General features: G+C 39.0%; 2 protein-coding genes across 4 annotated transcripts; both read left to right on the forward strand.

Annotated features, from left to right (window-relative positions):
- The first annotated feature begins 30,340 nt into the window (after positions 1–30,340).
- Positions 30,341–47,423, forward strand: HTATIP2 (HIV-1 Tat interactive protein 2). 2 transcript variants are annotated; one of them, XM_060018606.1, is made up of 7 exons: positions 30,341–30,517; positions 30,848–31,043; positions 32,821–32,902; positions 33,186–33,262; positions 44,171–44,308; positions 46,417–46,478; positions 47,162–47,423. In XM_060018606.1, exons 1-7 carry the CDS (start codon positions 30,408–30,410, stop codon positions 47,385–47,387), a joined length of 891 nt encoding a protein of 296 aa, XP_059874589.1. In that variant the 5' UTR covers positions 30,341–30,407; the 3' UTR covers positions 47,388–47,423. The 2 variants fall into 2 exon arrangements, with proteins under 2 accessions (XP_059874589.1, XP_059874590.1); XM_060018607.1 differs by lacking the exon at positions 33,186–33,262 and having other exon boundaries at positions 30,345–30,517; positions 32,821–32,928.
- A 3,328-nt stretch (positions 47,424–50,751) lies between these two features.
- Positions 50,752–186,822, forward strand: PRMT3 (protein arginine methyltransferase 3). Of its 2 annotated transcripts, XM_060018608.1 has the most exons (16): positions 50,752–50,811; positions 51,041–51,176; positions 52,819–52,901; positions 54,399–54,448; positions 55,066–55,168; positions 62,291–62,450; positions 63,781–63,925; positions 68,660–68,725; positions 78,252–78,373; positions 101,408–101,507; positions 125,054–125,132; positions 135,720–135,907; positions 137,911–137,997; positions 167,298–167,348; positions 167,545–167,632; positions 185,313–186,822. In XM_060018608.1, exons 1-16 carry the CDS (start codon positions 50,784–50,786, stop codon positions 185,420–185,422), a joined length of 1,596 nt encoding a protein of 531 aa, XP_059874591.1. In that variant the 5' UTR covers positions 50,752–50,783; the 3' UTR covers positions 185,423–186,822. The 2 variants fall into 2 exon arrangements, with proteins under 2 accessions (XP_059874591.1, XP_059874592.1); XM_060018609.1 differs by lacking the exon at positions 50,752–50,811 and having other exon boundaries at positions 51,085–51,176; positions 52,819–52,853.
- Positions 186,823–247,056: the final 60,234 nt, after the last annotated feature.

Raw genomic sequence — 247,056 nt, forward strand, 5'->3', positions numbered from 1 at the left:
TAAAGAAATACTCTTGTCTTCATTCAAAATACCATTTGCCGGATTCATGATCTCATTGCTATAGAATTGCTATTGAATAACAACGTAGCCAAAGTCAATGCTTAAGTGCTTCCCAGGATGAATGAAGACAATTTTTCTGGCCTTGGAATGTGTGGGTTTGGGGGGTGGGGGTGGGCAGGTGTCCAATGAGTTTCTTTCCTCGTACTCTGAAATTATCTCCTTCTTACTGCCCTTGCCTCAAGCCTAGTTTTTACTGAAAAATTCACTGCCCTTAAAAGTTAAAGAGTTATTTAAAGTATCTGGATGTCAGTGTAACAGGCAACCACTTGTACTTCTTGGTGGTTCTGTTTCTCTCAGTGGAAAAGTAATTCCAAATGAAAGTTACTGAACAAGGAGTTGTGCCAATACGATGTTGGTTCTCAGAACACAAAACGAGCTTCAGTGTTTTTTATCTATAATTGTCTCCTTGAAATAGGGGAAAAATTTTAAACTTTTTGGTTCCCTTGGAGAAGAGAGGACCTAACTAAATTTCCTGAATTCTTCCACACAAAAGTCTTTTTTTGTTCCCTAAATACTTTTGCTGTTGGAAATAAAGAATTCGGCAGACTAAGTCCTTCAGCAAATGTTTCAGACACCTAATTTGGGCCAACACCTTGTCCTGGGATTGGCCTGTTAACCTTTCACCCTTTACCCAGCCTGCTATGGGGCAATGATCCTCTTAGAATCCTCCCCAGACAAGGCTACAACGTGGGATGCTTAAGTCTGTTTAACCTGGGGATTTGGGGAGGCAGCTTTTCCACACTGCATTGTTCATCATCTCCATTTGTTTTCTATAGTTCCTCCCAATTAGTTGGCCAGGACTTTGAAAACACATGTGATTTCTAAGGCCTTGTAAGCCATTCCTCTATTTTGAGTGGGAGAAACAAGAGTAGCTTCATGATTTATAAGATGTCATTATGCTTACATGCTTAAACATAGTCCATAAAGAAATAGGTGTCCCACATATTACAACATATGTGAATAATAACTGATGTCTCCAACATGCTTTAGAATTTACAAACTATTTTCTATGTCTAATTTCTTTAGTTCCTTACAATAAACGTGTGGAGTAGGTGGCAATTATAAATGCCCATTTTACAGATGAGCAAACTGAAGTTGAGGGAAGTAAAGGACATTTCCAAAGTTGCTTGGTTAGATGAAACTGATTTTATGTCATGTTTCCATTTGTTTTTTTCTCCCAACTGAATAATAAGCTTTAAAATTTTATTTATTTATTTTTATTTTATTTATTTTTTGGCTGCGTCGGGTCTTAGTTGCATAATGTGGATCTTCGTTGCGGCATGCAGGATCTTTCGTTGTGCAAGGGCTCTTCGTTTCGTTACGCAGGCTTCTCTCTAGTTGTGGCATGCAGGCTCCAGAGTGCGTGGGCTCTGTAGTTTGCAGCGTGCAGGCTCAGTAGTCGTGGCATGCGGGCTTAGTTGCATGTGAGATCTTAGTTCCGCGACCAGGAATTGAACCCACGTCCCCTGCATTGGAACGTGGATTCTTTACCACTGGACCACCAGGGAAGTCTCCCTAAGCTTTTTAAATATAAATAATTTGCTTTTTCATTTGATTGACTCATTTTTATTAGTAAAGAACAACTAACCAGGGAAAGAAAAAACTTCCCATAAGTCTCCTGTTCTCACAATATAGAGTTGGCAAGAGCAAAGAAAAAGAAAAGAAAACGAAAGCATCGGAGCCAAATAGAAAATCTAAAACGACGATTTAGTGCATTTGAGAACTTCTGTGTTCAAGGGTGCTTATTATAGCAAAGCTTATCATCATAAAAACAAAAATAAAATAAAACTGGAAGTATTCATTAATAGTGGTATCTGGCAAATAAATGAGTACATCAACTCTATAGAATATTTTTCAGCCCCTAAAGAAAGTTGTATCTTTATCTCTTAACTCAGATGGCCATGATGTATTTAGTAAATGAAAAAAAAAAGAGAAATGAATCTGGTGTGATATATTTTTACTATTTAAAACTTTACGTGTGTGTGTGTGTGTGTGTATCTGTATGTACTGTGAAGACATGCACCACTCTTAGGGTCATATTGGTAAATAATATGAACTTCTTAATAGTTTTAGGTAGGAAAAGTTAGCTACTCCCCTACAATCTCACTACTAGGCTGTAATAAAAGCAAGTGTCTGACTTATTTATTTATTATTAGCAAACAAACACAAACAGGTCACATCACCACTTCTGGAAGCTTAATTAGGTCCAGCTCTGACCTCTAGTTGCTTTATTCACTGCCTTGCACAGCAGGTTCCCTTGAGCCAGATGTGACAATACTGCAGGGGCAGGATTCTATTTCCCTTATGGTCTTTCAGGCCATCAGAAATCCCCCAAAACAAACTAGACAGTACCCTTTAGGATCAGGCCTCAGACACCATCCCTAAGGGAGCAGGCGATAGCCCTTACTGGAGTCTTAAACCCTATCCATGCAAGGAAGTGGAGTGTCTGTAAAAGAGTTTAAATAAGCCATATATAATTGAATACTACCAGTTTCACCAATGAGAGCCCATTTTAACATGTATCATGCTAAAAAGCTACTCATTTCACCTGTGAAAATCCCATTTCTGACCTTCACTATATGATCAACCAAATGTCCTTGTATCCTTCAAAGATGAAGATTGCTGAAGCAGTTATAGTAGCCACATCTGGATCAGGGCAACTGACTGTTCTTGGCTTGTGACTTAAACCAACACACACACACATAATACCACACTGTCTGGATCCAAGCATTTCAAAACAATTTAGCTACATCATAACTGTTTCATAGAGAGGAAGAGGAAGATTCCACACAAAAGCAATGTATATTTGTTGGGTAGAAATGGAATGAGAATGGAGATAGAGAATATTAACTTATTCTTTATAGACCTTTATATTATTTCATATAACACAAAAAGCTCATATTATTTTTGTACTTTAAAAATCTTAGAAACATATTTAAAAGGAGGCAGTGGGCTTCCCTGGTGGCGCAGAGGTTGAGAGTCCGCCTGCCGATGCAGGGGACACAGGTTCGTGCCCCGATCCGAGAAGATCCCACATGCCGCGGAGCGGCTGCGCCCGTGAGCCGTGGCCGCTGAGCCTGCGCGTCCGGAGCCTGTGCTCCGCAACGGGAGAGTCCACAACCGTGAGAGGCCCGCGTACCGCAAAAAAAAAAAAAAAAAAAAAAAGGAGGCAGTAACTTTACAAAAGAAAAAGCGAGATTGCCTTTGCTCATGCTCTTCTTTCCACGTGAAACACCTCCCTTGCCTTTTACATTACCAGGGGTCTCTTTCTGCTCCAGTTCTCAGTTTAGACCCTACATCCTTTGGGAAGCTTTTTTAAAAAATAAATTTATTTATTTATTTATTTATTTATGGCTGCGTTGAGTCTTTGTTGCTGCGCACGGGCTTTCTCTAGTCGAGGGGAGCAGGGAGCTACTCTTTGTTGCAGTGCGCAGGCTTTTCATTGCAGTGGCTTCTCTCGTTGCGGAGCACAGGCTCTAGGCGCTCGGGCTTCAGTAGTTGTGGCTCACAGGCTCTAGAGCACAGGCTCAGTAGTTGTGGCGCACGGGCTTAGTTGCTCCGTGACATGTGGTATCTTCCCGGACCAGGGCTTGAACCCGTGTCCCTTGCATTGGCAGGCAGATTCTTAACCACTGCACCACCAGGGAAGCCCCAATGGGAAGCTTTTTCTAACTGCTCCAGACAGTCACAAACTTGTTCTCTATGCTCCTGTCGCACCCTAGCCATTTCCTAGCAGAACACTCATAACAATTCCTATTTGTCTGTTTCTTTTGCTAGATTATACATTTTATGAGAGCAGGAAGTTGGCCTTATTTGGTGCTGTGTCTCCTAACACCATACCTAGCAATAGTAGGCTCTTGACGAGTATGTGCTGAATTTATGAAAGAAAGAATGGATGAATGAATGAGTGAATGTCAAGGCATAGAATTTAGTATTTTTGTTGGACTTCTACCTTCACAATGTTTATGAAACAGGCCCAATAGGATTTCAAGCTTTCTTGCTCAACTAGTTTCTTACCATCATTTCATGAGAGAAGATATAGGTCACCAGCGTAATTTTCAATACCAACATTTGCATTCTATAAGGAGGGAGTAAAAATCTCCTCCTATAATAAATGGTCAGGCAGATCAGTGGTGGAAATTACACTACTCCAGACCTATAGTTCGAGTCTTGGACTCACCATTCATTAAATGTGAAATTTTGGAAGAGACATTGAACCACTCACTCTGAGTTTCAATTCCATCATCACTTGTAAAATGGAATAAAAATTGCTACTGCAAAGGTTTATGGTAGGGATCATATGAAATAATATATGCGAAAACACTCTGTTAACTATAAAGTGAGTGGTACAAATGTATTTTTGATTATAATGAAGGTAGAATGAAGTTTCGCTTTTCCTTCTGGAACATTAAGGTTTATCCACTGTTAGGGCCTAGGCGCACCACATTAATCTTTTGGGCACATCAGAAGGGAAGAATAATAGAATCATAAAATAGTAGAGTCTGAAGGGATCACAGAATCCTAGTTTACCCTCCCCATTTTGTAGCCAGGAAAACCAAGGTCCAGATAAATTGTATGGCTTTACTCAGGCCACAGGGCAAGGTGGTTCAACTGAGGTCATCATATCCAAAGAATCATCTTAGCATCTTTTTCCAGTTTACTTTTTTTGTGCTGCAAAAAGAAACTCATTTCAGGCAGAACTTGCCTTGCTTTGACAGAAAGAAATACTCTTAATCCCAAGCACGACACAAAGACTTCTTTGAGGAATTTACTCATGTGTTGAGCAGTGAATTCAATTATTGCAATGACAAATGCAAATTTCCCTGAAAAAACTGTGTCATCTGTGGGCCAATTCATAAATGAATCTTACTGCGCAGTCTTCATGAGCTTGTGCAAGTCTTATGCAATGCCAGTGAAACAAATATTAACAACTAAAAGACCCACAGAAACTCTAAAGTCTGACACAATAAAAAGAAAGACTATGAACCACAAACCTTGCCTTCCCATTGATTTTGTGTTTGCAGGAATTGTTTTGGGAAGAGAGCTTAGGGTTTTGTTTTTAGTATGGAGATAATAATGATCCCTTCCATTTCTGAAGGCCTTCAGAATTTTCAAAGAGAGATCACACACATTCTCACTTTGATCCTCACAACAGCCCTGTGATGGAAGCATGCAATTTTCTAAGAAGGTCCACTTAGGTTTTTCAACTGATCTCCTCTTTTGTTTCAGGCATATTGCAACTCAAGGGGCTACAAGTCTCAAGTGCAAAGAGTCAGAATAATTCAGAAAGACAAACATAATGGTTGAGTATTTCTGAAGGAGCTGTGTGTGTGTGAGTGTGTGTATTTATGTGAATGATAAAGAACTAATAACAAGAAAATGTGAGAGTGGTGTGGCAAATAAGAATTCCAGTAGCCTATGGGACTAGAATACCTACAGTAACTGGATTTACTGTTTTAAATTTTCTGTTTATATGCTTCTCTTAAGATAAGGCTAAAGACTTCGTAGCTTCAACTTTTGGGAATTTTTAAGTTTGTCGTGGCAGTGGTAGTTGTGGTGGGATCACTTGTTTAGTAACTGACATCACCAGCTGTGTGATAGCAACTTTTGGGACAATATACTATGGCCTCTGGTGTCAGACTCCCTGAGTTCAAATCCTACATCCAAAACTTATTAGTTGTATGGTTATTGGGAAAATTGAATGAGTTAGTATATATAAAGTGCTGAGAACAATGTCTGATACAAAGTAAGTACTGTACACTCAGCCCTCTGTATCCGCGGGTTCCGCATCTTCAGATTTAACCAACCACAGATCAAGAATATTAAAAAAAATTTTTTTCATGAAGTTCCAAAATGCAAAACTTAAACTTGCCATGCACCGGCAACTATTTACATAGCATTTACATTGTACTGAGTATTATAAGTAGTCTAGAGATGATTTAAAGTACACAGGAGGATGTGCATAGGTTATATACAATACTATGTCATTTATATAAGGGACTTGAGCATCCAGGGGAGGACTGTATGTGTGTGCTAACATCTGCATTGTTTCTGAATTTGTGTCCTCAGCCTCTCCTTTCACTAGGTATTAGAATGCTAGGTGTATGTGTTATGATGTACAAGGCTTCATAGCTTGGGATCAGTATTTTCTGAACCTTTTCACACAAAATTGGTGTGAAAGTATTTTGCAACTTGGTTTGGAATTTCTTCACAGGGATTAGGAGTCCTGGCTTGAGAGCCAGACTCCATGCACAGAGTTTCTCCTCTACTACCTTCAAAGCTATGTGATCTTGGGCAGGTTATTGAATCTTCCTGGAGCTGAGTATAATAACGGTACCTATTTCCTTGGGTTGTTTTGAGGACTAAGTGAGGTAATATATTCAAAGTGCTTACCGAAGTGGCTGCCAAATTGTTACAGAATTACTCTTAGACAGCCTAGGAGAAGGAGGAAGAGAAGTATACTTGTACTCAGAAACTAAACTTCCATTTTTTAAAAAAGGGAATCCAAAGAATAGCTAAAGTGTAACAGGGGCTTACTGTTTGTGCTGAGTCTTATACTAAACTCTAGATGTGCATTAGCTCATTTAATTATATAATTATAATAGTATATATATCTATATATAATAATATATATTATTGATATATATTGTACATATACCTCTGTGACACAATTTTGAGATCATTTTTTCCTCTGGCCAATCATTGTCAGCAGGCCTGGACTTATTGACACTTTAGTAAGAATGCTAAAATAGTGAGAACTGTGTTAGCTTCTACTGCAGTTCTCATCAAGACAGCGGAGGCTGCGTCCTATGGTCCTCTAGTGAGGAAGGGCATTATGCTTCCATAGTCAACAGTGTGTTCACTTAGTATCCCTCCCTTCCTCACTGGTTCAGTGGAAAAAATACAGATGGAGAATGAAAATAAGAATTTCTCATTTTAGTTGGTAATATAGCTTGGACTGAATCCTCGAGAAGTTTGTGAGTTAGAATCTCTGGTGTCCTTTGAGAGCTAAAACTGGCTTTAAGTGGGTAAACTGCTAGCCTGGAGAACGGTTTGATTTTTTGAAGGCATTACTCATTCTTTTGCTATGAAGCGCATCCTGGGTTGTTTGTATGCCTGTTATAGGTGATATTGTATATTTAATATTTTTAATTAAATATAGTAGATTTACAATATTGTGTTAGTTTCAGGTGTACAGCAAAGTGATTCAGTTATATGTATATATATTCAGTTATATGTATATATGTATATATATTTTTCAGATTATTTCCCATTCTAGGTTATTACACGATATTGTTATACAGTGTTATACAGTAAATTCTTGTTGCTTAGATATAGCAGTAGTATAGTAGTTTGTATTTGTTAATTCCATACTCCTAATTTATCCCCCCCTTCCCTTTTGGTAACCATAAGTTTTTGTGTATTTAATTTAATAGATAGATATTATGAAAAATTTGACATAAGCTTTATGCTTCATTTTCACAACCAAAGTGAAATACATAATGCAGATGATTTGGGGCAGAAATTATCTAGATCAGCACTACAATAATAGAAACGTTCCATACCTGCAATGTCTTATATGGTTGTCACCAGCCACATGTGGCTGTTGAGTACTTGAAATGTGACTAGTGCAGCTGAGGTATTAAATTTTTAATTTTATTTATTTTAAACTTAATTTTAAATAGCCAGGTAGCACTATTATTTGTGATACTATGGCTGATTCTTTTAAGGTCTGACCACTGAGAACATCCGAGAGCAGTGAAAGGGCTGGAAGAAGCAAAGCCCCAAAGCAATAGCAATAGCAAATAGCAATCCGGTGCCCAGATCTTGGCTCCTAAATACCATTCTCTATGAAAAGGAACCAGAGCTCCTTTGAGAAATGACTGATTTAAGGGCTGGACGAGGAAAATGTAAGATGAGCCTGGAACACCTTATTGAATCAGAAAGCAAAGATGTGTTCAAAGAATAATGGAGACATGATGAAAAGACACAGGAGTTCTGGTTTTGGTCGGGATGGAATAAGCATACTATACTCTATTGCATTCTCTGACTACAACTAAAAATCCTGGATAGAATGTGTAAAGCAACTACCAGAGGACTCCGGGAGGGGGATCAGAGCAGGAGGCCGGGTAGGAAACCCAGTCCTTGAGGGACAACCCAGCAGTGAGCTTGCTGCTCTTTTTCCCTCCTAGAGAGCCTGTCTCTGGCTCTAGGGCAGCCTGAAACTTACAACTACCAGCCGGTACAGACAGAAAAGGCTTTGAGGAAAGCTCATGCTTTCTAGCCTGAGGACTTGGAGGAGGAAATCCTGCGGGACAGAGGTCTTTTAACTGTCCCTGGCTTACTCCAGGAGACAGCCAGCAAGGAAACAGCAGACCTCCCCTCCCCATCAGTAACAACAGCAGCAGTGGAAGTGGCCCACGTAGGGTGAAGCTCTGGGGATTCTCCCCACCCTCTACGGGGTGAGCTCCAGCAATGAAGGGGTATCCCTTTCCCAACATTAGCGTGGTGGAGGTGGCCTCTACAGGGCTGAGCCCTTGTGAGTTTCTGATATATACCAGGTGCAACAAAGGGACATTATTGGGATACTCTTTTTGCTGTGGTCATTCAAGATGGTTGTATCTGCTTGAGTTGTAAAATATGAATCCCTTATCAACCCTATTGATAGGACAAACAAAGGAGAGAGACAATACAGAATAGAAAATAATATTCTTCCCTCCTGCTGTGGACTCCCTATCTGGCTCTGTTGTAGGCAGCCATTGGCTGAGATGCAGCCTGGAGGCAAGAAAGCATCAGCCGTTTCCCACCTCAGGCTTTTGCTTTGCTTAGCAGAGGCCAAAGTGGTACCTAATGATCAGAATGGGAATTAGTTAAAGTGGCAAGACTGTTGCTAAGCGACAGAAACTGCAAGGGTGGTGTCTACATTTGAGGATCATGAACAAGATTTCTGGCGTTGGACCTTAGTCCACTGATACTAACAGATTAACAGTTAACTGTGGTTTTAAGGATTGCTTTTGCCAGAGAGGTCCCAAGCTTACAAAATAATGTCTTGAAATTGATCAGCTTTTTTTTTTTTTTTGCAATCCCTAGATGCCAGAGCTCAAACTAATAAGAGAGAACTGCTAAAGCAATATAGCCTTCAGAATAGGAATTCCACTAGAAAATACTTCCCTGGAGTGGCCGTGAAGGCAAAGGACAATTGGGTTTCTGTCACTTGCAGCTTAAAAAGCCTTTACTAGTACAGACAGAACTTTGGTTTTCTTTTTTCCTGGCAAGTTGTCTCAAGATGTCTTGTGTATATACTTTTCTCATATATTCCCAGTCCCAGTATCCCCTCCTTGGGTCATCCTTCCAAGTTTACCCCAGCCCTGAGAGTAGAACTGAAAGCAGAGTAGAAGGTGAAACTCTGTTCTCTTTGTACCCAGCTGACATCTTGATGTCCCAAGCCTGGCCTGGCACCTTTTTCCCACTCCAAGAAATACCCCAGCTTTGAGAAACATCATCACTGCCAATGGTAACTTACGTATTATGTGTAAAATGAGAGTTTGAACTCGATGAGTTTTCAAATTTTTTCCAGATTCCTCTGGGGCGTGGGACTCGGGCATCTCATTAACTAAAGTGCACCCTATTTAAGGAGCCATGGCATATGAATGGGTCCCTCTAATTCCCTGGCACAAAGCCATGCTTGTAGTAGGTTTCTTAGTGACTATTCCATTGATTACTAATCTGGGGCAAAGCCAACACAGCTAAAGCTTTCTCCATATAGGTTCATTTTGTCTTATAGTTCTTGCCTTGGGCTGTTGTAGTCTTTTGATGAAGGTCTTAAATTAACAAGCTCATTTCACATCTAGAACTAAGACAACCCTTCCTGTTCTCCCCATTCCAAATGAGGGCAATTTCATCCCTATCACTCCCAGATCCCTCGCCCCCAAAAGCTCAGATACCAATTAGCCTCCATTGGAGATTAATAAACAATACAATAATGACAGATAAAAAGACTAATTCTGTGGCCGAGAGAATCACTTTAATTAATTTAATCCTGGCTGAAAGATCAGCTGTGCTCAGGCCTGCTCACCAGCAGGGCCCATTTATCCCAGTCTGTCCCTTCCTTGAAAACCAGGGTATGCTCGGGAGCCGGCACTTAAGCAACAATGAGAAACAGATTGTACTGTCAGGCTTCATTAAAGGTCATCATTAGTATTCCAATTTGAAGACAGTTGCTCCAGCTCAACCTTTTACCAATTCTTCCCTGGCGCATTGTGAAGTTTGGTTCAGCTGTGAAACGGAAAAATTCTCCCTGGGCTCCCGGCGTTGGGATGGGTATCATTTGATGCCTGTCGGCTCTGCAGCTTAAAGGGCAAATCCCCTGGGGAAGTGACGGTCCAGGACTCTATTTAAAAATCAGGTCATGTGCAGCTGCCTAGAATCCAGACATTTCAAGGAATAGAACTTTCTAGGAATCAGCCATAGCAATCAGAAATAGGATAGATTTGTCATCTTCCGCAGGAGTCTATTTCCACTGTTCTTCTGCACAAAAAACTGGAGAAGATTTTTTAATGGAACTGGCGTGAGTGACAGATAGGAATCACCATCAAAGTGGGAAATTGTTTGGGGCCTAAGGCTGCACAGACGGTCAGGAGACAGCCCTGGTAGGCCTTTAAAGGCCACCAACCTCAGCGCACAGTCTCAGCTGGCTTTGGGGAGACAGTTTTCAGACTGCTCACTTCACACGGGATGTGAAATTTTAATTTCCTTTCTCTGCAAATTGCCAATTTTTAACTGCTTTCCCTCTGCTGAAGCAGTTTTTATTTGTGGGTGGTTGTGTGCACAGGGGTAACATTTTACATATTTTTTTTACTCTTTTTCCTAGTAAGTAGAGCCATCCTAACTAGGGTGTAAGGTGATATATCTCGTCGTGGTTTTGATTTGTATTTCCCTGTTGATAGTGGTGCTGCACAGTTTTTCATGTACCTGGTGGCCATTCATATATCTTCTTTGGAGAAATGTCTATTTTCTTTGCCCATGTTTTAATCAGGTAATTTTTGTTGTTGTTGTTTAACTGTAGGCAGGTCCCACTCCTTATTTCCTCTTTGGATACTTCCATTTTGTACGTAGTCTTGGTAGAAGATAGTAGCTCTTATCCCAGCATCGCCAATGCCAGATTTCACCCTCCATCCCATGTGCAAAAAAAGAACAGATGTGATTTCCATTTGATCAATCAGACACCTTCTCATCTTCTGCGAGCACCTAATATCTATCTAATGAACCCCCTCTTTTTCTAATATAGCCAGAATCTGTGTTTGTTGCTGCAATAAAAAATCCTAATGATACTCTCTGCAAGTTCAATTTCCAACTGCCTCTCCCCCTGTAGATTTTCCTGTGAAGACAGTGGTGTATGTGTCAAATGTCTGAAGGGAAGGACACAGGGAAATGAGACTTGAGCTAAACATCACGTTCATAGAATCTCAGACCTCAGTTTCTCTCTGAGTGCCTGGAATAAGAATAAATGGACTTGTACTTTCCCAAATATGGATAGTTAGCTAAAGCTAAATCACTATAGGCTGTAATTGGGAGATCTGGAATAGACTATGTCCTTTCTACCTTCCTCTTTTAGGGCTATCCAGTGATCTTTACCATGCCTGAGTTATCTGGGACATTGTTCAAGCAATAGATTCCTGGACACTCTCTCCCTACCCTATACCCCAAGATTCTGGTTCAATAGGAGAGTCTGATGAGGGTGATCTCAGGACTATACCCTGAAAAACACTGGAAGCCAGCCTGAGGATAAAGCCATTACACAAAGAAGGAAAAATTAGAGAAATTCAGAGAGAAACAAAGTTAGAGCCCCAGTCAAACTGTGCTTGAAGCTTGATCCACTATGGTTTTAAGGAAGAGAATACATTCCTTGGAGTATTTATGCCAAAATTAAAATTGGTTTTCTGTTACTTACAACTGAAAGCATCCTAACTGATATAAAAATACTTTCACCTCACACATCATATGATTGGATAATCAACACCACCCCATGAAGAAGGTTTTAGTTTTATTCCTATTTTCTGCATGATGACACCAGCTTAAAAAGCTGGAATCTTTGCTTAAATTCAAGCATTATATAGAGCCCGATGCATGAAGGTAGGTCTTATTGAGGCAGAGGGACCCTCTGTTAAGGAAAATAAAAAACTTCCCCCTATTATTACTGGATTCATGTTTCACTACCTTCCTGAAGTCTTTTCTGGAAACTGGGCCCACACCATGTTCGTTATGTGGCTACCAATTGTAAACAGATTCAGTGCTACAGACATACATTTTAATTATTCTTAAATAGTTTTTAGTGTTTCAGTATTTCTCTTCTTTCCTCCAACTCCTCATTCCCCTAAAAGATGCTCAAACAGTAATTTCTCATTGTTGTCTGGCTGAATTAAAACGAAAGGACAGGTAACCTAAAGGTAGAATAAACTGTGGTTTATTCATATGTGTGACTGAGTTCTAGTAGTTTATGACACATAGTTTGTCCTCAATAAATTTTTGCCAAATGAATGAATATCAGTCACGCCTTTCTATTACAATGCGACTCCACACCCATGACATTGGAGAATGGGCTTTTCAGTGAAACACTGAAAAACAAACAACAGGTTAATACAGGGTCTCATCTTGCTTTCAAAGAATAATGCTTTGAAATCGACAGCAATTTGTAGAGTTCCACTGGACGCCCTTAACATCAGTGCTAGTAGCGATAACCATGAGATGTTTACAACCCAACTTTCACATAACTTAACATCAATATCTCTGCCTTGTTATACTGGACAGGACAAGAGTTTCAACACATTCAGTGCGAGTTACAGCATACTGAGACCACAGGCTAGGGCCCATATGCAGAAGGTTTAAAAATTAAGGAATCCGGGCTTCCCTGGTGGCGCAGTGGTTGAGAGTCCTCCTGCCGATGCAGGGGACACGGGTTTGTGCCCGGTCTGGGAAGATCCCACATGCCGCGGAGCGGCTGGGCCCGTGAGCCATGGCCGCTGAGCCTGCACTTCCGGAGCCTGTGCTCCGCAACGGGAGAGGCCACAACAGTGAGAGGCCCACGTACAGCAAAAAAAAAAAAATAAAAAAATTAAGGAATCCAACCATTGCTGAAAACCAAAATTAAGATTCTTCATTTTATAATATGTGTCTACCATGTTTTAATAACATTAATAATTGAAAAATCTTATATGTTGCCTAGGTCATAAAAGTTTAAAAATCTGCCCTTAATTTGGCATTTCAACATGACAGGGTAGAGTGAAAAGCAATTGTTTTAGACCAGAACACATAGTTCCATTTCTGGCTCTAACATTTACCTGGTATGGACCTTAGGCAAGTCATGAACCTATCGGAGACTTCTTTCCTCTTTTATAAAATGGAGATGAGTCACTGAGTCATTTTGAGTGTCCAATTATGCAATATATGATGGCAAAGTCCCTTATATATTAAATAATATCATGTCAAATGATTTGTGTGGCAAGAACAGAAAATCAATTTCAAAGCTTAAATCTAGAGAGAAGGTATTGGCTTTCATAACCCAAAAGCCCTGAGATGGATAAGGTGCCATTCTTTTCTCTACAGTCTCAGGATAGCTGCCAGCAGCACACTGGGCTACAAGACTTTCTCTTTCACATTCTGTGTGGGGGTGGGGGGGCGGAGGGAGGAAGATGCTTCCCATATCCTCCAAACAAAAGTTCTAGGTTTTACTGTGATTGGATGACTCCTGAGTAATGACAGAGATTAAGATTATCCAAACTGGTTTAGATCAATCAGGGCCAACCCTAAGACCAAAGGATGAGGTCAATACCGCCTAAAGTACATAGAGCTGGACATGAATGATGTTTTCCCAGAGCAAAGAATGGGAAAAAGGGAAATAAATGCTGAGTAGGCACACATCTCTACTTCTTTGTATGAATGGCACAGATTTACATTCTGATGGATATTAGTATCATAGCTCAGTTTGGTGTACATCTGTGTATTTAATCTATTTTACAGTTATAAGTTATTTAAGTGGTTTAGCTCCTATTTCCTTCCTTTTTGTTGTCACCTCTCAGATTACTGAGATTACTCCCATGATGCAGTCATATTACACATTTGGTTTGTAACACATGGAAGAGCTTAGAAAACTGCAAAGCGCTATGCAGATGACAGATACTTTCCTTGCCACTTTGTTTGTCACAATGGTCCTTTGACTTTGGGGTTGCTGGCTAGCATGTTAGGATCATCTGATTCTTTGGCTAGTCAAGTTCCTTGGTAACTAGATTTATTCATAAAGGATAAGCCTTATAGGTTCCAAGAAAAAACTCCTTACCCCAGCTGTTATTAGACAGTCTGGCCTGAGGCTTTTCTGAAACAGGTGGCTCACTGGCTCTCAGTATAATAGTACTAGTCATTTTTGTAACAGCTTAATTCGTATGATGATTTACAGTTCACAAACTGCTTGGAAAGGGTCTGAGAGCGATGGATGGATGTTGAAATTTTGTAGATTTGGGGCCTAGGGCTCAGACCCCTAAGTGAGTGGTTTGTCTAGTGTAGACTGAGAACTGTCATAACCGAGATTCCTAATAGCATAATTATTTAAGATCTAAGCCCTAAATCTTTATTTCTTTCTAAACTTCCTAATATCACAAGGCTTAGGATGAAAGTCTGCAGCTTTATAATCATTGCACATTTTTACATACCTTAGCTCATTTGATTCTCACAACCTCCTTTGAGATAGGTAAGGATTATTAGCTTTGCTTTACAGATGAGGAAACTGAACCCCAGAAAGGATAAAGGACTTGCTGAAGGTCAAATAGGAAATGTCAAGTCCAGGTCTTTTTTTTTTTTTTTTTTTTTTTTGCTGTACACGGGCCTCTCACTGTTGTGGCCTCTCCCGTTGCGGAGCACAGGCTCCGGACGCGCAGGCCCAGCAGCCATGGCTCACGGGCCCAGCCGCTCCGCGGCATGTGGGATCTTCCCGGACCGTGGCACGAACCCGCGTCCCCTGCATTGGCAGGCGGACTCTCAACCACTGCGCCACCAGGGAAGCCCAAGTCCAGGTCTTGTGATTCCAAGTTCAGTACTCCTTCTACAACAGCATGGCGTATACATTTGGAAATTTACAGGGACCACAACAAAAATATCAGATTCACTTTGGGCTCTAGGAAAGGACTTAGACATCTGTGTTAGTAAGTTCTTAGAATCAATTAGTAAGCTAGGAATAGAATCTTCATCCTTGGGGAGTTTTACAAGTCAGAAGAATCTCCAGCCTAATCCGAACAGTGGCTACAAGAAGAGCTAAATGACTTAAAGTCTCCTTCAACTCTTAAATTCTAGAATTCTGGAATCTTTATTTCAGGGGCAGATCATCATGCCAAGGGCAGATCATCATGCCATGATTACACTGTCAAGAATAACTTACCCATATTAAAGCATCTGTTTCTGACAATTAGCATGGTTTACTAACAATTAGGTCCACTTTTGAACTATGACTACAGAAGGAGCTAATGTTCTCAGGCAGTCCATCTTATCCTGGAAAAAGAGAGTAATACCAACCAAATGAATTAATGTTGGCTCTGTAGAAAGTGTGTGATCCCCTCCAAGCAATTTCAAGGGAAAAGGCCATCCAATTTTAAATTGAGGAATTTGGTTTGCAGATGAAGTCATTCATCTTGTGGCCACTAACCATAGTTATCCAATTGATAACCTTCCCTCTCTTTGAATTCCAGTAGGTTTGATTTAAATCACTAGTTTTCCTACAAAGAGCACATTTTTGTTTTTTATTGTATAATCCTATATGATAGTCCTTGCAATTCAGGTAGTTCATTCAAAAGCACAATACCTTGAAGATAGTAATTTTGATATCCATTTTTATAGCATGTTAGAAAACAGAAGGATGATTTTGTAATAAGCAGAGCTAATTAAAGCAGATGGTTTTGAAGTTACTGGAGAAAATGGTGAATCATCTCCAGTGTAACATGGATTATATATGGGGGTTATTTTTGTTGTGTTAGCATAACGAAGCTATTGCCAAAATTACATTATCTTGGAATAAATACTTGTGTTTTGGATGTTTTCTCTTAATAAGCATATGTAATTATTTTAACACAACAAGCACGTGTTTATTTTAAAATGTAATTACTGTGTTTTCATTTAATTTCATTCCTTTACATATAGCTAGATTTGTACCAAAAAGAATATGAAGCAGAGCGCTATCTTTTAATTTAAAAGATTTTAAAAATGCATATAACATAGAGTATTCAATTCAACAAAAGAAACTTAAAATATTATCAGCCGACTTTACTCTCTTCTTTTTGTTCATATACAACTTGGGGGTAAACCTAAGTCTTTCCACTTTTCAATTCCCAAATGAATTCTTTTTTTTTTTTTCAGAGTGAACATTCATTTATACAAAAAACTTTTCCAGGAGCTATTCAGGCTAGTTCAGCCTCCATGCTCAAAAGGGTGCATATTTTTCACTGAAAAGGAAATAGTAACCAAGTGTAAAGGTAAAAACTTAAGGAAAACCCAGTTTGAATGGACGTGAATAATTTCCAGCTAAGGTGTTTTCTACAGTGGATACTACCTCACTGATTACTGTTTGCAATAGTTATTCAGTCTTTGGGTCAAACTGTACTTGCCGAAGTCTCTTTTATTTTTTCATTTTTATTGGAGTGTAGTTGATTTACAATGTTGTGTTAGCAACACAGCAAAGTGAATCAGTTATATGTATACATATATCCACTCTTTTTTTATATTCTTTTCCCATAATAGGCCATTACAGAGAATTGAGTAGAGTTCCCAGTGCTATATGATAGGTTCTTATCAGTTGTCTATTTTATATATAGTAGTGTGTATATGTGAATCCCAGTCTCCCAGTTTATCCCTCTCCCCCTTAACCCCTGGTAACCATAAGTTTGTTTTGTACATCTGTGACTCCTGTTTTGTAAATAAGTTCATTTGTACCCTTTTTTTAGATTCCACATATAAGCGATATCATATGATATTTGTGTTTCTGTGTCTGACTTACTTCACTCAGTATGACAATCTCTGGGTCCATCTGTGTTGCTGCAAATGCCATTATTTTGTTCTTTTTTATGGCTGAGTCATGTTCCAAATGAGTTCTTGATTCAGACTGTATTTGTCCAGGCCAGTAGTGGTTGGTAGCAATATTTCTGAACTGCTATTAAGTGTTAGATTCTCACACAATAATCTCTAGTGGACCAGGCAGCTTCTGTGACTCCTTCTGTTCCTTGGTGCTTTTTTCTTCATACTCTCACCAGCCAATATTTATTTGCTGAGTGATTTATCCATAGGATAGTGATTTATCGTGATTGACCTTATGGCAGGATGACTTGGATGCCCAGGTGAATTCTTCTCGTCAGTTAAGGCTTAGCAGTCTTGTTGACTGGAACAATAAGGACTACTGTCATTATCATGACTATCGTTATTGAATCAGGTATTGGGATTTGACAGGAAAAACTGGATTATAAATTCTTGGCTTGCTGGGCTGTGCTCAGAAAATTTTTCTTAGCATCATCTTAACACATAATAGTACATTTTCATCTGCTGTGGCTCTGCAAGAACTCTGATTTCTATATTTGAATGAGTTATACTGATCCCCACAGTCATTAGATCGTTTTTCAGCGTGAGAATGAATGTGACAGGGCTAAACTAATTACACTTTTCTTCCATGATGAGGATGAAAGTAAACTGCTGTTATAATCAGATTGTATATCACTTATCTTGTTCAGAAATGGTAAATACTATGAAAATAACATTCAACAGTAATAATAGTTATCAATTATGCTGCAGCTATTATGTCCCAGGCTCTTCCCATACATTGTCTTATTTAATCCTTCCAAGAATCCTGTGTCCCAATACATCCATTTTACAGAACGCTTGTATCCTTTTACTAACCTTCCCCATTTCCCCCACGTCTCAGATCCTGACAGACATCATTCTACTTTCTGTTTCTGTGAGTTCGACTTTTTTCCTTTCCTTAATGTCATGTTTAGATGCAAGTCTGTGTATATTTCAGGCAGTCGGTGCTGAGATAGTTAGCACTGCACTGCCCTCTCGTGCTTTCAACCAAGTTTACAGCATCAAGATTATTAAAATCTCACTGCCTTCCTTCCACCTAATCTTCTCTTTTCCACTACTACAGTTGAGTTTGCCTGCTAGTTTTAAATTTAAATTGAGGTTTTGGAAGGCTCTTAGCAGATAATGGTGGCTTTGTACACGCTGGAATCCTCAATGCTTCCTCCCTGCAAGATTTTCTTCCCTTCATTACTCTCTGTTAACAGTAAATTGCATAAAAGTGGTGAAAAGACCCCAAAGCAGCCAGTTTCCAAGAGCTCAAATGTTTGAAAGAGAAACTGCAGTATTTGTCGCTGAGAAGTTGACTGTGTTCTGGTAATTCATTTTTATAATTAGTCAATTATGAATTCCCAGTTATAAATAATTAATCGATGTTAATCGTATCTCCAAGCTGATGAAAAACCCAGTTCCAGGCATCCTTAAAATGACTTTAAACAGAAAGAAGAAAAGAAATTCTGAGAAATTTTTTTTAAATGACAAAAATGCCAACAGATGTAAAATGACTCTCCCCAAAGTAAACCAAACTAACCAATTTTTGTAAAACCAGTAACTGAGAAAATTGTTTTCATCAAACTTTTCTTTTGACCAAATTGTCCTCTGAGCCAATTTAATTTCAACTAAACTGCTTTCTTCCAAATCGTATTTGGATAAATTGTTTCCAGTTTGCCTTTAGCCAAATCCTATGTTACCCACCCGGACCAATCAATATAAGGAATTCAGTAATCACAATGAGATTTTTTAACCTATTTTACCTAGAAATGTATGAATTCAATTTATGTTTTCCCTTATATATCTTGCTTGGTTTTTTCATGTTTTCATAAACATGTAATTTTATTTATTTATTTATTTTTTTTTGCGGTACACAGGCCTCTCACTGTTGTGGCCTCTCCCGTTGCGGAGCACAGGCTCCGGACGCGCAGGCTCAGCGGCCATGGCTCACGGGCCCAGCCACTCCGCGGCATGCGGGATCCTCCCAGACCGGGGCACGAACCCGTGTCCCCTGCATCGGCAGGTGGACTCTCAACCACTGCGCCACCAGGGAAGCCCCAGAGGTCATACTTTTTAAACATGTGTTATACCAGAGGGTATTTGTGTCATTTGGGGGGAATGACAGTTTCTGAAAAAAAAGTCAGTTTTACAATAAGAGTAAGACTAGAAACGGATTCAGACCTTGATTCTTTCCTTTATTAATTGTGTGATTGGAGATGTGTTACTTAGTGGTTTTTACTCTGTTTCCTCATCTGTAAAATGGAAATAATATTAGTACCTGTCTCATCTCTACCTCTTGCTTCGAAGCCCTTGTGCTTAACCATTACACAGAATCCCTCTGAAGACATTAATGGGTGAACAGATGAAGAGGATAAAGAGAGTTTTAAATAAGAAAAAATAAAGTGTTATGATAATTTTGACTTCTGATGTTACTAATAAGTTCAATGGAAAATTGCGGGTTCATTTATCTTTGCACTCACAGCATCTAACCAGCAGACACACAGAAAGCAACTAATAAATGTTTGACAAGTGAATTGATTCATCATTAGCAATCTTCCTTACCCTCTGCATTCTCCAATACTGCTTACATATTTTAGCGTTTTCACTTGTGAACTACCCACCTCACCCGAAAGTATTAGCCAGTAAACTTATGCACATAGTCATTTCATTTTTTAAAACTCAAGAGAACTAATAATAAGCATCCTTATATAAAGATCAGAGAAGACTTTCTAACACTGAGTGGTTCCTGGGAAAACAAAAATTTCTACCGTCTCTGGCGCCCTCTTGTGCTTTGTGGTGGAAACTAAGCAAGAGGGCTGATGCTTCCAGGAGTTGAGAGATCTGAAAAAATTCTACAAAACACACACTCTTACAGGTTAAATTTTTTTTTCCCTCTCTGTCTGTTACTCTAATCAGTGCTTGTGTCGGGAATTGTAAAATATTATGTAACCTGAGTTTCCCTAGCCCCAGTAGGCTGTAATTTACCTTATCAGTTTGAATTTCCTCCAGCTCTTATTCCTAGAGACTTACACAACCTATGAAATGCATTTATGTGTTTTTTGGAAGTATGTGTCATATGTGTTATCTGGCAAGAATGCTCTCATTGCTCTCTCTCTCCTTCACTCTCTCCCTGTCTCTCTCTTATCCTCATGTCAGGGCTCTGATTTCCTTAATAAGTTAAAGGGTAGGAAATTCTCTTTGGAAGACGGAAGCATATCCACTCTGCTTTCACTTTGCCTTTACTTACAGGGCCCCTTGAAGCAGTGTTGCTTGTTCTTCAATGTCTTGCTGAGTTTTTGTTTGTTCACTAGTACCACAGGCCTTTTAGCTTTTCAAGTCCCCCTGCACCATTGGACTGTGGCATGTGAGCACTGGAAATGAACAGAGGCTCAGGAGGTAAATGTAAGTGATAGATTCTGCATTGCCTTAAACCAGGTGTCCTGCCCGAGCAGCTCGATAAACAGGCTCAGATATTTCAGAGTATTAGTTAGACTTGAGCTGGAACCTGCATTGTATTTCTATGAAACTGAATAATTAGTGATAATATTAAAATGATTAATAATGGCTGACTTTCATTTAGTGCTTAGTAGGTACTAAATACATTGCTGAGTGCTTTACAGGCAGCATTTCACTTCATTTTCACAAGTCTCCTAGGAAGTAAGTAATGTTATAATCTTCATTTTGCAGATAAGAAAACTGAGATGTAGAGGTTACATGCTTTGAGCGACACTATAGCTTTGAGAGAATCTGTTTGCTATAGTTGTTTGAGCCAGAAGACTGCAGTTCCAATACTGGCTCTACCACTTTCTAACTGTGTGACTTTTGATGATCTGCTTAACCTCTCTGTGGCTCATTTTCCTTATCTGTAATAATCACTCCTGCTTCATAAGGATATTGTGGGTATTAAGTGAGTTAATGGTCCTTGGCATATCATAAGTGCTATGTAAGTATTGATACTTTTACAAAAAGGAAAAGCGGGGCTTCCCTGGTGGCGCAGTAGTTGAGAGTCCGCCTGCCGATGCAGGGGACACGGGTTCGTGCCCCGGTCTGGGAGGATCCCGCATGCTGCGGAGCGGCTGGGCCCGTGAGCCATGGCCGCTGAGCCTGCGCGTCCGGAGCCTGTGCTCCGCAACGGGAGAGGCCACAACAGTGAGAGGCCTGTGTACCGCAAAAAAAAAAAGGAAAAGAGAAGCCCAGGTTGGTTCAGGCTACTATATGGTCTCCCTAAGATAAAGACTATGCTTTTTCTCCTGATGGATGTTGTTAGGAAATGGATCCTAATAACATGTCCTGCTGTGGTGAATTTCTCCTTTGTGCAGCAGAATCATCTGAGGAGCTTTAAAAACTACTGGTCCTGATTCAGTAGGTTTAGGGCAAAGCCCAAGCATCTTTATTTTTATAAAGTTTCAAGAGATTCCCATCTGTAGCCAGAACTGCAAGTCACTGCTCTAAGTACTTAGATGTTGACAAAGATCTTTCCCATAATAAGATAATATTTATTCAGCGCTTACTGTATTTTAGATACTGAGTGCTTTATTTGGATCATCTCTTTTAACCCTCCAACAAAAACTTCATGAGTTAGGTAATTATTATCATCTATCCTTTACAGATGGGAAAACCAAGGAATAGAAAGTAAGCAATTTGCCCAAGGTCACTTACATAGCTGGTGGCAGAGCTGGGATTTTAAACGAGGTGGACCGATGCTGTGGCCTGTACACTTAGCTGCCAGCCTACACTGCCTTCCCATGTAGTGTCTAATTTGAATTTTGCCATAAATCTGTATAGTGAACTGGTTTTGCCATTATCCCCAATTTATAGCTGCAGAGACAAAGGACTGGACTGAATGTACACAGCTATTCAGTGTACAAGCTGGGGCTTACACCTGGGTCTGATAACTTGAAATCCTATGCTCTTTCTATATTGTTGCAGAGAACTTCAAATAACCAAGGTCAATAGTTATTTTATAAGATCTTTCATATGCTTACCTCCTTCTCTTTCCTGCAGTGTCTGCTTTGGTCCATGCTTTCATCCCATCCGGCAAGAGCTTCAACCAAAAACCCTCTTCTATTTTTATCCCTTCTCTGCACCCTACTTCCAGCTTCCTTTTTATCCACTAAATGTAGAGCTCATCAAGCAACTCTTTTGCTTAAAATTTGGCTAACATTTGTTCTGTTTGCCATCTGTAGTAGGTTGAATGGTGCCCCCGCCCCCCAAAAAAGTATGTTCATATCCTAACCCCTGGATCCTGTGAATGTGGCCTTATTTGGAAAAAGGATCTTTTCATGTGTAGCTAAGTTAGGGATCTCCAGATGAGACCATGCTGTATTTCTCTCGGTTGGCTCTAAATCCAGCAACAAGTATCTTTCTAAGAGATAGAAGAGAAGTCATGGACGCACAGAGGAGAAGCCCATGTGAAGACAGAGGCAGAGATTGGAGTCTGCAGCCACAATCCAAGGGATGCCCGAAGCCACCAGAAGCTGGAAGAAGCAAGGAAAGAGCCTCCAGAGGGAACATGGCCCTACCGACACACTGATTTCAGACTTCTAGCCTCCAGGACTGTGAGAGAATAAACTTCTGTTATCGTAAGCCGCCCAATTCATGGTAATTTGTTACAGCAGCCCTAGGACACTAACACCATCCCTTCACTTCTTGACTTTCACGGTTCGTGACATCTGTGGCTTCTCTGCTCATCAGGCTCTGTGTCTCAAATAAACCCTCTGCCCCATCTGGCGCTCCTTCACTGTCTTCTGCATGGGACCCTTGGGTCCTTTATGTGCCTTCCCTCAGTTTGCTTCCTCTTTGTTGGAAAGAATACATGCTATCTCAACAGAATTTACCCTCAGAAGGAAACTGTCTTTTGAAGTGGGTAATATGGGGAAGGAGATGAACTCTTGTAAGGACAGATGGTGGAGTGGGCAGGGCACCCTTTGCCCATGAGTTACTTGCCATGTTTTTTCCTTTTTTTTTTTTTAAACCTTTTCCTATGTTGCTTCCATTAAAGAGCCCATCTGAGGCTTACTACTTGCACAAGTTATACCTCAGCCTTGTGAAACAGGAGGGAAGGGGGCAGGACACAACCTTTAAAAGCATAACCTAGCCCGAGGACACAACATAAACTGATTAGAACCAAATGGGTCCAAGATGGCAGGCGAGTCAGCTTCCACTAGACCTTGAGCCTCAGTATATGCTCACTGTAACACGTCAGCAAGCTAAATGACACACCCACAGGCACCATGACAGTTCCGAGGCCATCCATAAGTGTCAAAAAGTGGATGGTGCCCCAATTCCTGGAAGTCCCCACCCCTTCCCCGAAATAGCTGGAATATTCCTCCCACTCATTAGCCAATGGAATTACCCACCCCTATAAAAACTGACAATCCCATACCCTGGTGCCGCTCCTACCTTCTGAGATGGCCCACACTCTGTGGAGTGTGTTTCTCTCTAAATAAATCCACTTCTTACCTATCACTGTGTCTCTCACTGAATTCTTTCTGTGATGAGACAGCAAGGACCTGAGCTTCATTAAGTCCTGAGACCAGGTGTGTGATTTCAGTTAAAAGACTGTGGATTCAAGTCCCAATCTGGGTTTTGGCTGTGTTTGAGTCCTGACACGTGGTTTCAAGTCCCAGTCTGAGTTACCTGGTTTCACTTGTGTATCACCTGAAAAGTAAGAATGTTTGACAAGTTGCTCTCTTACTCTCCTTCTAGGCCACATAAAAGATGAAATCCATCCATACAAAAGTTTTTTCTTGGGTACCAACTAAGTATTAAACACAACCCCCAAGAGCTGGGGCTGTATTGGTGAGATAGATGTGATGCCTGAACTTACAGGGTAGAGTCTTCCTGGGGTGATGAATACTGGGCTTCTCTACTTGGACTTGCCCAAGGTCACACAGCTATTAAATGGCCAAGATTCAAATCTACTTATGTCTGATTTCAAAGTTCATACTTTCCACCACATCAGGCATACCAGTCAGGGTTCTGGCAGGAAAATGCAGAGTGTTGAAATGGGATAAGTGAGGAGAATTTAATAAGAGAAGATTTACAAGGGTTAAGAAAAGCCCAACAAGGAGTGGCGCTGCGTCCCAATGGTAAAAACAGCCGGAAGCATTACCACACCGGGGTGTGAGAGGTGTGGTGGCAAGGTGGTTACAGGAACCTTGGAGAGCACCTGTATCTGTGAGGGAGGTCTGGTGGGAGCAGTGCCCTTTGGCAGAGGACCGACCCACAGTGACCCTGTTGCAAGGGATGTGGGGGAGTAGAGACCCTTATCTCACATTCTTCCCCTTTTCAGATCCAACCAGTGCCTCCCATTGGCCAAATCCAGCTAGAAGCCACAGGACAAGGGAAACTGGGGTGATACGGGCCTTAGAGGTCAGCTCTGGGGTCACAGAGAAGGGTGCAGAGGGTAGAAAGTGGATCTGAAGGGGTAGATGAAAATGCCCAGTACGTCAGTATTTCACAGACTCTTCTCATTCAAATATTTCCTTCATGAATTCGTTATATCCCATGTGTACTCTACACTCACCTATTCTTAATATCTTTAAAACGTCCTCACTTTTACACACTTATTAAATGTATTAATAGTAATAAGTACTAATAAATGTATTACTAGTAATTAATGTAATATGCGGCTACTTTAAATAGAGGAAAACCATTAAAATACAATAAAATGAAGTTTACTGAACTTAAAAAATTAAAATTGAATAATAATTATAAATGATGATTTATCTTATGAGAGCAGGTACAGTCTGGCCCCTGCCTGCCTCTCCAGTGTCCTCTCCCTCGCCCCTACCCCGTGCGTTTATGCCTCCATTTCAGTCATATTGGGTTTTTGGCCCCTCAAAACCAGCCATACTCTCACCCACCACAGTGCCTTTGCATAGGTTGTTCTTCAGCATTGATCAATGAGAGAACACTCTCAAAAATGCTAGGGAACCTGAATAATACAACAAAATAGGACAATCAGCTAAAAAGAAGAGGAATTATGCTTTCCTGAAGACTATTCTAGAATTGCACTGGTATCGCTAAACATTTTATCATTGATCTGGATATCCGGGTTCTTGTCCTGGCATCAAACTTTAATTCTATAATCTTAGAACAAATATTTAACAGATACGTGACTCAGCTTCTCCATCTATAAAATGAAAAAAATTGGCATGGAAGCAGGAAACATGTGAGCACATATGCCAGCAGTTCTCCACTCGTACAACTTTCAAAAGGGAAAAAAATTACTGTCAAGAACGTGATAAATATACCAAATCAGCTACCTAAATTGTTGAATGCCGTTCATGGTTGCATTTGTTCTGTAACAGGGGAATACAGAAACATTTTCTTCCAAACACCTACCTTTTCCAAGTCCAAACTCTTTTTGCCCCACCAGATACCTTAGTCATGCTACATTTATTTATAACTCTCCTTTGCAAAAAAATCATTCAGCATACATATTTATATGAATAAATGGGATAATAAATGGGGAAGAAGTATGGCCACTGTAGATACTGTTTAAATCCATTCTTTCTTTTTTTAAATAGTGACCTCTACTTCTCAGCCACAGCAATCAGAGAAGAAAAAGAAATAAAAGGAATCCAAATTGCTACTTTCCTTGGGGGTACGACCTCCTTCCCTACTCACAGACATGTGGGAGGCATTGGCCCCATCTAGGCTTCATTCCTCTGGCCACAGTGATGGTCAGGAGGGTCTCCTTAGTGCTCCTCAGGCAGAACTAAGGAGACACAGCTGGGGACTTTTGCTTACAATTGTGCCCTTTTCTGTTGGACTTAAGTCTGGTAGGATGCACTGATATCTTGAATAATCCACTCTCTTCATTTCTGCCCCCTGCTCTATGCCCTGAAGAAAACTGGTCCGCACAATATAAGCTCCTTCTAACTTCTAGTGGACTGCAGCCAATTAGGAGTAACAGCAGGAGATAAGGGAAGGAGAAGAGTGAGGCTGGGCTATTATTCCGCTGACTCTTCCTCTGTGGGGTTGCTGCATACTGGCTGTGTTCCTCTACTGAAGATCACAGGTCCTGTGAGACAGCTCTCTCTGTCACAGTTTTGGTAACTGATCCTCTCTCCTCCTTTGCTCTTTGAAACATCATTCATTTAGTACCCTTGCCTTAGACTACCCACTTTGAGTGCCATGTCTTTCCTATCTTGGACCTTGACTAAAACAGAGGATGACAGGCTGGAGCTGCCCACCGCCTTCGAGTCATGTTGTGGGGTCTTAAAGTAAGACGGACATGAAGGAGAGCAGAGCCAAGGGAGGAGGAGGGATCGAGTCCTGGCCTCACTGGCTGACCGCCTGACTCCAGTGATGTCTGAGGCTGTCACACACACTGACATTTTCAACGATATGAGTCAGTGTATTTCTTTTTTTGCTCAAACATTTTGAGTTGGTGTTCCAATTGCTTGAAACAGAAAGTCTTTATTAAGATATCACTAAAAATATGGCTCTAAAGTGAAGATGCATGGATCCCTGATGCTAAAGACCCTACATTTGACCTAAATACAGAACTACTTTCCAGTTTCAGTCTCCCTGAGTCCCGATCCTACAGCAGATCCTATTTTCAGATCTCTTTGAGATTCTGCCTCCTTTACACACTGTGTGTATCCTTACAATATTCACCGTCTTTACTCAAGTTAACATGAGTGTGTCTCTGTTTCTTGGAGCAAAGTAAACGTAATAAAACAGTTTCCATTTTATAGATAAGAAAAGGGAGGCCAAATAAATGAAGAAACTTCATCTAAGTCAAAGGTAATGTCAATCCTGGACTTGGCAGGCAGGTCTTCTGGCCCAGGACCTTTCCATGTTACCCCAGCTTCCTTGTGTTCCTTTTGCCTTTTTCCGTTATGTGTTTGCCTTCCCATTTGCCCTGAACTTTTGTGGCCCTGTCCCCCTAGTAGCCTAGGGTGTGTCACATTATCTCAGGGCCTTGATGCTAGCCAGCTGTCAGAGAAGAAAAGCCATGGGCTTATCTTTTTCTGAGTTTCCATCCCTTGTCTGTCCACTCATTTGGCATTTAGCATGTGTTACCCTATGAAAGTTTGGGAGATGTTGGATAATGTTAACTTGTACTTTTATTTAGCTCCCCAAGTATTCATAACTTGCCGTCTCAGGTGAGAGTACGTTTATCTGGTATCTGATTCATCCTGGAAAAATCTATAGTCCTTACCACAGTATTTAGCTCACATTAGAGAATCAGTAAGTATCCATTGACAAGATTGACTAAAAGCATCTTATATTAGGCAAAATGCTGGCTAAGCTGCGGTGACACAATTACAGTGGCTCCAACATGACAGAAGTTGACTTCTCTCTCACAGCCCAGAGGGGGGTGGACAGTGCAGGGTAGGTAGGCAGCTCTGTTCTATGAAGTCATCCAGGGACTCGGGTTCCAGCTTCTTACTCTGACATCCTCTAGGGTGTCTTTCTCCACATGGTCAGAGCTGGCTCACTTGTACCGCATTCACATCCTGGCCTAAGGAATGGAGGAAAGGGAAGGGAAAGCAGGTAGCTTTCTTATTAAAATGTGATTCAAATATGCACATATTATCTCTGCTTGCAGCTCATTGGCTAAAACATCGTCACATGGTCACATCAGCTTGCAAGTGATGCTGGGAAATATAGAATGTAAATAGTCAGCCACGTGGTCTGATAAAACTCAGGACTCTGTTGCTAAAAGAAAGATGAGCCATTTGACCACTTACCATCCACTGGAATGACTAAAATTACCAAGATTGATTTTCACCATTGATTGATACCAAGTGGGTTGGAGAATAAAATAGTGCACCCACCTTAGCGAGCTCTTTGGTCATTCCTCTCCTAGGTATTAACCTAAGAGTAATGAAAACATATGTCCACTGGTACAAGAAAGTTCATGGGAACCTTAGTCATAGGAGCAAAAAACAAGAAACAGACTAAATATCCATCCATACGAGAATGATTAATCATGTTGGGATAGTCATACACTGGACGGCTGCTCAGCAATAAAACTGAACAAACTGCTTATACATCAACCAGCGTTCACTTACCCATTCAGCATAGTAGGCACAGAGCCCAGGCCCGTGAAAATGTTTTAATTTCTTTTAAAATTAGAAGGAAAAAATGAACTTTTAGGTTGAAGAAAATATTTTATTATTTAAGACGGATATATTTGTCATAGTAACACAGTTATAAGAGATACATTTTAAATTTTATTTTTTATGAAGGAAGGGGCCCATGAAGTCCCTAGGACCCATGAAGGTCATAACGCAGCCCTATAAACAGTAGGGATGAATCTTAAAAACATTATTTTGAGCAAAACATACTGGAGACACAAAAGTACATGCTGTATGATTCTATTTAGTGAAGTTCTATAACAGGCAAAACTAATCTGTATTGATAGATCAGAAGGTGGTTGCCTCTGGGACGTGGAGGGATTGAAGGCACTTTCTGGGGTGAAAGAAATGTTCTGTATCTTGTTTTAGGTGGTGATTACCTAGGTGTATGCGCAATTGTTTAAAATCATGGAACTGAACCTTTTGCATCCGTGCTTTTTTTTTTTTTTTTTTTTTTTTTGCGGTACTCAGGAATCTCACTGTTGTGGCCTCTTCCGTTGCAGAGCACAGGCTCCGGACGCGCAGGCTCAGCGGCCATGGCTCACGGGCCTAGCCGCTCCACGGCATGTGGGATCTTCCCGGACCGGGGCACGAACCCATGTCCCCTGCATTGGCAGGTGGACTCTCAACCACTGTGCCACCAGGGAAGCCCCCATGCATTTTATCGTATATTAATTATGCTACAACTTTTTAAAAAAGAAAATCAGTGCAACAGATTTGATGAATGAATTCTTGAGACAGTGTTAGCTGACAAGATTTTCAGCTGCATTTTAGTAGAAAATCGTTAGGAGCTCAAAGGGAAGAGTTCAGGCACTGTGGCAGGCCAATGTGGAACAAACCACTCTGCTCTGTATCAGTCAAGGTTTTAGACTGCAAGCAACAGAAAGTAGCTTAAGCAGAAAATGAAATTATTGCAGGAATAACAGGAAGTATAACAAACAGGCTTTGAAAACAGGCAGGAATTAAAGGAAGCAAAACAGAAACAGATAATCAGATCACTGGCAGATCCCACGATGCCATTATCCTGTATCTTTGCTCCACCCAACCAAACTCTATCTCGGTTTTCCACTGCGTCTTTTTATTACGCCCCCCAAAGTAAAAAAACCTGGATGAGAGTGTCTGATTGGCTGAGTCTAGATCTCACCTACATATAATAATTTTCTGGGAGTTGGGAGGCGGAACATATTTCACTTCGCTTCTAGAGTGGCAGGTAGGGCCCTGTCTCCCACTTATTTTGGAATTCCCTATAATGATATGTTTGAATGCTGGGCAGTCAAAAATGACCACTGTCCACAACACTATCTGTGTTGTTCAGATTCTGGCGTGTGATCCTAACTCCTCTCCAGGACTTTCAGGATCCAGGATAGGCCCAGTGTAGATAGTTATGTTCTAAACCACAATCCTGGTCCTGGAGAGTGAACAGGAGATCAGGTGTGGAAGGTTGCCCTGGCTCAACCATCTAGAACCTGAGCGGGGAAACCAGTTGTACTGGTGAGATACAGAGAGAACTTGAATTACATGAGAGAATATTTGAAAGGCAGAGAAGATAGTAGGCCTTGGTGATTAATCTAGAATGTGGTAAGGCGGAGAAAGGAGTCAAAGGTGACAGCCCGAATTTCTGACTTGAGAGAGAAGGGGTGAATGAAGATTGTGCGGACGAATAGGGACAGTGACACTGAAGAGAGGCAAGGAGTAGACTGTTTATTGCTGTTTGGGGTGGTTAGAAGGGAAGGGTTACGTTTTGATGTGGTGAATTCAAGATGAAGATGTCCAACACACAGTTGACATTACAGGTTTTAGAAAGAGATCAACGAAGATCAAGTCTATTGGCTGAGGCCTTGGATGAGGGCGAGAACAGCCCAGGTGGTGAGGAAGAACGCCAGGGAGAAGGTTCCGGTGATTTCCGATATTTAGGAGGTGGTCTCCCATTTTCCTACCTAGCCTGGTGCTGCGCACGTGCTCTGGGCCCCCCACGCCGGCGCCCAGGCACCCTCTGGTCCACGGGCGGGCCACCCCTCCACATCCCGCCCCTGTGGGCGGGGTGAGCAGCGATAGAGCAAAGTCACCCGGAAGATGAAGTCGGATAGGCGCGGACCGGGGAGGGGCCCCGCAGAGTCGGGCGAGGGGAGGAAAGCGCCTGAGCGGAGGGATGGCCGGATGTCCCGGCCCGCAGCCCTGAGCGCTGCGTTGGCGGCGGCGGCGGCGGCGCTGGTGGTCGCGCTGCTCCTGCTGCAGCCTGAGGACGCGGGGCCGGGGGCCGGCTCCAGGTAAACCCTCCGCGTGAGGGACCAAGCTGGGCTCCGCGCCCCTGCGGGCCAAGGCAGAAGGGGCCGGAGTCGGGGACACCGTGGGGGAACGAGGCCTCCTGGTACCCGGGCGCATTCCCTGTTCCAGCCCCTTCCAAGGTGTGGGTTGGCTCAGAAGCGGGTAACCAATACGGCGCCCCGCCCTGAGGGTGACTCTGCACTTTCCCCCGCGCCCAGACTGCAGAGAATAACCGTATCTTCCTCCAGAACAAATAACCTTTGTTCCCAGGGTAAGCACGGCTGTCCCTTTAAATATCCCGAGACCAGCACCTGTTAATGTTATTTCTGTAGCATGGCCGAGACAGAAGCGCTACCGAGGCTTCGGGAAGACTTCAGGATGCAGAATAAATCCGTCTTTATTTTGGGTGCCAGCGGGGAAACCGGCAGAGTGCTCTTGAAAGAAATCCTGGAGCAGGGCCTGTTTTCCAAAGTCACGCTGATTGGCCGGAGGAAGCTCACCTTCGACGAGGAAGCGTATAAAAACGTGGTGGGTATTTGAGCTGGGACTCAAAAATGTACCCGCAGTGGTTCTTCAGAGTGAGCATATTTTATGCTGCGAGGCTGAACATTGCCCTGCAGTGGCGGCAGGAGGTGTTCAGCGCGTGACCACGATTGGTCTGTGAGAGGCCTTACTGGAAGCTGGATTGTAGGTCCAGGTGGGCCTCCCCCTCACTGCCAGGCCTTGGACAAAGCCCTTCTCTCAGGCTTTGCCCCCATAAAATGGGGCCTAAGTGTAAGGGGGTCTAGGGAGACAGAGAAGAGCCATGCTTCCAGGGTCCTTTAAGCTGGCTTCTAGAAAAAAAGCCCTGTGACCTTGGGTAATTTTCTCAACCCCATTGCTTGTTTTGTCTACCTGTCCACTACACACTAAAGTTAGCGAATCAGAAATAGCTTTGCAGAGGGGGAAAGGTCTATGGCACTGGGAGGTGGGGTTATTCACCTACAAGAATTTGCCCTGTCTCAGGGCTGCAGGCTTGTGTCTGTAAGTGGAATAGTCCCTTTCCTGTCACTTACACTTTTCGTGTTTAAACCACTGACAGACCAGACTTCAGTCTGGTGTTAATCCCCTAAATATTTGAAACCTGAGCTTGGTGGAGATTTCTTTCCCCTTGCAAATGGAGTTATTTGTGAACTGCAGTAAATTAAACTATAGTGAAGTTCTGAGACTGCCCCCCGCCCCCCCGCAACCTGGACCCACAGGTAGAACATTCCAAATAACAAACGGTCTCACAAATAAATGTTCATGACCCCTGCAGGTCCATGATCAGGTCATTTTGCATATGTCTTTGGTCCCTCAGGACTTTTCTGTTAAAATGGACATCTTTGTTCAGACTTAGGCAGGTAATACGTGATCTTCATCGTCTGGCTTCATGGGGGCATGTCAGACACCTCTGGTCGTTAGAAACTGAAATCGAGTTCTGTGCTTTGACAGTTGAGTTTTGGTGGTGCCTCTTTTGGTCAGGCACTTTTTGTAAACATACGTTTCTTCAGCATTGTGTATGGTGCCAGGAAAATGCTTTTGAAAGAGTCAGTGGTAGAGAGGGAAAGCAACGTTTTATTTAAAGTCCTGAATGATGGGAACTTCCCAAACTTTTCTTTTTTAAGCTTCACAACAAACTAAGAGGTTAGATGGAGGTTCTTAAATTTCCATGGGCATGAGAATTACCGAGGGTGCTTATTAAAAGTGCAGTTTCTGATTCAGGAGTATTGGTGTGAGACCTAGGAATATGCCTTTTTGTCAAGCACCTGCTGACTGATTCTAATGCAGGTGGGTCGTGGTGTAGACTGAGGGAAAGATTATCATTCACATTTTACTGCTGAAGAAACTGAGACATATAAGTAACTTGGCCAAGATTATTAACATGCCTAGTAAGTAGCAGACCCAAGACTCAAGCCTAGGTTTTGAGACTCCAAACACCATTTCCTTCCCCAACATTATACCTCATTGGTATTTCTCCTGGTAGTATACAGACAGGTCTTTTATTTTTCCAGAGAGAAAATTATAATTGAACCTGACTTTAGAGATCTAGATCACACCTAGTCCAATTGTGTGTACTGTGGACATATAAGTACATTGTTGATTTTTGAATTCAGATTAATTGCTTTTTGGTGGGAGAAAATGAGCTTGCAAAATTTGATGTTAAGTGGGTGGACTCTTTAGTAATGTTCTGTCATTCTTTAAATCTAGAGGGGGTATTTTTGTCTGTTTTTTTGTTTTGTTTTAATAACATCAAGTCATATACAACTATGTCTTTGTTGTCTAGAATCAAGAAGTAGTGGACTTTGAGAAACTGGATGACTACGCTTCTGCCTTTCAAGGTCATGATGTTGGATTCTGTTGCCTAGGTACCACCAGAAAGAAAGCTGGGGCGGTAAGGAAGGAATCTACCCTTTTCCCCTTTCTCTGGTCAGTAATGTCGCAGATTCCATTCTTGCTCCCTCTTTTGCTTTATATTTGCTGTGCTTAAGTGTAAATTAGCTCTTATCATTTAAGATTCCATATACTGCCCTAGCCTTTGCTATACTTTGAATAGTACTTATAAGTTCATCTTTCCTTCAGCATAATCCTTGAGTTCAGGCCTGTGTGCTGGAGATGTCATAAATATTTACATGGTCTTGCCTTTTGCAGATATCGTGGTCACTACTTGCCCTGACTTACGCAAACCATTATGTCTGAGTAAAAGTAACTGGCTCATGCTCTTAGCAGTAAGTTATTTTGGTTTCTTTATAAATGTCTTAAACTTAAAGCATTCTCTCTCACTTGAGTGATTTGCTTCAACCTGTTTTCATGCCAAGCTTTAAACTTCTGGGCTAGAACATCAGAACAGAGGCACGATTCAGCTAGCCTCCGGTGATGACTCAGCCTCCAGCGATGATTCAACCCCAATGGTGATTCAGCCTTAACTGACGCAGAACTGTCCTAACACACATTGTATTCTTTTTTTAATGATGTTCTAAATTGCTTCGGCCTCTGTATAGAAGTCAAATTTTACTACATAGTTAGAAATCATAGCTTACTATGTAGGTCCTGGGCAAGTTTTAATACGTACATCTTATTTAATTTATACCTTGACTATAGTTTATCCCTTTGACAAAATTTACTTGCTGGAGTTAAACATGTCTTTTAAACATGCAGAACCATGATGCTGCCATGGGGGCTTACCATAGGTTTATAAACAGGCCCATGCATCAGAATCATTTGGAGAGCACAGAACTATTGGTTTATACCAACCAAGGAGTTAGGCTCAGATGTATTTCTCTGGGCTTTCTGGTGATCCAAAGAGTAATTCTATTTATGCTTTCAGTAGGGACAAATTTCCAAATCTTCTGTAGTTCTACCATGCGCCCGTGGGAACACATCTGAGTTTTGAGCTCTGTTCTGGGAAGTGTGGATTATCGAGAAGTTGACTCTCCCGGGAATTGGCACATTATCTCGCCTAGGAAGGGTCATTTTCCTGCTGATCAGCTCCTGCAGTCTTTTCTGTCCCAGGGACAGTCACAAGGCATGTGCCCTCTGACAGCATTGAAAAACTTTTGTTCTAGTACACTGCAGGTTACATTGTCTCAAGTGCCAACCTGACTTTGGTGGTGACTCAGCAAAATAAGAACACTACTGCATTAGGCATAGAGCAGTTGATTTTCATGACATAAGGCAAATCTCATTATAGGGCGCTCCAGGGGAAAGTCTAAATTGCTTTGTTGCATCCAAATCACGTAATGCAATTTTAATCAGAGGAGTTGGATGTCTTCCCTATCCAGAATATTTTTTGAGATGGAGTTGGTTCTCCACCTGGAAACTAAATACCTTTTGTGCTCCAAAATCAGTTTGGAAAGATAAAAGTAATTAACGAGTAAGCAAGAGAAAAGACTGGTAAACCAAGTATAATCTCAGAAATAAGTTAGAGCTTAAATGGTTTAAGAGGATAGTGACAGAAAATAAGCTGACATTTCCTCCAGAAAGTCTTTTTTTTTTTTTTTTTTTAATTTGAAGGTGATTTAGATTGGATGCAGTATGAAGTTTGGAGGTTGTGATAACTTCAGGCAGTTTAAAAGAGGTGACAGTTCACAAGTGGCTAGGTAATAATAGTTGTTTGAGCGGGGGGAGGGTGTGTGGATTTCCAAGCTCACTCCACCTGGTATTCTGGTGAGCAGCGTTCTCTGTAAAAAAAAGGGAGCATCAGATGGGTATTGCAAAGCTGGTGGCAAGCCTAGTGTCATTCTGTAGCTGTTTTGTAACTGGAGCAGCCCGCATTTTACTTTAGCAACTTCAAGAAATTCAGGGTTTCTGTCTCATTGTTGAAATCCTATGAGTAGCCTGCTTATTTCCCTATGACCTTCAGTTTAATTTGCTGGGGATGGATGTTATAACAAAAAAGCATAATCAAGGTGGCTTAAACAACAGACGGTTTCTGTCTCACAGTTCCCAAGGCTAGAAGTCTGAGGTGGAGGTGTTGTCAGGATTGGTTCTTTCTGAGGGCTGAGAGGGAAGGATCTTTTCCAGGCTTCTCTCCTTGACCTGTAGATGGCTGCCTTCTCTCTGTGTCTCTTCACATGGTGTTTTTCCTACGTGCCTGTGGCTATGTCCAAATTTCTCCTTATTATAACAACACTAGTCAAACTGGATTAAGAACCACCCTACTTGGAATGACCTCATCTTAACTAATTACATCTGCAAATAAGGTCACATTCTGAGGTACTGGAGGTTAGGACTTCAGCACAGGAATTTTGAGGGGGTAACATTGCAACCCATAAAATTCAGTCTACCCAGATTTCTTTTGACACTGGTGCTAGGGATAGGTCTGTTAGCTTTCTTCAGCTGTTTGGAAAACCATTTTCTTTAGCAGTAGCTGGTTAGATGCTAATCTTTCTTTTCACATTCACAAGCCATAGTTGTCTAATGAATGCAGTGACTGTGACTTGGCCCTAATCCAGATCTACTGGAGCAGAATCTCTAAGGTTGGAAGCCTATTTTTAACATGCTTCCTGGGGGATTCTGATGCAGCCAACCTTTTCTTCTTGTTGGACCTGCTTTCTGGATGCGTTAGACAGTATTAGTCCTCTTCGCCTGCTGGGTTTCCAGGTACTGTTGTCCCAGATAGCCTTCACCTTGCTTTGGTAAGTAACTTACGTACTACTGAAAGTTGAAATACCCTTTGAAAACCAGATCTACATGGGCCATAAGTGAGGAGCAAAACCTCACACAGGGGCCAGAGAATGGTGCTTTCCCCTTATTAAGAGAAGGATTTGGTTAGTGAGTTTGAGGGGGTGTGATTTAGTTTCACCTTTTCATTTGTCTCCTCACCTGGTAGGCACAGGCTCCAGAAGTCCAGGCTCTTGTAGTCTGTTGAGTGGACGATGCCATTAATGTGATGAATGCAGCCATTGTCACACTTATTAGGCATCATTAAAGTCTCGTGGCCTCTGATTCAAATGATACACTCTTATAATCCAGGGGCTTGTAAACTACAGACTGTGGGCCAAATACAGCCTGCCTGTTTTTGAACAGCCCGTGAGCTAAGAATGTTTTTGTATTTTAATTTTTTATTTATTTATTTTTTTAAAGTTCTTTTTCTTTTGAATTTTATTTTATTTATTTTTTTATGCAGCAGGATCTTATTAGTTATCTATTTTAGACATATTAGTGTATATATATCAATCCCAGTTTCCCAATCCATCCCACCACCACCACCCCACACACTTTCCCCCCTTGGTGTCCATACGTTTGTTCTCTACATCTGTGTCTCTATTTCTGCCCTGCAAAAAGGTTCATCTGTACCATTTTTCTAGGTTCCACATATATGCGTTAATATACAATATTTGTTTTTCTCTTTCTGACTTACTTCACTCTGTATGACAGTCTCTAGATCCATCCATGTCTCTACAAATAACCCAATTTCTTTCCTTTTTATGGCTGAGTAATATTCTATTGTATTTATATACCACATCTTCTTTATCCATTTGTCTGTCGATGGGCATTTAGGTTGCTTCCATGTCCTGGCTATTGTAAATAGTACTGCAGTGAACATTGGGGTGCATGTGTCTTTTTTTTTTTTCCACTTTAAAGTTCTTATTTTTAACATCTTTATTGGAGTATAATTGCTCTACAATGGTGTGTTAGTTTCTGCTTTATAACAAAGTGAATCAGCTATACATATATCCCCATATCTCCTCCCTCCCACCCTCCCTATCCCACCCCTCTAGGTGGTCACAAAGCACCGAGCTGATCTCCCTGTGCTATGTGGCTGCTTCCCACTAGCTATCTGTTTTACATTTCGTAGTGTATATATATCCATGCCACTCTCTCACTTCGTCCCATCTTACCCTTCCCCCTCCCCGTGTCCTCAAGTCCATTCTCTACGTCTGTGCCTTTATTCCTGTCCTGCCCCTAGGTTCTTCAGAACTTATTTATTTATTTATTTTTTTAAGATTCCATATATATATGTTAGCATACAGTATTTGTTTTTCTCTTTCTGACTTACTTCACTCTGTAGGACAGACTTTAGGTCCATCCACCTCACTACAAATAACTCAATTTCGTTTCTCTTTATGGCTGAGTAATATTCCATTGTATGTATGTGCCACATCTTCTTTATCCATTCATCTGTTGATGGACACTTAGGTTGCTTCCATGTCCTGGCTATTGTAAATAGAGGTGCAGTGAACATGGTGGTACATGACTCTTTTTGAATTATGGTTTTCTCAGGGTATATGCCCAGTAGTGGGATTGCTGGGTCATATGGGAGTTCTATTTTTAGTTTTTTAAGGAACCTCCACACTGTTCTCCATAGTGGCTGTATCAATTTACATTCCCACCAACAGTGCAAGAGTGTTCCCTTTTCTCCACACCCTCTCCAGCATTTGTTGTTTGTAGATTTTCTGATGATGCCCATTCTAACTGGTGTGAGCTGATACCTCATTGTAGTTTTGATTTGCATTTCTCTAATAATTAGTGATGTTGAGCAGCTTTTCATGTGCTTCTTGGCCATCTGTATGTCTTCTTTGGAGAAATGTCTATTTAGCTCTTCTGCCCATTTTTTGATTGGGTTGTTTGTTTTTTTGATATTGAGCTGCATGAGCTGTTTATATATTTTGGAGATGAATCCTTTGTCCGTTGATTCGTTTGCAAATATTTTCTCCCATTCTGAGGGTTGTCTTTTCAACTTGTTCGTAGTTTCCTTTGCTTTGCAAAATCTTTTAAGTTTCATTAGGTCCCATTTGTTTATTTTTGTTTTTATTTCCATTACTCTAGGAGGTGAATCAAAAAAGATCTTGCTGTGATTTATGTCAAAGACTGTTCTTCCTATGTTTTTCTCTAAGAGTTTTATAGTGTCCAGTCTTACATTTAGGTCTCTAATCCATTTTGAGTTTATTTTTGTGTATGGTGTTAGGGAGTGTTCTAATTTCATTCTTTTACATGTAGCTGTCCAGTTTTCCCAGCACCACTTATTGAAGAGACTGTCTTTTCTCCGTTGTGTATCCTTGCCTCCTTTGTCATAGATTAGTTGACCATGGGTGCATGGGTTTATCTCTGGGCTTTCTATCCTGTTCCATTGATCCATATTTCTGTTTTGTGCCAATACCATACTCTCTTGATTACTGTAGCTTTGTAGTATAGTCTGAAGTCAGGGAGTCTGATTCCTACAGCTCCATTTTTCTTTCTCAAGACTGCTTTGGCTATTCGGGGTTTTTTGTGTCTTGATACAAATTTTAAGATTTTTTGTTCTAGTTCTGTAAAAAATGCCACTGGTAATTTGATGGGGATTGCATTGAATCTGTCGATTGTTTTGGGTAGTATAGTCATTTTCACAGTATTGATTCTTCCAATCCAAGAACATGGTATATTTCTCCATCTGTTTGTGTCATCTTTGATTTCTTTCATCAGTGTCTTATAGTTTTTTGTATACAGGTCTTTTACCTCCTTAGGTAGGTTTATTCCTAGGTATTTTATTCTTTTTGTTGCAATGGTTAACGGGATTGTTTCCTTAATTTCTCTTTCTGATCTTTCGTTGTTAGTGTATAGGAATGCAAGAGATTTCTGTGCATTAATTTTGTATCCTGCTACTCTACCAAATTCATTGATTAGCCCTAGTAGTTTTCTGGTGGCATCTTTTGGATTCTCTGTATATATCATGTCATCTGCAAACAGTGACAGTTTTACTTCTTCTTTTCCAGTTTGTATTCCTTTTATTTCTTTTTCTTCTCTGATTGCTGTGGCTAGGACTTCCAAAACTATGTTGAATAATAGTGGCGAGAGTGGACATCCTTATCTTGTTCCTGATTTTAGAGAAAGTGCTTTCAGTTTTTCACCATTGAGAATGATGTTTGCTGTGGATTTGTCGTATATGGCTTTTATTATGTTGAGGTAGGTTCCCTCTATGCCCACTTTCTGGAGAGTTTTTATCATAAATGGGTATTGAATTTTGTCAAAAGCTTTTTTTGCATCTATTGAGATGATCATATGGTTTTTATTCTTCAGTTTGTTAATATGGTGTATCACACTGATTGATTTGCATATATTGTAGAATCCTTGCATCTCTGGGATAAATCCCACTTGATCATGGTATATGATCCTTTCAGTGTGTTGTTGGATTCTGTTGGCTAGTATTTTGTTGAGGATTTTGCATCTATATTCATCAGTGGTAGTAAGAATGTTTTTATATTTTTAAATGGTTAAAAATTTCCAAAGAGGACTAATGTGTCATGACACATGAGCATATAAGAAATTCACATTTCAGTATCCATAAATAAAGTTTTATTGGAACATTCTCATTACTTTATATATTATTAGTGGCTACATTTGCACAATGATGGCAGAGCTGTGTAATTGCAATAGAGGCCTGCAAATTTGAAAATATTTACTATCTCACCGTTTATAGGGAAAGTTTGCCAACCCCTGTTGTCACCTATACTATTTTATTTGATGTCTAGGAGGGGGCTTATGAAGTGGTGAGGTCCCAGACGTTTCGTGAGACCCAGATCATAGCCTCTGTTTGGGTACCAAATGGCTGTGGGACCTTGGGTATGCTGGTTAGCTTCTGTGGGCCCCTGTCTCCTTGTCTGTGCTGAGAGGGTGGTGACCACCGAAGCCCCTTTGGCCTGCAGAACTCTCTGACTTTCAAAACAGAAAGAAAGGAATGCCCCAAATGGGAAAAAATGTGTGATAACATAGAGATTGACTCAGGAATCCTCTGCATCTATAAGGTTTTATTTTTCTATCCAGAGCTCTTTCTCTAACCAAGATCTTGGTTCCCCCTCTGTACATCAAATATAGACGTGCCCTCCAGGACACAAATAAATGGGGTCTCAGGTCATACCATTTGTTGTTTGTCAGTGTCTCTGTTTTCTAGTCTAATTTATAGGGTTGAATTGAAAAGGGAGTGAAGGAGAAAGAATCTGAAGCAGAAATATGGCCAAGTGGGACCCTTTGCGGAATGAAATCCTCCCTTCTTGGAAAAGGGTCTTGTTGACCTTGACTCATTCCTGCCTGCTTGCTTGTCAATGCTGAAATACCTTATCAGGATGAGGTGTTCTTAAGCCACAGTGTTCCCAGTTTGCAGGCATTGGTAAAGAATATTAGAAGGAATACTTAGTAGCTTTGGATTTTCATAAGACTTAAAATAAAGAGTAATTAGAGAATTTGTCTACCTAGATGTTTGTAGAGCCCATGAAGACATCTCTGCTGTGTCATATCAGTATATTGTGTTTATTTTTTCGAGCAGGTGCTGGGAAAGGAAATTTATAGTGGGAATTTATTTAATCATTTCCTTTTTCTAGAAGGACTCTGATTCCTGTCTTAGAGTAAAACACACCAACTGTGGAATCATAAAGACACAAAGACATAATGGACTTAATTCTCTCAGAAGAGACATCTTTTTTTCTGCCATATGGTTGGGGAAACTAAATATGGTTTTTCTGAAAATTATGTTTCTGGGATATGGAGTAGCTTGTTTTAGTTTGTTTTTCTATTCTTTTATTTGAGCTGCTAGAGAACAAGAAAGGGTTTAATAATATCTTAAAGATAGCTCCTTTCTATCTACAAAGGGAGTCTTCCTCACTCCAGAGAAAATCAGTGTGTGTCGGTATCTCTGAGTAAGTGTCCGGGATCCACGTTTAAGTTTGGCTTCTGAGTCCTTGAAAGCCATTGACCCCTTTGCTTTTGAGTTTCATTCACCAGTTAAAAGGCCACGCATCAGGGCGGGGGAAGTGAAATTCAAAGTTTGTGGGCTTGGAATGATGCGTATTTATAATCAGCTTGAGGGCTCAGAGGATTTGTGAAATCGTTTTGGATTAACAGCCATTGATTGCTAATAAAACAGTATTGAGCTTTGTCCAGAGAACAGCAGTGAAGAAAGGTATGGGCACCTTGTCGACAGGACCCATTGAGCAGGGATGATGGGCTAAGTGTGAGGGTCTCTGTAGCAGCGTGGGTGCTCGTCCTGCCCGGAGCCGTTGTCAGTCCTTTGCCAGGCGGGTGAAAGGAGGGACGCCAGAGGCTGATGGCTGGGGTGGTATTGATGTGCCTTAGCTGACTAATCAGATTGTAAAAGTCCCATGGTATTTATGTCACTTTAATTTTCATCAAACAATTGGAGACTGCAGGACTCTATTAAGGAGTGGTTGATCCAGAACTAAAGCCAGATAAATTGGGGTCTCAGTTTAATCAAATTATCCCTTTACTGGCCCAGGATTAAGTGAGAGGGACAGCGTCGGTCTAGAGCCTTGTGATTGGCTGAAGCTTTCCCGTATTTTTAAAGACACCGATGAAAGAAGAAACATTTTAACAGAGACAACTCTAGTAATCCTTCCAAGAAATAGTGCTAAACCAGCAGCAGCAACAGAAAGGAATTTATTTCACTAGTCAACGATGTAATTTTATTGGGAATAATGAACCTGTTATCAAAATCAGAGTTCTGGTGAATTGGAGTGAGGGGAAGAAAATAGATGTGGAAGACAAATAGAGTGTTTTAGAATTTTTTAAAGTCGTTTTGGGTTGTTTTTCTTGGCACATCTTGAGCACATGTAAAAATCTCAATCCAGAGAATGACTCTGAGGAGATCAATCACAGCCCACTCCCAGGATGTGCTGAGTATTAAAACTGGTTTGCTGCACACTGATTTAAGAAAGCAACAACATGAGTTTCAATCAGTGTGTAGGACAGGTTGCTGAGTCCGTTATTAGGATGGAATGTCAAAGTCTACAACACAGAAGCAGATGGGGATGATTCCCGGCTAAGAGTTAAGTTTATATTATCTAAAAAAAAAGAAAGAGGAACAACAGTACCCTGCAGGTCGTGGACATCGTTAAAAATGCTCCATAAGTGATAAGAAGAGAGGACGAGACAGGCTTTTGGGGTAACGGTGGTGCTCTATTTCTGGATCTGGGAGCTGGTTGCAGAAGATATTTATTAGTTTATGAACAGCTTATATAGCCAGCTCGATGCTTAGAATATATTTACTTTTATGATCTACTTCAATACAAAGTTTGAGAAGTTTGCTTGGGCCCCTTGTTTTAGAATTGAATTCTGTATTAGTTTCCTATTGCTGCTGTAACAAATTGCCTCAAATTTAGTGGCTTAAAACAACATAAGTTTATCATCTTACAGTTTTATAGGTTAGCAGTCCAATGTGGACTTTGCTGAGATAAAATCAAGGTGTTGACAGGGCTGATTTCCCTCTGTAGGCTCTAGGGGAGAATCCATTTTCTTTACCTTTTCTGGCTTCTAAAGACCACCTGCATATCTTGGTTCATGGTCCCTTCCTCCATCTTTAAGGCCAGCAATGGGGGATCAAGTGCTACTCACGTTGCCTAACTCCAGCCTCCTTTTCTGCTTCCCTTTTCCACTCTAGGGACTCTTGTGATTACATTGGGCCCAGTTGGATACTACAGAATAACCTTTTTCAAAGTCAGCTGATTAGCAGCCTTAATTCCACCTGCAACCTTAATTCCCCTTGGCCACGTAGCCTCTAACACGTTCACAGGTATGGGGATTAGGGCATGGACATCTTTGAGGGGCCATTATTCTGCCTACCACAGTTATGAATTAGTTCTGTTATTAGCTGGTGATGGTGTGAGGTAAGAAGGAACGTGAGTACCGTGGGGAGCACGGCTCAGAGAGTCAGGAATTTGCGCTCTGCTCTCAGCTATCTCACTCATTAGCCGGTAGTTCCTGGATCGCTGGACCTTGTTGTCACATCTCCACAGTGAGGGGGTTAGGCGTGATGTTTCCTAAGGTGCCTTCTATCTATCTTATGAAAGATACATATCTCCATACAAAATATAACATTTAGGGTCAGTAACTACCAGAGGGCAGATTTTTAATTTAAAAAAAATCACTGGGGCAGTAATCCAGTCTTCAGATTTGGAATCCTCATTATATGAAACCTCATTATATAATTGTGGGTACCCATGAAGTTCAGCTTCAGTAGACTTTAGACTGCTCTTCAGCTGTACCAAGTTTGAGGATGCCAGACTTCGTGGTGGTCCCAAGAAGCTGTTACTACATGGAATTCCCTAGTCTGGGTACAGGCCGGTATCCTTCACTTAGGCCCTGGAACCAGTCTGTATTCTCTTGTTTGCACCATCCTCTCCCCTCTTCCTTTGATTGCCACTTAGTTCTTTTTTTTCCTAATTGGATTTACCTTTTCTCTGCTTTCGCTGGACTTTTATTCATTCATTCAAATATTTTTGGAGCACCTGCCATGTGCTGGGTGGGCATGTACTGATGCTGAGATGTGAATTAGGGAAGACCCAACCGCTACCCTCACTGCACTGAGTCTAGACCAGGGGTCTCCAAACACTCTTGATTATATACCTGTCAGTAAAAAAAAATTTGCAGATGCACTCCTTACTAACGTGTGAAGTATGTTGTAAAGCATACACAAAAATTGGAAATTAGATAGACTTTGTTCTCATAGTGCGTGGGTAGTGTTCTCTGCCACCCTTTGAGACCCTGCTATGTTAGAGTTGACACACAAAAAAATAGAGAAAACAGAGAGAGGGTGGTAAGGTTGTGAAGGATTAAGGACAAAGAAATGTGAGACTAAAAACAGTTTCTCAGGGACTTCCCTGGTGGTCCAGTGGTTAAGATTCTGTGCTCCCAGTGCTGGGGGCCAGTGTTTGATCCCTGGTCAGGGAACTACATCCCGCATGCCACAACTAAAGATCCCACATGCCTCAACTAAAGATTCTGCATGCCACAAAAAAGATCCCGCATGTCACAACTAAAGACCTGGTGCAGCCAAGTTAATAAATAAATAAATATTAAAAAAACAACAATGAAAAACCCCAGTTTCTCAGCCTGATATTATTGTTCCTTTTGCTCCTTGCAGATTTTCTTGGTGTCTGTGTTTCAGTGTCATTGTCCTTGTCTTTTCATTGCAGTCTGGCCTTGCTACTAAAGCTGGTACATCTATCCTGAGCATCATATTGGAGTCATTCCCAGGGTCTAAGCCTGACATTCGTGTTGTTTTGGATGCATTTTATTTGGATCCCCATCCTCGTCCACCCCCCCCCACCCCCCCGCAAGGACTCTTAACCTGCCACCCAAGCTGATAAGTAATCTTTAAGATGAACTCGCAGCTTTTGGGAAATAACTCACATCCTTTTCACCCTTAGGAGGGATTTGTTCGTGTTGATCGAGATTACGTCCTGAAGTCTGCAGAGCTGGCAAAAGCTGGAGGGTGCAAACATTTCAACTTGCTGTCCTCTAAGGGAGCTGATAAGTCAAGCAGTTTTTTATATCTGCAAGTCAAGGTTTGTGCATGTTTCTATCTTTTGTATACTTTGGAGAACCCTGGCTAATTGGCAATACTAAATAATACAAAATGCTAAGTAATGCCAAAATGCATTAAATGCATTATATTATGCATTTTTTTATAACTACACGGACTGCTTTTTTGCAGAGATGTACTTAGTAAACAGGAGTGATTTGAAAGATAATTTCCAGTGTCTTCCCCTCTGTTGATTATCTAGTCATCATAAAATGAGATGTTGCAGCCCTGGTCTTGAGGATCAGCCCAGAATCTTAGCATTAGAAGAGACTTTGAGACAGTGATACTTTTTCCAGAGTAGATTAAATGTTATTATTGGGTATGGTTCTTGTCCTCAAGAATTACAGTCTTGTTTGGGGGGATCCCCAAAGCCAGCCCCAAGTTTGGGAATGCGCTAGAAGGCCTCCCAGGACTGCCATATAGTTATCTTCACAGCCATGTTGTATTACAATGAAAGAATATAAAGCAGAGTCAGTGCAGGGAAAAAGAAGTACATGGAGTGAGCTCTGGAGGAATCTAGGTTCAGGCTTCCAAGGGTCTTCTGCCAGTGGAGTTACACGTGTTTCATTTCTCCAGCAATGAGTATTGCCTACCAGAGAAATTCACTTGAGCTCAGGAGTCCAGGATTTTGATGGGGGTCAGTCACGTAGGCACCCTCAGCGTAAAAAAATTACAGACTTCCAGAAGGAAAGCAAGTGTTCAGCATAAACCACATTGTTTGTACAAATAGTTTAGGCATAGTAAAGTACCCTTATCAGTTAGCTAATGACGGGAACACTCCTAAAATCTGAGTTCCCCGACACAGGCCAGAGGACAACCTGGCAAGCAGACCTTTCTAAGAATAGCAGTTTCAGCCTGGTACTCTTGTACACATGTTGCTAATAGAGACAAAACACATCTTTGTAAAAAACCAACTAAGAAACGCACCCTCATAAAAATTTACATATGAATGTTTATAGAAGCATTATTCATCATAGACAAAGAGTAGAAACAACTCAAATGTCCATCAGCTGAAGCATGGATGAAAAAAATGTGGCATATACCTACAAAATAACATTGATTTAACTATGAAAAGAAATGACATATTATAGCATGGGTGAACGTTGAAAACATTATGCTGAATGAGGGAGGCCAGTCACAAAGGGCCACAACTTACATGACTTAATTTATAGGAAATGTCCAGGATAGGCATATCTTTAGAGACAGAAAGATTAATGGTTGGCTAGGGTTTGCGGGAGGGGATGGGAGTGAGTGCTAATTGGTACGGGGTTTCTTTTGGGGTGATGAAATATTCTAAATTTAGATTGTGGTGAAGCTGGGACAACTCTCTGTGAATGTATTAAAAATCATTCATTGAAAAAAGCTTTTTAATACATTGATTAAAATGTATTTTTTAAATATATTGATTAAAATGTATTACTGCAGATTATACAGTGCTGTAGGTTAAGTGCCAAATGAATGGTATGAACAGGCCAAGAAGGCGGCGGTGAGCAGGCTGCTTAGTTCATAGGCCTTTTAAACATCCCTGTGGCCAAGCTTCTCTGGCATTTCTGTTTATAGAGATGCCTGGCGTGAAAATTCATGGATTGTTCAACAAATTTAATTTAAAGCCTCATCTAGATGCTCTGTCTCTTGAAATGTTGTGGGTTTTGTTAGGAAGTGAGTAATACAAGGGAGTCTGTGGTTCTTCTGACCTCCTGAAACTACCTGGAAGCCAAAAAAGGTTAAGGTCCCCTGGCCTGCAGCACTGATTCTGGAGTGACGGACAGTTCTTTTATGGCTGAACTCCTAACATGTCACTCTCTGGATCTGTTTCAGTAGGTCACATGACAGGCTGGACTGACCATGCAGCCATTTACTCATTCGGTGCATCTTTTTTCACTCTCTACTACGTATCAGGATTAACTGATCTCTTCCTTAACTTCCCAGACTCTCTGGAATCTAAAAATCTAGGGGAGGATATTAACTAGTCTTGAGACCTGCAGAAGTAGATTGTCTTCAAAACCCCAAGTTATTCTTGTTATTCTCTCTTAAGCATTACAGCAAGTTGGTCTTGATTAAATACTAGAAATGTTTTTTTTTGGTTAACAGGGAGAAGTGGAAGCTAGGGTTGAAGAGTTAAAATTTGATCGTTACTCCATATTTAGGCCCGGGTAAGTATTCCTACTGCCTAAGAGTACACCACTGTTGGTTATTCCCTAGAAGCTGGTTTTTCATTTGAAGAGGCTGACAAATTTCTAAGATATGAAAGAGTTGGCTGGAGGGAGATTGCTTCTCTGAAGAACCCACTTTTAGCTTTGAAGGAAAGGCTAGACGGTTGGTGGTGCCAGGTTCAGAATAGTCTGAAATTTTCTGGGTAGCCTTGGCTGCCTTCTTCTTTAAAATCCTCTTCGTGCCCAAATAAAACCATTTATGCACTGTATTAGTGTGTTTGGGCTGCCACAACACTAACACTGCAGAAGGGGAGGCCAAGGTCAAGTCCAAGGTCAAAGTGCCATCAGGGTTAGTGTCGGGTGAGGCCTCTCTTCTGGCTTGTTGATTCATTGCTGCTTCTCTCTGTGTCCTCCTATGGTCTTTCTTCTGTGTGAGTGGAGAGAAAGAGAGAAATATCTGATATCTCTTCCTTTTCTGTAAGGACACCAGTCCTATCAGATTAGGGTCCCATCCTTATGCCCTAACTTAACCTTAATTACCTCCCTAGAGGTGTGTCTTCAAATACGATCCCACTGGGGATTAGTGCTTCATGAATTTGGGGGGACACAGTTCAATCCATAACATCCTGTATGGTCTGAATGCAATTTACCATCTCCTCCTCTGCTCTTCTTTTTCTCTTTAGAGTTCTATTATGTGATAGGCAAGAATCTCGCCCAGGTGAATGGTTGATTAGGAAGTTCTTTGGCTCCTTACCAGAATCTTGGGCCAGCGGTCACTCTGTGCCAGTGATGACTGTGGTTAGAGCAATGCTGAACAACGCAGTGAGACCAAGTGACAAGAAGAAGGAACTGCTAGATAACGAGGCCATCCACGACCTGGGGAAAGCTGATGGCTCTCTCAAGCCGTGACCACACTGGAGAAATGCTTTCTATTGTCAAACTCAACACCCATCACCTAATCGGTAATTTCGGGGTCTAAAAAACACATGTGCTTTAACTGTGGTTTCACTATTCTCAGTCGCCCAGATCCAATCAAAAAATGATCGTGCTCTGCATCAGCATTTTAGAGCCTGATTGTACATATGTAGACATTACCCTGGGAAGCCTTTCAAAAATAGAGATCCAGCAGCTCCCTGGTGCTCTAGTGTCTCGTATTCGGCACAGAAATGAGAGGTTCATAGGCCCTACCTCAAACTTTCTCAGTCAGAATTTTGGGGGTATGGGGACAGAAATCTGTTGTTTTATTTAAGCTTCTCTTATGGTTCTGATGCCACTGGTGGGGAGGCCAGCTTTGAAAGCTTGTCTGCAGAGTCACAGCAGCAGTGAAAACTTTATGTATCATGCAGATGAGTCCTGAACAAAAATTGTTGACATTTGTGTCTCTGAGTTACCCAGTGCTGACTGCATGTTAATTGTGTAAGTGAACATTGTGCCTTACTATTTCTTTAGAATATATAATAAAAGTTATTATATAACTGAGCTTATATAATTCATGGGAGAATTAAATAGAAGAATTAAAATAAATGGACAAGTCGTGGGTTCCCTTAGATTGTTAGAAAATGCCCAAGTATCTGTGGTAATATGCAGCATTTTGGCCAATGGGATTATAGAATAGCAGCTAATATATATCAAGTGCTTGCTAATTGCCAGCTTTTACACATGATGTCTGTCCTTTAACCCTCCAAACAATCTTTATACTTCTTACAGGCAGTACTATCATCCCCCTATCTTAGGTGGGGAAACCGAGGCTCACTGTGGTTAAATGCCTTGCCCAGGGGCTTAAAGCTGAAGCCTGAAGCTAGGAAATGGCAGAGCCAGGATTCTAACCCAAGTGAGCCTGAGTCCATAGCTTCTGTTTTTAACTACTCTGCAAGAGCATCCAGTATCTGTATATTTCCAGGAAGTTCCAGTTAATTGTTACTGGATCAGTACATGCCATGGATGAATAAAATAGAAATGTTTGGGTTTCTTCATTGGTCTAGGATCCCTCTAATGATTAACTACACAATGTTCACATAGCCAGTAAATGTATATCTCAAAGTGCTTCACTTTAAAAACTACGGAAAAGGAAAGGAAGAGGCAGAAGGAAGGGTCAAAGTCAAGAGGAACACTCTGTTAATTTCCATCATGGAACAAAGGCTAGTAGTGAAGTTTGTCTTAACGTCTGTGCTGGGGGAAGCAAAGTAATAAATTTCAAGCTTCAGTGGACTCCTTTAGTGTGTGTGTGTGTGTGTGTGTGTGTGTGTCTGTGTGTGTCTGTGTGTGTCTGTGTCTGTGTGTCTTCTGTCTGTCTTTAGAAGGGGTTGGACGTTCCCAATGTCAGTCATCTAGGAAAGAGGCATATTTTAGGATGGGGTGAGGACTTGAAATGTGGGCTTTAGGAAGGAGATGGAAGGAACATCTTCCTCCTGCCAGGGGTTCCTTTGGGGCTGGACTCTGAAGAGCCTGTTTGTTTAGGTGATAACAAGCATGGGCTCCAAGAAGTGAGGCACGAATTACGGGGACTCCGTGAGGATATACTGAGGCTGGTGGGCTCTAAAAGCAGCTAAACCCAGTGGCCAGTTTTAAGTTATTCTCCGTGTGTTGAAATTCCTTACCCACAAACCTACTGTCAGGTGTTGTTCAACATTCTTTTCTGACCTCAGTAGTGAAGTGGCATGATGGGAGAGGGTCTGTGTTTATCTTTGGAGTAAAGAAAAGAGCTGTTCCCTCCTAAGCCCAGCATTGTGGAGACACATAAACTACAAGGAACAAGATTCTGGCCCAGTCACTCCTCTGGATTGGGTGTTACTTCGCTACTGTTAACATGGAATGATTGGGTGTTAATGGGATTTAGCAGGTTTCCCTCCAAATGGGGAGAAGATGGGCCTTGCTGGAGAGTATGTTGGAAGGATGAAGGAAAAAAAATGACCTTGAAGTTCTTTCAGCTTATTGAAATGCCTCCTGTGTGCCACTGGGCACGTAGGCAGTGGGTCTACATCAGTGAATAGTAAGTCTAACCCAGCAAAGCCTGCAGCTATTCTGGCAGTGGCCTGCAATATAAGGGGGCTTCCAAACTAATATTTGATGGATTCTGTCCTCTAGGGGTTTACAGTCAAGGGAAAGGAGTGCATTCAGAAGAGTTTGGCAACAATACAAGGCATCGTTCTCATTCAGCAAATTAATATTGAGTACCTACCTATGAGTTAGGCCATATATTATGTGCCAGAGAAATGAAGGTAGAGACATGGCCCTACCCTCATGCTCAAACACTGTTGTGACTAAAGACGGGAAGAAGAAAGGAAAAAGTAAATGGTAGGTGATAAGAAAGAAACTAACAGGAGGCTGCTGGAATGACAGTGGAAACTACTTTAGAAAAGATGACCTGAGGAAGGACTTTCTGGCTGAGACAAAAAGTACCCTTTTGTAGAACATTCTTAGCAAAGACCTTGAGGTGGGAAAATGATTAGCACCGAAAAAAAGGCTGGAGGATGGGGCCCAAGGTGGAGGGTTGAGGTGAGATGTTAGGCGGATTATGCAGAGCCTGGTAGGCCGTGGTAGTCAATTTAACTGGATAAACTTGTGCCAAGCCCAGTGCTAGCACCTGGCACTAGAACTTGGGACATACACTTTAAAGACTGAACTCCTTAAAAAAGCCCTCGAGGCTCTGGCTCCTGTGTGGCCCCTGGTACACCCACTGGCCCCTGCAGTTCCCTCCCCAGCCGCACCCCACGGGGACCAGGGAGCCCCGGAACCAGTGTGGAGTACCAGCCTCTCTCCTGCGTTCGACCTCCTCCGTCACCAGAGGGCGCAGCGAGCAGGTCGCCCCCCCACTAACCGCTCATCCCTCGAATAAGGGACGCACAGGGGGCGCGATGCCGACTGCAGAACCGCTTCCACCTCTGGGCTCTGAGCCGCGGTTTAGGACCTCCCGCTAAGGCCTGCCGCATCCCGAGGAGAAAACAAAAGCCAGGTCCAAGCCTGCAACGCCCAGCCCCGGTTTCAGCGCTTACTCGGCGCGCGCTGCATCAACCCTGCGGCAGGAGGCGGAGCCCGGGCTCTCGCCCCGCCCACCCCAGCTCACGTGAACAACGCCGCGGCCCCGAGGCCGGAAGCGCTCGCGAGCCGGCGTGCACGCGCTCCTGTTTCCAGGCGCCGCAGGGTTCCCGGAGCTTCGGCCCCACCGCGTGCCCGCGCGCGCCCTCACGCTCACACTCACGCTCGTTCCCGGGTTCTCGGGCGGGGAGGGCTCGGAGGCAGTTGCGCCTGCGCTGCCCAGCCTGGTCCCCGCCCCCAAGCGCGCCGGGCTCTAGCGGCACCGCCGCCATGTGTTCGTTAGCGTTGGGCGCAGATGGTGGGTACCCCGGCCCCTCAGCACCTAGGCCGCGACCCCGTGGGGCCGGTGAAAGCCCCTCCCCTCCCCCTGCGCCCGGGACGCGGAGCCGGGGTGGTGGGGCCCGCAAAGAGGGAGGTGGAGGTGCGGGGGAGGGCCCACCGGGCCCAGAGCGTTCTCGCTTTGCTGCCCCTCGTCCGCCCTCCTGGCACTGGGGTCCGAGGCAGAGCTGACCGTTTGCGTGTGCTAGGCGGCCGGGGCGCTGTGGAGGAGGAGGAGGACCTGCCAGGACTGTCAGACAGCGGTGACGAGGCCTCCTGGGAGGATGCGGAAGATGCCGATCTCCCCCACGACAAGCAGCAGACCCCCTGCCTGTTCTGTGACAGGTTCGTCCACCTCAGCGCGAGGCGCCAGCCCTAGGGTGGCCGGGCCCCGTGGGTCTGTGTGGTCTGCTCCTCTGGAGTCCAGCCCAAGTGGCTGCCCTGGAAGTCTGGAGCCCGTGCTTTGGAGTGAGGGTTTGTTGAGCCGGAAGACCCACAGTGGTTTCCAGGGAGGAACCATGAACTGGAAGCCAGGTTACACTGCTTCACTTTGACGGGCCTCAGTTTCCTCTTGTGTAAAATGAAAGGGTTCTGGGCCGGATCTGTGGTTCCCACATCTGGTTGTGCACCTCTGTCACCTGAGACACTTAAGAAAAAAATACACAGATGCTAAACTGCACCTCAGTCCTTCTAAATCAGGGATAGGGTCTAGGAATCCGTTTCTACAAAGACGCTAGCTGAAGTGATTCTAAAGAGTAACAAGTTTGGGAGTCACTAAACTTGATTAATCCCTCAACCTTCTAGAACCGTTCAGGCTCTCCCATTCTATAATTCTTTGACAGTTAGAAAGCTTATCAGGTGTAATAGTTCCATTTGAGCCGTTTAAAGAATCACCTTTGTTAGGGGCTCCCCCCCCAATTGAAGGGGAAGGAATTGATACTATTTTCACTTAGGGAAAAAGACGCTGCAATACCAGTAACTTGTTCAAAGTCACAAAGCTGTGGTTTGTCTTATAACCAAATCCATGTTTTTTCCACTTAAAATTCTGCCTCTTCATCTTTGACTTTGGCTGCTGTCCTGGGCAAGTGGGCGTGAAAGAGGCCTGGTTGGCACTGGCCAGTGTTACTTTAATAAACATTTTACCAGTATCCCCTGAGTCTCAGCATGGTGCTGATTGGTGGTATATTAGCTTCTGATGATTCGTCATTGTTCCCACGTGTAGCCTCATGTGGGTAGGTACGGGATGTCTGCATATACTGTAGTCGTCAAAAAATAATATTTATTGAGCATCAGGGAGGTACTTCTTTGTGATAGGCTGTGTAAATACTGTATAAATAAGCTCTCTCGGTAAACGTTTGTTGAAAACTGCTGCATATGTGCTAAGCATATAGAAGAGGTAATGCAGGCTCTCTGCCGTGTGTTCTTATTACACGTCCTTCAGTTTTGCAGGTCACAGAATAAAGGAGCTTGACCCTCACAGTGTCTATAATACAAATCCTTGGGGAGCACTGTAAGACCACTTTTTGAAATATGGCACTTTGGGAATTTACCAGCTATAAAATTACATTTTATGCTTTATTTCTAAAAGCAGTTTGAGCTGTGTCAGTTCAGAGCCTCTGAAAGCAGAGTTGATACTTAGAGGAGAAAAGAATCTTATGCAGTGAATTTTTCAGGTCTTAAGAGACACAGTCTATCAAAGGGAGTTCTCTTTCTTAGAAGCCTTATGATAAATTCAGTGCTATTATTTGGCAAATTCAGCTCAACATTTTAAAGGGTGGTTTGTTTTAGGTGTAAAATGGGACTCAGAAGTACTAATTCTCTTTAGGAGTGCTGGGTTCCTCTCTACAGGTGTGTTTGGTTTTTTTTAATTAATTGGAAGTAAAACTGGAAACCTGCAGAGTGAGGGGGAAAAGTTTATATCTAACATGAAGTCAATATTTAGACTTCTTAGGGGACTATTTCATGAAGCTGTTGCTTGGTTTTTCAGGTTATTTACATCTGCTGAAGAAACATTTTCACACTGTAAGTCTGAGCATCAATTTAATATTGATAACATGGTTCATAAACATGGTGAGTAATTTTTAGAATAAAGAAAATTTTAGTTGAGAAATTTAAATTCAAACATTATGTTTTTCCAGACCATTCCTTTCCTGTACAAATCCAATATAGTGAAACACATGACAACAACTTATGAAAATGGCGTGTTTTTGACAAATGGCTTTTGAGGAAAGATTGATAAATAAGTCATTCTTCTAGATACGATTGACTGTATTTAAGCTTAAATTGCCTTCACAACGAAAAAGGAAAAAAAAACCCAAAAAATCCTTGGCATGTGATTACATTTTAATCATTTTAGAATTAGGAAGACAAGGGGCATGGATATTAGAATTAGGGAGAGCAAAGGATAGAGGTGGTCTTTGGAAAAGGAGGTGGATCATTATGAAAAAAGACAACTTATCAGGTCAAAGCATAACATGGACTTCAAGGCATACAAGATTGAGTTTTATAAGGAGTTTGGTAAGAGAGTGTGGAAAAAGCGAGTGCTAAAGTTAAGGTGGTAATCCAGAGATTCAGCTGATGATTCTATTGAAACTTGCATCTAAACATACTTAAAATTAAAGCCTTCTAATTTAAACGAATATAGAAGAGCTACAGTATCCCACTAATATTAACTAAATACAGAATTGGCTTTTTGGTCCCTGTATTTACTAACAACTAGAAAGGACCTTACTGAAGAATACCAAATATTAGGCAGATTTGGGGTCTCAGATAAACATATGATACAGTATGTTTATGAATCATAAATTCAACTGCAACTACTTTTGTAAGATACAAGTGACTTAGTTTCATTTTTTTTCATGTTTTTAATGTGCATTTTAAAACTGAATTGAAACCGTACTTTATATTATTTTATATCTTTTTCAATACCAAATAGGGGCTTTTGTGTGCTATTACGCATATGAAACATTTTTATATGCTGGTATGTTCTCATAACAGTATTTCTCATGACAAATAATAATTGGTTGGGTATGCTATTGCTTTCCCTTATTTTAAATGCTGCTTCATTTCTGAAAAGATGAGAACCAGATAACAAGCCTCACTATTTTTTTCATTTGCATCATTTAACTTAATGTAAAATCTAGTATACTTTGTATACTCTGTGTCCTGGCAAAATTATAGTTTGGTAGGTACCATAAAAATTGGGGATTTAGAAACTTTAGTATCAACTCTCGTATTAGCTGCCAAATACTTGGTAAAATCAAGGGCCTAATTTTCCTCATCTGTATTGTTCTGATAAGTGAGTAGAATTCTAAAAATTAATTTCTGATTTTTCAGAAATGCAAGAAAAGCACTTAAAAATTTGTCCTTTCTGGCTGTTTCTCAATTAAAATATTCTGAAGTGTCAGAGTTACTGTTTCTAGTTCTTAATAAAAAATTCAAAACTTTTAAGTAGTAGTTGAGAGGACAGAAATATTTTATTGTCTAACCAGAGAAGCATCTTCGGAGCAGGTTAATGAAACAAAACTCATGTTAAAATAAGTGCATTATTTTTTTTTTCCCTTTTAGGACTTGAATTTTATGGATACATTAAACTAATAAATTTTATTAGACTTAAGGTAAGGTGGTAGCTTAATCTACAGTTTTGTTTAAAACCTAAAGAAGTACTACAGCGATTATCAATGCACCGATTTTTAAAAGAATATGAGGAACTGCTGTATAAGGAACTGTTATAAATTTGACACTCATCATATTGGGGGAATCATGGACATTAGGAACTAGCACAACATACAGCACCAAGTAAATGGATACATACCGTACTTAAGTGTGGTTTTTAATTTTGTGTAAGAGATGAATCAATGTTATGTGGCAAAGTAATTCACTGTCAGATAAAGGGGAATACTGATAGTCTTTCTGTAAAATCAGAAATAATTTCTAGTGCGATTTTTAAGTGCTTTGGTTACTCTTTTTGTTCTGTTTTTTAAATACTTTGTTCTAGTCAGTTGATGTTTATATTGCCATTTCCTCAAATCCAAACAATATAAAACTGTGCATTGAAACAATTAAGCAGTCATCCAGTCAAGTTAATGAAATAGCCAGTGAACATAGACTGTTTAAATAGAGATTTTGTGTGATGTAGACATGATTTCCTTTTTGTTTAATTTTCCCAGTTTTTTGGTAGGGGGATTTTGTGATTATGTGCAGTGAAAAAATATGCAATTAATTTTACTTCCAGAATCCTCCAGTTGAATATATGAATTCCATATACAACCCAGTGCCTTGGGAGAAAGAAGAGTATTTAAAGCCGGTATTAGAAGATGACCTTTTACTTCAATTTGGTAAGATGAACATATGGTATCTACTTTAAAGCAGGGTCATTTGTTATGGCAAAATAGTGGTTAGGTGTTACGGGAAAATGTATCATCCCCTTGATTCTCTAAAGACCTCGTCAGGTAGTTGGTTTCAGAAGGAACGTTAAGTCACTTAGAAAGTGAGAGTCACGCTAACGGTTACCAGGGAGGAATATGAGCTTGGGTTAAACATTGTGTAAAAGATGTTTTGAAACATAGGGAGACTTGAGAGAATAATTTTTAGTTGTCAGACTGATTTTTAATGTAATTAAAATCGATGAAATTTTAAATTTAAATAAAAAAAATTAAATCAGTATATTTAATAGATTTAAGTAAATTTAATAATATTGCTGTTTTTACCTCATAATACAATCAGATACATGACTTTTCTTAAGACATCTAATTTATGGAGCTTTTGTTTTGGTGCAGGACAGATTCCACGAAAATTCCCCACGTATACTAACTCTTAAGCCTCCCTTGTGGCAGGGTCACTCGTCTTTTGACTGTAGCTTTCTTAGTTTCTTGCTCTGTGCTTTGGTTCATTCCTTATTGAACAGGAATCTTAGGAAAATTCTGTTGGCTCTCTATAGGTCTAATTTGTTGGAGTTCATGATTTATTATTATTTTTTAAATTTATGCTTTCTTTCATGTTTTTTGTGCCAGTTAGGTGAGATAGAGGGGTTTGCTGTCTTCGGATCAGCAAGACCATTCTAAACAGACACATACCTTCTCAGATAGTAGTTTGACAGTGTGTATTTGGGCAGTCCTTTGGTAAGTGGGAACTGTGGAAAACCACTCATTTCCTTGAGAAGTACCATCAAGAGAAGTTGTGTGCAGTGTGATGCAGTAGTAAGAACCTTAATGTAGGATTCAGGAACTAAGTGACCCTGGACAAAGCACTTAAGCTTTCTGTTTTTTAGGTCTTCATCTATAAAATGAGAACTAGGGCCAGATTTCCAACTTTCTACCTCTAAAATTTGGTGAGGCCTAGGTTGATTCTTTCCCATTTTTACAACTTCTATTAAATTTTATTTCTCCTCAAAGTAACCAAAGTGATCTCTTTGATACATGACAAAGTGCCCACTAGGTGTTCTTTGTGACTCCCTAAACTCGAAATTGAACACTCACAGGTTGAAAGTAGTATGTTAAATACTTTAGAAATATGAAGAAATGAATCTTTCACATTGGGAGCCCACAATCTAATAGTAGGAGTGTTTTGTTTTTGAATGACTGTTCTGTATTATAAGATAAGGTGGAATATAGTAAGTTTCATGAGAAGTAGGAAGAATAGTGCAGTTCAGAAGAGAAAGAGATTACTCAGATCAACAGATACCGAGTGCTATTTGCTGGTCACTATGGATACAGATCGGTATTGATCTCTTCACTCTCCAAAGGTATATTAACTTAACTTCTTTCAGACTTAATTTTAATTTATAAAAAGGTGATAATGACACCTACCTTATAAAATTGTTACAAAGATAATGCATATTAGCACAGTGCCTGTCAGAGAATAAGTGCTTAATGAAGGAGAATTTATTGTTATTAGTAAATAAGTTCTAAGGAGTTTAGATGAAGAAGTCACGACCGAGCTCTGAAACAGTTAAGGGGCCTAGTAAAGGAGGTGGAACTTGAATTGGGCATGCTAGTTAGTGCACCGCCCGTGCCTCTCAAAGGATCTGTGGGACCTCCCTGGCGGCCTGGTGGTTAGGACTCCGTGCTTCCACTGCAGGGGGCACGGGTTTGAACCCTGGTCAGGGAACTAAGATCCCACAAGCCGCACGGAACAGCCAAAAAAAAAAGCAAAAGATCTGTTCTCCTGGCCATTGGTGTAGAGAGATGGAAGAGAAGGTTCTTCATTCTCATGGCTCCTGGCTTGATTACTGACTATTTCACCTGCACTGTCTTTCAGTAAATAGTTATTGAGCATCTGCTTTGTATTAGGCTTTGAGAATATAAAGATGACTAAATTTAAAAAGGAGATAACTAAGAAAATAGGCAATGAAAGTACAGTGTAAGTGGGGAGAAGTAACTATACTGATGGAGAAACCTGGCAAACACTGCCTTAGCCAGGTAATGAAGGTTAACATCATTGGTGATGTAATGTCAGTGGTATGGACCCTTTATATCATGTGATGAGAATGGCACTTTACCTCAGTGGTCTTCCTCCCAGGCCAGTAATCTCAGTCTAACCATGAAAAACCGTGAGACAGACACAAAGTGAGGGACATTCTACAGACTGCCTGACCAGTACTCCTCGAAACTGTCCATGTCAAGGGAAGCCTGAGAAGCTGTTGTAGCCAAGAGGGGCTTAAGGAGACATGACAACTAAACATATGTGGTATCCTGGATGGGATCTTGGGACAGAAAGGGGACATTAGAGGAAGACTAATGAAATCTGAGTGAATAAAATGGAGTTTAGTTAATTTTTTTTAAAGTATGGTATAATATTTGAAACATATTCCACAAAGGGTTAATATCCTTTTTACATAAAAGACTCTTGAAAATTAAGGGACAAAGGATCAAAACAGTTGATAGAAAAATGGGGAAAAATTCTACCAAAAAGAGGTAGGAAAATAGCCCAATAGCAAGATACCATTTCTCACCTCTCAGACTGGTAAAAATTTTTACAATGTGACAACACATTCTGTTGACAAAGCTGTGGAGAGACAGGCACTGTCCTAAGATTGCTAGTAGAATGCAGATTTAGCAATACCTAAAAAACTGAACATGCGATTTTTTTTTTTTTTTTTTGCTGTACGCGGGCCTCTCACTGATGTGGCCTCTCCCATTGCGGAGCACAGGCTCCGGACGTGCAGGTTCAGCGGCCATGGTTCACAGGCCCAGCCGCTCCGCGGCATGTGGGATCTTCCCGGACCGGGGCACGAACCCATGTCCCCTGCATCGGCAGGCGGACTCTCAACCACTGCGCCACCAGGGAAGCCCAGTAATGTTTTTTATAGCCTTCATATAATCAAAAAAATCAACAATTGAAACAACGAGGATATATGTATACAAGGGTGGTGCTGGTGCAAAATGGAATGCAGGCACTAACAGATGAACTGAACTGTAATACAAAGGAATAATGTAACCATACTGCAGGGAGTGGGGAGGAAAAGAACTAGGTGAGTAACTGAAACCTTTAATGGATGTTGTGCTGAGGCTACAGATAAAAAGAACTGCATCAACGTTGTAATCCAGTAAGAAAAGGCATTTCTTGCAGGGTAAGAATTAGCAATTCTGACGCTATTTTTGTGTATGCTAGAATGGAACATGTAAGTTAATAATTTATGGATGGGGCTTCCCTGGGTGGCACGGTGGTTAAGAATCTGCCCGCCAGTGCAGGGGACACGGGTTTGAGCCCTGGTCCGGGAAGATCCCACATGCCGTGGAGCAACTAAGCCCATGCGCCACAACTACTGAGCCTGCGCTCTAGAGCCCGCAAGCCCAACTACTGAAGCCCGCACGCCTAGAGCCCGTGCTCTGCAACAAGAGGAGCCACCACAATGAGAAGCCTGCTCACCGCAACGAAGAGCAGCCCCTGCTCACCACAACTAGAAAAAGCCCACACACAGCAACAGAGACCCAACACAGCCAAAAATAAAAAAATAAAATTAATAAATTTATTTTAAAAAATTATGGATAAAAGCCAGGTTTCTCACAGTTGGAGAATGAGGTTTCAGATAGGGAAATGAAGGATGAAATGAGTCCTGTGTTGACAAATTGGAATCAGAAGTGTCAGTGTAAATTCATAGTTTTTCTTATACAGACAGACAGATACAGAAATGTAGATGTGTGTGTGTGGGGGGGGGGGGTTAGTATAATACATATACTTCCGAGCTGTGCTGAAAGGGCCTAGAAAAACCCCAGTAGCAATGATCATACCTAGTGCCCAGATCTTGATTTATAATCCTTTATTAATAAAAGGAACCAAGGGTCCTTAGAGAGGTGATTGATTTCCAGGTGGGGCAGAGAAAATACAAGATAAGTCTAGGACACCTTGTTCCAGAAAATTAGGAAGTACTTAAGAAAAAGTGGGGGAAGAGGGGACTTAACTTAAAGAACACAGGAACCAACCTGAAGGACCTCCTAGTGGCCAAAGCTAGAAAAATTTAATCAATACAGAAAATGACAGTATTGGGTTTTAACCCATAGGATAAAGTAAATGTCCATGAATTCTTCTTGACATGAATAAGCAACCAAATAAATGGGAAGGAGTAGCTCCACTTCAGCGTAGAATTCCTGTTAATAAATGTCAAAGGAAAAAGAGAAACAGAAAATCAGCATTAGGCAAACACCATGGTAGTAACTTGCAGAAAAGAGCAACCCATGCATGCTAAGATTAGTGGTTGAAAATTTAGGCGGGTGAGATAGGATTTGCATAGTTCAAAGTATGTCCTCCAAGAAATTTAACTACAAAGGAGCTGTTAAACTTTTGAGTGGAAAAACTGAGCAGACACTACCATAACCAAGTGATCAAGGTTTACATCAACAGTAATAAGTGTACTGACGCCATGAACCCCTTGGTGTAATGCTCTGAGGAGGCAATGTCATTTCTCTGCTGTTCTTGCCAAAAATGTTAACCTCATTCTAATAATGAAAAATCATCAGATGATCCCAGGTTGAGGGACAGTCTACTAAATTACTGATCAGTGTTCTTCAAAAATGTCAAGATACAGTAATTGGGTGCAGTATTCTATAAATAATTCATGGTGCTGAATATTTTTGTTCAGATCTTTTATGTCTTTTTGGATTTTTAAAAATCTACCTCTATCGGTTGTTGATAGGGGTGTATTTAAATCTCTGACTGTGATTAGAGGATTGTCTTTTTTTGCCATTCTATCAGCTTTTGCTTTGTGTATGTTGAACCTCTTTTGTGAGGTTTATTCTCATTTATAATTGTTATGTCTTCCTGATAAATTGACTATTTGTGTGTGTGTGTGTGTGGTACGCGGGCCTCTCACTGTTGTGGCCTCTCCCGTTGCGGAGCACAGGCTCCGGACGCGCAGGCTCAGCAGCCATGGCTCACGGGCCCAGCCGCTCCGCGGCATGTGGGATCCTCCCAGACCGGGGCACGAACCTGCGTCCCCTGCATCGGCGGGCAGACTCTCAACCACTGCGCCACCAGGGAAGCCCTAAATTGACTATTTTTATGGTAGTTTTCAGCTGCCAAAATGAAGTATCCAGGTGATTTGAACCTCCTGAGACAGAATGTAGATGTGGAAGTTCATCTTCCTGAATATGGTTTAGGACTTTAAATTAGACTGTTTTGATATATTATAGTTATGCATCGTAATGTTTACTGAATTTTTTCTCCTTTTCAAAGCTATACATTTAATATATAATTATCTGTGTACAGTTGGCCGTCATATCTGGGAGTTCTGCATTTTTGGATTCAACCAACCTTGGATCAGAAATATTCAGGAAGGGCTTCCCTGGTGGCGCAGTGGTTGAGAGTCCGCCTGCCGATGCAGGGGACATGGATTCGGGCCCAGGTCTGGGAAGATCCCACATGCCGCAGAGCGGCTGGGCCCGTGAGCCATGGCCGCTGAGCCTGCGCATCCGGAGCCTGTGCTCCGCAATGGGAGAGGCTACAACAGTGAGAGGCCCACGTACAGCAAAAAAAAAAAAAAAAAAAAAAAATTCAGGAAAAAAAAATTCCAGAAATTCAGAAAGTAAAACTTGAATTTGCTGCCCAGTGACAATTATTTACATTGTATTTATAACTATTTGTATAGCATTTACATTGTGTTAGGTATTATAAAGAATCTAGAGATGATTTAAAGTGTTATATGTAAATACGCCATTTTATCCAAGGGCGTGAGCATCTGCGGGTTTTGGTATCCGAGGGAGGGGGGTCCTGGAACAAATCCCCCACAGATACCAAGGGACAACTGTGTTATTAATGCTAACAGCTTTTATTCTGTTTTGTGTCCCCTGCATCGGCGGGCGGACTCTCAACCACTGCGCCACCAGGGAAGCCCGAATCTGTAGTTTTTTAAAGCAACGGGTCAGTATTCTGCTAGACTGTTTAGAGTTTCGTGGCACACCATACTGCTTTTATAACAAGTTCAATTTAGGCTCTAGTCTCTAAGTTATAATATTATCATGTATTTGTGAAGCTTAGTTATTTTGTCCCAGCTCTAAAGAAGTGTTGCAGGTAAAAACTGAATAGGAAAAAAAAAAGTCGTGTTTCCCTCAGAGCTGTACTGAGGAGACAGTATAATATCTGCATTGTTTTCATTGCTTTAAGTTGATTCAACAGTTAATTAGACGGGTCAGTGGACATTGGGATTTTGTAAAACTCACTAGTTCCATATATTAACTTCTGTTTGTAGAGTTAATGATTTACATATATTAACTTCTGTAGCAGAAGTTAATGATTTACATATAGTGAAATTAAATTTAAATCAAGAATTTTTAATAATATTAGGAATTAGGATATTTAATAATGTCAGCAATAAGACAGTGTATAGATTGCACACCACCTTACCCATGATGAAAAAGTTATTGAATGTACAGAATTCCTTACCTACACACTGTCCTTAAGGAATATCTAAATGTCATACCTGTTACTCTACAGATAAAGACCCAGAGGCTGGAGGTGGCCCTGTGTGGTGGCAAGAACACGGGCTGGGAAGGCAGGCATGGGTTTGAATTGTAGTTCCTTCATTAAACAGCTGCATGACTTTGGGCTAGTCAGTTTCTCTGAAATTTATTTTTCCCATGTCTTAAAATAGGGATAAATGTTTATATTTTAGGTTTGTTTTGAAGATGGAATGAGATGTAATGCATGAACTTGAAAGATACCTGATGATCAATAAATATGAGTTTTTTCCTTCTACTTTTTAATTTCTTCCTGGGTTTGGTTCAGTACAATTAATGCTTATTTATGTGTTCAGTTTAGCCAACTAGTGAAAAGTTTAGACTAACAGCATGCTCTTTAAACTCAAATTGGAATAGTTTGGATATTAAATATTTATTTAATTAAAAGTACTAATTTTTCTCAGTTGGCCGCATAATAGGCACTTAGTATATACTTATTCGTAACACATTTATATGTGCTTCATTGTTATAAGATGGCCTGATAGAAATGTCCATTTGTTTATTTAGATGTAGAAGATCTTTATGAACCCGTGTCAGTTCCATTCTCATACCCCAGTGGACTCAGTGAAAATACATCAGTTGTTGAAAAATTGAAACACATGGAAGCCAGGGCACTGTCTGCTGAAGCTGCGTTAGCTGGAGCGCGTGAGGATCTGCAAAGAATGAAGTAATTTATCAATCTTACAGAAAATTAATTGTTTAGATCCCCAAAATAATATAATTCATAAAAAGAATATGGTAAAATATTTCATATACTGGAAAGCACAGTGTAGATATTTAATTTCAATAATATTAAAGGTATGCAGTATTTTTTATACATTGTGGATGTCGTTGATTAACATAAAATTCTGTAGTTTTTATCTGTCCTCTTATATTTCTTTATAATTACTTTTGTACTAATGATAATTGTTCTGGGGAGTGTGTTCCTCCTGAGTGCTTTTTGTTCCTTGATATTGCCTTCCTTTGAATTACCTTATTTCTGATAGATTTCTCCATTTTACTTTTTCTCTCCTGGACTTTTTAAAGTGTAGGGATTAATATTTTTTAGGCTTGTGGAAAATACAGGGTTGAAATTTTTGTTTTTAAAGAATCACAATATAATTATGATGAAGTATATAATCAGAAAACCAGCTACATAGGATGGTTTTCTCTAGTGAGTAGATTAACATTCTGCTGGCTTAGTACTTGTCAGAATTTAATGTGCATACGAATCATCTGGGTATCTCGTTAAACTAGATTCTGATTCAGGAGGCCTGAAATAGGTAGTGTCTGAGATTCTGCATTACTACCAAGTGTATATACCTCTAGCTTAACCTATTAGATTTGTAAGTTGGTTGCTATTGCCCAATTACCCATTTTTGATGGTTTGCCAGAATGTCCAGCAGGAAAAATAGTATAGCTGATTGTAGTTTCCCTTTTTCTGAGATTTTATGCTGGGTAATCTATTATGTGCCTCTTTACACTTCTCTCCCATATATACCTCATAGATTCTTGATGTGTTGTTATCAGAGAAGGAGCTGAGTTTTAGAGCCTGAGCAGATGGTGTTGATGTGTGTAAATAATTCCCAGTTTGGGTCTGCTTTCTGCCTATATAACCCTTCCATGAGATACTATGGTTTTAAAGAATATTCATAGCATTGGAATATGCTATATTGATTCAGCTGCTAAAATAAGATTTTGGAACAATAGAAATAATAAAGTTGAATAAAGTCATAGTGTGCTTATTTTGTTCACTTGAAAGATAAAACAGCCATAGCCTGCAGTTGGCAGTGCTTTTGTGATTTGTAGAAGGAATGCTTCCAACTGGGTTTGAATATGCCATTGCTTAAGATCCAGCAGGGGGAGCTTTCCGTGCTTAAGATAGAATGTGATTTAGAAGGCTCATCACACCCTGCACTCCCTCCCCCCCTCCCCCTTCCTCTTCCTCAGCCTCTAGCCTTTCCTTTTTTCATGGTCCAGTAAACTTGTCTCAAGGGTGTATTTCAAATTGATTACAGACAATTTGCTCAGGATTTTGTGATGAACGCAGATGTCAGAACCTGCTCGTCATCTACAACTGCCATTGCAGACCTCCAGGAGGATGAGGATGGTGTTTATTTCAGCTCATACGGGCATTATGGGATACATGAAGAAATGCTAAAGGTTAGAAAAGAGCACAAACGTACCAAATCCATACTAAAGGAAAAATAGAGTAAAGAAGGTTCTTAATACATATGGGAGAACTGCTTTTTCGGTTTTTGTTTTTTTTGAGAACTGCTTTTTAAATCTTTTTGGTGCTTGATAGCTCATCTTGCATTGAAAAGATTATAGAAGCATCAGAGACACTGTAAATTCTGTTTAAGATCATTATTAATCTTTATTATGAGATTACCTTTTGCTGGGAATAGAACATTCAAAAAAATTGCTGACGATTTTAGTCTTCTCAAGAGCAACTTTTAAATAGGAAGAAAAATACGTTTGCCTTTTAATGTGTGAAGGAAATGATTAATTTTAGTGTTTTAATTAGCAGTACTGACTTTAGTTTGGGCGAATAATAATTCTTTGGTACAAAGTTAATTATAAATAATTCTCACAGTTGTTACGGCATTACTTTTTTACATTTGAAATCATTGCTATATAGAAGAATTTCCTAAATCAGATACTTGAATTTGGTTGGTTTTAAGTTTTATAATGGTAATGTCCATATAAACTATAAGTAGATTTCTAGGTATACCTGGTATATTATGTACATTTTATCATGTATTATAGATTATAAAATAGCAAAATGGTTTTTTAATTCAGTAAAACTGAAAATATCTAACTAGAGTAAAATAAATGTTGGAGTGTAAAAATTACTGAAAACTTTAATGTTTATCTCTGTGAATTTTAGATGCCACTACTTTTTTTTCTTAAAAACCAACAAACGAAAAATTCCTTTCTGAATCCTTCCTCAAAAGATTGGTTTATTTTACGGACACCCCAAGACTGTGTTCCTTGAAACATGCCCATTTAAGATAACCAGGGGTAGTTAATGAGTATATATTTTGTTGAGTCAGTTTTGCAGGATCACAGAGTGGAGGTTTGCTGATTAATAGTAATTGTAATTACTTGGGGTCTTTTAAAGCAATGTCATGTCATTTCTTTGCTAATGACTTGTCACAGTTGGTTGTGCTTTTTGTTGTCACTTGGGTAGTTGCATAGCATTACAAATAACAGTTATAACTGTTGCTAAGTAATAAATTAAGTCCAGAGTGAATTTGTTTAAAAGAAATTGACATACTCCATTTTCTCTGTTAAAATTAATTTTATTGTGTCTAGAATATTTCCTTTAAAGGAGTTAATCTAAGCCCATGTTTGCCGTTATAAATCACCCCATCAATTTCAATGCCATGAACCTTTAATGCTTTTGATATGGTAATTTTAGTTGGGTTTTTCAGACAGATAAGGCTACTGAGACTCCTAGAAGATAGTACATCTGAGTGCTCTCAGTACAGTCATCAGGGAAATCCAGTTTGGACTTACTTCCAAATCTCTGTCCTGGACCCTTGTAGCTCTGTATCAACAACTAGAGGATCTTTACACCTGATGGAATATTTTAAGTCCTTTTGATGTACATATATATTTAAGAAGTTCCAGCTGGAAGTTTCCAGTGCTGTGTTTTCACTTTTAGAGAATCACTTAAGACTCCTTATTAATATAAGTTTCCATGCCTTAATTCCCCTTTGCTGTTATACAATGTAACCACCTTCTCCTTGGAGATAACTTAAGTCTTTATAGGAAATATGGATATATTTCATTCAAAAAGAACTATTTGTCCATTTTATGTTTTGTTAAGTTACATACTGTGGATGAATATGAAATGTGCCTTATATCAAGCAATATTTCTCCTATTTCTTATCAAAACAGTTCTTAGCACACATAATTTGTTCAAGGTTGTGCTACTACTGGAGTCTCACCTGATCTTTATAAATAAATTAAAATTGAGAAGCCATGCATACAGGACTTATTTTTATGCTTAGAATTGGCCTTTTATAACAATATTATTTGGATTTTTTGTTACTTACTAGTCACAGGTATTTTAATGACACTTTTTTGGCATATGTTGTGATTATAATTATAAATAAAGACAGTTTGTAATCTTATTTTCCAGAGTCAAGGTGAAGATAACTTTTTTGAATTCTAGAGATAACGGGATAGTAGTGGACATTAACTTTCAGAATCCTTTGCCACTTTATCTTTCTGAAGAAGAGTCATTGTTGCTAATGTTATAATTCGGAGATGCATCACTCTCCTTTTTTTTCTCCTCAAGTAAAATATTGTTCATCGTGGTGAACATTTATCACAGATTATAGTACCATTAATTTTTCATTACTGCATTTTCCTCATTGTATCTGCAGCTGACTCTTGCATTCTGTCCACCTTCATGAGCCTATACATTTAAAACATACTGTTACTTATATAGGTAAAATTTATAATACATAACTTTTCTGTTGTCTTTAGTCTTATACTTAATTTTTTTTAATATTGGTAGGAATTATTCCATGACACTGTACTAGCCTTAAAAGATTGTCTTTCTTCTTAATATTGGACCTCTAATTTTATTCTTTTGTGCTTCTTAGTTTTACTAGGTTAGTGCAAAAGATAACTTTATTTCTGTTTATTACCTTATTTTATATTGAAGAGTTAGTCTTTTGTTAGAATAAATTTTTAGAAATGGTTTGAGGGCTAGTCTTTGATTTGCTTGAATTTTCATGTTTAGTGAATTTTCCTCTCAAAAATTCATTTATTAAATTGAAGCTCTGCTATGTCCACAGCACTGTGTTTAGTAGACTTTGAATTTCATTGCACCAGTATGAGCATATGAGCAAAAGCAGATGGATATGTAGGAAGAGACTGGATGAAGGATTGTAGTTGAGCTGAGCAGCAGTGCATGGATTTAGGACAGGAGTTGGGATGCTAGTGATTAAGTTAGAGCAGCGGCGAGGCAGTGTGATTGGTGAGAGCTTTCCGAGTGACTGCCTTCTTGACTGATGTTCACCCTTTGTAGGTTTTGTTGTGTCAGCAAAAATCACTGGTTACAGTGTAAGAAGGCTATAAAAATGGTAGAAATGTATGAAATCGTATGTTTTTTTAAAAAAAGACAGTTTTTAAATTAATTAATACTATGTTTAAATTCATTTAAAACATGAAGTTCTCATAGTAATTCTTTTCTTTAAAATTTATTAATTTTTGGCTGCATTGGATCTTCGTTGCTGCACAGGGGTTTTCTCTAGTTGCGGCGAGCGGGGGTTACTTTTCCTTGCGATGTGTGGGCTTCTCATTGCAGTGGCTTCTCTTGTGGCAGAGCACGGGCTCTAGGCTCAGCTTCAGTAGTTGTGGCACGTGGGCTCCAGTAGTTGTGGCTCGTGGGCTCTAGAGCACAGGCTCAGTAGTTGTGGTGCACGGGCTTAGTTGCTCTGTGGCATGTGGGATCTTCCCAGACCGGGGCTCGAACCCGTGTCCCCTGCATTGGCAGGCAGATTCTTAACCACTGCGCCACCAGGGAAGCCCCATAGTAATTCTTAAAATACACTGAGGGAAAGATTTCAGTTTTTAAAATATGATTTAAAATTTTGTTTGTAAAGCAATTAGAAGTAATTCCATCAGAAAACATGGAATTAATTATGGAATTTCCCTTTTTTAGATCCAGCAATTAAGCAAAACAGCTTGCCTTTTAATTTAAGCCCCTCTTTGTACTTTTTTTTAAATCCCAGTATTGGCATAAAAGTTTTTTTGGAGGGTATGGACTGTGTAAAGTTTTATGTTGTAGTATTTAGTGTAACTACTTTTTCTTTTTTCTTTTTTTTTTTTAACCTAGTGTGAAATCGAAAACTAGAATTCCCGGTATGAGTTATTTTTTATCATACTCATTTTACTCACTTGGCAGCAGAGCCCCTTACTGCTGAACTTGCTGTCAGCGTGTGTCTCAGCCGAGGTGATTTAAAAGGAAATCAGCTCTAATGTTCATGCACCAACATAAATGTTAGCATTCAGTGCCTGCCTTGGTCACAGGTCTTGTGAGACTCCATAGTGGAGAAGTCTTGCAATATGGTCTGCGGGGCTCAAGCGATTGACTTTTAGGCTTATAGGCTTTTTTTTTTTTTTTTTTTTTGCGGAACACGGGCCTCTCACTGTTGTGGCCTCTCCCGCTGCGGAGCACAGGCTCCGGACACGCAGACTCAGCGGCCACGGTTCACAGGCCCAGCCGCTCCGCGGCATGTGGGATCTTCCCGGGCCGGGGCACGAACCCGTGTCCCTTGCATCAGCAGGCAGACTCTCAACCACTGCGCCACCAGGGAAGCCCTAGGCTTATAGGCTTTTAAGCATCATTTCCTACTACAGACATTTCTAGAAACAAAACAGGATTATAAATCAGATAGGTGCTGATCAGTGACTTTCTTAGGAAACTATACTCAGTTGAGCTTCATTTTTCATACGTAACTGTAACTTTTACATCTATCTAGTTTGGTTCTTTCCTCCCATATTTTAACTTAGTTCTACCACAGGGAATCAGACTCTAGATTCCAGGCCCTATTTAAAGGAGTAAAACATGTTCATCTTCTACTAGCATTATCACTTGAAGTCTTACAGTGCATGTCAAGATGAAAATATGTACATTTTTAAGAACTTAGGTCTTATTTGACTTTCAGTGTTGTTCTTAAACGTTTTCTTTGTGTGTTGTTGCTATTTCCATTCTTTATTATTTTCTTTTAGGAAAAAAAGATTAGGCTTGGTTTTCCAGGCAAATTGTAGCTATGGAAACTAGAAGTGTGTGATAAATTAGCAGATATCTTCCTTAAATATTTTTATTTGTTCAGACTATCCTGTAAACACAATGTCTTCCTCTTTCTACCCTAGGACAAAGTACGAACAGAAAGTTACCGAGATTTTATATACCAAAATCCACATATCTTCAAAGATAAGGTGAGTAGCACAGACTACAGAATTGTACATTTCATGTGGATCTTGGGCAGCAGAAATCCTCTCTTAGGTCATCATTGTGATAGCAGTTGATTTCATGTACACTGGCTTTATTTCATGGCAAACTTTTATGATGCTGCCCTGTGGTGCAGTATACTGATAACAGAAATGCTGATTGGTGCTGTCATTCAATATACTCTTTTTTTTAAAATTGAAATTAATTAAAATTAATTTTTAAATTAATTAATTACAGTGACATAGCTTAGTTAAACTTTGCTTATCCAGATAATTTTGCTTAAACCATATTTTTGGTTTATTGTGATTCCTGTTCATTTCAAATGTATAAGCTCTGTATCAAAGCACTTTTAATTATTATTTTAGTTTGTGTTAATTAGTTACAAATTAATAATTTTAAGAAGTCATTATTGGTAGGTAGGGTCAAATATTATAAGGTACAATTTATTTTATGTGCTTTCTTTTAAGACCTCATTTATTTACCCTTTTATGAGTTACTTTATTTTTTAAATTTTTTAAATTTTTATTCTTGGCTACATTGGGTCTTCGTTGCTGCACGTGGGCTCTCTCTAGTTGCGGCAAGCGGGGGCTACTCTTTGTTCCGGTGTGCGGGCTTCTCATTGCAGTGGCTTCTCTTGTTGCGGAGCACAGGCTCTAGGCGCTCGGGCTTCAGTAATTGTGGCACGTGGGCTCAGTAGTTGTGGCTTGCAGGCTCTAGAGCACAGGCTCAGTAGTTGTGGTGCACGGGCTTAGTTGCTCCACAGCATGTAGGATCTTCCCGGACCAAGGCTCGAACCCATGTCCCCTGCATAGGCAGGCGGATTCTTAACCACTGCACCACCAGGGAAGCCCTGAGTTACTTTAAATTTTACAGTTAGTGTTAATACTGCCTCAGGTTATTTCGAAGGTGATCTTTCACTTTGTATATGGGTGGGTGTGTTAAAAATGTGTCATTTGTTTTTCCTCCCTTGTGAATTTTTCCATTTTTCTTCTTCACTTTCTCCTTCCCTCCCTCTCTACATTGGCATGGTTATCTAAAAGTTCAGGTTTTCTGTTTCTGTTCCTCCTCATTGGAAATTAGTCCACTAATTTAGTCAAATATATTATCGTCTCTGCCACTTATATACTTTTGCTTGGGAATTTTTCCCCAGTCTTTCTACTTCAAGAACATGTATATTGGTAACATCAGGTTTTTATAATTCCCCTTTCACCTCCATTTCAAAGATACTTCTGTCAGGTGATTTCATGAGCTTTACGTGATGTTGCAGCAGTGATTAACAACCTTTATATGTTGAAAAGCTCTTTCCCTGATTTTTATGTTGTTTGGAATATCGTAGATTGGCTTTTCATTTTCCATACCTGTTTCCTAAGAGCGGTGTTTCACTTGTGACCTAGCCAAGTTGGACCTGCGAAATTTATATGGTGCTCTGATACCTTTTGGCCAAAGCATTACCTATGAGGTAATGGTGGTGTGTGTTTCTTTGTTTTTGCTAATTCCCCTATAGACAAATGATTATTTTATTTTTAAAGTATTAGTTTTTATCAGTTCTTTATACTTGACCTTTTTGTATGCTTTTTATATGTTTTTGCAGCAGAGACTAAGAATTTTTTTTATAGTTTTTATGTTTGCACCCAAGTGCTGAAACAATTTATTTAATATTTGTCTTAAAAACCACATTGTTGGGCTTCCCTGGAGGCGCAGTGGTTGAGAGTCCGCCTGCCGATGCAGGGGACACAGGTTCGTGCCCTGGTCCAGGAAGATCCCACATGCCGCGGAGCGGCTGGGCCCGTGAGCCATGGCTGCTGAGCCTGCGCGTCCGGAGCCTGTGCTCCGCAGCGGGAGAGGCCACAACAGTGGGAGGCCCGCGTACTGAAAAAAAAAAAAAAAAAGTTGCCTTATATTTACAGTTCGATTTTGCCTAGATTTTTATTTTATTTTTTCCTTAATATGTTGTATAGAAATTAACCATGCTCTAGTCTGGGAACAACTAGTCCTGCCTGGCTTCTTAGGAACCATCTACATAGTAATTTTAGACCATGGTGAATCTCTGTGGGCTTCACTTGTAAAATGATTTTTTATGTATAGCTGATTCGCTTTGTTATAAAGCAGAAACTAACACACCATGGTAAAGCAGTTATACTCCAATAAAGATGTTAAAAAATAAAAAATAAATAAAAATACAATGATTTTTTAAACCTTTCTGGTTCTAAAATTTTATGATTTTTGTTTTTGTAAAAGCAGTATCATTTTCTTTCTTTGAGCCATCTTTTTAAAAATACTTTTTGATATGAATGCCATAAGAATTCCTTAAGTAAAAGTAGTTAGAAGTTTCTTTTTCAATATGCTCTGAATAGACTTTTGTGTTATATTATATAAGAAAATACTGAAAAGGCACAAGTATTAGTAAACATAAGGTTAATCATTGGGAAATTAAGTAATTATGAATATTTCTATGTATATGAAGCACATCTTACTGGGTTCATAGACCTCTACACAGTCCCTTTCTGCTTTTAATTTTTCATTTGTAACAGTCTTATAGAAATATTGTATATATTATACATTTTTGGACAAAATACGTGACCATGGAACACATAGAGTGTTTAATTATTTTGTGTTCCACTTACTGCTTTTACTGAAGAGATTAAATCTGCCCAAGTCAGAAAGGGGCTTACTAATAAACAGGGAGTATTTTTCCTTAGTACTTTGCCTAAGATGCTTTCATTTAATTCATCAATGTGTAATTAATTTTGCTTGGCATTTGTGTTTTCTCAAAAGTATACTGTGATGTAAAATATATGTGTGTCAATTTCTAACTCTTTGAAGTATATTCAGGATATAATTTTCTATAATTAATAATATTAAGTAATCTAGAACTTTCATATTTTTAAATGATTTGGGATACTTTTCTTTATATTATACTATGACTACAGATTTTAAAAATATACGACACATATTTAAATAGCATTTGATAATTTATAAAATACTTTCAAGCATGTTGTCTCATTGTTGCTATACAATATACCAATATGGTGTATTCATAGCAGGTATGTATTCATCTCTATTTTTCACATGAGGAAATTTGAAACCAGTAGGTTAATTGACTTTCCCTAAAACAGACAGCTAAAAAAAAAGCAAACAAACGCGGGTTTTAGTCCTAGTCTAGTGCCCTTAACCCTGTGCCACTACACTTTGAAACTGTTATGTTAAAATAGAATGAGTAATTAGGGTGGGATTCATTAGTCATATTTTAATTAACACTATTTTACATATATAAGTCATATAATTTCTGTGTGCCATGACAGAACATGTTCATGAAATTATTTAAATATAGTTCTTTTAAAAAATGTATGAAATAACATGTTTTCTTAAGTTTTATTACCATTGTTTTTGTTTGCTTTTTTCTCCATTAGGTAGACAAATTTCATATCACAGCACTAGCTTCTGTATCATATTATTTAGTGAATGGTAGAGATTTATTTTTCAGAAAGGTGCTTAAATTTAAAATGTCTTCCTTCCTTCATTCCCTTCTCCCTCCATCCCTCCCTTCCTACTTCCTTTCCTTCATTTCTTTCTTAATATTGTTTTAATTCACAAAGCTCCTGTGGAGGACATATGGTTTCTCAGATTTAATTTAACTTTGGGTGGCGTAATTGTGTTATCACTCACTCATAATTAATTTCTATTTGTAGTTCATTGAAGAAATTCACAGTTAGGTGCCTTTTTTATGCTTTTGATTATTATCTAAGTTAAAGTTGACGCACTTTTTCTCTCTTTTTTTTTTTTTAGAAACAGTGAATCACATTCCTTCATCATTTTATAAAATAACGTTAGTGTATTCTGTTAGCATTTCTACCTCTTTCTTTGATTCTACCAGATTTTAGTTTATTTGCCCAACTACCTAAATCTGAGCTAGATGTAATAAATAATTAGTATATAATTTAAAATATAATTTAAATATAGGCTTTAAAAAGCAGATTGACCTATGTATGTTTGAGTGCTACCTTTACAAATTACTAGCTCTATGATTCTGGATCTGTTACTTTCCTTGTCTGAGGCTCTCCTTCCTTCAGAAAAGGTTAAAGAAGAATTTTATATATATATGTATATAAATTATATATGTGTGTGTATGTATAGTCTTAAAAAAGAACACACACTCTAATTGGAGTAAATGATACATACCCTTCTGTACTTAGCTTTTGTAGCTCAGCAATTTCTCTAAGATAATTCGGTATTAACATTATTTTAATGGCTCAAAAACCCAATGTAAAATTGTCCATAAATTGTTTTAAGTTATATTAGAAATAATGCTGCATGTAAAAATATAAAATATTAAAAATCTTTTTATAAATATGAGAGTAGAATAATAAGATAAATTCCTAGCAGTGGCCTCCCTAGGTCATTCTACCCAGGATGGTTTTAGTGCTGCCAACTTGTCTTTCCAGAAACTGTGTGGGTGTTGATATTCCCAAATACCATTGCCAAAGCCCTGTGCTATCAAACTTCTAAATTCCACACTGATCTGTTATTTTTAATTTTTTAATTTTGCAAATATCTTATTTCAATGAAAGTTCTTGGGAAGTTATCACTTACTATTGTGTTATACATATATATTTTTTGTGTTTTTTTGTGTTTTTTTTTTTTTTGCGGTACGCGGGCCTCTCACTGTTGTGGCCTCCCCCGTTGCGGAGCACAGGCTCCGGACACGCAGGCTCAGCGGCCATGGTTCATGGGCCCAGATGCTCTGCGGCATGTGGGATCTTCCCAGACCGGGGCACGAACCCGTGTCCCCTGCATCGGCAGGTGGACTCAACCACTGCGCCACCAGGGAAGCCCGTGTTACATATATTTTTATATTTTATGCCACATAATATTTCAAACTGATATACTATAACCATACTATAAATATATATGCTCTGTGTTATAGTATTTTCTTGATGTTGTGGTTAATATATTTTATTTGTAACATTAAAAAAATAGTTTTGCTTGCAGTGATGTTGTATAGATTGCACCTTACAATTTTAAACTTTCTTGTGTGTGAAGTGCTTATGTTAAAATGTGCTGACTCACCCAGATAGGCCACATGTGCAGGAACAGTCACATTCTCCCTGTGGAGCCATCTGGGCCACGTCCTTCTGAGAGCAGTAGCCTTTTGGCAACCTTATTTCTTCAATAGAAATTAGACTGTTTAGATTCTGTCTCTTCTGGAGTCAGTTTTGGTGTATTATATTTTCAAGATATAATGGAACAGGGCTTCCCTGGTGGCGCAGTGGTTAAGAATTCGCCCGCCAGTGCAGGGGACACGGGTTTGAGCCCTGGTCTGCGAAGATCCCACATGCCGTGGAACAACTAAGCCCGTGCGCCACAATTACTGAGCCTGCACTCTAGAGCCTGCAAGCCACAACTACTGAGCCAGCATGTCATAACTACTGAAGCCCGTGTGTCTAGAGCTTGTGCTCTGCAACAAAAGAAGCCACTGCGATGGGAAGCCTGTGCACCACAACAAAGAGGAGCCCCCGCTCGCCGCAACTAGAGAAAGCCCGCGTGCAGCAACTAAGACACAACACAGCCAAAAATAAATCAATTAATTAATTTTAAAAAAAGATGTAATGGAACAGACTTCACTTACACTAGTAAACAATGCAGAAGATAAAATGTGTAGGAACAGACTTAACTAATGTGCAGGACGTAGATGAAAAAGATTTTTTAAAACCCCAAACTCCTGAAGAACATAACAGATGATTTAAACAAATTGAAAGTCATACCATGTTCCTGAATGGAAAACACAAAATAAAATTGTCTGTGTTCCATAAATTTATATTTTAGTGCAATCCCTATAAAAATGCTAAGACTTAAAAACAAAACAAAGAAACCATAGACAAGCTGATTTTCTTGTTCTTGTGGGAAAATAAACATATAAAATTGTCCAGAAACACTGTGAAAACAATTGGCAGTGAGGGTGCACCAGCTTTACTAGACAGAAATTCTGCCAAGCTTCTATAATTAGAATAATTATTGGTACGTGATTGTACAGATTAATGGAGCAGAATAAAAATCTAGAAATAAACCAAAATATACACAGATCTCCAGAGGGATCCCTTCCTCTCCTCTGTCATGTGAGGACACAGCAAGAAGTCATGTCTGTGAACCACAAAGCAGGCCCTCACCAGAGTCAACCTGTGCCTTGATCTTAGACTTTCCAGCCTCCAGAACTGTGAGAAATAAATTTCTGTTGTTTACAAACCACTTAGTTTATGGTATTTTTGTTATAGCATACTGAATGAATTGAGACAGGGACCTTCAGCATTCACTAAAATTTCTGTGTGTTTTGGTCTGTCCCCATGACATAATCACCTCCGAAAGGCCCCAGCTTCTAATACCATCACCTTGGGGGTTAGTATTTCAACGTGTGAATTTCGGGGGGATGCAAACACAGACTGTTTAATAACATGTTGGGACAATTGGTTAGCTTTCTGAACAGAAGTAAAGTTGGAACCATACCTCTTAGTGTATACTATGATTTAAAAAAAAAAACAAAACTGTAGTAATGAAACTATAAATGTACCAGAAGGAAAATAGGAGAGAATATGGGCTAAGTTGGCCTAATTATGATCAAAATCCAGAAGCCATTAAAAGAAAAAATTAATGAGTTTGACTGTTAGTAAAGAATTTCTACATAGCAAAGATCAGTTTAAGCAGAATCAAAAGGCGAAAGATCATATGCTGAGAGAAAACATTTCAAGTCATATTACAAAGGTCTGCTCTTAACTAACAAAGAACTCTTATTTGATAAAATTTGATAAGAGAAATTTGGTAAGAGAAGGACTAACAACTTGGTGGAGAAATGGAGAAAGGCTAAAATAGATGGTTCACATAGAACTACAGATGGCTCTACAACATGTGAAATATGTTGCAAAGCCTCATGATAATGGAAATGCACATTAAATCTAGACCAGTATATCATTATTTTGTACTTGCCATATTGGCAGAAATCTGAAAGTTTGATTATATGGGCTAGTGTCACCTGTGAGGAAATTGGCCCTTACACATTGCTGATTTGAGTCTTCATGAGTAGAATTGCCATATGGTGGGTAATTTATGTTTAGCAGAATTACAAATATGTATATTCTCTCTGACCCAGTGTTTTTATTTCTAGGAATAGATTTACTCCTTTGTACATCTGTAGAGTTACTCATGTATGAATGGGATTAGGTATAATGTTATTTACAGCATTGATTGTCATGGTAAAATTTCAGGAACTACGTAAATGTCCATCAGTAGAGAACTGGATCAGTAGATTATGGTACAACCATGATACGGAATCCTATACAGCTATATAAGAGAAAGAAGTTCTATAAACTGATATGGAAAGATCTCTAAATTATATTGTTAAGGAAAAAAGCAATGTGTAGCACAGTGGGTATAATATGCTTCCATTTGTGTAAAGGAGGGAAGGAAATACATATATAGTATTGCATTGTATATGCATAAAAATTATTTTGAAGGATAAATAAGAAATACACTTTTTGATGTTTAAACTGTATGAATGTTTTACCTAGTGAAAAAGTAATTGTTGAAAAATATAATAGATTCTTAATTCTAGTTCTATTTTTCTTACAGTAGCTTCCCATTACTCAGAGTAAAATCCAAGGGCTTTATGTGATCTGACCCCTGCTTAACCCTGATCTCACCGCCAAGGAACCTTTCTCACCCAGCTCAGCTACAGTGGCCTTCTTGCTTTGCCTGGAATCTTGTGCTTTGCATTTAATATCTTCTATGGCTAGAAGAGACTTCCTCCAGATCTTTGCCTGGCACACTCCTTTACTTCATTTCCTTCTCTGCTCACATGTATCAGAGAAGTATTCGCAGACCTATCTAAAATTCTAAAAGAGTGTGTCCCCCGCCCCTTGCTCTAACGTCTACTCTGTGCTTGAGTTTTCTTTATAACACTACTATTCTCTGTTAACATTCTCTGTTCTTTATTCTCTATTCTTGGTCTGTTCATTGTCTCCCCCACAAGATTGTAAGCTCTATTAGGACAGGGACTTGGTCTTGTTTGTTGCTGTACCCCATCACCATGATCAATGCCTGCACTTAGTAATGCTCAGTGAATACTTATAGTAGAAGACTACTGAAATAATTTCATATTTTGAGACAAGTATATAGGGTTTCAGGTCATTGGTAATGAAAGACTTAAGGCACTACAGTTTTCAGTAATTTCTAGTGTACCTCTGAGTATTTTGCTGAATGTGTTTCCTTGGTAATTAGTTTTTGTTTTTTACTATGAATCAAGCACGTTTCACTATACTGTTCTGGGAAGAACCATGTGAAATTCTTGATTAGAAATAATTGCTCCCTGCCTATCCCCAATAACATCTTAAATTTGGTTCTTCTTATTTCTTTCACCAATGATAATGAATATCATTTTTAAAAATTAAACTCTCAAGTTACTGAGTTCTAGAAGCCAGTTTGTTTTTATTGTACCTGTATTATTAAAATGAGTTGAACATTTAATTTTGGAAGTGGAGGGGTTATGGCAATATTCTATATCCATGATTCCTTTATTTTTTTTTTACATATTTATTGGAGTATAATTGCTTTACAATGTTGTGTTAGTTTCTGCTGTATAACAAAGTGAATCAGCTATATTTATACATATATCCCCCTATCCCCTCCCTCTTGTGCCTCCCTCCCACCCTCCCTATCCCACCCCTCTAGGTGGTCCCAAAGCACCGAGCTGATCTCCCTGTGCTATGTGGCTGCTTCCCACTACCTAGCTATTTTACATTTGGTAGTGTATATATGTCCATGCCACTCTCACTTTGTCCCAGCTTCTCCTTCTATCCCCCTGCCCCATGTCCTCAAGTCCCTTCTCTACGTCTGCATCTTTATTCCTGTCCCGCCCTTGGGTTCATCAGAACCAATTTTTTTTTAGATTCCGTATATATGTGTTAGCATACAGTATTTGTTTTTCTCTTTCTGACTTACTTCACTCTGTATGACAGACTCTAAGTCCATCCACCTCACTACAAATAACTCAATTTTGTTTCTTTTTATGGCTGAGTAATATTCCATTCATGATTCCTTTATAACCATTTTTAAATTGTACTGGATCAGGCTATCTTGCTTAATTCCTGCCACTCAAACTTGAGAAAGTTTATTTCTGTTAAAATTTAGAATTACTAAGCCTAAATTAGAGCATACATACAATAAGGAAATAAAAAAGAGACTAATTCCCCCTTAATAAGTCTGTGGGAATTGTTTATTTCATATAAAACATTTCTTAAATTTACATTGTTGCATCTGATTGCAGCAGACTGTGGCCAAAACACTGTTACAAATTTAAAACAACTTAATGTAATTATATTTTCTATTTCCCCAAAGAGAAATTATTACCATATTTGATCGGTAAAGTTTAAATTTTGTTATCTATTCCTAGCCAGAAACATCATCATATATGAATAGGATTTAAAGTATTAGACCTTCTCGATAACATCTGTTTTTTTATTACACCAGGTAGTTTTGGATGTTGGTTGTGGAACTGGAATTCTCTCTATGTTTGCTGCTAAAGCTGGGGCAAAGAAGGTTCTTGGAGTTGATCAGTCTGAAATACTTTACCAGGCAATGCATATCATAAGGTAGTTGCATTTTATGGCTTGACTTAAGATTATTTTTAAATTTAATGATTAATATCAATTGATTTTCTTGTCTTTAATAGCTATCCAATGCAGACTCAAGACACTTGTCTTTTAGTAAAAATTCATTCCAGAATAATAAGATTTTAAGTTGGATTGACCTAGACATGTTTGAGCTATGAATAATCTTTTCATTGTTCTTCTCATTGATGAGAATTATTTTTATATAGTTTTCTGTCCTTCCAACTATGGCTATAGATATGCTGATTACAATAATGTGAAATTAGAAATCATGGACATATAGGGCAGTGTTAGAAGACTTGCTACAAAACTCAATATATCAGTAGTATTTCCTTTAGCAAATAGCAGTTCAACTAAAAAGACTAAGGATTATCTTTTTCTTTTTGACAACACTAGCCCTTGTGCCTCCTCAAATTAAAATAAGTAAATTCCAGAATGGCTACAAACTTAATTATGTTCTCTAAAAATATCTCCTCTCTTTGAGGAATTAAGTTAGTTAGGTTAATTGATCCGTGATTGATTTTACAGTTGGCTTATATCCTAGTAAGAAGACCTTCATTTGAATTACAGCTTTTAGAACTAGATTTTGTTAGCTGTGTACTTAACCAAAGCATGTTACATTTGGAACTTTGGAATAATTTCCAGAATAATTTTAATAGCAGGCTTATTAGTGATTCTTTTTTCCCCCAGCTTTATTGAGATATAATTGACACATAATATTGTGTGAGTTTAAGGTGTAAAATGTATTGCTTTGATACATGAATATAGTACAGAATGATTACCACCATAGCATTAGCTAACACCTCCATTGTGTCACATGAAATAATTACCATTGCTTTTTTGTGTTGGAAGCATTTAAGGTCTACTCTTTTAACAGCTTTTGCCATGCTTATGTTAGATTCTCGGCAGTGATTCTTAAATGGTCCTCCCCACTGATACATATGTTTTATTCTTAAAATTGGTTAATATTGATCATTTCTGATTCATATAAAATTTAATTATGTAAAATGTTTAAATTTTTAGATTTTATTGCATTGAAGTCTAGTGTTGTGGTTAAGAGTGCAAAGTTTGAGTCAGACAGGTTTGAGTCCTTGCTCTTTCCCTTCCCTGTTGTTTGAACTTCAGTTAAATTATATCTAACCTCTTTGAAACCTCAGTTGTTCTACTGTCAAAATGAAAATAATGATGACTACCTCATATGGTTATGAGTAAGGTAAATAAGTTACAAGTAAGATATGCACCTCAGTCTCTTTGGCATATTGCGTGCCTGGCATGTAGTAGGTATTCAGAAGTTAGCAACTGTTATTACTAACAAGTACCAAATTAATGTTAATGAAAAAATGACATTGCTCTTGCTTAGATTTTTTCATAGATAGAGGTTTGTGGTTATTATTTTCATATTAGAGAATATGCATCTATGTTGCATATGCATATTCAGTCCATAATCTAGTAAAGTTTTTTTTATTTCTTATGTTGCATTAACTACAACATCATCATTTTGGGGGTTCTGTAAAGAGCACCCTCTCTTGCTTGTGCATTACCATCCAAACAGATGTGAGAACCACTGTCCCAAAGAATAGATTGTTTTAGATGAATTATCAAAATTTTATTGTTGTGATAGTAAGATTACAGTAAGATATTTCTATTAGAAATTCTCATCTTATGAAAGACCATGTTCATTTATGTATTCATTTGTCATTTTTGATTTCTGTAAGGTGAGACTAGATGTGCTGTCATTTTAATTCCCTTATGGAAGAAAAAGATAGTGATAGCACTCATTTTATTTTGTTTTGTTTTCATTTTATTTCACAGAAGCCCTGATTCCTAGTGACTTTTTAGAAATATGTTTGTACAATGATTATAATCAAATTCATTGTGTATGAAATTTAGTGCTGGAGTGTATGGAAATTTTGCATGAGAGCATTTATTGAAAATGACTTAGCATTCAATTCTAGGTACTTAAATTTAACAATAAAAGTTGCTAACATTAACTTAGTACTTTCTATTTAATTATTTTTTGAGGTAGGTACAGAAACAGTACATATATATATATTTGTTTTTATAGAGATTAGGAAATTGAGACACAGAGACTATGTAACTCTCCTTATTTGTAGTGCAGCCAGGATTAGATCCCAGGCAGCCTGACTCCATGGTCCATACTCAAAGCCAATTTACTATGCTGTCTCTTCATTTCACTACTCACAGTGCATGTATTGGTTGCATTCAGTAGTTTGCTTTACTTAGAACCTATAGAGTTTGAAAATCAGACTTTTTTGTTTTGGATGAGCCAACATTGTACTTTTCTTCAAAGATGTTCTCCTTTGCCTTTTTTTTTCCACATCTTTATTGGAGTATAAATGCTTTACAATGTTGTGTTAGTTTCTGCTGTACAACAAAGTGAATCAGCTATATGTATACATATATCCCCACATCCCCTCCCGCTTGAGCCTCCCTCCCACCCTCCCTATCCCACCTCTCTAGGTGGTCACAAAGCACCGAGCTGATCTCCTTGTGCTATGCAGCAGCTTCCCACTAGCCATCCATTTTACATTTGGTAGGGTGTACACGTCACTGCTACTCTCTCACTTCATCCCAGCTTCCCAGCCTCCCCTTCCCCCCATGCCCTCAAGTCTGTTCTCTACATCTGCGTCTTTATTCCTGCCCTGCCACTAGATTCATCAGTACCGCTTTTTAAAATTCCATATATATGTGTTAGCATATGGTACTTTTCTCTTTCTGACTTACTTCACTCTGTAGGACAGACTGTAGGTCCATCCATCTCACTACAAATAACTCAACTTTGTTCATTTTATGGATGAGTAATATTCCCTTGTATATATGTGCCACATCTTCTTTATCCAGTCATCTGTTGATGGACATTTAGGTTGCTTCCATATCCTGGCTATTGTAAATAGTGCTGCAGTGAACATTGTGGTACATGACTCTTTTTGAATTATGGTTTTCTCAGGGTATATGCCCAGTAGTGGGATTGCTGGGTCATATGGTAGTTCTATTTTTAGTTTTTTAAGGAACCTCCATACTGTTTGCCATAGTGGCTGTATCAATTTGCATTCCCACCAACAGTGCAAGAGGGTTCCCTTTTCTCCACACCCTCTCCAGCATTTACTGTTTATAGATTTTTTTGATGATGGCCATTCTGACCAGTGTGTGGTGATACCTCATTGTAGTTTTGATTTGCATTTCTCTAATGATTAGTGATGTTGAGCATCTTTTCATGCATTTGTTGGCCATCTGTATGTCTTCTTTGGAGAAATGTCTGTTTAGGTCTTTCGCCCATTTTTGGATTGGGTTGCTTGTTTTTTTGATACTGAGCTTCATGAGCTGCTTGTATATTTTGGAGATTACTCCTTTGTCAGTTGCTTCATTTGCAGATATTTTCTCTCCATTCTGAGAAATGGAAATTCTGTCTTTTCGTTTTGTTATGGTTTCCTTTGCTGTGCAAAAGCTTTTAAGTTTCATTAGGTCCCATTTGTTTATTTTTGTTTTTATTTCCATTTTTCTAAGAGGTGGGTCAAAAAGGATCTTGCGGTGATTTATGTCATAGAGTGTTCTGCCTATGTTTTCCTCTCAGAGTTTTATAGTGTCTGGCCCAAAAATAAATAGAGTTTATTTTTGTGTATGGCTTTTAGGGAGTGTTCTAATTTCATTCTTTTACATGTAGCTGTCCATTTTCCCCAGCACCATTTATTGAAGAGGCTGTTTTTTCTCCATTGTATATTCTTACCTCCTTTATCAAAGGTAAGGTGACCATATGTGCATGGGTTTATCTCTGGGCTTTCTGTCCTGTTCCATTGATCTGTATTTCTGTTTTTGTGCCAGTACCATAGTATCTTGATTACTGTAGCTTTGTAGTATAGTCTGAAGTCAGGGAGCCTGATTCCACCAGCTCCGTTTTTCTTTCTTAAGATTGCTTTGGCTATTCAGGGTCTTTTGTGTTTCCATACAGATTGTAAAATTTCTTGTTCTAGTTCTGTGAAAAATGCCATTGGTAATTTGATAGGGATTGCATTGAACCTGTAGATTGCTTTGGGTAGTAAAGTCATTTTTACAATATTGATTCTTCCAATCCAGGAGCATGGTATATCTCTCCATCTGTTTATATTATCTTTGATTTCTTTCATCAGTGTTTTATAGTTTTCTGAATACAGGTCTTCTGCCTCCTTAGGTAGGTTTATTCCTAGGTATTTTATTCTCTTTGTTGAGATGGTAAATGGAATTGTTTCATTAATTTCTCTTTCTGATCTTTTGTTAGTGTATAGGAATGCAAGAGATTTCTGTACATTAATTTTGTATCTTGCAACCCTACCAAATTCATTGATTAGTTCTAGTAGTTTTAATTATGGTTTCAATTTCATTACCTGTGATTTGTCTTTTTATATTTTCTAATTCTTCCTGGTTCAGTCTTGGAAGGTTGTACTTTTCCAGCAATTTGTCCATTTCTTTCAGGTTGTCCATTTTATTGGCATATAGTTGCTTGTAGTAGTCTCTTACGATCTTTTGTATTTCTGCGGTGTCAGTTGTAATCTCTCCTTTTTCATTTCTAATTTTATTGATTTGCATCCTCTCGCCTTTTTTCTTGATGAGTCTGGCTAAAGGTTTATCAATTTTGTTTATCTTCGCAAAGAACCAGCATTTAATTTTATTGATCTTTGCTATTGTTTTCTTTGTTTCTATTTCATTTATTTCTGCTCTGATCTTTATGATTTCTTTCCTTCTATAATTTTGAGTTTTCTTTGTTCTTTTTCTAGTTACTTTAGGTATAAGGTAGATTGCTTATTTGAGATTTTTCTTGTTTCTTGAGGTGAGCCTGAATTGCTATGCACTTCCCTCTTAGAACTGCTTTTGCTGTGTCCCATAGGTTTTGGATCGTCGTGTTTTCGTTATCATTTGTTTCTAGGTATTTTTTGATTTCCTCTTTGATTTCTTCAGTAATCTCTTGGTTATTTAGCAGCACACTCTTTAGCCTCCATGTATTTGTGTTTGTTACTGTTATTTCCTTTAATTGATTTCTAATCTCATAATGTTGTGGTTGGAAAAGATGCTTCATATGATTTCAGTTTTCTTAAATTTTCCAAGGTTTGATTTGTGACCCAAAATGTGATCTGTTCTGGAGAACGTTCTGTGTGCACTTGAGAAGAAAGTGTATTCTTCTGCTTTTGGGTGGAATGTCTTTAAGATATCAATTAAGTCTATCTGGTCTGTTGTGTCATTTAAAGCTTGTGTTTTCTTATTTATTTTCTGCCTGGATGATCCGTCTATTGGTGTAAGTGGGGTGTTAAAGTCCCCTACTATGATGGTGTTACTGTTGATTTCTCCTTTTATGGCTGTTAACATTTGCCTTATGTATTGAGGTGCTCCCATGTTGGGTGCATAAATATTTATAATTGTTATGTTTTCTTCTTGGATCGATCCCTTGATCATTATGTAGTGTCCTTCCTTATCACTTGTAACTTTCTTTATTTTAAAGTCTATTTTATCTGATATGAGTATTGCTACTCCAGCTTTCTTATGATTTCCATTTGCATGGAATATCTTTTTCCATCGCCTCACTTTCAGTCTGTATGTGTCCCTAGGTCTGAAGTGGGTCTCTTGTAGACAACATATATATGGGTCTTGTTTTTGTATCCATTCAGCCAGTCTGTGTCTTTTGGTTGGAGCATTTAATCCATTTACATTCAAGGTCATTATTGATATGTATGTTCCTATTACCATTTTCTTAATTGATTTGGGTTTGTTTTTTTGGGTCTTTTTTATCTCTTGTGTTTCCTGCTTCCAGCAGTTCCTTTAGCACTTGTTGTAAAGCTGGTTTGGTGGTGCTGAATTCTCTTAGCTTTTGCTTGTCTGTAAAGCTTTTGATTTCTCCATCAAATCTGAATGAGATCCTTTTTGGGTAAAGTAATCTTCATTTTAGGTAGGCTCCCTGGTGCCTAAGTGGACTGGGAGAGCGCTGGCCGTGTTCTCTTCCATGCCCCCCCACGCCCACTGTCTCCCCCACGATCTCCCTGGTACCCGCTGGACCCCTAACTGTGTGTGTGTCCCACTGGGTGTAGGAACTCTCCTCCCCCAGCCACCCCTCAGGGATGCCCATCTGGGAGGTCCGGCCTTTACTTTTGCTCCCCCTTCCCTCCCTCCCACTCCCTCAGGACCCTCGTGGCTGGAGGGGGCCTAGGTGGGCAGAAGATCAGGCCCGGGATCTCAGCAAGCTCCTGGGGCCCCAAGTGGGCAGGGGAAAGCTGGCCACACTCCCTTTTGATCCTCTGCCCTCCCAGTGGTCCCCAATTTCTGCCTTCGGACATGGGATCCCTTCCCCTCCCCCAGCCACCCCTCTCACCACCAGTCCCGTCCTGCCTTCACTTTTCCTCCCCCCTCACTCCCCCCCATAGCTCCCGTCCTACCCAGTCGCTGGGGGTTCCTTCCATCCCCTTAAGTGTCCATGGTGCCCCACTGGTGCCTGGTAGGTGCCCTGATTGTTCAGAGACGTGAATTCCGTGTCCTCCTAGTACGCCATCTTGACTCCACCCCCTGCATTTTTTATATTGTGAAAAGATAGCTATTTCCATAGTGTTCTCAGCATCTCTCCTTTGTTTTCCATTCGAATATTTGAAATTTATACTGTGGGGTGATATAACCTCTGTTCTGTTTGTGAATGTCCCTGTAGAAGAATATTCAGGAAACAGTTTATGTTAATATTCCCAGCATTTACTGGCCCATTATTCTACCAGTTGAGGAGGCAGAATAGCATACTTCTCTCAGCATCCGGAACCAAATGACTTGATTTCTAATTTTGGCTTTTTGACTATTTAGCTTTATGAAAATGGGAAAATTGCTTAACTTCTTTAACCCTGGTCTTTTTTTTTTTTTTTTTTTTTTTTTGCGGTACGCGGCCCTCTCACTGTTGTGGCCTCTCTCGCTGCGGAGCACAGGCTCCGGACGCACAGGCTCAGCGGCCATGGCTCACGGGCCCAGCCGCTCTGCGGCATGTGGGATCTTCCCAGACCGGGGCACGAACCCGCGTCCCCTGCATCAGCAGGCGGACTCTCAACCACGGCGCCACCAGGGAAGCCCTGGTCTCTTCATTTATAAGATGGGGTTGATGGTAGTACCTGTCTCACAAGATTATTATAAGGATTGAATCCATTTATGGTGCTTTACCAAGTGGCTGACATGTAACTGCTTACTAAATGTTAGTAATTATAATAATATTAGGTGATAATTGTAGTGGTATGTTTGGCTTGGCACCAGTGCCTCCAATAATACTTTACATTTGGTTGGTTATGTTTCTAAAATGATCATTTCTTGCAGCTATCCCACCAACATATGATGACTCTCTTTTTTGTATTCTTTCTGTTTCACAGTCTGTTCTCTTACACCATAAAGCTTCAAGCATTAGCCAGCTGTATTCCGTATTCACTCTCCTCCCTTGAAATCTACCCTAAGCTTCTCTTATACTTGTCTATTATTGCACTGGAGTTTTCTAGAACTATCATCAGTCAGTGAAAGCAACTCTTCTGATTAGCAGGCTGTGATTGTCTTTAGCAATTCTGAAGCTTCTTTCTCTGTCAGAAATCTATACACAGCAGGATTTCTCTAAAACTCCATAAGCTTACATCTGAAAAAAGTACTTTAAATTCTAAAAGATGGATACTTTTAAAATACATGTTTCTTTATTCTTTTAGATATACTCGACTTACAATCCTTGAATTGTGTTCAAAGTAATGATAAAATAATTATTTTTCTTTGTTTAAAAAACAGATCTAACATTTTTAAAGAAATGAGTGTAGAATGGAGTAAGTTTTGGCTTTAATGTAAACTAATATATATATATTAGGGCTTATATACATATATAAATTATTTGTATATAAATTGGGACTTAATAAGAAAGTCAGGCTTGCAGTTCTGAGGTTGTAGACATGAATAAAGTAGAATATGGATTTTTAAAGGTGTTATATTAACGGGCAAATAGAACTCAAAGTGAATATGGAAGGAATGAAAAATTGTTTCTTTTTCTAGCTGTCACAGTCCAGTGAATGATCATTTCAGAAACATAAACTTACCTAAGGACAGCAAAGCTATTCAGTTGCCAGACAGTTGTATCCAGTGTTCACCCTCAGGAAGCAGAGGTAGCTTCTGGCAATATTTTTACCATTACTCTGGCTGACTTTGGTTTCTCATTGACTCTGCTGTGGAATAGCTCATTATTCAGACTTTTGGATGTTATTGCAGAGGAGTTTTCATGAGAAGATTGATCTATCATATGGCTACAATGCAGTGCTTTCAATCTCAATATGACATTAAAGATGCAGTCTTTTATATTGCCTGTGTCTAGAATACTGTTAAAAATGAAACATTAAGAAAAGCCTAGATCTGTTGTCATATTTATGTAAATATCCTTCTCTGGATTCTAGGATAGGAGCTTTATCTTCTTAATATTTTTATCCCTATTACACCTGGCAAAGTGTCTTATATGTGGTAGATACTTAGTGAAAGGTTTTTGAGAAGAATAAAGTAAGTTAATGAATTTAAAGATAGTGGTGGTATATATAATATTTGGAACAAGATCACAAAATGCACCGGATAAATCCTTGAAGTAAGGGATGTTTCTCCATATTTGTTTATAAATATAATAGAAATAATAGAAGAGCAAGTTAAAGCTGAAGGGAACTTTGAACCACTGATGAAGTTAAAATGGTAAAAAAAAAAAATTGCTGCTCAGGAGTCTTCTAATGAAGGTAATGAAGGTGATCAAGACGCCTTACGTAGAAACTAAATTCAGTTTTTCTTGTGTCCCACCATCCCCTTAATTTTGTGTCAACTCAGTGGTCCTGTCTTGGGGGTCCTGTGACTACCCACTAGTTCAGTGGTTCACTGGAAGAACTCACATGACTCAATATAAAGTTGTGTTCACAGCTAAGATTTATTACAGCAAAGGATATAGTCCAGGGACAGTAAGAAAAAGATATCCATAGGTAAGGAGGCCATGTACAGGCTTCCACAAAATCCTTTCTTCTCTGCAAGAGTCACGCAAGATGTACTTTTCCTTCTAGCTGTGAACCTCAGAGACTCTTATGAGATGTCTCTACCCAAGGAAGTTTGCTTGAGTCTTAGAGTCTATAGTTCTCAAAGAGAACTGTTCACGTAGGCACATACCTGTTGTGTGACCAGCCATTGTACAAACCCATGTCAGATACCAGGTACATATCATTAATCTTCATGTTTACTTTAAACATTGCTGTCCTCCTGATTTGTCTTGGTCCACAGCTTCACGTGTATAGAATAGCATCATTAACCAGAAACTACATGAATGTTCAGGCATTTTGTTCTTAGGGTTTGATGCAGAATTATTGACATGGTTACAGAGATAAGTAAGAACTGAGAGAACAGACCTGCATTAACTCTTCTCACAGGTCAAAATGGGAACCTGGGACTCAAACTTGGCGTCTCCATCAGCAGACTTGCTGGAGATAGAGTCCTCTTGAAAAGCCTTACTGTTTCTCAAATCCATCCCTTGTCTACAGTTGATGTGTCTTTTATATTTATTTATTTATTTATATTTATTTTTGGCTGCATTGGGTCTTTGTTGCTGCACTCGGGCTTTCTCTAGTTGCAGCGAGTAGGAGCTACTCTTTGTTGCGGTGGGTGTGCTTCTCATTGCGGTGGCTTCTCTTGTTTTGGAGCACGGGCTCTAGTCGCACAGGCTTCAGTAGTTGTGGCACGAGGGCTTGGTAGTTGTGGCTCACAGGCTCTAGAGCACAGGCTCAGTAGTTTTGGTGCACAGGCTTAGTTGCTCTGTGGCATGTGGGATCTTCCCAGACCAGGGCTCGAACCTGTGTCCCCTGCATTGGCAGGCGGATTATTAACCGCTTAGCCACCAGCGAAGTCCCTCATTGATGTTTCTTAAATCCATGCCTTAATTCACATTCTTGCATTGCGTATATACTCACATGAATTAACACATCTGCACATAAGTAGCTCGGTTATTTGTATTCAGTTATTTGGTCTTCTGTCATGTACTCTCTCAGTGCAGCCAGATTGACTTTCCTACCAATTCTCTTCCCCTTTAAATAAATAAAGGAAGAAAGGGGAAAAAGTTGTTTTTGTGTTGGGAAGACATGAGAGAATAAAGGAGAAACTAAAAATTACCTCTAATCCTGGTATGAGATCTCACTTTAAAGACTTAGGTTACAGGAGATGAAGTACATGAAAATGTAAGCTTTACTAAAAATATAAGCTCCCTAAGGTTAGACAGGGATTTTTCTCCATTTCATTCACGGATGTGCCCCAACCTCCTGGGAGGGTACCAGGCACACAGGTAGGTATTCAGTGTACATACTTACTCAATGAATGAATGAATGAATGTATTTTCAAGATCCAGGACATCAAACATTCAAAGCCAGATAAATTGTCAACACGAAAGACTGAAAACCTATTGTCTCTGCTTGAATCCAGGTTATTCTTTCTTCATTTTTTTCATTGTGTTAGAAGCTAAGCTATTGCTAATTTTAAATAATAAATGTCCCCAGTGTTAGTAATTGCACAGCTACACTCCTGTAAACACAAATGGTACATTTGGGAGGGAGGCAGCTCATGGAATAGCTTTGTTCTGATTGCAAGTCTGGCCCCTGCATTGAAATTATCTGCCTGGTAGTACTTGTTGTTTATGAGATGTCCTTACATCTTTCCCCTATCTCAAATAGTTAAGGATTCCTTTTGTTTTACATTTATGAATGGAGGACTAGATTATTTCATAAAGGTAATTGGTATGGGTTTTCTCTCATCTCTCTGAGAACAAGGGAGGGAGATCTGTTCTGGGCACCACTTTTCCTATGATTTTTCAGTTCCTTTGTCACTTCCACTTTGTATACCTCTTGACATCAGGGATTTGTGTTGTGAAAAATGGCTCCCACCTCCACTACAGTCTTCTCTGATGTGTGCTCTGAGCACTGGGTCCTTCTTCACAAGTTTACCAAAATCATTTGAGTCTCCTTTTTTTCCCCACTGAATTTATCAGAATCTTTGGTTGTTTGATATTACCTTCTAAAATCTCCATGAGTTTATAAGTGTATTACATTTTGTATTACTTTATTGTCATTTCAGCATGCTTGGGGAACAAGAGAGAAATATGTATGCTTGGGTGCCATAGCTAACTGAAAGCAAAGTAATACTATATGCCTTGTATATTTTTATATCAGGGTATTCCCTCCCTGTCCCCCTGCCCCATATGCATTTTGAAAAAATAGTTATCACCCATGTATTCTTCTAGGTAAACTTTATAATAATTTTGTCACCAGCTTTAAATGCCATTTAGTTGATAAGGTGTTCATTGTATGAACCCCTGTGGTACTTTATGCTGTTTGCACGTCTCTCTGTCTGCTAGACCATGTTCTTTCTTAGAACCTAGACTATGTCTTTTATCAAAATCACATTGGGCAGAGGTACATTACAAATTTGATCCTATATTTCTCATTCTAAAAATCCTGAAATGTCTCCTCATTATCTCTAAATAAAATCTAGACTCCTTTGCATCCCCTGTAACTACCTCCCAGCTTTGTCACTACATACTACCTCTTGTTGTTCTAATCATACTAAACTATTTATAGCTCTTCAAACTTGGAATTTCTCTTCCATACACACACACGCACACACACACATAACCACAAGCAGTTTGTGCACACAGAGATGAGGCACCCTCCTTTACCCCCATCCTTGCATACGTCTTTGTGGATGCTCTGTTTTTTCCTGACTAAGCTCAAATGTCACTTAGTTAAGGGCTTATTATATTAGCTCCTGTGGACCCTGTGTTCTTTACTGCTCTGAATCCCTTAGACCATGTTCTTAAGCGCACAGACCATGTCTTTTATCTCTGTATGCCCAGTATCAGATAATCATGATGATGTCCCTGTATCATGAGATAAAACTTAAATTGCTACTTTTAAGATAGGAAATAATATAGGATAGTGATTGTTGTTCTAACAAAATGTTCACTTAGAAAAATAGATAATTTGTGTTTATTGGATTAGTTAAGAGACTTACTTAGCGTACTCTTTTTATTATGGTGTTGTATTTCTATAGATTAAATCTATGCTAGTTTTTGAGCAGGTGTTTCCAGAGATAGAATTCATTTCGAATGCTTTTTTTTTTTTTGCGTTACGCGGGCCTCTCACTGTTGTAGCCTCTCCCGTTGTGGAGCACAGGCTCCGGACGCGCAGGCTTAGAGGCCATGGCTCATGGGCCCAGCCGCTCCGCGGCATGTGGGTTCTTCCCAGACCGGGGCACGAACCCGTGTCCCCTGCATCGGCAGGCAGACTCTCAACCACTGCGCCACCAGGGAAGCCCTCGAATGCTTTTATGCTAATGTAAGGTTTAGTGATTGGACACTTGAGAAAAGAAAAATAAGTAAAATCTATAGTTTCTTTCATGAATGGTAAATCAGGTGGTGATTAAGATGAGCAGTCTCATAAAAGGGGTTATCTACATGAATGATATCTGTTGTGATGTTTTAATACAGAATTACTGGGAATTATGGCCTTTGTCTTTTTTTCTGTATTCCCTGAAATCTTAATCTTTCTGGTTATATTTATATTTGAACAAGTAATTACTGAGGCAAATAGGATTATGACTTGTAGCAGACAATAAACAGCCTGAGCAGATGGCCTTTTACAGGATACACCTTGTTTCGCATGAGCATTCTGAAGATATTTTTACGGCAGTGGGAACATTTTGCTCTTTTTAGAAGATTGCTTTCTGTTTCCTTTGAAGTGTTTGTAGTTGTGAAAGCCCAATTAAATATTGCAGTAAATAGTAAGCAACTGCAGCAGTTTTTTCATAGAGAATTTTATTAAGTACCTCTTTGAAAAAACTCAGACGGGATATAAACATCCTTTCTTTTTTACCTTTGTGTGAGATATACATATTAAAAAGTGCATAACACATAAATTATATGTTCTAATATGCATATGTATGGATAAATAATAGGAAAGAGAACATTTCCAGCACTTTAGCATTCCTCCCACCTCCTTTTGCCCTTTTTCAGTCAGATGCTCTCCCTGCTTGATTGAGGTAAGTACCATACTGACTTTGGTGGTAATCACTTCCTTTATATTGCTTTATATATTAACCACTTAAATGGGCATAGTTTAGTTTACTCAATTTTGACCTTTAGATAAATGAAATCATATGCATTCTTTTTGTCTAGCTTGTTTTGCTCAACATTATTTTTAGTGTTCATTCATGTTTATTATTATATAGAATGCCATTGATTAATATATCCCAATTTATCTTTTCTGTTCTTGATGGGAATTTTTGTGTTTTCCAGTTTAGGTCTGTTAAGAACGATTTTGTTATGAACTTTCTGTACATGTGCCTGGTACACACATCTGTGGGGTATATATTTACATATAAAATTGCAGGCTTTAGGGTATACATATCTTCACATTTTCTCAGCATCGCCAGGCTATTTTCCAGAGTGGTTTTACCAATTTATACTTCTACCAATAGTATGTAACATTTCTGGTTGGTATTGCCTACCTTTAAGAATTTTTTCCAGTTGGTTGTATAGCAGTATCTCATTGCAATTTAAATTTGCACTTCTGTGATTGTCAGTGAGGCTGAGCATCTTTTCATGTGATTATTGGACATTTGGATTTCCTTTTCTGTGAAATATCTGTTTATGTCTTTTGTTCAGGTTTCCATTGAGTTGGGCCTTTTTATTATTTGTAGGCAATCTTTAAATTTCTTTTTATTTGATTTGTTCATAGATTTTATGTAATGAAAAAGTTCTCATTCTTGCTTGCTATTTCACTGTCTTCATAGTGACTTTGATGTACTGAAATTCTCAGTTTTCATGAGCATCATTCATGTTTATGGTTGCCACTATATGTGAGTTGGGTAAGAAGTCTTATGGAGGTGTTTTCCTATATTCTCTTATAAATTTTATAGTTGTGTTTTTTACATGTAAGTTTGTAATCTACCAGGCATTGTTTTTTGTATATGGTATGAGGTAGTGATCCAGCTTTTTATTATTACTATTATTATTATTATTATTATTATTATTATTATTATTATTTGTAATCTGTTTAAATGACCTAGTTGTCCCAGTCTCACTTAGTACAGAGACCATTCTTTCCTCTCTACTTTGCACTGTCATATTTGTTGGGAATCAAGCATCCATATATGAGGCCAGTATAACCTTTATACCAAAACTCTACTAAGGCAGTAGAACAGAAAATTACAGGTCACTCATTTGTGAACATATGTGCAGACATCCTATACAAAATATTAGAAAATTAATTGAGCAATATATTGGAAGGTAATAAAGTTTATCCCAGGAGTACAAGTTTGGTTAAATTTGAGAAAATCAACCAGAAAAATATTTTGAGATATCTCAGGAAAAAAAGTTTGATAAAATTCCATATCCCTTCAATGTATCTATATATTAAAACTCTTAGCAAACTAGAACTAGAATGTTATATTGTAACATGGCACAGTGTATCTACAAAAACCAGAATTACAGCCTAGAACTTGATGAAGCTTTGAAAGCATTCACTTTAAGTTCAGGAACAGGACAGGGATACTTGCCATCACCTTTTCTATTCAACACTGTAAAGGAGATCCTAGACAGTGGAGCAAGGCAATAAAAAGAAGGGTATAAGAATTGGAAATGAAGGAACAAGACTGTTCTTGTTCCCTAGTAATATGTTTGTGAATATTGATATCAGAAATAAGCTATAAATAAGTTATTACAATAATAAAGTATCAAGGTGCTGAATACTTTAATTTTTTTAATTTGACATATAGTTGATTTACTGTTGTGTTAGTTTCTGGTGTACAGCAAAGTGATTAAGTTATACATATATACTTTTTCATCTTCTTTTCTATTATCATTTATTAAAAGATACTGAATATAGTTCCCTGTGCTATACAGTAGGACCTTGTTGTTTATCTGTCTTAATATATAGCAGTTTGTATCTGCTAATCTCAAACTCCTAATTCATCCCTGTCCTCTGTCCCTCTCTGCCTTTCCCCTTTGGTAACCATAAGTTTGTTCTCTATTTCTGTGCCTCTGTTTCGTATATAAGCTCGTTTTTATTACTTTTTAGATTCCACATATGAATGATATCATACAGTATTTATCTTTCTCTGTCTGACTTGTTTCACTAAGCATAATATTCTCTAGGTCCATCCATGTTGCTGCAGGTGGCAATATTTCATTCTTTTTAATGGCTGATTAGTATTCCATTATGTGTGTGCGTGTGTGTGTGTGTGTGTGTGTCTGTGTATCATATCTTCTTACTCCAGTCATCTGTTGCTGGGCACTTGCGTTGCTTCCATGTCTTAGCTATTGTATATGGTGCTGCTGTGAGCACTGTGGTGAATGTATCTTTTTGAATTAGTGTTTCTGTTTTATCTGGATATATACCCAGGAATGGAATTGCTGGATCATGTGGTATTTCTGTTTTTAGTTTTTTAAGGAACCTCCATACTGTTTTCCATAGTACCTGCACCAATTTACATTCCCAGTAGCAGTGTAGGAGAGTTCCCTTTTTCTCCACATCCTCTGCAGCATTTATTATTTATAGACTTTTTAATGATGGCCATTCTGACTGGTGTAAGGTGGTACTTCATTGTAGTTTTGATTTGCATTTCTCTAATAACTAGTGATGTTGAGCATCTTTTCATGTGCCTGTTGACCATCTGTATGTCTTCTTTGGAGAAATGTCTACTTAGGTCTTCTGCCCATTTTTTCATCGAGATGTTTGTTTTTTTGTTATTGAGTATTATGAGCTGTTTGTATATTTTGGAAATTAAGCCCTTGTCAGTTGCATCATTTACAAATATTTTCTCCCAGTCTGTAGGTTGTCTTTTTGTTTTGTTTTGTTTATGGTTTCCTTTTCTGTACAGAGTTTGATTAGGTCCCATTTGTTGATTTTTGCTTTAATTTTTATTGCCTTGGGAGACTGACCTAAGAAAATACTGTTACAATTTACCTCAGAGACTGTTTGCCTATGTTCTCTTCTAGGAGTTTTATGGTATCATGTCTTATATTTGAGTCTTTAAGCCATTTTGAGTTTATTTTTGTGTATGGTGTGAGGGGTTTACATGCGGCTGTCCAGCTTTCCCACCATCACTTGCAGAAGAGACTGTCTTTTCTCTACTGTATATTCTTGCCTCCTAGGTCGAAGATTAATTGACTGTAGGTGGTGGTTTATTTTCGGGCTCTCTTTTCTGTGCCATTGATCCATATGTCTGTTTTTATGCCAATACCATGCTCTTTTTTTTTTTTTTTTTTTTTTTTTTTTTTGCGGTACACGGGCCTCTCACTGCTGTGGCCTCTCCTGTTGCAGAGCATAGGCTCCGAACACGGAGGCTCAGCGGCCATGGCTCACCAGCCCAGCCGCTCCGCGGCATGTGGGATCTTCCCGGACTGGGGCACGAACCCGTGCCCCCTGCATCAGCACCTTCAACCACTGTGTCACCAGGGAAGCCCCATACCATGCTCTTTTGATTCGTGTAGCTTTATAGTATTGTCTGAACTTTGGGAGGGTTATGCTTTCAGCTTTGTTTTTTTTCCTCAGGATTACTTTGGCAATTCTGGGTCTTTTGTGGTTCCATATAAATTGTAGGATTATTTGTTCTAGTTCTTTGAAAAATGTCATAGCTAATTTGATAGGGATCACATTCAATCTGTAGCTTGCTTTGGGTAGTATGGCCATTTTAACAATATTAATTCTTCCAGTCCAAGAACATGGGATATCTATCTGTTTCTTTAAATCATCTTCAGTTTCCTTTACCAGTGTTTTATAGTTCTCAGTGTATAAGTCTTTCACCTCCTTGGTCAGGTTTATTCCTAAGTATTTTTTTTTAAATGCAATTTTAAAAGGGATTTTTTTTTTTTTACTTTCCTTTCTGATATTTCATTTTTAGTGTAAAGAAATGCAACAGATTTCTGTATGTTACCCTTGTATCCTGCTACCTTGCTGAATTTGTTTATCAGTTCTAGTAGTTTTTGTGTGGAGGCTTTAGGTTTTTCTATATAAAGTATCATATCATCTGCATGTAATGACAATTTTATCTCTTCCCTTCCAATTTGGATACCTTTTGTTTCTTTTTCTTGTCTGATTGCTGTGGCTAGGACTTCCAATACTATGTTGAATAGAAGCAGTGAGGGTGGTCATTCTTGTCTTCTTCCTGAATTTAGTGGGAAGGCTTTCAGCTTTTCACCATTTGGTTTGTTGAAAATTTTTGCATGTATATTCGTCAAAGATATTGGCCTCTACTATATGTGTGTGTGTGTGTATTTTCTTTTGTTTTTTGTAGTGTCTTTGTCTGCTTTTGGTATCAGTGTGATGATGGTGGCTTCATAGAATGACTTTGGAGGTGTTCCCTCCTCTTCAGTCTTTTGGAATAGTTTGAGAAGGATTGGTATATGTTCTTCTTTGTATGTTTGGTAAAGTTCCTCAGTGAAGCCATGTGGTCCTGGACTTCTGTTTGCAGGGAGTTTTTTTATTACAGATTCTATTTCACTTCTAGTGATTGTTCAGTTCAAATTATCTGTTTCTTCTTGATTAAATTTTAGTGGGCTGTATGTTTCTAGAAACTTGTCCATTTCTTCTAAGTTGTCCAATTTATTGGCATATAATTGTTCATAGTACTGAATACATAATTAATATGAAAAATTGTATTTCTGTAAAGAACATGAAACACACACTGAAAATTAAAGTATATCAAAGTGTATTGTTAATATTTCTAACCTCCTTCCAGACAATGCAAGGACGTTAAGTCACTTTTTTTTTTTTTTTTTTTTGGCGGTACTCGGGCCTCTCACTGCTGTGGCCTCTCCTGCTGCGGAGCACAGGCTCCGGACGCTCAGGCTCAGCGGCCATGGCTCACGGGCCCAGCTGCTCCACGGCATGTGGGATCCTCCTGGACCGGGGCACGAACCCGTGTCCCCTGCATCGGCAGGCAGACTCTCAACCACTGCGCCACCAGGGAAGCCCATTAAGTCACTTTTAATGGAAAATTCATCCAAGGGATGAATATCCCCCAATAGATGCTGTGCATGAACTACCAGTCAGCTGTTTTAACAACTTCTTCCCCGTTTTATCCTCTGACATTGGTCAGTATTTCCTTGCCATGTATTTCTCTGGTATCTTTACTCTTACAACATTTTCTACAATGATTTCTGCAAAGAAAAAACCTGTGAAGACCCTAATGACTACCAGGATTTGAACCATTCTTTACAAAGCTTATTAATAACTCAGTAGAAATGTTATCTAATTTCTCTTTTTCACATCATATTTCGAAAGCTATCTAAACTCCCCTCTCAGTGAGCTGGTTTTTGTTTCCTCCGTCTTTTCTCCTGTTGATGCCCCCTTTCTTTTGTATGTCAAAAACATCATGCAGTACTATTCTTGGTAACTGAACAAAGTAATCAGATACTGCCTCCTGAATATTCTCTTGGCTTCCCAATAACAAGATTACATAAAGTGCTCAAGAAGGAGGAGTTGCTGATTTCCACATCTGTTCTTATCTTTGCCAATAGCATTAAATTATATTGTTATCATAAAGCCAGTCTAAGTTGACTTGCATGCATAACATGCCTACTGTTTTAGACTGTTCTGCTTGAGGGTTGGGGTGATGACAGGGGATTACCTCTCTTGAGATAGATAAACTGCAGCCCTGCTCTTACTCACTGTAGTAGTTTAGTTGTTGTATCACCTGGAAGCATCTGGTCACAGCCTCTTAGGGATCTATCATCGACCCAAGTAATCCTTTCTACTCAGTTGTATGTAAAATAAGTGATAGTATCCTCCTGATTGTTTATCCATGCCAGTAATGATTTCACCAGCATTTTCTCGGATGTCTCTCAAAAATGTCCTCTTTCACAAAATATTCTCAGCACTCAGTCCTCTGACCATGTTCTCCTCCGTTTGTATCGTCTTTGGGGGTAACCCCAAGCTTTAAGTTCATTACTTTCTTAGTGGATACCTCATCTTCCCAGGCAGCCATATAAGCATAAGAAGGCCTTCCAGTGAGAGGAAAAACTTCTTCTGGTCCTTTCTCTTGCCATCATTTCTTCTCTGAAAAGACTGGCATTTTTTCAGAAATGCTAGTAACTGCCAGATAGTGTAATTTTTTACTGTCTTCCTCTCTGCCTGCTGCTGCCTGTCAGGCCAGTAGCTACTTTCTCTGAATCTCAGTTTTGCCACTTCACACCAAGGATGAGTAGGCAGCTATCCCAGGATTAGATCCTCCTCTTATTTTTCAGTCTCCTCCTTTTTCTGGCTAAAAAGTGCCTCAGCCTTTTTGATTCATGGATCTGTATGAATCCTCCTCACAGCACTACTCTGAGATAAAATATTTTCAAGTCAGACACACAGAAACCTGATTACCCAGGATTACCCAGAGAGATTATCCAGTATTAAGCTTTATTAATAATTTCAATGATACAGGCAATCAAGAGACTCAGAAAAAGCAGGGAGCAATCTGGTACATAGAGCAGGACTTCTTACTGTGGAAGTTAATAACCTGTGCACCTTACTTAGAGGCCTGTCTACTCTAGGCCAGAGTGTGCATGTCTAATACAGGGAAGGGAAGAATAAAGAAGTTGCTTTTCATGTCCCAGACTTCTCCCTGATTAGTCTGGACCTCTTAACTGCCCGTATTTTTGAAATTATTTGTGAAGCCTGACACTGGGTAAAATCTCTGGCTTATGTGAGTCAGATTTGACAGTCTGATCCTTATTCACTCACCGAGATATGTCCATTCTCTTTTCTCATTACTTCCTATTGGGACATAGAAATGCTGTTTTGTTTACATATTGTCTGAGAGCTGATCCTAAAATTCATATGGAAAACACAAATGACCTGGAATATCCAAAAGAATTTTAAAAGAAGAATAAAGTTAAAGGACATACACTGTCAGACTTCATGACTTGATTTAAAGCTATAAAAATCAAGAAACTGTTGTATTAGCATTAGGATATGCATCTAAATCTTGGGGCAGAATTGGAAGTTCAGAAATAAGCTTACACATTATGTTTAATTGATTTTTGACAACGATTCTGAAGTAATTCCATGGGTTGGTAATACTTTTTCTTCAACAAAGTTGAAACTATCACTTGTGATAGTTTTTCCAGCAAAGTTTTTTCATTATATATGAAAATAATGATCATGATGCTATATTGGAAAAAATAACTTAAAATGGAAACTAAAAAAAATTTAGGAGAAAACATAGGTGAAAATATTTGATGTAGGCAAAGATTTCTTAGATATGTCACCAAAAGCATGAACCTCAAAAGAAAAATATGATAAATTGGTTTTTATCAAAATTAAAAACTTTAGCTCTTCAAACGTATCATTAAAAAAATGAAAAAGCCACAGGATGGAAGAAAATATTCACTGTACTTAAATCCATCAGGGTTTTTATCCAGAAGATGTAAAGAACTCTTAAAATTCAATAATAAGACAACTGAGCCAATTTTTTAAATGGGCAAAAAATTTGAACAAAAGATGATAGGGGAATATGGCCAGTAAGCATATGGAAAAAATACTTGGTCATTAGGAAAATGCAACTTTTAACCATGATGAGATCTTAACACCCAGTTAAAATTTAAAAGATCAGCAATACTAAGATGACTAGGTTGTGAAGCTATAGAGAAAACCATAATTCAAAAAGACACATACACCCCAGTGTTCATTGCAGCACTATTTACAATAGCCAGATCATGGAAGCAACCTAAATGCCCATCGACAGATGAATGGATAAAGAAGATGTGGTACATATATACAGTGGAATATTACTCAGCCCTAAAAAGGAACGAAATTGGGTCATTTGTAGAGACGTGGATGGATCTAGAGACTGTTGTACAGAGTGAAGTAAGTCAGAAAGAGAAAAACAAATATCGTATATTAACGCATATATGTGGAACCTAGAAAAATGGTACAGATGAACCTTTTTGCAGGGCAGAAATTGAGACACAGATGTAGAAAACAAACGTATGGACACCAAGCGGGGAAAGCAGCGGGGGAGGGGTGGGGGGGTGTGCTGAATTGGGCGATTGGGATTGACACGTACACACTGATGTGTATAAGATTGATGACTAATAAGAACCTGCTGTATAAAAAAATAAAATAAAATTCAAAAATTTAAAAAGGAATGCTCATATATTGCTTGTTGGAATGTATAATTGTATATGAACTTTGTAAAACAAAATCGCAGTTTCCTAACAAGTTCTATCACTTCCATTTAACAGAGCAGTTCTTGTACATAAATGTTAATAGCAGCTTTATTCATTATAGTACAAAGCTGGAATAATCCAGAATTCCATCCCCAGGTGTGTGGGTGAACAAAAGTGTTTTATTCATACAGTGGAATACTACTCAACAATACCTAGGAATGGAACTACTGATATACAGAAACATATGCATGAATCTAAAAAGTATGCTTTTTGAAAGAAACCAGACACAAAGGGGTACATTCAGTATGATTCCATTTATGTAAAACTCTACAAAATAACAAACTTAAAAAAAAAATAAATTTATTTATTTATGGCTGCCGTTGGGTCTTTGTTGCAGTGCGCGGGCTTTCTGTAGTTGCGGCGAGTGGGGGCTACTCTTTGTTGCAGTGCGTGGGCTTCTCACTGAGGTGGCTTCTCTTGTTGTGGAGCACGGGCTCTAGGCACGCGGGCTTCAGTAGTTGTGGCTCGTGGGCTCAGTAGTTGTGGCTCGTGGGCTCTAGAGCTCAGTCTCAGTAGTCGTGGTACACAGGCTTAGTTGCTCCGCAGCATGTGGGATCTTCCCAGACCAGGGCTCAAACCCATGTCCCCTGCATTGGCAGGCAGATTCTTAACCACTGCGCCACCAGGGAAGTCCCCAAAATACAAATTTTAATATGTAGTAAAAGAAAGAAATCAGTGCTTGCCTGTGGATGGGAGGATTTTCTGGAAGGAGCACTAATGAATCTTCGTAAGAAAATAGAAATGTCTGTATATTGATAGTGGTGGTGGTGGTCACCCAAGTATATCTGTTTTTTTTTTAATTCAACAAAATTTACCCTTAAAATGCATTTAATCTTACGTATATAATACCTCAGTGAAATTTGGGTGGAAAATCCCTCCTTTGTTAGCAGAAGAAATCCTTTATAATTCAGATGTACATCTTTTGAAGGTTGTGAGTTTATTTAATTAGATACAAGCTTAGTAGCTTGCTTTTAGCTTTTTGGAATTATCTCTTTAACTCTGTTGTTCATTTGAAATTGCAAAAGGAGGGGGTGAAAAATATGTGCTAATCTAGTGATCAAGCATGTAAAAATATCTAATGAATGGTATTGGACAAGGTTAAATTATTTATGATGGGAGGAGAATTTCAAGTTTTACACAGCATACGGTATTTTGTTATTCATGATAATACGTTACCATTATATAGGGCTTGAGGATGTGTACATAGCTTTCACAAATATTTCATCCTCATAATAGACTGTGAAGTAGTTAGGGAAGGTATCATCTTTCTATTTTACACCTGAACACACAGGCTCAGTGAGATTGTTACATAATTTGGTGAAGATCACTTAGCTGACAAGTGCTAGAGGACCTGGAAATCAGTGTAAGAGCTCTGGCCCTAACTGTCTCTCCACTGTGACACACTACTTCCCTTTAAAATGTACTTTTGTTGTCTGGTCTGTCTGTCTCCACCTCTCCCTTTAAAAAAAAAAAGACCCATTAACTTTATTGACATGTATTTTGAATAGAATTCGGGTTTCTTTTCATGCTGTAGTTTTAAATGCTGGTTTAGTTGTATTATTGTATTAACCAGAAACATTCTGGGGGGTTCATGATGTGACCAAAAAACAATTACAGTGCCCAGAGAATAAATAAACTTTGAAAAAACATACCTTTGGGTTCCATAAACTAAAATGAACGGTTGCCAAGAAATTATGTAATTTGACTAGTTTTCAGAATCTGTTTAACATACTAATTTAATTCATTATGACAATTTTCAGACTAAATAAACTTGAAGATACTATTATGCTAATTAAAGGAAAAATCGAAGAAGTTCGTCTTCCTGTAGAAAAAGTGGACGTTATTATATCCGAGTGGATGGTAAGTGTTTGCAGAGAAAACTACTTTCATTAATTTTTAAAGAAGGCAATGAATAAAGTAGCAGGTTTTCTGCCTTTAATTATATTTGATAAATGGCAAAATGGTAGCATTATTTTAAAAACAGCTACAGTCTTTTTATGGTAGTTTATTCTGAAATGGCACTTCTTTTCTGGCCATTTATAATTTTTTAAAGAATAGGGTAAATTAGCCTTTTTGCTTTTAAAGTCATAATAAAGAATTATTATTTTTCTACTTTCTAGATTTGTAGAGGCCTAAATATGTTTTCCTAAAAGCCTACAAGGACTAGTTAAGGATTTCCTAAGACTGTTTATGTCAGAATAATGTGATGTTGCCACTGTTGTTGTCATACTTAATATCCTATCTTTCTGATCTGTTAGGTCATGTAATCCGTGTCCTTTATCACATAAAATAGAATTTATTGGCATTATTAAGATAATAAAATTAAGGTACAATATATAGCTTTATAATTTGCTTTTGAAACCACAGATCAAGACTATTTATTTTAAAGAGTCTGTAAAGTAAAACTAATGGTATTGTCAACTGATTTAACTCACTGATACGCCACTTCAATTAAGACAAGTATATATTATTTCCAGATATACGAAGATTTTTTTTTTAACCATTTGGAAGTTGTTAAGCTTTTTTTAAAAAGAAGTATTTGATAACATGTATTTTCATTAAATGAATTTATCAAAACTTCTCAAAAAGAATGAGTTTTGCTTTACAATTTTCTATAAATTTTGAATAAACATAGAAAATAATAATTCTAGCAAAATTGCACTGACTTCAGGGAGCTTTTGAAATGTTCAGTTTTAATGTAGTGGTTTTAATTTAGAGCCAGTGACAGTCACTGTTGTTGGCAGTTACTATTTTGCATGTGAAACAGTGTGTTGATTTTTTCATGCTAGGCTTGACTTTTAACAATTCTTGATCACAATATCATTATTCTTCTTATGCCAAATAATTTGTATCAGCACCCTGATTTCCCTTATGAATTGAGTGAGAAGGAATGAATTTAGTATAATTAAAAATTCAGCATCTTTTTAAAGACTACAAAAAGGTGTTTTGGAGAAAGTACATTTGAGGCACCTGCTTGGCAACAACTTTAAGTAGTTTATACTAAATGTTGGCTGACATAATCCTCATTTCTCTAGGGACCATTTTATTTTTCTTGGAAAATGCATCTTTAAAATTAACCCGAATTACACTTGAAGCAAACTAAAAGATAGACTTCACTAAACTTGCTGTCACCTCAGTTAACTAGCTGGGTAGTTCTTGCCCTGCCTAGCAGACTTATCCTTCTGGGTAGTGATGTTCTAGGAATTTTCATTTCAGAACTTGAAATGTGGTCTAGAAATATTAATATGCAATTGAAATCTTAGAGCCAGTTGGTATAATAATAAATGATAACTTAGCTAGTTTGAGTGAAATTATGAGATTGTTACAATTATGATGTGAACTTTACTGGAAGGTATGCTGGTCTTGGGCTTATTTTGCCCTCAGATCCATTTGACATCCTTCTTTTTTCTTCTGTCTGATTGGAGAAGGGCTACCGCTGCAGGTGGCTTTTCCTAGGCTCCTGTGGCAGCCGACTTCTATTGGGTTTGGGGAATCTAATGGCAAACACTAATGGGAGATTTATGGAAGGGAGAAGACAGGGCATTTCTCTACTTCTCTTTTGTCTCTAGTGGTGTTGCTGACAGAAGCTGTTTCTTTTGTGGCTCCAATTCCCACTTGTCATAATTCCAGCATCCACTGTGCGATCCTAGCCCTGGGCTCTTGTAGCAGTGCTTTTTCGTTTTGTTCCTCTAACTCTTGTAGTTAGACTCTAATTGATGTAAAGGACACCTTTCATTTTGGAAGATTAGTCAGGCATGATCTCTGCCTTTATCGGGAAGGCAGTGTCACAGAAACAATACTGAGTCACTGGAACCTGAGATGAAAGGGGTCAGTTGTTTGGAACCAAGGTGCTTTCAGAAACCCTTCAGTAAGGGAAACAAATATGTGTGTCCAGGAAGTGGTAACTAAGAACTTTCTTTCTTCCTCTTCACAAAGGTATAACTTAAGAGTGTGCATTATCTTACTATCTGCCTTTCCTTGTAAGCATCAATGAGGTTGGAGTCTAGCAGATTGTGTTAAACGTGTTAGGTGGAGCATTAGACACTGTAATTTATGACAGTTACCAAATCATCTTTGTGGCTTGGCAGTATCATGTATAGTATCTTCTATAAGTAAGTCCCCTCCTAACTTTGGTACTTCTATTCGGATTTCTGAGCTGAGAAGCTGGAAAATTCTAATTACATAATTAAACAAGGAGAAGGTATGCTTCCTAAAATATATTCAAGATTTTTTTCAGATATTCCTACTTTGGCTTAAACAATGGGCAAGTGGCAAACAACTGACTATTCTAAATTTATTTTAAAGCCACATTTTCATGAAGCAGCATTTAAAATTAAAATACCTTGCATAGAATCCTCTGTCTTTGATTTTTTTTTTTTTACATCAGTCAGGATGCAAAAATCTAGAATAATCCAAGTTCAAGCTATAGCATAGACTTTTTTCTCTTTTTAAAAGTATTTTCAACAAGGAAGGGCCGAAAAAAGAAAATACCCTGCAGTATTGAACACAGATGTTTAATGGACGTGTAATCCAGTATAGCAATGTAGGCATCATATATTGCAGAGACGTACATCTGTTTTCTTCTACTATGGTCCACTAACTGATCCATGGCTTAATCTAGATATGTTTTTTGTCTACAGCTGTCCATGAACTTTGCTTTTATTTTGGAAGATGTTCTTAGAAAAGAATGTAATTTTAAAAGCCAAATCATTGCTGTTAGCATGTTAATTTAATAAACTATCACTTTTCTCTTAGATTTATGCATTTCTACATTTAGATTTGCATTTAATTTTACATTTTCATTTTTATTGAATGAAATTTCTATTTGATAAAATTGTTATAATTTAAATAAAAAGAGTTTAATTTCTATAGGATGTTAATTTTCATGCCTATGAGTATCTGTTCTCATTTTTTACATTTTACTTACCAACAGAACCATTCTTTATGACTTCCCATTTCTGATCACCTAATAAAACTTCAAAGTAAGCATCCCTAATTCTTGTCCTGTGAGCCAGTAAAGCCAGACTGACTCATTTGATGTTGCTCTTTTCTGTCTAAGTTTTCAGCATGACCTCCTTACAAATAGATACATAAGATCCTGGAATTGCATGATACAACTGCCAGAGGTGATTCTTGTTTGGACATGTTAATTTTCTGTCATCAGGACCATCAGGAAAATAATACATTAGGTGAATTTACATTGTCCTTATCACTTATAATATACATTCAGGTTGTCTAAAGTCCTTTGTAATTTTTCTGTCTAGGCTTGCTCTTCACAGAAGTGACCTAAAATTTTGTCACCTTTCCCATCCCATTTTCACTAACACAAGTGTGTCTGTATAGTGCATGCATGCACCGGCCCACACCCACAATGATGGGGTATTCTTTGTTCATATTTAATATTCTTTATTGTTTGTAAATAGTTTTTCAGGATTTTATAGCTTTTATCACTTAGAAACATGACTTGTGATTTGGTTTATCAACAGTCCAGAAACTGGGCCATGAAGCCTGTCATAGGTCACATTTTCAACTGGTGCGTGTTGAAATGTCTTTGTTGGTTTTAGTTTGGTCTGGCAGTGAAACCATGCCATTTCAGACAACTGCCACAAGGATTAGGTGGCCTTTCCCGGTCTTTCTTGCCTTAAATGATATAATAATAATTATGTAAGTAGTTCAGTAAATTAGATAAGTTGAATTAATCTTAGAGTTAGGGAAAGTATAGGAGATTAATTAACAACACAAATTTTCGGTTGTACAGGTGTGTTTTTGCCTTTCCTGTCCATAGCTTATGACCTAAATTTAAGGATTTTTTTAAACTCTTCTATTTTTCCTCTTTTATATTTATTACTCTTAAAATTTTAAGCAAAATAAAACTGTACATGTCTAGTATGTATTGTTTTGTCTATTTAAAAGTAGACATCATCTCATATGTCCAGTGGTTCAAGATAAGGAAATGTAAGACATAACTTTCCCTCAACTCTATACCTCTTGCCATTTTTTTTCTTGCTTTTCTTATTTTTCTGTTGGTCCGTCAGAGTAAAAGACATCTTTTTACTGCCAGATTTTTGGTATATTTTTTAAACTCAATAAATAATAATCAATAACAGGGACTTTCCTGGCGGTCCAGTGGTAAAGAGTCCACCTTTCAATGCTGGGGACACGGGTTCGATCCCTGGTCAGGGAACTGAGATCCCACATGCCGCGGGGCAACTAAGCCCACGTGCCACAACTACTGAGCTCATGTGCCTCAACTAGAGAGTCTGCGTGCCTCAAACTACAGAGCCCACGTGCCCTGGAGCCCACGTGCCCTGGAGCCTGCGTGCCACAACTAGAGAAGAGAAAACCTGCACACCACAACTAGAGAGAAGCCCCCGCACACCGCAACGAAAGATCCCGCGTGCCACAACTAAGACCCAATGCAGCCAAAAATAAAATAAAATAAATAAATAATAAATCTTTAAAAATATAATAGTGAAAAATAACAAAGGTTAAAAATCAAAAATACAGTGTTACGTAAAATTAACTGAAAAAAATGTTCCTTTGATAACAAAGATTACTGTTGTTTTAAAGTCTTTTGTTTCTATTTCTAAAGTCACGTTATTATTAGTGTGTTTTTGGCAGAAATAGTTTGCCCCTTAATGGAAGATACTGATGATTAGTGAGAGCAAAATATGTGTTAGCAAACTGCCTTATTTCTTTTAGTGTGTTTTACCTTCCCTGTCTGGCAAACTGCTAGTAGTTCTGGAAGACTCATCTCAGACATCTCCTCCCTTATGCAGCTTTCCCTTTTTGCCCCTTGATCACATATAGAATCTCTTTTCTCCTTTCTTTTGCAGTTTAGTTTAAGCTTCTATTATACACTTTTACAGTGTATTAGAATTAATTGTTCATGTACCTTTTTCGATTCTCTTAAGACTGGGAACCAGGATTTACTTGGTATGGTCATATTCTGTGAAAGGGATCAGCATTAGTAAATGATGGCGGAATATACATCATAAGAGAAATTTCCCAGATAGAAACTCACTGGCCACATACACGATCTTATTTATAATTTTCTGTACATCACAGGAAGGCAAGGATGTAGCATGTGACAGAGTTAAGAATATTGCTCCAAAGTCAGACCACCTGAATTCTTGGCCCTGTTTTGCCGCACCTAGGTTTGTTACTTTGGGCATGTTACTGAACCTCTCTGTGAGTCAGTTTCCTTTTCTATAAAATGATGATAACAGTAGTACCCACTTCACCGGGTTTTTGTGAGGATTAAATGGAATTAATACCTGTAAATGTCATAAAACATTCTGGCACATAATAAGACCTCAGTAATTAGCCATTCAGTTTTGAAAGTTACACAAACTTTTAAGCAATCTGTAACTAGTGCGTGAGCTGCTTGAGTAGGTTATGCAATAAATAAAAGTTGGGAATGGTAATATACATGAAGTAAAGAATATTAATACTTGAGGGAAGAACATTCTTGGGGCTTCTGCCTTGGCTTATTAGCCCTTTGTAAGAGCAAAAGGTCCTCTGTTTCCATGGCTAGCATTTACTAATTGACTCTGCCTATGATGAGTGCAAAGAAGTATGATAATCAGCTGAGGGATGTGGATTACTGGGGTTAGGGATATTTTTGATATTTTTCTTAATATGAATTAAAATGTATTATATGTATGTTTCAAGAAAAAGTCTCAGTTTGCTGCTCTGTAAACAAATTTTAGGTAGTACTGATAATACCTAATTATTTTACATAAAATATAAAATGCATATTCAGTAGGACTTTTTTGAGTACTCCAAATATTAACAGAGAGATAGTTACTGTATTTGAACACTGAAAGGAAAATTGTGGTTTATAAGCATGATTTTTTCACAGATGTGCTGACATCTGAATTAAGAATAAAATGAAAACAAAGACAGTAAAAATGTAATTAAGAACAGGCCTCTTGGGCTTCCATGGTGGGCACAGTGGTTAAGAATCTGCCTGCCAAAGCTGGGGACACGGGTTTGAGCCCTGGTCCGGGAAAATGCCACATGCCTTCTAACAGCTAAGCCCGTGTGCCACAACTACTGAGCCTGCGCTCTAGAGCCCGCGAGCCACAACTACGGAAGCCCACGCGCGTAGAGCCTGTGCTCTGCAACAAGAAGAGCCACTGCAATGAGAAGCCCACGCACTGCAATGAAGAGTAGCCCCTGCTCGCTGCAGCTAGAGAAAGCCCGCGCACAGCAACAAAGATGCAACGCAGCCAAAAATAAAATAAATTAAAACAAATAAATTTATCAAAAAAAAAATAGGCCTCTTATGTATGATTATTTCAGTTTTATAATCTTTACATTTGTTCTTAGCTGCACTCTTAACCACTCCCCATCCTCCCCTTTATTTAATCTTAATGTTTGTTTAAATTAAAATTCACATGACACTCTGCAGCCATTTTATTTCTTACTCTAGAGAGGAGACCGTTTTGTAATAGTGGGATCTTGGTAGCTGTAGGGAAAATTTAACCCTTTGAGAAATTGTTTAAGTGGATCTCAGGCTATTTTATATTGCAGGTATGTTAGAAAAGTATAGTAATATGTATCATATTCAAATATATGCTGTTTTTTTTCTGTGCTTGAGACCAAATTTAAGTGAAAATGTTTAGTCCCTTAAGGAAAGTTGTTTATGTTGAAGCAGTTATGTGTTGTGGGTAACTTTTTGCTTTTGAAACATAATATTTTAGATGTTTTATATCTCTTTCATCACATTTCTGGAAGTTGCATTTGCTAAGAGATTCAGTGCATCATATGTGATTGATTCAATTGGATTTATTTGCTTTTTGGCTCTCCATAATCCATGTTGCATTCCAGTTGTGCTTAATGTTTGCTCAATGAGTTGTCAATTATTCTAATTATGAAGGTAAAGGGCATAAGTTATTCAGGAGTGTGTATCAACTGTCCTTACAGAAACTTTTCACTATATTAGCCATAAAACATGAAATATTTGTTAATTTTTATTTCAAACTCAAAATTGTATAGCAATTAAAAATTTTTTTTTTCAGTAAAACTGTTTACCTCTACCTGGGAGTGAAAGTAAGCTCCTAAATTTTAACAGTTTGCATTCGCAGACAGATGGGCATTCATTACAAACTCGGATTGTTTCATGTAACTCAGTTGTCTCAGTCATAATTACTATAATAATTAGTATGAAGTGGTTCTACTTAAGAATTATCTTAGGACAGATATTTGATTCACAAGCCTTGAGTAATCATATGAATGCCACCAATTTGTAATAAATAATACCTGCTCCAGTGCTCCACAACCTGGATTTAGAGAACCCCCAATCATGTGTTTGAGAAATAACAAATTATATCTGTGTGAAGATTCAAGGGGGGCATTATTAGTATTTTTATGGAGTGGAATGCAAAATTCTTACAGATTTTTAAAGTAAAACACCTGCCTTCTTTTTTGAGCCCTTGCAGAGCTGATTTTAGTAAGGTACTCCCTAATTCCTTGGGAATTCCAATTCATTCTCTTTAACCATTAGAAATACTTTAAGGGACAAGTTTAAGAAGCCATGACTTACACTGCTTTTTGAAACTGATTTAAAGGACTTGATGGAGATAATTGTCCTCTTAGTTTTTCATCCCTTTTAGCATAGATCTTTCATACTCTCTTTAATAGATCCTCCAAATTGGCAAAATTTAGGTGACAGGACTCTGAAGTAATTATTTATTTAGGTGAAATGAAAATTTTAGCTGGAGTTAGTTAACATTAAATGTTGATCTGTTCTTATTAACGACTTTCTTGACCTCTCAATACATTACTTGTTTTGAGTAAATTTTTCAGTGGTGGGTATACATTGATTTGGTTGGCTCCATTTTCACTCTCTTTCCTCTATACCTTTTTAATACTAGAATATTTATTTGGAGATACCCAATGTAAAGTCAGGACTACAGCTTTGAAGTTGAATGAATGTGAGGTTAACTGACCTTTTCATGAATTCAGTCTTCAACCTTATTTTTATTAATTTGTGCTTCTGTCCAGTAAAAGGAAGAATAAACCCGAGGCTTAATCTGTTCCCTTAATGAAATTTCTGTTTCATTAAGAAATTAAATGTGATTTGTCTTGATCAGTTTTGCTAAGGGTTTATCATTTAATACGCTTTTCAAAGACCCCAAATTTTGGCTTTGTTGATTTTTTTCTATCATACATTTATTTTCTATTATTTATTTCTGACATTATTTCCCTCTACTCTTTTAGTTTGACTTGCTGCTTTTATTCTAGCTTCTTGAAATCGAAGCTTATTAGATCATTGATTTTCAGATTTTCATTTTCTAATATTTTGCATTTGAGGCTTATATTTCTAAGTAGTGATTTAAGTAATTTAAAAAAATAGTTCTAAGTGTTACTTTTTTTCTGAAATGCTGTTATTAAAAGAAAAACCAAACTACTGTCATATTTTAGAATTAATCTACCATTAAAAAAACAAAGGCACTGGTACTTCTTGTGTTAAGGCTTAACTAAGTGCTGTAAGGGACCCTCTTATTGCAGAACCACAAAACCCCTGAAGAATGTACATTTTATGTTTTTTTTTCTTATTATGGAAGTCAGTTTTGCTGTTATTTTCTCTTTTCTGGTTCAGTTGTGTTGTGACTATATATTTTTTATTTTATTTTTATTATTTTTTTTGCGGTACGCGGGCCTCTCACTGCTGTGGCCTCTCCCTTTGCGGAGCACAGGCTCCAGACGCGCAGGCTCAGCGGCCGTGGCTCACGGGCCCAGCCGCTCCGCGGCATGTGGGATCTTCCCGGACCAGGGCACGAACCCATGTCCCCTGCATCGGCAGGCGGACTCTCAACCACTAGCGCCACCAGGGAAGCCCGTGACTATATTTTTTGAAAGAGAAGGAACACAATTTTAAATAAATTTTATTTTATTAAATAAACATGAAACCAGAATATGATTTGCATCACTGGCAATCCACTAAGAGATTACAAAAACAGGAAGAAATCTCACCCTTTTATATAACCAAGCACATACAATGCATTGCATACATGTTCTCAAGATAAACAGTATTATTGACTGGTTTTAATTGCTAATTTTTGCTCATTTCTTTATGTAATTTGGGAGGGAATTTCTAGAGTGCAGTTATATAAATGTGTAAGAACTAACAGTTTTAAATGAGCTTATAGCTCATTTTGGCATTGTCTTCTATGAAATTTCTGTTCATTTATTTTGCTTATCATTGTATTTGGGATTTTTGTCTTTTTATTATTTTTCTGAAAGAGTTTCTTATTTATTCTAGTTACCAATGTGTTAGTAGGGCTATTCTTTTTTTTTTTTTTTTTTTGCTGTACGCGGGCCTCTCACTGTTGTGGCCTCTCCTGTTGCGGAGGCTCCGGATGCGCAGGCTCAGCGGCCATGGCTCACGGTCCCAGCCACTCTGCGGCATGTGGGATCTTCCCGGATCGGGGCACGAACCCGTGTCCCCTGCATCGGCAGGCGGACTCTCGACCACTGCGCCACCAGGGAAGCCCTAGGGCTATTCTCATATCTTTTGCTTCTCCTTGTTTCTGGGCACATAGGAGAATTTATCTTTCTGTCTCCTTTGAAGTTAGATGTGACCCTATGACTTGCCTGACTCCCTTAGTGATTATAATAAGCAGTGCTTCTTGCCAACCTGTAATACCAGAAATAAACCTTTTGTTTGTTTGTTTTAGGTGATTATTTGGTTGGTGTTTGTTAATGCAGGGTAACCCAGCTTGTCTTGACAGATACATTATTCTCTATCAATTACGTTTGTTGGCAGTGTGTGGCTTGTCAGTTCATTATTTTTTTGATATGATTTGATGAATAGACATTCTTAATTTTTGTGTGTCAAATTTATCAAACTTCTTTATGGTTTGAGTTTTTCATATCTTGTTTAATAAATCTTTCTAGACTTACCATTGTATATTTATTAGACTTCTCCATCTTCCATGCCTCCTCACCTTTTCATATTTTCTAATGTTTTGGCTTTCTGGACTGCATTCTGGATAATTTTTTTCAGTTCAGTCCACCAATTCTTTCTGAAGTTAGTTTTAATCTGTTAAACATATCCATTGTTTTTTACTTTCCTTTTTTTTTTTACTTCTAGGTTTGTTTTTTCAATTGAAGTATAGTTGACTTACAGTATTCTGTTAGTTTCAGGGGTACAGCATAGTGATTCAGGATTTTTGCAGATTATATTCCGTTACAGGTTATTACAGGGTAATGGGTGTGATTCAGATGCTGTGTAGCATATCCTTGTTGCTTATGTATTTTATATATGGTAGTTTGTATCTGTTAATCCCATACCCCTAATTTTTCCCTTCCCCTTTCCCTCTCCCCTTTGGTAATGTTTCATATATCTGTGAGTCTGTTTCTGTTTTGCATATACATTCATTGTGTTAATTTTTAGATTCCACATATAAATGATATATAGTATTTGGCTTTCTCTGTCTGATTTATTTCACTAAGCATAAAATTCTCTAGGTCCATCCACATTGCTGTAAATGGCAGTATTTCATTACTTTTCGTGGCTGAGTAATATTCCTCTGTGTGTGTGTGTGTGTGTGTGTGTGTGTGTGTGTGTGTGTGTATCACATCTTCAGCTAGTCATCTGGTGGGGGGAACTTGAGTTGTTTCCGTGTCTTGACTATTGTCAAGCCACTAGCGCCACCAGAGAAGCCCTCATAAATCTTTAATTAAGCTTTTGGTTTTGAGATAATTGTAGATTATCACATACAATTATAAAAAATTACACAGAGATTCCCTGTACTTTTATACCCAGTTTCTGTCAATGATAACATCTTGAAAAACTATCATGCAATGGCACAACCAGGATACTGATATTGATATCATTGAGATACAGAACAGTTCCATCACTACAAGGAGCCCTCCTATTGTCCTTGTCCAATCCTAGCCTTGACCTGTGGTAAACACTAATCTTTTCTCAGTTTCTTTCATTTTGTCTTTTCAAGAATGCTGTGTAGGAGACTTCCCTGGCGTTCCAGGGGTTAAGCCTTCACCTTCCAGTGCAGGGGCTGGGGGTTGGATCCCTGGTCAGCAGCTAAGATCCCCTATGCCTTGGGCATCCAAAACACCAAAACATAAAACAGAAGCAATATTGTAACAAATTCAATAAAGACTTTTAAAATGGTCCACATCAAAAAAAAAAATGCTGTGTAAATGGAATCATACAGTATCTGACCTTTTGGGACTGGCTTTTTTCACTTATCATAATTCACTGAAAATTCATCCAAATTATGACTCGTGTCAATAGTCTGTTCCTTATTTCTGAGTATTATTCTATGGTGTGGATGTACCACAGTTGGTTTAACCATTCGTCTTTTGAAAGACATCCAGTAGTTTGGGGCTGTTACAAATAAAGCTTTATGAACATTTGTGTATAGATTTTTGTGTGAACATAAGTTTTCGTTTCTTTCAGAGAAGTGCCCAAGAGTATAATTGCTAGTCATATAGTAATTGTATGTTTCGTTCCATAAGAAACTGTCAAATTATTTTCCAGAGGGGCTGTACTATTTTCTATTCCTACTAGCAACGTATAAGTGATCCAGTGTCGCCACATCCTTGCCAACATTTCCTATTGTCACTATTTTTTTCATTTAAGCCACTGATGTGTAGTTATATCTCACTGTGCTTTTAATTTGCATTTCTCTAATGGCTTATGATGTGAAACATCTATTCATATATTTATTTGCTGTCTGTATCTCCTCTTCAGTGAATTGTGTGTTTCTATCTTTTGTTCATTTTCTAATTGGACATTTTTTCAGTGTTGAGTTTGATAGTTCTTTTTACCAGTTCTTTTATCGGATATGTAGTTTACAAATATTTTCTCCCACTTTGTAACTAGTCCTCTTAACAGAGCCTTTTGCAGAGCAAAAGTTTTTAATATCGATGAGGTACAAATTATGTTTTTATTTTTATGCATCATGCTCTTGGTATCAAAATCTTGGTATCTAAAATCTCTTAATCTGTAGGTTCACCTTCCTCTTTTTTTTTTTATCATGCAATTCTTTGAAGAAACTGGGCCATTTTTCCTGTAGAATTTTCCACGGTCTGGATTTTGATGATTACATCCTCATGGTGTCATTTAATATGTTTTTCTATCCCTTGTATTTCTTGTAAACTTGAAATACAAGGTCAAGAAATAGAGGATTAACAAATTCAAGGGGTTTTTCCCCCCAGAACACCTCATGTGTGATGGTGGTGATTGGTTTCTATTGTATTGAGTCAAGGGACTCTTAGTGTTTGGCTGTCTCTGTTACATTGAGATTGATAATTGCTTTTGGAGTTGTCAGCCTAATCTACTTCTTATAAAGTTCCCTATCAGCCTTTGACTTAAAGATTTTAGAATTCATTGAAAATGATTTCTTAGATTCATTATTTCATTAGAAGTTATAAAATTGTGATATTCTAATTATATCATTTATTCTTTGTTAGGTGAAGTTATTCTGTAAGTACTCTCATCAAACATTTGGTTATAAACTATAGTTTATATAGGAAAAAGGGGATAAATGCCGTATATTTTCTACTTAACATTTTCAGAATAATGAACTGTTTCCCTAGCATTTTCTAAAGGGATTTTTTTGGTTTGTTTTTAGTGTCATTATGAACTCATGGACTTTTAACATATTTGATGTATTTTGAACCATTGTAATTACTATTTTTGGTGTTCACACTGGCCTATTTTTAGCTAATGACAGACATTTGAACTTGCCTCTTATATCCCTTTAACAATTCCTAGTTGTCTTCAATATAATAATGAAAAACAGAAAATATAAGTATGTTTATGTTTCAGATTATACTTTCTGGTCCTATAAGATATTTTACAGTCATTTTATACTGCCTAAACATGGAATCAAAGAATCCTGGTTCTTTCATTGGAAAACGGTATATATAGAGATCACAGTCTGGGTTCTAGGAGTGCTCATTGCTACTGTACTGCCATTGGTTGTATGTTGTTCTTAGTGGACAGGTATAGCTATTTTTTTTAATATTAAAAAAACCATGAGTTTACACTGATATTTCCAATTTAAGATTATGGGATTTTTACTTAGAGTCTTTAATTTTGTACTGTATCTCTTTTTCTTCTATGTAGAAAATATTAATTCTTAAAATAATAATTGTTTACTTTATCATATAATAGATTACCTATAATAGTTTTAAATTTTTTATATCAATTTTACTACTAACAATAAGATTTCTAATGCAGTTTATGATCCCTCTATATTTTCTTTTGTCCTAGAGTATATCTCATGGGAATACACAGTCTAAATACTGTGTTTCAAAGTTACTTGAATTAATTATTTTCCTCTGGTTATGTAACGAACTTGACATACAATCACATTTATTTGTTTACTTTTTCTTCAATCTGGGGGAATTGCTTCTTTTTCCTTTTTTAGTTTAATTTTGTTTTAATTACAAAAACATTTATGTGGTTCCATTCCTTTTGTCCCTTAGTGAATAGATAACCTTAAAAAAATTTTTTTTTAGCTTTTGGTTTATTAAAAAGATATTAGATATGTATATATTTATATTTTCACCCTATGTTACGCAGAGTTAACATACTCTATGCATTGTTCTATGCTTTGCTTTTTAAATTTAAAATTATATCTTGGCCATCACTCTGTATCATTATAGAAAGATACACCTCATTCCTTTCTATGGCTATATAATACTCCATTGTACAGATAAATATAATGTATATAACTAACACTCATTTAAATTTCTATCATTCTTTTGCTGTTACAGCTAATGTTGAACATTCTTGTACATATTTCATTTCATCTTCCTGGAAGTGGGATTGATGGGTCAAAGGGTTAATGCATATGCATATGCAATCTTAACAGTTTTTGCCAAATTCTCCTCAGCACTTACCTTATTACCATTCTGCTTTCTTACCAACAGTAATGAGAATACCTGTTTTTTCACAGTCTTGACAACAGAGTATGTTGCAGAATCACTTTTAAATTGCTGAGGTTTTTCCTGCCACCTAGACATTGTAAATTAAGATTGTATATTTGCATGAGGACTGGCTTATGTTAAGAATTATTGGAGGCGGGGTTGGGGTGGAGGGGAGTATGTGTTTGACCACCCAATGCCAAGGTTCTAAACTGGGTTGTCGGGGAGGGAGCAGGGTGGCAGCAGGTGAGATTTTAAATTTACATTTACTCTGTAGATATATTTGGTTGTCTCTGTTTTGTTATTTGGGTCTTATATTCCTCACTTTGGCTGGACCATGGGTTTTATCTCCCGTTTTTCCATGTTTATTTACTAGCTTTAGCAAATGGTTCTCAAGGTGAAAGCCAGCTTACTGATGCATCTAACTAGATGTTCTTTTTTTTCTTCTGGCCTATATGTTGTACGTAGAGGATCAGGAGCTCCTAAAATGCATTGGTGCAGGAAACAGAATGAGATCTTGTTCTTTAAGCCCTGAATCATACTGTTAATAGAGTTCATCTTTCCTGTAGTCTCAAACATCTATAATTTACGAGTTTTGTAGGACCACCATGTTACATATAAGTATAACTTAATTAATTCTCATCAGTAAAAGTGCTAGCAAGTAATTTAGTTGTATTTTTAAGAGTAGAATTTCCAGTTATAATTAATGATTTTTTTCAATCACCGTGCAGGATTGGAATATTGTTTTAGAAATACAAATGTATCTTTCTCCAAAGAAGAAATGCAGATGGCCTACAGGCACATGAAAAAGTACTAATTATTTGAGAAATGCAAATCAAAACTACAATGAGGTATTACCTCACACCGAGCAGAATGGCCATCATCAAAAAGTCTACAAATAATAAATGCTGGAGAGGGTGTGGGGAAAAAAGGAATCCTTCTACACTGTTGGTGAGGATGTAAATTGGTACAGCCACTGTGGAGAACAGAATGAAGGTTCCTTAGAAAACTAAAAATAGAGTTGCCATATGGTCTAGCAATTCCACTCCTGGGTGTATATCTGGAGAAAATTAATTCAGAAAGATACGTGTACCAAAGGGTTCATAGCATCACTATTTATAATAGCCAAGACATGGAAGCAACCTAAAAGTTCATCGATAGGTGAGTGGATAAAGAAGATGTAGCATATATATACAGTGGAATATTAGTCATACAGAAGAATGAAATAATGCCATTTGCAGCAACATAGATGGACCTAGAGATTATATTAACTCACGTAAGAGAAAGACAAATATGATATCACTTTTATATGGAATCTAAAAAAAAAAGATACAAATGAACTTATTTACAAAATTGAAACAGACTCACAGCCATAGAAAACAAATTTATGGTTACCAAAGGGGAAGGAGGGGTGATAAATTGGGAGTTTGGGATTAACATATACACACTACTATATATAATATAAATATATATATAACAGGGACCTACTGTTTACACAGGGAACTGTATTCAATATCTTCTAATAACCTATGGAAAAGAATCTGAAAAAAAAAATACATGTATGTATGTATAACTGAATCACTTTGCTGTGCACCTGAAACTAACACCACTTTGTATAAACCAACTATACTTCAAAAAATAAAAAGAATAGGAAGGGAAGGAGGGATGGATCGAAGTATTTTTACCTCATTGCCCCATAGGTTTGCCACACTGGATATTGCATAACTTTGTAATTATTGTCAATCTGATAATCATTTGGTAGTCTCATTGTGTTTGAATTACTAATGAAGTTCAGCATGTCTGCATATGGTTATTGGTGATTTCCTGGCTCGTAACTGTATATAATTTTTTAACCCATTTTTCTTTTGGGTTGCCCGCATTTTTCTTGTTGATTACTGTTCCTTGTTGGAGATGGAAATGTGTGTGTTATCTTTCCAAACTCTGTGACTTATTTTTTATTCTTCTGATGTCTTTTGATGAACAGAGGTTCTAAATTTTAATGTCAAATTTATTAGTCTTTTTCTTTATGGTTAGTACTTTCCCCCGCCCAGAACATGGAGATATATATGTGTGTGTGTATAAAACTTCATACCTTCCCCATTTACATTTAAGTTTTTAGTACACTCATGTAGTTCTGGTAGTAAAAATTGTCACAGTCTTTCTATGGGGCAGTTTTATGACACAGGTCAAAATTTTAAATGTGCATATCCTTTAATGCAGAAATTCTGCTTTAAGAAATTTATCTTAACCAAATACATAAAACATTGAACAAAGATGTCTGTGTGTTCATGTTTAAAGCATTATTTTTTTACCCATTTTATGGCAAATGAGTGCAAAGGATACAGATATTCTTGTTGCTTGATATCATCGGACACCTTGCATTTTTCCAGGTGTGTGAAAGTGTAATATAATCTGTCTCGGTTACCGTAGAGCTATCAGTAAGGAAAGTATCTTACCCAAAAGTATTTTACATAATTACTTTAAAATTCTCATGTAACGTCCTTATCATATTTGTGATAAATAAAATGGTTAGTATTAGCACATTTTAAGGTGAAAGAGTCAAATCACAGGCTTGGGAATCACTGAAAAAACTTTGCAGTTTAGATGTTCAATGTCTAAGGCTATTATAAATATAACAAGTAAATAGAGGTTCTTTTACATCCTTTAAATCTTCTAAGATCAGACAAGATCGGGTACATCCTGTAAAATCTTAAGTTTGGTACATTTCTAGCAGAGAGCACTGTAGATGAGGAGAAAATGCTTATCTAATTATTTTTGTTATATCTCTAGAGCAGTGATTCTCAGCAGTGGAGGGAGCATGTCTAATTTTGCCCCCCTGGGATATATGGGTAATGGGAAATGTCTTGGAAACATTTTAGGTTACAGCAGTTCAGGAGAGATGGGGACTGGAGGAGAGTGCTGCTTAAATACCCTACAGTGGACAGAACAGCCCCTACAAGGAAGTATTATCTGGCCCAAAATGTTGGTAGTGCCAAGGTTAAGAAACCCTGTTTTAGAGTTCTCATTTCTATGCATTGATAATAGCTCATACCTCAACTTAGATGATATTATACAGGCCACCTGACCTAGTCTGAGACATCAAGGAAGTTTTTCCTTAAAAGGTGACATCATGACAGTATACTTTGTCACATGCATGTACAGTTGAAGCTTCCTAACCAACCTGCGTTTAATTCACCAGATTAATGACGCTTTGCATTCTTTTTGTATAACATCTGCTAGATTCCTATGGCTACCTGAACACTTAGGCTAATGAGGTACCTTTAGTGTGCTGCTCCTCTTCTGCTCCTATCAGTTGGATTGTATTGTTTACCAAGAGCTTACTGTATTTGTTTGCCTACTTATTTATGAAAAATCAGTTAATATTAACATAAACTATTGAACAATATTGTAAGAAAAAAATTGTTGTAAAATAAAGCACTAAAACAATCGTGAAGGACTTAGGAGTGAGGGTGGAAATTACAGGATTGAAGGATTCTCCACTTGGCAAGTGGATATTGGTAATATTGGTAAACAAATCTACATTTGTATGTTTTTACTTAAAACATGTTGTTTTCAGTTAACTGACTACTAGTCCCAGTCACATTGGATAAAATCCTATCTATAGTAAATCTTATAGAATTGAGAGGAGTATTGAAAAAGAAGTCATCAAATATTTATTATGCTTCAGAAATGTACTTAAGAATTTGAGATTAGATTTCGTAGGTTTATTTATTTGTTGGAAGTAATCTTTAAATATTTTTAAATAAATCTTTATTTTTTATCTTTAAATAAATCCAGATTGTTGACTGTTTGTCACTAGACTTTCTACACATAAACTCGTCATTTTATTGTTGCCTTCCCCTTGCCTCACTTTTTTAAACAGTTAATTCTACCTAAGCGTGTGTCAGTAATTCAGTTATTTGAACTGAAAAAAAAATTAGTCAAGAGAAGCACCTTATTCTGAAGGTATCACAGGTTTCTTTTATCATTAATTTATCTATTCCAAGAAGATACCATGAGCAGACATTTTAAAATAATAATAGGCATTATTTCTATTTCAGTGAATAATGTTAATGGTTCTTCTAGTTCCAGATTTGATCCAGTGTGTTACTTTTGTAGTTATTAATTTTTGAAGTGTAAATGCAAATTTTAATTTTAAAAAGTGAATGTCAGTTTGGGAAGAAAAGTGCCCCATGAGCATCATGGGAGAAGTATTGGGTATAATTCTCTTCCAGATGGCACCCCTACAGGTGAGGCAGCAGCCTGTGAAATTACAGTCTGAATTACACTGCAGATGAGCAGGGCATTTGGAGCAAAGCCTTCTGATATCAGTAATAAATGACTTGGTTCAGAACCAAGGACAATTCCCAGGAAATTAAAGCCTATTCTATCACGTAGGGAGCCTATAGTAAAATGAAGTTTAGCAAAGTGGAAAGTTGAGAGAAAGGACAATAACCGCAAGCAATCCATATATGAAACTTTTCATCTGCTAATATTTTTAACTAGACATTTTCATTTATCTCACAAATGTTAAGTTTTGTTTCTACATATATTCTAGTATATTCATTGATTTTCTAAAGTCATATTTTTCACAGTGAATGGTGGCTAACAGCCACTTGCCAAATAAGCTTTCACTCTGAAATATTAATCAGATACCTATTGTAAATTCTAATCTTGTTTAATATGCTCTATGGGAATTTTCTTATTTCAGAACACTTGAGTCCTTAATTACAAATGTAGTATAATATAATACAAATACCAAGTCTTATTTTCAATCAGGTAAATCAATTTAAGAAGCAACATAGAATAGTTATTCAGAACTTGACCTCTGTAGTCAGGCAGACCAAGGTTCCAAATTCTGACTTGTTCAACTGTTTCTGTGACTGTGTGCTGTTTTTTTTAAGTCTTATTTAACGTTTCTAAGCCTTAATTTCCTCATTAGTTAAATGGAAATAATAACATGTGCTTTAGGGAAGAATTAAATAAGATATTCCATAAAAGAACACTTAATACTATGAACTTTGACAGTTTTCACCACTATTATTATTTGAGAATTTTAATTTTAGAAAGCAAAACAGCATTTTAAAATAACCAATTTTAAGTGCTATGATAGAGTACAAAGCAGGGTAAAGAGAGAGAGTTCGGTGGGGGAAAAAGAAGATATTTTATGTGGAGACATTAAGAAAATCCCTTTTGAGGAGGTAATAGTTGAGCAGATATCTGGATACTAAGTGAAATAAATGACCAGTAAAATTGTCAGTCTTCATTGAGTAATAAATAATGTGGCTTGGGAATTCCCGGGGTCCAGTGGTTAGGACTTGGCACTTTCACTGCCAGGGCCCAGGTTCGATCCCTGGTAGGGGAACTAAGATCCCACAAGCCCCGTGGCGTGGCCAAAATCATAATCATAGTCATAATGTGGCATATTTAGTAGATGGACTAAATATGAATATGTATAATCTATTCTTGTTTTGAAGGAATGCTTTTCTACTGATTTGCTAGTTTAGTTATTCTTTAACATAAAGTTTAGAAACTGCTTTGACAGAACAGAAGCCTTGTCATATACAAGAAATATCTTGCTACAGAAATAAAAAAGGTATTATCAGAAATAAAGTATTGTTTTTAATTATACACCAATGAAGAGAGAAAAAGGAGAAAAAAATGGAATGGGAAAAGACGAAAAAAGAAAGACGTGCTTTAGCCTTCTGCTTCAATCCATTTTAGCCCAATTCTGCCTCATAGTAGCTGACCCCATATGATGACTTCTGCCAAATTAGAGTTATAAAAAATGGTCCTTTGTAGGTTTTATGTGTTAACTCTGTGCCAGGCACTCTGCTAAATCCTTTACATGTATCAACAAAAACATTTGATTATTTGCTTTCAGAAACTCTCTGACTTCATAATGTTGGCTGACTCTAAAAAATGGGAAGTAAAGACATGGCATTTATGAAAGGATGTTTTTGCTGCCGGGGATGATTATCTTTGTTTTGTTTATTTGCACTCTTATCTCTTGTTGAGTTTAGTTAGCAGCATTGGGAATTGAATCTTAAGACCAGTGTTTATGAGGGGATCTGAAAATTGTCCAGTATTATTTTTCCAGCTACGTGACCTAAAATACCTCACTTAACCTTGCTAGTACTGATTTCTCTAATGTGAAAATTACATTGTTTAAATAGTTAGAACCTTAGAAACTCTCTAATATTGTTTGATCAGGATTCTGATCTTAGCTAAGGTGATCATTATGGGGTATGTGGAAAAGTGCTTATTGGTGTTTATTATTTTAAATGGAAGCAGACATATAGGAAAGTCTTAAGTATAAATACTAAAGTTCAGAAGATTAAGTAAAATTAACTTTTTTAGCCCAGCGAAACAAATCTCTCTATCTTCACAAGAAGAATCTTGAAGCTGGAATTGGCACTAATTTGGCCAACCTGATCAAATTATTTCAATTGGGTTTAAAATTTTGTTTCTTAATTTTAAAGAAAGTTTTCTCATTTTTATCTTTTTTTTTTTGTATGCACACAATGCGTATAGTTTTGGCTGGTCTGAAAAAAAAAGTGACTCCTGGGGCGGGGGGAAAAAGAATTTTAGTTCTGACTGGATTTTAATATAGGACCATTCACTAAATATTATATAATTCTGGACAATCTGGTAAGCCTTCATTCTCTATTAAATGTAATTTAAAAATTCTCACTAGCCTTTACAAATATATTTTTTAAGTAGCTCTTAATTTTTTTTAGTTAAACTAATTAGATTTACTGTTCCAAACCTTTTTACATGTATTAACATACTTAGTTCTCATAACAGCTCTATGGTGTAGAATACCATTGTTATTGTCACTTAACGTCACTGAGTCTCGGTTTCTTCATTTGTAAACTTGCCCAACGTTACATAGAGAAAGAAGCTCCTCTAGGATATAAATCTAAGAGTCCACCCTCTAAATTGGTTCTATTGGTATTGACCATAGTACCGATTTAAAATACGGTTATTTAATCTCAGATGAATGGCTAATTATAACTTTATCTTAAATGCAATAAATGAGCATGTTGCTAGAAGGAGCTACTTTCAGTTACGGATTGAAAAAACTTTTTTGGTTTGATTGTAGTATGTGGAAGTAAGATGGAGTTTGAACTTACAGAGGGAAAATACTTAGATTTAACTAACTACTTTGAAAGAATAATACTAGAAACAGTTTGACATGGTGCCAGATCAGTAACACACTATACTTTTTGCCCCCTTCCAAAAAAGATTGGACTATAATGAATACTCAATTTATATGAAAATGTGATTTTATTTTATTTTAATGTTTTAACATGCAACAATCTTGCAAATAAGGACCGTTTTTTCCCAACCTACTAATATGTTTTACCAACTGATCTTTTCCTCTTAGGTAAATAGATGCCTCCTCTTCAAATAATTTTTTTGGCAAAAATTATAATTCACTTTAATCAACTGATAAATGCTTATTTATAAGCATCTGTGTGCATAGATCTGCATGAATTATGTCAGATTGATAAAGATATCTTAGTTGAATTCCAGAAGGCTCTTGTGCTTTGAATACACAGATGATATTAATGAGGAACTAACTTATAAGAGTTAGACATTTTACTGAAGTGCTCTATCAAGGAAAGCAGTTTCCACCAAATCCTTAATTATCCGAATGTAAACACAGTAATAAAAGAGTTTTGTTGCTAAGTCTGTCTTTTGTAGGCAATTATTTTCTTATCAGTGGATTAGTGTGTTGTGGGGAGAAGCTAAATGCCAATATAGAGTTGCTAGCAGTAGTTTAATTAGGTTCCTTTATAAGTGATTCAAGCACTAGAGCTGTATTTTCTGTAAATTTAAATTTGCTATTAATCTCTTGGGAAGATTATCCATTCTGGGTTTGAAGGTTTTTCCTGTGCTAGAGAAACATTTAAAACAGTTTTGTTCATTGTGTTGTGTATTGATCCTCTTAGTTATTTGTGCACAGAACAAATGAGTGAGAACAGTTTTGATTTAGAATGCTGACATGAGGGTAACATTCATATTGGTTAACGCTTAGCCATAATAGGGTGTATTATGTGCTAAGCACTGTGCTGAACACTTGACTTTCCCTGCTGCTCAGGGCTATTGGAGGATGGGCCCCAGAAGAAGACTGACAGAAACTGGCATTGATCTCTCACTCATGATTACTTTATCATTTCTATAATAAAGTGTATAGCATACTATTAGAATGTACTGTGTTTGTGACACCAGTAGTGGCAGATTATCTTTTCATCTGTGCTGTGATTAGCCTTTCTTGGTGGAGGAGTCAAGTGTTCTCCAGAGTCTGGAGCACACTGGGGCTGAGTTTCATGAAATGTATTTCAAACAACATAGTTGTGCAAGGTGTTGATACATGTTAAATAGAAAAAAAGAGATTTCTGGTTAAAAAGTGGGTAATACTTGTTTAGAATTTGTTCAACCATCCTCTTTACCATAACACTTCTCAGAACTGTTAATGTGCTGATGTGCATTATGAATCTCTATATGAGGATGATACAGCATCTGGTCTTTCTCACCTCTCCCCTCCTTTTTTTTTTTTTTTAAAAAAAAAACTCTTCAAAGAGAATGTTTTTGGGCAGGAAACATTTTGGGAAAAGGTGTTCCAGACCAGAGTTTCTCAGCCTTAGCTCTGTGGACATTTGGGATCAGACATTTCTTTGTTTGGGGGCCGTCCTGTGTCAGTGAAGGACGTTTATCAGCATTGCCCCCACCCAGCTGTGACAATGAAAAATGTCCCCCAGGGGCAAAATCTAGTTAAGAACTATTGCTCTAGATTAATATTGCAGTATTCCAGGAAATTATAGGATACATTAGCAATTTCTATCTGAAAGTTTCCTTTTAATGTGGAAGAAATAATAGTCTAGAAAGTGGAAGCACAGGTAGAGAAAGTTCAGTATATTCTGCTGTAATAAACGTTCTGGATCCACTTTGTACCCTGGCCTGATTTTCTTTTCTTTTCTTTTCTTTTTTTAACATCTTTATTGGAGTATAATTGCTTTACAATGGTGTGTTAGTTTCTGCTTTATAACAAAATGAATCAGCTATACATATACATATATACCCACATCTCCTCCCCCTTGCATCTCCCTGTCTCCCTCCCACCCTCCCTATCCCACTCCTCTAGGTGGTCACAAAGCACTGAGCTGATTTCCCTGTGCTGTGTGTGGCTGCTTCCCACTAGCTATCTGTTTTACATTTGGTAGTGTATATATGTCCATGCCACTCTCTCACTTTGTCCCAGCTTACCATTCCCCCTCCCCATGTCCTCAAGTCCATTCCCTGGCCTGATTTTCTAATAATTATTATGTGGAGAATTTACTGCAAAAAATAATTTCAAACTTTGCAGAATATTATATGGTAGAGACTAAAAGTATATTTTCCATTAAAACACTAGCCAGATATTTAAATTGAACTGCATATGATGATACTGCACTTTTCTAAAATCCATTTTTTCTTTTTTTATACAGGGCTATTTTCTTCTTTTTGAGTCCATGTTAGATTCTGTCCTTTATGCAAAGAACAAATACTTGGCAAAAGGAGGGTCGGGTGAGTATAAAATTCTAGTTTTAGTAATCTAATTTTAGTCTAGCAGAACCAAATGAACCTTTGGATTTCAAATAAACTATGCATGACTGAGAAAGTTCCCAATAGAGATGAAAGACATTTCCATCAGAGGAAGATTTAAGACATTTGTTTAGTGTACCGTTGATAGTAGAACATTATATAAGATATGCAGAACTCTTAAGTTAATGGTATTCTCATGAACACTTTTAATAAAAATACTAAGGACTAGATTTGGAAGCTTTTTGATACTCAAATAAAAATCTAACAGAGACTCTTTGATTTTTAATCTTTGTGACATTTAGGGTTTTTTGGTTTCTGTTTTTTCCCAAAAGAATGTTTCATACTAGGTTGGAGATCATTCACTTTGGTAGCAAATACTCCATGACTTCACTGAATGTATAAACCTGGCTTCTTTGTAATTTAACAAGAGTATTTAAGTAGTGAGTAGTTTCTACTAAGTTTTTAAACCACAGTATACCCAATCAGTATTTTTCAATAGATCCCAATAAATTTGGAAGGCTTCCTTTTCATGGCCATGGTGAACTTTTAATCATATTAGCTCTGTGTACTCAAAGTGAGATTGTGTTTTGACAGGCTTTCTGCTATGAACAGTTGTATACAAATAAATGTTCTCAGGGATTATGTTTTACTCATCTTTGGCTCTTCACTGAGCTCCACAGCTTCTGGAACATAGATAGAACATCATACATGTTTTTTGCATTGAATCATTAAAACTGAATTGCATAGCATGTCTCCCTTCATTCACCTTTCCCTGTACCTTCCCTTTCTCAAAGCTTCAGAACCAGTAAATCATTTCCATGGTCAGAGTACAGTTGATAAAACTGTTATATAAAAGTGGGTGAAAAGGAGGATACATTTTGAACTGGTGACATAAAGCACTTGACCATACTTATGCCTCCTGCCCATCCATGTTCTATGAAATTACTTTGGCAGTAAAAATCAGTAAGGCCAAAACATAAAGCATAGAGAAAATTCTCCAGTACAGTTGAGTCCTTTTTATAATATCATTTAAATAGATTGCCTTTGTTTTTCAAAATGCTCTCATTTTATCACTGTATTTCCTGCAACCATTTCAAGATACGCTTCTGATCTCTGACGTGAACGTGGCTAGAATTTTTAGATATATTTTACCCTGCAACAATTGGCTGTATCTCTCACTAATTGCAGTGATTGTTTTTTAAAGACAACTACACTTAATGACTAAAAACTAATATTATCTACCATTTGTTGATTGTGCAATAGTTGCCAAATAATACGCTGTACCTTTATTTATCTTATTACATGTAATCCTCACGTGTTGTAATCCTCACAACAGCCCTGTGAGACTTTAGAAATATAGGTGTCCTGGATGGTACATATTAAGTATCCAAGTCTTGAATTTTTTTTTTTTTTCTAAACTCAGATCTGCCAGACTCCAGTATTCTTGTTCTTTTCAGTGTCCCTTGTTGTTTCTTTACTAAAGTGCATTTTATTGAATCTAATTCTTGCCTTGAAGTTGTTCTAGGGAAGATTCAGAAAACTGTTTCCATACTTCCCTGAGTGGTGTTCATTGATCTTACTGAAGGACTGACAGCAACTTAATACATTTAAATTGAATTCTTGATGAAATTCATTAAGAACTTACAGCCATGTGAATAATGAGGTTATAGCTGAAACAATGGCAGAGCTATTTCCCATCATCAAAGGGATAAAGTGGAGGCTTTATTCTAGCTCTTTCCATATTTTTATATAACTGCTGTTAGCACTAAGATAATCTGGAAGTATATTGAAGAGAGGTCAGCATTTAACTTCATAAGCAGTGCTGTTGAATGTTACTTGTTAAAAGAATCAAGAAAAGTAGGAAAAGTCAGAAATGAGTAACATGAAGTGGTTTAGCCTATTTTGTGTATTTGTGTATGCCTTGATGAATAAATATCATCTAGATGCTCATTCTTTTATTGTAAACAAAGTTTTCTTTCATGTTTTTCTGAAGGAAAGATTTATTAAGCAATTAGCAGTGTCAAGGTTTTAGAAAGAATGATTGAATTATGAGAGAGGGAGACTATTGGAGACCATATAAGCATGAAGGGACCACAGTTTATTTTTACATGAATCCAGGTTCAGTTTATGTCTCACTTTATATTTAATGGCATGGAGTAAAGCCTTTATAAAAGACAGTCAGCCAATAACTTGAGTATTCATGCTCCTTATCACCAGGCAGTTCCACAGTACTTTAGAGGTACTCATTTACTACTGTTATCACTAATAAAAATAAAGCTTTGTGGGGATTCCTTGGCAGTCCAGTAGTTAGGACTCTGCGCTTTCACTGCTGTGAGCCCAGGTTTGATCCCTAGTCAGGGAACTAAGATCCCACGAGCCATGTGGTGCAGCCAAATAAAAAAAATTTTTTTAAGTTTTGTAAAGTTAGTGAAAGTGGATTTACTATTTTCTTCTATTATTAGCTAAGACTTACTAATTGTATATCAGAAATTCTTGTGTTTTACATTCAGCCAACCAAGAGATCAGGAGTAAAACCAAGAAAATGTTAGGTTGAGATCAATGCATAATTTTACAAGGAATTAAGATGAAAACCAATGTATATTTTAGGATGACAGCATAGAATGTAAATGCTTTATACCCTAAAAGTGTCACACATCTCACAAAAATTGTAAAGGGAATGCAGGAGGTAGGTGGGAAAGTGTGTATACTTAAATGGATTTATTTTATTTTATTTTATTTTTTTGCTGTACGCGGTCCTCTTACCGTTGTGGCCTCTCCCATTGCGGAGCACAGGCTCTGGATGCGCAGGCTCAGCGGCCATGGCTCATAGGCCTAGCCGCTCCGCAACATGTGGGATCTTCCCGGACCGGGGCATGAACCCGTGTCCCCTGCATTGGCAGGCAGACTCTCAACCACTGTGCCACCAGGGAAGCCCAGATTTATCTTTAATAGGAATTTATGGGATATCATTTAAAGCTGACAACTCAAGTAATAGCATTAGAGCACATTTAGCACTACAGAGGTAATATTAAAATGATACTGTTGATTAAAATTGAATGGTGAGGCTTGTGGTCATTGATCCTGTCTGTATCATGATTGTAGTGGTGATCGTGTAACTCTATGTTATCAAATCACATAGGATTATACATCAAAAAGGACAGAGAGTGAGTTTTACTGTGTGTAAATTTTACCTCAATAGAGATGACTTAAAAAAAAAAAAAATGAGTGCTTCCCTGGTGGCGCAGGGGACACGGGTTCAAGCCCTGCTCCGGGAAGATCCCACATGCTGCGGAGCACCTGGGTCTGTGCACAACTACTGAGCCTGAGCTCTAGAACCCGTGAGCCACAACTACTGAGCTCACAAGCCACAACTTCTGAGCTCATGTGCCACAACTGCTGAAGCCCACGCACCTGGAGCCCGTGCTCCACAACAGGAGAGGCCACTACAATGAGAAGCCCATGCACTGCAACAAAGAATAGCCCCCTCTCTCCACAACTAGAGAAAGCCCACACACAGCAACGAAGACCCAACACAGCCAAAAATAAATTAATTAATTAAAAAAAAAAATGAAGCAGCATCTTCCACCTCCTTCAGGTCAAATGAATTATTACATAATTTGATTTCTAGCTATTTTGAAAAATATATTAAAACTCTGTACTAACTACCTACTTCTGTAATTGTTGTTAGTATTATCATTACATCTCTTTTTGTAATTAAAAAAATAATTGGGTGATTAAGAAGAGGAAAGGAAAGGGAAAAACAAGGAAATATACTAACTTTATCATTACTTGCAATAGGAGATTAGTAAATAATATTAAAAATAGACAACTAAAGATATTCTATAAGGTTGTAATTATAAAGTTAGCTACTAGAACAAAAAGGCAAACTTTGTAAATTAAAGAATTAATACTTAGGAAAAAGCAAAAAGACCATGTAGTTGAACTACTTAAAAAACAAAATAAAAACTACAGATACAGAATAATATAAAATGGTAGAGTTGTGAACAAGAAAAAGTTCTCATATCAGTAATGTAAATGGACTAAATTCATTTATTAAATGAAAAAGAATTTCAGATTGGATCACAAGAGAAAACCCAATTCTGTGCACTATATAGTGACACACCTAAAACAAAATTATATAGAAAAGTTAAACTTGGGTTAAAAAAGATACTCAGGCAAATAGAAAAAAAGTCATGATATTGATACCAAACAAAAGGGAATTTGGGCAAAATATTATATAATTATATGAATAAGGCTTAGCATTAAGGAGCAAAATCATGCCCATCTTCATAGCTACTGAAAAGGTTTTTTGTTTTGTTTTGTGTTTTGTGGTACGCGGGCCTCTCACTGTTGTGGCCTCTCCCGTTGCGGAGCACAGGCTCCAGATGCGCAGGCTCAGCGGCCATGGCTCACGGGCCTAGCCGCTCTGCGGCATGTGGGATCTTCCCGGACCGGGGCACGAACCCTCGTCCCCTGCATCGGCAGGTGGACTCTCAACCACTGCGCCACCATGGAAGCCCTGAAAAGGTTTTTATATATAAAATGAATAATCTGAAAGTTTAAGAATGGAATACTTACCTAGTTAGTTTCCAAGAATCTCCCCACAAAATATCTACTAATTACAAAAGAGAAAAGAGTAAATTTCCATGTAGAAGCCTAGCAGACTCCACTTTAGTCAAGTAATCAGGGTTGACATCGTCCAGAATTGGACCAATTGAAATTGTAGGAGCACAAAGAAATAATTCGTTGCTTTGAAACTTCCTCAGAACTGATAATAGTTTTGTAAAATCATAATTGTTGCATAGAAATGTTAGGTGCCCATTAAAGGAGACATCTTCCATGGTACTGGAAAAGAATGTTGTTTTCATTGCCTTTCATTGCAAGGAAAATGAAAGGTTTCTTCCCCCCTCATATGGTCAGAACAAAACTCAACTTTCTTATGAGGTCCTTCACAGTGTACATCTTCTCTGATTTATAGTTGTCAGGATTATAAAGTTGAGCACTATGTTCAGTACAAAGCAAGTTACTAAGACAGCCGTATCCTAAGTCATTGTTTCCTAATCTTGGCAGACCATCACAGTAACTGGGACCTTTTGTTAAAAATATGGATCTTCAGACTCCACGTCTGATCCTTTTGAACCAAAATCTAGGGGAAGAGTCCTGTCGTAAGAATTTATTTAAGATGTACCCAGCAGTAGGTATTGCTGCCTCTGAAAAGTAGACACAGGTTTAGGTGTATATCGTTAGTAGAGCCTAAGTCATGTATTCATGCCTAACTTGCAAGGGAGGGAGGGAAAGCAAGTTTTTGTCATTTTCAGCTTTCATAGAGGGAAGTAGGCCCTGCCTCAACATAGGAAATCTCTCAAACAGTTCAGAGGGGGGCAGCAAAATAGAGTGGCAGATATGTACTATATACACTGACAGATCTGTCTCTCTCAGGTTTTGCATTAGAATTTGCATTGGAAACCTGATCTATGCGAATAAGAAATTGCCTCTGTTATAAAGTCCAGGTTTACAAATATACTTTTCTTACTATTTCCCTCTCTGTAGAAAGCTGAGCTGTAGACTTTACTGACTCCTCCCCCATTTCTGCTTGGTTGCTCTCCTTTTTAGGATCTCTTTTACCTTATCACCTCATTCCTTTACTCAGATGGAATGGGTAAGGCTGAATGTTTCCATTTTCCTCACTTTGCCCTGAAATTTTATTAATCTCTAAACTTTCTCAACCCTTTTTTGCTTCCTCTTTCTTCTCCAACAGGTGCTCATTTACTGTGGGATAGTCGAGTTCCTCTTTCCTTTTTTTCCATTTGAAAAGCATAAAATTTGACATCATGAATAAATGGAAAGCATAAAGATTTTGCAGTCAGACCTTGAGTTTAATCCCTGCTTCATCAGATGATTAGTTACCTAGTTAGCTGATGAAGACCAGTAATTTGGGCAGGTTACTTAATTTTTCTGAATTTCAGTTTCCTTATCTGAAAAATGAGGATTATAATCCAGCTTTATAGAATCAGTCAAAAGTCTGAATGAGATGCTTGACATAAAATAGTTGCTCAATAAATGTTAATTCCCCCCCCCGAGTTATAGCTGGTAAACATGAGATTAGTGTTAAGGTTATACCTTATAAAAGTTTTGAAATGAATTTAGGCATCATGGTGTTATCACCTGCTGTTTGTATAGTACATATCTCAGTGTAATCAGCCACTAACACTGTCTCATAGTGCTTAGAGGTTTCTTTAGTATTTCCATAATTTACTGTGTACTTCCTCATCTTCAAATCTGTTTTTCCCACGTTTATTATTTTTGTTCTGTTCAGTGATATTGCAGTAGTGTCATTTTCTACCTTTTTTTCTTATTACAATTTTTCAATGCATATTGCAGCAACATTTTAGCCTAGTTAAGCTTTAGAATGTGGGCCTAATCACTATTTATGCATTTATTATAAGTTAACGATGAGAAGATGTTCCAATTTCCAAATAAATATTAGTTAATTTTTAAGATAACCTTATTATATAAATTATTTTTTTAAGCTTATTCAACTCCCAAATTATTTATGCATGTCAGTCATTGTATTGTTGACTATTATTTCAGTGAAGTCTACCTCCATGTGGTTCACATATATTGTGAAAAGGACAGTCTATTTTGATTTATTTATTATCTCCTTTCATTCTAAACCTTTTTCCTCTCTGGTTATTTATATACAAGCAGTGATGCTAGTGTTTACTAGGAATTGTTTCTTTATGCATCTCAGTCTTATCCTTTAGTGTCCAAAAGTTTGTGAGGCATTTCTAAGGGATAAAGGATTTCCCATCTTTATCTGTTCACCATGTGAGCTATTCTAGTGACAGATGAATTCTGGGCAGTGAATCGAGAAGGACACAGATGTCAAAGCCATGAATTTATAAATGGTCTGTTAAGAGGGTGCTTTTGTCCAATCAACACTTTGTTAATTTCACCTACAAGAAGGAATAATTATTCAATTATGCTTCTTTCTGACAAAAATCAGGTGACAAATGTGTCAGAATATGAAGGTAAAGGGTTAGTCAGGATTCTGACAAGTGGCCCAAAATTTTAGCCAGCTCTGAGGAGATGGATAAAGAATCAAATTGACCTATAGCATTGATAACAAGTCTTTCATAAATATTCATAGATCTTACTAACTGAAAGATAAAAGCTAATTTCATTTCTAAATTCTAACAAATACAGGAACCATGATTTTCTGTATTATATTTTATTTTATTCTTTTGATTTTCTGTATTTTTGTGAAATATAATTAGCTTGAAAAATAAACCTTGAGGGATTTCCCTGGTGGTCCAGTGGTTAAGACTCAGCACTCCCAATTCAGGGGACCTGGGTTTGATCCCTGGTTGGGGAACTAGATCCCACATGCCTGCCTCAACTAAAAGATCCCGCATGCAAGTAAAAGATCCCGCGTGCCGCAATGAAGATCCCACGTGCCACAACTAAGACCCGGAGCAGCCAAATTAATTAATTAATAAGTTAATAATAAATAAGTAAACCTTGGAAAAGTTAAATCATATTCCTCTTTAGTCTGTTTCTCTTATTACCAACATATTTTCAAAACTTTTTAATTAGTTTTAGTAACTTATAGTTTTTCCTTATGAATGAAAAAACTATCCTTATTTCTTAGTAATATTACTGACTAGTACATCATATTGCTTGATACAGAGCCGGAGTTCAGCAAACTTTTTCTACAAAGGGCTAGGTAGTAAGTATTTTAAGTTCACTAAGATTTTTAATAATATTCTAAAATAGAAGAACTCTGTGAACCATGTTAAGTAGCTTGAATGTACACTGCACAACTCCAGGGGATATTTGGACACTGTGAGTGGTGCTCCCAGAAGTAGCGCAGTATAATGGCCCTGATAATGACCTCCCTCATCCATTTTTCCCTCATCTCCATCAGGGATATCTATATCTGGTGTGCTGCCTGTTTTTGTAGATAAAGTTTTATTGGAAAATAGCCATGCTTGTGTATTTATATATTGTCTTTGGGGCTTTCACATCGTAGCAGCAGAGATGAGTAGCTTTAATAAAGACCATACACAAAACCTAAAACAGTCACTTTACATAAAATGTTTGCTGACCCCTGATCTGTACCCTTATTATGTTCCTCTTTAAGGGTGAAATTAACAGGATATAATGTTGGAAAGCTTACATGATGGTCATATTAAGTCTGACAAAGTATACAAAAAGAAATTGCCAACTATCTAACGTTGCTTCAGAATTCTGTTTCTTCTTCAGTGCTTCTCATAGTAAGGACCTGGTTCAGGAAACTAAACATACATACCTTTCCTGTAGCAGATACTCTTGCTGGGTCAGCATTTACAGTAGCACATCATTTACTTTGAAAAATTTGTATTGATCAGAAATTTAAACACAGTCAAGAGGCTTAACACGTCCGTGGAGGAAGAGGAGGGTAGAAGTAACTCAGTTTACACAGCAGTCGACTCCAGCCCAATGCAGCTATCATATCTGCCTTACATGCCCCCTTAGAGAAGACTTGAGAAACTTCTTATCAGTGACATAGCACCAGTTATTTTTTCTGGGTATCTCACATGTCAGGTTTGGAAGAAGCAATTGCTCTGATGCCAGCAGATCTTATCGTGGGCTTTATTTAGAAGATAATTTAGTGCTGCTGTCGTTGAATAATAAAATTCCTACAGCTGTGGAGAGAAACAGAGTTTGGGGGAAGGAGAGGGTTATTTCTCTGCTGTTTAAGTCTGAAGGCTAGTTAATAATAGTAAAATTTTTTCCTTTGTGCATTTTTTGGCACATATGTACTTGCTTTCAGTTTGTTGATACAGGGGTATGTAACTTATATTTTAATTCAAGAATCCCCTACATGTTGACATTTGAAGGACAAAGTTAATTTTGCTATTTATTAGTCCAAAAAAAAAGAACATCAATGTTATTTTTTAAATTTTGTGTTATAAAGGTTTTTACTAGTTATGAGAAGAGAGTTTCTCCCTGAACTCTCTCTTTCCTTACCTCTCTTAACACTTACTCTCTTGGTTTTCTTCTTACTTCTGTGGTCTAGCTTCTCAGCCATTTCTTTTCAGCCTCCTTTTCTTCTACTCATCCCTTAAATTCCGCTACTCATTATGTATCCCTAGGTGACCTCATAAGCTCCCATAACTTATACTTGCATTTATGTGCTCACGGTTCCAAATTTATATATTGAACCCAGATCACCACTTTTGAATTTCAGACCTGTATAGTCAGCTGTTTGTTGGATATTTTTACCTGTTTGTCTCATAAGCATTAAACTCTCATATTCCTCTTGAATCTGCCCTTTTTTTTATTTCGTATTATAATGGTTAGTACCACAGTTTACCCAGTTGCTAAGTCTAAAACTGTGTCGTCCTTGACTCTTCCCTCTTTCTCACCTTCACAGCCAGCCGGTCTTACAGCCCTATGAGTTCTACCTCCTAAACACCCCTTGACTGTATCTCCTCCTCTCCATTCCCACAACCGTCACTCTATTTCAGATCACCTGTATTATTACATTTATCTCTTAGTTTGTCTCTTAGTCTTACTCCCTACCTTTTATTCTCCACATTGCACTCAAGGTGGCTTTTCTAAGACCAAAATCTGATCAAGTTGCTACCCTATGTAAAATTTTTCACTGGCTTATCATTATTCTTAGAATAAAGTCTAATTTATTAATGTGGTTTACTCAGCACTGTTTTCTTTGATCCCTCCTTTGTCGACTTCTGTTTCACTGTTCCTCTCAAATTGGAGTGTACTGTGCCCCTACATGCCCACTGCCCCCTCTGCCTAGAACACTCTTTCCCTCCCACTGGTAACTTAGTTGGTCTTCAGTTCTTGCCTTAAACAATATCCTTGTTCCCCTGCTACAGCTACAGCTAACTCAGATTTCTGAGTTAGCTGTTTTTTTCTGTAGGTCCCTTAGTAACTTGTGCTTCCCCTTTCTTAGTATTTATTACATCACTAATAATTGCTAATATATTTGTCAGAATTGTGTAAATGTAAGTTTGAGTAGGGACATGTATGCACAGTCTGTAAAATAGAATAACTTATCAGCACACATTTGGTGCTCATAAATGTTTACCTTTCATAATGGATGAGAGAGGGTAATATGAACTGGTCTTCTACACAACTATAAAATTCTATCACACAACACACCTTTTTAAAGGATTTGCCTCTTCACGTTTCAGAGGAACATTTAAAGTAAAAATCTAGTACCTCTTTTACAGTCAGCATGTTTAATGTTAATAAATATGTTTATTTCAGGATTGTGTCCATCCTTTCTAAATAATTTGAGTGGGAACCCATCATTGAAATCTTTGTTTTAATCTTACCATCACAGTAATAGAAATCTTTTATTTATTATTTTTTTAAAGAGGCCACAACATGGAACTTGGTTATTTTCTCTGATCTATAACTTTGTTAATCCCCTGCTGCTAGTAATCATTTGCTAGCAATCTGTACTGTTGGATTTGATATTTATATTTAGCCTTTAAAAATTATATTTTGTTACAAAGAGAGATAATGCTAAATTGTTCGTTGTTTTATTTGTTACAGTCTACCCTGATATTTGCACTATCAGCCTTGTGGCAGTAAGTGATATGAATAAACATGCTGATAGAATTACTTTTTGGGATGATGTCTATGGCTTCAACATGTCCTGCATGAAGAAAGCAGTTATTCCAGAAGCTGTGGTGGAAGTTTTAGATCCAAAGACTCTTATTTCAGACCCCTGTAGTATTAAGGTAGGTATTTTACTAATTTTATTTTCTTTAACAGTATGGCTATTTTTCTTAGTTTTCATTTATGAGTTTAGTATTTCAAATTAATATATTGATTTTATATATGTATCTTCAAAACAGTAATTATTCTTTCTATTTTAATTAATCTAAAGCAGCTTGATATCATAATATTTGCCAGTTCACTGTGTCATCCCTTTGAAATCACTTCTCTTTATATATTGAAGTTCCTTATACTGAAGGGTTGAATCATTTATTTTGGCTTAGCGAAGGCAAAAAGTCCTGCTGTATTGTCATTTCTGCTTCACCAGCACATTCTGGCCTTATCCTAGCATCTCGTTTACAGCCAGATTATTCGTTCATATATGTTTCACACAACTTCTCTCACCCAGATTTCTTCCAGCCTTTTCAGATTAATTAATTATAGTGACTGTGCCCATGAAACTAAAACCCTACTATGTTCACATTGCTTTAGTTAATTCCTTTTGTGTTTTAATCTTACTCTTCACCATGTTAATCTCTAGTTTTATTGTCAATTTTGCTATGTCGAATTTACATGTGTGGAATAATAACTTTGCAGTGAGTGAAAGTCCTGTTGCTTTTTTAAAAGACTTCTTAATTCATCTGTTTCAGTTGTATCATCAGATAAATATAGCCTGTTCAGTGTTAAGTTCAGAACATTGTCTCTTCTTTTTTAGTCCACTGTTACTTTCATAGTATCAATAGTTGTTCTCTGCACAAAGTAGATATTCAGTTAGTGTTCATTAATTTTCTTAAATTGATAAACTATTTTAAGTTAACACATAAAGTTTCTCAACAACAACAAGCTGATTAAAATTGCATTCAACTTTTAAGAAAAAAAATACAGCCTGGTTAATGATTGTAGGACTGTTCACTGCCCTGGTATACTGAGTGTAAGGGATTTATTTGGGTTCTTTGACTCAGGGTAGGGGTGTAAGCCAACTCAGCATTAAGACTGAGCAGAAAGAGGAGGGTCATGTGGGTGTGCTAATTTCTCTCTCTAGTTATCTCTTTGCTTAATGCCAGAAATTCTATGAATAAATAAAATAGTTGAAATAGAAAATTTAGGACTGATAAAGGTGTTTAAAAAGTATATATATATACACCCTTTCTCTTATTTTCTTTGTTTAGGTAAATATAGTATGTTCTGTGTTCTGCAATCCTCCTATAAATAAAAGGCAACCATGCTGTAACGTTTTAAAAGTTTTCTCAAACTATTCAAAATAGAGTAATGTTTCAGGTAGTCATATGAATTGTGTTCACTGTATACCTACTCATGGTAAGTCAAATGTTGACAGCCTTTACAGCATCATTTGGTCACACTGCTGTAACTGAGTCCATCTACTCTCCATAGTGAAATGGAGAAGGATTTGAACTAGGTAGGGCAGAATAAGAAAATAAGGATATTTGGCCATTTTTTTCCTGAAGTGAATCTTCGTAGTTGGTTTTGCTCGTTGGTTGGAATTGTTGTGGTTTTTCCTAGTATGTAAGAACTTCAGCTGCACTTACAAGAGTGAATTCTAAAACACCTTGTCCTTTTAAATAGCATATGTTTTCAAGTTGGCATTTCCTACAAAAGTATTAACTGTTATCACACATAATTTATTGTAAATGTATACCACTGGTGGTATACAGAATGATTTTAGTTGGAACACAGGAAAGCATTTTTTATTTGAGAGTATTTTAATGTGTCTTAGAAAAAACTTTAGTACAACAGAGCCATGATTTGATATATATTATTCTTATAAGAAGTCTAAGTAAAAAATACTAATTTGATTAAAGAAAAATTAACTGAATAATAATGCTAGTAGCCCTTAAATTTAGAAATAATCCCAAAAGTGAGGTGTGAATGATTAAAGTTGGCAAAGCATTGGTTTACAGTAATCCTTTTTGCATAAAAAAAAAGAAGGAATACTTTTCTGTTTGTTTCTGGTTTTGTTTTTACTATTTTTACTAAGTTCTTCCCTCCACTCTTTTTTCACGGGTAGCATATAGATTGCCATACAACATGTGTCTCAGATTTGGAGTTTTCTTCAGATTTCACCCTAAAAATCACAAAGACATCGTTGTGCACGGTAAGCTATTTCATTCTACTTTCACAAATCTCTCTAGTAGTGCAGTTGATTGGCAGGCTAATGAATTACCAGGCTTGTGATAAATGAAAAAGACTATTGCCTTTGACAGTCTATCTTTGCCTTTGTTAGACTATCGAATAGATCTGTTTTAATAGGTCAGTAGACTTCAGAAAAGTTTGTTTAGTTCAGAAGAGAAAGTATTAGGGAACCATGTTTACAGAATGATTTTTCTTTATAGATTCTTCATTATTACCTATCATATAATTAACTGAGAGCACTCAACTTTATCTTCATAGACAAAAATTAATGTCCTGCTCCTCTCAATAACTCTTAACACTCAATTTAGATGGAAATAAGATGTTTATTTGGTGTAATATTTTATATTCTTGTGAGAAAAATAATGAAGAAACTGATTGTTTACCTTTCCTTAAAGAATCAACCTGGTGTAATAGAAAAAGTATGCACTTTAGAAGAGTTAGACAAATTTGGTTTCACATTTGGTTCTGCCACTCACTAGTTTGTTACTTTGTTCAAGTTACCTTAGGTAATCTGTACCTCAGACTAATCAACTGCTTTAAGAAAAATGTTAATAATCCTTTCTGACTAGAAGACTAGTTACATTGATTAGTGAGATAATATGTGAAAGCACCTACAATGTAGCCAGAAATGTTATTAAAATATAGTAATGCTTTTCTTAAATAATTTCTAAATGTATATTCATACTAAGGTAACAATATATGCCTTTACCGGGAGACTCAGAATGTTAATAAAATGTAGGCCTTTACTTAAGAAGGTATGAATTTACATAGGTGTTATGATATAAATATTTATATTATTTTAAATTTTAATTATATTGTTTAAAAAATACGAATTATAACTTCAGAATTAAAATTTGTATTGAAAACTGTATTGTCAGAAACTGTGTGAAACAGATTAGTCATGTTAACTGTGACTCTTCAACCTGATTCTTTTCAATACTTTGCTCAGATTGACATACAAAAGATTATATGATTTCTTTAAAATTTTTTCAGTTCATTTTGAGCCAATAATTATTTTATATCCAAATGAGTTTAACTGCGTTCTTTGATGTTTTGAGGAATTCTTTTTTTCATTGAAATTGGTTTTACAATTTTGAAAAGTTTAGTATCTAAATCCCAGATTTATGATCATTAAGCACCCATTATATATTCATTTAATTGGTGAAAAGCAAAATCTCATTCTTCCCATTCGTTTATCCCAGATTTTCTAATTCTGCTTTTTAGTAACTGAAATGATTTGCTCAATTGAAATTACAGGCTAAAGTCTTTAACTCCTAGACTTACTCTGTGTTTTGATATTAGTAATCCTTGAGAGTTAAAAAAGACCTCTTTTTAAAAAAATTTATTGAAGTGTAATTGATTTACAATGTTGTGTTAATTTTTGCTGTACAGCAAAGAATGTATATATAACATATATATGTATATATATGTTATATGTATATACACATTCTTTTTCATGTTCTTTTCCGTTATGGTTTATCACAGGATATTGAATATAGTTCCCTGTGCTATGCAGTAGGACCTGGTTGTTTAATCCATTCCATATATAATAGTTTACATCTGCTAAGCCCAACCTCCCACTCCTTCTCTCTCTACCCCACCCTCTCCGCAACCACAAGTCTGTTCTCTATGTCTTTGGGTCTGTTGCTGTTTCGTAGATAAGTTCATCTGTGTCATAGTTTAGATTCCACTTATAAGTGATGTCATATGGTATTTGTCTTTCTCTGTCTGACTTACTTCACTTAGTATGATAATCTCTAGATCCATCCATGTTGCTGCATATAACATTATCTCATTCTTTTTTATGGCTGAGTAGTATTCTATTGTATACATGCACCATATCATCTTTATCCATTCGTCTGTCAGTGGACATTTAAGTTAATTCCATGTCTTGGCTATTATGAATAATGCTGCTGTGAACATTGGGGTGCATGCATCTTTTTGAATTATAGTTTTGTCCAGAAATGTGCCCAGGAGTGGGATTGCTGGATCATATGGCAACCCTATTTTTATTTTTTTGAGGAACCTCCATACTGTTTTCCATAGTGACTGCTCCAATTTACATTCCCATCAACAGTGTAGGAGGGTTTCTTTTTTTCCACACCCTGTCCAGCGTTTGTATTTTGTAGATTTTTTAAATGATGACTATTCTGACTGGTGTGAAGTGGTACCTCACTGTAGTTTTGATTTGCATTTCTCTGATAATTAGTGATGTTGAGCATCTTTTCATGTGCCTGTTGATCATCTGTATGTCTTCTTTGGAGAAATGTCTGTTGAGGCCCTCTGCCCATATTTTGATTGGGTTGTTTGTTTTTTTGTTGTTGAGTTGTATGAGCTCTTTGTATATTTTGGAAATTAATCCCTTGTCAGTCACATCATTTGCAAATGTTTTCTGCGATTCCATATGTTGTCTTTTTGTTTTGTTTATGGTTTCCTTTGCTGTACAAAAGCTTATAAGTTTGATTAGGTCCCATTTGTTTATTTTTGCTTTTATTTTTTTTCTTCACCCTTTCAGAGTAAGCTTATAGTTGTTTGATTAATCATCTACATTTCTTAAAACCTTCCTTTCCTTCCAGTATGTGTCCTCTAACATGAGCCTGACATGAGTAAGATTTGTGGCGTAATGCGTTTATTACATTTTCATTGTCTGTGAATTCCAACCACCCACCCGTACCTGCTCCAGCTGTCTTTTGCTCTTTGACATTGTGCCAGCTCCTTACACTCTCCCCTGCCAGCCGTCTGGAGCTATTATGCAAGCCTAGTCTCTGCGGCTACTTTTTAGAATTTTTGCCTGGTTACTTGGGAATAATCCATTAGAAAAGGTATTAAGAGGATGAGTGCCTAATTGGAACTTTGTTTCTCCATTACATAATCAGAAGAATTAATGGAAATATGGGAAATAAAAAACAATGCCTGGTAAAGTGATGGAGAAAGTTACTTTGGGGAGGAAGAGGTGTGGCTTTCTTAGAGTGAAGAAAAAGATATCCAGTTTTGTACTGCTAAGTACAAACCTTCAAATACATTAAATGCTTTCTTTCTTATGCTGGAAACTTGAATGAATAGCTAAAAAATAAGATGGACGATTTCTCTGAATAGTTAAGCCCATTTGAAATCTATGCATAACCATTTATTTCATAATGAGATTCTAAATTTGTGACCTAATTAAAATATTGGAGGAAACTGGATTTTTCAAACTAACAAGATGCTTAGAACACCCTCTTTGAATTTAATTTCGATCGCATGTGTGCTGTAGACTGATAGTGCTTTTAGATGGCTTTGTGAAGTGTGTTGGAGCCTTTAATGGAAAAATATCTTTTCTTTGCAGTCTCCCCCACCAACATACACACAGACACACACACATACAGCCCAGAAGAAATTTGATAGCATTTCTAATTTAATGTTTTGCATTAGCAAACTTTATGTTTTGGGGAATTTAACATGATGTGATACTTATATGTAAATGTTTGAGTCTTGGTTGTCTATAATGGTTGAAGTATAATTTTCCAGTGAATGCTAGTAACACATACATAGCAATTTTCTGACCATTTTTTACTGTATCAGTTGATATTATTGACAGTTAAGGTCAAATCACCTTTGCTTTTATGATGAGGTACGAAGCTTTAGTTAGCAACTGGCTTCCTATCTATCATATCAGCCTGTCTACCCTTGCAGTAAATGAAGAATAAAGTCCATTATTTTTATGGAAAGTTTATAGATGTTCAAAAGCAAATGATTTAAGGCTATACAATTTAGAACCAGTGTGTTTTATCTTGTGAGTTATGGCTTATTTTTTAATGTCATTTATGTAATTGTGTAATGTTCTCTTACTCTGTGTTCCAGCAGCATTTATATTGGCATCTGTCTGTATAAGCTCCTTAAAGATACAGACAAGCATCCTTTTCATAATCCTAGGTGTACATTAAATGACTTCTCATACTTCCTTTTATATAATTGTGAGTTGTTTACCTTAAGAATGAAAATATTTAAGAGGGTTTTATCAGATTACATGCTCACATACGTAATGTCTTTAACATGTAAAGATTTTTTTTGTTTGATACATCATCTCTTAAAGCAATCATTTTTCTATCTTAATTTCAACATTATATTTTCTGTCTTTTATTCTACCTCTCTATTAGTGTGTACTGGAATAATGACTGTACAGCAGTGTTCAGTTTGTATAAACTTTCCTTAATATGATTTTAAGCCTCATTTAACAAAGAATATTATTTTTTCTAGCCATTTTTCTTTTACTGCAGTTGTTAAAGATGAACCAGTGGATTAAATAAAAAATATCAGACTTTTTCAATACTTGTATTTAAAAACCTCTTATATTTTGGATTTTATACAAGTGCATAAATATGAGTTCAGTGACATTTGAGAGCTATTTAATTTTTATCATAACTTTTAAAATCTTTATAATAATGTAAAATTTTATATTAACAGACATTTCAGTTTGTTAAACAAATATTAAATGCTGACTATGTGCCAGATACTTTTCCGAAATCTGTGGGCACAAAACAAAACAAATAAAACTATACTCTGTCCTGAAAAGGCACTTCAGTGAGAGGAGACAGGTACTGACATTTTAGTATGAATAATAAAGATAGGAATATAGAGATATTAAGAGGGTAGTCTGAGATTGGGAGCACAGAAGTGAGGTATTTTTCTGGTGGAAAAATTATAGTTGATAATCAAATTTTACAGCCAAGATTTCATGACAAAGAAAATAAACTTTACCTCTCTCAAAAAAAAAAAAGATTTGTGTTTTAAACAGGGAAGCCTATTCTGTTTCGAAGGATGAAAAGATTGACAGAAAAGCTGAAGTATGGTAGCCATGTAGGAAGTTCATTTTGGGGTAATTTCTATTCACTTATTTTTTTAATTGACTGGTCTTTTCTTCATTTGTATTCTTTCTGTTGTTAAGGTCGCCAATAAATATTTTCATTTTAAATATCATGTTTTTTAGTTGTAGAATTAATATTTTGATTGAGTTATTATTTTTCATCTTTTTAACCACTTTGGTCAATCTTTTTACCTAAATTCCTTAATATTTATAATAATTCTTTTAAGATCTGTTTGCTAATTCTATGAGCCACCTGTGATTCTACTCCTGTTGCTTTTTTCTTTTGACTGTGGTCACATTTTCCTATTTCTTCTCATATTTCATAACTTTATATTTTATGCTAGACATTGTATAAAAGATAGTACAGTCTTATGTAAGTAATACTTTCTCCTAGACAGGCCTCCACTTACCTCTGTCTGGTAGCTAGGATGACGGCCTGATCCCTTTTATCTAATCTGGAGTTGAGCTTGATCAGGGCTGGGTACCACTGCAGTTAATTTACTGTGACTTGAGCATAAGATTAGGCCTCTCCCTCTTGCCAACTTCTTGGAAAGACCATCAGAATAAAGCTGAGTTTAGGGAGGAAAACAGAGTTAGGATTATTTATGATGTTTGAGAGATCTGATTTTCAGAGGGTCTGTCTATGCAGAGCAAGGGATTAGAGGGGAGAGGAAAGGTCCTGATCTGGGTTTGGCATAGTTCATGATCTAGTTGAGAATTGGTAGTGCCAACTAAAAATTGTCACTTGCTGTCTGCCTTTACAAGGATTAGGTCACTAATCTTGATGAGAGATTAGTTGCTCCCTCTTCGGAGCAGTTCCTCAGTGCTATCTGAGACGCTGTGTCCTGGGCTAGAGTCCCCATTTTGCCCCAAATAAAACAACTCACAACTCTCACGTTGAGTTTTGTTTTTTTTTTTCAATTGACCGTAGACACAGTGAGGGGTGGGTTTCAGAGTGAGTTTTGAAGAGTAAACAGTGTAGTTGAGCCATCTGCTTTTGAGAAGAGGGTGGTGCGTATTTACTCTCAGGATTAGCTGAAAAGTTTATTGTTCATATAAATGGGTTTTCTTGAGATGCCTGAAACAAACCACCTCATCTTTCTGGGCAAGAGTTTGTGGAATAGCAGAGAGCTGAATAGTAATACCTTGCTAATGGTGACAGCGAACTGTGTGGTTGCAGATGCTTTTGGCTTTGAGATCTAAACGCTGCAAGAAAACCTTTCTCTTCCTGTTTTGTCGTACAAGCACCAGCTTCATCTGCCTTCTTAGTTTGCAGAGATGACTAGACATCCCTTTCGGGATTCTCCAAATGCCAGTGCACCATACTAGCCCAGACCTGGCGGTCAAAAATTGGTTGGGTTTTCCTTATCCCAGCAAGGTTCCTGTGCCTGTGGCATTTTTACTGCTTTGCCCACCCATTGCCCCAGCATTGGATAGACGCTCTCAGGTGACAGCAACTGTTTCTGCCTGCTCAGTTGGGAAGGGCTCATTCCTCTCTGGAAATAATTTATTTAGACTTTTTTTTGCATCCAAGGCTCTTTGATGGTTTTAGTGAAAAATATAATTGTTTACTTTCCCCAGTTTTTTTTTTGTTGTTGTTGTTGTTGCATCAGAGTAAGGAGAGGGTCTTTTGCAAACATACCCTACTAGAAACAGAAGTCCCTGAATGCATTATTTTAAAAGACCAAAAATCTAGAAAATAAATCTGGGTCTACACATTTAGGATTATTTTTAAGTTAGGAAAAGTAAGTGAAAATAAACAAAAGTTAACGAGTGAACTGAAAATAAATTATATGTTACCTCTCAATTCTCATTTTTTTTTCTTTTTTTAAAAAAATGATATACTTGATGAATGGTAGAAACATATATTTAAGAGGCACTGATATTTAGCTTTGGATGGAATCAGAACAAGTCTTGAGTTACAGTTTTTAAGGCTAATGTAAATGTTATTAAAAGAAACTTTAAAGTGTTTAGCATTCTAACTTTCCTGATTCTCAAGGAGTACTCATAGTACTTGTTTTCATTTTACGCTTTCAATAAGCTTTAAATTTTTCTGATGGCTGAAGAAGAAACATCAAAATGAGCCCATTTCTTTGCAGTTGTGTTCTTTAACTCTTCTTTCAAAGCTTTTTAAAAATCTCTGACAGTCGAAGCCTACTAATTTTAAACTCATTCCTTGGTATTAAATCAGTTCTTAGTACTTTTGGGTGTAAATTGACGTAATTTTGACCTTGCAAAGCCAATCAACTAAAGAAACTATTAAAACACATCTGTGCTGCTTAGAAATAGTAAGATTTGTCTTGAACTCGCATCATAGATTTTAGTGGGACATCTGGTATATATTTTAACAGGCTTCATTAAGTAAATTTTATGTCTCGGAGGGAGAGCATTTCTAATTGTGAGACTCCACCTCTACAGTCAGTTTTAGGTTTCTACTTAAATGAATAACCATACAGTCTAGAGCGTGGTCCTGAACTTTCTGCTCTCTTCTGAAACCTGAACCTTTGGAGTTAGGCTTAGATGGTGTTGAGAATACTTAAATCTCTTTATTTCCAGGAACTAGTTATTGAATAGTATTATGTGTTAAGAGCTGCAAGGCATTATAGTAATATAATAGGCATTAGGCAATATATAAGGCATTATAGTAATATAGCTGCAAGGGAATATAGTAATTAGCCATTAATGCCTCTATTCATGAGGCATTAATGGGGGAGACAGATATTAAAGTTCACTTTGTGGCTATTAGATAATACCAAAGAATTAATGAGAATTTGGTTATATGTGATAAAGGCATTGTAGTTATATAAGGAAATGTTCGTATGTTTTTGGAGTCATAAACAAGTAGGTAGGGGAGAAGTGACATGATGTCAGGCATTCACTTCAAGACAGTTCAGCAAAAAGAGGGGCACGGGGCAGAGGGAGAATAGATGAAGCAAATGTGCCAAATACTGGTCACTGTTGAATATAAGTGATAGGTACTCAGCGGTTCTATAATTGTGTATATGTTTGAAGTTCTTCATAGTCGGATCTTTTTAAAAGATCATACTAATGACAGTATTCTAAGAAACGCCTAAGAGTGATGAGGCAAATGTACTGTGCTAAGTTGCTTCTATAAAACTCAGCTATCTGCTATGGCTACCAAGGCTGAACACATGCTTACCCTATGGCTTAACCTTTTCACTCTTAGAAATACCTTCATATGTTCACCAAAAAGACCTGTACAAGAATGTCCATTGCAGCATTGCTCATTAGATCCCTAAACTAGAAGTAAGCCAAACATTCATCAATAGTAGAATGGATAAATACATGCAGTATATTTATGGAATAATATACATCAGTGGGAAAACAAGGTGATCTTGACTATACACTATGACATGGATGAATTTCATGAATACAACATTCATGAAAAAAGGAAAAAAAGCCAAATACAGAATCTGTCTTTAAATTTCCATAACAGGGCTTCCCTGGTGGCGCAGTGATTGAGAGTCCGCCTGCCGATGCAGGGGACACGGGTTCGTGCCCCGGTCTGGGAAGATCCCACATGCCGCGGAGCGGCTGGGCCCGTGGGCCCGTGGGCCCGTGGGGCCATGGCCGCTGAGCCTGCGCGTCCGGAGCCTGGGCTCCGCAACGCGAGAGGCCACAATAGCGGGAGGCCACAACAGGGAGAGGCCCGCGTACCGCAAAAAAAAAAAAAAAAAAAAAAAAAAAAATTTCCATAACAAGCTAAACTAGTATAATGGTGATAAACATCAGAATAGTGGTTACATTTTGTGGGAGGATTTATCATTGGATTGGAAGGGGAATAATAGAAGCTCTGGGGTCTTGAGAGTGGTCTGTATCTTGATCTAGGTAGTGGTTGAGTGTGTTCACTTTGTAAAAGTTCACTGTGCCCAGTCAGTGATTTCCTCACTTTTATGTGTGTGTTATATATTTTATACTTGTATTCTTCAATAAAACATTTGTTAAATAAATGATTCTCACATTGGCTAAAAAAAGAAAATATTTTTTTGCATGTACATAATATTTCAGTTTAGGGCTTCCCTGGTGGCGCAGTGGTTGGGAGTCCGCGTGCCGATGCAGGGGACACGGGTTCGTGACCCAGTCCGGGAAGATCCCACATGCCGCGGAGCGGCTGGGCCCGTGAGCCATGGCCGCTGAGCCTGCGCGTCCAGAGCCTGTGTTCCACGGCGGGAGGGGCCACAGCAGTAAGAGGCCTGCATACCGCAAAAAAAAAAATTTCAGTTTAAAAGTTCTTAAAGAACAAACCAAAAAAGGACATCCAGTGGTCAGAAGCTTGGTGAGTAAAAGGAACTGAAAGAAGCCCAGCATGGCTGGCGCATGTAGACCAGTGCTGAAGGAGGGTGGCAAGCTGTCCAGATCATTTAGCACCTGTACTATTTGTTTTTTTCCTTAGACCAGTGGGAAATAATTGAAGTTTTTTAAAGAGAGTGATATGACCTTAAGGGCACTTGAGAAGGATCATGGTTGGAATGTGGAGAACTATTAGGGAGACCAGAGTGGATATGAGAGGCCTATGGGTCAGCTATTACAGTACCTCAGGCAAGAAATGACAGTGACTTGCACAAAGGTAGTTTTAGCGGAGATGGAGAAAAGTGGATGTATTTGAGAGCTATCTAGAAGGTAAAATTGCCAGGACTTGAGCACGGATTAGATAATGAGAGATGAAGGAAAGAGGTCACAGTGGTGTCTGCAAGGTTTCTTGCTTTTACAATTTGAAGAATGATGGTACTATTTTGTAAGGCAAAGAAACTTGGAAGAAGAACAGGTTTAGAGGGGAGGATAAGAAGCTCGTTTATTAGTATGTTGAATTTGAAATGCCTTTGAGATATGCAAGTAGTGATGTCCAGTGGAAATTAGAATACTCTTCTGTGGTCTGTCTTGTCCAGTCAGACCTGTGACATGTTCTGTCCACATATGATATATGACAGTAGAATCAAAGAAGTATAGGCAATCATAAAATCACTCTTGAACTAGGATGTATTTTCTAACCTGTGCTACTTCTTGAGGTTAATAGGCTCTAAAAGTTTTCTTTTCTCTCTCTCTTCCTTTTTTTTTTTTTTTTGGTAGGCAGATCCAAGGGAGTAGCATCATGTGCAAATAGAACTTGATCCAAATTAACTATTCAGGTAGAAGAAAAAGAGTCCATGAGAGAATTAATGGTCTAATTAGTGCAGATGATACTACCCTCCATTTTACTTAATGAATATGTGCTCCAAAATGAGCCTGAGGTGGGAAACACATCTGCTGTTTCTTTAGTTATCTTCCACTTCCAAGTATTTCTGTAGTATGAGCATCTTGCTGGACTGCATGCGATTCTTGCCTCTAAAGGTATATACAGTAGTCACCCTTATACATATTCCAAGACCCTCAGTGCATGCCTGAAATCAAGGATGGTACCATACCCTATATATACACTGTGATTTTTCCTATATATACATACCTGTGATAAAGTTTAATTTATAATTAGACACAATAAGAGAATGTTCAAATTGCCAGCATCACTGCTCTTGGAGTTCAGGGCCATTACTAAGTACAATAAGGTTTACTCAACAATTGATCAGATAACCGAGTTGGCTACTTAAGTGAGTAATGGGTAGGTAGGATAAACAGCAAGGATACTGTGGACAGAGGGGTGATTCTCAACCTGATTGGGATGGAGCAGGAGGGCGTGAGCTTTTGTCACACTACTCAGAAGGTCATGGAATTTAAAACTTATTGCTTATTTCTGGAAATTTCCATTTAATATTTTCATGGGTAACTGATACCAAAGAATGGAAAACTGCAGATAAGTGCGGACTACTGTATTTTTAATACAACATGGCACTCTGCAAGCCATCTGCTTTATCTGGAGCCCAACCAAAGAAATGGTGATTTGTGCCATTGCCCGAAGAACTGGTTGTATTGAACATATTGAGGGATGGTTTATATTTCAGTTTCCAATGCAAAACCTTAAGGGGTTTTCCTGAGTGATTTTGATTATCTGAGATTTTTCCCATATGTGACTTATCCTCTATATAATATATGACTCTGCTGTAAAAGAATGCTTTGTCTCATATTTAAAGGGATTCTAGCTAGTTCTGATATTTTTGAGATTTGGTTAAAGTCCAGGTGTACCCTGTGCATTACCTACAAAATTTTGGACACTTCCACTTAATCCTGTCTTATTTTTCATTTTTCCCAGCCACAGAGGGCCCATCCTTCTAAACTGGACCCCTAAGGATTTTAACCTTTTAAAATCTGGATTTCTTCAACTCATTCTCCATGTTTAGTTGCCCTCCTACCTACTTTTGTTCTCTCTCCTTGGAAACATACCATTAAGAAAAAATTAATTTTTAAAAAGATATCTTTCCCACTTCATATTAACTTTGAGGTATATGTTTATTGAGTAGAATAGTGGGAAGAATCACCTGCAATATTTAACTGTTACTTAACCTACTCAGAGAGAATGCAGAAGTCCACAAAATGAGGAACCCTGAAGTTGAGTAAGACATCTAGTCCTTGGAGTCAACAGAGATTCCTATGCTTTATCCTCTTTGAAAGCCATGCTGTAAATGACACTTCTGAATCTGCATTTTTAAAAATTCATTAAAATTGATTCTGAATCCACCTATTGAGTTATGTTATAAAAGGATTTGAACATCAATTGTTCTGAAATACAGGTTGAGTGGAATGTTGAAATTCTTAAGCTACATTACGATCATAATTTAATTTTAGATAGGTATAGGGTCATGCTTAAAGTCAGCAATGCCCAGGGTCAGAATCAATTTATGAGAGAAATAATCATACTCAAGCCCAACTAAAATATTTATCTTAAGCACAGCAATAAGCATAAAAATCAAATAATCAATAATAATGGACTCTTGATTAGAGATGTCAGGGAAGTTCTCCCCAGCCTTATCTCAGAGGCTGCCAATTAGCATTATTAGGTTGTGATAGTAAATGAGTTTGACCAGGTATTTTCCTCTCTGATTCAGGCAGTTATCTCTGGAATAATGACCTATAAGGAAGTAATTTTCTCAGTACAGATTCCCTTTGACTTATGCTCTGGCAGAAACCATCGTAAACATTAGCATTCAGATCTTCTAAAAATCCTAAAGCACTTAGTATTTCCAGACTTCTGAGGTATATGCATGTATTCACAGGAGAGATCAGTCCACATGCAAAGATGAGTCAAGAATTGAAAAAATAAATTTTTGTTGTATATACCTGTTTACCTAAATCAGTCTTATATTTTTCTTTTTTAGAAGACTAGATGAAGAAAGGACCAATCTTGAAATAGAAGGGAGTTTTCTAAAAATAATTTAAATCAAAGAGGAAAGTTTAAACAGTGGTAATCTAGCACTGTGGTTAGAAACTTCGAACTTTGGGCTTCCCTGGTGGCGCAGTGGTTAAGCATCTGCCTGCCAATGCAAGGGACACGGGTTCGAGCCCTGGCCAGGGAGGATCCCACATGCTGCAGAGCAGCTGAGCTCGTGCTCCACAACTACTGAGCCTGCGCTCTGGAGCCCGCAAGCCACAACTGCTGAGCCCACATGCCACAGCTACTGGAGCCCACACGCCTAGAGCCTGTGCTCCGCAACAAGAGAAGCCACGACAGTGGGAGGCCCGTGCACTGCAACGAAGAGTGGCTCCCGCTCACCACAATTAGAGAAAGCCCGCACACAGCAACAAAGACCCAACACAGCCAAAAATACATAAATAAATTTATTAAAAATGAACAAAGAAACAAAAAACTTCAAGCCTTAAAGCCAGTGGGCCAAGTTTACCAGTATGACTTTAGAAGAGGTATTTAACTTCTCTGAACTTCAAATTTTTATCTGAAAAGTGGAGATAATAACACCAATAATTGCTGGGTATTATTTTCAGTGCTAAATGAGATAGTGCATAAAAGCGTTTACCACTATGCCTGGCACATAGAAAATGCTCATAAAATGATCTGATTAATATTTCCATTCACTTTCCTATCTTGCTGCATTTTTTAAGGAAAGGATTATTTAGTTTTATTTTTAACATTCATTTCCTTATGGGGATTTAGGATGGTGTGATTTCATAGATTGGATTTACTTGCTCCATCAGGATTGAACAAGCATCACTGATTTGGCTCTCAGTACTATCTTAAAGACCAGTTTCTTTACAGGCAAAGATATACAATGAACTCTTTGACCTGTTCGTATCCCTGAATATCTAATGGATTAAAGAAATGAGACCTTCTTTCAAAATGCTGCATTTATGCAAATCAGGTGCTTCTCAAAGCAAAATCACTCCTTTCTTCTTACAATTTTGCAGAGAGTCACATTTTTTACTTTTTAGATCACTAGGACAGTGACATCGCTACTACAGCATGCCCGTTCTTTTAACAAGTGATATGTCCTGGCTGTCCCTAAAGTCTGTACCATAGCATTCAATCTGATTTCTTTTTTCTCTTTTCCTCATCATCCTTTTATTCAGCATCCAGTCCCATGAATGGGGGCCCCGAAAGATGTAAGTCATTGTCTCACTCAGTATTCAGAGATCATAATCAAAAAAACACCTAACTTCTACTAACTAGTATAATTGCCTTTGAAAAATTGCAGCCCTAAATGACAAAAAAAAAAAAAAAAAGTAATGTTGCCAGATTTTTCATTCTCACCCCAGATGTTGGATAGTTTTTAGAAGGGCTCAGGCGGGGAGGTGGTAGCCATCTTTTTTACTTCACTTTTCAAAACAGAAAAAAAATCCTGTTCATTCCTGGAAGGTAAAGTGTATCACATCTTCTAATTGCCCCCTATTTCCTGTCTGTCAAGATTTCTTTCAGTATTCCATCTCCTAGTTTATACTTCTGAAATTTCATAAAGACAAGAAGCGTCTGGTAGAGATTGATTTCCTAGTCACAAAAATGAGTTTTTAATAGTTTTCAGTTTTAAACCTCTGCAGCAGTCACAAAACTGATTTCTTTTTTGTTCTGCACTCATTTTTTAATTCAATATATCTACTATTTTGTCCTTAAAATTAAAAATATAATGTTTACTTATCATTGATAGTATTTTCTGGCATTTGAGGAATGAGGCGTGGGCCATAGAGGCCTTATAGCTTTTAAGGAACATTGGAAATCAGCATGAAAAATGGAATATAAGGAAACAGTAACCATTGACATTGAGCTGTGAGAAACTGATGACATGTGAGGAAGCAGGAGATAGAAAACTAGAGAAGCAGTGGGCTGTAAGAGTTTTTAAGTGGCAAGCACAGACACACACACACACACACACACAACTTTTCAAAACGACTTTTCATTCAAGCAGCATGTATTGGATACTAGTGCTGTGTTAGGCCAGTAGTCTCTGGCCCCAAAGACCTTCATTTAGTAGGAGAGGCCAACATATAAATAGATGATTGTACTATGGTGTGCTATAATAGAATTTAAATACTACAGGCATATATAAAAGATAGCGTTGACCTGGCACACTCTTATTTACTCACTTTCCTCGAAAATCTTGCTCATATTTAAGGTTTTACCGTATTAGGCATGACTTTCTTCCAGAAAGCCTTCCTCATTTACTGTATGCAGTAAATTAGTGGGGAGTGACTGATTAATTGATGCTGGTACTGACATCAAGGAATATTCTAGAGTAGTTGACATCAAATATGAGTTTTGAATAAAAAGTAGGAAATAATAAGAGAAGTAAAGCCTCATGGTTTTCTTTTCCCAAAGGTCGGTAGGAGTTGAGCATAATATATCATTCATTTCTTTCATTTGTTCACTCAATTAACAAATCTTTATTAATTTCCTTTAGTCCCTGAACATCCCAGGCTATTTCATGCCTTTGTAACTGCATGGCTATTTTCACTAAATGTTTAGATTGAATGCCCAGTCATTGTGCTTAGGCATTGAGGATAGGGAGGTGAACACAGTTGCAGAGAGATTGCCCTAAAGGGCCTATTGGGGTTTACAATTGAACAAAAGACATTGAACAAAAAGCATTATGAATATGGTGAATGTTATTGCAGGGAATGCAGGGATATTTAATGGATGTATTACAATCTACTCCGCGGGATTAGGGAAGGCTGCCCAGGGAAAGTAACATTTAAACTGAGACATAACAAGTAAGAAGGAGCTAGTTTAGAGAATGGGGAAGAGAGTTACAGGGGGTACCTTAGATAGGGGAAAAAAACAAAACAAAACAGTGCAATGATGAATCTGCCTTCTATAACAGTGGACTGTGTAAAAGGAGTTACCCTTTTACTGAGACCAGCTACAAAAGCTGAAAAAAATACTAAATATTATCTGTTTGAAAGTAGCAGGGAGATAAATTAGTAAAGCATTACCAAGCCAAGACTCAGAAAAGAAGGAAATCCAAAGAAATGAGACTGGCATTTGGGACTGCTTTTGCCCTGTAGGCGTGTACCAGTTCAGAGGAAGCAGCTAAAGGACTTTGTAGCCCTTTTGATAGCCTCACATGGTTAGGAATACAAAAACAGAGCTCTTTAAAAATTCCCCAGTGCATTGCATTGGGACCCAGAAAGACTGTACCCAAGGGTAAGGTAAAACAGAGGTAAATGAGCCCTTGCAGGGACTGCAGCCCCGCTTCAAATTATCTGGGTGACCCAGGAAATTCTCAGACCCCATTTTTATTTATTTATTATAAATTTTTTTATTTTTGGCTGTGTTGGGTCTTCGTCGCTGCACGTGGGCTTTCTTTAGTTGCAGTGAGCAGAGACTGCTCTTTGTTTTGGTGCACGGGCTTCTCATTGTGGTGGCTTCTCTTATTGTGGAGCATGAGCTCTAGGCACGCAGGCTTCAGTAGTTGTGGCTCATGGGCTCTAGAGCGCAGACTCGGTTAGTTGTGGCTCACAGGCTTAACTGCTCTGCAGCATGTGGGATCTTCCCGGACCAGGGCTCAAACCCATGTGCCCTACATTGGCAGGCGGATTCTTTTTTTTTTTTTTTTTTGCAGTACGCGGACCTCTCACTGTTGTGGCCTCTCCCGTTGCGGAGCAACAGGCTCTGGACACACAGGCTCAGCGTCCATGGCCCCCGGACCAGGGCACGAACCCTCATCCCCTGCATCGGCAGGTGGACTCTCAACCACTGCGCCACCAGGGAAGCCCCAGACCCCATTTTTAGATTAAGATAACTTTGCTTTTGCCAGCACCCCCAAGTTCCTGGCAGAAAAAAAGATTCTTTCTAGAAGAGTATTTTTATAAGTCTGAAATTATTTCTGCAGTTTTTCATATATAATGTTCAGAACATAATCGAAGGTAATGAGTCACACAAGGACACAAAACATCAATCAAGAACCAGCTAAAACAGGAAATAAAAATAGAGCTCCAGGTGTTACAGGTGTTAGATGTATAGATATGGGCTTTAAAATAACTATGCTTACTAAGTTCAAGGACAAAAGAAATTACAGATGTCAAATAGTTGGAAATATTTAAGAAATAATAATAGATTTGATAAAGAACCGAACAGATATTCTAATACTGAACTAAAGATGAGTTTAGTGGTAAATATTAAATCACTAGTGTAGAGAGGATTATTGAACTGGATTTTATGTCAGAGGAAATATCCAGAAGGAAGCACAGAGGAATGCCACGATGCAGCATTGGGAAGGGCAGGAGATATAGAAGATACAAGAAATGGTCTAATATATGTTTAAATGGGAGTCCCAAAGGGGAAAGGAGATGAGAATATTTCCAACTATTTGAAGAGATAATGGCTGAGAATTTCCCAAAACAGACGAAAGACAGTGAGCTACAATTTAAGAAGTACAACATAACTTGAATAGGAATGGATAGATATTTTACGTTTCTGGGTATATACCCCAGAGAAATTAAAACATATCCACACAAACACTTGTTCATGAATGTTCATAGCAGCGTTATTTATAAAAGCTAGAAACTGAAAGCAATCCAGATGTCAGTCACCTGAAGAATGAATAAACAAAATGTGGTATAACCACACAATGAAATATTATCTGGTTATAAAACAGAGTGAAGTCCTGATACCTGCTACAGAATGTATGAACCCTGAAATGATGAGTGTTGAAAACATTATACAAGCGAAAGAGGCCAACTACAAAAGAATTCCATTTATATGATATTCCATTTCTGTGATTCCATTTATATGAAATGTTCAGAATAGGCAACTCTGTAGACAGGGGATAAGACAAGGAGTATGGATATAGGGTTTCTTTCGGGGGTGATAAAAAATGTTCTAAAATTAGATTATGGTGATGGTTGCACAACTCCAAATATACTTTTTTAAACATTGAGGGACTTCCCTGATGGCACAGTGGTTAAGAATCCGCCTGCCAATGCAGGAGACACGGGTTTAAGCCGTGCTCTGGGAAGATCCCACATGCCGTGGAGCAACTAAGCCCATGTGCCACAGCTACTGAGCCTGCGCTCTAGAGCCCTCAATCCACAGCTACTGAGCCCACGTGCCACAACTACTGAAACCCGTGTGCCTAGAGCCCGTGCCCTGCAGTGAGAAGCCACTGCAACGAGAAGCCCGTACACTGCAATGAAGAGTAACCCCCGCTCGCCGCAACTAGAGAAAGCCCACGCGCAGCAACGAAGACCCAATGCAGCCATAGATAGATAGATAGATAGAATTATACAGTTTATTTAACTGGGGAAATTTTTATGGTATGTGAATTATATTTCAGTTGAAAAGAGGGGAATAAATCCACACCTAGATACATCCTACTAAGACTACAGAAACCAAAGAGAGCATTTTAGAAGCCTCAGTGGGGCTGTAAGTAGAGCATTGGAATTACCTTCAAAGGAGCAGTAAATAGATGATTTCTCAGCAGGAACAGTAGAATTGGAAAGACAGAAGATAATTCAATGATGACATCCTCGCGAGGACTTCCCTGGTGGCGCAGTGGATAAGACTCCGCACTCCCAGTGCAGGGGGCCCAGGTTCGATCCCTGGTCAGGGAACTGGGTCCCACATGCATGCCGCAACTAAGAAGCCTGCCTGCTGCAACCAAGGAGCCTGCCTGCTGCAACTAACACCCAGTGCAACCAAGTAAATAAATATTTTTTAAAAATGATATCCTCACTGTGCTGAAAGAAAATAACTGCCAACTCTGAATTTTACCCCACTAAAATAACCTTTAAGAATGAAGCTGAAATAGATTTTTCAGGTGAACAAATAGAAAGAAGGACTTCCCTGGCGGTCCAGTGGTTAAGACTCCACGCTTCCACTGCAGGGGGCATGGGTTAGATCCCTGGTCGAGGAACTAAGATCCCACGTGGCGCAGGCAAAAAAAAAAAAAAAAAATAGAGAAAGAATTTGCCCCAGGAAACTGATTTCTGAAGGGTATATAGGCAAACAAAAACAATCCCTGGTGGAAGAACAGAGGTAAAGGAAGCAATAAAGATTAACAAAAGTTATATATGCACATATATATGCACATAGCAATAGTTTCACTCCTAGGTATATACCCAATAGCATTGAGTACTTATGTTCACCAAAAAATATTATAAAAAAAGTTCATAAAAGTGTCAACTTAAAACTACTCAAGGGGCTTCCCTGGTGGTGCAGTGGTTGAGAATCTGCCTGCCAATGCAGGGGACACGGGTTCGAGCCCTGGTCTGGGAGGATCCCACATGGCACGGAGCAACTGGGCCCGTGAGCCACAACTACTGAGCCTGCGCGTCTGGAGCCCATGCTCTGCAACAAGAGAGGCCACGATAGTGAGAGGCCTGCGCACCGTGATGAAGAGTGGTCCCCGCTTGCCACAACTAGAGAAAGCCCTCGTACAGAAACGAAGACCCAACACAGCCAAAAATAAATAAAATTTAAACTGTTGATTCATTAGTGTAATTTAAAACAAAACAAAACAAAAAAAACTACTCAATACCTGTCAACAGTAGATTGGATAAATAAATTGTATAGTCGCATATGTCTTAGAGCCATATAACAGCGTAGGTAATATGCAATAGTATAAGTGAATCTCAAAAACAATAATAAAATTAGCCAGGCACAAAAGTCTACATGATATATGTTGAAGTATGTAATAGGGAAAATGAATCTGCTTTAGAAATCAGGGTAGTTAGTGAGGTAAGTGTTGGCCAGGATGTGAAGAAAAGGGAAGCCTTGTGCGCTTTCGGTGGGAATGTAAATTGGTGCAGCTACTATAGAAAACAGTATGGAAGTTCCTGAAAAAATTAAAAATAGAACTACCATATGATCCAGCAATCCCACTTCTGGGTATATATCCAAAGGAAATGAAAACAGGATCTTGAAGAGGTATCTGCTCTCCCATGGTCATTGCAGCATTATTTATGATAGTCAAGATATGGAAATAACCTAAGTGTCCATCAGTGGAATAAAGAAGATATGCCATATACATATATATATGTATATACACACGCACACGCACACATAAATGGAATATTATTACGCTGTAAAAGAAGGAAATTTGCCATTTACCACAACATGGATGGACCTTGAGGGTATTATGCTAAGTGAAATGTCAGAAGAAAATGAATATTGTTTGATATCACTTGTATATAGAACTTAAATAAAAAGGCCAGACTCAGAAACAGAGATCAGAATAGTAGTTATGAGGGAGTGTGGGATGGGAGAAATGGGGAAATGTTGGTCAAGGGTACAAACTTCTAGTTGTAAGTTGAATAAGTTCTGGAGGTCCAATGTACATCATGATGATTATAGTTAATAATACTATATTATATACTTGAAGGTTGTCAGGAGAATAGATTTTAAATGTTCTCATCACAAAAAAATAAATGATAATCATGGGATATGATGGGGGTTTAGCTAATACTATGGTGGTAATCGTTTTGCAATGTGTAAGTGCATTAAATCAACACATGGCACACCTTACGTTACACATTGTTATATGTCAATTATATCTCAATAAAGCTGGGGAAAAAATCAGGGTAGTAGTTACCCTGTGGGGGTGCCTAGGGTTGGCTAGGTGCCTAGGGGGACTGCTAGGTGCTGGGGTGTTTTGTTTCTTGATCTGAGTGTGGGTATCATAGCTGTATTCTGTTTGAAAATTCACCATGGTGTGCACTTTTGTGTACTTTTCTACATGTCCGTTATACTTTAAAAGGTTTTTTTGAGTGAAAATATTGGTAAATCTCAGTGAATATTGAATGTATAAAATAATAGTATCTTATTTATAGCTAGGAAGAAATGTAAAGGAGTTAGGCCACGTAAGATATCAATCTACAGAACGTCAGAATTGAAGTATTTACGTTTTAGGTTCTGAAGAGGTGATCTCGTCTGCTCCGTAAAACCACTTTCATAAGCAGTTTTGAAATTACAAGGGATAAATCTAAGTAAATTTTAAAGGAATTTCAGTTATAATTTGGGAATATTTTAAGTAGATCAAAAATTAGTTATGTTGAGTTTTTCACTAAAAGTACCTTTTAAAAATATTCTGAGACCTGTGGTCTGTTTTGATGCTTTCCATATTGCTTGATCTATTTCTAAACACTACTCAGTTTGGCAATAGCCCTTGAGAAGTATATGGCACTTAACGTGTATTGTTCCCTAGAGGAATCAGGAAAGAAAAGATGCAGATTTCCTCTTGGGATAAAATAGAAAATTAATTGAAGAGGGAAGAGTCTATAATTTAAGCTATTGTTAACATTAGGAGAATAGCATAATATGTAATTTTCATTTTTGTTGATTATGTTTTCTTAGTTTAAATACCAGTTATCACCATCAGAGTTCATGCTCTTTATGCAGCAGCTTGGTATGGCCTGTATTTTTATCTTCATCTTGTTGGTTTTTAGACAATGATGTAAGCTTAAAACGTATAATCTTTTTTATGCAGTATCTTCTTACTCTTTCTTCACTTGCTTCAGACTCATCGTCAGTTAGCTTTTGAATTCCATACTAAGATTTTGAAAGAAATACTCCAACAAAAAATGAACTGTATTTTTGTTATAGTGATTCTGCTGCATGGATTACAAGCGCTCTATCTGCATGCTTGGATAAACTCCATCAAAAGCACATTATCCTCCTACTTCTGTGGCCAGCTGCCTAATTGTATCTGCTGTAACCACACGCTGTTGGAACATGATACCAATGAAGAACAGAAATGATAAATTACTCCCTGCAGGTGATAGTGATAATGATAATTTTTAATTTCCTTCTTCATCATAAGGTGTAGTCTGATCTTATTTCATTGACTGCATCCTGTTACATACACACATGATATGTCCGCTTTAAAGAAGTACTCATCACACCAAAATACATGAGAAAGTAATTCGTTTTTATTCCATGTCATTGTTCTTCAAATGAGCATGTATAAAACGAACTGCATCTACCTTTGTATGTATGGGATGAAAAAGCAAAACGTGGCTTAAAACAGATTTTCAAATGATTCAATTTACAAATGCTGTGAGTTGTTTTTCCTTTTTGTGAAATCCACAAAGCAGAAACAAAACAGCTCATTGTGAAACTCTGTTCTAATACTTAGGAATATTTAAGATGCACAATAAAGCTACACGTCTGTATTATTTTCCTGTGCACTTCAAAGTAATTATGGAAGATTCTCACCAAATTACAAGCGTGATCAAACTATCCCATAAATTTACTGTATATTTTTCTTTCATTCTGTTTCCTTCTGTCGTCATCGCTATTGTTCGTAATTACCACTCATTCTTTCTCTCAGTCTAAGTGACTTTTATAACTAAAATTTTTCTGACTGTGGTGTGTGGTGTAAGTCAGTGAAATTTTATTTATTTCATTGTGACCTTGCCTTTGCAGATTAACCCAGCTTCTATAGATAATTGATTTCAATGCTTATTTTTCTCCTTAGCATTCCCTTTGCCCCTGACTAGAGATATGTATGGAACAAAAGGGACATTTATTCTGTGGTCACGTCTTCAAACCTATCTGATCTTTTTCAAGCACATGTCAAGTTGTGCTGCAGTTATTTATTACCATTGCCAGTTAGTCATTTTCAATTTCGTGTGGTGGTTGTTTATTCTTGTATTTGAATAACTTCCACAGACAGAGTGTAAGTTCATTGAAATTAACATTTAAAACACCTAGAGATAGCCTGTCAAAGTGATGGTAACAAGGAGGTGAAACTATAATTGAAAAATAGTTGTATGTTTATATTCTGCAGCAAAATGAATAGTTTTGTCCCCAAATCAGCTGACATATTTGATTGTTTATAATGGCCTTGCAGAAATAAAAACACTGATCATAGTTCCACTAGTTTATATGACTGTGTTTCAAGTTTAAGGTTTTTTCCTCTTTTTTTCTAATATCTATTTTAATTATCAAGGATCATTTATACAGGGGGGAAAAAAAAAGGAAGCGCTTTCCCTAATGTGGCATTTTAGTCCTTGCTTGTGTTTGAGAGTAAATACCATTTTAAGCCCAGAAAATCCCTTTGGTTTTTCAGAGCAAGCATCTTCCACTTTCTCAGTTAAGTGAATGCTACCTCTGCATGTAATTTTAAATCCCAGGTGATTTTCTTTCTGACTTCTCCTCATGCTTCTGATTAATATTTGCTATGGAACTGATTTTAATACTACCCTCAACCAAACATCATTAGGAGGGTAAATCTGCATGAGGAGTTGGATATACTATAACGCACTTCAGAGGGAACTATAAAATAGCTGTCGTTCATTTTTATTTCTTATTTATTTGTCTTCAGGCTTATAAACGGTTTTTTGGTTACCCCCAAACTACTCAATATTTCACTGTAGTTTTGGGTATCTGGGCAAGCGTTAATTTCTTTTTTGATTTTTAACTAAATTTCATAGATAGTTGGATTTGGGGATTGGAAGACAGTTCTAAAATATCTTTGTATTCTCAAATCTTTTTATCTTTATTTTTTAATTTTGTTGTAAACTTGTGTATCAGCTTCTCCTCTTTGTTAAGACCTTCTATAATTATAATTCTGCAGTGTTCTACTATATTAACATTACCAGTCTGTATTTTATCAGAGTTAAATATATCACTTAGTGTATTTTATATATATTTCATATCACTTAGTGTATTTTATATATATTTCAGACTCACGTCACATTTTCTGATAATGTTGTAAGAGCTTTTTTTAAACCTGAATTTGTTGTTTTCACAAAAGGTTTTATTAGCTAACTAGGGTTTTTTTTCCCCTCCGCTTTCTTTTTTGGTAACAGAGTATAAGGAATACATAAAAACATGTGTATAACTTAAAGAATAGTTATAAGGTAACTAACTGTCTCACCATGAAACCCACTTACTAAAATCTTTAAAAAATCATTTTAATGTTTTCATATAGTTTCCATAGTTTTTATTACTGTTACTATTCTGTTTATACCTTTTCTCCTTTACCTGCTACTTTCCCTTAATTTGCTTTTGCTAATCTCTTGAGAAGAAAAATAGTTATTGAAAATGTTCTTTTTGTAGAATTACTAGTTGGGGAAAACTTGTCATTCTTTTTCTTCAAATTCATTTAGTTTCTACTATATATTAGACTCTGCCCTAACCCTTGGGGTGCAGAGATGAGTGATTTTTCAGAGTCATTAAGGGAAATGTACAAAGGTAATAGTTGAATTGAATGCCTCTCTATGCAATACTATAGATTATTTAACTCAAGTATTATTAAAAACTTATCACAGAAGTTGTTCATATTTATGGGAAATGTAAATTATATATAAGCATAAAGAATATTAATATTAGAAATCTATCATCCACTTTCAATAGCTTGGTGAAATCTTTCCATATAGATATATATATTCACATTTGTATAACACAGGATAAGTGCCCATAATAAATATATATTATTCTTTTCACCTAATAGTATATCACAACTATTTTTCCAAATCAGTAAATATTTGTCTACAGGATTACTTTTCATGGCCAAATGGTATTCTATTATTTGTAGATTTTATGCTTTATTAACCTGTTGTTGAAAATGTGGGCTAAAATTGACATGTTTAAATCTTTGCAAGCATACTTAATTTTTGGAAGTTTTTAATTACTAGATCAATGAGTATGTACATTGTATGAAATCTTAGTTGTGTGCATGAAAACAGAAAAGTACACAAACCATAAGTATAGTTTGGTAAAATTGCACAAAGTGATTACCCCGCCATATACCCAGCATTCAACTTAAGAAACAGAGTATTACCAGCAACCCAGGAGCCTATTACATAACCCCTTCCAGTTTCTACCGGTATTGCAAGGATAACTACTATTCTGACTTGTAACACTGAATTAGTTTTTCTGTCTTTGAATTTCCTGTATATGAATTGAATCATATTGTGTGTACTATTTTGTGTCTGACTTCTTTTTAGTACAAATGTTTTATCTTTTAATGTGTATTACTTAATTCCCCTAGAAAGGTTATTTCAGTTTACTTTCACAGCATGAATGCTCTTTTCCCCACTAATTGTAGATATTATCATTTAAAAAATCCTTTCCTCAACATGATCAAGGAAAATTGTATCATGTTGTCTTAATTGACTTATTTTTTTCTAAGTAGGTGAAACAGTTTCTTTAGCATGTTTATTAATCATTTGATTTTTCTTTTGTAAATTTCCTGCTTTTTTGTTGTTAGTTTCTTTTGACGTATTGCTTTCTTTTTTTTTTTTTTTTTTTCCCGGTACGCGGGCCTCTCACTGTTGTGGCCTTTCCCGTTGCGGAGCACAGGCTCCAGCCACTCTGCGGCATGTGGGATCTTCCCGGACCGGGGCACGAACCCGTGTCGCCTGCATCAGCAGGCGGACTCTCAACCACTGCGCCACCAGGGAAGCCCTGACGTATTGCTTTCTTATTAATTTGTAGTAGCTTAATGTACAAAGGACAGTGAGCCTTTGTTACTTATATTGTAAATACTCTCAGATCTGTCATTCATGTTTTAATTTTGATACTACAATTTAAATTTTTCTTTATTAAGTTTCTGCTTTGCTTATGATACTTAAAAATAAGCCTTCTTTATTTCCAGATTTTATAAACACTTGTATATACTGGTGGGATTTCATTCTTCCTCCCTCCTACCCCTTCACCCCCTACACTGATCTTTGTGCATACATTGAAAACCCCACCAGATGATGTTATAATTTTTCCATTAAAAAATCATAGGTATCTTAAAGGAATTCAGAGGGGAGACATAGTGTTTTATATTTACCCAACGATTTATCGTTCTTCTCTCATTTTTGATGTTTCAGGTTTCCTTCCAGTATTATTGCCCATCAGCCTGAAGAACTTCCTTTAAAATGTCTTCTAAAAAGCCTGTTGGCAATGGATTCTCTTAATATTCCTTCACTTGAAAATTCATTTATTTTATCTTCATTCCTAAAGGATGTTTTTCCTGGATATAGAATTTTGAAAGGTTTTTTTTGTTTGTTTTGTTTGTTTGTTTGTTTGTTTTGTTCCAATATCTTTTTCTTTTCCATCTGGACCTCCTATTACATGTATGTTAGTTCCACAGGTCCCTGAGTCTCTGGGCATTTTATTTCAATCTTTTCCCCTTGTTTTTTAAAATTAGATAATTTCTTTTGATCTAACTTCACATTCACTGACCTTGTCCTCCTCTATCATCTCCATTCCGCAATTCAGCAATTCAGCTCAGGAAGTTTTTTGTTTCAGTTATTGTGTTTTTCAGTTCTGAAATTTCCATTTGGTTCTCTTTTCATAGTTTCTATTTCTCTACTGAGAATTCCTATCTTTTGATTCATTTCAGTGTGTTTATTTTACGTCATTGCTATTAACTTATACCAGCATAGTTATTTGCTTTAAGTCTTTGTCTGATAGTACCAGCATCTGGATCATCTCAGCATTGGCATCTGTTGATTGTCTTTTCTCTTGAGAGTTGGTTACATTTTCCTGGACTTTGTATGTTGAGTAATATTGGATTGTATCCTGGATATTTTGGACTCTTAGTTGGGTTATAATCATCTGGGCAGTGTTGATGTTCGTTGTTAACAGGCAGTCCATCCAAAGTCAAGATATAAGTTCTGTCAGCAGTGTCTTGGCAGACAATGGTTCAAATCTCATTTCCATTCTTTAAGAGTTTGCTATACTGTTTTGGGTCTCTCCTGCACATACACAGTTTAGGGATTGGTCTGAGACTTATACAGGTTTTTCAGTTTGACAGAATTATATAGTATTTTGATTCTCTCTTGGTATCTAAAGTATAATGAACCTCAAGGTTAAATATTGAATTTGGAGAGGAGTTGAGGAAGATGGCAGAAGAGTAAGACGCGGAGATCACGTTCCTCCCCACAGATACATCAGAAATACATCTACACGTGGAACTGCTCCTATAGAACACCCACAACGCTGGCAGAAGACCTCAGACCTCCCAAAAGGCAAGAAACTCCCCACGTACCTGGGTAGGGCAAAAGAAAAAACAGAGACAAAGAATATGGACGGGACCGGCACCAGTGGGAGGGAGCTGTGAAGGAGGAAGGGTTTCCACATACTAGAAGACCCTTCACTGTCGGAGACAGGAGGCCGGTGGTGGGGGGGGGGGGAGCTTAGGAGCCGCGGAGGAGAGCGCAGCAACAGGGGTGCGGAGGACAAAGCGGAGAGATTCCCGCACAGAGGATCGGTGCCGACCGGCACTCACCAGCTCGAGAGGCTTGTCTGCTCACCCGCCGGGGCGGGTGGGGGCTGGGAGCTGAGGCTCGGGCATCGGTCGGATTCTAGGGAGAGGACTGGGGTCGGCTGCGTGAACACAGCCTGAAGCGGGCTAGTGCGCCACAGCTACCCGGGACGACGGAGTCTGGGAAAAAGTCTGGACCTGCCGAAGAGGCAGGAGACTTTTTCTTGCCTCTTTGTTTACTGGTGCGTGAGGAGAGGGGATTAAGAGCGCTGCTTAAAGGAGCTCCAGAAACGGCCGCGAGCCGCGGCGATCAGCGCGGACCCCAGAGACGGGCATGAGACGCTAAGGCTGCTGCCGCCGCCACTAAGAAGCCTGTGTGCGAGCACAAGTCACTATCCGCACCTCCCCTCCCGGGAGCCTGTGCAGCCCGCCACGGCCAGGGTCCCGTGAGCCAGGGACAACTTCCCCAGGAGAACGTACGGCGCGCCTCAGCCTGGTGCAACGTCACGGCGGCCGCTGCCGCCACAGGCTCGCCCCGCATCCGTACCCCTCCTTTCCCTCGGCCTGAGTGAGCCAGATCCCCCGAATCAGCTGCTCCTTTAACCCCGTCCTGTCTGAGCAAAGAACAGACGCCCTCAGGCGACCTACACGCAGAGGCGGGTCCAAATGGAAAGCTGGACCCCAGGAGCTGTGCGAACAAAGAAGAGAAAGGGAAATCTCTCCCAGCAGCCTCGGGAGCAGCGGATTAAATCTCCACAGTCAACTTGATGTACCTGCATCTGTGGAATACATGAATAGACAACGAATCATCCCAAATTGAGGAGGTGGACTTTGGGAGCAACGATATATATTTTTTTCCCCCTTTTCCTCTTTTTGTGAGTATGTGTATGCTTCTGTGTGAGATTTTGGCTTTAAAGCTTTGCTTTCACCATTTGTCCTAGGGTTCTATCCGTCCGTTTTTTGTTGTTTTTTACTTAAAAAATTTTTTTTTCTTAATAATTATTTTTTATTTTAATAACATTTTATCTTTATTTTATTTTATCCTCTTTCTTTCTTTCTTTCTTTTTCTTTTCTTTTCTTTCTTTTCTTTCTTTCTGCTTTTTCTCCCTTTTGTTCTGAGCCATGTGGATGAAAGGCTCTTGGTGCTCCAGCCAGGCATCAGGGCTTTGCCACTGAGGTGGGAGAGTCAAGTTCAGGACACTGGTCCACAAGAGACCTCCCAGCTCCATGTAATATCAAACGGCGAAAATCTCCCAGAGGTCTCCATCTCAACGCCAAGACCCAGCTTCACTCAACAACCAGGAAGCTACAGTGCTGGACACCCTATGCCAAACAACTAGCAAGACAGGAACACAGCCCCATACATTAGAGAGGCTGCCTAAAATCATAATAAGGCCACAGACACCCCAAAACACACCACCAGACATGGACCTGCCCACCAGAAAGACAAGATCCAGCCTCATCCACCAGAACACAGGCACTAGTCCCCTCCACCAGGAAACCTACACAACCCACTGAACCAACCTTAGCCACTGGGGACAGACACCAAAAACAACGGGAACTACGAACCTGCAGCCTGCAAAAAGGAGACCCCAAACCCAGTAAGATAAGCAAAATGAGAAGACAGAAAAACACACAGCAGATGAAGGAGCAAGATAAAAACCCACCAGACCTAACAAATGAAGAGGAAATAGGCAGTCTACCTGAAAAAGAATTCAGAATAATGATAGTAAAGATGATCCAAAATCTTGGAAATAGAATAGAGCAAATGCAAGAAACATTTAACAAGGACCTAGAAGAACTAAAGAGGAAACAAGCAACGATGAACAGCACAATAAATGAAATATTGAATTTGGTTTGGGCCCAATCCACATTAACCCTGCGGATCAATAAAACTCCACATTCTTAACAAAAGCAGGAAAGTACAGTAATTAGCTTTATAGTGATTTTTCAGTAATCAGTTTCCAGTTTTTAAGACTTTATAAGCTTTATTTAATGCCAGTTTTAAAATAGATTAAGTCAAGCCTGTCCCACTAGTGAAAGAAAAAGGAATGGTATCGTTCAAATTTTAAACAAAAATAAGTGAAAATTATTTATTTGTTTGAACATGTTAATTTCTTCTAGAGGCCTTTTTGTAAACTGTTAACAGTAAACCTGAGAGTTACGTTGGAGTTTCTTCTTTGGGTATTTGCCTACATATACGTTTAATTTGAATAGTCTTGTTTTTATTTTCAGGAAAAAAAAACGTAATATTTTAAAATTTCATTTATCTCATCACAAAAATAATCATAGTACTTTGCTTTAGAACTGGATGAACAAGATCAGAAGAAATTAAATGAGTGGGCTTCATATAAAAGAGTACGTTTTAGTTATCTATTGCTGTGGTTAGCAAACCACTCCAAAACTTAGTGCCTTGAAGTCAAAAATCATGTAGGTTTACTTGTCTGTGTTTCTGCAGTCTGGACTGGACTTACATACTAGTTCTGCTCCTAGGGTTTTTCATGCTGCTGCAGTTGTGTGGAGGCTTGACTCACATGGCAGCATCTCAGTGGAAGAGTCTGGTTGGGCGAGGGGCCGCATGAGCCTTTCTCCATGTAGATCCTCACCTTTCAGTGGTCCACCACGGTCATTTCTCTAATTTAACACATACTGAGTATTTGATTAGCCTTGTTGTCCTTATTATTATGTTGTTTCTGTGGGGAAAAGCCAAATTATATTACTTTATTTTTACTAATATCGTGTTTTCCAGGAAAAATAGTGACCTACCATAAGTTTAAGAGTGTCTCATATTGGAAATGGTTTCTTATTTGCCATGGCTTAAGACTGTATAATCAATTGTTATGTAATTAGTTTAATAATTATTTATATTCCTTTGTTTTTAAACAGGCACTTGCTGGCTACTTCGATATATATTTTGAGAAGAATTGCCACAATAAGGTAAGTATCACGAGTTGTCTCATAAGAATTAATTATGTGAAATACATTGTATTTTATTTTTGTGCCCCAAGGTGTTTGATCATAAGCATTTTGCTGTTGTAAGCAGTTGGAGCTTGTATTAGATGTAGTAGATTAATGTACCATGATATTAAAAATCTTGTGCTTCATCGGGTACTTTTGAACTCTACCAATGCAGGTCGTATTCTCTACGGGCCCCCAGAGTACCAAAACACACTGGAAACAAACAGTATTCCTATTGGAAAAGCCATTTTCAGTTAAAGCAGGTAAGAAAGAAAAAGGGGGAAAATGTCTTATCCATTCTGAAGTAAACAATATTCATTCATTCTACAACCACTTTTTCTATGCCCACTGTATTTGAAGCAATATGACATACTAAGATAAGTTCTTAGAGTTTACCATGTACATAAATTTTAGGTGGCATATCATTTCATTAAAGAAGTAAGTTAAAGAAAACTTTTATTTAAATTTAATTTCTGCCAGTTAAAATATATGTGACATTATGTAGCTCTTATTTTGAGTACCACAAAATCAGAAAATTTTTCTTTAAGCAATAGCAAATACGTATTAAGTAGCAAATATAAATAAAAGAAAATGTTGTCATTTCCCAAGTGACCAAAGAGAAATATCACCAGTAGAAGTAAAGTGTAAATTAAAGAGAATGTCATTCAGTAGTTATTATATTCGAAATATATTTTTATTTGTCTAGAATGCTCTCCACTGTGTCCACCTCCTCAAATCTTACATAGTGTTTGAAGACTGATCCAATTCTACATTCATCTCATTGATTGTTCACTTACACAAGCACCTATAGTTCTTACATACCTACACATTTAACTCCAAAAGTTAGAATTTGATTGTGGAATTTTTTTTTTAACTGCTTATTACATATAAGTCTTCTTGTCCCATCTTCACTGAAAGCCTTCTGACTGTAGGAAAACTGAGTGTACAACAGACTTCATTGTAAAGATATTCAACATCAAATTATTTGTGTGTCTCTCAAAAGCAACACGGAGCAAAAATTTGCAGAATGATTCCTACAATATATGATTTATATGAAGTTTGAAAACATGTAAAACAGCTGTATGTACACACACACATAGTAAAAGTAAGAAACAACACTTAAGAATGGTAACCACTGAATTCATGGTAGTGGTTCACTTTAGGGAAGGATGGAAGTAGGATCAGGGAAGGCTACAAAGGGGGTTTAGTGCCATGTATCTGAACAATTTCTTTTAAAAACTGAAGGAACTGTGGCAGAATGTTAAGATTTGACAAAGCTGAGTAGAGGTCATTAAATCATTCTCTTTGTGTTTAAAATATGTCATAAAATTCTAATGTGGTTTTGATTTCACTGTTGAGACATAAAGGAATTTAGTAGATGCAAATAAACACTGTTAGAGTAAAGCAGCACCTTGTCATTTTTTTCACTTTGAGGTTGCAGTGCTATGGAAATAAAACCTTGATGGCGTGATTTTTCTCTTTCTCTAGAAAGCTTGAGCACAGCAAAACTGAAATGAAGCCAACACATCCTCATTTCTGTTTCTTTGTTTTGTTTTTTGTTTAGCTCTGGTATTTGGATTGATTTTGGGAAAATTGAAAATACTGCTTTTTTCCCTCACTGTAACCATTTTGTTGTCTTAATGCTAAAATTCTAAAGGCAATACTAATTCTTTCATGTTTTAATCTTGAGGGGGATTTAAGATAGCATTTGAATTTTCTCCTACCTAATTACAACAAAGTATTATTTGATGCCGAGTGAAATTTTGAAATCCTAAATATTCTTTACCCAGTAATCCTTACAGTAATTGATTCAGCTTTTTCAGAATACTGTGAAGAAGGTATATGATTCTAATGCTGCCCTCTGGCACCATCTACATTCTCTTTTTCTTTCATTGCCATTGTGTGTACTCATATTTAAACGGTAAGGCCAATAGGCTCCCCTAAAATAGCACAACCTGCGGAGAGTTTGAAAGAGAAATTTCAAAGTAAGGAAAATGTGGTCATTCTCAGTTACAAGAATTTTTTTTTTTAACCCTGCTGTAGTAAGCCTTTGGTGGTAGTACTGATGAATAGAAGCCAGAAGCTCTGGGGCAGAGTATTGGGGTACACAGTCAGAAAAAGAGCTCTGGAGATCTTCGATACGCCCTTGAGTTTTAGATGAGTGCTAAGATGGTGTGTATGTGGGATGAAATGCCTGAGGTCAGGCAAAGCAGTTGGAGTAGTTGTGAACCAGATATTTCCCAGCATTTACACAGGGCTGGGGTATTCAAATTTCATCAAGCTAGAGTGGGGCGTCTTTCTGGACTCTATTCAGTGGAGATCCCAGAAGGACCATAGTAGTGGGAATAAACTGTCACTTGAGTAAAGGCAACTCTGGATGCTCCTTAACAAAGCTTAAAAACAAGTCTTAAGAGGAAAAACTGAACTGCGTGTAACCTTAATAGCAACAAAGGAGAACAATAATATCAGATGTTCAATGACATAAAATTCAACATGGACCAACATTCAATCAAACATTGAATGCAGGAAAATACCAGTCAGTAGAAACAAACCCAGAAATGATAGAATTATCACACAAGCATGTTGAAATACATTATAACTACTTTTATATGAACATAGGAAAATATGAGAAGATATTTACAATCCAAATAGGACTTCTAGAGATGGAAATTACAACATCTGAAGTGAAAATGTCATTTGATGGAGTTAACGGCAGGAAAGATCAGAGAACGTAAAGATACAGCAATAAAATGTATCCAAAAAGAAGCACAGAGAGGGGGGAAAAAGATTTTTTTTTAAAAAATTAATGGGGCTTCCCCGGTGGCGCAGTGGTTGAGAGTCCGCCTGCCGATGCAGGGGACACGGGTTCGTGCCCCGGTCTGGGAAGATCCCACATGCCGCGGAGTGGCTAGGCCTGTGAGCCATGGCCGCTGTGCCTGCGCGTGCGGAGCTTGTGCTCCGCAACGGGAGAGGCCACAACAGTGAGAGGCCCACGTACCGCAAAAAAAAAATTAATGTATCCTCAGTAACCTGTGGGAAAATATGCAGCATTCAACCTTAAATATAATAGTAGAAGTCCATGGAAGAATCAGGGGCAGAAAACATAATGGATAAAATTTTCTTATATTTGATAAAAACTATAACTCACAGATTGAAGAAATTGAGTGAACTCCAAGAAATTGAGTGAGCTCCAAGAAGGATCAACACAAAGAAAACAACCCCAGGACACATCATAAACAAATTGCTGGTATGCAGTGATAATTAAAAAAAAAAAAAACTTTAACCAGAGAAAAAGAAAACATATAGAGAGGAGCAGACCAACAATGCAAAATATATTAAAGTAAGCTCTTCAAGTGGAAAGAAAATATCACCAAAATTTTCAATATTTAGAAAATTCCACTCTAAACAAAGGAGTGGAAAATGCCAGAAATGGTAAATGTGTGTGAGTACAAAGAAAAGCCTTTATTTTCTCACTTTTTAATTTCTTAAAAGATAATTGACTATTTAAAGCAAAAATAATAATGCATTGTGTGTTTTAAAACATATAGAGACATAAAATATATGGCAATGATTTAAAAAAGAAATTAATTAGAAAATGGAAATATATTGTAAAGTCCTTACACTTAGATGAAGCAATTTAATGGTGAACTGATGAATTAAGTATGTACATTGTAAACCCCAGAGCAACAGCTAATAATTTTTAAATTAAACCACAAAATATAGCTAATAAGCTAGTAGTGGAGATAAAATAGAATCCTGAAAAGACTATTCAATTCAAGAGAAGATAGGAACATAAACAGATGGACAAATAGAAAACAAAAGGTATGATCGTAGACTTAAATTCAAACATATTGATAATTATATTAAATATGAATGGTCTGTACATCCAGATGATGGAATTTCATTCAGTGCTAAAAAGAAATGAGTTATGAGCCCGTGAAAAGACATGGAGGAATCTTAAACACAACTTACTAAGTGAAAGAAGCCAATCTGAAAAGGCTATACGCTGTGTGATATGTGGTAATGACATTCTAGAAAAAGCAAAACTATGGAGATAATAAAAAGATCAGTGGTTGCCAGGGGCAGGGGATACAAATAAGCAGAACACAGAAGGTTTTAGGGCAGTGAAGATACTCTTTATGATATTATAATTAGGATATATGTCATTTACATGTGTCCAAACTCGTAGAATATGTAACACCAAGAATATGTAACACCAAGAGTGAACCCTAAGGTAAACTACAGAATTTTGGTGATTATGATGTATCATCAATGTGGGCGCATCCTTGGTTAAAAAAAAAAAAAAAAGTACCATTCCAATGAGTGATGTTGATAGTGGGGGAGGCTGTGCATGTGTGGGGGCCGGGGGATATGAGAAGTCTCTGTACCTTCCTCTCAGTTTTGTTGTAAACATAAACCTGCTTTAAAAAGTTAAGTCTTTTAAAAAATGTTAATAGTCTAAACATGCCAATTAAAAGGCAGAAATAAACAGAATAAAAGCAAGAACTAACTAAATGCTGTTTACGGGAAACACACTTAATATAAAGACAGTAATTCCGGTTGCCAGTGACGTAAGTGCATTCATCCCATCTGTCTCACTGAATGCAGCTTTAAAACCAGAATGCATGGAACAGCTCTTTGAAATCTCTGAAAAGTACATAATAGCAGATAAATTGGAGAAGATTACCAGAATTTGAAGTACCACTGAACTGGTGGTAAATTTGTGATTAGTTTTCCGTCAGTATCCCCTAGCCTGGACTCCAGACAGCCTGAAACTCAGAAGAGGGCCTCAGCACAGACAGGAAGAGCTCCCACAGGAGCCCTCTGATTCTAGCTTGAGGAGTGGGGAAAGGGTCTCCTAATGCTTAGAGAGAGTGGGGGGAAATCCCCATTTTCTTTTCTATGTTTCTTCTCTGTTCTCCCATATCGCAGCCCGCAAGTAATCCTACAGTGGTGGCAGCAGTAACAGTGGCAGCAGTGGGGACCTGCATACCCATAGGTAAATGAGTGGGTGTGGCTGTGTTCCAATTAAATTTTATTTACAAGATCAGCAGCCAGACTCAAAAGCCTTCCATAAAACAAATCTCCAGGCACAGATTGCTTCATTGCAAATTCTCCCAACGACTTAAAGGGAGAAATAACACCGGTTCTACATAGTCTCTTCCAGAAAATAGAAGAGAGCTAATTTTATGAGGGCAGTATTATCTTGATACCAAAAATTAGACAAAGGTAGTACAAGAAAATTAAACTGCAGACCAGTGTCCCTCATGAATATAGATGTAGAAATCCTCAACAAAATAGTAGCAAATTGAATCCAGCATACATGTATAAGAAGAAAACACACCATGACCAAGTGCGTATTATTCCAGGAATGCAAGGCTAATTCAATATTTTAAAATCTTGTAATGCAGTCTGCCATGCTAACAGTCTAAAGAAGAAAAGCCACATGATCATATCAGTGGGTGCAGAAAAAACACTTGACAAAATTCAATATTCATTCATGACAAGTACAGCAAACTAGAAATAAAAGAGAACTTCCTCAACCTGACAAAAGGCATCCATACAGTCTGTAGCTAGCATCATACTGAATAGAGAAGGACTAAATGCTTTCTCCCTAAGTTTGAGATAAGGCAAGGATGTCCAGTCTCACCCCTCCTACACTTCTATATTGGAAGTCTTAGCCAGTGCAATAAGAAATGAAAAAGAATTAAAAGCCATTGGAAAGGAAGAAATAAAGCTGTTGTTATTTATAGATAATGTATACACAGAAAATTCTAAGAAATCTACCCAAAAAAACTACCGAACTAGTTAGCAAGGTTGAAATTGACAGGCTGATTCTAAAATTTATACCAAATGCAATAAGAACCATATTGGAATTATTATACTATGTGAATTCTAAACTTACTTAAAAATTACATTAACCCAGGCAGTATAATACTGGCATATAAAAAGTAGATATATAGATTAATATAACAATAGGAAATCCAGAGTCTCAGTTTTGTATAGTCAATTAAATTTTTCCAAAGGGCCAATGTAAATTCAATGGGAAAAGGATAGTCTTTCCAAAAAATGGTGTTAGAATGACTGAATATTCATAAAGGAAAAGAGTGAATCTCAGTTTTTATCTGACACCAAATATATAAAAACCAATTTTAAATGGATGATAGACCTAAATATCAAAGTTGAAACTGTAAAACTTCTAGACGTTAACATAAGAAAGAATCTTGAGACTTGAGGTAGGCAAAAGTTTATGAGAGTGAGATATTACTAACACTCATTGAACTGCACATTTTACATGTTACAGTTTTATTGTATATAAATTACACCTTAATAAAGTTAATTTTTTAAAAACCCACACTGGACCATCAGGATATCCAGGATAAAATCCAGATTCCTTACCTTGGCCCTTTACAGTCTGACCATTTTTCATCATTTCCAACCCCACCCTGTCACAGCCCCACATAAGCCCATCATATGCTCCAGCTCTACTGCTCATTTTTTAGCTAACTTTCCTGTCTTTTCTTCCTTGCTTTTATCTAAGGTATTCTTCTACCTAGGAAACTGTTTTTACCTCTTTCACTTGATGAATTCCACTTTTCCCTTTATGACCCAGCTTATTTCTGTAAATCTTTCCTCTTTGTCCTTAGAAGGTTAACTGCTCTGTTCTTCGTTCTTCCAGATCAATTCATGCATACATCTGTGTTAGAACATACCAGTGTATAGGGTAAAGGGTTCTAATAGAAGAACCCTTTTTTTATCTGATGTAGTATTTGGCATATTAGAAATATCCTGCTGAACGACTGAATAAGTACAGTAATATGTGTTGTCATTGAAATTAATTTCCTCTCATCACTGTGGGTGACACACGCCAAGGGCATTTATCTAGCTCCTGTATTTGGTTGCCCCATTTTGTCAGCTCTGATGTTCTCAGAAGTTTCGGCATGGCTAAAGAGAGTTCTCTGTTGTTGAGTTAAAAAGTAGTTTTTGACTCTGTATGGCATGTAAAATTTTTAGATAAAATTAAATAAAGCCAGAAGTCTAATCAGGACAATTTGCTGTGTATGTACCGCTTATTTTACTGTCCAGAAAGTAATATGACAAGATTTTTTTAACAAATAAAATATTGTATACATAGCTGTACGGTTATTCTTGCGTGTGTGTGTGTGTGTGTGTGTGTGTGTGTGTTAATATCTTCAGTAATGATAAATCTTTTTTTGGGAATGGTAAATCTACCGTTGGGGGTAGACTGGATTTTTGGAAAGCAAGAAAAGACAGTGTGAATAGGGAATTTCTCAGACTAAGAATTTTACATTTGGCCAAAAGCACAAGGGAACTATAAAATGATGAGCCTAGTTTGTTTTTGCTTCATTTTGGGTTTTTGTTGTTGTTGCTGTTTTCACAGCCTAGTTCTAACAATAGTTCCAAAAGAAGTACTCTACAACATTTGAGAACTTCCTGCATTGTGGGAGTTAAGAGACCAGACTTCCAGGATGAATACTTTTAAAGGATTTAAAGAACACTTACTTTAAATTCAGGATTTTTTTTATTTGTTTTCCTTTAAAAATAATGTACAATTTTATTGTAAAAGCTTATGGGGCAGTATTTATTTTAAAAATTCAGATCCTTGTCTTGTGATTTGGCTTTGAAAAATATTATTAAAATCAGGCTGTTTAGTTCTCTTTCTCTATTATTAGTAAGGTCTTATGTGATGGAGAATCCATGTCTTTTTTTTTTTTCTTTCACTTTTTAACTCTAAGCTTTAATAGTGATAATAATGATTTTTTATTTATCCCCCTTGTGGGGAAATGAAATTTTATTGCTCTGGAAGAAACTTAATTTTAAAAAACGACTAGGACAGAATTGAAATGAAATCAATTTTGTTCTTGATTGAACTGCACCGCTGCTTTGTGGTATACTAATAGCCGTCTGCCGATGATAAAAACAAAGTGATATAGCACAGTTCCATAGAGAGTGTCCTATTCAGCTCTCACCACAGGATACACACTTAACAGCATCAGTCATTTTATATCTATTTGACACTGATTAATTACTCTGATCTATTCTGGTATTATAGCCACTGACTTGGTACTTTAGCCAGGCTTGAACAATTGAAGTGAGTGCAGCAGTGTGAACTATGTATTTATTACTGTGACCCTTCGTGCTATTTAATTAACATAAATAAGTGCTGTTTGCACCCCCGTTTTGAAATTAAGGTTATTACAGAAATAGTTATTTTACTGGTATTTCATTTTAAGACATGAAAATTACAGCATCAGCTTATAAGACAATGTTATAACTTTTTTAAAAAAATAAATTTTTTAATTTATTTTTGGCTGCGTTGGGTCTTCGTTGCTGTGCTCAGGCTTTCTCTAGTTGCGGCGAGCAGGGGCTACTCTTTGTTGGGGTGCACGGGCTTCTCATTGTGGTGACTTCTCTTGTTGCGAAGCACGGACTCTAGGCACTTGGGCTTCAGTAGTTGTGGCTCGCGGGCTCTAGAGCGCAGGCTCAGTAGTTGTGGCACACGGGCTTAGTTGCTCCGCGGCATGTGGGATCTTCCCGGACCATGGATTGAACCTGTGTCCCCTGCATTGGCAGGCGGATTCCCAACCACTGCGCCACCAGGGAAGTCCCTTAATGTTACAACTTTTTAATTATTCAGGTATTTTAATTTAACATTGGTGCTTAAAATTTTTTCTTTTGTGAAAATTTAACAAAATTATCCACTGCCAGTTCATCTTGAGTTGGGCTGTATTTTAAATTAAGGGGTACAAAGACCACTTAAATATATTCTTTAAAGTTGAAATGCAGAATTAGATAACCTGCTTTATAGGCACCAGGGAACATTTCCATTTTGACCCTACGCTAAGGATTGAATAGGATAGTTACAAACTAGCCAACTTAACATTTTTTTTAACATGTCTAAAGCAACTTAAGGAGCAGCAGCCATTAGGGCACATACACTAAAAAGAAATATTTGCAACAAAACTTCATATACATCAAGAAAATCACTAAAGGTAAATGCTCAGAGGATTTCTTTTTAGATGGTGGTTAAACATTTGAAATATTAATAATACCCATCACTACTGATAATCACTGAATTGCAAATCAAAGCAGATTCTGGTTGTTGTTTAAATAACAAAGATGTTTTTATCATTTTCTTTCATTATTTTTCTGTTGTTGCTTGGTTTCTAATAACGCTCAATATTGATGAAGATGGCAGGAGTGTAAAACTGGAACACACTTTATTCCTTTTTTTAAAAAGTATTCCACTTCTCATAATCCATCCTAAGGAATCGAGTGAAAATTTACTTTTTTAAAAAAATCTTTGCTATTCTAAGCAGTGAAAGTAACGTTGTAATTTGCTTTTCTTTAAAGCATCTTTATAGAATTTTTTCATTTTTGTATAAACAAATCTTCAACCTTTTCCTTTTGGTTTCTGACTTTGGTTCCATACTAAAAAATTTTGTATTACTATATTTACACATTTCTCTTGACTCCTTTCCTCAGTGAGTTAAAATGCCCCGTTTACCATGTACTGAATCTCCATAATGGATCTTTTGGTTTCTCTACTATATTCTATTTATCTATGAATTTATTCCTAAGCCACCACATTTTAAAAACAGCTTTATTTTATATCTACATACAGTAAAAATTCACACATTTTAGGGCTTCCCTGGTGACGCAGTGGTTAAGAATCCGCCTGCCAATGCAGGGGACACAGGTTCGAGCCCTGGTCCGGGAAGATCCCACATGCCGCGGTACAACTAAGCCCGTGCGCCACAACTACTGAGCCTGCGCTCTAGAGCCCGTGAGCCACAGCTACTGAAGCCCGCGTGCCTAGAGCCCGTGCTCTGCAACAAGAGAAGCCACCTCAATGAGAACCCATGCACCACAACGAAGAGTAGCCCCCTCATCGCAACTAAAGAAAGCCCACGTGACAACGAAGACCCAACGCAGCGCCCCCCAAAAAAATGTCCTCCTTCTAGAACTTGCAGTCTCTTAGAAAAAAAAAAATTCACACATTTTAATTGTACAGTTTAATGAATTTTGACAACTGTATACCCCACCCTAGTTAAGACATAGAGTATTTATATCACTCTAAAAAGTTTCCTTGTTGATCCCCTCTGCAGGCAGTCATCCCCACTAGAGTTGGTCATCCCCAGCTTCAATTTCCAGACCAGGAGAACTACTGATCTGCTCTCTATCACTGTGTATTAGTATTACTAATAGTTAAGGCATTAGTATTCTTTTAGAATTTTATATCAAAGTTACTATACAGAATATACCCCAGTTTCTTTGCTTTTAGCATATTTTAAAAATTCATCTGTGTATCAGTAGTTTGTTTCTTTTTATTGCCAAGTAGTATTCCTTTGTACGGACTTATTGTAATTTACATATGCATCCACTTGCTGCTAGACTTTTGGATCGTTTTCAGTTAGGCGCCATTATGGATAAAATAGCTATGGACATACATGTAAAAGTTTTTGTGTGGGCATATGTTTTCATTTCTCCTGGGCAGATACCTAGGAGTGGGATTATTGAGTCTTATGGTAAATATATATTTAACTTTATAGGAAACTGGCATACTTCTTCACAGTGACTGTGCTTATTCAACATTCCTACCACTGTTGACGGTTCATTTGCTCCACATCTTTGTCAACACTTATATAAAAGGGCAGTCATTTTAAGTCATTCTATTACATGTATATGTAGTGACAGCTGTGTTTTTAATTTGCATTTGCCTTATGACTAATGATGTTGAGCATCTTCTCATATGTTTATTGATCATTTGTACATCTTTTTTTGGTGAGGTTTCTTTTAAAATATTTTGCTCAATTTTTGATTGGGTTGTCATCTTATTGAGTCATAAGGATCTTTATATATATGCATACAAGTTCTTTGTCAGATGTATGTGGTGCTAATATTTTTATTCCAATTCCTAGTTTGTCTTTTCATTTTCTTAAGGTCTTTTGAAGTCTGTGCTTTTGTGTCCTAATTAAGAAATCTTTGCTATCTTAACATCAAAGTTTTTCCTTTATGGTTCCTCTAAAAATTTTTATAATTTTGTCAGTACATCTAGGCCTATAATCTATTTCACGTTGATTTTAAAAATAATAGTTCATCTTTTCCCAAATGTGTATTAGGTTGTCTCATCATCATTTCTTGAAAAGACTATGCTTTTCTCATTTAATTATCCTGGCTCTTTTGTCAAAAATTAATTGACCATATATGCGTAAGTCCATTTCTGAGCTTTATTTGTTCCATTAATCTGTGTCTCTTCTTATGCCAGTAAGACACCTTCTTTGTAAGGTGATATAAGTCCTACTTTATTCTTTTTCAAAATTGTTTTCACTATTCTAGATCCCTTAAATTCCATATAAATTTAAAAATCAACTTATTAATTTCTGGCAAAAAAAAAATCCTACTAGGATTTTGATAGGAATTGTGTTGAATCCATAGATTGCTCTGGGGAGAACTGACTTCTTAACAGTACTCTCATCCACAAGCAAAATGTATCTCCCCATTTACTTAGATCATCCTTAGCAGTGTTTCATAGTTTGATGTAACTAAATGTTACATATATGTTGTTATATTTATCTCAAGTATTGCATGCTTTTTCAATGCTATTGTAAATGCTATTGTGGTTTTTTTATTACAATTTGTAATTCTTCATTGCTCACATGTAAAAATGCAATTAATTTTTTGTATTGATCTTATATCCTGAGATTGCTAATCCTTTCAGTTCTAGTAGCTTTATTTTTTTTGAATATTGCTTAAGGATTTTCTATTTGTTAAGACCATATAGTCTGCAAATAAAGACTGTTTTACTTTTTTTCCCCCAGTCTGTATATTTTTTTCTTCCCCCACATCTTAATGCTGTGACTAGGACATCCAACAGAATACTAATTAGAGGTGGTCAGAATGAGCATCCTTACCTCAGTCCCAGTCTTAGGAAGAAAGCATTCAGTTTTTCACCATTAATAATGATGTTATCTATAGTTTCTCATAGATTTTCTTCATTGGGTTGAAGAAGATTCCTTCTATTCCTAGCTTGTTGAAAGTTGTTAGAAATTAATTTTGTCACAATTTTACTCAAAAAAAGAAATTAATTTTGTCAGATGCTTTTTCTACATTTGCGTGAGACAATCATGATTTTTCTCTTTTGTTCACAGGATATTTTTTTATTTCTTATGCAGCAGGTTCTTATTAGTTATCTATTTTATACATATTAGTGTATGTTCAAAGGATTTTTGAATCTTTTTTCATAAGTGATATTTACCTGTAGTTTTCTTCTAATAAATTTATCTTCTTTTACACTAATATGTATAAAATGGATAACTAATAAGAACCTGCTATATAAAAAAATAAATTAAATTCTAAAATTCAAAACAAAAAAAGTTATTTTAGTATCAGGATAATGCTGCCCTCAAAAGATGAGTTATGGAGTATTCCCTCCTTTATTTTTTGTACATTTGGTATTACTTTTCCTTAAATATTTGATAGAATTCCCCAACGAAGACCTTTGGGTCTGTCTTCTTTGTTTTCTAATATAAACATTTCAAGTTATCAGTTTTTCCTCTAGGCACTGTTTTAGCTATCGGCCACCTGTTTTTACATGTTGTGTTTCATAATCATTCAAATCGAAATGCTGTCTAATTTTCTTTTAGATTTTTATTTTGATTTATGGAATATTTAGAAGTCTGTTTAATTTCTAAATATTTTGGGCTTTTTCAAGTATCTTTCTGTTACTGATTTTTTATTTCATTCAGTTTTCGTCAGAGAACATATTCTGTATGATGTCTATATGTTTAAATGTATTAAGATTTGTTTTATGAACCAGTATATGATCCATCTTGGTTCTATAGATGTCAGCCAGGTCAGGTTGGTTAATAATGTTCAGGTCTTCCATATTCTTTCTGATTTTCTGTCTAGTTGTTATTATTATCAACAAAGGAGAGGCGAACTTTGCAGTGATGATTGTGGATATGTCTGTTTCTTCTTATGGTTCTGTCAGGTTTGCGTCATGCATTTTGAAGCTCTGTAATTATATGCACACAGAAGTTTATGATGTCTCATTTATGAATTGAACAACTTATCAATTGGAAATGTCTTTATCTCTGGTTATTTTTTTTTCCTTTAGTCAACTTTGTGTGAAAGTAATATAGCCATTCCAGCCTCTTTTTTTTTGTGATACGCGGGCCTCTCACTGTTGTGGCCTCTCCCGTTGCGGAGCACAGGCTCCGGACGCGCAGGCTCAGCGGCCATGGCTCACGGGCCCAGCTGCTCCGCGGCATGTGGATCTTCCCAGACCGGGTTACGAACCCGTGTCCCCTGCATCGGCAGGCGGACTCTCAACCACTGCGCCACCAGGGAAGCCCTCCAGCCTCTTTTTGATTAATGTTTATGTAGACTATCCCTCTCCTTACTATTACTTTTAACCTGTGACTTTATATTTTATTATTTCATTTTATCTCCTCCCTTGACTAATTAGCTATACACTTGGGTTTGTTTCTATAATGGTTGCTCTAGAGTTTCAAACATGCACCTGAAGCTTATCACAGACTAACATCAAATGATGTCATACCACTACATTTGTAGTTTTGACTCTTAAAACAATACTCTTCTGTTTACCCTCTCTGATCCTTTGTGCTATTTTTTTTTTTTTTTTTTTTTTTTTTTTTTTTTTTTTTTTTGCGGTACTCGGGCCTCCCACTGCCGTGGCCCCTCCCGTTGCAGAGCACAGGCTCCGGACGCGCAGGCCCAGCGGCCACAGCTCACAGGCCCAGCTGCTCCGCGGCATGCGGTATCTTCCCGGACCGGGACACGAACCCGCGTCCCCTGCATCGGCAGGCAGACTCCCAACCACTGCGCCACCAGGGAAGCCCCTTTGTGCTATTTTTATAAAAACATTTCACTTCCCCAAATGTTTTAAATCCCACAATACAGTGTTACTATTTTTGCTTTAAACAATTATCTATTAAATAAATTTTAAAAAGGAAAAAACGTATTTACCACATACTTACTATTTTCTAGCACTGTATTCCTTTGTGTAGATCCAGGTTTCTTTTTGGTGTCATTTTCCTGCTGTCTGAAGAACTTCCTTTAACATTTCTTGTAGTGCAGGCCTCCTGGAAAAGAATTTCTTGCTTTTGTTTCTTTGAAAAAAGAATTTTTTTCTTATCTTTCATTTATTAAGGATTTTTGCTGGATATAGAATTTTTAACAGGTTTTCTTTCATCACTTCAAAGATGTGTCCAGCTGATGAAAATTTTGAGATCACTCTTTTCTATCTTCCCTTATATGTAATATGTTTTTTTTTCTCTGAATATTTTACAGATTATTCTTTTTATCACTGGTTTTCAGGAAGTTAAGATGTGCCTTGATGTGTTTTTGTTATTGTTGTAACTTTTTTTTTCCTGCTTATAGGCCTCAATTTGCAGCGTTTTAAAAATCTATCCATTTTAAAATAGATGTCAAACACTGGAAGCATTATTTTGCTGAATGTTTGCATTTTGGTTACTTTCTTTTAAAAACTATGTGAAGTTTGCTTTGGCAGGCAATTAAGTTATTTAAAGATTACCTTGATCTTTACAAAAAATGTTTTAAAGCTTTGTTAGAGAGCAGTGGTGTGGCCTTTACTCTTTGGGTGGTGTAATGCTAAAGCGTAATCTGGTGTCTCTAGTGAATCATCATAAGTGTTCAGCAGGTTCCTTCTATTCTGGCTGCTTGGAACTCAGACCTCCCAGCCTGTGTGAGCTCTGGGAATTGTTCGGCTAATTGCTCCCTAGGAGTTGTGTTCTTTGCTCAAAATCATGAAATTTTACCATATACAAACAGATCAGTATTTAGTTAAAGTCTCAAGAGAACTCAATGAAGATTTATGGAACTCTTTCCCTGAAAATAACATTTGAAATTAGTTGTATCTCTTTTTTCCCCCGTAATAGTAGTACATCTGTATTCTTAATTTCTGTCTTATGTCATATTGCATTGTGTAGAACATTCAAGAATAATGTTAAATAATGTAGTGATAGTGGTATTTTTGCTGTGTTCTCACTTTAAATGCTGCTGTGTTTGCTTTTTATCATATTTGCTCTCAGATTTTGATAAATATTCTCTCAATAAAGAAAGTTACACTTCTTATGTAGATAAGAGACTTTTTCTATGACTAGATGAAGTTTATTGGTAAAGGCCCATTTATCATTATATGGTAATTTGAGCATGTGTATGTCCTAAAATCCTGCAGTTTCCATCCTAGAGAAACTATTGTCTTATGGACACAACAGACATATATAACAGTAATCATAGCAGCATTATTTGTAATAAAAAAAACTAGAAATAATTTAATGGAAGAACAAATAAATAGCAGTCTATTAATACAGGATACATCTCTGTGAAGTGGAACTATTTTGAATAGATAATAGTAACAAGAAATTAGATTCATGGTTACCACTGGAGGTTGGAGAAGTGATGTGATTGGAGGGACATAATACGGGGTTTCAGTGGTTTGTGTAAGATTCCAGCCTGATGTTGAGTCTGTAGAGACCATTTCATTATTTTTATATCTCAAGTATACATTATCTGTCTTTTCATACATAGGAACTACTGTAGAGAAGCAACTTAAATAAAGTAATTTACACTAAGACACATTGCTTATAAATAGGAAGGAATTAACAAGCCACTAATTTGTAAAATTCAACACTTGTTAACTTGTGTTGATAATTCAGTAACAGTAATTTAAACCTAATAACCAAGTTGGTAATTACTCTTTTCTGTCATATACTTATAAAACCAATAGCAGTTTATCATAGAGCAGCTACTCATTTCCAATTTTAGTATCAGTAAATGATAAGTTCAGGATATGACTGTTGGTATAAAATAACAATTTTTAAATGTTGGTAAAAAATAGAAACAAGAAAATATTGCCTATATATTCAAAAATGGAAAATCTCTTAGATTTGTTGAAGATACTTATGACTTCTTCCCTAGGTTAATGTCTTAATGGTCAAGAAAACATGTATTATAGCTTATTAAAGTTATAGAATAAAAATTATTATATAAAATTTAATATTAGTAAAATTTTTATAAAGTGGCTAAATGTTTTTACAAATAATGTCATAGAATAGTAAAATTTTGACTGTCTCATGTCCATTAAAGTGTATTAAAACTATAATAATTAATTTTCAGGTAGAGATAGGGAGGTACTAGACGGTAGTTGACGAACATGGGCTCTGGAATCAAAACTGCCCTGCTTAACATCCTGGTTCTTCCCTAACTGGTGGTATGACCTTGGGCAAATTGCTTAGCCTTCCTGAACCTTGTTTCTCATCTGTAAAGTGAGGGAAACGTACTTAACCTCACAGAGATACTTTGTAATCATTAAGTGAGATAAATCACATAAAGGCTTTAGAATAGGGCTCGCACAAAATAAATGTTAAATAAATATTAGCAATTATTGTCTAATAATTAACCTGAACTTTCTACAAAGTTTGTAGAACTACCTCACAGGTAATCTTTGTCAGGCTCTTGATGAGCTTGGCGTGTGATGTAGTTTTTTTTTCATTTTCTTAGTAATATAGAGGAATAGGTCAGATACAGAAGCCAAAGAAAGCCAGATGTACGTATTAACATAACACCCACACGTAAAATCACTGTTATATTAGGTTACATAGACTGCATCTTGGGCCACATTATTTTTTCCATTACTCTAATTCCTTAATTTTGTATTAAACTATATAAGCCTTGCCTTTTTTACAGGCTGTGTAGAATGTATCAGTAATGGAATCTTTATACTCTGAAGTATAACTATGAGGTGGTTCTGCTGTGTTTTACTGTGTTATTTCACTATCATATTGAAAAGCATTCAGATTCTTTAGCCCTTAATGTAGGGGATTTGATTTGCAGCGTTTTTTAAAATAAGATATTGATTCAGTATTTTGATAGTTTTATATAGATTCCACAATCATTTTATATGGAGCCTCACTGTATCCATCCAGATTTTCAAAGCTATACCTGATAGTATTTGCTGTGATTTTACTCTTATTAAAGCAAGGAATGGTGATCAGTTACAACTTAACAATCTTGTTTTTATTTTTAAATGGCTGTTGGTAAATAAATGAAAAAACTTAAAATGAGAAGTATCTATAATCAGAAAAGCACATAGATATAATTCCATTTTGGAGTGAAACAAAATTTGGAGCATACAGGATAAGTTTTTAGGGAATCATTCTTTGCCTTGTATTTTTTGTGTTCATTCTTTTACCTGTGTAAGCTCTGTTTTACGTTTACGGTGTGAGTACCTTAAAGGCCAGCAGCCTTGTCATGTGCCTCTATAAAATACACATGTAAATTTTCTCAGCTGTAATTTTCATTTCCCCAAAATGCCATTCACCAAGGGCTCTCTATATGTGTTTTCTCTTCCTTAAAAGCTGCTCCATGTACACTCGTTAAGGTAACCTTGACTTTAGTCCTCAGATAATTCATCCATTAATTCTTGTGAAGCTTTGCGTTTTACTGCCTTCCGACCATCCCCAATCCTCACCTCCAGCACACTTTAGACACATACCTGTTGTGTAATTGTTAATATAGCTATTTCTCTTCACCCTTGACCATGAACTCTTTGAGGGGAGGGGCCATGTCTTTTTTTTTTATGCCCAGGACGCACCTTAAGGGCTCATATTGAGGAGTCCAGTAACACAGCCCCCAACCCTGCAGTGACCACTGTAGTTTTGCTTACTCTTTCACAAGCATTTGACACTTGTGCTGCGTAAGTTAGATCTGTTTTGTTCAAAAATTGAACGTAAAATTGCCCTAAAAAATTTTAAGTTAAAAAAAAATTAGTGAAACATTTCACACCAAAAAAGAGCAATACTAGGTCTACTCTTACTTTTCTGCTACACTGTATTCCTTGAATTCTGAAACACACTTTTTGCCTTTCTTCTATAGGTGAAGCCTTGAAAGGAAAGATCACAGTGCACAAGAATAAGAAGGATCCACGGTCTCTCATCGTGACCCTCACATTGGATAATTCAACTCAAACTTATGGTCTCCAGTGAAAAGGCCACAAAAGCACTATTTTGCAGTTTTTGTTGTAGGGGAGGGGTGGGGAGGGAGGGGAGGGAGGGTTTTATGTGAGCGCATGGATGATGGGTCCTTTCCTGAGCCTCCTCAGTAGGAGAGAAGAAGCATGGCAGGAATCTGAGGATGCAGCTAAGGAGGGCACTGCCTGATCCTGGTGATCCACCGCCATAATCACATTCTTGGAAGTCTGGTCAGTGAGATTTAACCAAATGTAACCCCTACATTGAGTTTGCCTGTATTGAAAGTCATTTAAATTGGCCTAAATTTGGAACAGAGATAGTCTTTTGTTGTTTTAAATAAGTTTCTTACTATAAATTTTAAATACTGGTAATCGATTAGTTATTTGGATGTTGTTTTATTAAACTAGTAACTGTGTACAAGGTATTACATATTTTATTGCAGATTTCCTTTCTGAGGAGTAGTTTTAATTGTATTTGCTAGAATATCAGGCTATAATACATTAAAAGAGCAAGCATAAGGGACTAAAATATGGAAACGAGACCACACAAATTGTATTTGAAGACAGCTTAGTTGATTGCCACATAATTCTGTTCTCATTTTTTAGCTTCTTCTCTCTTTGCAAATATTCTTGAGTCATATAGTTTTCTAGTATTGCCCAGGAAATCTAGTTTCAATGCACTTACCCTAGGTTTCATAAAAGTTTTTAAAGATTGGGATAAATATGTACTTATTTACTAATACTTTTTTCAAACTAGATTGATGTGCAAAGTTAAACATGTAACTGTTAATATACTTATATCACTATACAATTGTGTCATTTACAATTATTGACTCAGTTTGAAGCGCAGAACAGAAAACATTCAATTAAATGTATACAACAACCATTAGCATTATAAAGTGACATTTCAATATATTAAAGCCTTTTATAAAATCAGAAGCATTTAAAACAAGTCTTAACAAAGGAATCATTTTTAAGATAACGGAAATTTTAAGGAGAAGTGGGTCACATGCTTCTTTTCAGTTCACCAGCTGGTTCTTTTTCAAAACAAGACACACACAAGGCAGCATAGTTAAGTGTTGAGAAGCATGAGCTCTGGAGCCAGTTCAGGCCTTGGCTGCAGCTCTTACTTCCTGTGTAATCTTAGGTTCCTTAACCTCTCTCCCCCTCCATGAATGTTGCCAATTCATAAACTGATACATTTCAACTGTTGATACTTAGATCAGTGCCTGGCACATAGAAAACAGTCAGTACATGCTAGGTGATATTAATTATCATCATCATACAGACAGGGACCCCTTCCAAAGAATATATGACATCGACATTAGATCAGTTTGTGAATTGTCAACCTCATCAAATACTACACTAGTATGTGTGTGGGAAGATTACAACAGAAATTAATATTTAATATAGGAAAAACTGTATCAAAAAGAAATTGTCTTTTGGTCTTTATTAGAAAATTGGACTAATAGCAATGGGAAGAATAACCCCTTCAAATTATGATATTTCAGATCTTAGTCTAAGTCTTCCTTCATAAGCATGATTTCTCTTGTCACTGGGCTAAACTAGTTAGCTTGTTTTCACCATGATTTGAATTCAGACCATTACTGGAAATGTGTAGTGCTGATAATATAGCACAAAGTACTTTAAATTTTTGTCTGGAATGGCTTCACGTACAAATTTGAGTAGGGTGGGATGATAAAACAAAAATAAGCCCGTAAGATTTACCATTAAATTTTTAAAGTAACCAAAATTTACTTTTTTCTTTTTTATAAGTGCATAACAGATACTTTCTACTATTTAAAAGAATACTTCTCAAAAATGATTTCTTATTAAAACTCTTGTTTGATTTTTAGGGGATTTTCACCCAGTGGCTCTACTGATTTCCTTCTATTGGTTATAAGTAGTCCAACCATAGCTAGTGGATCTCTGTTCTTTTCAGTTAGCCTTTCCAGGCTGGAACATTCTAATTTGTGTAACTAAACATCTTATGAGATGTGAGAGTCCAAATATTAACTCTTTGATCAGAATTTCAGCCATTAAACTGTTGTGGAAAGTAAGTACTTTATAGCCCTTACAGTGATAAATACAATTTTCTTTCATGCTGTGGCAGATGGGCATTTATGGTTAGCAGTTTGCTCTGTCCCAAGGATCTTATTCCCATTAAGAAAATACATTTTTCTCCTGTTTTCCTTTGTGAAAACTAACATTATAATTTTGTAATGTGTGGGGTTTGCACGATTAGTCATCTCTGTTTAGTAGAGCAGTATTTTCTAAAAAGAGCATTTTGAAAGGAATGTTCCAAGAAAACAACTGAGAATGTACAATGGTTGCACAGTGAAGGTGGTTAATACGTAGCCTCAACTGCTAGGAACACACTTTAGAATGAATCAGAGAGCTGTCAGATAACTTTGAAATAATTTCTGTTTGGGGAGGAGGGTAAGGCTCCACAGAATTATTTGCTCTCTTATCACTTAGTCTAAATTAACAGTCTGGTTCACCTGTGTCTCGCAGCATTCTACCTGTCACTTCTTTTCTTTTTTTTTAAAGATTTGTTTATTATTTATTTATTTTACTTATTTTTTGGCTGCATCGGGTCTTAGTTGTGGCACGCGGGATCTTAGTTGAGGCGTGCCGGATCCTTCGTTGCGGCACGTGGGCTCTTTGTTGCAGTGTGCGGGCTTCTCTGTAGTTGTGACAAGCGGGTTTTCTCTTCTCTAGTTGTGGCACACAGGCTCCAGGGTGTGTGAGCTCTGTAGTTGTGGTGTGCGGGGTCCAGAGTGCATGGGCTCTGTAGTTGGCAGCACACAGGCTGTCTAGTTGAGGCGCGCAAGCTCGGTAGTTGTGGCGTGCGGGCTTAGTTGCCCTGCGGCATGTGGGATCTTAGTTCTCTGACCAGGGATGGAACCCACCTCCCCTGCATTGTAAGGCTGATTCTTTACCACTGGACCACCAAGGAAATCCCTACCTCTATCACTCCTTCAAAAGGAATATTTAGAATGTATTGTGTGACATTGCTGATTTGAGATCTGTCTAGACTAATCTCACCAATCAGGCTATCAAGTGGAGGAAGCAGGGTAACAGTACAACTAAGATCATTCAACAGGAAAAATTAAAACAGGATGAGGCGCCACTTGGCTTCCACTGGCCGTTTGGTAAGCTTCTAGGCCATAACATACCCAAAACGTCCAGGTGTTCAGATTTTCCTGTGTAGTGGAATATCTCAAAAATATATATCAAGTATGCAGTACTGTCATAGAGTTTCAATCCATTATGAAAGGCAGTGTAAGTAAGATAGCTGAAGTCAAGCATTGTCTACCTCAGGGTCGGTAAACTACAGCTTCAGTCTCAATATTAAGTATCATTCTCACTACCTATCTTTTATGCTCACTCTCTTTAGTATCCTAATTCCAGTAATCCTGCAACTGCACCAAGACCAAAATCCACTGATACAGATCACATTTTCACTGTCCCTCACCTCTTCATGTGTACATTTCCCACTTTGCCCACCTTAAAATCCATAATCCATCATTATAAGCACTGTTCTGCATGTCTCCCCTGTGTCATCAGGTTTTCCCTTTACTGCTCTGTGATCAACATACAAATAGGCTATTATTTATCCTACGTTAAAAAAAATTTCAACTCCACTTCTCCCTGCTGCTGTTGTGTCACTATTCTAGCTTCCCCTTTACATTGAGACCACTCAGAAAGACTTGTTGATGTTCACTGTTTTGTCTCTTCCCATTATTTTTAAGTATACAGTATAATGAGTTTTGACAAATGTATGCATATAATCAGCATTCTATTAATACTTAGAACATTTCCTTCACAGCAGAAAGTTTTCGTGTGCCACTTTGCAGTCAATACTTAGCCCTACTCTCCTCCCTGGGCAAACACTAATCAGACTTCTATCAATGTAAGTTTGTTTTGCCTGGTTTAGAACTTCATATAAATGGAATCGTGTAGTACGTACTCTTTCATTTCCAGCTTCTTTCAGCACAGTGTTTTTTGAGATTCATCCATGTTGATATGTGTCAGTAGTCTATTTTTTTATTACTGGATACTATTCCACTGTATAAATGGGATTCTGCTCATTTGTTTATCCATTCACCTGTTGTCGAACACTTAGACTGTTTCCAGGTTGAAGCTGTTACGAATAAAGCTGCCGTGAACATTTTTATAAAAATCTTTCTTGAGCCCACTCTCACCAGAACTTCTGCCTCCACAACTCCATTGCGACTACTCCAAGGTCACCAGTGAACTACATGTTGCTGATTCCAGTGACCAGTTCTCAGCCCTCGTTTTACTTGCCTTACTAGCAGTACTCAATGCCGATGATCCCTCTCCTGGAAACGCTGGGCTTGGCTTTCCCTCCTTCCTCCTTGGCCACTCTTCAGTTTCTTTTGTTGGCTTTCTCTTCACCTTTGACATGTTGGCACCTTGGTCCTGGGATCTCTTTTCTGTCCATCTTCCCTCCCTTGGTGATTTCATCAAGTCTTATGGTTTTAAATACCAATATCTAAATGTGTATCTCCAGCCATCTTTCTTCCACTGCCGTCTGTATCCAGCTGCTCAGATGACGTCTCTAGGTGTCTCATGGGCGTCTCAAAATTAACATTCAAAACTGAATTTCTGATCTTCCCCAAACCCTGCTGTCTTCCTCCATCTCAGTAATGGAACTTCATCTTTCAGCAGTAGCTCAGGCCAGAAAACTTGACCCCTTTCTTTCACTCCACATCCAAGCTGGGCAGCAAATCTTATAGAATCTTCCTTCAAAATACAGCCAGAACCAAAATAGATCTCACTACTTCCACTCCTGCCACGCTGGTCCAAACTGCTATCATCTTTCATCTCGATCACTGGTTCTCAAAATGTGGTCAACACACCCCTAGTGACTCCAAAAAAACCTCTTACAGGAAGTCCAGGAGATCAAAACCGTTTTTGCAATAGTACTAAGACAGTGTTTGCCTTTTTCACTGTATTAATATTTACACTAATGGTGCGAAAGCAATTGTGGGTAGAATTGCTGGGCCCCTAGCACAAATCAAAGTACCAAACTATACTAGTAGTCACTGTATTCTTCACTACCACATGCTCTCATTAAAATGTCCTCATGAAGCTGTAAAAAATATTAATTTCATTAAATCTTGACCCTTGAGTACATGTCTTTTTAAATTCTATATGATACTAATAAAGCACTTTTATTGCATACTACAGTAACAATATTTGTCTGCAGGAAAAGCAGTTGTGTGATTGAGTTGTGAGCTGAACCAGTCACCTTTTTCATAGAACATCATTTTTACTTGAAAGAATGACTAACAAGCTATGACAGATATTGTCCTGCAAAAGAAAAAAGTGAACTTACCACTTCAAATAAGACAACTGATAGGATTTGTTGCTAGTTTCAAGTTTTTAAGCTAAAATTAGAATTTTGGAAAACATTTATCTACCACCGTGAGCTTGAAGGCTTCCCAGTTCTTCCAGACTGAGATAAATGGTATAGGGAGGAAAACCTCTTTTTTCCTCTACCATTTTAAGTTCTCAACTGAGACTTCTGTAACAAAAGACAGATTAACAAGAGGAAAGCATATGAATGTATTTAATACAAGTTTTTATGAGACACACAAGCCTTCATAAGGAAGTAAATGAAGACCTTAAGAAACAATTAAACCTGAGTGTTTTTATGTTAGGTTTGATGAAGAGTGGGAAGCCTTGGGAAGATGTAGTAGGACAAAGGTGAGCTGAATTTAGTAAACCGGGAAACAGCAAGGCCCGATTGTTGGATTCTTCCGGGCAGCCCTGTGCCTTCGGAGATAAGGATGTGCCTTTCCTCTGGGTACAGGGAGGGCACCTATCACATGATGGTTTTATGACCTGCTTCAGGGGAAGGTCAGGAGGTCCTTCCTGAAGGTGGAAGAAATAAGAACAAATCAGTGTTTATTCTCATAGCCTCTGTTGAGCACTGTGGGTTCACCTGTTTGCTGAGAAGCAACAGGTCATAAGCAGACTAACAAAATAGAGAAGAAAAGAAAGAAAGAATCTTCCTTCACCTGCCATTTCTCAGATTTTTCAGCTTGAAATATTCACTGTGCCAAGGTGCCATATCTGGAGGCAGCGTGTTCTGAACCTGGACAGTGGTATAATGACTGATTTTTGACACTGTGTAATGAAATGTGTCAACATTTGGAAGAGCTGCATAATTCAGTGAACTAATATTCCCCACTCACCAAATTGCATAATGCTAATAATATCCATTCAAGGGGCAAGATAAACTACTTGTCATGTTTGGGTTTAGTATTGAAGATTATCTATGTGAGGCCATATTTTCTTCATATACCTCAACCAAAACAACATTTCATAGCAGGCTGAATGCAGAAGCCACTATGATAATCCAGCTATGTTATTCTAAACCAGATAATAGAGATTTGTAAACATGCTAAACAACACCACTCTTGTCACTAAATATTGTTTTGAAAAATATAGTTATTTTCATTAAAAAATGTTATTTCTGTGTGTGGGTTTATTATTCAGTGAATTAATCCAGGACTATAAATGTTTCTCAGTTTTAATTTCTAATATAATAGCTAGCAGTAGATGTAATCCACATAAACAAAAGCTCTCTGGGGTCCTTAATAATTTTTAAGAATGTAAGACCCTCCTGTTTTTTTCTGATTTTGACCCACCGCACCCTGCCCCTATCTGTTCTCAATACATCAGCTGAAGTAATTCTCTCAGGACGTAAATCAGATTGTTATTCCTTTACTCGAAACACTCCCAAGAAGCTTCTCATCTCCCTCAGAATAAAAGCATAAGTCCTTACATTCACCTGCAAAGCCCTACACAGCCTCACATCCCATCACTTACTTCTCTGAAGCATTCCCTACTGCTCCCCCATGGACCCACCTCCAGCCACCCTGGCCTTGCCCTCCTTCCTCACCCTCGTTCTCACACTGGAAGGCACACTTCTGGCTGAGGCTCTTCCTTCTGCCTAAAAAGCTCTTCTCCCCAGTTGGTCCCCTGACTTATTCCCTTGTCTCCTTCAGGTCTGGCCTCAAAAGTCAGTTTCTCAATGAGACTTCTCTGGCCAGCCAATTTAAAGTTGTACAACTCACACTCACGCTCCCAATCCCCTCCCCCTCTTTTATTTTTTTCTTGGCTCTTATCGCCATCTAATATACTATTTTACCAATTTATCTTTATTTTCTTTCTCCCTCTACTAGAATGTAAGCTCCAGGAGGACAGGGATTTTTGTCCGTTTTATTAACTGCTGTATTGTGCCCTGGCACATAGTAGGACCCCAGTAATTATCTGTTGGATTAAAAAATGAATGCAGGGAATTCCCTGGTGGTCCAATGGTTAAGACTTGGTGCTTTCACTGCTGAGGCCCAGGTTCAATTCCTGGTCAGGGAACAAAGATCCCGCAAGCCACACGGCCAAGAAAAAAAAGAAGAATGCAGCATTTACTGGCCAGTCATCTAAGACTGGTGGTTTGCTACAGTTAACCAATGATACAATGCTGGTTTATCCTAATTATTATCTATGAATTATTTTTGCCTTTCTGAGTTAGGAAACTTCTTGCATATCAGTTGTACATATTTAAATGTTTGTTTTTTCACCCACCCTGATGTTTTAAAATTTCAGAGCCTAAGACTATCATATGGTTTTGAGCCCACAGAAGAACCCTGGGTTTGCATAGGGATGAGTCATTTAGTTGAGATACACACATTTACATAGTTTTTAATTGACTTGCATGTTCATCCTTTGCAAAAAGTACATAATTTTGTATATTTCAGAATTGTCAAAGACTAATTCTGCTGTTTGGTAAGTGTGTGGAAACTGCAGAGATATAGTTTAAACTTCTTTTAAAAGATCAAATTATTTCTAAAACAATGCTGTTTTCCTTATTTATGAATTAGTAGATATGGAAACAAGGACAAAATTATGAGTCACTCTCAAAATCTCTTCAATGCACGGCTACATAAACTAATAACATTCATAATAGGAATATTTTAGCTAATGAGAAATCTTGACCATAAATTTTCAAAATCTTACAGAGTTTTATAACAACAGTAACAGCAAGGATTTTTTCAAGTCATGTTTTTGTCTCCATCTCTATCCCAAAGGATGTTGAAAGAACAAAATGTCTTGTGTGGTTTAAGCAGTGCCTTTGGAATGTTTTCTAAAAGCAAACAGCACATTTTTCCCCATGGGTGACTGGAGCAGAGACCACATGAACGTGAATGTAGCCCCAGGTCATTCTTTCATTAGTGTGTGTGTGTCTCCAGTGACCCTCCTGCTGGGAACCCTAATAGGATTTCTTCCCCTTACACCTTTGTCTGCCCTGGCTTCTCACACTGTTCTATGGTGTTTGGTTTAATGAGGCAACTCCTGTGATTAGGGGGGCGGGGTGTGGGGGGGAGCCTTTTTCCTTAAATAGATACAAGGATAGCTGAGGGAATTCAAAATTATGTTCTGTGTTTCTTACCATTATATGTGACTCAGCATTTGATGACAGACCTGAGTATGCTGAACCAGGAAGATGACAGTAGTCACTTAATCTCAGGTCTCAGCCATGGCTGGGCAGGTTGCATGTCACAGAAGAGGCTCCATCTAGCCTTCATAATGTGGAAAGACAGAAGACACTACCTGGGAGTGGAAAGAGGTGGGTGCAGAAAAGCAGAGGAGAAAGTAGGAACACTAACATTTTTCTGATGAAGTAAGAACTTGAAATACAATCTAGTGTCGATGGGATAAGCAATAAAATCTATGTGTAAGATGTCTGAAGTAACCAATTATGAAAATTGGAAGGGTAATAGATGCTGGGAAGGTTAGGGTAGTATAAGTAAGTAAAACCCTCTTCTGCTGTAGAGAAAGGTAATAACAGATACTGCCTAAAATGGATGTATCAAAAATAGAGTTATAAATACATTATTTAAAGATTTAAAGGTGACGGCAAGAAAAATTTAAAACAAATTGTTTAACAAATTAAAAGAGGTTGGTTCTGGGGAGGAGGAGTGGGGTTGAAGAGGACTGGGAAAAGGGAATCTTGTTTTATTATTATGATCTCTTACAGTCTTTGATTTGATAACCAAGTATGTATGTGTAAATATATACGTACATATCTGCTAAGTAATAAAAGTAAAACATTTGAAATTGAGCCACAACTAGTGACTTCTCTGATAGTCCGTGGAGAGGTGGAGCAGTGTCTGGGATGTCCGGCTCGGGTCTGATTCAGTACATCAGCTCCGGCTGTGAGCCTTGTTCAGATGTAAATGCTGCACAGAGGCTTCGAACGGCCTGCACTGATCCTGGTGTCTCAGCCTTGAGGTTGAGATTTGGATGAAAGACAAGTAAAAAAGGCTCATGATAGTAAAGAGCATTACTAAGTACAATCTCAGAAAACTGAGTTATTTGCACATCCTTCGGATGGCCTAGAGAAATGGTCCTATCCTAGTTTGGTTACCTACAGAGAATTATGGACACAAAGTAGCTCTGGGGAGCAGGGAGACCCTTTCTCGGCCTCAGCTCTGTATCAAGTCCCACTTGGGAAAGAGAAATCTTGACTTTATGCTTGCTGCTTATGCTGGAGGTGGAAGAGAAACATAACTCTTCAGAGCTTGTTAGTCCAGAAATTTCCTTATTTTTTCCTGCTGGTGGTTTTAACCACTTGTTCCCAAATGCAGGTCCACGTGCCCTGGGGAGCTTTATTTAAAATGCAGATCCCTGGACATCACCCTGGAGATTCTCATGCTGTAGGTCTTGAGGAGCACTTGGGAATCTGTAGCGATTCTGATGTGCAGCCAGGTGTGAGAACAACTGCTTCAATCCAGTCTAGTTATGTAACCCTCACAAACCACCTGGAGAAATAGAAGATCAAAGTTCAAAGACATTGAGTCATTTTCTCAAAATTGCACTTACAGTGAAGTTAGTATTTTAAGCATATGTGTCTGCTGTGGTGTGCTGGTAAATGTTTAACAGCCAGTTCTACAAAAACAGACCTCCTCCCCTTCAAAAGAGCTCCGATTTGGAGCCCTTGACAAATTTTGGTGGTGTAAATACTCTTCCCATGGCTGACTTCAAGCTACCAACATGATGTCACTGAACTTGGAGGTGGGAAGAGATGCTTAAGAGATCCTAGATATTTTCACCATGTAGACACAACCTTAACATCAAGGACTTACTGTAAAAAATATATTTATCTATTTTAAATATAGCAGTATGTACATGGTAATCCCAAACTCCCAATCTATCCCTCCCTACTGTTGAGATTGGTATAGTGTAGGTCCTAAGAAGTGCTGAGGGAAAGAGACCTGATAACCCTGACCCAAAGTTTCCTTTTTTGTTTAGCAGCATTCAGCTGATCCTGCAGAATCAGTGTTCCTTAGAATCCACTTGGGGACAAGCTGTGCATTTGGGGAAATTCTAGCAAATTGATTAAAGCACAGACTCTGGAGACAGACCACTTGAGTTTGAATCCTGACTCCACCATTAACTAGTTGTGGGTCCTTGGGCAAATATAACCTTCTTGTCTCAGCTTCCTCAGCCATAAAATAGGTATAATAATACAAGCACACCTTGGAGATATTGTGGGCTTGGTTCCATACCACTGCAATAAAGTAAGTCATATGAATATTTTGGTTTCCTAGTGCATAAAAAAGTTATGTTTACACCATACTGTAGTCTATTAAGTGTGCAATAGTATTATGTCTTAAAAAAATGTGTATACCTTGATTTAAAAATACTTTATTGCTAAAAAATGCTAACCATTCTCTGAGCCTTCAGTAAGTTATAGGGGTAATATCAAAACTCAGTGCTCACAGATCACTATAACAAATATAATAATAATGAAAAAGCTTGAAATGTTGTGCGAATTACCAAAATGTGACACAGAGACACAAAGGAAACAAATGCTCTTGGTAAAATGGTGCCGATAGACTTCCTCAACACAGGTTACCCCGAACCTTCAATTTGTAAAAAAATGCAATCTCTTCGAAGTGCACTAAAGTGAAGTGCACTAACATAAGGTCTACCTGTAATACCTATTTCATGTGGTCGTTGCAAAGAGTAAATGAGTGAACGCACATGTAAAGTGCTTAGGGCAATGCCAGGCATCTAAAAAGCGATATGTAAATGCTTTTAGTGTCATGTTATTCTCATACCACTAGGCTTCCAGCCCAATCATTCCAGTCTCCCCAACTCTCAGGTTTCCGGTCAAGCAATCTGGAAGAAGGCAAAGGGATGGGAAGGAAGGGTCTCTTGACATCCTTTTCTGACATCAAAGCATCTCTAGCCACACTAGAGGGATATATGATTTGCCATTTTCTTCCCAGAACCTGCCAACTGGGACTGTGATTTTAGACGTACATGTATTTAAATAAAAATGCCCTTAACTAGAAACCATTTAGATATCCCATGACATTGGTTACAGAGAACTTTTCCCTTGCATTAAAAAGAATACTAGTGAGTTTGTACTAGGCCTCTTCCTTCTGAGTCAGCATCCTCAGGAGCAGGAATTGTCACCCTTCACAGAAGACTGGTTCCAGGTTCCGACCTTCCGTAGCTATCTCACATCCGTCGCTTCTTCCCAGTCAGGTGAAGGGCATGAACCCTTCCATTTTTTTGCCTTCTTGCCAACTTAGCTGATTGTATTCTGCTCAGTAAAGGGGATGGTGGTGAGGTAACAGCATACAGAATTCCATAAGAGTTGGCTTAAGAGAAGCTAGCAGTGACTTCATCCTACTTTTGTGAAAATCTGATTTTATTTGAAAAAGAGTGTGTTGAGGTTAAGAGCATGAAGAAGTTATTCAAAAAATATATATCTAAAAGACCAACAAACAAAAATATTTCTAACCTCACTAGTAATCAAAGAAATGTTAATAAAGTTAAGATGTCATATTTCTTCTATCAGAGCAAAGATTTTTTTTTAATTGTTAAAACCTAGTAGTGGCAAAAGTGAGGAAATAAGCACTTGATTGCACTGTTATTCGGAGTATACAGTCTTTTTGGAATAATATTAGATAATGTGCCTCAAGATTCGAAATGCATATGCACTTTGCCATAGCAATTTGACTTTAGAAATTTATCACAAGAAGGAATTGGACATGTAAACAAAAGTGTATGTTCAGAGAGATTCAGAATGGCTCATAATAATAAAAAACTGGAAAGGATACTAATTATCTATGTAATAGATTGAATGGTTGGTCTTCTTCACCCCAATCTGCACATGTCTTCATTGTAAGCAAAGTTTAGACTTGGCCACGTGGTAAGCTTTGGTCAATGGTACGTGGGCAGAAGTGACATTAAGCCTAAACTTTAAGAGACTTCAAGTGTTTCTGCTTTCCCTCCTGTGTTTTTGTATTCTCCCTAGCATGCCTCAGTTGGCTCTTTGGCCCCAGAAAGAGGATGAGAGACACATGGAGAAGAGCCATCTTTGCCAGCCTATAGATAGAGCAGCTATAGACTGAAGCAGAACAGCCCAGCTGATGCCAGGCTAGCTCAGCCAAACTCCAGCCAACCTGCAGACATGTGATATATGTATGGAATTTATATAGAATATGTATAATTTATATAGAATATGTATATTGCTTAAAATTGTTTTAAGCCACTGAGTTTGGGGATGATTTGTTATGTAGCAGTAGTTAACCAATACAGACCATCAGTAGACTGTAATATGTTATTATATGGTAAACCATACTACAAAACTGTTATAAATGGTGATATGATCTATATTTACTGACATGAAAAGATGTCTATTCAATATTGTTAAGTGAAAGAAAGAAGATTTCAGAACACTATCTAGGCACAATGACACGCACAAACATACATAGATGTAAGAAAGGATGTTTTGCAGTGCTGACTTCTCGGGGGGGCAGTCAGGAATCAGGAAAAAATTGTTTTTCTTTTCTCTATAGTTTTGTTTATTGTTTGATTTTATTTTTCAAAGAGCATCCACCTGTTTTGTAATCGGAACTAGGGTAATGGCAATAAATATCATACGTACTGAGAGAACAAAAAGATGAGCCTTTGTTGAATAAAGAGAAATGCAGTTAGAGAGGAAAAGAGGAGCCCAGATTACATGCAGCCTTGAAAGGTGGCTAGAGTTCAGATTTGATGTATAAAGAATTAGAGGTAGACGTAATAATAGTTAGCATTGATTATTGCTTATGCTAAGTATGCCAGTAAGTGTACTGTCTCACTTGGTCCTCATAGCAATCTTATGAGGTCAGAGTTTTAACTTTTCTTACTTTACAGAAAAAGAAACTGAGGTTCAGAGAGGGTAAATACTTTGCTGTGGCTCACACAGCTTGGATCTGAACCCAAGTCTGTGTCCAGAGCTCATCTTCTCTCCAGTATACACGCTTATTCTCACTGCATGGCTTTGAGTGGAAGGAGGACATGGAGGAGTGACCAGGAAGCACCAGGTATGGAATCCAAATACCCGAGGGACTGTGGGTAAAGGATAAGTAGAGAGTGTTAGAGGATAGGTCACAGAATCAGCCAGAATGAGAGGTCAGATCCTTCCGCTGCAGTTAGGAGCTGAGTAATTGTGCACCAGTTACTTAGGCCCCTCCAGCTCTGGCTCTATCCTTCCATGAAAACATAGAATAAATAATAAATGCCTTCTTCCTGCTCACAGGAATTACTTCAGTGCCTGGCATAGAAGACACCAATAAGTGATTGCTAATATTTTAACATAAGTAAAAGCACTTTGGAAACTGTAAAATGCCAGTCAGATACTAATAGTTGCTATCTGTAATTTGAATGATCACAATAGTTAAAGGAAATTGATCAAGTCGGCTGAGGAGAGATTGGAGTCGCCTGAGAGACGGCTCGCCTGACCTGTGAGTGTCCTGATGGGCTCGGGACGGGCTGGCAGTGGGGATGCCTGTCAGGCAGGGGAGACATTCCAGTGGAAGAATCCACAAGAATTGGCAACTGGCTGGTAACTGAAGATGCATGAATGTGACAAGTTTAAAAGGCTGCCAAGATTTCAAACCTGGAAAAATAGTGATGATCTTGATGAAGAAAGCTTCATTCTCAGTTTGTGGGAAATGTTTGAAAAATCAGGCAAAAACTCTCTGTGAAGGATCTGTTCACTCATTCATTCATTCACAAATACGTATGGAGCAGTTGCCATGTGCCCGGCACTGTAGTGTACTCAAGCAGATTACGGTGTGTGGTAAGGGCGGCGGGGGACAAATATTAATCAAACAAGCACACAAATCAGTGTAAAATATGCCTCTGATACAGGGGGTGATGGAAGCACAGAGCTGGAAAATGTTCCTGAGAAAGTGATGATTCAGCTGAGATCTGAAGGAGAGTAGAAATGTGAACAGAGTTTAGCTCAGGCTGTTACTTTGTAGATGCGCAGATCAGCTGTCCCAGAGGCCATTTACATCTTGGCATGTAAATCAGAGGTTCTCAAACTTGAGTGTGCACTTGAATCATGCTGAGGGCTTCTTAATACACCAGCTTCTGCGCCTTCCCCTCAAAGTTTCTGATTCCGTGGGTCTGGGTGGGGCCTGAACACGTGTGCATATCTAACAAATTCCCAGGTGATGGTGATGCTGCTGATCTGGGGGCCACCCTTTGAGAACCGCGACGGTAAGTGAACAGCCACACCACCTCTTGCCAATTCATAGTTCAAAACATGAGCAACTTCTAACAAATGTTTCCCAGGTTGCTCACCACAAAAATCAATTTCCAAAGTCTTTGGGTTGAAATGTTTTTACACCAGGTTAAGCGTTAACATTACATGTTCAACCTTTCTCTTTACTGAAAAAAAATAAACAAAAAAACACGGCTGTAATCGTAGAATCACCCTGCAGTTAGCTCTGGGTGAACAAATGTCAAAGCCCTGCAAACAACTCTAATGGAATCTTTGAAGGAAGAAGATGAGTGCCTGGCCTCTGAGACCGTCCTGAGAGGCAGAGGGCTGTTTGAGTGCAGAGCCAGACAAGGCACATGCTGGGGGGAGTGGGCTGGTTTGGGATGATCCTGTAATTGACAGCATAGGAGTTGTGTTCCTTGGAGGTTGGGAAAAGGGGAGCCTGCCAGCCACCAGCTACTAATATATTTTAATACTTAACCAAAAAAACAGTCTTTAAGATTACACAAGTCATGCACAACTATGTCACCTTTCTGAAGAAACCAGAGCAGTAAAGATAAGGCCTCTCCAACACTGATTCTTCTCTCCCTTTCCCCAGAACTAATTTATATTGTCAATTTGGCATTTATGTTGCCAGGCTCTCTTCTATACAGTTTCTATGGGAACAATTGATTACTGTTTCCTGTGATGGTATCATACTCTCTTGTTTCACAACTTATCCTTTTTTCACCCATGGGTATGTGCTATGGATTTTTCCATGTCAGTACATATCTCCACCAGACTCTTCTTAATTTTTGCATATTACTGCATAACAGAACAAATGAGGTTTATTTATAGACCAGCATTGAAGTGGCTTCCTCTCCTTCCATTTTTTGTTGTTGTTTTGTCTTGTTTTTCAATGATGACAAACAGTGCCCGAGTCACCATTCTTTATGTGCCTCCCTATAGGCAGGTGTGGGTGTTCCTCTAAGGGACAGATTGGGAAAGAGAACCACTGAGTCCCAGTATTTGAAGGTTTTTTTTAACCTTTTAACAGATATTGCCAAACTGCCTCCCCCTCCCACTAACAGGGTCACTGCTTTTCCCTTCAGCAGGCTGCTCATGTCACCAGGTCTCACACAGTCCCATGAAAGCAGCTCTTCTAGCTTCTGCCTGTCCTGGAGGGCTCAGACCCGAGTCTGTGGGACTGGGCTGAGGATCTAGAGCTGAGCAGACACACACCCCCTCACCTCCCCAACCCCGTTTTTCCCCTTCAACTCCAGCCACATTTCAGGATTAGGAAGCCCAGCTCATCCATTCATCACATGGATAGCTGAATCCCATTTTTAGACTTTAGCTGAGACTTCTAGTGTACCTGACAGATAAAGGTGTCCCAGAAATTTCACTATTGCTGAGCCTGCACTTCAGAAAGAATCATTTTCACTGGGCCTGAGAGATAGCCCAGCGGTTCTCATTCATTCTCAGGACTTAGCCCTTGTGGCCCCAAAGACTTCCTGGCCTCCCTCCTCCAGGCAAGTCGAGAGCTCTTTTTGATCTTCAGACAGAGGCCTGCGGCGGATCTGACTCCTGTCTGATTCGGTTGCAGCTATTTATAGTGCTGCTGCACCCATCAGACTGGCTGAATCTTGAGAATAGATGATCCTGCCTGCCTTTAAATTCCCAGTTCACTGCCTGGCGCTTTTAGGCACACAGAAAATGTTTGTCCAGTGATTGAATGAGGCAATGAGACATTGAGACCTTCTGGAAAGCGGAACTATCACTAGCAGATGGGTTCAAGCACAAACCGGCTTGGCAAGGCAGGTAACATGGAGGCCTCTCAGCGCGCGCCCTGGGTGATGTTTGTCCCTTTCTCGAGGCTGTGTGCTTGTGACAACAAAGACTCCTCCCTGCTTACTACTGTATCCCCATACCTAGAACAGAGCTTGGGACAGATGGGCCCTCCATCCGTATTTACTGAACAAATGAACGAACTCCAGGTATATTTCCATCTGTCTTCTCTTTAGAGACACTAACTAGCTTGATTTTCTGGTTTTCTTCCCCTCCTGGATAGGAGGGCATGGAGCTAATATTTCTTCCCCCATCCTAACATGATGGTGTATTGCAGATGCATTTTTGCAGATGTAAGCTTGAACCTCAATGTAGGTAAACCAGAAGTACACCCCGGAGAGCTGTCAACCAGAGTCATGGTAAGCTGTCACCCAGAGTCACAGTGAGCCGTCACCCAGAGTCACAGTGAGCCGTAACCCAGAGTCACAGTGAGCCGTCACCCAGAGTCACAGTGAGCCATCACCCAGAGTCACAGTGAGCCATAACCCAGAGTCACAGTGAGCTGTCACCCAGAGTCACCGTGAGCCATCACCCAGAGTCACAGTGAGCCGTAACCCAGAGTCACCGTGAGCCATCACCCAGAGTCACAGTGAGCTGTAACCCAGAGTCACAGTGAGCTGTAACCCAGAGTCACAGTGAGCCGTCACCCAGAGCCACAGTGCTACAGATGGGCTGAGGGCAGATGAGAATTTGGTCACTGAACTGAAACTGTAGGGCAGAAGGTAGAGGGTATTATGCTATATATATATATTTTTTTTTTGATGTGCTTTTGTAAGAAGTGGCCCATGTACCCAGAGAATGATGAAGATAATGTAAAAATCACTACAGATCCTGCACTCCTAAGGCAGCCACTGTTAACATGATGATGAACATCCTTGCAGGAATGTGTCTAGGCACATGCACGCCCGTGTGTGTGCGTGTGTTAGGTTATGTTTAGCTAACAATGACGAACAACCAAAATAACGATGATGGAAACGTGATAGCAGCTCATTTCTCTCTCACCTGCAAGTCTGGGTGGGTGGTTGGGGACTGGCAAGGTTCTCCCTGGTGTCAGTCATCCAGTCTTATGCTATCTTGTCATTATATTGTATATGGCCTCCACCTCATGGTCCAAAGGACAGCATCTGCATTCTAGAAAGCAGAAGGAGGAAGGAACAAAAGACAGAGAGGTTGAGAGAGAGAGAGAGAAATGCCAAAGGAATACACAATATTTCTGCTTATATCCAATTGGCCGGAACTAAGGTACATGGCCATACCCAGCTGCAGGGGACTTTGGGAAATGTAGTCCTTGTTATAGCAGCCATGTGCCCAACTAGAAATCCTGTTACCATGGAAGAATGGAGAAATGGATATCCAGGGGTATCTGGCAGTCTCTGTCATAATGTTTATGCAACATTACTTAACAGGATCACAGAGACGGTAGAATATAGATTACAGGCTCTGAAGATGACTGTGGGCTGAAATCTGGCTTCACCACTTACTTTTCAGTTTACTTGTTTATAAATTAGGGATCATAACAGAATAAACCTATTTCATAGGACCAATGTGAGGATTGAATGAGCTAATGTATGTAAAAGGGCTTAGCATGGTACCTGACAGTAAGCTCTCAGCACGAGTTATTAATTAATCTCCTGCTTTTTCTCTTTAACGCTCACCAATATAATATGGATAAGGTTCTGTGTCATCACCTGTGAATCTCCTTATATTATCCTTTTCAGTAGCTGCACAGGATTTCATTATGTGGCGAGAACATAATTTATTTAACTAGTCCCTCGTTGATCACCATCTTAGGTTGTTCTTAATTTTTTGCCTTTATCAACAGTTCCTGGATCCACATCATTTTGTACGTGCATGAATATCTCCTTAAAGTAAATTCCTAGATGTGGGATAGATGGGTCAAACTTAACGCATATTTTAAATGTATTGACATATCGCCAAATGTGGGTATCATTAACAGGTGATTTCTGAGGACACTGGAGTATTCCATTTTGACCACAAGTTTTTGAGCACCTACTACATGCTGAGCCTTTTGCTAGTTGCTACAGAGAGCCCAGAGGTAAATAAAGCATGCCCTGCCATCGGCAAGGAAGTAACCAATCAGGATTTGTGGATGGGAAATTCAGGATGCTACGAGTGCTGGTGACCCAGGGCTTGAGAAGGTCTCCCTAGGGAAGTGCTATTTCACCTTGAACCTGAGGCCCAAAACATGTGTGGGTGTGGTGGGAAGGGGAGAGTTGGAGAAGGAGAGCATGTTCTAGTGGAGAAGGAATGTGGGTTGAACAGTATAATGTAGAGGTGAAAAGCATGCATTCTACAGCTAGAGTGTCTTGGTCCAAGTCATGGCTCAGCCACTTATCACCTGAGAAAGACCTCTATGCCTCAGTTTCCTCATCTTTACAATAGAGATGATAGTAATAGTAGGGTGGTTACGAAGATTGAATAAGTAATGCACAGAAGTACTTAGAAGAGCTCCTGGCTGATAGAAAGCACACTGTGTCCGTTATTATTAATACTTTCATCCCACCTTTGCTTAGAAGTCTTAACCCAAGACTGTGAGAGTTCCAACAGTCAGCACCAAAGCCCCCTCTTCATTTTCCCCAATGTTGAACTCATCCATTCAACAAATATTACTGAACACCTCTAAGGGAGATGGTGTAAGCAAAATACTCCCAGACACAGGCTTCAAGGAACAAACTGTTTGGTGGTGAAGATATTTTAAATGAAAAATCCCATACAAACAGAAGCCCAGTTAGCTACAAAGCAATCTGTGCTGTTTCGAGAAGCACGGGGTGATCTGTAAGAGCCTGTCAGGGGCTTTTCCAGTGAGGATGTGACAAAATGACAAAGAAACCAAGACCAGGGGGTTGGGGAGGCTTCAGCCAAGTGGAGGGGTGAGGGGAGAGAATAGACCAGGCAGAGGGAGAGCTTATGGAAAGACCTTGAGGAGTGATGTCTAGCACATCAGAGGAAATAAGTAATTTTTTATTATTAAAAATTATAAGTAATTTATAATAATTATTATAAATAATTATAATACTTATTATAATTATTTATAGGGGGAGGGTGGGGTGGAGGGAGTGAGGGTAATGGGCAGAGCGAGTGGGGGGAGAGGTCAAGGGTGAAGTGCAGAAGTAATCAGGGCTGGGTCACATGGGGTCTCCAGCTCTCAGAGGCGATCCCTGGACTCTAACGGTGAGTATGGAGACTGAGTCCCCTCACGAACAAGTTTGTAGCCCCTCCAAGGTCTTAATTCCTGCCAGCCGAAAGGTACCTCCTGTCCAGTAGTTCCTCAAAACTTTTCTTGCCCTTGGCTCCCAAAGAATCCTGAGACTCAGCAGAAAAGTTCTCCACACCAGCACTTTTTCAGGAAAAAAAAAGAGCATTTAATGAACACCTATTATGGGCCAAGGAATGCCCTGAGCCTTTTACCCATCTTACCTCATTTACTGCCCAACAATCTGCGAGATAAGTAGTATTACCACGAAAACAGAGACTCAGCGTAAGTAACTTGTCCGAAGTCACACAGCTATCAAACAGTAGAGTCAGGTTTCTGAAGGCAAAGTCATGATTATTGACTCTATGTTGCTGTGACCATGAGGCAGGCATGGCCTGTTTCACACCAGCTTCTTAGAGTCTCAGGAAGCCACTTCCCTGTGCAGTGTGATACATTTTCAGGCAGCAGTGAGCTGAAAATTACAGAAACCTCTCTTCAACCAATTGTAGAGTTCATTAAGCTGCAGGGAGCTCTTACTATCTTCAGATATTTCAAGGCAGCTCTCTGCTCCAGGAATAAAGGAAAGAACAAATACCAATCCCCAAAAAGGTGAATGAAAGCCTTTGCTAACTAAATACTGCAGATGAGCATCTTCCTCATTTGGCTACAATTACCTCAGTCCCAAGTTACATCATTGCTAGTGAAATGATGAACAAAAAATGGTAATGGCACCGATGGTAAATTAAATGGAAGTAAAAGGAGCTCAGTGTACTGTTCAATTTCCCACTTGGAAAATTTCCTAAGTTGTGTTCTTCAGCTTCCCACCAGGAATTTTCACATGTAAATAAATATGCCTGATTGAAACTGCAAACCCAGACCTCTGTGCGAGGCTAACACTGAACTGGAAGCCTGGGATTGCTTCTCTCCATCCCAAGGCTAATGTCAGTGAAGATTTATTTTCCCCTTGTGAAATGTTCTAATGAATTATGTAAATAGAGACAAACACCTTATAGGACTGACCTCTGCCATGGAAGGTGACATCCTCCTGCCCTAGCCAAACCACGTGGAACACTGGATTTAAAGAAGAATCAGGACTTCATGACAACTCAGATGCTTGTGGTGTCTGGGTTCTCGCCACCACAAATCAACACCACCCACCAAGAGAAATTACCAACAGGTGTGACAAGGAATGGGCATGACAGCTGGGGTCCAGTTCAAGTCATCAGCAGATTCCTATCTCGTTAGAAGCCCCTTATTAGGGTTTTAGGCATAATTGTTAGTTTTTCTAATAGGACAACCTACAAGAAGAGTAAAAGCCCTGGGTTTAAAACTCAGCTCCTCCTCTTACTAACTGTGGGATTTGGGACATGTTACGCAAAAATCTTTCTGAGCATCCATTTCCTCATCTTTAAGGTAAGGGTCATAATAGCACCTATTTATTTTTACTTATTTATTTTACATCTTTTTTGGAGTATAATTGCTTTACAATGGTGTGTTAGTTTCTGCTTTATAACAAAGTGAATCAGTTATACATATGTTCCCATATCTCTTCCCTCTTGCATCTCCCTCCCTAATAGCACCTATTTATGATGTGGATTTGAGAATTAGAAAGAGAATGCATGTTGCACAGAGCCTGACCCAGACTGATTGCTCAAGAAATGGGATCTGTTCTTATCATTATTTGCCTCAAATGAAAGGTTGATTCCATTTCAGGATGAATATAAATTGGGTGTTAGACTCTGACTTTTTAACATAACTTGAGACCCTTTTGGTCTTGAAGTTAGATGTATTTCAGGTTGTACAAAATTAAACTGTTTTTTAAAAAATTACTTATCTGACACTTATTAGCAATGTAACTTGGAGCAAATCCTACCTTCACTGGGTCTTAGTTTCCTTGTTGGTTTAAATGAAATAATTGAAGCTAAAACTATAAAGCTCTTAGAAGAAAACGAAGGAGTGAATTTTCATGACCTAGGATTAGGCGATGATTTCTGAGATATGACCAAAAGTGTACAAGCGATAAAGGAGAAAGTTGACAAGTTGGACTATATCTGAATTGAAAACTTTTGTGCTTCAAAGGACACCATCAAGAAAGTGAAAGGACAACCCACAGAATGGTAGAAATATTTGCAAATTATATATATCAGATAAGAGGTGTGAATCCAGAATATATAAAGAACACTTACAATTCAACAACAAAAAGATGGGCAACCCAATTTAAAAATGGGCAGAAGACATTTGTATGGTCAGGCCATTCAAGATGGCTGTTCTCTTGCTCTCTGTACATCCCCTGCTTGACCAGTCCCGCTTCGCTCACATGACTATCCAATTCTCTTAATTATAGAGCTTAATTAGTCCCTGGTAACTAATGATGAGCCCACCTGATGTCAATTCCCCCCGTAAATGGTAGCCTCCTTCTCCCCCAGTAGCGAAGACTGCTGCCATTCCTGCCCATGGTCTGCCACACACAGTGGGGTGTCCCTCCAGGACCATTTGTGTAAGATCCCCTGTCCCATGAACCACTGATGTTTCTGTTGCTGTCTCCAGGCTCTTTATTTGGTCTCAAGGCTCGGCAACTACTAAGGCGTGAAGGCCTGTGGAGTGCAGCCCAACAACATTTCTCCAAAGAAGTATACAGATGGCCAATACAAAAGCATATGAAAAGATGCTCAACATCATTAGCCATCAGGGAAATACAAATGAAAACCATAATGAGACAGCACTTTATACCCACCAGAATGACTATAATAAAAAAGACAATAACAAGTGTTGGTGAAGATGTGGAGAAATTGGAACCTTCGTACATTGCTAGTGTTAATGTAAAATGGTACAGACACTTTTGGAAAAGTCTGGCAGTTCCTCAAAGGATAAACATAGAGTTACCGTAAGACCCAGCAGTTCCAATCCTGGTACCTAAGAGAAATGAAAAAGTATGTCCACACAAAAACTTGTACATGGATATTCACAGCAGCAATATTCATAATAGCCAAAAAGTGGAAACAACCAAATGCCCATTGACTGATGATGAATCTTGAAAACATTAGGCTAAGTGAAAGTCAGTCATAAAAGACTACATATTATATGATTCTATTTTTATCAAATGTTTAGAATAGGCAAATCTATAGAGACAAGTAGATTAGTAGTTGCCTAAGGCTGGGGGTGCTGGGGGGGTGGGCAGGGAGGAACTGGGAAATGACTGCTCCTGGGTACAATTTTTGTGGGGTGGGGTGATGAAAATGATTCAAAATTAGATTATGGTGATGGTTGGTCAACTCTGAAAATACACTAAAAACCGTTGAATTATACACTTTAAAAACTAAATGGCCTGGACAAGATGATTTGTTTGGATCTTGCCCGATTTAACATTTTCTGGACGAGAAGCACATCTTGGAATGGAGCCAGGCCCTACTGGAAAAGAATGACCCTGCCCATGTAAGTGCACCAAGAAGGGAGAAGAGGTGGATAACTTCGCCTGTGCACGGTGACAGGATCCCATCCCTGGACCATAAACATTAGCTAATTCACAAGTTATCTGCTGCATATGCAAATTGGTGGTCACATGCTCAATAACCACTAATGCTTGATAGGATACTTGCCACATGCCTGGTCCTAAGCGCTTTCCATGGATCTCATTTAATCCTCACAACAGCCCTATTAAGCTTCAGATGAGAAACTGAGGATCGGAGGGTTACAAACACAGGAAGTTGAGGGATCAGAAGCAAATACAGTTTGACCAGTGGCCCAAGGCCTGTGGTCCTAACCTCTCTCCATCCTGCCCAGCTTTCTCTCTACATCCCCCTGGGTGTAAGGAAAACGCGTGCTTCATCAGCAGTGAGCAAATAACTGAGTTTAAAATAACCTTATCATTTCTTGCTACAGTTCTTAAGAGCATTTCATTTTTTAAAAGCCCTGAATTCAGCTTTCTCGCTGCTCTGGCAGGTACTGCTGTTTGCTTTGCAAGACACACACTCCCGGCTTCCCAAGGCTAGATGTGCACCGCTTATCTAAACCAGGCTGACTGTTCTCTCTTCTTTTTCCTTTGCAAATGTCTGTAATCCAGCAGCTTCCTGGCAGGCTCCAGGAGCTCCGGATTGCTCTACACCTGGGAAGTTTGCTACGGAAGCCTTAAAGGAGCCAGATTTTGAAGCGCCTGCCATTTGTTTTTCCTCTTACCTCCAGCCATAATGCTTTATTTGCACCCTAGTGATTGTACCACCGCCAGCGATTCCTCCACCATAAACAAGAAAATGAGTGGGAATGAGGAGAGCGGTAGGAGACGTAAGTTGTGCTGCCGGCCTTTGCCCCAGCTATCCTGACATCAGAGCCTGGGCTGCAGGGCGCTTGCCTCTAGCCCGACTCTCCCTGCTCACACAGGTGGCCCAGCTCTTATGCTGCTATCAAGCGGGGCCCAGGCCAAAGCTCAAACCCAACAGAGGCTGCACAGAAAGACCTGAATGTCTGCTTATAACTGAGAAACACCTCTCAGTCCAGCTTTGGAGCTTGCCATGGATATATGGAAGGCTGGTGCCCAGGTCTCGGAAAGAACTGCCAGGCTCCATGCAAGCATTTGGGCCTCCACCACGTGGACAGCCCCACAGGTGAGGCGAGGCTGCCATCCTGCCCAGATCCCCGCCCTCATCCCTGCGCAGCCGCGAGCTAGGAGCGCTCGCCGGTTGCCGGGGCTCAGTGGACTGCCATGGGCACCAGAGGCCCCTTCGGAATGATGCTTCCTTTTCAGATAACTAGTGCTTGTGTGAACGAATTGCCAAGGTCTGTGTTTTATAAAAATTCCCAAACCTGAAAACCAGAGTTGTATGATGACCGCACCTGGAGTATCAAAACTGCCCGGAGCGCTGGATCCCTGCCCCTCCACATACCCCACTTCCAGTGAGGGCCCCCTGGGGATGCTGAGCCCAACCCTGGGATTCCCTGTCTACCACAGATCTAGGGGTGGTGGAGAGTCCCAGGGCCATGCTTGGGCTACCTTCCTGCATCGCCTGATCTCCCAGGGTCAGATTTACTTCTCCAATGAATGTTCCTTTCTTCTTTAGCAAGGAAGCCTGAAGAGTAAGTAGAGCCTGACTGGGCACAGAGCCAGATCCAAGGACAAATCTACTGTCTCCAGTCCCTGCAAGGAGGGCCAAGAAAGCAGCGATAAACTTAAGGGGATGGCGATCATTCTATTTTCCAGGACTCCATGGAGGTAAGGTAACAGGCATGCTCTGATAAACCGCCTAAAGTGGGTGCAGGTGGTGAGACCTTCCAAAAGCACTGCCTGAGTAACAACAGGTAAGTGCTGCCTTCTGAGCTGGAAGGGTCGGTGGGAAGAAAAGTCTGGGCCAGAGCTGCTTGGGTCAGGAAGGAGAGAGATGGAGACCTGCTCTCCGTGCTCTCCGTCTCAGCCATTTCCTGCACGGCTCAGGCTCTTCTCTAAACGACTAAAGAATGTCTGATTGAAGAGGTGTCTAATTATCAGGCTCCCAGGATCCCCCAGGCCTGGTCTGGCTGTGTGGCTGGTCCCCACCCCCTGCTCCCAGCCCTTTTGCAGGCCTCCCTTTCTGCATGTGGAGAAGGTGGGGCTGGCCCACATGGGTCTCTCAGGGTCGGGCCTGTGGGGTCAGCCTGAGTCTGTGCTGTGATTCACTCTGAAACCCAGGTTGAGTAATAGAATCTGAAGCTCTTCCTGTAATTTTCATGATGGTTCCCTTGGGTTTGTTTATCCGTCTCAGTCTCCCTGATTCTGGCCTGAATCTGAATCTAGGCCACACAGTGTGATGATCAAAGCAAATGGTGCAAGACAATTGCTTAGATTTGCTGTTTGCTTCAAATCTGGATTACAGTTGCCCTTCTAAGTAAGCCTCTGTGAGCACAGGATTTAAAAACTCACAGGTGTCAAGGTCCTTAAAAATCACCAGTCCTTCCCAATTGGTCCTGTGACTCCCTTTCTACAAAAAAAAAATATTTTATAATACCCTCTTTGCTAACCTGAAGTGCAACTCATAAATAATATAAGCCACCTGTATACGTAATTTTTAAAAATCATTATTATATCCTTATTATATTATATAATAACGATCCATGGCCCAATGTGGATGAACCTCAAGAAACGTGCTAAGTGAAAGAAGAGAAACACAAAAGGCTTTATATATATTGTATGATCCTGTTTATGTGACATTTCTAGAAAAGACAAATCTGCAGAGACAGTAAACATATCAGTGGTTGCCTGGAGCTGGGGGTGGGCATGAGAATTGACTGCAAACAGACCCGAGGGGGCATTGAAGGAGGATGGAAATGTTCTGAAATTGCCTTGTGGTCATGGTCACCCAGCTTGTCAATTCTACCAAATCACTGAATTGATGAAAACCCTATCTGCATTGGACACTTTTAAAGCGAGTGAATTTTATATTATGTAAATCACAACTATTTTTTTCTTTCTTATTGAAATATAGATGATTTATAATATTGTGTTAGTTTTGGAAATCACAACTATTTTTTTAAATGTACTTTATCCTTGATTTACATGGTAACTCAATTTTTTAAAAATTCAGTGTGTGTATACTGGTTGTGAAAAAAACAAATTGTGTTCACATTTAAAGCAGAGCTAGATTCCAGAGTCAGAGAACTATGAACAAGTTCTTCATCTACATGAGTATCCAGTAGGACACATGACAGTTGTGTGGGGTAATTCTTCACTGTGAGAGATTGTCCTGGATACTGTAGGATATCTAACATTCTTGTCCCCTGCCTACTAAATTCCAGAAGCAGCCTCTAATCATTGTAACACTGAAAAATGCCCCTATAGAAGTCCAGATCACCCCCTAGGAAGTGGCTTCACCCCCACTGAGAATCCCCGATGTTGTCCAGCATCACATGGGGAGACTGAGGCCAAGTGAGGGGCAGAGACTTGCCTGGGGGCAGAGAGTGAGCTGGTGCTTAGCTGAAGTCAACCCAGACATCCTAAATGAGACTTCAGAGCTCTTTGGCCTATACCAGGCCTTTTCACTCTTGCTTGTCTTTCTCTCCCAACTTCGCTGTCATTCTGGTACCTAACATGTAAACAGCTTCATCTCATTCAGAGCTATGGAAAAGGCAGACAGGGGGGCAGAGCTTGTCACTATTATGCTAGCTCATGAAATTCACCCACAGGGAATCCAAGCAATGGGGACAGCTGGTTCTGAGTCCCGAACATGAAGCCTCGGTGAGTGTGTGAGCCCAGGAATATCAAACATCCACTGTACAGACTGCTGTTCCCATCCCCTCCCATGGTAGATATTGCTAATCACTGATGACGTGCTTGCTCTCTGAGATTGAACGCAGACTCTGCCTCTTTCTCAAGGCAGCCATTGTCAATTACCTGAAACTTGCAGAAGAGATAAATCAAGTTACTGTCCTAGGGGTGCTGTGTCTAAAGAAAGGAAACAGGCTGGGTGCAGACCTGAAACAAAGAGCCACCGTTAATCCAAGAAGTTCAATGCAGGGGCGGAGGAGAAGGCTTCTGGGCGTGATGAACAAAGGAACAGACCAAACTGAGAGACCAGGCAAGGGCACTGGAAACAGCGCTTCAGGCTTTGGTTGAGACAGATGGGTCCTAAGAGAACAGATGCTCAGTAACTGCTTGACGAATGACCACTGAGAGAGGAACAGGGACTGTCTGCCCTGGCTTCATAGCAACCTCTTGGTCAGAGCCCAAGGAGGTGTGTGCTGCTCCCCAAAGTGAGGCTGGAATCCGGAGGCCTCTGAAGCTGATCTCATGGGCTAGACTCTCTGGAGGGTCTTTGCCCCTTATTAGATGTAATTCATCCGGGGCCCAAGGAGTTCCCCAGCACAGCTGGAGGCGATCCCAAGAACAGGTTCCTCTTAAAGGCAACCAGAGAGACTCACGCAATGTCTAAAATTTGGAGAGTAGAGTCTAGTAGCCAAGTGCATGGGCTTTGGAGGCAGACAGACCTGGGTTTGGATCCCAGTGTTGCCAATTACTAGCTTTGGGATCTCAAATTGCTTGACTTCTTGGAGGTCATTTTTCTCTTCTCTCCGTGGGACCTAATTCACAGAGTTTTGTGAGGGTTAAGTGAATAGACATTCATTTGGCTTTTCAATGTCCATTCATCTCTCTCACTGTTTAAAAGTAGCCATGCAGTTTAGTTAGGATGGCCTGCATCCTAGGTTCCAGGGATAGACCATCACTGATCTACCCATTCAGGATAATACCAGCCCTGTTGCTACACTGATTGGTTCAGGGATGAGTTACTTAGGCTATGCCAACCAACATGTGGTTTTCTCTTGGTTAGTTCAGTTTAGTTCTGTTAGAATAAATCCAGAAGTGTTGTTTGATGGTAGGAGGAGGTCTCTCTCCTTCTCTCTCTTTCTCTCTTTCTCCTCCTGGATATGAGTGAGGGATTGTGTGTCCTCAGCTTCTGCCAGAAGTCATTTCGCATCCAAGTCATTTCGCAGTCCAGCCTGAGGAAAGCAAACACATGGAATAGGGCAGAGCCGAGTCACAGAGAAACCAAGCCAGACCCCTGATCAAACTTTACCTGACCCAGTCTGATCTGTCCCTGAACTTTTTTTTTTTTTTTTTTTTGCGGTACGCGGGCCTCTCACTGTTGTGGCCTCTCCCGTTGCGGAGCACAGGCTCCGGACGTGCAGGCTCAGCGGCCATGGCTCACGGGCCCAGCCGCTCCGCGGCATGTGGGATCTTCCCGGACCGGGGCACGAACCCGTGTCCCCTGCATCGGCAGGCGGACTCTCAACCACTGCGCCACCAGGGAAGCCCTGTCCCTGAACTTTTAAAGCAAAATTTGGGTTGGAATTCCTGTTACATTTAAGTACTCAACAAATGGTAGCAGTCAATACTATTAGTATTATGATCAAAAGGATTACTAAATAAAGCCCAAAAAAGGGTTTGACATTTTCATTACAAGATACAGTACAATTTTCCCAGTGGTATTCATTTATTTCACAAATTCATCAAACAAATTAATTCAACAAATAATGATTGAGTTCCTACTATGTGTCCCGCTTGGTGCTAGGTGCGAGGTTAGAGTGATGAGCAAGAGAGGCTTGGTACTGCCAAATGCTCAGATCCCAGCCCCACCCCTCGGAGAGGTCTCCTTGCTGAGCTGGAAGGGAGGCTGCTTGTTCACAAATGTGTGTATATTTAAAAGGAAAGCCTTGCAAAATGGTCACACATGTAGAAGCTCTACATCAAAGTCAAGTGGTTCTCAGCGTGAAGATGGCAGGATTTACTCTTATCTCTTCCTGCCTTCACACACTCCACTTCAGCCAGGTATACCCTCCTCACCTTCCTCTGCCTTCAAGGCCCCACCGGAAACTCTATAAGAGGCTTCCTGGCTGATGTAGATGCTTGCTTTCCTCCTCCTGGGACCTCACATCTGTTTCTCTTTACATCTCACCCTGCTCTAATCTTGTAGTCACTCCGGGTCTCCTAGCTGCCAGCTGCCCACTCTTCTAGGTGATCGTCGCCTTGCCTTGCCCTCCAGGCCCTGAACTCTTAGTTTGCATTTACCACCATGATTTCCAACCTACTGCTCTGTCCCAAGGGCCTGCTGTAAACCTGCTGATGGTCCCACTTGCCCAGAGGTGTTTATAGGTGGTTTAGAGGTGATTTATCTGAAGATAATTCAATTCCTATGTTTGTTTGTTTGTTTAAGATTTTTTGATGTGGACCTTTTTTTTTTTTTTTTGGCTGCATTGGGTCTTCGTTGCTGCGCGTGGGCTTTCTCTAGTTACGGCAAGTGGGGGCTACTCTTCGTTGCGGTGCACAGGCTTCTCATTGCAGTGGCTTCTCTTATTGCAGAGCATGGACTCTAGGCACACGGGCTTCAGTAGTTGCGGCGCGCGGGCTCATTAGTTGTGGCACACGGGCTTAGTTGCTCCGCAGCATGTGGGATCTTCCCGGGCCAGGGCTCAAACCCGTGTCCCCTGCATTGGCAGGTGGATTCTTAACCACTGCGCCACCAGGGAAGCCCCTGGACCATTTTTTTTTAAGTCTTTATTGAATTTGTTACAGTATTGCTTCTGTTTTATGTTTTGGTTTCTTGGCGGGGAGGTATGTGGGATCTTAGCTCCCTGACCAGGGATCGAACCCACACCCCCTGCATTGGAAGGCAAAGTCTTAACCACTGGACTGCCAGGGAAGTCCCCTCAATTCCTGTGTTTTTGTACCTAAATTCCTGACTTCTAGTTCCTGGCTCCTGGCCTTGATTTGCCTGGTGCCTAAATAAATTCCTACCATTAACTAAGGAACTAGTGCCTGGTCCTAACTCAAAAGTTACATTGTAAAAAGGCGAGGGGGGAAATGCTACACTGCTATCCCATCTTCCCCAGCACTGCTTTTCCTTTTATGATATCAATATATTTTTAAAGCAAAAAAGTAGCACATGCTTAGGGGGAAAACTCAAACAGTATAGCATTTGGTAAAGTGGAACGTGAAAGCCTTCCCTCCACTGGCCCTTAGTCCCTTACCCCAGAGGCAGCCATGCTACCAGTTGGCTGTGTTGCCCAGACCCAAGGTGGTCCCTGGGCTCCAAAGGCAGGTTGCCTATATTCAAACCCAGCTCCATCATTTATTAGCCATAGACGTTGAACAATTCAGCTAACCTCCCTGTGCCTTGGTATACTTATCTATAAAACTAGGATAATAACAGGACTTGCTTTTGAGGTTACTGGGGGAAAATATTTTTTAATTTCAATAAAGCACTTAGAATAGTGATTGGCACATGGTTAAGTGCTTAATCAAAGTAAATTGTTATCTACCTCTTTTTAAATAACAGTTATTAGGGTTCTGTGGTGTGGATGTCTTTTATTATAACCCATGTGGTTTATAGATTCACTAACTAGTTTCTGCAAACTCAGGATCCAATACCGAGAAGTTGGGGCCACATGGAACATCAAGAATGTGTGGTTATGGTTTTCTAACTTGGAACCCAGTGACATCAGAGCTTGCAGGGGTTCACCTGCTGGCCTGAAGATACTGTAAGAAACCATTTTCTAGCTGGGGTCACTTCTTCATTCTTCTAGACCTAATGTTCTCAAACCAGACATCCTTTCCTTCCTCCCAAGTTCTGTGTCCGGGGAAACCAGCACCCTGGACGATGAGCTCTGCTCTGAGCTTAAATTGCTACCAATTAGAGTTAGAGCAGTTTTTCTCTCTCCTCTTCAACATGCTGGGCTGGCAATACTGTGGCTTCCCAGCAGGTTAAAGTGATCACAAGTATCTTGGAATAGATCTCTTTCCTGGAGAGAAAGAAGGGAAACAAGATAAACCAGATGGATCTAAATTGAACACGCTGTTCCTGGCACTTAATTTCCCAAAAGGCATTTTGGTGGCCTCCTGGGAATACTTCCCAAGCAATGCCTGGAGTTTTAACCATTTGACAGCCGTTAACCATGTTGAGCCTCATGGGGCTTAGCTCCCCACCCACCAGTGAAGAGCACCAGCAGAAACTACCGTTTGCCCTGGGAAAATGTCCTATAAGTAGCACCAACAAATCTTCCCCCAATAAGAGCAGGCCACAAGCAATGCTGACAACAGTGCTCAGCAGAGCCTTGATCTGAAAACGCCGAGAAGAAAGAGAAAGACCCAAGCTAGCCCCTTGGAAGCAAATTTTCCATCTTCCTCAATTAAGATGTCCATGCCTCTGTTGTTCCTTTTTGTTGGTGGCACTATTCCGTAGCACTCGGGGGGTTAAAGGCAGATCAGTAGGAGGCAGAATTCCCAGACATTGTTGTTCTTTCACCTCTCGTGTCTAATCAGCTATGGGTCAGGTCTGTTCAGTTATGGGTCTTCCATCCATCCCACCTTGTGCATTGCTAATGTGTATTTCCTGGTTCAACAGAGTATATTGGAACTATTGGCACTTTGTTGACACTCAGCTAAGGGCACAAATTCTAACAATTGTTGACCTCCAGGAAGCCACTTAACTTTGCTGAGTCTTGGTCGCAACGGTTAAAGGAGGAAACCAAAGCTGAATGCGACATTATTGTAAAAGTGAGAGTCGCATTACAAGTGCCCAGTGCTGCTGGTACCTGCTGGATGCTCAAAAAATACCTGTCAGGCTGCTGAAGTAGAAGTGAACGGAGACTTCCAGTTAAATGTGGTGGAACTGACATGTATGTGCAATTTTACTGCTTCCCCAAACCACAATAAAATGGTAACACAGGGCTAAAAACAAGTGTAAACGTATAAGGACACAGAGAACGAAAACAGCATAGCCTTGATCTGTGTGACCTATAATTCAAAGGGAACAAAAAAGAAAGCTTCATTGTAACACCTCTGTATCAGTTATCACACTTGCATAACGAACCATCCCAAAACTTAATGGCTTAAAACAAATACCATTTTATTTGCTCACAGTTGTGAGTCAGTGATTTGGGCTGGGCTCATACAGGTGGATCTTCTGCTAGAATTAACTAGCTCACTCATTTGCAGTAAGCTGGGAGCTGGTATGACTTAGGGCTGGGCTCTGCTGGGATGGTTTATCTTCTCCCTGCACGTGGTCTCACCATCCAGGAGGCTGGCCTTTGCTTCTCCACTTGGTGGGCTCCGGGTTCCCAGCAGCCAGAGGGTAAGACCCAATGCACTAGCCTCTGCATGCCTCAAATTTGCTAATACCTCATTGGCGAGTCACAGATTCAGTGGCCAAGCCCAGACTCAATGTAGGAGAGATCTACACAAGGTCACAGATACCTTGGTTCATTCCTGCAACAGTCTACGACAACCTCTGAAGCACGTTTACCATCTTTGCCAATTAAGATGATCATGTCTGTGTTGCCTCTTATTAATAGAGATGCTATTCAATGGTGCTGACAGAGTCAAAGCTAGATCAAAAGAGATAAAAAGCAGGTGGACAAGAAAGACCAACTTAGCAGACCAGAGAAAATGGAAACCAAAGCCTGAAGTGGGGGACTGAAGGAAGCTGGTTCATTCTATAGAACCCTAGAGATTCAGAAATTGAAGCTACCAAGTATCAATACATCTGAAATTCAGAGTACAGGTGGGGCTAAAAACAGAAGAATAGGCTAAACGTCTGCGTAAGAGGCACTATCTCGACCCTCTGCATCTTTGTTCCTGCCCCACACAACCAAGTGAATACCTTTCTATATCCCAGGATTGAGGTATACTCTGTGGAGAGGTAAAAATGGAAAGATTCTTATCTTGGGATAACAGGCATTGCTAAAGGTGGGGACACCATACTGAAAACAGGGAGATTACCCAATTGACAGTAAAAGAACATTAATGAGAAAATTAATTAATTCCACAATTGATTAGTAGGAATTCCAAAGAGCAAGAAGACACAGAAAAAGAGAAGTGAAAGTTATCAAAGACTTCAATACATTTCAATAAAATTTCCCAGAACTTAAGTAAATGAGTTGGAAAAGACCCACTGAGTACTTTGTGGAATGAATTTAAAAAGAAAAAACAACTAAGGCGAATCATTGTGAAATTCAGGATATCAGGGATAAAGAGAAAATCCTAATGGCGTCCACAGAGAAAAGATCAAACAAACAACAACAATGAAAACAGGTGACATACATAAGTTCAGAAATCTACATGGCATCAGACTTAATGGCCACAGGAGATGCTAGAAGATAATGGAGCAATGCGTTCAGAATAGTGAGTGGAGAGGGGACCTTCAAGATGGCGGAGAACTAAGCCATGGAGATCACCTTCCCCCCAACAAATACATCAAAAATACATCTACATGTGGAACAATTCCTACAGAACACCCAGTGAACACGGGCAGAAGACCTCAGACTTCCCAAAAGGCAAGAAAATACCCATGTACCTGAGTAGGGCAAAAGAAAAAAGAAAAAACAGAGACAAAAGAATAGGAATGGGGGGCTTCCCTGGTGGCGCAGTGGTTGAGAGTCCGCCTGCCGATGCAGGGGGCATGGGTTTGTGCCCTGGTCCGGGAAGATCCCACATGCCGCGGAGCGGCTGGTCCTGTGAGCCATGGCCACTGAGCCTGCACGTCCGGAGCCTGTGCTCTGCAACAGGAGAGGCCACAACAGTGAGAGGCCCACGTACCGCAAAAAAAAAAAAAAAGAATAGGGATGGGACCTCCACCTCTGGGAAGGAGCTGTGAAGGAGGAAACGTTTCCACACACTAGGAAGCCCCATCACTGGCGGAGACAGGGGGGTGGGCGGGGGGGAAGCTTCAGAGCCATGGAGGAGAGCGCAGCAACAAGGGTGCAGAGGGCAAAGCGGAGAGATTCCAGCACAGAGGATTGGGGCCAACCAGCACTCACCAGCCAGAGAGGCTTGTCTGCTCACCCGCCAGGGTGGGTGGGAGCTGGGAGCTGAGGCTCAGCCTTCCTAGGTCAGATCTCAGGGAGAGGACTGGGGTTGGCTGCGTGAACACAGCCTGAAAGGGGCTAGTGTGCCACAACTAGCCGGGAGGGAGTCCAGGAAAAAGTCTGGACCTGCCAAGAGGCAAAAGACCTTGTTTCGGGGTGCACGAGGAAGAGGATTCCTTCCCCGTCTGCCCACAGAAGGCAGAGAACCACCTAAGTGAGCTCTAGAGATAGGCGCGAGCCATGGCTATCAGCTCGGACCCCAGAGACGGGCATGAAACGCTAACAGTGCTGCTGCAGCCACCAAGAATCCTGCGTGCAAGCACAGGTCACTCTCCACACCTCTCTCCCGGGAGCCTGTGCAGCCCGCCACTGCCAGGGTCCTGTGATCCAGGGACAACTTCCCCGGGACAACACACGGTGCGCCTCAGGCTGTTGAAACGTCATGCTAGCCTCTGCCGCCACAGGCTCGCCCTGTATTCCAATTCTGACTACCGTACCCCTCCCTCCCCCAGTCCTGAATGAGTAAGAGCGGCCCTACTCAGCGGCTGCTCATGTCGGGGTGGGGAGCAACGGCCTGAGGGTGACCTACACTCAGGTGAGGCCAAAACAAAAGCTGAACCCCAGGAGCTATGCGAACAAAGAAGAGAAAGGGAAATTTCTCCATGCAGCCCCAGGAGCAGCAGATTAAATCCCCACAATCAACTTGATGTACCCTGCATCTGTGGAATACCTGATTACACAACAAATTTTCCCAAAATTTAGGCAGTGGACTTTGGGAGCAACTGTAGACTTGGGGTTTACTCTCTGCAACTGATTTGTTTCTGACTTTTATGTTTATCTTAGTTTAGTGTTTAGGGCTTGTTATCATTGGTGCATTTGCTTATTGGTTTTGTTGCTCTCTTTTTTTTTTTTTTTACATCTTTATTAGAATATAATTGCTTTACAATGGTGTGTTAATTTCTGCTTTATAACAAAGTGAATCAGTTATACATATACATATGTTCCCATATCTCCTCCCTCTTGCGTCTCCCTCCCTCCCACCCTCCCTATCCCACCCCTCCAGGCGGTCACAAAGCACCGAGCTGATCTCCCTGTGCTATGCAGCTGCTTCCCACTAGCTATCTACCTTACGTTTGGTAGTGTGTATATGTCCATGCCTCTCTCTCGCTTTGTCACAGCTTACCCTTCCCCCTCCCCATATCCTCAAGTCCATTCTCTAGTAGGTCCGTGTCTTTATTCCTGTCTTACCCCTAGGTTCTTCATGACATTTTTTTTTTCTTAAATTCCATATATATGTGTTAGCATACAGTATTTGTCTTTCTCTTTCTGACTTACTTCACTCTGTATGACAGACTCTAGGTCTATCCACCTCATTACAAATAGCTCAATTTCGTTTCTTTTTATGGCTGAGTAATATTCCATTGTATATATGTGCCACATCTTCTTTATCCATTCATCTGATGATGGACACTTAGGTTGTTTCCATATCCAGGCTATTGTAAATAGAGCTGCAATGAACATTTTGGTACATGACTCTTTTTGAATTATGGTTTTCTCAGGGTATATGCCCAGTAGTGGGATTGCTGGGTCATATGGGAGTTCTATTTGTAGTTTTTTAAGGAACCTCCATACTGTTCTCCATAGTGGCTGTACCAATTCACATTCCCACCAGGAGTGCAAGAGTGTTCCCTTTTCTCCACACCCTCTCCAGCATTTATTGTTTGTAGATTTTTTGATGATAGCCATTCTGACTGGTGTGAGATGATATCTTTGTACTTTTCAATTGCATTTCTCTAATGATTAATGATGCTGAGCATTCTTTCATGTGTTTGTTGGCAGTCTGTATATCTTCTTTGGAGAAATGTCTATTTAGGTCTTCTGCCCATTTTTGGATTGGGTTGTTTGTTTTTTTGTTATTGAGCTGCATGAGCTGCTTATAAATTTTGGAAATTAATCCTTTGTCAGTTGCTTCATTTGCAAATATTTTCTCCCATTCTGAGGGTTGTCTTTTGGTCTTGTTTATAGTTTCCTTTGCTGTGCAAAAGCTTTTAAGTTTCATTAGGTCCCATTTGTTTATTTTTGTTTTTATTTCCATGTCTCTAGGAGGTGGGTCAAAAAGGATCTTGCTGTGATTTATGTCATAGAGTGTTCTGCCTATGTTTATCAAACTAAGAGTTTGATAGTTTCTGGCCTTACATTTAAGTCTTTAATCCATTTTGAGCTTATTTTTGTGTATGGTGTTAGGGAGTGATCTAATCTCATACTTTTACATGTAGCTGTCCAGTTTTCCCAGCACCACTTATTGAAGAGGCTGTCCTTTCTCCACTGTACATTCCTGCCTCCTTTATCAAAGATAAGGTGACCATATGTGCGTGGGTTTATCTCTGGGCTTTCTATCCTGTTCCATTGATCTATCTTTCTGTTTTTGTGCCAGTACCATACTGCCTTGATGACTGTAGCTTTGTAGTATAGTCTGAAGTCAGGGAGCCTGATTCCTCCAGCTCCATTTTTCGTTCTCAAGATTGCTTTGGCTATTCGGGGTTTTTTGTGTTTCCATACAAATTGTGAAATTTTTTGTTCTAGTTCTGTGAAAAATGCCATTGGTAGTTTGATAGGGTTGCGTTGAATCTGTAGATTGCTTTGGGTGGTATAGTCATTTTCACAATGTTGATTTTTCCAATCCAAGAACATGGTATATCTCTCCATCTATTTGTATCATCTTTAATTTCTTTCATCAGTGGCTTATAATTTTCTGCATACAGGTCTTTTGTCTCCTTAGGTAGGTTTATTCCTAGATATTTTATTCTTTTTGTTGCAGTGGTAAATGGGAGTGTTTTCTTGATTTCACTTTCAGATTTTTCATCCTTAGTGTATAGGAATGCCAGAGATTTCTGTGCATTAATTTTGTATCCTGCTACTTTACCAAATTCATTGATTAGCTCCAGTAGTTTTCTGGTGGCATCTTTAGGATTCTCTATGTATAGTATCATGTCACCTGCAAACAGTGACAGCTTTACTTCTTCTTTTCCGATTTGGATTCCTTTTATTTCCTTTTCTTCTCTGATTGCTGTCGCTAAAACTCCCAAAACTATGTTGAATAAGAGTGGTGAGAGTGGGCAACCTTGTCTTGTTCCTGGTCTTAGTGGAAATGCTTTCAGTTTTTCACCATTGAGGACGATGTTGGCTGTGGGTTTGTCATATATGGCCTTTATTATGTTGAGGAAAGTTCCATCTATGCCTACTTTCTGCAGCGTTTTTATCATAAATGGTGTTGAATTTTGTTGAAAGCTTTTTCTGCATCTATTGAGATGATCAATCATATGGTTTTTCTCCTTCAATTTGTTAATATGGTTTATCACATTGATTGATTTGCGTCTATTGAAGAATCCTTGCATTCCTGGAATAAACCCCACTTGATCATGGTGTATGATCCGTTTAATGTGCTGTTGGATTCTGTTTGCTAGTATTTTGTTGAGGATTTTTGCATCTATGTTCATCAGTGATATTGGCCTGTAGTTTTCTTTCTTTGTGACATCCTTGTCTGGTTTTGGTAACAGGGTGATGGTGGCCTCGTAGAATGAGTTAGGGAGTGTTCCTCCCTCTGCTATATTTTGGAAGAGTTTGAGAGGGATAGGTGTTAGCTCTTCTCTAAATGTTTGATGGAATTCACCTGTGAAGCCATCTGGTCCTGGGCTTTTGTTTGTTGGAAGATTTTTAATCACGGTTTCAATTTCAGTGCTTGTGATTGGTCTGTTCATATTTTCTATTTCTTCCTGATTCAGTCTTGGCAGGTTGTGCATTTCTAAGAATTTGTCCATTTCTTCCAGATTGTCCATTTTATTGGCATAGAGTTGCTTGTAGTAATCTCTCCTGATCTTTTGTATTTCTGCAGTGTCAGTTGTTACTTCTCCTTTTTCATTTCTAATTCTACTGATTTGGGTATTCTCCCTTTTTTTCTTGATGAGTCTGGCTAATGGTTTATCAATTTTGTTTATCTTCTCAAAGAACCAGCTTTTAGTTTTATTGATCTTTGCTATCGTTTCCTTCATTTCTTTTTCATTTATTTCTGATCTGATTTTTATGATTTCTTTCCTTCTGCTAACTTTGGGGTTTTTTTGTTCTTCTTTCTCTACTTGCTTTAGGTGCAAGGTTAGGTTGTTTATTCGAGATGTTTCCTGTTTCTTAAGGTAGGATTGTATTGATATAAATCCATATTCTTGGATGGGAAGAATCAACATTGTGAAAATGACTATACTACCCAAAGCAATATACAGATTCAATGCAATCCCTATCAAACTACCAATGGCATTTTTCACAAAACTAGAACAAAAAATTTCACAATTTATATGGAAACACAAAAGACCCCGAATAGCCAAAGCAATCTTGAGAACGAAAAACGGAGCTGGAGGAATCAGGCTCCTGGACTTTAGACTATACTACAAAGCTACAGTAATGAAGACCGTATGAAAGACTGGCATGAAAACAGAAATATAGATCAATGGAACAGGATTCAAAGCCCAGAGATAAACCCATACACATATGGTCACCTTATTTTTGATAAAGGAGGCAAGAATATAAAACGGAGGAAAGACAGCCTCTTCAATAGTGGTGCTGGGAAATCTGGACAGCTACATGTAAAAGAATTAAATTAGAGCACTCCCTGACACCATACACAAAAATAAACTCAAAATGGATTAAAGACCTAAATGTAAGGCCAGACACTATAAAACCCTTAGAGGAAAACATAGGCAGAACACTCTTTGACATAAATCACAGCAAGATCCTTTTTGACCCACCTCCTAGAGACATGGAAATAAAAACAAAAATAAACAAATGGGACCTAATGAAACTTCAAAGCTTTTGCACAGCAAAGGAAACCATAAACAAGGTGAAAAGACAACCCCCAGAATGGGAGAAAGTTTTTGCAAACGAAGCAACTGACAAAGGATTAATCTCCAAAATATACAAGCATCTCATGCAGCTCAATTTCAAAAAACAAACAACCCAATCCAAAAATGGGCAGAAGACCTAAATAGACATTTCTCCAAAGAAGATATACAGACTGCCAACAAACACATGAAAGGATGCTCAACATCACTAATCATTAGAGAAATGCAGATCAAAACTACAATGAGGTATCACCTAACACCGATCAGAATGGCCATCATCAAAAAATCTACTAATAGTAAATGCTGGAGAGAGTGTGGAGAAAAGGGAACCCTCTTGCACTGTTGGTGGGAATGTAAATTGATACAGCCACTATGGAGAACAGTATGGAGGTTCCTTAAAAAACTAAAAATCGAACTACCATATGACCCAACATTCCCACTACTGGGCATATACCCTGAGAAAACCATAATTCAAAAAGAAGCATGTACCACAGTGTTCATTGCAGCACTGTTTACAATAGCCAGGACATGGAAGCAACCTAAGTGTCTATCTACAGATGAATGGATAGAGAAGATGTGACACATATATACAATGGAATATTACTCAGACATAAAAAGAAACGAAATTGAGTTATTTGTAGTGAGGTGGATGGACCTAGAGTCTGTCATACAGAGTGACGTAAGTCAGAAAGAAAAATACCGTATGCTAACACATATATATGGAATCTAAAAAATAATGGTTCTAATGAACCTTGGGGCAGGACGGGAATAAAGACGCAGACGTAGGGAATGGAGTTGAGGACACGGGGTGGGGGGAAGGGTAAGCTGGGACGAAGTGAGAGAGTAACATTGACATATATAGACTACCAAATGTAAAATAGGTAGCTAGTGGGAAGCAGCTGCATAGGACATGGAGATCAGCTTGTTGCTTTGTGACCACCTAGAGTGGTGGGTTAGGGAGGGTGGGAGGGAGACACAAGAGGGAGGGGATATGGGGATGTATGTATACATATAGCTGATTCACTTTGTTTTACAGCAGAAACTAACACAACATTGTAAAGCAATTATACTCCAATAAAGACATTAAAAAATACTGTTACATAAAGTTTTTGTTATACAAGATGCGTAAGTTCTAGACATCTACTGTACAACATAATGAGTATAGTTAACAATGCTGTGTTATGCACTTCAATAAATGTTAAGAGGGTAAAAAAAAAAAGTGATGAGTGGAAATGAATTTCATACCAGAGTGCCACGCTCAGCCAAACTATAATTGTGATGGAAGGCTAAGGATATTTTAGACATTAAAGATCTGGAGAAATATACCTTACATGCATTCTTCCTTTGGGAGAAATGAGGAAGACATAGAAATCAGAGCAAAGGTGTGCCAGTTATTAGCTAATTGCCCGTTAGCTGCAAACCTACACTTCTATACTCTGCTGTGTGATGCTGAGGCCAAGACTCTAAAAATCCCTTTCACCTTGGCCCGCTGGCCCCCTGTTAAGCTCTCTAATGGGGAGAGATTACTAGAGGGCGACAGGAGGGCTGGAGAAGGGAGAAGGGACTTTCTCCTTCCTGTTGGATTCCTCTCTACTTGTGGTTCCTGAGAGCATCACACTGGCAACCCTTCACCCCACAGAAACAGCTCCTTCCTGTAGCAACAGTTGAGTCCAGTCTGCAGTTTTCTCAACACTTGCAGAAGCAACTTTTCTGGGCCCTTTAGAGATACCAGCACCAGCTATGTCACCTCCTTCACCCCCAGCACACGCAGTTAAAATAGCTGGCGTGGTTTCTAAAGCCTGACTGATATACAGGGGATCCAACACAGGATAAAAAGTTAAAACTCCAAGGATGATAGTGAGAGTAGATTCCAGGGCAATAGCTATGCGTCAGACTGGTGGCTTGCTTGAACTGATAGCCCCAGTTCGTGACCTTCCTGTATCCATGTTCTTTGCAAAGTGACTTTTCAGATTCTTCCATCAAGACGTGGAGTCTATTTCTGTTCTCCTTGATTCTGGCCTTGTGACATGTTTGGCCAATAAAATATAATGGGAGTCATGGTGAGCCAGCTCCAATCCTAGCCTCAAGAAGCCTTGCATATTTCCTTTCTCTCTCTTGGATCCTTATTTCCATCATGAAGTCTTGTCTAACCTGCTGGAGGATAAGAGACCATGAGGCATGCCATCCAGTAGCCAGCTACCCATCCCCTCCCCAGGCAGAGATGCAGTTAACTGCAGATGCCTGAGGAAGTCCTGCCGAGACCAGGAGGACCATCCAGCTGAATTCAGCCCCAAATGCCAACCTGCAGAATTGTGAGCTAAATAAATGATTGTTGTTTTTAACCACTAAATGCTTGGGCGATTTATTATGCAGAAACAGCTAACTGATCCACAGACTTAGAGAATAACCAGTCCACACCGGACCAGGAGGATTGAAGGCTCACAGATGGATGAATGCAAGAAGCAAAAGTGATATCATTAGGGAAGCTAATATGTTCTCTGGAGGGCAGTGGGGTGAGTTGGAGTAAAGGCTTGCAGCTGCTTCTTGTAAGCCTTGTAGAAACATTCAGTGTGACCTACGTATATGTATAACAGATAGAAATAAAATTCAAATTTACAAAAATGAACGGACTTTGTGGATTTCCTTCTGTAGTGAATGTCAACTCACGATCGTGGACTTGAATCCCAAGGCGTGGTTTCAGCAATCTTGTCTTTTCATGACTGCTGTTTTCACTAGTGGACATGCAGGCAATATTCATCAGTAGTACTCATCGTGCTGCTCGGGCCATCACTCCCAAATCCAATCATCATCTTTGATTCTACCTCCTAAATATGGCGGTCCACCTCTCTCATTGCCATGCCCCTGCAAGAGCTCAGGACACCATCTCTCTCTTGGACCATTACAGCAGCTTCTGAACTAGTGTCCCTGCCTCTCTTCTTTCTTTTTTTTTTTTTTTTTGCGGTACACGGGCCTCTCACTGCTGTGGCCTCTCCCGTTGCGGAGCACAAGCTCTGGACGCGCAGGCCCAGTGGCCATGGCTCACGGGCTCAGCCGCTCCGCGGCACATGGGATCTTCCTGGACCAGGGCACGAACCCGCGTCCCCTGCATCGGCAGGCAGACTCTCAACCACTGCGCCACCAGGGAAGCGCCTCTCTTCTTTCTTGTTTCCTTCAAATAGTCTTCACTGAGCTTCCAGAATGATCTCTCTAAACAAGTCATCTCAGCCCATGGCCCTGTCTAAAATCCTTTATTGATTCCCCTTTGTCTACAGGACAAAGTGTAAACTCCTTAGGATGGCATACATGGCCCTTCTTGCTCTGGACTCTTACCTTTCCAGATTCACCTCTTGCCAACTGTCAAGCTTGTCTCCAGCCTTACTGAGCCTCCTGCCACCCCTCATTTTTGTCATGCTCTGCTTTTCTGCCAAGTTTTTGCACATTGGATTCCCTCTGGCAGACTCTGTTGGCTGCCTACTCAAAACTCACTCTTTTATTTTTGCCTGCAGAATCCTAGAAATCCCTTGGTCTCAGGGAAGGTGAGCCTTAGCCCTAGTCTAGAGGTAGACATATATCCTAGTTCTGGGTAATTATTTGTAAGAGGAAGTCACTATGGAACATATGGAAAGTTTTTCCCTTCCTGATAAGAGGCAGGTATGCCAGTCAAAACTCTCAACCCCATGGTCCCCTAGCTTTCTTCCCCAGAACTTGGACTTCCTGTAGACCAGTAGGAGAAAGGAAAGGGATGCTGACTGGAACCCAGACTTCATAGAGCCTCTGCACCAATGCTAGAAACCAGTTACCACCAGACATTTTGTTATGTCAAGAAATAACTCCCTCTTTGTTTATGCCACTGTTCACTGGGCATTTCTTGAAGCTGAAAGCATTTATGCTGGACATTATCTACCTTCCCAAACTAAATCCTTCTCACCCTACAGGACTCAGCAAAGTCACTACCTGGACCAGACTTAAAAACCCTGTTCCCTAACCCTATGTACTAGAGCTTCTTTAAGTATTAACATAATGGCAAAAAACACCAGCTCTGAAGCCAGACTGTCTAGGTTCATAGCCTAGCTCTACTACCTACTAGTTGGTAACCTTGGACAAGTCATTTACCCTCTCTGTGCCTCAGTTTCCTATCTATTAAATGGGGTGTGAGACTATTACTAACCTCATCTAATTGTCGTAAGGGTTTATTGAGTTAATGTATGTAATGTACTTTGTATCTGGCTCCTGGTAATCATTCAATTAATATTTGCTGTTATTAATACAAGCTTCATCATTCTCTGTTACAATAGCCTAATAGTCCTGTCCCTGATAGATTAATGAATGAATTTCATTCATTGTATGAATAAGGTTAATGAATGCAGAGGTGCATCTGTCAAGTTTATTGCATTCCCAGGGATACCTGGCCTAGAGATACTGCCCACTAAATATTTACTGAATAGATAAACATATGTCACACAATGTGAACAGTATATGAAGAGTAAACCAAGTCAAACATTAACCCAGTTGGGATGGCTTTTTTCACATGAAGCCAGGGAAGGAGTTACAGATCAGCAACTTAGTGAGTTCTAGAAGGCTACTACAGGAAAAATTCCCATAGTTGGCTCAAAGGACAAATACCCATGTGCTCATAAAGCCCCTGGGTATCCAGCTTCACTCAATCAAGAAAAAAAATCACTAGATCAGCCAAGAGATACTCAACAGTCAGTGCTGGGCTGTAGCATTTTGCCTTGTCCTGGTCCAAATCTGGCCTTCTTGAGATGAAGCCTGTAATCAAAGGTAGAACGTAGGAGATAACAATGAATCAAAGCACCCTGATTCCAGATAATCGTTTCCCCAGTATCTTTCTTGTTTCAGTTTGAATTACAATGCTTTTTCTCTTGCCACTCACACTGTTAGCAGGGCAACTTCTACTCTCTGGACTTTCGGCTCATCCTTATTCTTCACTTGGGCTGGAACCTCATGACAAAGCTATTCTTTGTAGCGTGTGTGCGTGCTACATGTGCAAGCGTGTGTATTTGTGTAAAAGTAGAGAAGGGAAACCTAGCACAAGCATGATTGCATACAAGTATTTTCTGGTGCGTGTGCAGTTTTATTCCCTCATGTCTGCTGACAAGTGACAGGGAAAATACTTGCTGGGTCTTCAGAAAGCTTCTATTATTGCCCTTCATGATAATTTACTTTATCTCTTTCTTTTCCATTCACCTTGAGCCATTATGGCTTCTTTCTTTGCAGCTCAGTAATTGGAAAACTGGTTTACAAATCTACTTTTTCTTCACTAAAGGATTTTTTCCTCATCACACATAGAACCAAGGGAAAGAGAAGAGAAAGGAGGAAAAGAACACACTTTAGTGAGATCTAAAAGGATGAAAATTGAATTTATTTACTATTCCCACATATTATTTTTCAAGAAAAATGGGAAAAGGACACAGGAATTTGATACTTTGGATAACACAATGCTAAAGCCACACAAGGGATATATTTTTTAATGTATTTAAAAATATTTGTAGCCTCTAGATCAAAGACTTTAAACTACCTTTGTGGGAGGATGTCAGCTCCAGAGATCACTCCATAACAGAGGAATAACAATGACAATAATAATATTAACAACAGCTCACCTTGATTAAGGATTGTGCTAAGTACTTTATATATCATACTTCATTCACTCCCAGCAAACCCAGAGGTGGGTTCCATTATTACCTCATTTTCAAAAAAGGAAACTGAAGTTAAAAGAGGTTAAAAATAACTTACCTGAGGTCATGGAGCTAATACATGGAGAGGCTAAGACCTCAAACTAGGTCTGACTCCAAAGCCTACAGTCTCAACCAGCCTGAGAATTTACATAGCATGCATGACCAGTATGGGAAGGGTTTCTGGACCCACCGCGAAACTACCTACATTTTGTCAGGGGTCTCCCATTCAAGTTCTTATGATTTGAGAAGCCTGGTTTTGATCCAAAGGGTAACCAAAGAGTGTAGGCAGGAGGTAAAAAGTACAGCTGGCACCTGTACTTTTGCTTGCTTGCTCCAGAAGTATTTTTAAAGACTACGTAATTAGGCAGGTCTTTTTAATTTGCAAAAACAACCAAATCCCCCATACCTTTCCAGGAGCCCCTGTAAATGCAGAGAACCTCTGTGGAGGTAGACAGTGCAGTCAGACTGCTGGGAACGTCACCCTCATCTGCCTCTCACTAGCTGTATGATCTTCTGCAGGTTCTTCACCTCCTTTTTCTTATCTGTAAAGTGAATATAATAATAGCATCTGCCTCAAGTCCTCCAATCTAGAGAATCATCCACAAGCCTTGAAACCTAATGGAATTTGCCCCTTGGGTTTTGAAATTTCGCAAGGGTGACCTCTTTCTTCTTTACATTTTTGCCCTTTGGAATGGGAATGTCTGTAACTGCCCGTCCCACCATTGTATTCTGGAAGCAGATAACTGGTTTTCTAATTTCATAGGTTCACAGGTAGAGGGGGATTTTGGCCTAGGATGTTATCCTACAGAGTCTCACCCCCACTTGATTTAGATGATTTAAGTGATGAGATTTGGGACTTTTGAGCTGATATTTAGATGAGATTTTTGGACAGGTTGATGCTTTAATGGGTTGAAATTTGGGGGGATGTAGGGATGTGGTGAATGTATTTTGCCTGTGGGAGAGAAATGAATCTTTGGGGCCCAGAGGACAGGTAACAATAGGCTGAATAATGCTCCCCTACAAAAGATATCCCTGTCCCAGTTCCTGTAACCTATGAATGTTATCATATGATGAGAGAGAAAGAAAAAGAGAGAGCTTTGCCAATGTGATTAGGAATTTTGAGATGGTGAGGTTATCCTGGATTGTCCAGGTGGGACCTAAATGCCTTTTGTTTGTTTTTGTTAGAATTATCATTATTATGGGCATTGGAAGGCTTTCAGGAAATCGAACTTTGCAAGGGTCCTTCAGTAGGGGTCTGTGGATGTTCTGGGGTAAATTATAAATTCCCAGAATTTGTGTGTGAAATTTGGTGTGTATGTGCATCTAGTTAGTTGTTTATTCGTTTCCCAGGACAGCAGTAACATAGTATCGCAGGCTGGGTGGAAGAATCTGTTCCAAGCCTCTCTCTGGCCTGTGGATGGCTGTCTTCTCTACGTCTCTCACAGCATTGTCCCTCTATGTGTGTCTGTCTATGTGTCCAATTTCTCCTTTTTTCTAAAAAAAGGGATTCATTTATTATTTATTTATTTTATTTTTGGCTGTGTGGGGTCTTAGTTGCGGTACACGCAATCTTTCGTTGAGGTGAGCGGGCTTCTCTCTAGTTGTAGTGTGCGAGTTTTCTCTTCTCTAGTTGTGGCATGCGGTCTCCAGGGTGCGTGGGCTCTGTAGTTGTGACACGTGGCTTCCAGAGTGCGAGGGCTCTGTAGTTTGAGGCACACGGGCTCTAGTTGAGGCACGCAAGCTCAGTAGTTGTGGCGCGCAGGCTTAGTTGCCCCACGGCATGTGGGATCTTAGTTTCCTGACCAGGGATCAAACCCGTGCCCCCTGCATTGCAAAGTAGATTCTTTACCCCTGGACCACCAGGGAAGTCCCCAATTTCTCCTTTTTATAAGGACACAGGTCATATTGGACTAGGGCCACCCTCATTTTAACTTGATCGTCTCTGTTAAAGACTCTGTCTCCAAGTAAGACCGCATTCTGAGGTACTGAGGCTTAGGAGTCCAACATATTTGGTGGGGCGGGGAGCTTAACGATGTGGATGTTTCCAGAGCTTTCATCAGATCTCAAAGCATCCAGTACACACATTCATGCTTGCACAGGCACACATGCTCACAAAGATTAAAACCCTCAGAAAGGATGAAAGCCCAGAGAGTGGGCAGCAGGTAGTGAATGGTGGTGGGGAAAGACTTCCAGGCCCTTGGATTCTCATCTCAGTAGGCAGATGCCAGCTTTGCTAAGCAACATTAAACCGTGTTTTGAAGTAGGCAGTTTATTTGAAGGCAGTGCATGGAGTGGAGGAAGCACAGGCTGTAGAATGAGTCCAATCTGCCTTGACATCACCTAGGCTGTGTTTCTTCAGGGAACTCACTCAACCTCTCTGAGACTGTTTCTTGGTCTAAAAAATACCATGTACCCTAAGGCTATGGATATAAAGTACCAAACTCAGAGTCTGGATCCTAGCAAACATGCAAAGACCCGTTATCATTATGGGTGGGGTACAACTAATGAACAAATATGCTGCTCTGCCTCTGGAAGCCTAGCTCAACGGCAGCACAGAATAAAGGAGTAGTGGTGGTGACTCACGCTCTGCTTTCAATCTGAGACAGACCATGCTTGCCTCGTGTACGTGACTTTGGCAGGCTGGGCTGACAGATATGGCTTTCCAGAAAATGGCTCATTGGTCTTCCAGTAAGTCAAGGAGGCAAGGAATCCTTTAGTCGGTTGCATGGGCACTGCCTCAGTTTGACAAAAGACTTTTGCTCCCACCTGGGGCAGGCTCAGGTTGATGTTGTGTGGAATGTCCAGTGTGTTAGTTAGGGTAAAGGCTGAGCTGCTGTAACAAACAGCCCCAAATGTCATCAGCTTAAACCAGATAAGAACTTATTTGTCTTAATGTCATAGCAGAGAGATAAGAGGTGCTAGGTTGATAGGCTGCCCTGCCATTCTTAACATGTGGCTCTTCCTTGTAGGTACAAAGTGGTGGCTCTTCATCTCTTAACTAGCAGGGAGGGAGAGCATATGCTCAAGATTTTAAGAGAAGACCCTGAGGTCACACATCATCAGCTTATGTCCTATTTGGCCAGAAGTTAGTGACAAGGGCTCATCGAGCTGTAAGAAAGGCTTGGATGCATCATTGTTAACAGGGTTGCCATGTGCCCAGCTAAACTTAATTATTATGGGAAAAGAAGAGAACTAAGAGTGGGGACTACAGCTAGCAGATTGCCTTATCTGGCTCATGGCACCTTTTTCTCATTCTGGGACTGTCCCTTCCTTAGGTAAGTGACCTTGATTATGCTCCTCTTTAAGAAACACCCTCCTCCTGCAACACACACACACACACACCCCTGTATGATTCAGCCCAGATGTGTGGGTATCAGGCCCATGAATATTGGAATATAGAGGTTCAAGCTCCCGTGATTGCATGGTATTTTACAGCCACCTAGCTCTCTCCGTTCCATTATCTTATTTGATCTTCACCTCAGCTTTGAGAGTTAGGCACAGCAAGATTTATTATCTCCTTACAACTGCAGAAAGTGAGTCTCAGAGAAGCTAGTAATTTATCCAAGGCTGCACAGTTCACTGGTTCTAGACTCAAGGTATCTGATACCTAATTTAGAGCATATCCATCTACAGCCAGGGAAAAAGATGGGAAATTGGAACTCAGTTCAATTGGAACAAATTCATTCATTCTTATTAGTGATTCTAGGGGAGTGATGATTGAAAGTAGTTGAAAAACAAGAGAGAAAGTTTACCTTTCTCAGGCATCTTTACACCTCCTGATACCTCTCTTCTGACAGCTCCCAGGTCCAGAATCATCATGTTCTCTTCTGGCAGCATGCATTTGTCTACTGTTGGGGGCCTCCACTACAATAGCTTATGGTACAACACTGTCTATCTACTCCTATCTTTGCTAACTAGGGTTTTCCTTTAAGGATACTTCATGTGTCAACTAGGCGTAAGGAGGAAAGCCATATAATAAAGTTTACACCAGGATGTAAATGTGTAATTAGTTGTTCTAGGAGCATGTGAAATTAAAAAAAACTTGGTTATGATACTAAATGGACTTAGAATTGGTGGAATTTCAGGGGGGTTGGTGGCCAAGTAAAGATGGTTGAGTTTGGGAGGTTCTTTTGACATAAGGCCCCAAATCTTTGCCTGGCAGGAAAGTCTGCCTTAAAATAAGGTTAAGGGATCACAGCAACACATTATCATTAATTAAGCACCTACTATGTCTCTGGCTCTCTCCTGGGCATATTACCTGCATGACCTAATTCAAGTCTATAACAATGCTGTCAGTAAGGTGTGATGGTCCTTATTTTACAGACGATAAGAGTAAGAGCTGCTATTTTGTTTAGCATTTACTACGTGTAAGTTAAGATATGAGGTTTTGTAAGATTAAATACATTGACCAAGGTCAAATACCTAGTAATAAGAACTAGAATTCAAACCCCAAGCCCTATGACTCCAAAATTGGTACTCTTTTTAACATTGCTTCCTCTGATGCCTGCAATTCTACCACTAACACTTTTTCCTCTGGGAAGAGAGGCTACTGGGGATTTCGTATATTCATCTTCCCAGTCCACTTTTTTTTTTTTTAATTTGGTTGTGCCAGGTCTTAGTTGTGGCAGGCAGGCTCCTTAGTTGTGGCTCGCCTGCTCCTTAGTTGTGGTATGTGTGCTTCTTAGTTGCTGCCAGTAGGCTCCTTAGTTGCAGCTTGCAAGCTCCTTAGTTGTGACTCACCAGCTCCTTAGTTGCGGCATGTGAACTCTTAGTTGTGGCATGCATGTGGGATCTAGTTCCCCGACCAGGGATTGAACCTGGGCCCCCTGAATTGGGAGCTCGGAGTCTTAACCACTGCACCACCCAGTCCACTTTTAATCAAATAATTTAGCACAAAAAATTTTAAATATATTGACTGATATATTTGATATATTTCTACAATATATTCATATGAAGTGTTCACTATATATTGAAGTGATTACATATTATTAAGAAAAAAGTGAAAGTATACATAGATGGCATGTTTCCAGTTTGGAAGGAAAAATGTATAAATAGATATAATCTGGGGCTTTCCTGGTGGCACAGTGGTTAAGAATCCGCCTGCCAATGCAGGAGACACGGGTTCGAGCCCTGGTCTGGGAAGATCTCACATGCTGCAGAGCAACTAAGCCCATGCGCCACAACTACTGAGCCCACGCACCACAGCTACTGAGCCTGCACACCTAGAGCCTGTGCTCCGCGACAGGAGAAGCCACTGCAATAAGAAGCCGCGTACCGCAACAAAGAGTAGCCCCCGCTCGCCACAACTAGAGAAACCCTGCATGTAGCAATGAAGACCCAATGCAGCCAAAAATAAATAAATAAAATTTTAAAAATAGATATAATCTGGAAGGATATTTACCAAAACATTCAATGGTTATAACCCCATAACAGAATTAAAGTTTGGAAGTGAATATCTTTTATAATTATGATGATGTCCATCATCTCTCCTGCACATATTCTGATATCTGTAATTGACTACCTCCCCCTTTGCTTTGGGAAATTTCTTCCCCCTCCACGTGCTTTGGATGGAGCTTCCACTCATGGCACGCTGCCCCACTGTGCCTAAGAAATGGACACAAGCCTGGACCAATCAGTGTCCTGTGTGATTGGTCTCATTGGGGAACAAGCTAAGGTGCCGTTATGATGCCCCATCCACACTGATTTGTCCCATCTGAGTCTGTCGGCAGTAGTGCTGGAGAATTTCTGGGGTACTGACAGCTTCCCACCTCAGACATCCATGTCTCTCTGTTTCTCTATCTGAGAATTTTTCCCAGTGCTATAGAAACTTGCCAGCCCAAGTGCAGAGTGCTCACAAGAGCTGGGGATTAACACCCTCAGGGATCATTCTCAGCCAATTAGGGATGGGAGTCTGTGGACAAATCACCTTCTGGCTTCCCTGTCCCCTGGTGGGAGAATTCTGACTTGTGTTCCACGTGTTGCCTCTGAGGGACCCCGCAGGCCTGAACTCCAGTTGCCCACAGTGGAATCTCACTCACTAACACTATGTTGACTCTTCTCCCATCTGTTGAGCTTCCCTTGCTCCCTCACCTGTTTTCCCTGGTACCCTTTCCCAAATACTCTACCTGCATCAAAGGCCTTGTCTCAGGGTCTGGCCCTTTCCCCAAACTTCCCAAACTCAGGTAGAGACGTAGCTATCTCTTTCCGCTTGCATGATAATCCATGAGCATTAAACCCAAAATTCTGGTGGCATGACTTCTACAACATGAGAGTCTGAAAACATGAGACAGATGGACCAACAGAGTCCAAGACTCAGAGAGAGGGTCCTCATGCTGTGGGCATCCTGGGATCCAGCCCACCTTGAGGTCAGCTCCCCTCTGACCCTGATCTAGCCATTACTTGTTACCTTGAGCTTCAGCTAGTGTTGAATTGGGTTTCTGTCCCTTGCAAGCAAAAGAGTTCTGGTAGGATGATGTTTATTTTCTTTTTTTTGCTTATGTTTTTCTCTAATGTAATATACAGAAACTTTTTAATGCAAAAAATATGGCAGAATAGGGCAGCTCCCTGGTGGTCCAGTGGTTAGGATTCCGCTCTTTCACTGCTGTGGCCCAGGTTCCATCCCTGGTCAGGGAACTGAGATCCTGCAAACTGTACGGTGCAGGGGGGAAAAAAAAGGCAGAATGACATTCTAAAGGGAAAAAAAAAAACCCACTGCAAATGTCATTGACATTGTCACATAAATAGCGCATGTGGGTGCACAGTTCACCTTCCTCTCTTAGTATCAGTGAAACCAGGCCTTCCTGAAACAATGGATTCATTGAACCATGAGTCTCCACAGGCAATCACACTCCCCAAATGCTCCCACGGTGCTGAATGACAGAGGGTGTTTCCTTTGTCAGCTCTACCAATCGCCCCGACTCTTAGAATGATTTGGTTGTGGCTTCACATTTGGCCCCAAAGCTGTGCCCAAGTTAATGACTTGGAAAAACATATCATCATCCATGTAATCTGCAGAAACCAGAGAGAGCCCTGCATCACGCATTTCCACTGCAGAGGAAGCATTCGCAAATCCTGCACATTTTAACGATGTTTATATTATTTCTCACAACTATTTAGTTAAATGCTGTATAAACAGATGGGCTTATTTGTTTGGTCCTAATAGTTACAAAATTTGAATATTGTGCATATTGACAATTACAAATATTTGTATTTGCCAAGTAATATTCTTTCCATTTAAAAATTCCTTTATGCTAAAGAGGAAGCTGGTTTAGTCTTTATAGAAACGTACTATGGCTTTATGTTTCCATGGCTTTTCTATAACCAGAGGTATTCACAGATTGCTGGGTATCACTGGGAAGAGGAATGGAAATAAACCACAGAACACTGTCACGCTGTACTCAGAGCTTGGTTACATCTTCATACACAGCTCCATTCTATGTCTTGAGGCAAACATCAACAAAACAAAACTGGTGCAAATAAGATGGCTCTAATTCTCAAAAATGTGCAATTTCTTTATAATTCCATGTTTAGGAATTTGCACTAAGAATCCAAATTACAGATGTGAGCAAAGATATATATGGATAGATATGTAATGCAGTAGTATTTATAATAAATATTGGAAACAATTCAAATGTAAAATAATTATTAAATTGTGGTGTATTCATAACATGAAAATCTGTGCAACAATTAAAAACAATAATGTAGATTTCATGGCAGTGGGGCAGAGCTATTTCAACAATATAAGTGAAAAAAGGCAGATTACAAAAGACTATGGGGACTTACCTGGTGGTGCAGTGGTTAAGAATCTGCCTGCCAATGCAGGGGATGTGGGTTCGAGCCCTGGTCTGGGATGATCCCACATGCCGCAGAGCAACTAAGCCCGTGCGCCACAACTACTGAGCCCACGTGCCATAGCTACTGAAGCCTGTGTGCCTAGAGCCTGTGCTCCACAAGAGAAGCCACCACAATGAGAAGCCTGTGCACCACAATGAAGAGTAGACCCCGCTCTCCACAACTAGAGAAAGCCCGTGGGCAGCAACAAAGACCCAAGGTAGCCAAAAATAAATTTTAAAAAAAGACTATGAACAGCATGATCTCAATTTTATAAAAACAAAAACCATACCTTTATACACATGAAAGTCTAGAAGGTCTTACATCAAAATATTAATAGGATATATTTGGGGGTGTTGGGAATATATAATTGTATGTTCTTCTTTGGGCTTTTCCAAATTTTCTGTAATGAGCATGTATTGTCTTTATAATCAGAAAAACAAAATGAAAAAGAATAAAAAGGCAGAGTAATATGATTTAGAGAATGCAGTAAGGTGACATAAGAAACCAAGAGGTTATTCTATGACTTTTAAGTCACTCATTCAAAATACTAAGGGCCTACTGTATGTCAGTACGAGTAGAAATACAGAGGCTTTAAAAAAATCAAGTTCTTCTGCCTTTGAAGGCTTCACAATTTAGAACAGCACTGTCCAATAGAATGTTCTGGAATGATGTAAATGTTCAGTGCAAGTAGCTATTGGGTAGTTAGTATGACTGAGGTATGGAATCTTACATTTGATTTTAATTAATTTAATCGTATGTAGCCACATGTGGCTAGTGGCTTCTATAGAAGAAAAGGCACACTTGGAAATAATTATACTACACTAGTGCTAGAGAAGCATGGAGCGTGGAGCTATTAACTCCGTTCAGAAAAAGCCTCTGAGAGGAGATATTTGGGCAATGAGTCTACAGGTGTAGTTAGGAATTCACTCTGTAGGGAGGAGAATTTCAGGCAAAGTATACCGCAGATGCAAAGGCAGAGTCATGACTGTGCCTGGCTTTTTTAAGCAAGACAGAAAACAAAAAGCAAAGCAAACAAAAAAGGATACCAGAGAAAGCTCAGAAAACAGAAAAGGACACCAGAAAAAGCTCATGACCCATCAAGAAAGATGGGGAGAATGAAATTTGGCCAACAAATCCAGTCATATTAAGCTCTCGAGGAAGGAGTCATTTTGTTACATTGCTAGCGGAATAGTGTTAATCAAACCCACTAAAACCCACTGTCTCACGGTAGGAAGAGCTCTTACTCTGTGCCAAGCACTGTACTAGACGCTTTCAAATGCTTAATCTCATTTAATTACGACAGAAGCCCCATTTTACTGAAAAAGAAAGCGAGGCTCAGAGAAGTAGCTGCCCAAGAACACACAGCTAGTAACTGAACTTGGATTCAAACCCCTGAGTCGTCTAATTCTAAAGCCCTATTTTCACCATATCACGTTACCCCCACCTAGGAATGTGTTTAGATGGAACATAGAAACACTCTGCAATGGAATGCAAACCCTAAGAGATTATTTTTAAACATATCATGGGTCATTTCTAAGCTCTCATGGCTCTAATGGTGACATCCCGAGGACAACTACCATCATGATCAACGAACTCTGGGTTGTCTATCAAAGATAGTAGACTGAGCTGGACTCTTCCAGGTCGTTGTTTGATATGACCTCATGCTGTAGTGAATGCTGTAGATTACTAGAGCTAACAGTACCAAATTTGGTGCCAATGTCCATGGCCCCCTAAGCCCAATTTACAACAGCACCACCAAATGACAAAATCATAAGGCCCAGAAACCTACCTATGCTGCCTGGCAGCTCCCACTCATGTGAAAGATCTCGAATTTTCAGTGTCCCACTTTCTGGACCACTGTCCTCACCATCGTGTCTTTCTGTACCTTGCTCAGATTTGACTCGGTAGCCTTGAGTTAACTCCATCAGCTGCCTATACAGTAAAGCTTCCCAACATCTATTCTGCTCTACTTGTGGGAATTCCTGCTAGGTTTGCATGACATTGAACTCACATTTTTTCCTCCACTAACTAGGACAGCAACAGAAGGCCAAGGGAAACAGGGACATTCAAGAAACAAAAAAAAGACTCTTCTTTGCTAACATTTAATAAAATGTCAATTCTCTTGTACCCCATGTATTAGAAATCTTCTGTTTCTAATAATGAATATATTTGGGACCTGATCTCTCTTTCAAGGATGGTTTCCCCAACTTTGGGTTTGGGAACTTTGAGCAGAAGACTTAAACTTGGGAAGTGATTACTAGGTCGTTTTACCAAACATATGCAACCATTAAAGCAGGGCTACCAAAAGAATGATTTAAAAAAAGGGGGGCGGGGAGCAAGGGAAAGAAGTGAATATGTTGTTGGTCAGAAAAGTATCAATGTTGTCATTATGGAAAAAGTAGAAATCAGAAAAAATTTCAGTTTAGTGTTGTTTTAGTTTAAATTATTTTATAGTTTAATGGACATTGCAAGGATGGGGTGGGGGGAGCAGAACATCATCATATTTTCCAAAACTATGTTCTCTAAAGGTTTTCATTAGGCCCTGGTTCCAGCTCAGCAGAGCTAGGAGGCAGAAACAGCAGGACTTTAGGAAGGAGGATTAGCCAAATATCGGTAGCTCGGATCCTTAATTAACTGAATTCATTTCTCTGAGTTCTGCTCCTCAGAGAAAGACAGTCAGATAGATGTAGGCTTAATACTTCCTAATGAAAGTAGCTCGTTTGGTGACTATCCTCATTAGTTAAAGCAGTAGGTTCTAGTACTGAATTTATTTTTCTTTTAAAAATTGTTTATACACTTTTTAACATAAATTTATACATATGACAATCAAAACCATTTTTAAGACATCTTTATTGGAGTATAATTGCTTTACAATGGTGTGTCAGTTTCTGCTATATAACACAGTGAATCAGCTATACATATACATATATCCCCATACCTCCTCCCTCTTGCATCTCCCTCCCACCCTCCCTATCCCACCCCTGTAGGTGGTCACAAAGCACCTAGCTGATCTCCCTCTGCTATGCGGCTGCTTCCCACTAGCTAGCTATTTTACATTTGGTAGTGTATATATGTCCATGCCACTCTCTCACTTCGTCCCACCTTACCCTTCCCCCTCCCTGTGTCCTCAAGTCCCTTCTCTACGTCTGCGTCTTTATTCCTGTCGTGCCCCTAGGTTCTTCAGAACCATTTAAAACCTTTCTTTTTTTTTTTTTTACAGTACAGCCTTTTCCTTCTCTTTTCCTTTTTTGTTTACCTCTTACCCTCTCTCCTCTCCACTCACATCAATGCCCATGCTGCCCACCAGTAATCCTACATACTACCCAGTGTGTATGCTGGAAAACACACACGCACACAAACACACATACACGCACACAAACACACATACACACACGCAGGAATGATATTATATACACTTTAGTGCATCTGCTGTTCTCATTCAGTACCTCATGAGTATCTGTCCAAGCCAACTGTATGGCTCTAAACCGTTCTTTTTAAGGCTACAAAATCATTTCATGCTTTAGACGTACTATTGATCTAATGTGGATATTTTCCCCCGAGGCTTCATTTATCAACTGTGCTATAATAAGCTTTCTTGCACTGTAGCATTGTTTCTTTGGGATAGATTTCTAAGAGTGAGGTTGCTACATCAAAAAATAGTGTAGTTGCTCTTTTTTTCTCTCTCCTTTTAAACAAGATTATGCTAGACGTTCTTATTTTGCAAGTGACCTTGAGCACTCACTTCTCTTCCCTGGACCTCGTTTCTCACTGTAAAGCAGGCGTGTGGGACTATAGATGACCTTGAATGTCCTCTGCAGCTTGTTTTAAACTTCTCTGCGTCTGCACCTATGCCCACTGCTCTGTGTTTTGCTGCAGTGAAGTGAAAATCATCACTGCTGCTGATTCAAGAACAAGCGTCCTGCCTGTCTGAGTCTCAAGATTTTGGGCCTACATTTTGCACACAGGCTAGTTACTTAGCTGAACCACTGATTTCCAAGTACAGACTCTTCTGAAATGCTATAGTGAGGGAAGATTTCCCTGATTAGTTTGTGTTTCCTTGACACCCGCGGTTCAAATGAGAGCTGGACAGTGAAGCTGATTGCAGAGTTCTAAGGTTCTGCTGTGTACGTTTAGATTTACCTTCATCTAAACAGGACACACTCCTAGCAGCCTCTTTGATTGCTTTTTCAGGATGCTCCCAATTTTAATGAGGATAAATACTTGATTTTTGCGTGACCACACCACTGAATGAGGAGGGAAAATGTTGCACAATGGTTATCTACTTTGTCAGGCTTTCTGTTCTGTGCATGTCTACCCATAGTAAAGCTTCTGGACCAGGGAGAAAGAACTGTTTTATTTGCTAAATCTAAGGGGCTTCAAACAGATAATTCTTGCAGTCTGAGTAATAACAATTGCTTATTGCAAGAATACCACGCAGCCGACCTCAGTGTAGGTACTTCACACGCATACTCTCATTTAATCCACAAACAACCCTTGAGGGAGGTTAATACACATTCTTATTATCCTCATTTTACAGATTGAGAATTTCCCCGCAAGGTCACAGAGCGAGGAGGTGGTGTAGTCTGTCTGCAGAGCCCACATTCTTAACACAGAACAACACTGCAGTGGAACCGGCAGTAGCAGACAAGTGGGACAAAAATACTGCATGGCTTCTTGACTATCTTATCAATGTCACCTGAAACCCACACTGAGCACCCCGCACCCACCATCTATAGAAGTTTCAGATGTTTATGGCTCCCATAGCAAAATCATCTGATCACAGATACAGACTGTGGACCAGAGTCAACGCAGACCGTGGGCTCAAATTCTGGCTCTGCCCTCTGACCTTAGGCAAGTTTCCTCGCCTTTCTGTCAAATTGGCCAGGCAGCTGTTTCTCACCTGCTGCCCTGAGGACGAGAGGAAGCTGGCGCCGCAAGCGACAGGCTAACACCAGAGCCAGGGCTTGTAAAACGCCGTTTCCTCTCCATTTCTCTCCTCCTCTAGTGTGGAGGAGGGCAGCATCTTGAAGGCAAAAGGCTGCCCTCCAAGCCCTCTCCTGCCTGGGTTCCAGTTTGCCCCCTGTGTCTTGGCACAAACACTGGCGTCAGGGCTGCCACGGGATGGCCTCCTTTTCAGTAGACTCCCCTTCCCCTGCCCCCCCCATTCTGCTGGGTGGACAGGGGTGTTCAAAAATAGCTATTTATTTGCTTAACTGCGGGGCGGGGGGAGCAGAGTGATCAAGGGCAAAATCAATTACTATTTTTCATCTTTGACAAAGTAATTAAGGCCATAGCGACTGGCTGTTTCCGACCGAATGGCTGCTCAGTGACGGATGCGGATTTACGGCCTGCTCGGCGGCGGCGCTCAGAGGCCGATTATCACTCCAAACAGGCGGCGGCGCAGGGCGTGGGTGGAGGCCCGCAACCGCAGGACTTGAGCCTTTTCTTCTTGTTTTTCTAAATACTGCGGCTCACTCCTCGGCGCTTCCCGAGCGCTGACACCCAACGGGGCGCAAGGCCGCCCCTGGCCTCCTGCCCCCGCACGCTCTCTCTTGCCTTCGCCCCCTACCCGGCTGCCAGGCTGGTGCCCGCCACTCCGCATCCGCGTAGGCTTCAGAACAACCCCTCTAGGTCTCCCCGCTCCGCACTCTCCCTCCCCTCTCCACGCGGCCCCTCCTCTACAGAACCTTGCGACTGGAAGTGGGGGGAAGGTGGGAAGCCAAAGCAGTGCCTCTGCCAACCGCCTGCAGCCTGCGCGTCAACCGCCTTTGAAGGACCTGACGCACGTCGGGCCCCAGGAGGGAACCGAGTGCGCACTTGGCGAGGGAGGGCCTGCGGGAGAAACGTCAGACCCGGGGGACTGACCCGGGGCGCGGGGCGGCGAGGACAGCAGTACTCCACCGCCTCTGCGCACTCCTTCTCGCTCCAGCCCGGGCAGGGACGTCAGTGCGCCCCGGAGCATCGGTGCGCTGGCTGGACGCTCCGCTGGCGCCGGGCACTTGGTGCGGGCGGCTCAAATGCAAATTGCGAAAACTGACTTTCGAAGTCGGGACTCCCTCTTGGAAGTGGGCGCAGGGCCCGCCGAGGGAGGCCTACTCTGACCTAGGGGCGCGCTTCCTGGCGCGGAAGTCGGGGGGCTGCCAGGCCTGCCCTTTACAGTTCTCGCATCCTGGTTTGGCTCCTTGGAAACTGGGGACTGTTTCCGAAGAAGCGCCCAGCAGAGCCCCTCGGCTTTCCCCGTGGCTGCCAGAGTCCAGGGCGTTTTCGAGCGCCCACCAGGGCCGAAGCAAGCGCCCCTGTGGGACTCCTGGCCCCGCCTTCTCTCCTGACCTCCCCCAGAGAGAGCCCACCACAGTCCCACCCCATCTCCCTTCCTGCCCGCTCCCGACCTCGCTGGGTTTGCCTTAGAGCGGTCCTCTAGGGAGGGCGCGATCGGCCCCCAGACGGCCCTGTGGGAGGGTTTGGGAGATTCTCCAGGGCTCGAAAGCGACTTTCTGAGCCTCAGTTTCTCCAGCTTTCAAACTGGGAGTTTCTCAAAGGTTGTTGTTAAGGCTAGATGGGGTAATTCATGGAAAGCCCCTGCACGATTGTTCGATATTGAGAGCTTAATAAATATTAAAGCGACAATACAAAGCGGCCTGAAGCCCTCAAGGAAGCTCACAAGGAAGGTCTCTTCAGGGAACCTGTCCTCCTTCCATAGTCATGCAGACCGTGGGTCCCTAGCCGGCTGCCCCCGGAGGGGCCAGGGGGCAGAGTCAGTGAGCTGAGGCATCCGCGTGCGTTCGCGCAGCTCGGAAGGAGGCGGGAGGGGCCCGGCAGTAGCGCTCTGGGCGCCCACCGCAATCTGCCGCCGCAGCCTCGCCTGCTGCCGCCGCAGCATTGTCCTCCCGCCGCGTGGGGACGGCCCAGTCGAGTGTGACGGAGCCGACCCCGAGGCAGTTGGCAAGGCTGCGGGCAGCAGGGAAGGGACAAAGTGCTTTCCGTAGCTCCCCATTTCCGAGGCCTGGAATTGCCTGAAGGAGCCCGGCCAGAAAGGAGAGAAGGGAAGCGTTTTGATACGAATCCCCTATTAGTCTCCAAACTACACCTATGTAAAGGTGTTTTCCCTTTCTAATGATTATAGCCATTGCTTTGTACCAGCAGGAAAGTCCATCTTTCTATCGCCACGGCCACCTCCACCCCAGCCACAGAGCAGTAGAACGTCCTCTGGTGGCATCTCGGAGGGCCAGCCCTACCGCCTGGTTGCAGCAGATGGTGATTTGGAGGGTCTATAACACCTTGTGCGTCCAAATCATTCCTGGCTCTGGTGAATTTTTATTGAGAGGGCTAGGAAGAAAGAATGGGTTTCCTGTGACTTTGAAAGTGACCTAAGAACCAGGTCAGTGTTGGAAATAATTTCCTTTTTACTTATAATATTTTCAGAGGAGCTTAAAACATACAATAAGAATAGTGCTAATTTTACTCAGGGATTTCTCTTAATTGTGTTAATGGAGATAAAATAGAAATGCAAACACTAGACCTCAATTTTTAAGCGAAAACGTAGGATCTCTCCAACACTGGTTGGCTGGGAGGGTGGGCTGTGGGAATCTGAAGTCCCACACGCAAGGTTGGTACAGCCTTATAAATGCAGGAACCGTGCCTACAGCCATTGCAGAACTGTGTCGCTTCGTGAGACCCTCGATCTCTTTATAGTAATATTGCGGAATCCGCTGCCTGCAGGTTTGGAGAGGTGGCAACAGGATCTAGCCGAAGAGAAAGAGGGAAACATGACAGTGATTTAACTCCTTCCTCTGAGCCCACCTCAGCAGCCCAAAGCGCTCCTCTGGCGGCTGCGCCTCAGCTTGGGTGCAGTGGGACGTGTCTCTCTCATGTTTCCCTTAATTAGGAGGAGGCAAACTTCTATCATTCCCTCCCGCCTGCTTCGGTTTAGTAATCAGACCCACATGAGTCACGCCAAACACGCAGCCCCCTCCCGACCGAGTGACAACTGGCCAGCGTACTCTCGGCTGTTGTCCCTTTAAAACTCGAATCCAAGGAGGTAATGATTTATCAAACTTGTCTTATCAAGAAAATGTCAAACGAAGGGCACCTTGCTTTGCACTGACGCAAACCTGGCCTTTCCCAAGGAGATATAGAAAGCGCCTCTCTTGCTGGAGCCGAACCCAGTCTTGTCAATAGCTGGTTTCACTCTCTGCCTTCAATCTATTGCCTGTTTCAGACATGGTGAGTGTTTGCTTTTGTTCTTTTAAGAGGAGAGGGGGCTGCGAGGGTAGGAAGGGCAGATTCGTTTTGGATATTTCTTTTTGAAATGTTCTGTGCATTCTGGAAGGCGAAGGGAGCGCACATTGTACTTGTGAGCATCACCTGGGGTCGGAAAGAGGTTTCCGAGGCTGTGGAGCTGAGAGGTTGGAGGTGTCTCCCAACCCCGCTATTCTGGGAACTGTCCTTGGTGCTGAAAAACCAGGTGCCGGTACTGAAGAGAGCCGCTGTGGGTCCTAGAGGCTATTGAGATAAGAATGCTGGCTAGAACTGAGATACTTAGATTTGGTGCAGATTAAAGAGTTCTGATCTGTGCGTTTGTGAAAGAAGGTTAGACGAGAGGTGTGTGGTTGAGGTGAAGGTAATAGGATTATTCTTACAGTATAATAGTAATTATTGGAACGAATATTTACAAAGCCCGGAAAGATAACACGCGGGGAGAAAGTGGATGGAGAAAACACCGCTGACAGTTATTTTCATTTGAACCTCAATTGGGAGAAAGCAAATGAAAACTAGTCGTGAGTTTTGGTTCCCAAGCCAGTGGAGGGGCATGGATATTAAACTCGTGTGAATAGTTATTCGTGGGGAGTGGATCAAAAAACTTCTCAGGTTCTTTTACATATCTGGGAATCTAGAAATGAATGTAGGTTGTGTAAGATAACTCCAGTTACTACCTTGTGTTTGAAATCTGGTTTATTACTGTTCTTGTGGGGTTGTTGTTGCTGTTATTTTGGTCGTTATCCTTATTCTTGCTTTTGCTACCTGGCGGGCGGGGGTGGGCTTTGGAGCGCTGGGATTCGCACAACCAATTTGGCCTCAAACACTCGCAGGTGCCCGGGCATCAGCTTTTGTGGCCGCAGCTTGTTTATCGCTTATTTAAAAAAAAAAAAAAAAAAGCAATGTGCATTGTTGAATGACAAAGGAAATGGGGCGGAAAATTAAAGAATCTTTCTACAATGGTGATGGGAACGTGGGCACTCTACAGTCGTGATGTGAAATCCAAAG

The sequence above is a fragment of the Delphinus delphis genome, chromosome 8 (assembly GCF_949987515.2).
Source record: "Delphinus delphis chromosome 8, mDelDel1.2, whole genome shotgun sequence".
NCBI classification, from domain to species: Eukaryota; Metazoa; Chordata; class Mammalia; order Artiodactyla; family Delphinidae; genus Delphinus; species Delphinus delphis.

Bases quoted from the DNA above. Each gene is read 5' to 3' on its own strand.
- HTATIP2 (XM_060018606.1), top strand. From the start codon at position 30,408: ATGTCCCGGCCCGCAGCCCTGAGCGCTGCGTTGGCGGCGGCGGCGGCG. The intron at 30,518-30,847 runs GTAAACCCTCCG...TTATTTCTGTAG, and splicing joins GGGCCGGGGGCCGGCTCCAG to CATGGCCGAGACAGAAGCGC. The intron at 32,903-33,185 runs GTACCACCAGAA...TGCCTTTTGCAG, and splicing joins TGTTGGATTCTGTTGCCTAG to ATATCGTGGTCACTACTTGC.
- PRMT3 (XM_060018608.1), top strand. From the start codon at position 50,784: ATGTGTTCGTTAGCGTTGGGCGCAGATG. The intron at 78,374-101,407 runs GTAGTTGCATTT...GACAATTTTCAG, and splicing joins CAGGCAATGCATATCATAAG to ACTAAATAAACTTGAAGATA. The intron at 167,349-167,544 runs GTAAGTATCACG...CTACCAATGCAG, and splicing joins AGAAGAATTGCCACAATAAG to GTCGTATTCTCTACGGGCCC.